The 286,103-nt window shown below is 46.7% G+C and overlaps 5 protein-coding genes, 6 long non-coding RNA genes and 2 pseudogenes across 24 annotated transcripts; 8 read left to right on the forward strand and 5 right to left on the reverse strand.

Moving 5' to 3' along the window:
* Positions 1 to 15,999: 15,999 nt before the first annotated feature.
* LOC126941702 (zinc finger protein 396-like) lies at positions 16,000 to 16,798 on the forward strand (annotated as a pseudogene).
* Positions 16,799 to 21,193: 4,395 nt separating this feature from the next.
* Positions 21,194 to 23,970, reverse strand: LOC126941956 (uncharacterized). Its single transcript, XR_007721470.1, has 3 exons — positions 23,792 to 23,970; positions 22,629 to 23,611; positions 21,194 to 21,597 (listed from the first exon to the last, which is right to left on the reverse strand). It is a non-coding gene; the product is annotated as an uncharacterized LOC126941956 (long non-coding RNA).
* Positions 23,971 to 36,064: 12,094 nt separating this feature from the next.
* LOC126941951 (uncharacterized) lies at positions 36,065 to 53,793 on the forward strand. Of its 4 annotated transcripts, none has more exons than XR_007721465.1 (7): positions 36,065 to 37,036; positions 37,135 to 37,225; positions 37,403 to 38,246; positions 38,358 to 38,577; positions 40,502 to 40,624; positions 47,649 to 47,817; positions 49,399 to 53,793. It is a non-coding gene; the product is annotated as an uncharacterized LOC126941951 (long non-coding RNA). The 4 variants fall into 4 exon arrangements; XR_007721464.1 differs by having other exon boundaries at positions 37,149 to 37,225; XR_007721462.1 differs by having other exon boundaries at positions 36,065 to 37,225.
* A 10,758-nt stretch (positions 53,794 to 64,551) lies between these two features.
* Positions 64,552 to 66,399, forward strand: LOC126941703 (tigger transposable element-derived protein 1-like; annotated as a pseudogene).
* Positions 66,400 to 67,455: 1,056 nt separating this feature from the next.
* LOC126941949 (uncharacterized) lies at positions 67,456 to 110,935 on the forward strand. The gene is made up of 3 exons (XR_007721460.1): positions 67,456 to 67,495; positions 69,527 to 69,644; positions 110,221 to 110,935. It is a non-coding gene; the product is annotated as an uncharacterized LOC126941949 (long non-coding RNA).
* On the reverse strand, positions 93,008 to 108,940 carry LOC126941955 (uncharacterized). Its single transcript, XR_007721469.1, has 5 exons — positions 107,376 to 108,940; positions 104,975 to 105,145; positions 100,460 to 100,622; positions 94,287 to 94,399; positions 93,008 to 93,276 (listed from the first exon to the last, which is right to left on the reverse strand). It is a non-coding gene; the product is annotated as an uncharacterized LOC126941955 (long non-coding RNA).
* Positions 110,936 to 128,401: 17,466 nt separating the features above from the next.
* Positions 128,402 to 150,489, forward strand: ZNF30 (zinc finger protein 30). 3 transcript variants are annotated; one of them, XM_050768749.1, is made up of 5 exons: positions 128,402 to 128,587; positions 131,351 to 131,423; positions 133,576 to 133,708; positions 135,661 to 135,759; positions 146,559 to 150,489. In XM_050768749.1, exons 2-5 carry the CDS (start codon positions 131,415 to 131,417, stop codon positions 148,172 to 148,174), a joined length of 1,857 nt encoding a protein of 618 aa, XP_050624706.1. In that variant the 5' UTR covers positions 128,402 to 128,587; positions 131,351 to 131,414; the 3' UTR covers positions 148,175 to 150,489. The 3 variants fall into 3 exon arrangements, with proteins under 3 accessions (XP_050624706.1, XP_050624707.1, XP_050624708.1); XM_050768750.1 differs by having other exon boundaries at positions 135,664 to 135,759; XM_050768751.1 differs by lacking the exons at positions 128,402 to 128,587; positions 131,351 to 131,423; positions 133,576 to 133,708; positions 135,661 to 135,759 and adding an exon at positions 145,351 to 146,015.
* Positions 150,490 to 157,015: 6,526 nt separating this feature from the next.
* On the reverse strand, positions 157,016 to 165,128 carry ZNF792 (zinc finger protein 792). The gene is made up of 4 exons (XM_050768743.1): positions 164,465 to 165,128; positions 161,706 to 161,832; positions 161,073 to 161,195; positions 157,016 to 160,415 (listed from the first exon to the last, which is right to left on the reverse strand). The coding sequence occupies exons 1-4, from the start codon at positions 164,495 to 164,497 to the stop codon at positions 158,794 to 158,796; spliced, it is 1,905 nt and encodes a 634-aa protein (XP_050624700.1). The 5' UTR covers positions 164,498 to 165,128; the 3' UTR covers positions 157,016 to 158,793.
* A 40,241-nt stretch (positions 165,129 to 205,369) lies between these two features.
* Positions 205,370 to 236,593, forward strand: GRAMD1A (GRAM domain containing 1A). 2 transcript variants are annotated; one of them, XM_050768725.1, is made up of 19 exons: positions 205,370 to 205,662; positions 219,294 to 219,504; positions 219,599 to 219,619; positions 220,064 to 220,148; positions 220,269 to 220,372; positions 220,461 to 220,556; positions 221,649 to 221,729; positions 223,386 to 223,498; positions 223,671 to 223,821; positions 224,278 to 224,476; positions 225,919 to 226,062; positions 229,197 to 229,315; positions 229,397 to 229,539; positions 231,343 to 231,446; positions 231,532 to 231,705; positions 231,791 to 231,878; positions 233,086 to 233,193; positions 233,277 to 233,397; positions 236,173 to 236,593. In XM_050768725.1, exons 1-19 carry the CDS (start codon positions 205,394 to 205,396, stop codon positions 236,263 to 236,265), a joined length of 2,424 nt encoding a protein of 807 aa, XP_050624682.1. In that variant the 5' UTR covers positions 205,370 to 205,393; the 3' UTR covers positions 236,266 to 236,593. The 2 variants fall into 2 exon arrangements, with proteins under 2 accessions (XP_050624682.1, XP_050624683.1); XM_050768726.1 differs by lacking the exon at positions 205,370 to 205,662 and adding an exon at positions 209,970 to 210,180.
* A 964-nt stretch (positions 236,594 to 237,557) lies between these two features.
* LOC126941952 (uncharacterized) lies at positions 237,558 to 239,813 on the reverse strand. The gene is made up of 3 exons (XR_007721466.1): positions 239,423 to 239,813; positions 238,590 to 238,677; positions 237,558 to 238,084 (listed from the first exon to the last, which is right to left on the reverse strand). It is a non-coding gene; the product is annotated as an uncharacterized LOC126941952 (long non-coding RNA).
* Positions 239,814 to 240,541: 728 nt separating this feature from the next.
* On the forward strand, positions 240,542 to 250,820 carry SCN1B (sodium voltage-gated channel beta subunit 1). The gene is made up of 6 exons (XM_050768828.1): positions 240,542 to 240,937; positions 242,613 to 242,779; positions 243,602 to 243,842; positions 249,494 to 249,635; positions 250,007 to 250,078; positions 250,169 to 250,820. The coding sequence occupies exons 1-5, from the start codon at positions 240,898 to 240,900 to the stop codon at positions 250,071 to 250,073; spliced, it is 657 nt and encodes a 218-aa protein (XP_050624785.1). The 5' UTR covers positions 240,542 to 240,897; the 3' UTR covers positions 250,074 to 250,078; positions 250,169 to 250,820.
* On the reverse strand, positions 249,568 to 251,488 carry LOC126941958 (uncharacterized). Its single transcript, XR_007721472.1, has 2 exons — positions 251,397 to 251,488; positions 249,568 to 249,777 (listed from the first exon to the last, which is right to left on the reverse strand). It is a non-coding gene; the product is annotated as an uncharacterized LOC126941958 (long non-coding RNA).
* Positions 251,489 to 252,105: 617 nt separating this feature from the next.
* Positions 252,106 to 278,274, forward strand: HPN (hepsin). Of its 8 annotated transcripts, none has more exons than XM_050768783.1 (13): positions 252,106 to 252,257; positions 252,691 to 252,905; positions 260,164 to 260,265; positions 260,349 to 260,390; positions 270,324 to 270,453; positions 270,525 to 270,647; positions 270,778 to 270,818; positions 270,996 to 271,161; positions 271,275 to 271,465; positions 276,950 to 277,045; positions 277,239 to 277,381; positions 277,569 to 277,733; positions 277,950 to 278,274. In XM_050768783.1, exons 2-13 carry the CDS (start codon positions 252,728 to 252,730, stop codon positions 277,986 to 277,988), a joined length of 1,416 nt encoding a protein of 471 aa, XP_050624740.1. In that variant the 5' UTR covers positions 252,106 to 252,257; positions 252,691 to 252,727; the 3' UTR covers positions 277,989 to 278,274. The 8 variants fall into 8 exon arrangements, with proteins under 8 accessions (XP_050624740.1, XP_050624737.1, XP_050624734.1 ...); XM_050768782.1 differs by having other exon boundaries at positions 252,160 to 252,257; positions 252,836 to 252,905; XM_050768780.1 differs by lacking the exon at positions 277,950 to 278,274 and having other exon boundaries at positions 252,131 to 252,257; positions 252,853 to 252,905; positions 277,569 to 277,935.
* Positions 278,275 to 286,103: the final 7,829 nt, after the last annotated feature.

A 286,103-nucleotide genomic window follows, 5' to 3' on the forward strand; every position in this document is an offset into this window, starting at 1 on the left:
TTCTTTCTCACTTATTGTTAGAACAAGCAGGCAAAAAACAAGAGTGCAAAAGATTTATCTTGATTTAATGGCATTTGTATAACACTATATCCAACATTATTTGAACACACGTTCTTTTTCTAGTGAATATGGAATGTTCATGAGGGCAAACATACACTGGGTCAAAAAATAAGTCTCAAGAAATTTCAAAAAGATTCAACACATACAGTGTATTTTCTCTGCCCACAATAAAATTAAAGTAGTAATAAATAACTGAGATATCTAAAAAGTCTTCACATAGTTAGAAATAAAGCAAAATGTACCATTATATAACCAATGGGTCAAAGAAGAAATGACAAGGAGCATTAGAAGTATTTTGAACTGAATAGTAATTAAAACATGACAAATAAAAACTTGTGGAATGCAGTCAAAACAGTGCCTAACGTAATATTGCAACTCTAAGTGTTTATATTTAAAAATAAAAATATCTAAAAATAATGATTGAATTTTAAATCCTAAAATTAGACAAATAGAAAAATGGGCTAAATTCAAAGTAGAAATAAATAGTAATCATAAGAGTAGAAATGAAAAGTATATAATAGAGAAGATTAACAAAGCTAAATATGGATTTTTAAAAGAGATTAATAAAATTGATAAATGTCTGCCAAAACTGATCAAGAAATAAGGGAAAATTTAAATTACTAATAGCAGAGAAAAAAGCACTGCCACAGATCTGGCAGACAATGAAATGATAATAAGTGATTACTAACATCTTTCCAGGAAAGAACTTGTAGGTACAAATAATTTTCCTGGTGAATAATGTCAAACATATACAGAAAATATTTTACCAGTGCCACACAAACTCTCAGAAAATAGAGAAGGAGGAAACTTTTCCTAATTCATTCTATGAGACTAGCATTACCATTACACCAGAAAATAGTAATAAAAATGTACAGATTAATATCCCTCACAGACATAGATATGAACATCTTTAGCACCACTTCAGGAAATCAAATCTAACCAAATACAAAAGGTTGTTCTAGCATGACCAAATGGAGTTTGTTCCTGGAATTCAAGGTTGGTTTAATATTTAAAGTCAATCAATGTAATTTACCATACTAAGAGAATAAAGGAGAAAAGCCAGGTAAATATCTCAGAGAGGTGGGAAAAGTGATTGACAAGATTTAATTAACATCCTTTTCAAAAAACAATATCTCAGCAAAGTAGGAATTGAAGGAAATTTCTTTTGTCTCAAGGCAAAAGCAGAGCTATGAAATAATCATAAGGAATTATGCCTTGAGACACACAGCTTTTATACTAGAGTGGATCCTGCAACTGATGAGCAACTTGTGTTCTTGCATCTGGGAGTAGATAGGTTATAGACAGTTGTGTGGTTTGCTGCAAGGCTCAGTGAGAAGACAAATGCCTAATGGGGTTCTGCTGACAATTGTTGATCTCTGTCCCAGATCTTTTAAGGAGACTGGAGCCCAGTGTGGCCTGTGGGTCCCTTATGAGTTGAACTTTTATACCTCCCTGTAGGCAGTGGCTGTACTTATTACAGATGTGCATGGTGCTAAGTACTCTGAGAACTATAAAAATGATAATACTTGATGCACATGTGATGAGGAGGCACCACAGTCAGGTGGTTAATGCATGAGCTCTGGAATCAGACAGAATGGGTTCAGATCCTGGCTTCTCCACGACCTTATGACTGACCTGAGAAAGGTTCTAAAGTTGCAAAAGGAAGTGAAACCAAATTTGCCAAAGGAATTTAAGAGAAACCTGTCTGCCAGGAAGAGATGTTGTGGAGTATGGGATCTGGGCAGGAAGGCACTCTGCCTCCACCTCAGAACACTTTGCATCCCAGGTGATGCTGAGGACTCAGGCCTTTCCAAGGTGGCCACAAAGAAGGCTCATTTTGCTTCAAGGTTTGGAAAGGTGATAGACAGATCCTGTTTTGTTGTTTTTTTTTAATTTTAAAAAACGGTATCCCCAGACTATATCTACCAGCATGGAGGTGGGGTAGGGTATGGGGGTAAAGAGATATCCTCTGTGGTGGCTGCCTAAAAGGAAGAGGCTGGGATAAGTTCCACCCATGCCACTTAGTCACTCCTTCCCCACTTTAGCACATGCCTTGCTGCTGCCATCCTGGGCCTCCTGAGTGCCTCAGTATCTGCAAGAGACAGAGCAAAACCCTGTCTCTTTCCATCCCTGACTTTCTTACTCTGACCTCCAGTGAGCTGGGCCCTCACTCTGGCACAATCCAGGTTGCTCCAGCCCTCTGACTTTGAGCAGATTCTGCCCTCAAGTGACTCAGAGAGAAAGGGCTAGTGGACTCCCAGGCACTGGTTGCTGAAGCTGCCCCTCCAGGCCAGAAGTTGAGAAGACTGCAGACCTGGTGCCCTGGTGGAGCCAACTCTGCTGGAACTAAGTACCCACAGTCCTGAACAGTTCCCACATAGCATGGGGCCCCATCCAGTGGCAAACATCTGCAACTAGCAGGTGGAAGTTCCAAAGGAACAGCCAGAAAGTCTCACTGGGGAAAGGCCCCTGGGCTTCCACCTTTGCCTGCTGGTGACTTTTCTTCACTTCCTTTGCAGTGCACCCTCTATAATGTAGCCCAGTGGTGCATCACAAACACCAGGCTGAAGAGTGCATAGTTTTCCTTGGAAGAGTAGGTAGCTAGGAAGCATCTCCAAATTGCATTCTACATCCTCAGTATCAGATATGTATGCCCTGCTTTTCAACAGCAATGCTTTTAGCAAGCTTCTCCCCCAGCCTCACTGAATGCCAGTCCCCTGACTGTCACCCCACTGGTTCATCCAGACCACTGTGCTCCTCCCTCACTTCTACAGGTACCTCATTCTTCACTGACTAACTGACACGATTTGGCTCTATGTCCCCACCCAAATCTCATTTTGAATTGTAATCCCCACGTGTGGAGGGAGGGACCTGGTGGGAGGTGATTGGACTGTAGGGGTGGTTTCCCCCATGCTGTTCTCATGATAGTGAGGGAATTCTCATGAGATGTGGTGGTTTATAAGTGGCAGTTTCCCCTGCACTCTCTCTCCTGCCGCCAAGTAAGACTTGCCTTGCTTCCCCTTTGCCTTCTGCCATGATTGTAAGTTTCCTGTGGCCTCCAGCCATGCGGAACTGTGAGTTAATTAAACCTCTTTTGTTTATAAATTACTCAGCCCCACATAGTTCTTTATAGCAGTGTGTAGACAGATGAATATACCAACCCATCATTAACTGGCCAACCTTATCACTTCCACTGCCCAGTTAGCCCATCTGCAGACTTGACCTTCCAGCCTGCTTTGAACTTTGAGATGACCAACATGAACGCCACTCGCTATTCTCTGGGTCTCATCTCCTGGTCCCCCCAAGATTCAGGGTTAGCCTGGAAGACTCAAGCTCTGGGTAGGTTTCCTTTGGTCTTGGAACTCCCATTTGAGCAGCTCATTGCAGTGTGGAGCGGACAGCCCCCTGCAAAAGGCAGTCTCCACTAACCCACCTATGTTTATGGTAAACATCCCTACCCCACTTTGAACCTTTCCTTTAGCCCAGAAGCCACCTCTCAGTCACATTCAGAGCTCCTAAAGGGCAGCAGCAGAGAGTCAGTCTTCCTAGGATCCCTGTCTGCACCAGCATACTTATCACTACTTCAGTAATTGTCTGTTTTCTAGTAGCTAGGACCTTGGCCAATGGGGCAGTCAAGCCTGCCTTTGACTCTGATGAAATCAATATGGCTACCATGTTGCCTTTCTAGCCTTCCCGTGGCAGGATCCCCTGACATATTTGATAACATTTACCCTTTGAGAAACGTAAAATCTCAGTACAAGCTCTAAACTGAGCCTCTACTGCAGCCCAGACACCCAATGGGAGCATAATGCCATCAGATTTTTGCATACATGGTACCCCCATGTCCATCTTTGATATCTCTGTTAGCACCCACCCAACCTTGGGCGGCACCTCAGGTCCTTTTCCCATTTGCACAACCACTACTTCTAGCTCTGGAGCCATCACTGGATGCGCAGCACCAGGCACAGTTCACCTTTTGCTAACTCCTCTCCCGACCCATTTCCATTCATGGACTCTGGGGCTTCTTTGGGTCATGACAGCTCTAGGACCAGTGTGTCTGCCCCAGGCCCAGCTGCACATCTGAAGCACTCAGCTTTACAACAGGGCCTAGAGGGGCATGCAGCACCTTAACTTATGTTGGGGAGGCTTACACATGAGCACCAGGGGTCCTGCAAGCTTATAGCACCTCTGGTATAGTTGGAGAGGGCAGTACTACTGAAAGCAAAAACTCCCGGGAAACACTTTCCTCCCTGCCTACAGTCAGAGCAGCTGGGGCCTGTCCTGCCAAAGCACACCTCTTAGAACATCACTGAGAAGAAACATGTTCCAGAAGGCACCTCTGTTCCTTCTTGTGTTCATAGCACCTGGAAACCATCTGGCCAAAGCACACCTGTTGTGGTTGGAGGAGCCCGCACATACCAGTGCTTGGGACACTTCTGTCTTGCCCACAGACAGACCACCTGGAATGCAGCTGGCCAGAGCACATCTGCATCCCTCAAAGGGAAGGAGAAAGCAGCACATCTATGCTTGGAGGCCCTTGTGTTTCCACCACAAGCAGAGCACCCTGTGTTCCATCTTTCCAAGCATCTATGTTGCAGTAGTGGGGGACAACACACTACCTGAGACTGAAAGTCTTCTCTTCCTGTGTCTGGTCAGAGCGCTTGGGGCCCATATGGCCAAAGCAAACCTGTTACTACAGGAGAAACCTGCACAACAGAGAAGAAACATGTGCCCCAAGATATTTCTGTTCATGACTTCTGTCAAACACCTACGGGCCACTCAAGCTTGAGCACATCTGTTTCTGTTGGAGGAGCTGCTGCCATATCTGTGATGGAAGAAACTACTGTTTATGAATACAATCAGAGCATGTGGGGGCCATAAGTCCAGAGTATGGGCAGTGCAGTGCCTGCAATGGGAGGAGATGGCACCATACCTGTAATGGGAGGAGATGGCACCATATATGGGTTTGTTTGGTGGGGGACACCTCTATTCACGAACACAGCCAGAATGCCTGGGGTCCACAAGTCCAGAATTCAGGTGGACAATGGGAGGAAACAGCACCCTACTTGTGCCTGCAGAAACTTCTGTCCATGAATAGTCAGAGAGCCTGAGGTCCACAAGTCCAGATTAAAGATGGTGCAATGGCAGGACACAGCCCCACACCTATGCTTACTTGAGAATACAGCCAGAGTGCCTGGGGTCCACAAGTGAGGAATCAGGTGGCAAGTGGAGGGTACAGTACCATTCAAGTGTTTGGATACCCTTTTCACCATCATTCAGAGCAGCTGGGACACTGGTGGCTGGAGCGCACTTGTTGCTCAGATGGGAGAACACATTGAAGAAGATACTTCTATTCTCACCTTCAATTGGAACCTTCCCCCTTTAATTTTGGAGAAAACAACATCACTGAGAAAATATCTGTGCTTCAGGACCTTTTCCACCTGCTTTTGATCGGGTCAAATGTGCTTCTGTGGTGGGCACAGCAAGCACAGCCTTGTCTTCGGGGCACCCTCGGCACCTGCACAGGGATTCTTTGGGGACAGAAGCACGCGGCATCACCCTATTTGTTTTCTTCTCATGTAAGACTTAGGGTCCTCAGTGACCGAAAGCAAAAGCTTCCTCTAGAAACGGCAGGTGACCACTGTTCCCTTTAATTTGATCTTGTTCTGCTGGGAGCACGTTCCGCGCCTTCTAGTTACAGCAAACAAGCTTCACCTGCTCTTTGTCCTTCTAGGGCAAACTGGAAACCCAACACCCTGGGGTGTTTGTGAATGTGTCCAAGGTCTTGGGTTCAGATGAGCCAAGTCAGAAGTTGACACACTGGCCTAAGATGTTCCCCTGTGGAGAGAAGAGAGAGGTCAGTGAGTATCAGCCGTGCAACACTACACTCTGCTTTCAGTGTTACACTCTGGTTTCAGTGTTATCCTGGAAGACCTGAGCTCTGGGCAGGTTTCCTCTGGTCTTGGAACTGTCAGGACACCCACTGCTATCTATGTCTGCCACGTTTCCTCTGCTCATGTGTTTTTGCTCTAACTCAATGATGGAGAAAATACTGACTTGTATAAGCCATGATTGTTGAGCCAGGCTTAACTGTGCAAAGTTTCTGTGGCCCAGGGCCCAGGGTCTAGAACATGGAGTTGAAATGTCTTTTTTGTTTGTTTGTTTAATTTAGTTGTATACCAGTAATTCACACACGTTCACAACTTTTTTTGGTTGCAGGGGATTGTGGGGGAGACATGGGGTCTCATCATGTTGCCCAGCCTGGTCTCAAACTTGGCTCAAGTGATCCTCCCGCCTTGGCCTCCCAAAGAGTTGGGATAACAGGTGTGAGCCACCACGTCCAGCCACATTCACACTTTCACCTGTGGATGATTGGCTTGGCAATCAGGCTTTTGGGCCTGGAGGAAAAAAGGAAGAAAAAACTCATGTACGACTGCTCCATAATTTTTTTAAAAATTAAGTCTGTTAGAGTGTAATAGACTACATAGATATTAGTATCATGTTGCTTTGACAAATTACAAATGATTATCTTTTAAGATAAATAGTATGATAGGTTCTATTTGGAAAAATAACTGGTCTATCTTGAGTCCTAACTACAAAAATATCATCACAAGATTTCTAATTTCACAGAGACTTGGCTGACCTTGGAGTTGTACTGTGCTGAAAATACAATCTTCTTAAAGGTATTTTACAACTTATGAAGGTATCTTAAGATAGTGGAAAGAAAAATAAAGTACAAGCATTTCCTTCAGCTGCCTACAGATTACAGTTGTCCCTTGAACAATGTGTGGGGGTAAGGGGCTCTGCTTCCCCGACGCAGTCCAAAATGTCTGTATGACTTGTGACTTCCCCAAAACTTAACCACTAATAGCCTACTGTTGACTGGAGATCTCACTGATAACATGAACAGTTAACACATTCTGTATGTTATATGTATTATATACGGCATATTTATAATATAATAAGCTAGAGAAAAGAAAATGGATGAGTGGATCATCATAAAGCTTTCATCCTTGTCATTTTCGTGTTGAGCAGGCTGAGGAGGAGGAGGAGGAGGATGAAAGGGAGGGATTGGTCTTGCTGTCTCAGGAGTGGCTGCAGTGGAAGAAAATCCATATGTAAGTGGATCTGTGCAGTTCAGACCCGTGTTGTTCAAGAGTCAATGAATTATATTAAACAGTGCTAGGTCTTGGTGATATAGAATTCAAAGATTTATCTCTTGCATCCCAGTAATTTACAGTATAGCAGAGAGAGACAGATAAATAAACCAAATATTACACCTGGAAAGACAGTGGTGGTGATACGGGAGTAGGTAAGAAGGATGTAAAACTAGGTGTGAGACCAGTTAGAATGGTGATCATTAAAAAGTCAGGAAACAACAGGTGCTGGAGAGGATGTGGAAAAATAGGAACACTTTTACACTGTTGGTGGGGCTATAAACTAGTTCAACTATTGTGGAAGATAGTGTGGCGATTCCTCAAGGATCTAGAACTAGAAATACCATTTGATCCAGCGATCCCATTACTGGGTAGATACCCAAAGGATTATAAATCATGCTACTACAAAGACACATGCACACGTATGTTTATTGCGGCACCATTCACAATAGCAAAGACTTGGAACCAACCCAAATGTCCATCAATGATAGACTGGATTAAGAAAATGTGGCACATATACACCATGGAATACTATGCAGCCATAAAAAAGGATGAGTTCATGTCCTTTGTAGGGACATGGATGAAGCTGGAAACCATCATTCTGAGCAACCTATCGCAAGGACAGAAAATCAAACACCGCAGGTTCTCACTCATAGGTGGGAATTGAACAATGAGAACACTTGGACACAGGAAGGGGAACATCACACACACAGGCCTGTCGTGGGGTGGGAGGAGGGGGAGGGATAGCATTAGGAGATATACCTAATGTAAATGACAAGTTAATGGGTGCAGCACACCAACATGGCACAAGTATACATAGGTAACAAACCTGCACATTGTGACCATGTACCCTAGAACTTAAAGTATAATAAAAAAAAAAAGAAAGAAAGAAAGAAAGAAAGAAAGAAAGAAAGAAAGAAAGGAAAGGAAGCTTAGATTGGACCTTGAAAGATGGACAGAAATTGAATAGGAGGGAGGAAAGAAGGCATTTTAGGCAGCTTGAGCACTAAAGTAATAATAATAATGCTTTTTGAAAAGAAAGGAGGAGAGGCCGGGCGCGGTGGCTCAAGCCTGTAATCCCAGCACTTTGGGAGGCCGAGACGGGCGGATCACGAGGTCAGGAGATCGAGACCATCCTGGCTAACACCGTGAAACCCCGTCTCTACTAAAAATACAAAAAACTAGCCGGGCAAGGTGGCGGGCGCCTGTAGTCCCAGCTACTCTGGAGGCTGAGGCAGGAGAACGGCGTGAACCCGGGAGGCGGAGCTTGCAGTGAGCTGAGATCCGGCCACTGCACTCCAGCCCGGGCTACAGAGCAAGACTCCGTCTCAAAAAAAAAAAAAAAAAAAAAAAAAAAAAAAAAAAAAAAAAGGAAAAGAAAGGAGGAAACCAGCTTATCTAGAATAATAAGGAAATATGATTTGTGATGGAGAAACTTGCTTTATTGCTAAGTTTATTTCATAAGATATCTTTGATATATTACAAACTATATTTTTGTATACTTGAGCAGATCCCAGAAAAATATTTTCTGAATATTGACTCTAAAGTGATATAAAAACTCTGATTACTATGAACATTTCATTATTTTAGTGTATTGAGGGTGGAAGATTTCAGTACATATGCTCTGTAATACTATCATCTCTGTGCACAAGCTTGTTCTCAAGTCAGCCAGTGGCTTTTTGTATAGTCTTATAATTTATGGTTAATATGTTCCTATACCTTTCTTCTTCTATTAAAAAAGTCAAATTAGCCAAAAAAAAAAAAGCAAAAACAAAAAAACTTTTTGAACACGTAGTGCCTTGGCTTCCACATTGTTTTGGAGTCTTCCAAGCTATGCAGCTAATATTGTTAGAAGTAAGGTTTTAAATATAACTCCATTTTATAACAACAACAACCAAAAAAAACTAGGTGTGAGAGAGATGGAAAAAGATAAAATAAAATAAATAATAAAAAAAGAAGAAGGAGGAAGTGACCAGGCAGAGAAAGGTTATTTGGGAGTCAAAGAAATAGCATGTTAAAAGGCAGGGAAGACTAATCTGTATAACAAACCTGCACATGTATCCTGGAACTTTAAATTAAATTAAAAGTCAGGGAACAAAGAGATCATGACCCTGTGGGACACTAGGCAAGTAGTCAAATGTGGTTGGACAGTGAAACCCAAGCTGGGAGATGTGGCTGCTGTGTTCAGCAAGTGCAGATCATGGACAAACAGACATGCCATGAGGGGGCATTTGTCCGTTATCCACAAAGTATGAGGAATCATGAAAGGATAAGCAAAGAAGTTACATGATATATAGAGATTTTAGAAACACTCCATGCCTCCCGGAAAGGAAGAATTAAATAGATGCCAGAATAGAAGCAGATAGGCTTAAGAAATTTTTTTGCAGTGACCCAATGCAAAAATGAGCCACTGAGCTCCCAGTCTAGAGGAATTGACAGTGGGATAGTTGAAGAGATAAGGCAGGAGGCAAGGGAAGTAGGCGATGCCAACAAGACCAGGGCTATTTTAGCCATCTGGTTTAGATAAACCAACATTAGTTGTTTTGGAAAACATACAGTAAGTTAACTTTCTAATAGTTTGACATGGCTGTGGAAGACCCAGGTGATATGCATAAAGCTGTTCATTAGTCATCAGTTGGGCATACATATTATTATTTGAGACAAAATGAGTAGTCTAAGGAATACTTTAGGTAATAGCATCAATTTTTAAAAAACAAGGATAAAAATCTTATGAAAGCTAATTCTAGTTGGAGAAAATAAAATAAACAACAAATGTAATAAATTAGTAAATTATTTGACAGGTTCCAGCAGCAACTTCAGGGAGACGAAGGGCAGCCAACGTAGGATTGAGTTTGGGGCTAGGGAGAAGTGTGAGTTTCTATTTAAATAGACTGGAAATGGTAAACCTCATTGGGAAGGTGGAATCTGAGCAAAGTCTAGAAGGCAACAATTAAGCAAACCACACAGTTACCTGAGGGAAAGGCATTCCAATTAGTGGGACTAGCCACTGTAAAGGCTCAGAGGAAGGACGTCTCTTGCCCACAGGGAGGAGTGAGTAACTCAACAGGGGGCCAGAATGAAGTTCGCACTTTGCAGAGTGGGAAGAGGGGAGAACAGAGATGGAGAGGGATGAAGAGACTAAGTGGGGCCTTGGAGGATGTGATAAGAACATTGCTGCCAGGCGCGGTGGCTCAAGCCTGTAATCCCAGCACTTTGGGAGGCCGAGACGGGCGGATCACGAGGTCAGGAGATCGAGACCATCCTGGCTAACATGGTGAAACCCCACCTCTACTAAAAAATACAAAAAACTAGCTGGGCGAGGTAACGGGCGCCTGTAGTCCCAGCTACACAGGAGGCTGAGGCAGGAGAATGGCGAAAATCTGGGAGGCAGAGCTTGCAGTGAGCTGAGATCTGGCCACTGCACTCCAGCCCGGGCGACAGAGCAAGACTCCGTCTCAAAAAAAAAAAAAAAAAAAAAAAAGAACATTGCCTTTTACTCACAGATGGAAATCATGGAGGGTTTGGAGCAAAGGATGATATGATCTGACTGAGGTTTAATAGGGTCATTCTGATTTCTGGGGATGAGAGACAATTTAGGTGGCTATGGCCATAGTCATGAAGGCTTGGACACAGTGGTGGTGGTGCAGGTGATGAGAAGTAAAATTTGTATATATTTTGAAGCATTTTCTGTTGGCTTGAATGGCAGGAGCATGTGTGGAAAAGGAAGAAGGAATCTATAGACTTATAGACTTGCTATTTGAGTTTAGAAAAGGTTTTGGCCTTATCAAGGTATACTCGGTCACTAGGTGTATGAAAAAAGATGGCTGAGGGAGAATTCCTAGAAGGGGAAAATAGGGAGTGAGGACATGCGAGGATAACAGACTCCTAAATACATGTGGCTGAGTTCATTGCTTGTGCGTATGGAAATTACCCCAACCTCAAACCATCACACAAATGATGAATTGAAGATATCAGATAACAAGAAACATGAAAAAAACTAAATCCAGGTACATCATAATCAAACCGCTTAGTCACTAGAAGAAAATCAAAAGACATCCCAACAAAAAGCACGCATTACGTGTTCCAAACACATGCATTGTTCTAATGAGAAACAAAGAAAAGAAAGAGTAAGATGTAGCTACAGATGAATGAACAAAATTTGAATATATTATTATCAAAAGTTCCCCCCAAACAGAATATGGCACACTTCTCATCGGAAATATACAAGCTAGAACTTAATGGGTTAGTATTTTTTTAAACTCGAAAGAAAACAATACTGTGAACCTATACCCTGTGAACCTGCCAGAATGTGGAGAAACAGGTGCTAACACTACACCCAGTGAAACTCTTTTAAAAGTGAAGGTACACACACACATACACACACACACAACTCAACCTTTTTATACACATAAGTGCTTCAATAATTTATCGCTAGCATACCTTTCATTTAAAAAAAAGTTAAAGGAAGTCCTCCAGGCAAGAGAAAAATAGTGCAAGTTAGAAATCTGGATCTACACAAGCGAATGAGTAGCAATGGAAAAATATAAAAATATATGCATATACATACATATGTGTGTGTGTATGGGTGTATGTGTGTGAGAATGTCAAACACTTTTTGTAAAAGCAAAATGTATGGCACAATAACACAAATGGTAAGACAAGAGAAATGGAAGTGTACTGTTCTTATTGTATAATTCTTATACTGTATGTGAAACAATATAATATTACTTGGAGGTAGACTATATATGTTACTCTATATAGTTTATACTATAGCAAGTAGTATATCCTATATAATATAAAGAATCACTTTTAAAACACTTAAGAATTATATCTAGTAGGTAAACAAGAGAGATAAAATGGAATCACGAAAATAATCCAAAAGAAGGTATACAAAAAGGAAAAGGAAACAAAGACCAGATGGAACAAACAGGAAACAGCAGCAAAACTGTCAGTGTAGACACAACGACATCTAACTATATTAGATTTAATGGTCTAAATGTATGATTTGAAAGGCAGAGATTGTGAGATTGGATTAAAAATACAAAACTATATGCTATGTATTTTAAAAAAAGCCACTTGAGGCTGGGCGCAGTGGCTCATGCCTGTAATCCTAGCACTTTGGGAGGCCGAGGCAGGCGGATCATGAAGCCGGGAGATGGAGACCATCCTGGCTAACACGGTGAAACCCCATCTCTACTAAAAATACAAAATATTAGCTGGGCGTGGTGGCAGGCACCTGTAGTCCCAGCTACTTGGGAAGCTGAGGCAGGAGAATGGCATGAACCTGGGAGGCGGAGCTTGCAGTGAGCTGAGATCACGCCACTGCACTCTAGCCTGGGCGACAGAGCAAGACTCTGTCTCAAAACAAAAACAAAAACAAAAACAAAACAAAACAAAAAAATGACTTGAAACATAACAACGAATATAACTGAAAGGATAAGGATGGAAAAAGATATGCTATGTTAACACCAATGTAAAGAAATCTGGAATAGTTATATCAAATGGAGTAGATTTCAGACAAAGAATATAATAAGGAATGAAAAGAGTTATTTGATAATGATAAAAGGATTAATTCAACAATAGGTCATAACAATGCTAAATGTTTTTGCACCCAATACTAGAGCTTCACATTATATGAAACAAGGCTGACAAAACTCAAAAGAGAAGTAGCATATGAGTCAAAGAAATCTCAAGAAAAATTTAAAAATATTTTGAATCAAATTAAAGTGAAAACATAACTTACCAAAATTTGTGGCACACAGAGCATGTAGTTCTTAGAAGAAATTTATAGAAATGGATGCATATATTAGAATGGAAGAAATCTAAAATCAATCTCAACCCTTACCTTAGGAAACTACAAAAAGAAGAGCAATTTAAGTCCAAAGTAAGTGAAATAAAAAATAATTAGAGCAGAAATCAGTGAAATTGAAAACAGGAAAACAATAGAGAAAATCAATAAAACCAAAATTAGCTCTTTGAAAATATCAATAAAACTGATAAATGTCTAAATAAAATAACCAAGAAAAGGTAGAGAAGACAGAAAAAGGAATATCACTATTGAATCACAGATATTAAAAGCATAATAAAAAATATTAGAATGCCACAAACTTGATAATGTAGATTAAATGGTCAATTCCTTGAAAGACACAGTCTGCCAAAAGGATAAATAGAGAATATAAATAAGCCTATATCTATCAAAGTAATTGAATCAACAATCAATAACCTTCCAAAACAGAAAGCACTAGGTCCTGGTGCTTTTACTGGTGAATTCTAAATATTTGAGAAAGAAATTAAGCTCTTTACAAGCAGCTCTAGAAAACTGAGGCAGAGGGAAAACTTCCTCACTCATTCTATGAGAATAGCATTATCCTAGTACCAAAATCAGACAAATCCATTGCAGAAAAAAAAAAACTACAGACCAATATCTTTCATTAATATAAATGGAAAAAGCCTCAATAAAATATTAACAAATCAAAACCAAAAATGTATAAAAATAATTATACATTATGGCCAAGTGGAATTTATTCCAGGTACGCAAGTCTGATTCAACATTTGAAAATCAATTAATGCAATCTATCATATCAACAGGCTAAAGAAAAAAAGTATATAATCATATCAATAGATGCAAAAAAAGCATCGGAGAAAAATCCAACATCTATTTGTGATAAAAAGCTTTCAGCAAACTAAGAATAAAGAGTAGAACATTCTCAACTTGATAAAATATCTACCAAAAAAACCTACATCGTATTTAATGGTAATAAACTAGATGCTTTTCTTCTAATACTGGGAACAAGACAAGGACTTCTACTCAACATGGTAATGAAGTAAGATAAGCAAAGGACACAAAACATATACAGACTGGGAAGGAAGAAATAAAACTGTCATTTTTGGCAGATACATAATTGTCTGTATAAAAAAACCCCAAAGAATCAATAACAACAACAAATGACCTCTAACAACTAATAAGTGATTATAGTAAGGTTGCAGGATACAAGATTAATACACAAAAGACAAGTGTTTTCCTATGTAGTAGAAATGAATAATTGGAATTTCAAGTTAAAAACACATAATACCAATAATATCATTTACATTAGCTCCTAGAAATATGAAATATGTAGGTATAAATCTAACAAAATGTGCACAAGATTTATATGAGGAGAATTGTAAAACTCTGATGATAGAGATTAAAAATGTAATCAAATGGAAAGATATTCCATGTTCATTGATGGAGAGACTCAATATTGTTGAGATGTGATTTATTCTCAAATTGACTATATTTCAACAGAATCCAAATAGAAATACCAGCAAGTTGCTTTGTGGATATTAACAAACTGATTCTAAAGTTCATAAGGAAAGTCTAAAGGACCAGAATATCCAGCGCAGTATTAAAGAATGAAGCATATTGACACTACCCAACTTCAAGACTTACTATAAGGCTACAGTAGTCAAGACAGTGTGGTATTGAAGAAAAAGCAGATAAATTGATTAACAGAACAGAATAAATAACCCAGAAATAGATCCATACACATATAGTTAACTGATACTTGACCAAGGAGACAGGCAATTCAGTGGAGAAATGATAGCCTTTCCAACAAATGGTGCTGGAACAACTGGATTTACACGTGTTAAAAAACTTAACTTGGATACTGACCTTACACCTTTCACATAAATTAACTCAAAATTTACCACAGACCCAGATGTAAAAATTATAAAACTTTTAGGAGATAACATAGGAGAAAAATCTAAGTGACCTTGGGTTTGGCAATAACTTTTTAGATACAACACAAAAAGCTTGATCCATGAAAGAAAAAAAAAAAAGATCAACTGGACCTCATTAATGTTAAAAACTACTGCTCACTAAAAACTATTAAGAGAATGAAAAAATGAGCCACTGACTAGGGAAAATTATTTGTAAAACACATCTCTGATAAAGGACTGGTAATTGAAATATAAAAAGACCTCTTAAAACTCAACAGTAAGAAAATGAACAACCAATTAAAAAGTGGCCAAAAATCTGAACAGACACCTCAACAACAAAAATATACAGATGACAAATAAGATATGAAAATATGCTTAACATCCTGTGTTTAGGTAAGAGCAAATTAAAATAATGAGATACCACTACTCACCTGTTAGAGTGGCTGAAATCCAAAACACTGACAACATCAAATGCTGGTAACGATGTAGAGAAATGGTATATCCACTTGGAAGACACTTTGGTGGTTTCTTACAAAGCTAATCATACTCTTACCATATGATTCAGCTATTGTGCTCCTAAGTATTTACCCAAATGAATTGAAATCTGTATCCACGTAAAAACTTGTACAAGAGGGCTGGGTGCAGTGGCTCACGCCTGTGATGGCTTGAGCCCGGATGCTCAAGACCAGCCTAGGGCAACATAGCCAGACCTTCATCTCTACAAAAATTTTAAAAATTGGCTGGGCATGGTGGCATGTGCCTGTAGTCACAGCTACTTGGAAGGCTGAGGCAGAAGGATCACTCAAGCCCAGGAGTTCAAGGGTGCAGTGAGCTGTGATAGTGCTACTGCACTACAGCCTGGGAGACAGAGCAGGACCCAGGCTCAAGAAAAAAAAATGGCAACATGGTTTCTCTATGGTCCCCACCAGCCGCCAGCACCGGAAGCAGCTGCGAAGCCAGCCTTCCCCAGTTTCTCCCCGGCAGCGCTGGGTTGGTGCTTCCCCGCCGGGAAGAGTGTCCATAAGGAGAGCTCCACTTCCTTGAGGATTAAAGCCTAACAGTACTGAGGTATTTGCCAGTCAAAATGTCTGCAAAATTGGGAAAGTCATTATCACTCCTAACACAATTTAGAGGAGTGTGATGGGATTCTGACAGTGAAGACAGAAGAGCAGACCGGTGATCTGGACTCTAGCCTCCATTGGAGCAGCAGCTACAGCCCAGAGACCTTCCGCTGGCAGACCTTCTGCAGTCAGTTTGACTACCAGGATTCACCGGGGCCCCTGGAGGCTCTGAGCCGGCTCTGGGAACTTTGTCATCTCTGACTGAGGCCAGAGGTGCACACCAAGGAGCAGATCCTGGAGCTGCTGGTGCTGGAGCAGTTCCTGGCCATCCTCCCAAAAAACCTGCAGCCCTGGATGCAGAGGCATCATCCAGAAAATGGAGAGGAAGCTGTGGCTATGCTGGAGGATGTGCAGAGAGAGCTTGATGGACCAGGGCAGGTCTTTTTTGGACAAAGAAAAGACATGGTTGCAGAGAAGCTAGCACCTTCAGAAATCACTGAGCAATTACCAGCTAGGCAGCGCATGCCCGTGAAAAAGCACCTCCAGGGAGCATCATGGGAGCTGCAGTCCTTAAGACCACATGATGAAGACATCAAAACTATAAATGTGAAATCCGCTTCAAGGCAAAAGACTTCTTCAGGCATAGAACTGCATCACGATGTTTCCAACATCCTCCGTATGAATGCCTCCCAGAGTTCCACATATAGAGGAATCTATGAACAAGATGATTCAAAATATGAGCATAGGATTGTAGAATCCCAAAAGAATATGTACTTCAAGCCTAGGCTGAAGTGTCCCAGGTCACTGTCAGGAAGCAGATAAATAAAGGGCCTTAATCTCTTATGAAAGCTCACAAGACCCTCTATACTATTGATGATATCAAATTAATTTCCTGTGTTGGAAAAAAATAATCTCCTTTGCAATGTATTTTGGAAATAACTCATTGGAAACATTAAAATGACTGCATGTCTACAAGAAGTCACCTAAACATAAGGAATGTTTTCATAATAAGCAACATTATTCTATGGGTGCTTCTGTAAGGTGGATGATCATCTTAATATAAAGGAAAAAGGGAGATGAACAAAATTGTCAAACAAGACTGGTGTACCACAAGTGTTGGCAAGCGCAGTGTATGATAGAGAAATGTACCACAGCTTAACTGGAAGAGGAAGCCCTTAACTGCTGATCACAATGCCTCAGTGTCCCCTTTTCCAGCATAAATCAGCCATGAATATGTTTCAAACATCACAAGACAACCTTTTCAGAGTCTCCTGCATTCTTAGTAAGATGAGTTTCTAGACATGCTGTCATGAAATGAGACCCTGGATTTTGATGTTCTTGTACATACGAACAAATCACTGAAGTTCAATTTAAAGGGTCCACTGCAGTCCCTTATAAACAATTGTTGAACCTAACCTTTATAGTTAATAAGTTTTAAAACAACATTTTTGGGATATCTTATTTGACTTATCTATGAGATATGAGTAGCTATAAGTTTTACCTGTATTTAATTCAGTCAGATTTCCTGTTTAAAAACAAAATTACTGACTCGTGCGTTATTAAAGTTATTTTGACAGTATACGCACAGCATAATGATCTCTTTTCCAGAGATTCTTGATAAAATTCTGTAATGTTATTACAAGAATACATGTATTGTGTTTTCCATGGTGCTACAGTTAACCAATATGGAGGCAAACATCAGAAATCAAAGCCCTTGAAAAAACAGAAGAGGATCTTAGTCAATTTCTTTGTCTGGTTGAGTTCCTCATAGAGTGTAAAACATTTCATTCTCAGAAAATCCAACCATATCTTAGAGTAGCTCCAGAAACTGGTTTAGAGGAACTCCAGAAACATGGAGTGACCACACTCTGCTTAGTTAGTATGCTAATAAATGTAAGATCAGTAGGAGGAGAAATGAATGTGAATTTTATTACAAAATTTTCTGATAGTGATTATGCTTTATAGCTCTACTGAATATGAATATACATCGAGTTGTATTTTCAGTCATTAAAAATGTAGGATACTTTTTATTTGGGCCTCATTCTCTTTGTAATTAAAGAGAGGAACAAGCCCATCTATTGAAACAACAAATGCCTCAGAGATATGTGCATTGTGAATTACTGCTTAATTATGGGAAAAGTTTCTTAGGTTCTATGCCATCAGCTTTGTAAGATTGCATTCTCTTTATTGTGAATAATTTGAATGTCTCCACCAGAAAGTGGCGCGAATCATATCATCTAAGTATATGATGAATCTTTAAGGGGTGTTGCTGTGTAATTTGAATTATTTTGCAGTTATGTAGGTATCCTAATGAGTGGATGGTACTAGTTTACATATAAGGAGAATTACTTGATCTAACCTTGATTTTTAAAAATTAGCATTTTATTAACACCCCCATTACATTGATTAATTTTCAGGGATAGTAAATACTCCAAAATGAAAACAAACAAAAATAACAACAACAAAAAACACCTTGCACATGAATGTTTTAGCAGTTTTAATCATAACTGCCCCAAATTAGAAGCAACCAAAATGTCCTTCAAAAAGTGAATAGATAAACCAACCGTGGTATATCTGTGCAATGGAATATTATTCAGCAATATGAAGAAATGAGCTGTTGAGCCATGAAAAGAGATGGAAGAACATTAAATTCATGCTGCAAAGTGAAAGAAGACTGTCTGAATAGGTTAAATACTATATGATTCCAACTATATGACATTTGGAAAGGCAAAACTAGAGACAATAAAAAGATCAGTGGTTGTTAGGAGTTTGGGGGAGGAAGGGATTACATGGAGCACAGGAGATTTTTAGGGTAGTGAAACTATTATGTATGATACTACAATACGGGTACATGATATTATGCAATTGTCAAAATCTGCAGAACTGTATAACAGGGAGAGTTAACCATAATGTGTACTATAGACTTTAGTTAACATATTAATATTGGACCATTAATTGTAACAAATGTACCACATGAATCCAAGTGGTTAATAACAGAATAAACTGTGTATGTACGGGTAGAGAAGATACATGAGAACACACTGTACTTCCTCCTCAATTTCTCTGTGAAACTAATATTGTTCTAAAATAAGGTTTGTTAATTTAATAAAAAGATTACAGAAGTTGTAACTTGACTTTATTGGTATTTGTAAAACATATAACCCAACACCAGCTGAACACATGTTTCTTTTCAAGAGCACATGGAATATTCATTAAGATTGGGCCAAAAAATAAGTCTTAATAATTTTGAGATTAAAATACATTTTCTTTGATTACCATAGAATTAAAGTAGAAACAATAACAATATGATATCTACAAAATCCTCAAATTTACAGATTAAATATTAAATAAATACTATAATAAATATTAAATTTAAATCATTAAATATTTAAAAATATATTCATATCTAGAATGAAAACAAGACACACTTTTATATGACCAATATATTAAAAAACAAGGAAAAATACAAAATATTTTGGACTGAGTAAGCAAAACACAGCAAATCAAAATTTGTGACAGACAGCTAAAGTGTGGCAGCTTTAAGTGTTTATATTTAAAACAGAAACATTTTAAGAAACAATGATTTAAGTTTCTATCCTGGGTAGAAGAATCAAAGAATAAATTAAATACAAAATGAGTAGAAAAGAAGAAATAATAAAAATAGAAGTGGAAATAGAAATGATAGGCATTACATTCTATTAATTTATATTTATAGACATTTCTATATATAATATAGAAATGATAAAGTGTAATAAAATAGAGAAAGCTCTATCAAGATTGACGAAGAAATAACAAAGAGAAAACTCAAATTACCAATATTAGGAATAAAAAGGGAAGGGCATGAGTCAGATCTGAAAGATGCTAAAAGGATAATAGGGAATCATAAACATCCTCTAAGAAAAAACATGCAAGTCCAGATGGTTTTTCTGGTGAATTCGATCAAATGTGTAAGAACAATATTTTACCTGTGTTACACAAACTCTTTCAGAAAGTGGAGAAAGGGGCAACTTTTCCTAACTCATTCTATAAAGCCAGTATTACCCTAATATCAAAACCTAACAAGAAGAGAAAATTACAGATTAATATCGCTCATAACATAGACAAAAAAGTCTTTAGCAACACTTTAGGAAATCAAATCCAACCAAATATATAAAGATGATATTTTGTAACTAAGTAAAGTTGTCCCCAGGAAGGCAAAGATTCGTTTGACATCTAAAAATCAATCAATGTAATTCACCATATTAAGAGAATAAAGGAGAAACATCCTATGGTGATCTCAAGAGCTGCGAGTCTCACATCACTTTTCAAAAACATTCTAAGTAAAGCAGGAATTGGAGAGAATTCATTTCTGTGATAAAGCACATCTACAAAAACTCTTCAGTTAATACCATACTGAATACTCTTAACCTATGATTAGGAACTGGGAAAGAATGTCCATTATCTCTGCTTGTATTTGATAGTTTCCTGGATGTTGCAGCAAATGTAAAAGATAAGAAAAATTAATAAAAGGCATAGAGATAAAAAGAGAAGGAAAAGTGCCTTTATGCACAAAAAATGTCTGTGTATGTAGAAAATCCAAAAGAGGGCTGGGCACAGTGACTCACACCTGTAATCACAGCACTTTGGGAGGCCCAGGTGGGCAGATCACCTGAGGTCAGGAGTTCAAGACCAGCCTGGCCAACATGGTGAAACCCCGTTTCTACTGAAAATATAAAAATTAGCCAGGCATGGTGGTACATGCCTAGAATCCCAGCTACTCGGGAGGCTGAGGCAGGACAATCACTTGAACCCAGAAGGCAGAGGATGCAGTGAGCCGGGATCACACCACCGCACTCCAGCCTAGGGGGACAGACCAAGACTCTGTCAAAAAAAAAAAAAATTCCTAAAGAATCTACAGAGGAAGGCCGGGCGCGGTGGCTCAAGCCTGTAATCCCAGCACTTTGGGAGGCCGAGACGGGTGGATCACGAGGTCAGGAGATCGAGACCATCCTGGTGAACATGGTGAAACCCCGTCTCTACTAAAAAATACAAAAAACTAGCCGGGCGAGGTGGCGGCGCCTGTAGTCCCAGCTACTCGGGAGGCTGAGGCAGGAGAATGGCGTGAACCCGGGAGGCGGAGCTTGCAGTGAGCCACTGCAACTCCAGCCCGGGAGACAGAGCGAGACTCCGTCTCAAAAAAAAAAAAAAAAGAATCTACAGAGGAACTACAAAATGTGAATAGGAGTTGAGCAAGGTTTCAATATAAAAGTAAATATATCAAAAGCAGTTATTTTGTCCGTATACTATATATGCCCATATATGTATATAGTACATGAGTACACACATACACACACACACACACACACACACACACACATCATTTTCAAGGGCTAGGGAAGTTGATATTGGTCAATTATCAATTTCAGCCAGAGCCCTGACAGCTGGCCTATGGAATTATTGCAAGTGATATTGGTGCCCTTGGGGCATAAAGCTTTTAAGCTAGCATGGATCTTGTACCTACCTGATGTACATCTTACGTCCTTGTTCCTGGGAGAGCACAGCTCACAGACAGCTGAGTTTTAGATTACACATCCTACTTAGAAGAGAAATGCCTCATCGTGCCATGCTGACAACTGTTGGTCCTGGCAAATACAGAAGGAAATAGAGAGAAATAAAAGGCATGTAGATTACAACGGAAGGAAAACTAGCTTTATTCACAGAAACATGATTCCTAGAAACATTATTGTGTATATAGAAAATCCTAAGGAATCTGCAAAGAAACTACCCGAAATCAAAAGCGATTTTAGTGAGGTTCAATATACAAACTCAATATGTACCCATATATACATTTATGTACATATACAGTCATGCACCTCATAACAATGTTTTGGTCAGCAATGAACTGTAAATACGACAGTGTTCCCATAAGATAACATGACATTGTTACTGTTTCTCTTCTGTGTTTAGATATATTTAGATACACAAGTACTTACCGTTGTGTTACCATTGCCTCAAATTCAGTGTATGCTGTACAGGTTTGTAGCTACAGGCTATACCATATGGCCTGGATGTATAGTCAGTGACACCATCTAGGTTTGTGTAGGTACGGTCTGTGATGTTTGTGCAATGATGAAAATCACCTAATGATGCATTTCTCAGAAGGTATTCCCATTGTTAAAGCGACACCGGACTGTATATGTATTACCTGTATTCTACCACTGAACTATCAAAAATTAAAATTTAAAAGACTGCATTTACAATAGCACTTACAAACCCTGTAGAATACTTAGAAATAAATTAGCAAAAGCTGTGGAAGATCTATGCACAGACAACTACAAAACAGTGGTTGCAAATTTTCTCTAAAAAGCCAGAGATTATTAGGTTGGTGCAAAAGTTATTGCGGTTTGAAAGTAATGGCAAAAACTGCAATTACTTTTGCACCAACCTAATAAGTAGCATAGGCTTTGTGGGCCACATTGTTTGTGACACAGACTCTTTGTGTTTCTGTGTATTCTGCAACTCTTTAAAATTGTTAATATGATCCTTCACTCACTGGCCTTACATAAACAGGCTACGGGCTAAGTTTGTTGGCCCGTACGCTGCAGTGCTGATCCTTGCTATGAAATATTTCTAGGAGAAAATATTCAAGACCTAAATCTATGGAGATACATACCATCCTTGTGACCTGGAAAAGTTAATATTGGCAAGTTGTCCATCTTGGCCAGGACCCTGAAAGATGGTCTATGTTATTGTAAGAAAGATTGGTGTCCTTGGCGGTATGGGCTTTTAAGCTAGGGTAGAATCTGCAGAAGTCTGAGGTGCCATTTCCTGTCCCTATACCTGGGAGAAAATAGCTCTCAGACAGCTGTGTGGTTTTCTGCAAAGCTCAATTAGAAGAGAAATTATCAGGCGTGCTGGTGCATGCCTGCAGTCTCAGCTACTTGAGAAGCTGAGGCGGAAGGATTGCTTGAGCACAGGAGTTCGAGGTTGCGGTGAGCTGTGACTCCAGTCTGCGTGACAGAGTGAGACACTGCCTGGAGAAATTCATCATGGGGATATGCTGATAATTGGTGGCCCCTGCCTACATCCTCCCAGGAGACTGAGCCAGGCCCGGTGTGGCCAATGGTCCACTTATAAATGGAACCAAGTTAGACCTCCTAACAGTGAAGGTACTCATTACAGCTCTGCCATGGTGCTAAGCACCCCAAGTATTATAAAAAAATGTAATCCATCATGTACACACGGTGGGACTACACCAAAGTCTGGTGGTTAAATGCATGATCTGTGGAATCACACAGCATGGGTTCAAACCCTAGCTGGGGTGAGATGGGGAACTTTCTAAGGCTTAAATGCTGTTTTACCAAATCTTGTTTCACTTTTGAAAGTGAAAATACACTGCCTGTTAGAAAGGGAAGTTTTGGGGTGAAGTTTGCAGGCAGTTTAGAATACCTGGTCCCCACCGCAGAAACCATGGCAGCCCAGATATTATAGGTTCAGGTCTTTCCAGGGCGGCCACATAGAATGTCCTTGCCTCCAAGATTTGGAGAGCTGCGCTATAAAGGTTCTTGGAGGTGGTGTCCTGAGCCCAGAGCTACCTGCAGGCGGGCAGCAGTTGTGGGGGTGTTGGCATGACCTGATGTCCTCTGTGGCAGTTGCCTGAAAAGAAGAGGCCGAGGGTTCTTTGTCCTGTGTCTCTCCCAATCTTAGTACCTGCCCTGCAGCAGCCTCCCTGGCTGCCGGGGCACACCTGTCACCCCGGGAGACAGTGCTGGCCCGCCCTCGCCAACCCCTTATCCCAACTCCCATTTCCAGACTTCCAAGAAGCCCGATCCCCACCATATGGGCTGCTCCTCTACTCCGCGGAGGGGAGGCTCTGCCTCCGGTGACCTCGAGGGAAAGAGCTAGAGCACCCACAGGTGCTGACTGCCGCGGCGCTGAGGACGCTGCACACCCGTTCCCCGGCGGTCCCAGTGCTGCTGACAACCAGCGTCCGCGGCCCCCAACCGTCGAACAGAGCGCGTGGGGCCATCTGGTGCCAAACGCCCGCAACGGAGTGCGGAAGGTCACGAGGCGCTAGAGTCCGGTTGGGGGCAGGCGGTTGGGCCTTGTCACTCTTTGCTGGGCGTCGTTTTTTCTTCTCTTCCGCTTCGCTCCTGTGCGCTTGGTGCTGAAGCCCTGGGCTCACACACCCTTTCTCTGTCCCGTGTTCCAACAGCATCTCACCTGCATCGGGCTGAACAGGAGACCTGAATTTTCTACTCTACTCCAAGGATTCGCCGGCTCACAAACTGCTCTTCCTATCTTCAGCAAGCTTTGTCTGTGCCCTGCTCCTCTGTCCCCCATTGGCTACCATACCCGCCCCCACCAAGCCTACATCACCTCGCTGTCTCTGTTCCTCTCCCGGGCCCCCTTCCAGGCCCTTCTTCCACAATTTCCGGTCTTTGCTCCTGGGTGTTCCGTCGACCCTAAGAGGCGGTATCTGATGTGGCAGGCTCAATGCCTTTCTCTGGCGCTGTCTGCACCTCCAATATATTCAGTGACTCAGGAAGGATCCATCCTGCAGGGCGCAAATAGACTCTCCTGTTCGTCACCTGAGCAGAAAGGCACCTCTATGAGGTCTTTGCCACCCAGTCACCCTACCAGACCCAATCAGCACGTGGGAGACGTGGAGGAGAGGAGGACAGATGGAGAGAGACCAAAAGACTACATGGGGCCTTGAGGGATGTCATAAGAACCTTGCCTTTTACTGAGAGATGGGAACGATGGAGGGTTTCAAACTGAGCCTGGCATGATATGACTTAGGCTTTTGTTTTTGTTTTTGAGACAGAGTCTCAGAGTCTAGCTGCCTTATCCAGGCTGGAGTGCAGTGGCATGATCTCAGTTCACTGGAACCTCCATCTCCTGAGTTCAAGCCATTCTCCTGCCTCAGCATCCCGAGTAGCTGGGATTACAGGTTCCCACCACCACACCCGGCTAATTTTTGTCTTTTTAGTAGAGGCGGGGTTTCACCATGTTGGTTAGGCTGGTCTATAACTCCTGACCTCAAGTGATCTGCCAACCTTGGCCTCCCAAAGTGCTGGGATTATAGGCGTTAGCCACTGTGCCCAGCATGACTTAGGTTTTAACAGGATCATGCAGCTTGCTAGGGGCACAACATAGAAGCGGGGACGCCCATCATGAGGCTACAGCCCTAGTCCAGATGGCAGTGCAGGGGGCGAGAGGAGGATTTTGTATAGATTTCAAAGTATTATTTGCTGTTGGATTCAGTAATACATACACGGATGAGAGAGAAAAAGGGGCCTATGGAGTTACCATTCTAGGCTAGAGAAAGGTTTTAGTCATCATCAATGTGTACTTGTCACTGTAGTCATAGAAAAGGACTGCTTGTGGGGAATTCCAAAAAGGGGAAAATAAGAAAGGAAAACAAAAGGTATAACAGACCCCTTGGAACATGTATTTGGGATTATTGGCTGTGCATGTGGAAAACAAATGCTGAGACCCTGTCTTCGTCCATTTTGTGTTGCTATAAAGGAATATCTGAGGCTGGGCAATTTATAAAGGGGTTTATTTGGCTCACAATTCTGCTGTCTGGAGAGTTCAAGATTGGGCTCCTGGGCTAGGCGAGGTGATTCATTCCTGTAATCCCAGCACTTTGGGAGGCCGAGGTGGGCGAACCACTTGAGGTTAGGATTTCGAGACCAGCCTGGCCAACATGGCGAAACCCCACCTCTACTAAAAATACAAAAATTATCCGGGTGTGGTGGTGTGTACCTGTAATTCCAGCTACTCGGGAGGCTGAGGCAGGAGAATCACTTGAACCCAGGAGGCGGAGGTTGCAGTGAGCCAAGATTGTGCCACTGCACTCCAGCCTAGGTGACAGAGCAAGACTGTCTCAAAACAAACAAACAACAAACAAACAAAAAAAAAAGATTGGGCTTCTGATGAGGGCCTCAAGCTGCTCCCACTCATGGCATAAGGCAAAGAGAAGCCTGCATCACATGGAGAGAGAGGAAGCAAGAGAGAGTGCGGAAGTGCCAGGCTTTTTTGGTACAAATTTAGGGAGTGTAAGTGCAGTTTTGTTACACAGACACATTGCACAGTGGTGAGGTCTAGGCTTTTAGTGTAGCCATCACCTGAATAGGGTGCATTGTACTCATTAAGTAATTTCTTATCCCTTACTCCCTTGCCACCCTCCCACTCTTCGAAGTCTCCAATGTCTATTATTCTACACTCTGTCCATGTGTACCCATTATTTAGCTCCCGGTTTTTAGAAAATGTGGTATTTGACTTTCTGATTCTGTTTCACTGGAGATTAGTGGCCTCCAATTCCATCCATGTTGCTGCAAAAGACATGATTTCTATTTTTTTTTTTTTTTTTGGCTGAGTAGTATTCTGTTGATATGCACACACACACACACACACACACACACACATATATTTTCTTTATCCAGTCATCCACTGATAGACACTGAAGTTGGTTCCCTATCTTTGCTATTGTGAATAGTGCTGTAATAACATATGAGTGCAGGCATCCTTTCGATATGATTTCTTTTTTCTTTCTCTTTTTTTTTTTTTTTTTTTTGAGATGGAGTTTTGTTCTTGTTGCCTAGGCTGGAGTGCAATGGCGCAATCTCCGCTCACTGCAACCTCCGCCTCCTGGGTACAAGTGATTGTCCTGCCTCAACCTCCTGAGTAGCTGGGATTATAGGCATGTGCCACCACCCCCAATTAATTTTTTATTTTTAGTAGAGATGGGGTTTCTCCATGTTGGTCAGGCTGGTCTCAAACTCCCAACCTCAGGTGATCCACCCGCCTCAGCCTCCCAAAGGGCTAAGATTACAGGCGTGATTGTAGTCAAGTGCCTGGCACTTTTTGATATGATTTCTTTTCCTTTGGGTAGATACTCAGTAGTGGGATTGCTGGATTGAATGCTATTTCTAGTTCTTTGGGAAATTTCCATATTGTTTTCCATAGATGCTGTGCTAATTTACATTCCCATGAACAGTGGCCCCTTTTACCACTATTTTTTGGTTTTACCAAAACCAACTTTTTGTGGGAGTAAATAGAGTGAGAACTCACTCACCCCTAAGGGAGGGCATTAATGTATTTATGAGGAATCTGCCTCCATGACCCAAACACTTTGAGAACTTTGGGATCAGATTATAACATGTGGTTTGGGGTCAAATTATAACATGTGGTTTTGGAGGAAAACATCCAAGCCATAGCAGACACCCCAAACACTAAAACTCAGACACCAGATTTTTTAAAACAAAATTATGAATGCTTTAGAACAAAGTAGGATAAATTATGAGAATCTGTTATAGCTTTGGAATGTGAAGGCATTCTTAATATTGAAAGATCATAAGATAAAATATTGAGAAATTGAATGCCACTGAGTTTTAAAATCTTTTGAAAAACAAAATGCAGAGATAAAAGATAGATTTAGAACTTCTGTTCATCATAAGATACAATTCAGAAAATGAATACTTAAGCTGTCAACTGTGCAAAAACATTTGCAAACATATCTCTAACAACATAGTGTGAGATATATGAAGATATATGAAGAGTTCCGACAACTAAATAACAAAATCCCAAAGCCTCTAATAAAAGTGGGCAGAACATTTGAACAATGCCTTTACAAAAAGTGATTCATGAATGTTCCAACAACATTCTGGGAATCATGCTTGCAAACCTTTCTGACTAATGAAGCTGAGCATCTTTTCATGTGCTTATTGGCCATGTGCACATTAGCTTTGAGGTCTCATTTTTAAGTGAATTTAGGTAACCTTTTCTATCACTTGCAGCCTAGAGTCCTAACTGATTCAGGAAGTATGTTTCATCTCAGAGAAAGAGTTTCCATGTTCTCTATCTCTTGTAAACAGGTATTCTTCAAGAAACTTTACAATATAACACTCATACACAGAAGTGTACAAATCATCTGTCTATTCCTCAATATATTTTTGCACAATGAACAAACCTATATAATCTAGATCAAGAAGAAAAACACAGACACCTCAGAATCAACCTCATGCTCACTCCTAGTCAGTAGGCCCCCTCCCAAACTTTTAACATTATAGATGAGTTTTGCCTATTTAAAAACTTTATATAAATGGAACCCTACCATGTGTCCTGTGTGTGGCTGTGTCTTTTCATTCAGCAGTTTGTAAAATTCATCCATGCTGTTGCTTTTAGCAGCACTGTGTTCTTTTATACTGCTGTGTGATGTTCCATTGAACAAATATAATTTATCCATTCTATTATTGATGGATGTTTGAATGGACTTAGTTTTTGGCTATTAGAAATAATAATGCTGCTGTGGCTGGGTGTAGTGGCTCATGCCTGTGATCCTAGCAGTTTGAGAGACCGAGGAGGGAGGATTGCTTGAGACCAAGAGTTCAAGACTAACCTGGCCAACATAGTGAGACCCCCATCTCTATTCTTTTTTTAAAAAAAGAAATAATGCTGCTGTGAACATTCATGTATATGTTTTCAACTACTTCTGAGGTAGGACACAGGACTTGGCTCCAGAGGTGGGGCTTGGACACTGAAGCAAATTGAGGACTAGCTAAAACAGCGTCAGGGTAGAAGCAGCTTTCCATCAGACACACCCACCAGTGCGCCATGTCAGTTTACCATTGTCATGGCAACATGCAGGAATTACTGCTCCTTTCCATGGCATTGACCCAATGACCCGGAAGTTACTACCCTTTTCCTAGAAATTTCAGCATAAACCACCCCTTAATCTGCATCCAATTAAAAGTAGATATAAATATGACTGCAGAACTGCCCCGAGCTGCTGCTCTCTGCGCACTGCCCATAGGGTAGCCCTGCTCTGCCGGAGCAGTCACAGAGCTGTAACACTGGCTCTTCAATAGAGCTGTCTTCTTCCACCACCAGCTCACCCTTGAATTCTTTGCTGGGTGAAGCAAAGAACCCTCCTAAGCGAAGCCCCAATTTGGGGCTTGCCTGCCCAGCATCACTTCCAATATCACGGAAATTTTCAGTGATGCCTACTATGAGGTTTATTGCTTAACTTTTCACATTTAGGTCTGTAATCCTCCTGTTGATCTGCATGTCTTTTGTAGATTTATTTCATGTTTATTGATGCTACTATAAATCCTCCAAAGGGATTTACCTTTGGATGTAGAAGGCAGCTAGGATGGGAAAGCATACTTTATTCTGAGATTAATGTAAGTCAGAGTCATGCTTCACTCTTTTTGAAGGCTGGATCTCTCCTGTTATCCTTATTTCTGGGATATTGGCTTTCAGACGTTTTACATGAAAGCCTGAATATTTATTGGGGACCCTCTTCACTGGCAGGTCCTGACTCTGAATTTTTTTCTCACCAGCCCCTGAAATTGCTGAAAAGCTTTTCTCAGCTTCTCTGCCTCAGAGCCACAGTTTTCTGTCTAGTATTTCAGAAGCCACTTATGAATCAGTAACAGTTTAAAGGGGAAAAGAAGTACCTGAGTCAGGCTCATTTCTTTTTTTTTTTTTTTTTTTTTTTGAGACGGAGTCTCGCTCTGTCGCCCAGGCTGGAGTGCAGTGGCGCTATCTCGGCTCACTGCAAGCTCCGCCTCCCGGGTTTACGCCATTCTCCTGCCTCAGCCTCCCGAGTAGCTGGGACTACAGGCGCCCGCCACCTCGCCCGGCTAATTTTTTTTTGTATTTTTAGTAGAGACGGGGTTTCATTGTGTTAGCCAGGATGGTCTCGATCTCCTGACCTTGTGATCCGCCCGTCTCGGCCTCCCAAAGTGCTGGGATTACAGGCTTGAGCCACCGCGCCCGGCCAATCAGGCTCATTTCTTAACACTTCCTCCTCTATCTCCCTAAGAAATTGGACCTTCAGTTCTTGGCTTCGTAGTTAACACTTGATGCTCGCAAACAGGTGTTTTAAAGAATATTTTATGCAGCTTTTCTAGATTTTCCTGCAGGAGAGTTGGTCTGATAACTAGCTTATCTGTCATTTCTGGAAGTGAAAATAGTGGCATACTGTAAAATTTATAATTGTTCCTTTAGGGAAAAATAAAATTTTAATTTGTAGTCTGTATTGATTTGCATGCTGTAAATGCTCTCACCATGGCTGATTTTGAGTAACCAATGTGACATCATTGAACACAAAGTGGAGACTATCACATGCTGGTACAGTCAAGCTCTGACACACCGAACAGTTGATATCCCATCCCGGGTGATTTTGTTCTATCTTCTTCAGTACACGTCAAGGTTATGGAAAATGGTTCCTATTCTATTCCATCAATATCCCCATGCCCAGGTGTTGAGGACCCCACCCTCTGCCTGAGTGTTTGTATATGAGGGCAGTTTATGAGTTAATGGGGTCATTGGAATGATGCCTGGCATTGACATTGTGAAGAAGTGAAAAGGTTGTATGAACTTGGAAGGAAAGGCAGAAAGCTGCAGTTTTGTACATTTTCTGCTGAAAACAAATTCCTGTTGACCTATAGGGAAAGGAAGGGGGAGAAGTACAAAGTTGAACTTCTAGATCTTAGCTTTTTTGGTTCTAATTTAGGTGACAGTTATAGTTATTGTTATATTTTTGTGGAATTTGTTCAATCAGCAAGCACACAAAAAAGTATTAAAGAAGATAAAACTTCATTATCCAATATCCAATTAGCCAGGTGTGGTGGTGCACCACCTGTATCCCAGCTACTTGGGAGGCTGAGGCAGGAGGATCACTTGAACCCAGGAGGCAGAGGTTGCTGTGAGTTGAGATCGCGCCACTGCACTCCAGCCTGGGCAACAGAGCGAGACTCCACCTCAAACAAACAAACAAAAAAGGAAACAGTTTTGAAAGACAGGATTCTTCGGATGTTTTAAAGAATATTTTATGCAGCTTTTCTAGATTTTCCTGCAGGAGAGTAAATATTCATTTTAGATACATACACCATGGAAGGTTGAGTTATAAGCTGGCCCCCATATCTCTGTTTTCTGCTGCACAAGTCCTGTATCAAGCCCTCCCCTTTAGTAAGTCATGTCACAGGTGAGCAGCAACTATCTGGGCCAGTGGCACAGGCGTAAAAGAATATACCAAGACAGTTGTAGGTAAAGAAAGGCAGATTTATTAGAGAAAGTAGGAAAATGTGTTACCAGGTTGCAATGGCCAGAATCAGCAAAAGAGGTGCTGACTTCCAGGAGACAAAGGCTTGCTGAGGATTCTATAGAGTGGAACTTGGGCTGACTGAAAACAAGGTGACAGGCTAACTTGCATTTTTCTGTCAACTGAGGTGTCTGATAAATTGAGGGTTTGATGGCAAGCAAGAAGTTTGTGAGTTATGCACATTATCTGTGCAGGAGGACAATATGTCCTGGGCTATAAAGAAAAGCAGACCTGTAGCTTATCTGCCTCCTCTTTCTGTTCCTACGTCCTGGACCATGAAGGAAGGCAGACCTGTAGCTTATCTTGCTTCTCTGCTTTATCTCTTCGCTTCCCCCTGGTCCTGCCAGCCTGAATCCTTTTCCCTAATTACGACTCCACTAGAATTAGGGAGAGATAATACTCATTTTCATAATGTACTGGAGAAGACAGAACAAAACCACCCGGGATGAGATATCAACTGTTTGGTGCGTCAGAGCTTGACTGTACCAGCATGTGATATTCTCAACATTGTGTTCAATGATGTCACATTGGTTACTCAAAATCAGCCATGGTGAGAGCATTTACAGCATGCAAATCAATAAAGGCTACAAATTAAAAATTTATTTTCCCTAAAGGAACAGTTACAAATTTCACAGCATACCACTGCTTTCACTTCTGGAAATGACAGGCTAGTTATCAGACCGACTCTCCTGCAGGAAAATCTAGAAAAACTGCATAAAATATTATTTAAAACATCTGAAGAATCCTATCTTTTAAAACTGTTTCCGTTTTTTGTTTGTTTGTTTGTTTTTTGTTTTTGTTTTTTTTGAGATGGAGTCTCGCTCTGTTGCCCAGGCTGGAGTGCAGTGGCGCGATCCCAGCTCACTGCAACCTCTGCCTCCCAGTTCAAGTGATCCTCCTGCCTCAGCCTCCCAAGTAGCTGGGATACAGGTGGTGCACCACCACACCTGGCTAATTTTATATTTTCAGTAGAGACGGGGTTTCACCATGTTGGTCAAGCTGGTCTCGAATTTCTGACCTCAGGTGATCCACCCACCTCGGCCTCCCAAAGTGCTGTGATTACAGGTGTGAGTCACCACATCCAGCCTAAAAACTGTTTTCTATACCACTCCAGATACTCATTTTGGGATGAGCATTTCACTGGGCAAAGTGAAGCTGAATCTGGAGGACCCATGCTGGAGGCGGTGTGAGTTAGGACTGGCATCATCTAAAGCTGTTCCTAAATTTGGAGTCTGTGATTCAGGTGAGCAAGTGCAGTCTACTCCCCATTGAAAATATGAATTGAGGGCCAGGCACGGTGGCTCACGCCTGTAATCCCAGCACTTTGGGAGGCCGAGGCGGGTGGATCATGAGGTCAGGAGATCGAGACCATCCTGGCTAACACGGTGAAACCCCGTCTCCACTAAAAATACAAAAAATTAGCTGGGCGTGTTGACAGGTGCCTGTAGTCCCAGCTACTCGGGAGGCTGAGGCAGGAGAATCGCTTGAACCTGGGAGGCGGAGGTTGCAGTGAGCCGAGATCGCACCACTGCACTCCAGCCTGGGTGACAGAGCAAGACTCTGTCTCAAAAAAAAAAAAAAAAAAGAAAATACGAATTGAGCTTGAGAAAAAAAAATGGATTATACTGGACTATGTAAATTGCCTGTGTCAGAATTTAACAAGTCTAGTGAAACAAAATTAAATAAGGACATAGAGAATGTGAGTAACTCAAGACCAATGTAATATATGTGTAGATACTCTGGTCTATATATCAGGTTATGCACTCACTGAGTCTCAGGAACATACAAAGTTCAGGTATATCCATTGCCCAAAGTAAATACTTAATGAAGTTACAAAGTAGAGACTATAATTTATATCCCCTCATCACAATTCAGTAAATAGTAGCAGATAATGAAAAAAATTTCCAAAAAGCTTCACTCACTTGGAAATTTTTTAACATTTATGAATAACTTCCAGATAGAAGAGGAAACTCCTAAATGAGTTTGCAAAGTAAATTGCAAAAGAAAACAGCTCACCAAAATAAACAAACAAACAAACAAACAAACAAAACCCCACGGTTACAGGAAATAGCTAAAGTTGCACATCATGTTGAAAACTTACGTATTGTCACTGGACCCCCAAGATTCTATAATCTGCTTTGTGATGCTGGGGCAGACTCCTCTGCCAGTTGACCCCTCCCCGCCAGCAAAATGGGTAAACAGACACTGGCATATCCATACAATGGGTTACCACTAAAAAGTAAGATGGAACGAACCATGGATTTATGCAACGACATAGATTAATCTAAAAGGCAGCATGCTGACCAAAAAGAGAGCATGGTCACACACACACATGCAAGACTACATGAGTCAATTTACATGAAATTCTAGAAATGGCAAAATTAATCTATAATGTTTCTTTTTGTTTGTTTGTTTGTTTTGTTTTGTTTTGTTTTGTTTGAGATGGAGTCGCTCAGACTGGAGTGCAACGGTACGATCTCGGCTCATTGCAACCTCTGCCTCCCGGGTTCAAGCGATTCTGCTGCCTCAGCCTCCTGAGTAGCTGGGACTACAGGTGTCTGCCACCATGCCTGGCTAATTTTTTGTATTTTTAGTTGAGACGGAGTTTCACCATATTAGCCAGAATGGTATCAGTCTCCTGACCTCATGATCCGCCCGCCTCGGCCTCCCAAAGTGCTGGGATTACAGGTGTGAGTCACCGTGCCTGACCATAATTTATAATGTTTAATAGATAAGTGGTTGTTTGATCTATTGATCAATGGTCATAGATCAATGTTTGTTTGGGGCTAGATATATGGAGGGATTGAGAGGGAAGGGGCAAAAGGAAATTTTGAGGAGATCGAATATTCTTATATCTGTATCTTAATTACCTTGTTAGGTGCTTATGAGCACGCATTTGTCAAAACTTACTGAATGAATACATTTTATTTTACTTGAATTTTACCTCCAAAACTTGATTTGAAAAAAAACAAAGCAAAGGTAGAAAGAATATCATTCTAAAATCATTGTTTTACGAAAAGGTTTTGCTACACAGATGAAATTGGCCATAATAATGGCAGAGAAGGCCAGATTTTCTTTATAACTGTTGTAACAGTTTTTAAACATGAAAAAGGTTCATTTAAAAAACAATATTAAGATAGGGGCATGGCAGAGAACGGGAAGATGGTCAGCGGGGAGGAGCAGAGTAAGAAGAGAGCAAAGACACAAGCACTCTTGTGTGCAGAAAAGGCATGGTGAACACAGGGGTAAAAATCACTAGCCCTTCTCAGAGCAATTCCACCATTCTCTGAAGGAAAGTCCATGGACCATGAGAACCCTCCACCTTCTGGGACATATACCTGGACTGTGGGACTTTGACCCATGTTGGATCAGCCAGATCCCCTTTCCCTGGAGCAGTTTGTCAGCACAGGAAGAGAACAGCTCAGCCCTTGGAGAGAGAGTCATTTATGGGTAGGATGCCCTGGCTTCCTGCAGCTGGCAAGTATGAAAGTTGATTATATAAATTGAGCCATTCTTGTTATACCCAACTAAAACAGAATTGGAAGGCCATGAGGAGAAAACACACTCAGGGCATGCCAAGCAGGTAATTCTTTGCCAGCCTAGCTGCTGAAATTGCCTGCTGTAACCCAAAAACAGTTTTATGTAGTCGTTTCTGAAACAACCTGCTGGACTCTATGACTACTTTCACCCACTGCTATCACTTACCAATCCTAGCTTGCCAGCTCCCCAAAACTTTACTAGTGCCAGTGAATTGTCTTTGCAAAACAAATTGTCTTTGCTCTTTTTAATGAAACCTCTAACCTTCTATTTGTTCTTCTAAAAGGCTGCCCAGCTGTATGCCCTGAATTGCAATTTTCACTTCCCAAATAAAATGGTTTATATTTAGAGATGTAGCTCTGTATTTTGACTTCGACCCAAGGCCCTGATTTGCTCACTGCTGTGATCCAGTTGCACCTCTAGGTTCAGTCAATCCTCTCCAATTCTTCAGGGATTGTCCCAGGATAGGTTAGTTTTGGTTGTCCTAGCTTCTCATATAAATAGGGACATGCAGTATGCATTCCTGTGCAAGGAGGATTCTTTTCACTTAGCAGAATGTTGTAGTTTTTGACTTTTCTTGTCTGTCATCAGGGGTTATTTTCTTTGATAGCTGAGTAATACGAATACTTCATAATTTCTTTTTCTATTCTCATGTGGATTGGTATCAGGGATATTTCCAGATTGTGCTTATTATGAATAAGGCTTTTATGAATTTTGCCTACTATGCAAGGCTTTTTGTGTCATGCAAGCCTTATTGTGTACATATGTTTTCATTTCTCTTGAGGAAATAACTCAGAATGGAAGTGCTGAGTAAGAATAAGTGTATGTTTAGTTTTATAGTAAGTTTTATGATATTTTTTCAATGTGATTCAACCATTTCATATTATCATTGCAATGAGAAATGTTCCATGTTTTCATTTCTCTTGAGGAAATAATTCAGAATGGAAGCACTGAGTAAGAATAAGTATATGTTTAGTTTTACAGTAAGTTTTATGACATTTTTTCAATGTGGTTGTACCATTTCATATTATCATTACAATGAGAAGTGTTCCACATTTTCATTTCTCTTAAGGAAATAATTCTGAATGGAAGTGCTGAGTAAGAATAAGTGTATATTTACTTTTATAATAAGTTTTATGACATTTTCTCAATGTGATTGTACCATTTTATATTATTGTAAAGTAAGAAGTGTTCCAGGTGCTTCACACCCCTACAGGCATTCTGGTGGATGAGCAATGGCATCTCAGTGTGGTTTTCACTTAAACTTCCCTGATGATTAATAATGTTGAGCATTTTTGATGGGCTTATTGAACATTTCTGAATCAACTTTTGGAAAGGGATTATTGTCCAAATGTTTTGCCCAGCTTTTTTAATTGGGTGGTTTGCCTTATTGTTATTCTATCATTATTATTGTTAGGTTTTGAAGGGAGGGAGAGAGAGAGAGAGTTGGTGGCTCTACAGCAACATAGGTTTATTGCCAGTACGACTTGCAGAGAGGGGACCAGCTTAGTGCCAGAGCTCACTGCCGCTTACAGGCTGGGGTAATTACAGGCCTGGGCAGGAGGGGTCTGGGCCGTATGGCTTGCTGCCCGGGAGGATGTTGATAAAGATGTTCCTTGGGCCTTTGCCCAGCAGGATGTGATAAGGAAGTCATGTGGCTGGGCAGGATGTTTCTCACAGCCCAGGGCCCCATGGAATGTTTCACTCTGACCAGGGTCTGTAAAATGGCAGGGGCTTGCAAAATAATGCAACTTGGACTAACAACTGTTATTAATCCTAAAGGGAGAAGGAGATTCAGCAAGAATGGTGAAAGGAGAATTATAATTTGGGCATCTCATTTCATGATCAATATCTCATGGTGGGGTAAGAACAGGGGCAGTCAGGATCGGAGGGTCTGGCCGACAGGTCAGCTGAATCCGTGTCTACTAATGAAGCAGGAGCCAGGATCCACATGATGAAAGTGGCCACAGTCAGGAAGTCTGAAATTTTCTCAGCAGAAAAGAAGAAAGAGCAGACGGGCTGAGTGGCCCTGCTGTCTGAAGGGGCCTCAGTTTTATCCTCCAACACCTTGGGGCTCCACTGGTGCTCACCTTTCTTCTCCAAGCCTAGGTCTTCAGCAGTGAGTACACAGGGAAGGTAGGGGGCAGGGGCAGCTCTCCTCCACCCAACAATAGTGGCAGTGGCAGCAGCAGGAGTACTGGAATTTGGGGTTACAGAGCTTACAGCTGTCAGATGTGTTTGGAAAGTTCCTTCTTGACAGAGAGTGTCTGGAAACTTTTTCTCCCTGTGTCTTGCCTGGCTTTAGTGAGGCTGAAGATCTGGGTGAATGGCCTCCATCAACATTTTCCTTCGTCCACCTCTCCAGTAGCAGAGCGCAGATAAGACTGGACGGGACAGCCCTGCTGAACCCACAGCAGACCTCCAAAGAGGTCTGTATAAGCTGGCGATGCCACTGCCTTTGGCAAATGGGCTCAGAGAAGATGTTTGGGCTTTCTTACTCAAGGTGTCTTCTGGGTGTTTCGAACAGAGGCTCCCTTTCAGGGGTCCAGGACTGCACTGGAAGGAAGTGACCACAAGATGACACCGTTGTTCTTCCAGACACTCCCGCTGTTATGAGGGTGAGGGGGCAGCGCTTCTCTAATCATCCTTCCTTTGCTACTTTTTCCCTCTGCCTTAGCTTTTCCTTTCCTGCACTTTCCTGGGGACTTCAACTCAGTCTTCCTGAGACAAGGATGGAGGGGAGGACGGGATAGGCCAGCCTCGTAGAGGTCACTAACTGCTCAAACCCCAAACAGAAAGGAGTCATTTGCAGCCTGGAGGAGGACTCTACCATTCCAAGATATTCAGCTGACCACCCAAGCAGTGGCTCCTGAGACCTCCACACTCGACAGAGTCCCGCACACATTCAAGGTAAGAACCCTAGAGAGGAGCCCAGAGCCTGCGGAATCAGACACCGCCTCCTAGCGGTGATGTCCGACCGAAACGGCGCGGGACTGCAGTAAACCTGGGCGAGCAAGGTCGAGGAGAGCTCTGTGCCGGAACCCCGAGGCGATCCAGACCAGATGGGGAACACTGGGGGCACTGGCGGGGGGCGAGGGGCGCGTATGAAGCTTGCAGAAGAGGTTGCCCGTGAAGAGCAGCCTGTGCTCTGCACACCCCGTTCAGCCCGATGCAGTTGAGCCGCCGTTGGAACGCGTGGAGAGGAAGGGTGCGCGAGGCCAGGGCTGGAAGAAATGCCGCAGAGGGCAAAGCGCGAGGTCCAACGGTCCAGCCCCAGCAGGGACTCTCGAGCTTCGGGATTCCGCTTACCGGGTATCGGCTGTTTAGACCCAGACCGGCCCCTGCGCGATGTGAGCACTGCTCAGGACTGCAGCTGCTGGGCACCAGCAGCCAGGTCTGCAGGCTCCGCGAAGCCTGGCCCAGACCGTAGCTTCTGCAAGCAGTGCGGGTGTATCCTGGGGTCACTGGAAGGCAGCGCCTGCTCAGAGCCAGAGTACAGAAGCAGCCCAGGTCTTCCCAGCACCAGGTTCACTGGAAGTGCCAGGTGTGGGAGACGGAGCTGGGGAGGGAAGAGGACTGTACTGGTTCCCAAGCTGAATGATGTACCCAAGAGGCCAGGTAGCTGCAGCAGGTGCTAAGGTGAGGAGGAGAGGCTATCATGGGGTGCAAATATGGAGCACACAAGGCTGGACCCTCTTCCTTTCAGGCAGCTGCTGCTGATGACATCAGATTCCCCTCTCCCCTCCTCAGGCCACCACCTCCTTCATGCTCCTTTCTGATCACCTCTCCAAGTCCTGGTGTCAGGAGCCTTCTCTGTGGCCGCCCTGGAGAGACTTGAGCCTGGGACGTGACCTGCTGGGCTGTGAAGGTTTCTGAGAAGGGAAACCTGTGGTCTGACCTGCCTGGATGCTGCACCCAACCTCATCTCTTCCTGGGAGGCAGGCTCTCTTCGCTTGTTTCTACAAATTTGGTAAAACAGCGTTTAAGTCCTAGTCCCTGGTAGTGACCCTGCCAGGATTTGACCCAGGCTGTCTGACTCTATTTATGCACACATCATATATTACCGTTTTCTATTGTCCTTAGGCCATGGCACACATGTAACGAACACTTAACGTGGCCCACCAGGAAGTCTTTCCTTTTTGGTTCAACTCAGATCTTGGCCATTGGCCACAATGGGGCCTTGGTCTCCTCTGAAGATGACCTGGGACTGCTGTTCACAGGCAAATCCCCATTGGGCATTTCTATTCTCATTGAGCTTGCAGCAAACCATGAAGGTGTCTGTGGCCTATCTTCTCCCAAAGCCAAGGACGGGAGATGGTACATCAGGTGGGCACAGGATTCATGCTGATTTAAAAGCTTTATGGCAGGGCACAGTGGCTCCTGCCTGTAATCTCAACACTTTGGGAGGCCGAGGCAGGAGAAATGCTTGAGACCAGGAGTTTGAGACCAACCTGAGCAACATAGTAAAACCCTGTCTCTACAAAAAAAAAAAAAAATTAAATAAAATTAGCTGGGCATGGTGGCATACGCCTATAGTCCCAGCTACTCAGGAGGCCGAGGTGGGAGGATCACTTGAGCCCAGGAGTATGAGGTTATAGTGATCTATGATCACACAACTGCACTACAGCCTGGGCAACAGAGCGAGACCCCGTCTTTTTTGTTTTGTTTTGTTTTGTTTTTGTGATGGAGTCTTACTCTGTTGCACAGGCTGAAGTGCAGTGGCACAATCACTGCAACCTCTGCCTCCTGGGTTCCAGCAATCCTCCTGCCTCAGCCTCCTGAGTAGCTGGGATTACAGGCACCCACCACACCGCCCAGCTAATTTTTGTATTTTTAGTAGAGATGGTGTTTCATAGTGTTGTCCAGGCTGGTCTTGAACTCCTGAACTCAGGTGATCCACCCACCTTGGCCTCCCAAAATGCTGGGATTACAGACATGAGCCACTGCACCTGGCCCTGTCTCTTTTTTTAGAAAGACTTTTCAGAATCCTAGTCAATATTGACAATTTATCAATATTAACTTTTCCAGTACAGGAGCATGATATATGTCTCCATATATTTAGGTCTTTTAAGATTTAAGATTTTCTCTCAACAATATTTTGTAGCAAGATCAACAAGCTAATTGGCCCCGGAACTATTTTTGTAAGGCCAGTGACTAAATACAGTGTTAACATTTTTGGCCAGGTGCAGTGCCTCGTGCCTGTAATCCCAGCACTTTGGGAGGCCGAGGCGGGTGGATCATCTGAGGTCAGGTGTTCAACACCAGCCTGGCCAACATGATGAAACCCCATCTCTACTAAACATACAAAAAATTAGCTGGGTGTGGTGGCAGGCGCCTGTAATCCCAGCTACTCGAGAGGCTGAGGCAGGAGAATTGCTTGGACTGGGAGGCAGAGGTTATAGTGAGCCAAGACCGTGCCACTGCACTCCAGCCCTGGGCAACAAGAGCGAAACTCTGTCTCAAAGAAAAAGAAAAATTTGAGAAGCTAAAAATATAAAAACGAGAATATGTGGAAAAAACCATAAGCAACCCATAACGCCATATTTACTATCTGAATTTTTAAGAGAAAATTTGTAACCACGGTTTTGTAGTTTTCTGTGAATCGAACTTGCACAGCTTCTGTTAATTTATTCCTAAGTATTTTATGTGAGTTGTAAACACTACTGTAAATGGTTTCATCCCAATTTTAGTTTTCAATCATTCATCAATGGTATACAGAAAATACATTTTAAAAATACGTATTGACTTGTATACTGAGACCTTGGTAAATTCACTTTTGAATTCTGGTAGCATCTTTGTTTTCTATGAATCATGTTTATGTGAATAAAGCTACTTTAACTTCTGTTTTAATCTGCATGCCTTTTTCTTTCTCTTTCTTACCTTTACATTTGCAGAAACCAACAACTGTCAGCATTAACACCATCAGGCATTTCTCTTCTCATTTAACCTTGCAGCCAACCACACAGCTATCTGTGAGTGATCTCTCCCCAAGCGCAAGGACATGAGATACAGATCAGGTAGGTGCAAGATCCATGCTGTCTTAAAAAGTCATATAAGGCCAATATGTCTTGTAGCAATTCCAGACCAGTACTGGCTGTGGCCTGTTAGGAACTGGGTCGCACAGCAGGAGGTGATGGCAGGTGAGCAGGTATTACCGCTTAAGCTCCGCCGCCTGTCAGATCAGCAGCGGCATTAGATGCTTATAGGAGTGCGAACCCTACTGTGAACTGCGCATGCGAGGGATCCAGGTTTCACATTCCTTATGAGAATCTAATGCCTGAGAATAGTTTCATTCCAAAACCATCTCCCCACTACCCATGGAAAAATTTTCTTCCACGAAACCAGTTTCTGGTGCCAAAAAGGTTGGGGACTGCTGCCATAGACCAGCTTTCTGGATTCTGGCTGAAATGGACAACTTACCAATATTAATTCTTCACTCTACCAGCTGATACACACACACACACAAACAAACACATTCATACATGTATTGGTATATGGTAGTTTACAGAAAAATAATTGTTTTATATATATTGATCTTGTATACTGGCACCTTGCTAAATTCACACCTTACTTTTTATAATTTCTTTGTAGATGGCATAGGATTTTCTGCATACACAATCATGATTTCTGCGCATTGAGTAATTTTATCTTTTCCTGTATGATTTTAATTTTTCTTATCCTCTACATTTGTTACAACCTCCAATACAATATTGAATCCAAGAGAAGTCAATGGACTTCATTTTCTACTTCCTGATCTTGGGGGGAAATATTCAGTATGCTGTTAACTGAAGGTTTTTTTTTCTTCAATGCATGCATTGTCACATAAAAGAAATAAGGAAATTCCGTCCACTTCCTACTTTACTGAAAGATTTTTTTGAACAGAATGTTAGCTTTTTTCAATTAGTTTGTTCACAACTTTTGGGACAAATTGTATCAGCTGATTCTTTTCTAATAGCTTTTTTGAGAGATAATTCATGTACAATACAATCCACATATTTAAAGTATAGAATTCAATGGCTATTAGTGTATTCACAGAAATGTACAACCATCAACACAATTTGGTAAAATATTCATCACTCCAAAAAGAAATTTTGTACACCTTAGCCATCACCTTCTAATACCACCACACCTCCCAGTTCTAGGCAAGCATTAATCGACTTTCTCTCTCTACGAGTTTACCTACTCTGGATATTTCCTGTATGAAATCATAGACTATGTGGTTCTTTCTGGCTGGATTCATTCATGTATTATAATGGTATTATATGGTGTATACATAACACAAAATTTACCATTTTTACAATTTCTAAATGTATAGTTCACTGGCATTTACTACATTTATATTGTTATACAACCATCGCCACTATTCATATCCAGAACTTTTTCATTATCCTAAGTTGAAACTCTGCACCTATTAAACAATAACTCTCCAGTGCACATTCCCCACAGCTCTGGTAACCTCTATTCTGTCTCTATGAATTTGCCTATTCCAGGTATATCATATAAGTAGAACGATACATTTGTCCTTCCATGTCCAGATTTTTTTACCTGGCATAGTTTTTTTTCAGGTTTTATCCATATTGTAGCATGTATTAGAATTTCCTTCCTTTTAAGGCTGAATAATATGCCATTGGATGTTTTGTTTCCAGATTCCTACATTGCTGGTTACCTGGGTTGCTTCCAGCTTTTGGCTATTGTGGATGATGCCACTGTGAACACGGGGTACTACTGGGAAATAGAGTATACAATGAACTTGACGTTTATCCAACAACATAGACACATCTCAAAGCCATCATGCTTATCAACAAGCACCCACACCCAAAACTACATACTCTGATTCTGTGTATAACAAATTTTAGAAATAGCAAGATTAATATGAAATGTCAGAAAGCAGATAAATGGTTGTTTGTGGTTAGATATGTGGAGGAACTAACAACAAAGGAGCATAAGGGGATTTTTTAGGATGATGGAAATGGTCTATACCTGAATTATGGTGAGTCCTTGAGTGTACACATTTGTTAAAACTGAGCAAACATAAAACAGATGCATTTTTCACATAAATTTTACCTCCAAAAGTTTCATCTGAAAAAAAAAACAAAAAACATTTGATGCAAAGGCAGTCACGTCATGCTAACGTCATTGATTGTTTTATAGGCAATTGCTATTGCACTAGATGAAATCGAAGATAATTGGGGCAGAGATAGACTATGTGGTTCTTTGTGGCTGGACTCACTTACATAACATAATGGTTTCACATTGTGTATACACAACATAAAATTTACCATTTTAACATTTTTAAATGTACAATTCACTGGCAATAAGTACATCTATATTGTTGTACATCTATCGCCACTCTCCATCTCCAAAACTTTTGTTCCTATTAGTTTGTAATATATTTTAGATAATTAATTTAGAAAAGATTAATGTTAAGGAAAGGGTATGGTGGATAATAGGAAGGCAAGCAGTGGGGGTGCTGGGCAGGGGGTAAGGCAGGAAGAAAGGCAAAGCAGCAAGTAAGCTTAGATGCAGAGAAGGCTCGATAACATGCAGACCTTGTCAGAGCATCTGCTGCAATATACCCTGATGAGAAGTTCATGTGCGATGAAACTCCAACTCCTGGGACTCATGTGTGGGACAGTGGGACCCTGATCCCGTCAGATCAGTCAGATCCCCCTTCTCCAGAGCAGATTGGTCAGCACAGGGAGACAACAGCTCAGATCTTTGCCCTGTGAGGTCACTTATGGGAGGGGCTGCCCTGACCCCCCACATCCGACTCCCCCGTGCTATAGTTTGGTTTGTGTGACCCCTCCAAATCTCATGTTGCAATGTGATCCCCAGTGTTAGAGGTGGAGCCTGATGGGAAGTGTTTAGGTCATGGGGGTGGAGCCCCCATGATGTCTTGGAGCTTTCCTCACAGTGATGAGTGAGTCCTCACTCTATTAAGCCCTGCAAGAGCTGATCGTTAAAAACAGCCTGGCACCTTCCTCCCCTCCTCTCTCATTTCTTCTCTTGCCAAGCGATCTTTGCACATGCCAGCTCCTCTTCACCAGAAGCAGATCCTGGCATCATCCTTCTTATATAGCCTGCAGGACTGTGAGCCAAAGAAACCTCTTTTCTTTATAAATTACCCAGTCTCAGGTATTCTTTTATAGCAACACAAAAATGAATGAAGACATCCCTCTCTTCAATGCTGCAGGAACTGTTTTCATTACAGGTTTGAGCTGCTCTATAATTTCACATAAATGGGAGCATACATTATGCACTGTTCTTAAGCCTTAAGGTGTCTTTCATTCAGCATCATGTTTCTGTGATCCATCCGTGTTGTTGCCTGTTATCAGGAATTCATTCATCTTGATATCCGAGTATGAATGCACCATGGTTTGTTTTTGCTTTCTATATAAATAGACATCTGAGATACTTCCAAGTTTTACATATTATGAATAAGGCTCCTGTGAATTTTTCTGGTACAAGTGATTCTGTGTCCATGTGTTTTTATTTCTCTCAGGTTAATACTTAGGAATGAAATTGCTCAGTCAGACTAGATATATGTGTGTTTTCTGAGAAACCATATGAACTTTTTTCCAAAGTGGTTTTACAATTTTATATTCTCTCCAGAAATGAAGAAGAGTTCCAGGTACTCCATATGCCTGCCAACATTTGGATACCTGGGTTGGATACCTTTTAAACTATCCATTTTGGTGGCTGTGTAGTGGTGTTTTAAATTTTCATTTCTCTAATGACGAATGATGTTGAATACTTTTACATGTGCTTGTTTTATGATGTTTCTTTATAGGAGAATTGTTCAAGTATTTTGCCCATTTATTATGTGACTGGGCATTTTGTAGTTGACTTGTAGGAGTTCTTTATAGATCTTGCACACTTGTCCTTTGCTAGATAAATGTTTTGCCAATAATTTTCCCAGTTTATAGCTTATGGTTTGCCTATTTATTTTCTGAATTAAATACATTTGGGGCAAACATTTTAAATCTATGGGTTTTTTGTTAATCTCGTTTATGGTTTCCAGATAACAAATTTTCTTTTGATGCAATCTCATTTCTCAGTATCTTATTTTATAATCATTTTATTCTTAAAAACTCCTTTGTAGCCCAAGGGATTAATCAGGGTCTCTTACATTTTGTTCTAAGACATTTATAATTTTTTGAAAATCTTGTTCTTTGAATCCATCTGGAATTTGTTTTCATAATAGCCTGAGGTGAGGATGTTAGCATTTCTCCCATACACACAACCAATGATCTTAGATCTCGACTGCATGTTTGAGGAGGAGAAAGAGGAGGAGTCCATCCATCATTCCTCTGTTTTCTCCCTTCTTATTTTTTTTGAGACAGGGTCTTGCTGTCACTCAGGCTGGAGTGCAGTGGCACAATCATGGCTCACTACAACCTCCAACTCCTGGGCTCAAATGATCCTCCTGCCTCAGCCTGAGTAGCTGGAACTATAGGCTCATGCCTGGCTAATTTTTGTATCTTCTTATAGAGATGGAGTTGTGCCATGTTGCCCAGAATGGTCTTAAACTCCTGGGCTCAAGCAATCCGCCGCCTTGGCCTCCCAAAGTGCTGGGATTACAGGCATGAGCCACTGAGCCCAACCTTCCCTTCTTATTTTTGGATGCCATCTGTGTGATTTGCTTCCATAGTCCCTGTGATCAAGTATTCATTAATGAGAAAAAATCTCCCCCTGCCCAGAACAGCAAATTCCTGGACCCTTTCTCTCACACACACTCCCATCATTCAATTCCACAATACTTTGCTACATGTACACAATCTAAAGTGAATGTGCAAATCCACTTCTCATGCCCCCCACTGGTGTTGCTGTGTCCAAGCCATCATTACCCTCCACCTTAGGGGCTCAGCCTCCTGACTGGTCTCTCAGCCTCCGTGCTCATCCAAGCAACCAAAATCATCTGCTTAAAACCTATGGCAGATGATGCTGTCCTTTGCTTTAAGCCCTCCAGTCATTCCCATCTCTGAGGATGTCATCAGTTTATAATGACAACCTACAAGGCCCTCCCTATTTTGTGTGTCCCCATCCCTCTCTGGTCTCCTTGCCCCTACTCTCTCTCGTGCTGACCACAGCCCCATCAGCTTACTGACTGCTCCACGAGGATGCCACCCATCCTCCCTTCGATCCTTTGCAGTGGCTACTTCCGCTATTTCCAGTGTTCTTCCCTCACATGTCTGCATCGGTCACTTGATGGCCCCCTTCTAGACCTTGCTCAAAACTCACCTTCCTAGTGAGGTTGTCCTGTCTTCCACGTGAACATTGAGACTGCTGCTTCTCCTTACTTCAAGTGTCAAACCTCCATCGGCAATTTTATTCTTCATAACGTGTTACCAGCTAAACTGCCACATCATTTACGTGTCATTGCGATTGTTGCTTATTTTCTCCGCCCCCCTCAACTCGAATGTAAGCTCTACTACTTATAATAGGTCCCAGTTCATCCCAGATGCTCAATAAATATGGCAAATTGACACATAAATGAGTCAACTGCCTTCTGAATATTACTGATTCATCCACAGGGTTTCACACTATTAAAAACTGAACACTATTAAAAGCTGAACTCACCCTACCAAAACAACACATGTCCATTTGTCTAAGCCAAGTGGCTAGAGTTGCCCTGGTCGTGTGTGGCAGTTACTCATCTCACTGCCTTCCCTCTTCTGTTACTTCCTCTCCAGCCACTCTCAGCTCCTCTGGAACAGGAGCTCATTGTCTCATCTTTGCTATGATCATGCAAAGAACCCCCGAAGCCCCTTTACCTCTGTTCTGCCACCCATTGGATTCTTCCTTCCGAGGAAGTACAAGAATGTTTCTAAAATCTACATATCATCGTTTCACTTCTTTGCTTTCACTGCTTTCATGACTCTGCATACTTTCAGCATGACTGACAAGTGCCCATCATGATACATTAATTTGTCCGTTATCTGGCCCCTGCTGATCATTACAGCTGTATACCCCAGGCTTGACTTCATTCTCCAGCTGCACCTGACTACCTTCCTGGTGTCCCACAGGCTCACAGCCTCTCTGGCTTCCTTGACTTTTCACATAATATTTCCTTGATGTGAAAAAAGCCTTGCTCTACCTAGAGGCTTCCTACTACTTCTTGAGGTACAATTAAAGTTCCTTCTCTCCCGTATTTAATACTATGTCTTTCTTACCTGCTCTCCGATCCCTAGCACGAAGTCCTGTTTAAATTTTTGGTTTGCGTCTGTCTCTCCTACTAGACTATAAGTTCTTGTAGGTCACGATATGTCTTTGAACCGCATCTCACCAGTGACTAGCACAGTGTCTAGTGCAGGTTCATCACTAAGTAAATGTTTAATAAAATAATACGTAAGAAGCTGGCAGAAATTCTTGGGTTTTCCCTCTTTCCTCCATCTGAAGGTGGTTTTCCTGGGTTATAAAATGCCTTAGAAAGTATTGAGTTTTCAACAATGAAATCTAGTTTAGACTCGGCCTGGCTCTATGATCAGCCATGAGTTGGGTGGAGCGGCAACTTTTGCAATTTGAGATTTTAGTGGTTTAAATAGGGACAAACTGGATCTTTTCCCACATAGGCCCAATCCAGGTACTTACTTGAAAATAATTTATTTTTCTTTCTTTTTTTTCTTTTTGGGATGGAGTTTCACTCTTCTTGCCCAGGCTATAATGCGGTGGCGCGATCTTGGCTCTCTGCAACCTCTGCCTCCCGGGTTCAAGCAATTTTCCTGCCTCAGACACCTGAGTAGGTGGGATTACAGGCACCCACCAACACACCCAGCCAATTTTTTGTATTTTTAGTAGAGATAGGATTTCACCATGTTGGTCAGGCTGGTCTTGAACTCCTGACCTCAGGTGATCCACCCTCCTTGGCCTCCCAAAGTGCTGGGATTACAGGCATGGGCTACTGCGCCCGGCCTGAAAATAATTTTTTGTAGGACTTTTTAAAGGAGTATGATAACTTTTGAGTCATATATTTTATCCTAGACTTAAAATGTTTCCATAATTACCCAGTGGCATGAGCTCTTTCTTTCATTGTTCTTGCAGGCCCAAGAGCCTGGATGCCAAGCCTATCCTCTCCATGTGAAGCACCAACTTGAGGGTGTCAACTTAAAATATGAGACCCGTAAACTTGGAAAGGAGGACTTTATTTCTTGAGAAGCGTTGCAAACTGCAGGCTCTGGAAAGTGACACCTCCAGCAGAGACCACAAACAGGTACTCTGAGGGAGAAAGGGTGGGATAGGAGTTTTATGCCAAACAGGTTGGCTAAATAGACATATCCAACAGGTCACAGGGGGAACTATGAATATTCATGAAAGGGGGTCATATGTGTGCTTGATAAGCAAACATATGTGTTACATACATCCCATGTTTACCTTCGCGTGGAGATATAACATTAAATGCAGTAAAATTAGGCTCTGTATGTTAAAAGGTGAAACACAGGGCACGAAGGCACTTTGTACACAGCCTTGGTGAACCAGCCAGAACCAGTCCATGGTTGAATACTTTGTAGGCTGGTCAGTTTGTCACGTCAAAATAGCAAAAAGGGTTGGGAGTCAGGCCGCAGCAGCAGGCAGTTGGTTGAAGTCAGCGGTGGGGTGTTCCATTCTTTGTTTTTCCAGGGCTGGTTTCTGTTTAATTTAGGAAAAACAAACAAACAAACAAACAAACAAAAAACCTGGTAACAGTTAGTAAGGAAGTGGTATACGGAGGCGCAATTTCTCGTCTCCTTATGGCCGGGAAACTTAGTTTTTAGTTTTTCTGGGGTCGCCTTGGCCAAGAGGGGTCCTTTCAGTCAATCAGAGGGCTCAGGGTTTTATTATTGATTTGTTTATTTATTTTTCTAAGATGGAGTCTTGCTCTGTCACTCAGGCTGGAGTGCAGTGGCAAGATCTTGGTTCACTGCAACCTCCGCCTCCCGGGTTCAACCAATTCTGCCTCAGCCTCCCGAGCAGCTGCGATTATAAGCACATGCCACCATGCCCGGGTAATTTTTGCATTTTTGTAGAGATGGGGTTTCACCATGTTGGCCAGACTGGTCTCAAACTCCTGACCTCAGGTCATCCACCTCCCTCGGCCTCCCAAAGTGCTGAGATTACTAGCGTGAGCCACCTCACCTGGACTCAGGGTTTTATTTTTATTTCACGGTGGAATTCCTGGCTCCAATCTAATTTTTTTTTTTAAAAAGACACAGAAAAGATAATTCAAACATTTTTAAAAGACTAAAACCATAAAGTGTGGTTTCCTGTCACACAGCAGGGAGGATCTGACCTTCGGGGAGGTCAGATGGTGCAGAGGAAGCACAGAGGGAGGTGGCAAGGGCATTTCCTGGTCTCTCTTTCTCTAGACCTCGCCTCCTCCTGGGCTGATATCCTCACACTCTCCATGGAGACGTCAGAAGTTAGCACAAACAGTCCTAGAGCGTGCTACTTCCATATCACATTAGCTGAGCCACAGAAAATTTGGAAATGTCAAGTCTGGCTCAACCTGTCACCATTTATAGAAGGCATCATCCCTCCTTCTAGACTGGCCTAAAAGTGAAGACCCAGAGCAGACGACTCATTAACATGAAGGAAGCTTTAGATATTTAATCCGGAAAAGCAAGTAAAAGGACCATGGAGACAAATGGGTTAAGAGAAAAGGAACAGCTTGCCAGCCGTGGGGTGGGAGTTGCCAGAGGTGCTACCAGTCCCAAGACTAGAAGGAAACTGTCCCAGAGCTTGGGTCTTCAGGCTTACAGACAAAACCAGAGTGGAGCACAGTTGGTACTTACAAGTCTCTCTTTCCTCCCCACAGTGGACCTTCTCAAACCGGGGTATTGACCTCTGATGAACCCCCATCCAAACCCGTGCCTTCCATCATAAAAAGAAGCACTTTGAGGTGCTCAACTTCAAGCTTGCTAGAGAAGGAGGAAAAGCGGGTTGAGTTTGACATAATTAGAATGGGTTGAGCAGAGTAAGTTTCTTTCATGGTGGACGGCGACCACCCACTGCCATTTCTATAAGAAGATTTTGCTTCCTAGGCACTGAGTTCCTGGTTCTTTCACTAGAAAAAAATGAGTATGTTGGCAATCCAGTACTTCCAACTTCTGTGAAGACCTGGGCAGGCGACGGGAGCTTGGGGACGGGGGCGGGGCCCAAAGACAAGGCTGCCATTTGCTGTGCCTACCACAGAGGGACATTTACTCTACCTGAAGCACAAGTATTTTCTCAGTGATGTTGGCTCCTACAAAGTCGAAAGGGGTAGGCTCCCTGGCTTACGCCCCAGGAGTTTGGACTGAAAGGGAGACTAAAAGGGTCTTCCTCTAAGTTTATGATGTTGCCCTCCCCTGGCTACAACAGATGTGCTCTGGCCATAAGCATCCTAGGTTCTCTGAGTGATGGGGTGGGTATGGAAATGTTCCCAAACACAGGTATGGGGGTGTCCCCTCCCACTGTACCAATCCATGCCCAGGGCTGGAAGGTCCCTGGTGCTCTGAACTGGATTCATAAGCAGTAGCATCTCCAACCACAAGTATGGTGTCAGCCCCTCCAACAGTACCACATGTGTTCCCATGCCTGATAGAAAGTGGGAACATGTGTTTATTAGCCAGGTGGGCCCCAAATGCTCTGTGTAAGGTGCAGAAAGGGGACTCTTTGTCACTGTCGTGCTGTGCCCTCCTATTGCAACACATGTGCTCTGAACAGGTGGAGCCCAGGTGCTTTGCATGTAGGCAGACACAAGAGGGCCTCTAAGCACAAGTGTGGTGTTGGAACCCTCAAGGCTACGGATGCATTCTGGCCAGGTGTGTCCCGGGTGGTCTGACTATAGACAGCAATAGAATTCTCTCCAGCACAATTATAGAGAGGCCCGTCCAACTGATGTGCTCTAGCAGGATGAAACCTGGGTGATCCCAACACAAGGAGGAACAGAAGTTTCTTCTGAGACATGCTCCTTCTTAGCGATGCTGTCTCCTTGAATAGTAACAGGTATGCTTTGGCTGGGTGGGCCTCAGGCACTCTGACTGTAGCCAGGAAGGAAAGGTCTCCCAGAACAGATTTCTGCTCTGTAGCGCTGATCTTCCCTCATTGCAACAGGGATGCTATAGGCTGGCAGGACCTCGTGCTCAGGTCTAAGCCCCTCCTAGAATAAGCTGTGGTTCTGGGTGTTCTCCTCAGCTCTTCTGTAGATTTCAGTGCCCCCTGACAAGGAGCCAGGGTTTGGGACAGACACAATGGCTGCAAAGCTGCCACTACCCAAAGGGGCTTAGATATTAATGGTGCATGCCACTGCTGCGGTGACCCTTTCTCGGACGGTCATCCTTTGATCCCTATTTTTTTTATCATCCTCCTCCTGTGCTATCCCTTTTCTGTGAGCTCCTGGAAAAGGAGTAGTCTCTTAATTTTTTTTTTTTTTTTAACTTTTTTGAGACGGAGTCTTACTCTTATCGCCCAGGCTGGAGTGCAGTGGCATGATCTCAGCTCACTGCAACCTCCATCTCCTGGGTTCAAGCGATTCTCCTGTCTCAGGCCTCCACCTCTCAGGTTCAAGTGATTTTCCTGCCTCTGCCTCTGCCTCCTGGGTTCAAGCAAACCTCCGTCTCCTGGATTCAAGTGATTCTCCTGCCTCAGGCTCCCAAGGAGGTGGGACTACAGGTGTGCGCAAGCACGCCCAGCTCATTTTTGTATTTTTAGTAGAGATGGGGGTTTCACCATGTTGGCCAGGCTGGTCTCAAACTCCTGACCTCAGGTGATCTGCCCGCCTCAGCCTCCCAAAGTGCTGGGATTACAGGCGTGAGCCACCATGCCCGGCCCGCAGTCTCTTTTAAGCAAGGATCAGGGGAGCAATCGGATGGCCCAGATAGTGCTCCTGCTATTGAAGGAGCCCAGATGTTGCTCAGATAGCAACAGGAAAAGAAGTCACTTTCCCCCTGCAGGTTGGATCAGTACTTTTCCTAAGTGGCTGCACTTCTTCGAGGCGCAAGCATACAGTGCTGTCTTTCTGAGAGCCCCGGCGTGACACCAAGGGGAGGCCCCCTTCTGATGTAAACACTGAGCTTACTGGGTTGCATAAGGCCTCTCATCTATCAGGGGTGATATAAACTGAGGGGGTAAAGGTGGCCGTATTGCTCCCAGGAACTGTGTTCAGAAGATGCACAGGTGCAGCAGGAGGATTCCTGCCAGAAGCAGGAACGGAGAGGACGGGGAGAAAAAGGAGGATGGTGGCCCGGGGGCCGGGCAGGGTGAGGCTTACTGAGGAAGTTGTCCGTGAAGAGCAGTTTGTGTGCTGTCTGACACTGAGAGTCTAGTAAGAAATTTGGAGAGAGAGGTCTCCTAGCTGCGTGTTCCTCCAAGGCAAACCATGCTAGATGCTTGTGACATGTCACTGGAACACACACCAGAGAAAGGGTGTGCTAGAGCAGAGAGGAAAGACAAGTCACCGAAGGGCAAAGGGGAGTCCCAGCAGGACTTTTGAGAGCTTGAGACAGCTCATGCTCTTCGCAGGTGCTTGGCACCAGGCATGCCCAATGACATGGAAAAGCATTCAGGACTGTGTATTATAGGACCCCACATAGCCGTCACCCCCAGATCGCCAGGTGCGCAGGCTCCTCAGCACCTAACCTAGGGGCAGCAACTAGGTTAGGGCTAGGTTGTGAGTCTCCTAGCCCTTTTCTCTGGGGTTATTGGAGGTCAGAGGTCAGAGTGTCCTAGATCCTGCCAGGATGGGGCCCTGGCTCACAAGAGATCAGGGTAGGAGAGGTGGGGCTGTGGCCAGCAGGGATCAACTCTGTCTTATGCCATTACTGGTGCACCCAGGTGGCCCAGCAGGGCTGCAGCTGCAAAACACGTGCTCTAATGCGGAGGAGAGACCAAGCAGTGTGGGGCATGATTTGTCCTGACCTCTTCCTTTCAGACAACCTCTGCAGAGGACACCAGTTTGCTCCCACAACATCCCCTTCCCATATGGTAGCTCAGGGCTACCACACACTGTTTCCTCCAGGGATCCCTCTAGGGCCCCCAAGTCCTGGAGCGGGCATATCTTCTCTGTGGCCACCTAGGAAGGTGTGGGTCCATGGGCATGAGGTATGAGTCCAACTGAGCTGTGAAGGTTTCTGAGATGGGTACTTGGCACCTCGATCCTCCCACATCCTGCACCCCTTACCATCCCTTCCAGGCAAGCAGGTATCCTTCCCTCTTTTAACAAATTTTTCAAATTGAAAACAGCATTTAGGACTTAGCACCTTCCTCAGGTCACCCATGTGGGCATAAGGGAGAGTCAGGATTTGAACTCAGGCTGTCTGATTCCAGAGTTTATCCACTGACCACCTGACAGTGGTGATGCCTCATCATATGTGTCATGTATTTACATTTTTAAATAGTCCTTAGGGTACTTAGCACCATGGTACGCCTGTCATGAGAGTATTCACTGCCTGCATCAGAAGATGCAGGGTGGAGAGCACCAATTGTCAGCACAACCATATTGGGCATTTGCTAAATGAGTCTTGCACAAACCACATAGCTGTCTGTGAACTGTCTTCTCCCAGGTACAGGACAGGAGACCACTTAGGTGCAAGATACACCCTGTCTTAAGAGGCTTATGCTCCAAGGACACCAACATCTCTTATGACAATTCCATAGACCTACTTTTCAGGATCCTGGGTGAAACTGGCAATTTACTGATATCAAATAGTGTACTGTATCAGGATGGTAAACAGTTCCTTATATTTAGAACTCTTTTTCTTTTTCTTTTTCTTTTTTTTGACAGAGTTTCACTCTTGTTTCCCAGGCCGGACTACAATAGTATAATCTCAGCTCCCTATAGCCTCCACCTCCCAGGTTCAAGTGATTCCCCTGCCTCAGCCACTGGAGTAGCTGGGACTACAGGCATGCACCACTATGCCCAGCTAATTTTGTATTTTTAGTAGACATGGGGTTTCACCATGTTGGTCAGGCTGGTCTTGAACTCCTGACCTCAGGTGATCTACCTACCTTGGTTTCCCAAAGGTGTGAGCCACCGTGCCCAGTCTTTAGAATGCTGTAATTTTCTCTCAGAGACTATTTTGTGGTTGGGGTTGACAAATTACAGTTCATGAGCTGAATTTTTTCCAGCCTGTTTCTGTAATACCAATAACCTTAGAATGGTGATAAGAGTTTCCAAAGTTTATAGAAAAGAGGAAAGGGAAAAAGAAAGAAAAAAAGAAAGAAAAACAGAGGAAAATATGCAACAGGGACCATATGCAATCTGCAGAGCCTGTAATATTTACTATCCTTTGTATTTCTGTCCTTTGTACTTCTGGCAAATACAGAAAAATTTGCCAACACTTCTTTTGTGATTTTCAGTGTATAAGTCTTCTACAGTATTTACTAATTTATCCTTATGTATTTTATAAGTTTTTTGTATACTATTGTAAATGGTATCTTTTACATTTTAGTTTTCAGTATTCACTACTGGAAAATACAGTTGATTTTTATATATGCACCTTGTATGCTGGAACTTTGCTAAATTCACTCTTTACTTTTAGTAGTTTCTTTGTAAATTCCTTAGGATATTCTATGTACACAATCATGTTTTCTATGAATAAAGAGAGTTTTGCTTCTTCCTTTTAATTCTGTATGCCTTTTATATTTGTTTCTTACCCTTATATTTGCTACAACCTCCAGTAAAATGTTGAGAAAAAGTAGAGATATAGACATAGTTTTACAGTCCCTGATCTTAGGGGAAAAGTATTCAAGACTCTATTGAGTGAAAGTTTGTGTCATATGCACTTAATCACTCAAAAGAAACATTCTCTAATTCCTAGTTTGCTAAAAGATGTCAAATTGTGTTAATTTCTTTGCCCATTTTGTTAATTTATTTTAGTTCCCACATCTGAGGCAGAACATGTGGTATTTATCTCTCTGTTCTTGATTTATTTCACTTAACATAATGTTCTCCAGGCTCATTCATTTGCCACAAATGACATGGTTTTATTTTTTTAATGACTGAATAGTATTCTATTGTGTATATATAATGCATTTTCTTTATCCATTATCTGTTGGTGGACATTTAGATTGATTCCATATCTTAGCTATTGTGATTAGTGTTTCAATAAAGATTGGGGTGCTAACCAACCACACAAGGCTTAATTAGCTTGACAATTCTTACACAAAGTGGAGATTTCCAAAAGATACCGCATTCATTGAGTAAATTAGGAAAACTAAAACCTGCCTGGCAAGAATGATGAAGAGGCATACCTGTGGAGGCTTTGGATCTTGTTGGAAAAGATTAAAAGGAAAGAAATCTCTCCTTGAAATTTTTAACCAAAGTCTCTACCTTCTGGAGTTAGACATCATATTATCCAAGCAATTCCATATCAATCATTTTGTGTAAAGTAGTACTGAGTTGGTAGTGGCCCCATATATTACATCTATACCCACAAAAGAATTTTTTAAGGACTTAAACAGCTCAACTAGCAAAAACCAAATAATCCCATTTTAAAAAATGGGCAAAGGACATGAACAGACACTTCTCAAAAGAGGATATACAAGTGGCCAACAAACATATGAAAAAATATTCGTCATCACTAATCATCAGAGAAATGCAAATCAAAACCACAACAAGGTATCATCTCACATCAGTCCGAACAGCTACTACTAAAAAGTCAAAAAGCCTTTATTTAAATAATTTTTATTTAAAATCTTGTAATCACAGTGTACTTTGTATTTTGCCTTCTAATATCAGTAATTTTGAAATTTTAAAAAGGTAACTATTTTGTCAGCATATTTGAAAAGTCAACTTGGCTGGGCGTGGTGGCTCAAGCCTGTAATCCCAGCACTTTGGGAGGCCGAGACGGGTGGATCACGAGGTCGGGAGATCGAGACCATCCTGGCTAACACGGTGAAACACCGTCTCTACTAAAAAATACAAAAAACTAGCCGGGCGAGGTGGTGGGCGTCTGTAGTCCCAGCTACTCGGGAGGCTGAGGCAGGAGAATGGCATGAACCCGGGAGGCGGAGCTTGCAGTGAGCTGAGATCCGGCCACTGCACTCCAGCCTGGGCGACAGAGCGAGACTCCGTCTCAAAAAAAAAAAAGAAAAAGAAAAAGAAAAGTCAACTTAATTTCCAAGTTCTACATTTCATTCAGATTTTTTATTAAAAAAAAAATACAAAAAACTAGCCGGGCGAGGTGGCGGGCGCCTGTAGTCCCAGCTACTTGGGAGGCTGAGGCAGAAGAATGGCGTAAACCCGGGAGGAGGAGCTTGCAGTGAGCTGAGATCCGGCCACTGCACTCCACCCTGGGTGACAGAGCGAGACTCCGCCTCAAAAAAAAAAAAAAAAAAAAAAATTAAACTCTTTGCACTTTAGATTGTTTCTGCTAATAGAACACATTTTATATAAAATCCTGATTATAACACAATTGATAATTTTTCTTGAAATGAGGCAGGATAAATGTATACTAGAAAGTAAATATAGGATAATAATTTTTAGTAGAGACGGGGCTTCACCATGTTAGCCAGGATGGTCTTGATCTCCTGACCTTGTGATCTGCCCACCTTGGTCTCCCAAAGTGCTGGGATTACAGGCGTGAGCCACCGCGCCCGGCCTGTGTGAGGTACTTAACTGTGAAGTGTAAAAGCTTAAATCTTTAGGATAAAGTAGACAAAAAATATTTTATGACCTCAAGGGAAGGAAGGATTTCTTAAATAAAACAAAAAAGCATATATGATAAAGAAAAATACAGGTAAATTCAAGGATTCTGTTCATCAAATAAGTAAAACAAAAAAAAAAAAAAACATACCACAAACTGGAAGAAGATATTTGCATCACGTATAACTGGAAAATGTTATTGTGAGGAATGCTAATGAATCAATAAGAGAAAGATACATGGCCAAATAGAAATACGGGTAAAATACATTATTAGGCATTTCACAGAAAAAGAAACTCAAGGCCAGGCGCAGTGGCTCACGCCTCTAATCCCAGCGGCGGTGGATCACAAGGTCAAGAGATCGAGACCATCCTGGACAACATGGTGAAACCCTGTCTCTACTAGAATACAAAAAATTAGCTGAATGTGTATTCCCATGCCTGTAGTCCCAGCTACTTGAGAGGCTGAGGCAGGGGAATCACTTGAACCCGGGAGGCAGAGGTTGCAGTGAGCTGAGATTGTGCCACTGCACTCCAGCCTGGCAACAGAACAAGACTCCATCTCAAAAAAAAAAAAAACAAGAAAAGAAAAGAAAAAAGAAAACTCAACTAGTCAACTAGTCAACTCAACTTAAAAATATATATAATTTCATTAGCATTTCCAGACATGCAAATTAAAACCATAAGGAGTTACTAGTTCAAATCCACAAGATTGTCAAAAATTTGAAAGTTGAGAAATAAAGCCATGTAGCATTATCTAATAAAGTTGAATATGTACATATGATATATTCTAATAATTTAACTCCTAAAAGTCTATACCCTAAATAAATTGAGTGAGTGTGTGAAGCAGGCAGCTCTATTCATAATATCAAACACTTCAAAAGAGTGAATAAAGAAATTGTGATATGAATTACTTCATATAAGTAAAAATGAATAAACTACAACTAATGTGGTTGTATCCTGTAAAAAAGCAGAGCAAAAGAAAAATGTTGCAGATAAATGCATACAGTATGATTCTGTTTACATGAAAGAGAAAAATAGATAAAATTAAGCCAACTTTTGTGCACTAGTTTGGCCAATGGCCAAGGCAGGCCCTTGCGAGACTGTGTCACAGGAAGCAGGAGATTATGAGTCCAGGAGCCGCATCTTTGTTCTGAAATAGATCTCATTTCTGATCCCTTATATGCAAGGACAGGCTGAGACTACACATTATATCCACCCTGAGGGGATTTAGGAGAAGCTTAAGGTTGTGACAACTTAACAAACTTGTGCCTGGGCCCAGGATTAGGCCTGCCTAAATGTGTGTGTCAGGAGGAGAGGTGCTAGGCCTAACTAAATGAGGGATGGTGGTGGTGGTGTTGAAACTGGCCCAATTTTATTTTATTTATTTTTTTAATCTCACTTTAAGTTCTGGGATACATGTGCAGAACATGCAGGTTTGTTACATAGGTATACATGTGCCATGGTGGTTTGCTGCACCTATCAACCTGTCATCTAGGTTTTAAGCCCCACATGCATTAGGTATTTGTCCTAATGTTCTCCCACCCCTTGCCCCCCACCCCCCAACAGGCCCCAGTGTGTGATGTTCCCCTCCCTGTATCCATGTGTTTTCATAAAACTGGCCCAATTTTAAACTTACATCCTTTCCAGGAAAATGATCGCCAGGTGTCCTGGCTAATATCAGGAAACTGAGGCTTTCTGGATCACCAAGCACAGAAAATGAGATGCACCTGCTGCCTGTTGACCAACCGCTCTTCTTTACCCCTCCCTAATTCCTATTTTTTCCCCTACATGGTTACCATGAGATGCTAGACCCCTCATTCAACCACCTGCTGCCTGTTGATCAATTCCTCTTTTTTTTTTTTTTTTTTTTTGAGCTTCCTATTTTCCTTCCCCATTATATGTACCCCTAACTTAAGTCAGAAAGGAAGGACAGATTTGAGGTTTGACTCTTGTCTCTCTGGCTGATGTCACCCATGAAATAATGAAAGCTCTCTTCCCTGGCAATACTCATCACCTCAGTGTTTGGCTCTCTGAGTGACAAGCCACAGGACCTGGACTGTACCCCTAGTGTTTGGTAACAGTGAGTGTGCTAGGCCTCAGAAAATTTTCTCAATGAGACAGGAAAAAGAAGCAAAGAGTTGTACCCTTTCTACCAAAACTGGTTTCAATTTAGGATAGCATGCCAGGAGGAAGACTCAGAAGAGCTGTCTGTTGTCCCTCCCCAGCCCTTCCTAAAAGCCTCAATCATCAGTTGTGGATTGCTTGGTGATCCTCTGGAGCAGCCACAGATACTCACGTGCCATCCTGCCGCTGATGGTGGGCAGTCAGCAGCTGCTTATCCCACATGTATGCAGGGGAGAGGACCTTGGTGGGTTTTAGGTGAAGCAGGTACTTGTTCAAGTAGCTCTCATCAGGGCACCTGGCCTCAATGTGGTTGGCTTGGTCGATCATCATCCCCTGGTAACAGGCTGTGGTGAGCCTATAAACCTCCAGCACTGACCCACCGAATAAGGCCCCTGTGTAGTAAAACTCCCCTTCACCCTCAGGAATATGAGCTGGGACTGAGGCCGGCGTTCATAGATAAAGGTGTCCCGATGGAACCCATAGAAGCCAGGATGGGTGGTGGCAAACAGGGAAGAGAGGATCTCCACACCCACATGGTCACCAAACTTCATGTCCACATCCGCGCACACAAGATGATCCACCTCCCCGAGGAAGCGCTGCTGGGGAGTTTCTGATCACCTCCATGCGGTGCCTGGTGATGTCCTGCCAGCGGGCATAGCTCCGGACCTGGAGGATGACCATCCGCTGTCCCTCTCGGAGCTTGATGAGCAGAACGAGATCTGGCCGGTTGGTGAAGATGTAATACTTCACCCTGAATCCCACCATGAAGCAACAGCTTCAGGAAGACTACGTGTTTTCCAAAGGCAAACACGGACAAATACCTAATGTATGTGGGGCTTAAAACCCAGATGACAGGTTGATAGGTTCAGCAAACCACCACGGCACACGTATACCTATGTAATCCAATGGTGGTGTACCCGAACCAGAACTGCTCATTCAGTATGTCAATGTCGAAGGTCCCCTCCCACACAATGGGAGCCAGCCAAAGGGTCATAACAAGGACATCCATCCTAGCGGCCAGTAGTAGATTCACCTGGGAATGCGACATCCTAGACATATTCACCACTGGCAGGCAGTCCATTTCTCTCACTGCCATGCTTGCTCCAGCCAGAGCACTTTCTAGCTTCTGGCTCCTCAGGTTCAGGAAACTATACCCAAAGAAGGCCAAGATGATAGTTAGCGGGAAAAGAAATGTTACACGACAAAGAGAGTAATATTTTGATTTCCCAGGAAGCTTCTGTAGTGGGTTGGCCATGGTTCTGTGTGTCTCCTGAAGGCTGTGAAGGCGACCTCTCCTGGGTGGGGTGAGGCTGAATCTGAGGTCCTAAGGCCTCCAAGCCCCTACATGCAGTCTACTAGTCCAGCAAATTGCCCAGCCCACCGAGGCTTACTCTGGTGCCACGGGCTGTGCTGGAGTCACAGCAGAACTCTGATAAATTCAGTTATAGTCTGTCTCAGTCAACAGACAACTAGACCTCAAGGACCAGCATATGGGAGAGAAGTCAGGGCTCCTGAAACAGACTTAGGAAACTGACTCAAGGGAGGCCACTGAGCAAGCCCAGGACAGGGATTCTGATGAAAGCAGAGCTGGGCAGGAGCTATCAGGGGACCTGGCCTGGTGGGTAAGGGGCTTGTGATCTCACCTGCCCTTGACACTTCCTAGCTGTGAGACCTTTAGCAGAGAATGAAGTTTCCTGGAAAATGAATAAAATTAAAACCAGACTGTCTTCAAGATCAAACCTCCAGACAGGCTGGTGTGAGCCATCCCTCGGGAGGCCCAATTTGGTACCACAGTGGATGGGACAGATCTACAGATTAATGTTCATTTTCTTTATTCTCCCAATAATCACTTCAAATCTACTGAGCGTTTACTTTTCAAGTATCAGGCTTGTTCTGCTGGGATTAGGCTGCTAAGCTGAATGTGCATTATGTTGTTCAATCTTCACAATAAGCCTGGGCTGCCTGTTATGTTCCATTGGTTTGTGTATCTGTTTTTAATGCCAGTTTCATATTGTTTTGATTACTAGAGCTTTATAATATAATTTGAAATCAGGACGTGTGATGTGTTCAACTTTATTTTTCTTTCTCCTTATTACTTGGGCTGTTACGAGTCTTTTGTGGTTCCATGTTCAACAAATTGTGCTGGGATAACTGGATGTCCACATGCAAAACCTGAAGTTGGGTCTTTAGTTTATTTCATAGGCAAAAATTAACTCAAAATGGATCAAAGACCTAAACCTAAGGGCTAAATCTCTTAGAAGGAAATAGGGTGAAACTTCATGGCATTGGATTAGGCTATGATTTCTTAGATGATACCAAAGGCACAGACCACAAAACTAAAAATTGACAAGTTGGGCTACATCAAAATTAAAAACTTTCCTCCATCAAAGGACACTTTCAAGACAGTGAAAAGGCAACCTACTGAACAGGATAAAATATTTGCAAATTATATATCTGATAAGGATTTATATACAGAACATATGAAGAACCCCTACAACTATATATACACACACACACATATATATACAACCCCAACTCCTACACACACACACACACACACACACACACACACACACAAGCAGCCCATTGAAAAAAATGGGCAACGCAATTAGGGGACATTTCACCAAAGAAGATGTATAAATGGCCAAGAAGCGAATGAAAAGATGCTCAATATCACTAATCATTAGGTAAATGAAAATCAAAAGCACAATGAGACCGGGCACAGTGGCTCATGCCTGTAATCCCAGCACTTTGGGAGGCCAAGGTGGGAGGATCACTTAAGGTCAGGAGTTTGAGACCAGCCTGGCCAAAACATAGCAAAACCCCGTTTCTACTAAAAATACAAAATTTAGCTGGCCACGGTGGTGCATGCCTGTAGTCCTAGCTATTTGGGAGGCTGAGGCAGGAGAATCACTTGAACTCGGGAAGCGGAGGTTGCAGTGAGCTGAGATGTGCCATTGCACTCCATCCTGGATGACAGAGCAAGACTGTCTCAAAAAAAAAAAAAAGAAAGAAAAGAAAATAGAAAAGAAAAAAGCACAGTGAGATATCACTTTATACCCATCAGGATGGTTATTACAAAAAGAAAAAAAAACCCTCAACAACAATGGAAAGTAACAAGTAATGGCAATGTGGAGAAATTGTCACTGTTGGCAGGAATGTAAAATGCTACCACTGTTGTGGAAGGCAATGCAGCAGTCTGTCAAAATTAGCATAGTTACCATATGTTCCGACACTTCCACTTCTAGATCTATACCCAAAAGAATTGAAAGCCAAGTCTCAAACAGATGTCTGTACATTCATGTTCATTGCAGCATTATTCACAATAGCCAGAAGGTGGAATCAATGCAAATATCCATCAGCTGATGAATGGAAAAACAAGATGTATTATGTACAACTCATTATTAAAAGTGAAGAAAGTTTTGATACATGGAGGGACCTTGAAAACATCATGCTAAATGAAATGAGTCAGATATATAAGGGCAAATGTTGCATTGTAAACCAAAAAGTATCTGAGACAGGTCTCATCAACCTAGAGGTTAATTTAGCTAAGGTTAAGGACATGCCCAGGGTTGGCGGGGGCGGGGGGGGGTGGTGAAAAAAAAAGGAACACAAAACCACATGGACACTCTGTGGGTCTGTGCCTTTTTCTAAAGACGATTTTGAGGGCTTCGGTATTTAACGGGGCAAAGCAGACTGGAGGGGAAAGAGGGAGGGTATGGTCACATTACTGAATCCTCATGTCATAAGAGAAAAGGAGCAGGTAAGGGAATAGTCAATTACATATTTGTTTCATGCTCAGTAAATCGGCACTTTACATAAGATAAGGTGAACGTAGAGTAGCTACCTGTGAAGATATCTGGCCTTATATCCATAGCTCCATACTTAGGAACAAAAGGGAAAGCAGCTTTTTGCATGACTCAGCTCCCAGTTTAATTTTTTTCCTTTTGGCAGAGTGAATTGGGGCCCCGACATTTTATTTCCCTTCCACAATATGCTGTACCTTCTATAAGGTACCTAGAAGGGCCACATTCATAGAAACAGTTACCATATACATTGGACGATAGGTTCCTCTTTAGTCCTCTAGTGGATTCTGCTGCACTCTTAGTACATACCTTTATCCCCATGAAAATGACTGGCCCATTGAACACTAAAAATACAAATTTGAAAAACAAAAATGTGGCTAATGTTCAGGCCAGTGAAGTTTATAGGCTCATTTTACATTGCCATTAATTTTGTTTGCCGAAACTTTGTGTTTCGACCTCATGATCTGGGCTTGTGGCTATGTAGTCCCTGTACTCTATGCACAAGCAGTAAGCACATTTGCAGCAACAACCTCTCCTTCATCCTTCCCAGAAAGCCAGAGCCACACACCCCGTCCCAATCCTGGTGGACAACTTTGTCTTCTCTCTCTCTCTTTCATGTTGATACTTTGCATAACATTAATCGCACATCTAAGTCAGTGGTTGATGGATATCATCGTGCTCATGGATTTGTATTTCCCAACATTTCACCCCTTTGAGCTCATAAGTTGTGACATCTAAGTCTCTAAATTATGTTTTGCCTGCTGGGCCAGGAAAATGTGTTGTTTTCCTCCCTTAATCTGGTAGTAATACAGCTATAAATCTTGTGATCTGTGCAGGGAAGTCTATTATTTATTTCACCCTTTGTTAATATGTTGGTGACTATGAGGTGCTAGTTATAATTCTAGGAATTTGGTATACTCATTGATTAAGAGTGGCAATACCCAGCTTTCATAAAGCTCATTGTAGACCCCAAATATGAAATTATTTACAAAATTTACAAGGGTGACTCAATCTAGTCATGTGTTATTCATTGATGCAGAATTTCGGAGTCTTTCGAGGAAGTATAATTGAGAGAGACTACCAAATTAGGGAATGTAAAAGTATTTGGCACTATGCCTGTGTCTTAACCATTTTCATGTTTTCTAAGCACAGATATGCCACACAGCTGCAATTGGAAGCGAAAAAAATCATCTAAAATGACCCACGTAGGCAATGCACATATAACGTAACTGAACCAAAAATAAGCTATCCAGTGTGTCCCAGAGAATACAGATTAGACAAGAATTCTAAGCTTTGTCCTAAAAGTAAAAGCCAATCAATGAAAGGGTTCAGTCATATGTGTGAATCATCAGCTCTGTTAATTATAAAGCACATACTATGTAGTCAATTAAACATGTTTCACTTCAATGTAGGTAGTTAACTTCTCATTTTAGTTAAAATATTTTAATGGTCTTCAAGCAGAATGTATTTTCCAAGTTATAATGTTCATCTTCTTTCTTAACATGAATGGTTGTGTAGTTTTTTTCAAACATTGATATCCAAAGGAAAACTTTCAAAAGAACTTAATTTAATTGTTTTGTTTCCCATTTTTACCCCTATGTTAAAATTTTCTTTTCAATGACCTGATTGTTTTATTCAACTGAGGCTCCCATATTGCTTTATTCAGCTGCCACCTCCCCAGCCACAGTACCAAAGACTGCGAGTAGCTGGTCCCGTATCGTCTTACTAGTTGAATTTTTAAAATTATATTTACATAGACAGGTGTTTTATACAAAGGTCCTTTGCTGGCCCACTTTGATTTCCTTTAACTTCATATTGCTTTTACAAAGAATCACTTCATTAAACTCTTAATTACCCTGCTTTGAAAAGAGTTGTCTGTTACCTTCCAGGACCCTCACTGACAAGAGTTATTGGAACCAAGAAGATCCCAGGAAACAGATGTACAAAATGGGATTTGGGGATTGGTTTGATCACATATTAAAGGAGAATAAGTATAACTAATTTTATGGCATTTTGCTTTCTTGAGCTTTGCATAAGCTGTGTTTTTTACAAATTGAAGGTTTGTGGCAACCTCGCACTGAGCAAGTCTATCAGCACATTTTTCCAGCAGCCTGTGCTCCCTTTGGGTCTCGGTGTCACAGTTAGGCAATTCTCACAATATTTCAAACTTTTCCATTATTACTGCATCTTTCATGGTGATCGGTGATCACTGATCTTTGATGTTACACTGTCGTTGTTTTGAGGCACCACAAACCACGCCCACCACCATATAAGATGGTGAACTTCATGGAGAAACGTATATTTCCTGACTGCTCCACCAACCGGCCATTCCCCCAACCCTCTCCCTCACCTTGGGTCTCCCTATTCCCTGAAACACAACAATATTAAAATTAGGCCGATTAATAACCCTATAATGGCCCCTAAGTGTTCAAGTAAAAGGAAGAGTCACATGTCTTTCACTTTAAATCAAAAGCTAGAAATGATTAATTAAGAGAGGGAGGTTGGCCAAAAGGCAGGCCTGTTACATCAAATGATTAGCCAAGTTGTGAATGGAAAGGAAAATTTATTGAGGGTAATTAAAAGTGCTACTTTAGTGAACACACAAATGATATGAAAGGGAAACAGTCTTATTACTGATATGGAGAAAGTTTGAGTGGTCTGGGTAGAAGCTCAAACCAGCTACAACATTCCCTTAAGCCAAACCCTAATCCAGAGCAAGGCCCTAACTCTCTTCAATTCTATGAAGGTTGAGAGAGGTAAGCCAAACCCTAATCCAGAGCAAGGCCCTAACTCTCTTCAATTCTATGAAGGTTGAGAGAGGTAAGCCAAACCCTAATTCAGAGCAACGCCCTAACTCTTTTCAACTCTATGAAGGTTGAGAGAGGTAAGGAAGCTGCAGAAGAAAAGTTGGAAGCTAGCAAAAGTTGGTTCACAAGGCTTAAAGAAAGGAGCCATTTCCACAACTTAAAAGTGCAAGGTGAAGCAGCAAGTGCTGTCCAGAAGATCTAGCTAAGATCATTGATGAAAGTGGCTATGCTAAACAACAGATGTTTTTATGTAGATGAAACAGACTTCTAGTGGAAGAAGATGCCATCTAGGAGTTTCATAGCTAGGAAAAAAAAAAAAAAAAAGTCAATGCCTGGCTTCAAAGGACAGGCTGGCTCTTATTAGGGGCTATTGTAGCTGATTAGTTTAAGTTGAAGCCAATGCTCATTTACTTTTCCAAAAACCAAAGGACCCTTAAGAATTACATGAAATCTACTCTGCCTGTGCTCTATAAATGGAACAATAAAGCCTGGATGACAGCACATCTGTTTACAGCATGGTTTACTGAACATTTTATGCCCACTGTTGAGAAATACTGCTTAGAAAAAAAGATTCATTTCAAAATAATTACTGCTTATTGACAATGTGCCTAGTCATCCAAGAACTTTGATGGAGATGTATAAGGAGATTCATGTGGTTTTCATGCCTGCTAACATAATATCCATTCTGCAGACCATAAATCTAGGAGTAAGTTCAACTCTCAAGTCTTATTATTTAAGAAATACATTTTGAAAGGCCATAGCTACCATAGATAGTGATTCCTCTGATGGATCTGGGCAAAGTAAATTGAAAACCTCCTGGAAAGGATTTGCAATTCTAGATGCCATGGAGAACATTCGTGATTCAGGAGAGGAGGTCAAAATATCAACATTAACAGGAGTTTGGCAGAAGTTTATTCCAGCTCTCATGGATGACTTTGAGGGGTTCAAGACTTTAGTGGAGGAGGTAAGTGCAGATGTGGTAGAAATAGCAAGAAAAGAGAATGGGAAGTGGAGCCTTCAGATGACACTGAATTGTTGCAATCTTATGATCAACCTTGAACAGATGAGAAGTCGCTTCTTATGGATGAGCAAAGAAAGTGGTTTTTGGAAAGTGACTCTGTCCCTGGTGAAGATGCTATAAACATTGTTGAAGTGACAACAAAGGATTTAGAATATTCCATAAACTTATTAATAATTTATAAAGCGGTGGCAGGGTATATGAGAGGATTTACTCCAATTTTGAAAGAAGTTCTACTGACAAAATGCTATCAAACAGCATTGCTTGCTACAGATAAATATTTCCTTAAAGGAAAAAAAATCAATTGATGCATCAAATTTCATTGCTGTCTTATTTTAAGAAATTGCCGCAGCCACCCCGACCTTCAGCAACTACCACCGTGATCAGTCAACAGCTATCAAGACAAAAGATTATAACTGGCAGAAGGCTCAGATGATCATAAACATTTTTGGTAATCAAGTATTTTTAAGGATGGTACCCACATTTTTTAAAAGACAATGCTATTGCACACTTAATAGACTACAGTATAGTGTAAACATAACTTTTATAGGCACTGAGAAACTAAAGAATTCCTGTGACATACTTTACTATTTATTTATTTATTTTTTATTTTTTATTTTTTGAGACGGAGTCTCGCTGTGTCGCCCAGGCTGGAGTGCAGTGGCGCAATCTCAGCTCACTGCAAGCTCCGCCTCCCGGGTTCACGCCATTCTCCTGCCTCAGCCTCCCGTGTAGCTGGGACTACAAGCGCCCGCCACCGCACCCGGCTAATTTTTTGTATTTTTAGTAGAGACGGATTTCACCGTGTTAGCCAGGATGGCCTCGATCTCCTGACCTCGTGATCCGCCCGTCTTGGCCTCCCAAAGTGCTGGGATTACAGGCGTGAGCCACCGCGCCCAGACTCTCCTGTGACATACTTTATTGCGATATTCGCTTTATTGCAATGGTCTGGAACCCAGTTTGCAGTGTCTCTGAGGATGCCTGCATTCGTTAGCTCTCATCTGATAGGCACACTGTATTGGACTGGCATTACCGTGTTGTGTACCCAACTGATGTTGCAGCTTTGGAGTGCACGTGAAATACTGACCCCAAGTTTTCTTTCTTTTTTTTTTTTTTTCTTTTTCTTTTTGTAGAGGCGGGGTCTTGCTCTGGGTCCCAGGCTGGAGCGCAGCGGTGCAATCCTAGCTCACTGCAGCCTCAAATTTCTGGGCTCAAGCATGTCCCGGCCTCAGTCTCTCGAATAGCTGGAACACAGGCGCGCGCCACCATGTCCCGCCCGGTTCAGTTCTTGGAGCTTGGAAACAGCATTTCCTTAAGCTCTTCCGAGGGTCCCTTAGCCTATGCTCGGTGGTCTGAAGCAAGTGTGCCTAGCCAGGACCCTTGTCTCTATGGGAACTACATTACCCAGATGCCTCTGCGCCATGCGCCTGCGAAGTTGGGCCAATGGAGGCCGAGGAAAGAGGCATTTCCGAGCACATAAAAGCGACAAGGCGGGACTTCCGGCGTCCTCCTGGAGGCGGTCGTTTTCTGAGGTGGGTCACTTGACAGAACAGTACAGTGGGGCGCAAGATAAAGTGAGTGGGAAAAGCCCTAGAGCCGGTGTTGCCCCCACGGACAGAGGCGGTTCTGAAGCTTGGCGAGGGCTCTGCCGGGCGACCTCGCGCCAGGCCGGGTGCGGCCGAGTCCACCGCTCCGGGGGTCCTCGCCGCCAATGGCCTTTAATGGCGAAGCTTGAGCTAATCAACCCAGCGCGGGTTAGTGCTGTGTCCTCTAAACCCTCACCGGGCAGAACTCCCACCTCCCAATCCTAAGACCCGAATGAAGGGCGCCCACTCAGTTTACCTTCAGTGAAGTTTGTTCAGGACGGTGGCGCGTTCCTGGTTGTGTTCCCGTCTTGACACCCAGCGTGATGAGGGTGGAAGAGTGTTACGAGTGGAGCCAGCACGTGCGGGGGCTTGGAGGTCCCATTGTGTGGAGCAGCAGGGAAACCGGGGCCTGTCACCTGTCCACAAGAAAGAGATTGCCAGGACATGAGTCACATGTGACTTGGTTGCCTGAGCATTACCCCTTCCTTCTGAGGTCGCCATAGAAGATTAGCCCCGGGGATGTTAAACTGAGAGATTCCAACTGAGATAGGATTTGAAAAGGTTCCCAAAGGCTGCTCAGGACTGAGGAAGCGGAGTGGTAAGAGTGAAAGTGGAAGACCTTGGGGAGGCTGCTGGAACAGACAACAGGAGAGTTACGATGGGGGAGCCAGAGGAGAAGCCATAGAAGAGTGTCAGAATAAAAAATGAACTGGAAAAAGTTGAAACAGGCAGAGAAAGTTATTCAAGACTTTTGCAATATGAGAGAGGTACCGAAGTCAGCGCCATTGGACCAAAAGGTGGCAGGCTTTTGAAGCACTGGAGTGAGCTAGTGGAAAAATACTGGAACACGTTAAGTGGGGAGGCTGACCAGTGGGATCTGTGAACCACCGTGAATTATTCATGAATTTGCTAATGTTTTGCTCCGAGCCCTGAATGTTTGATAATAGGTACCCATTGATGTTAGGCTCCTACCCTCCCACAGAAACTGGGAGATAGGTGTGCCGTCTCCTTCGATATCTACAATATCTACGTTTTAAAACAAAAGTTTCCAAGTCCTTTAGAAAGACATTTCCTGGTTTGTGAAAGTGGCAAGAGGCTGGGAGAAGATTTAAGTACATTTCAAGGGGCGTAGAAAGATTACAATTAAAAGTTTCCTGAAGTGAATGCTCTAAGGAAAGGGAGGCCAGGGGCCTATAAGAGGAGAAACCTGTCTAAGTTTAGTCAAGCTGAAGGAATGTTCAGGCTGTTTTGGCTAGGGGTAGAAGGGACACCATTCAGGGCAGATCTTAAGAATGCAGGACTATTTTAAGGATAGAGAATTAGTGCTCACACCACAGGCCCGGAGTTACCCTCTCCACTCACTATTTTTAACTTATGAATTTATGAAACACCATTTATTTCAACATTAAGCAATTAATATCATGCTAAATATGTGCATGTAGGTAGTGAATTAAACATTGAAAATATATGGATTTAAGAAGTTAAACTTATGCAAGTATTTCATATTTGGTTCACCTTTTAGTATGCTACTAAGCGTTGTAAACATACTAAAATCAAAAGCCTTAAATATCACATTGTCTTTGTTTTGTGCTGCTATAACAGAATACCACAGACCAATTTATAAAGAACAGAAATTTATTTTCTAGCAGTTCTGGAGGCTGGGAAGTCCAAGATCAATGGGCCAACAGATTTAGTGTCTAGTAAAGGCCTGTTCTCTGCTTCCAAGATGGTACCTTGAATGGTGCATTTTGGGGGGCATGGGAGAAGGGTCAGGCTGGGTGGAGTGGCAGACACACTATTTCCCAAATGGCAGAAGAGCAAAGAAAGCATACAGGTCCCAGAAGCCTTTTCTAAAAAGCATTAAACCCACTCATGAGGGCAGAGCCCTCATGGCCTAATCACCTCTTAAAGTTCCTACCTCATAATACTGTTTTAGTAGTAATGAAATTTCTTTCTTTTTTTTCTTTTTTGAGACAGGGCCTTGCTCTGTTGCCCAGGCTGGAGTGCAGTGGTACAATCTCAGCTCACTGCAACCTGCGCCTCCCAGGTTCAAGTGATCCTCCCACCTCAGCTTCCCGAGTAACTGGGACTACAGGTACGCGTCACCACCCAAATGTCATCTTGAATTGTAACTCCCACAGTTCCCATGTGTTGTGGGAGGAACTCAGTGGATAATGATTGAATTATGGAGGCAGGTCTTTCCTGCACTGTTCTACTGATAGTGAATGAGGCTTACAAGATCTGATGGTTTTAAAAATGGGAGTTTCTGCACGAACTCTCTTTGCCTGCTGCCATCCATGTAACATGTGACTTTCTCCTCCTTCCCTTCCACCATAATTGTGAGGCTTCCCCAGCCATGTGGAACTGTGAGTTCTCCATTAAACCTCTTTCTTTTGTAAATTGCCCCATCTTGGGTATGTCTTTATCAGCAGCATCAAAATGGACTAATACAATGCCCAGCTGATTTTTGTGTTTTTAGTAGAGATGGGGTTTTGCCGTGTTGGCCAGGCTGGTCTCAAAGTCCTGGCCTCAAATGATCCACCTGCCTCGGCCTCCCAAAATGCTGGGATTACAGGTATGAGCCACCATACCCAGCTGGCAATGAAATTTCAATATGAGTTTTAGAGGGTACAAGTATTCAAACCTAGCACACATTCTCTTAAATGCTTGAAGGTGGCTAAAACTCATTCAAAATTTCAGTCACTTTGCATTGAGAACACTGACAAAAGCCTTAATTCATTTTTCCTTTTTATGTGTTATAACAAGGTTTTAATTTAGATAATGAATTAGGTGAAACAATTTATGATGACGTAAATCATTATGTCATAATAATAATTTTATCAGTATAAAAATTCTGGTAGTGAAATTTTCAGTTCTAAAAGATACCTGTATGCCGAGACCAACTCGGTCGGGGAGACCCTAACCCAGCGGCGCTAGAGGAATTAAAGACACACACACAGAAATATAGAGGTGTGAAGTGAGAAATTAAGGGTCTCACAGCCTTCAGAGCTGAGAGCCCCAAACAGAGATTTACCCACGTATTTATTAACAGCAAACCAGTCATTAGCATTGTTTCTGTAGATATTAAATTAACTAAAAATATTCCTTATGGGAAACGAAGGGATGGGCCTTCCATGCAGAAGCATGTCCTTAGAGCACAGATCACTCATGCTATTGTTTGTGGCTTAAGAATGCCTTTAAGGCCAGGCGCGGTGGCTCAAGCCTGTAATCCCAGCACTTTGGGAGGCCGAGACGGGCGGATCATGAGGTCAGGAGATCAAGACCACCCTGGCTAACACAGTGAAACCCCGTCTCTACTAAAAATACAAAAACTTAGCCGGGCGAGGTGGCAGGCGCCTGTAGTCCCAGCTACTCGGGAGGCTGAGGCAGGAGAATGGCGTAAACCCGGGAGGCGGAGCTTGCAGTGAGCTGAGATCCGGCCACTGCACTCCAGCCTGGGTGACAGAGCGAGACTCCGTCTCAAAAAAAAAAAAAAAAAAAAAAAAGAATGCCTTTAAGCGGTTTTCCGCCCTAGGTGTTCCTTGTCCTCATTCCCGTAAACCCACAGCCTTCCAGCGTGGACGTTAGGGCCATTATGAACATATCACAGTACTGCAGAGATTCTGTTTATGGCCAGTTTTGGGGCCAGTTTATGGCCAGATTTTGGGGCGCTGGCTCCCAACACCTGTAAATTAAACAATTAAACACTTTTGTGCATGCAAACATACAATGAACAGCTTTAGTCAACATCTGAGACAGCTTTGTTTATGGTTGTTTTGATTTACATTAAAAAATTACACAAAATAATATTTATGATGTATAAGTAAGGCAAAAAGAATAACACTAAGACAGACAGCCATGAAGCTATCATCTGCTTTAAGAAACAGAACTTTATCAATATCTTAGAAGTTTCGTCTGTATTCTCTCCCCTGCTTTGAGGTAATCATTCATTCTAAATTTTGTGTAGTTAATAGTTTTATTTTCCTAATACTGTTTCTTCAGCCATATATGGCTATATCCCATAACCATATATTACTTATTTGTGCATATTTAAAACTTTACATAAATGTTGTAATACTGTATTTGTTTTTCTGAGATGCATTCATGACATGCATGTGGCTGTAGTTTATTTTAACAAAAGTCTTGATTCTGTGGATAACGATAGCATATACTTAGCACTTTATATGTACTAATGTGTTTGATACCAACACTACCCCTATGAGTTGGTTCCATTACTGTCCCCATTTTACAGATGAAGATGCTGAGGAACAGGGAGGTCGAGTAGCCCAAGATCACACCGCTGATAAAAGGCTGCCCTAATGTGTGAGGCCCACAGTAGACAGTCAGCTGGAGGCCATCTTGCTCCAGCACCAGGAGAAGGGGTTGGACAAACCCTTAGAACCCCACCATGGTTGCCAGTTGCCTGTAGTGTTGTTCTTCTCACAGATACTAATGGCTGCAGAAGTCTCTACTCACCTGTGCATGACTAAGGTCATGCACAGGTGAGTAGAGGGTGTCTCAGACCTGTACCCTCCTCATCTCCTAACCATATAGTCTCTGGGATTTTGGTGTCTTGGGACTATACATACGCCTGCCACTTTCCTGGCTGTTGGATTTAGGGCCCCTGAGTTCCCTCAGACTCAGTATCTTAATCCTAGGTCAGGAGATACATGGAGAGGTTCCCATTTCTGATAACTGCTAGAATGCTATGTAGATGGTGTTATGAGCACAAGGATCAGCATGTGAACGTATTTCTATGCAAAACTGAGCTGGCGGTATTCAGGGAACTGAAGGTCTCCATTATGTTTGGTGGGACCAGAGAGTGAGGATGCAGGATTCAGGCCTGGAAGGGCAGGCAGAGCAGATGTGTGTCTTTTCTGAGGAGTCAGGGAACATTTGGTGGAGAGGATGGAGGTCAGAATCAGGTCTTAACCAACATCCTCTGGCTGTAAAGTGGAGAACAGGGAGCAGAGGCAAGGGAGAAGGCCACAGTGGAATTAAACTAGAAATCAGTAACAGATAGTTCTGAAATATAGAAAATTCCAAAATATATGGATATTAAGCAACACACTTCTAAAAAACACATGGATCCAAAAAACAAAAAAAAAAATTTAAATATTTTGAACTAAATGAAAATACAACCTATTAAAATCTGTGGGATACAGTGAAAGCAGAGTTTATAAAGAAATGTATGACATTAAATGCCCACATTAGAAAAGAATAAATACCCCAAATCAGTAATCCAAATTAGAAAATTAGAGAAAGGAGAACAATTTAAATCCAAAGTAAGCAGAAGAAATAATACAAATTAGAGGAGAAATCAATGAAATTGAAAACAGGAAATCAATAGAGAAAGTTAATGTAATAAAAAGCTGTTTCTTTAAAAGATGAAATTAATAAGCCTCTAAGCCAAGCTAAGAGGTGGGGCAAAGAGAGAGAACACAAATTACTAAAATCAGAAATGAAATGGAGTATCACTATAGATCCCACGGACATTAAAAGGATAACATAGGAATACCATGAACAACACTCTGCCTACAAGTTTGATAACCTAAGTGAAATGGATCAATTCCATGAAAAACACAGTTTGCTAACCTCACACAAGAATTAATAGATAATCTGAATTGTCCTATTTAAAATGAAATAAGTAATAACCACCTGAAATAGAAAGCACTAGTTCTTTACAATGTCTTCCAGGAGATAGAAGTAAAGAGAATACTTCCTAACTCATATGATGAGCCCAGCATTACACTAATACTAAAACATTACATTGTAAGAAAAGAAAAATGCAGGTCAACATGTTCTATGAATATAAATGGAAAAGTCTTCAACAAAATATTAGCAAATCAAACCCAACAATATATAAAAAGCATTATACACCATGGCCAAGTTGGGTTTCTTCCAGATATGCAAGGCTGGTTCAGCATTGGAAAATCAATTAATATCCATCATATTAACAGAAATCACATAGTCATATCAATAGTTGCAAAAAGCATTTGTCAAAATACAGCACCCATTCATGATTAAAAAAACACTTAGCGGCCAGTCATGATGGCTCACACCTGTAATCCCAGCACTTTGGGAGGCCGAGGTGGGTGGATCACAAGGTCAGGAGATCGAGACCATCCTGTCTAACATGGTGAAACCCCATCTCTACTAAAAATACAAAAAATTAGCTGGCTGTGGTGGCGGGCGCCTGTGGTCCCAGCTACTCGGGAGGCTGAGGCAGGAGAATGGCATGAACCCGGGAGGCGGAGCTTGCAGTGAGCCGAGATCGCGCCACTGCACTCCAGCCTGGGCAACAGAGGGAGACTCCGTCTCAAAAAAAAAAAGAAAAGAAAAGGAAAACACTTAGCAAACTGGAAATAGAAGAGAGCTCTCTCAACTTGATAAAGAACATCTACAAAAAATCTACAGCTAACATAACACTGAATGAGAGAAGCTAGAAGTTTTTCTGATAAGATCAGGAACAAGGTAAAGATATCTCCTCTCACCACTTTTCAGTGTTTTAATGGAAGTTGGGTATACAAATTGGAAAGGAAGAAATAGAACTGTCTTTGTTAGTAGATGTGATTGTCTTTGTACAAAATCTTTAAAAAATCAAGGAAAAGCTTCTGGAATTAATAAACTATTAAGACTGCAGGATATATGTTAATATATACAAGTTAATCACTTTCCTGTATACCAGCAATGAGCAATTGGGATTTGAAATTAAAAACAAAATATCATTTACATTAACTTCCTCCAAAATGACATTGTTAGGTGTAAATCTAACAAAATATACAAAAGGTCTTTTATGAGGAAAACTACAAAGCTAAAATGAAAAAAATAAATAAATGGAGAGAGATTTCATGTTCATGGATAGGAAGACTCAGTATTGTCAAGATGTCTGTTCTTTTCAATTGATCTGTAGATGATATGGTTTGGCTTCATGTCCCCACCCATACTTCATCTTGAATTGTAATTCCATAATCCCTACGTGTTGTGGGAGGGACCCTGTGGGAGGTAACTAAATCACGGGGGTGATTTCCCCCATGCTGTTCTCATGACAGTGAGTGAGTTCTCGTGAGATCTGATGGTTTTATAAGTGTCTGGCATTTCCCTAGCTGGCACTCACTCCGTCCTGCCACCCTGAGAAGAAGGTGCCTGCTTCCCCTTTGGATTCCACCATGATTGTATGTGTCCTGAGGCCTCCCCAGCTAGGTGGAACTGTGAGTCAATTAAACCTCTTTCCTTTACACATTACCCAGTCTTAGGTGTGTCTTCATAGCAGTGTGAGAACAGACTAATACAGCAAATTGGTTCCAGTAGAATGGGGTACTGCTATAATGATACCCAAAAATGTGGAAGCAGCTTTAGAACTGGGTAACAGGCAGAGGTTGGAACAGTTTGGAGGGCTCAGAAGAAGACAGGAAAATTTGGGAAAGTTTGGAACCTCCTAGAGACTTCTTGAATGGCTTCAGTCAAAATGTTCCTAGCTGATAGCTATATGGACAAGGAAGTCCAGGCTGAAGTGGTCTCAGATAGAGACGAGGAAATTCTTGGGAACTGACATAAAGGTAATTCTTAACTCTGCTTTAGCAAAGAGATTGGTGACGTTTTGCCCCTGCCCTAGAGATCTGTGGAACTTTGAACTTAAGAGAGATAATTTAGGGTATCTGATGGAAGAAATTTCTAACTGACAAAGCATTCAGGAGGAAGCAGAGCATGAAAGTTTGGAAAATTTGTGCCTGATGATGTAATACAAAAGGGTTTTTACCCATTTTCTGGGAAGAGATTCAAGCCTACTGCAGAAATTTGCATAAGTAACAAGGAGCCAAATGTTAATCACCAAGACAATGGGGAAAATGTCTCCAAGGCATGTCAGAGACCTTCATAGGAGCCCCTCCCATCAAAGGCCTGGAAGCCTAGGAGGTAAAAAATGGTTTTGTGGCTGGGCCCAGGGCCCCATCTGCTCTGTACAGCCTCGGGACATGGTACCCTTTGTCCCAGCTGCTTCAGCTTTAGCCTTGGCTAAAAGGGACCAAGGTATAGGTCAGGTCATTGCTTCAGAGAGGGCAAGCCCCAAGCCGTGGTTACTTTCATGTGGTGTTGAGCGTGTGGGTGCACAGAAGTCAAGAACTGAGGTTTGGGAACCTCCACCTAGATTTTAGCGGATGTATGGAAATGCCTGGATATCCAGGGTAGAAGTTGCTGCAGAGATGGAGCCCTCATGGAGAACCTCTGCTAGGGCAATGCAGACTAGACTTGTATTAATCAAGACTTGCTATTCGTGAAAGAATAGACATGTAGACCAATAGAACAGAATAGAGAACCTAGAAATAGACTTGCACAAATACAGTCAACTGGTCTTTGACAAAGGACTAAAGGCAATTCAATGAAAATAGTCTTTTCAACAAGTGGTGCTGAAAAGGACAAATGCTTGAGGGGATGAATGCCCCATTCTCCATGATGTGACAATTATGTATTGCATGCCTCTCATCATCTCCCCAAATTTAGGAAGCCCTAGCACCACCCCCCTACCACAACCACCATCCAGTACACACATTTAGGCAGACCTTAGTCCACAGCTCATGCACGCATTTTTGAATTTCACCCCCTTGAGCTTCTCACTGTGTTCTCCTAAAACACTTTTCAGGGTGGAGGAGGTGGTGGTCTCTGCCTGTCCTGATGTATAAGGGATCAGTGATGAGATCTTTTCCAGAGTCAGGAATCAGGCCCCTTAATAAAGAAGAGTAGTCTGGGCACAGTGACTCACACCTGTAATCCCAGCACTTTGGGAGGTCAAGGTGGATGGATCAACTGAGGTCAGGAGTTTGAGACCAGCCTGGCCAACATGGCAAAGCCCTGTCTACTAAAACTACAAAAATTAGCTGGGCGTGGTGGCGGGCACCTGTAATCCCAGCTACTCAGGAGGCTGAGGCCGGAGAACTGCTTGAGCCTGGGAGATGGAAGTTGCAGTGAGCCGAGATTGTGCCAGTGCACTCCAGCCTAGGCAACAGAATGAGACTCTGGTCTAAAAAATAAAAAATAAAGAGTAGATTTGTGATCTTGCTGCAGAATGACTGTTTAATGCAAATCCAATCAGTGAGGCATCCAGAAATGGCTTGGAAAGGAGCGATGTCCCAGCAGCCTGACCTCTCCCCCTAGGGGTGTCCTAAATTGGGTTAGTCCATTTGCATTGCTATAAAGAAATACCTGAGGGAAGGGAAGGGAAGGGGAGGGGAGGGGAGGGGAGGGGAGGGGAGGGATAGCGGCTCTACTGCAATGCAGGTTTTATTTGGAGGTGGGGCACCAGCTCAATGCCGGGGCCCACTGCTGCTTACAACTGGTGCAATTATACGCCTGGGTAGGGGTCTGGGGGGGCTATGGCTTACTCCCCAGGAGGATATCAATAAGGTGTTCCCATGATGAGGCCGCTTGGCTCTTTTTCTGGCAGGATATGATAATGAGGTCCTTTGGACTTTTCTCCCAGCAAGATGTGATAAGAAAGTCAGGTGGTTGGGGCCGGGTGTGGTGGCTTACGCCTGTAATCCCAGCACTTTGGGAGGCCGAGGCAGGTGGATCACAAAGTCAGGAGATTGAGACCATCCTGGCTAACTTGGTGAAACCCCGTCTCTACTAAAAATACAAAAATCAGCCAGGTGTGGTGGTGGGCACCTGTAGTCTCAGCTACTCCGGAGGCTGAGGCAGGAGAATGGTATGAACCCGGAAGGTGGAGATTGCAGTGAGCTGAGATTGCACCACTGCCCTCCAGCCATTGCTGGAACAGGAATTAAAAGAAATTAAAGAATGTGTAAACAAAAACTCAGTTGTATGTAAAAAACAAAACAAAACAAAACCAATTCCCCCTGAGGAAGAGAAAGAGCTGGAATCCTTCAAAATTAACTGCCTGTTTTTCCTTCTGTGGCTAGCGAGCCTTATCTCTCCCTTTCCCAGGCATTGTGAAGACTCTGTTTCTCTAGCTGTGCAGATGCAAGGTCTGCTAGACAGATAACCTCAAGTCGTAAAACATGTTGTTTCTTGAAAAGTAAGAAATAATGTAATGCATGTCTCAGTTAAATAACTGTCTTTGTTTCTCACTTCTGTAATATGCTTCCCCCTGCACGGATCTCCCCCCTGCCCCACAAAATGCTTAAAAGGTAGCTTAACTCTTTGTTCAGGGCTCAGTCCTTTGAATGTTAATCCGACTAGGTCAATGCACCTAAATAATTAAATAATTCCTCCTCAACCCCTCGGTCTCTCTAATTCCTTAATTATCCCACAGCAGGACGACAGAGTGAGACTCTGTCTCAAAAAAAAAAAAAAAAAAAAAAAAAAGTCAGGTGGTCGGGCAGAATGTTTCTCACAGCCCAAACCCCTGTGGAATGTTTCACTTTGACCAAGGTCTGTGAAATGGTGGGGGGCTTACAAAATAATGCAGTTTGGACTAACGCTTTCCTTATTTTTCATGGCCTTGGTAGTCTTCAAGAGACCTGGCCAGATGGAATGCCTCACAGTCTGAGTTTGGTGCTTCCTTACCATGAGACTGGGGTTTTGGAGTTTTTGAGGTTTTTGGAAAGACACCTTAGAAGTTAAGTATCTTTCTTGTCACATTGCATCGGGGTACATGGTATCAATATCTCTTATCTCTGGTGATGTAAAACTTGATCATTTGAATAATGTAGTCTTCCATGGTTTTTTACCCACTGTAAAGTTGCTATGTGTTCCTCCCTCTACTGTAGTCTTTGGAAAGGAGTCACCAAGTCAGCCCACCCTTAAAGAAGGAGAATATTGGCCGGGCGCGGTGGCTCAAGCCTGTAATCCCAGCACTTTGGGAGGCCGAGACGGGCGGATCACGAGGTCAGGAGATTGAGACTATCCTGGCTAACACGGTGAAACCCCGTAAAATACAAAAAACTAGCCGGGCGAGGTGGTGGGCGCCTGTAGTCCCAGCTACTCGGGAGGCTGAGGCAGGAGAATGGCGGGAACCCGGGAGGCAGAGCTTGCAGTGAGCTGAGATCCGGCCACTACACTCCAGCCTGGGTGACAGAGCAAGACTCCGTCTCAAAAAAAAAAAAAAAAAAAAAAAAAAAAAAGAAGGAGAATATTAGTCTCCACCTCCTGGAAGAAGGAGCATCCATATGTATTATTTGCAATTTGTCTATAAGATAGGTTTGTCTACCCCATTAAAAAGTGGGCAAAGGATATGCATATGTCAAAACAAAAATGACATGAAAATTCCTGGGTAACTTTTTTTTTTATTTTTATTTTAGGTTCATGGGTGCATATGTAGGTTTGTTACATAGGTAAACTCATGTCAAGGGGGTCTGTTGTACAGATTATTTCGTCACCCAGGTACCAAGCCTAGTACCCAATTGTTACTTTTTCTAATCCTCTCCCTCCTCCCACTCTCCACCTTCCAATAGGCCCCAGGGTGTGTTATTCCCTTCGTGTCCATGTGTTCTCCTCATTTAGCTACCACTTATAAGTGAGAGCATGCGGTATTTGATTTTCTGTTCCTGCATTAGTTTGCTAAAGATAATGGCCCTCCAGCTCCATCCATGTTCCCATAAAGGACATGATCTCAATCTTTTTTGATGACTGCAGGGTATTCCATATTTTCCATCATATGTATCACATTTTATTTATCCAGTCTGCCATTGATGGGCATTTAGGTTGATTACGTTTCTTTACTACTGTGAAAAGTGCTGCAATGAATACATGTGTGCATGTGTCTTTATGGTAGAATGATTTATATCCCTTTGGGTAGATATCCTTACCAGGTTATTTATGCCTACCACCAGGCAAAAATAAAATAAAAGGGATTCAGATGTTAAAGACTTTTCAATAGACCTTTTTATATGAATATGTGTGGCTGTGTGTGTGTGTACTGGAGCTGCTGCTGGTTTTTTTTTTAATTCACAAGCCCCTTTCACATGAAAACTATTACGGTTGGGTTTCCACAAAGATCTATTCATATCTGAAGTATATCTCACTATTTTTAAAACGTTTTTATTGCTAAATAAGGCACATACACAAAGAAGAGGAGGTGTTCACTTATATGAACACTTTAAGGAATAATGGACAATGAACACCTGTGAATTCACCATGCAGGTGAGCTCACGGTGCAGAGCCCCCGGATCCCTCCTCATCTGCATGCAGTCCTAGTCCACCCTTCTGCCTCTATCCTGCACTTTTAATTAGTCATCCTTGTTTTTCAAAATAGTTTAATAATGACTGCATGGCTCCACCTTTAATTTACTTTTATTTGCTTTTCACCATTAGATAAGCAGAATCAGGCAGGGCATGGTGGCTCACACCTGTATTCCCAGCACTTTGGGAGGCTGGGGCATGTGGATCACTTGAGTCCAGGAGTTCAAGACCAGCTTGGGCAACATGGTGAAACCATGTCTCTACTAAAAATACAAAAATTAGCCGGGCGTGGTGGCACACCACCTGTAGTCCCAGCTACTCAGGAGTCTGAAGTACAAGAACCACTTGAACCTGGGAGGTGGAGGTTACAGTGAGCTAAGATCATGCCATTGCACTCCAGCCTGGGGGACAGAGCGAGACTCCATCTCAAAAAAAAAAAAAAGATAAGCAGAATCATACTGTATATATTCACCTGGAACCTTTTCTTTTGCTCAACATTATGCATCAGTTTGTCAACTTGGGGTTTATTCATTTTAATGTCTGTGTAGTAGTTTTTGTATTTACAATTTATTTATTCATTGTACTGTTCCCAAGTTTTTGACATTATAAACAGACCTGTTTGCTGGACACACCCAATTTTTAAAAACTTTTAATATATTTTGTTTAAAAACATTTTTAACTTTTAAGTTCAGGGATACATGTACAGGATGTGCAGGTTTGGGGTTTGTTGTAAAGATTATTTTATCACCCAGGTATTAAGCGATACCCAATAGTTATTTTTCCTGGTCCTTTCCCTCCTCCCACCCTCCAACTCCAATAGGCCCCAGTGTGTGTTGTTCTCCTCTGTGTGTCCATATATTCTCATCATTTAGCTCCCACTTACAGGTGAGAATATGCAGTATTTGGTTTTCTGTTTCTGCATTAGTTTGCTAAAGATATGTCCTCCAGCTCCATCTATGTCCTTTCAAAGGACTTGATCTTGTTCCTTTTTATGGCTGCATAGTATTCCATGGTGTATATGTACCACATTTTCTTTATCCAGTCTATCATTAATGGGAATTTGGGTTGATTCCATGTCTTTGCTATTGTGAATAGTGATGCAATTAAATACACACATGCATGTGTCTTTCTTTATAGTAGAACAACTTACATTCCTTTGTTTAAGGAATACCCAGTAATGGAACTGCTGGGTCAAATGGTATTTCTGTCTTTAGGTCTTCGAGGAATCTCCACACCATCTTCCAAAATGGTTGAACTAATTTACACTCTCACCAACAGTGTATAAGCGTTCCTTTTTCCCTACAACCTCACTAGCATCTGTTAGTTTTTGACTTTTGAATAATAGCCATTTTGACTGGTGTGAGATGGCATCTCATTGTGGACACATCCAGTTTATCTAGGGTTTAGAATTGTAGAAGTTAAATTTTCTCATTGTACAATATGTACATATTCAACTTTATTTGGCAATGCTAAATGATTGAATTATCCAACTTTGAAATTTCTGCCACCTGGTGGATATGAACTAACAGCTCATACTGGTTTTAATTTGCTTGTCTTGCATTAAATAATAAAGTTATACATCTTTTTATATTTAATGGCTGGTGTAGTTTGGCTGTGCCCCATGCAAATCTCTTCTTGAATTGTAGCTCCCATAATCCCCACATATAATGGGAGGGACCTGATGGGAGGTAATTGAATCATGAAGGTGGGTTTTTCCCATGTTTTTCTTGTGATAGTGAATAAATCTCATGAGATCTCATGGTTTTATAAAGGGCAGTTCCCCTGCACACACTGTCTTGCCTGCTGCCATGTAAAGACGTGCCTTTGCTCTTCCTTCACCTTCTGCCATGATTGCGAGGCCTCCCCAGCCATGTGGAACTGTGAGTCCATTAAACTTATTTTTCTTTATAAATTACCCAGTCTCCAGTATTTCTTCATGATGGTATGAAAATGGACTAATACAATGGCTACTTGAGTTTTCCTTTCTGTGAAATGACTAATAGCATGTATTTCCCCACATTTCTATTGGCCTATGTTTAATTTCCTTATTGAATCATTAGTGTTCTTTACATCAGTCCTTTTCAGTTATATATGATGCACATATCTTCTTCCAGTTGGGGTATATGTTTTCATGCTCTTTGTGACATCTTTAACAAAGTCCTTGAATTTAGTTGTGTTTTCCTTTGGGGCTTATGCTTATTGCATTGTCTTTAAACATTCTTCTTTACCTTGAAATCATAAAGTATTTTCCTATATTTTCTTTTAATTGAATTTTTTCTTTTTCTTTTTTTGAGACAAAGTCTCACTGCGTCACCCAGGCTGGAGTGTAGCAATGCGATCTCAGCTCACTGCAAACTCCACCTCCCGAGTTCAAGCAATTCTCCTGCTTCAGCCTCCTGAGTAGCTGGGATTACAGGCATGCGTCACCACACTCAGCTAATTTTTGTATTTTTAGTAGAGACAGGGTTTTACCATGTTGACCAGGCTGGTCTTGAACTCCTGGCCTCAAGTGATTCTAATTGAATTTTGAATATAACCTGAAGTAGGGATTTGTTTCCATTTTCTCAGTACCATAGCCAATCAATTTTTCAAGCATGCTTTATTGATTGGGCCATCTTTTCTCAGCTAATCTGTGTTGCCTCCTCTGTCATGTATCAGATTCCCATACATGAATATATTATTCCCTCATCTTTAGGTTAGCTCCTGCTGGAAGTCTGATAGATGTATATTGGACTTCTTGACCTACCCTCTGATCTCATAAACTTAATACCTTACTTCCAAACTGTAACCCTATTAGAGAAGTATATTTTGTATTATATTCAATACTTCAAGCATGTTCAGTCTAGCTGGTCAGATTGTATATTTTATGTGTCTGTGCATATGTGTTTTCTGTTGTATTTCCATCATGATCAATTATTTCCTCATGTGTTTTGTAATTTTTTAAATTGTGAGACCATGATCCCTAATCTTTCAGAAAATAACTGGTTTTCAATTTGCCAGGGACCTAGCCATGCCTGTTCCTGTGTGTAAAAGTACACTGGAGGGTAAAAGTACACTGGAGGACTGTATTCTTGCATCTAAATTGTAGAAGTAATAAACAAAAACACAATTCAATGAAATATGTCCTATCCTCCTACCTTGATAAATATTTATTCATAATGACAAAATAGAAACAAATTTTAAAATCCATGGATTTTATAGGACTAGAAGTTATTAAAAAAAAATCAAAGATGAGGAAATTTCATTATTGTTATTATGCATGCCTATGTCTTCTCTTGATAGGCTGGCGAAGTTTGGGTTCATTATTGTGAAAATAAGTAAAAGGGAAACTAACACAGGCCTACTGTAAACAGTAGCTCAGGAATGTGTGTATGTGCAAGAGCAGCTATGCTAGTCAAAGCTACGTGTTGCAACATCCCATAGATAGACACGTGTCAGCTTCAATCCCAAGGCCTATAAACTAAAGTTGACCACTTCCTGTGTACCTAGAGTCTGTTAAATATTTCACTGATGGGTACTGGTTGTAAACTTGTTTATCAGTTGTAAAACGAGGCAAGATAAAATCAATTATCCTTCCACCAGGCCCTAAGATGCCTCCATCTCCTACCCACTCAACCACACATTTGCTTTACCTTATGTATAATCTCTCTAAACACTGATCAAAATCACAGGAATGTAATGGTTGCTTCACTGCCCACCATCTGTACCACAGTATCCCTGATTTAAAAAAAAAAAAAAAGTTAATACTGTGCTTTATGTAATTGACTTTGGAACTCAGTTACAGACTGCTGTAATCCTGGCTCCCCTGATGCGCACTCTCAAGCTCCAGATTAGTAAACCTTATTAGATTGTGATCCCTGTCTCAGTCCCTCATTTGGGTTGACATTACAAAAAATTTATTTTATTAGTCTATATTTACTCTACAAAATTTACTTTTCTTGCCTTCATTTTAACAAAATCAGTAAATATGTTATAATCAGGGTTTTGCACATCATCTTTTCTATTAAAAATAACAAGCTAAAATAGGAAAATGAAATGTAATTAACAGTGACATCAGCAAAATAGTGGAGTAGGCAGCTACAAACTCTCATCCTCCCACGGAAACATAAGTAAAAAGCAGGGCCAAGCATGGTGGCTCATGCTTGTAATCCCAGCACTTTGGGAGGCTGAGCTGGGAGGATTGCTTGAGGCCAAGGGTTTGAGATCATCCTGGGCAACATAGTAGGACCCCATCTCTACAAACAAACAAACAAACAAAAACTAGCAGAAATTGTTAGAAACAACTTTGCTAGAACGCTGGAAAACCGTCAAAGGTTTACACCAACCAAGAAGATGCTGAATCAAGAAAAAGCTAAGTAGTAGGAAAGCTTTGTACATTCTTACTGGCCTTTGCCCCATACCCTTTTCAGCTCAGTGGCAGTTCTGAAGACTTCAGTTCGCATTCCCACCATTGGATCCTGTTCCCTGGTTCCAGAGGGAGCAGAGCAGACCTTACTCACAAATTTTCATGTATTGCTGTGCTAACCTGCTTAGGGGACACATGAAGGACCAATGCAAAGTGTTCATTTCCAATTAATCTAACTTCAAGTCACACAGGCTGGAAAAGTGACAGACATTGCTTGAAAATATTATAATGCAAACAACCTGAAGTGGTGTAGGGCAAAAGTTATGGTTGAAAGAAACAATAGACCACCTAAGCCAGAGAGGAAGAGTAGGAAGAGAGTTGCTCTGGGAAATTAGGGCATTAAAAGCGCCCTTAAATATGACTAAATTTAGAAAATTCCATGCATGTTCAAGGCAAGACACATGTTCAGAAAGACCTGAAAAGACAGACCCTTAGCTTTCACCTTGGGCTCGTCCCCAGGCTCAATAAAAGCCTTGCTACGTGTTAATGAGGGCCATAGCACAGAGCCAGTCTGAAAATACTGGAAGAGATAGCTGCTGCTTCTTCTCTCATCTGTTTTTCGTTTCTTTGTTTGTTTATTGCCCTAACCCAATGCCTTTCTCTCTGATAGTTAATTTCAAATGTCAGTCTGGCTGGATTGAGGAATACTTAGAAATTGGGTAAAGCATTATTTTGGGTGTGTCTGTGAGGGTGTTTCCACAGGAGATTACCATGTGAGTCTGAGTGGACTAGGTGGGGAAGGTTCATCCTCAATGTGAGTGGGCACCATCCAATCTGCTTGGGGTCTGGAGAGAACAAAACCAGAGAAAAGGTGAATGTGTCAATCTATCTGTGGGAACTGGGATACACTCTTCCTCTGCTGTCTCTGGACAACAACTCTAGGCTCCCCAGCCTTTGGACTCCAGGACTTACACCAGTGGTTCCTGGATTCTCAGGCCTTTGACCTCGAACTGAGAGTTACACCATCAGCTTCTCTGGTTCTGAGACCTTTAGACTTGGACTGGGCCATGTTACCAGCATCCTCGGGTCTCCAGCTTGCAGATGCCCTGTCTCAGGACTTCTCAGCTTCTATAATTACATGAGCCAATCCCCCTAATAAATCCCCTCCCATATGTCTGTACCTCTATCAATATATCCTATTTATTCTGTCTCCTTGGAGAATCCTAATACACTTTATCTTTCTCTCTTTTTTGCCCTTGGCATTCAAAGAATACTCGGTCAAAACAGTAGCTAAACATAAGCTAAGGAAAAGAGACATCAGTTGGACACATAACAAGAAAAACAGTCTATGCAAAAGTAGTTGGGAAAAGTCAGTAAACAATTGAACTACTATAGCTTCCAATAATTAAAATAAATCAACAAACCCTGGGTAAGGTGAAAATATGACTTCCAGAATTATCATACTGTAACTTTCAAATGGCCCATTCAAAGGGAAAAAATAAATTCACAGAAACTATTCCTCAGGAAGCTCAGATATTGGACTTACGAGACAAAGACTTTGAAACAACCATTTTAAATATGGTCAAAGAGTGAAAGAAAAACATGGACAAAGAATTAAGGAAATCAGAAAAATTATGTTTGAATAAGTAGTGACTATCAACAAAGAGATAGAAATTACAAAAAGGAACCAAAACATTCTGAAGCTGAAAAGTACAATAATTACAGTGAAAAACTCACTATTGAGGTTCAACAGTAGATTTGAGCAGGCAGAAGACAGATTCAGTGAACATGAACACAAAACAATGAAAAGTATGTAGTCTGAGGAGCAGAAAAAAAAAAAGTGAAAAAAACATAAGACCTGCAGGACACCATTAAGCACACTAACATATGCAGTAAAGGATTCCCAGAAGCAAAGAGAGAAAAAGAAGAAGAAATAACATTTGAAGAAAGAATGCCTGAAAGCTTCCCGAATTTGATGAAATACATGAATATATGATCAATGTATTAGTCCATTCTAATGCTGCTATGAAGAAATACCCAACACTGAGTAATTTATAAAGGATGGAGGTTTAATTGACTCACAGTTCTGCATGGTGGGAAGGCCTCAGGAAACTTACAATCATGGCGGAAGGGGAAGCAAACACATACTTCTTCACAAGGCAGCAGGAGAGAGAAGTGTCAAGCAAAGGGGAAAAAGTCCTTTATAAAGCCATCAGATCTGGTGAAAACTCACTCACTATTTTGAGAACAGAAGCATGGAGGTAACCGCCCCCATAATTCAATTACCTCCTACTGGGTTCCTCCCATGACACATGGGGATTATGGGAATTACAATTCAAGATGAGATTTGGGTGGGGACATATCAATCAACAAACTCCACATAGAATAAACTGAAAGAGATACACATTGAAATACATTACAATCAACCTGTTGAAAGACAAGCACAAATTCTCTTAAAAGCAACAAGAGGGAAGGAGCTTATCATGTACAAGGGATACTTGATCTCACTTTTGCCCAGGCTGGAGTGCAGTGGCATGATCATGACTCACTGTATCCTCGACCTCCTGGGCTCAAGCAATCCTCCAGCCTCAGCCTCCTGAGTAGTTAAGACTACAGGTGTATGCCACCATGCCTACTAATTTTTAAATTATTATTATTATTATTATTATTTCTGCAGAGATGAGTTTCACTATGCTGCCCAGGCTGGTCTTGAACTCCTGGGCCCAAGCAATCCTTCTGCCTTTGCCTCTTAAAGTGCTGGGGTTACAGGCATGGGCCACCATGCCCACCCAACAACCAGTTTTTCACGGGAAACCATAAAAGCCCAGAGGTATTAGGTTGCTAAAAGAAAAAGATGAACTGTCAACCAAGAATTCTATATCTGGCAAAAAAGTCCTTCAAAAATGAGGCAAAAATTAAGATATTCCCAGGTAAACAAAATCTGAAGGAGTTTGTTCCCTACAGGAGACCCTAAAACGGGCCTTTCAAATTGAAGAGAAAGACCATTAGACAGTAACACAAGGCCATAGGAAGAAACAAAGATGTCTGGTAATGATAACTACACAAGCAAACATAGGAGTCAGTGTTGCTGTGCTTTTGATTTGTAAATCCACTTTTTCTTACATAATTTAAGAGATGAGTACATAAAAATTATAAGTGTATATGACTGGGCACACAATATATAAGGAGGTAATCTGTGACAAGATAAAGGGGGAGGAGCTGTATAGGAGTAGATACTTTATATGCCACTTAAGTTAACTTGCAATAATTTCAAACTATATTGTTATAGGATGTTAAATATAATTCTCATGGAAACCACAGGAAGTATCTTTAAAAATATACATAAGGTCATGAAGAGGGGATCAAAAACATTTATTATAAAATATCAGTTAAACATACAAAAAAAAGCAGTAATGGAGGAAAAGAACAAAAAAGGCATAAGATATACAGAAAACAAATAAAATGGCAGAAGTTCTACCTTATCAGTAATTACTTAAAATGTAAATGAATTAAACTCTCCAATAAACATGTGGATATTGGCATAATAAATGAAAACCAAGACCCAATGATATGCTGTCTAAACAAGACTTGTTTAGCTCTAAAGACACATATAGGTTGAAAGTGAAAGGATGGGAAATGTTATCCAATAAAAATAATGACCAAACAAGAGCTGAAGTGGCTATACTAATAAACTAGTAAAAGGGCCAGGCACGGTGGCTCATGCCTGTAATCCCAGCACTTTGGGAGGCCGAGGTGGGTGAATCATGAGGTCAGGAGTTCGAGACCATCCTGGCCAACACGGTGAAACCCTGTTTCTACTAAAAATACAAAAATTAGTTGGGCATGGTGGCATGTGCCTGTAATCCCAGCTCCTCAGGAGGCTGAGGGAAGAGAATCACTTGAACCAGGGAGTCGGAGGTTGCAGTGAACCGAGATCACGCCATTGCACTCCAGCCTGGTGACAGAGTGAAACTCTCTCTCTCAAAAAAAAAAAAAGAGACTATTAAAAGGAGAGACATTATATACTGATAAAAGGGTCAGCTTATCAAGAAGATATAACAATTATGAATATATATGATCTAACATGACCACTTTTGGGTGAGGTTTTTCCCAAAAATGCAAGGTTGGTTTAATATTTAAAAAATAAATGTAATTCACCATATTAAGAGAATAAAGGAGAAAAGCCATAGGCAGTGCCTGTGTTCATTATGGAGGTGTAATTGTACTAAGTACCCTAAGGACTGTCAAAAATGGTAATATGTGATGTCTACATGATGGGAAGGCACCATAGTCTGGTGGTTAAATGTATGAGCTCTGGAATCAGACAACCAGGGTTCAAATTCCACCCAGTGTGGAATGTGGGCCACTAGTACACATGTGATACGAGGAAGGTTTTACGGCTTAAATGCTGTCTTACTAAATTTGTAAAAATAAGTGAAGATAAACTGCCTGCCAGGAAAGAATGTGTTGTGGTATCCTCATTGCCACCTCAGAAAGCCTAGCAGTCCCCCAGAGATGCTTGGGATACTCGCCTGTCCTGGGTGGCCACAGAAAAGGTGCACCCAGCTCCTGGAACTGAGGAAGAGCTAGGGAGGCCCCTGGAGGAGCTGGTGTTGGAGCCTTGACCTACCAGCCTGGAGGAGTGGGGATAGGTGTTGAGGGTGAACTGGTGTCATCTGCGGCAGTTGTCCGAAAGGAACAGCCTGAAATTCACCCTGTGGCACTGAGGTGCCTGCAGACGTGGTGCCCTGGAAGTGACAGTTATGTAGGCTCCTGGAGTTCAGTCTTGGACAGTCCCACCTTGCCACCAAGACTGTCTGGTGCCAAACACCTGCAACCTGTAGTAGGAATGCCAAGAAGTACTAGAGAGTCCTGCTGGGGTTCGGCCTCTGGGCCTCTTGCCCTTCAGTGCTTTTCCTCATGCATTTTCCTGGCAGTATGCCCTTAGCTGGGGCACTTTTTCTCTGTCACATGTCCCATGTGTCACATGCGTCAAGCTGAACAGTACCTGGTTTGCCATGGAGGTAGCAGGTAGTTAGGAGACCTCTCCAAATGTCATATCTCCCAGGACCTGACAGCACACAAACTGCCCTTCATAGGCAACTTGCTTAGCAAGCTTTGCCCCCATCCTGATCGCATGCCTGGCCATGCTATCACGTACTTGTTCAATCCTACCCAGTGTGCTCCCCCTTCTGGCTGGGATCACTCTATTTTGGCTTTTTGCCTGGTAGTTCTACCAGGATCCTGGTGTCATATACCCCTAAAGGATAGTGTCCCACCAGGAAGCCTCAATGTTCCTCTCTGGGGATCCTGAGATGACGCTCTGAAAATGACATTGCTGTCTGCTTGTACCACAAAGTGGCCACTCCAGAATGACAAAGATCCCTCCTCCTCCAAGGCACAAATGGACTCTCCTCCCTCATCACCTGATCAGACAGTCACCTGTGAGGCCTGGGACAGCCACTTACACCTCCCCCCAGATCCTTGCTTAAAGGAGACCGAGATGAAGATACCAGGGGCATGAAGGAAATGGATACTGAAGGAGGAAGATCCGCAGTGTGGGAGAAGACAGAGTTAGAGAAAATGGGCCCCTACAGCAGTGGGAGAGTACAATCAGCATCTAGGTCCCTAGCAACCAACAGAAGCATCACATATTTGGGAGCAGTCCTGGACCCCTGAAGATAAGCCTCTATTCCAATCACTCAGACAACAGCTGAGGTCAGATGTTACAGATGTCTTCTATGAGCTCATTCACAAAAGATCATGCCATCACCAGCCCAGATAGTCCTGCCTGCTGCAGGCTTCCTGCCTCTTCATGGCAGTGAAGGAGGTGCAGCAGGGCTGAATGGCCAGCCACATTCTCCTTCCTGCTGCCAGAGAAAGGAAGAGCTTGATGAATGCCATTATCAACTCAGCTCACCAGCCACATTGAAGTCAAAGACAACAACTCACAGAGGAAAGCTTTCAGATACTCTGTCAATGAGAAATTCTCCACTCACATCTGCCAGTTGTAGGCTCTGTGAACAGAAATTGTCAATGCCCCTGCTGCTGCCATTGCTGCCCCCATTGCCACTGTTGTGAGAGTGAAGAGAGCTGCCCCCATCTCCTACCTTGCCTGAATAGTTACTGCAGAAGACCTAAGCTTGGAGAACCCTGAACACCAATAGAACCTCAAGGTGGGAGAATAATATTGAGGCCCCTTCAGACAGCAGAGCAGCTCAGCCTGCTTGTTCTCCCTATCTGCTGTGGAGGCCACAGGTCCTTTGCCATTGGTCACCTTTTCCTTGCAGATTCCAGAAACTACCAAATTAGCAGTCACTGACTTGACTGGCCTGTTAGGCCACCCGTACTCTTTGCCCCTGTACCTACACGCACATCAGATACTGATCATGAAATGAGACGCACAGTTCCTGACTCTCCTTTTGCTCTTCCTGCTATTTCTCACTTTGGCTTCCAACCTATATTTGCTATTCCACTTAATAATGAGAACAGGGGCCCTCTGCATTCCAGTCCCTCAGTCATAGTTGCAGGATCCTCTACTTCTGCCTAACCCACATGTCCTAGAACTTTCTCCCTCTCCTTAAAGCTTGCCTTCTGCAGAATGGAGTCATATACACCTGTGCATGTGGATTCTCCTCCCCATTTCTTACAGATCCCTCCTTAAGTTGCTTGCACCAGTACCCCTGTCTTTACCAGCCAACCCATCACTGCTTCTGCAGTTACTTCTAGCATGCCAGACAGCCTGTCTGCAGACTGGATTTCCCAGCCTGCTTGGACTGTGTTATAATTGATGTGGATAGTACTCTTCCTTCCAAGCTTTCTTCTTCAGGTCTCCCTCAAGATCTGGGGTGAGCTTCCTCCCATTGGACCAGGCCCATCCCAGTGTGGAGCAGATATCCCCTGCAAAGGCCACCGTCCCCACCAGCCCACCTGCTTTTATGGTCAGCAGCCCTACTTGAACTTCTAAGCTTGTTTTTTATTCAGGAAACACTTATCAGCTGAAATCTTGGGGTGCTTATTCAGGGCCTTGCCAAGAAGCCACTCTCCCCAATGCCCTGTCTTTTCTGGCCCACCTACCACTGATTCTGCAGTCACCTTCACTCCAGTATGCAATCCGTCTTCAGACTCGGTGTCTCCGCCTGACTTTGCCTTTAAGGAAATCAACATGGGTACCATACCCATTCCCCATCTGTTATCATCCTGTCTCTCCCTGCAATGTTAACAGCTGTTTCCCTTTGAGAAACCTGCCAGTCCCTGAAAACCCTTCATACTTAACCTCTACTGCAGCCCTAGAACCCGATGGCAGCACAACTCATTCAGCTTTTGGGAACTAGACACTCCCATGTCCACTTTGGCATCAATGTCAGCATTCAGCCAGCCCATGGTGATGCCTCGGATGTTTTACCCATTGGTGTGGCCACTGTTATTCTTGCCATGAAATGCTACCAGAAAGCACAACACTGAGGACTGTTGCTCATTTCTTGCTGATGCCAATCCAAACCAATTTGTATTTGTGGGATCTGAAGCCCTTATGGATAGTAAAATCTTCGGGGTCATTGGGTCTACCACCCAGAGTCTACCACCACATCTGGATCACTTAGTTTTGGAGCAAAATGACTGGGGGACAGCCAGTACCATAGCTCATGATGGGGGAGGCTTAGACCTGAGCACCAGGGTCCTGTCAGCCCTGATGCACCCCTGCTGCAACTGGGGAAGACAGCACTGCTAAGAACAAATCAAATCTGTCCTGGGAAACACTTTCCTTCCCAACTGTAGTTAGAGCACCTGGTACCGGCCCAGCCAAAACACACCTACCACTACTGGAAGATTCATCAGCACTGAGAAAGAGTGTTTCAGAAGACATGGCTGTTCCCCCTTTTGTTCAGATCACCTGGGACCTGTCTAGCCAGAGCACTTGTGTTCCAGTGGAAGGGACCAGCACCACACCTGTGCTGAGATCCTTCTCTTCCTGCCCCCAGTCAAGCCACCTGGGGCACACCTAACTAAAGTACACCTGTTGCAGTCTAAGGGACCAGCACTGCATCTATGCTTGGATGCCGTTACGTTCCTACCTATAGCCAGAACACCTGAATCCCACCTGTCCAGGGCACATGTGTTGCAATGGAAGGGGCCAACATCATAACTATTTTTGAAAAGTCTTCTCTTCCTGCATATGGTCTAAGTATTGGGGCCCACCTGGCCAGAGCAAACCTGCTGGAGATACCTGCACCACTGAGAAGAAATGCATGCCACGTGATATATCTGTTCATTCCTTCCATCAGACACGTAGGGCCCACCTGTGCTGTTTGAATGGCTGGCATTTCACCTGTGATTGGAGATGCTACTGGCAGAGGACCTGGGGTACACAGTCTGGAGCACAGGCGATACTCTGGGAGGAGGCAGCCCCATTTCTGTGCTCCAGGGTATCTGTATGCTCACCGTCATTCACCGCTGCTGGCGTGGTCATGCTCAGGGCACATCTGATACAGTCTCACAGGAGAACACCATGCATACACTTTTCGGGAGACACTTCTATTCCTGCACCCACTCAGAATACCTGGGCTCTATCTAGACAAAGTAGCCCTTTGACTTGGTGTAGTGAACACAACTGAGAAAATACCTAGTTATGGGCCAGTTTTCCATTAGTCTTAGACTGGCAGTACCCCTTGCTGCCTATAGCTATCCCCTTTTGTCTTGCCCATTTGCCTTAACAAGCCCCATTCTTTCTTTCCCAGATTGCTATACAAATATAATATAATATAATATAATATAATATAATATAATGTAATATAATATAGACTTGTTCTTGTTCATTAATCCTGTGCTAAGCTTCAGCACTTTTGCTCCATCTTTCAGAGCAAATGTACCTCCAGCGTGAGCATAGAAGCAGCAGTCCTGCTTAAGGCACCTTTGTCACCTGCCCAGGCTTCCTTTGGAGACCGAAGTTTGGGATCACCAACTCGTTCATTTTCTTCTAGTGAAAGAAACAATATCTCATCAACTCTAAGCAAAAGCTATCCAGAAGTAGCTGGTAGTGGTGGGGGACCACAACTTGCCATAAATGGACCTTGCTCCATTAGGAAGAGGCTCCGCCTCTTCTAGTTATGTCAAACAAACTTAACCTGCCCTCTATTATCCTAAAGAAAGCTGGCAGCCCAACCCTTCAGGGTGTTTTGTATATATGTTAAAGGGTGTGGGTTCAGATGAGGCTGGTGAGAAGTCAACACACTGGCCTTGAGGCAGTCTACTGTGGAAAGAAGAAAAAGATCAGTAAGTATCCACCACACCACACCCAGTTTCAACTATCAGTCTGGTAGAACCAAGCTATGGGTCAGTTTTCCTCCCGTCTTACACTGGCAGGACCCCCTGCTGCCTGTAGCTGCCTCCTTTTGTCTGGCCCATTTGCCTCAATGGGCCCTTTTCTTTCTTTCCTAGACTGATAAACACACACACACATACACATTATATATATGTGCATATGTATATATACACACACATATACATTATGTGTATGTATACATATATACATCGTGTGTATATATATATAGAGAGAGAGAATGCCTTGTTTTTGTTCATTGATCCTCTCTGCTCACATGTCTTTGCTCTTTTACTCAATTGTGGAAGAAAAATTGACTTCTATAAGTGGTGCTATGTTGAGGCAGATGTAACTTTTCAAAGTTCTGTGGCTCAGCAAATAGGATGTGGCATAGCCACACTTTACAACTGCACAGGCTGACATCTGACATCTCTGTGTTTTGATGTAAGGGATAGCAGCCATGAGGAAGAGAAGCTCAAAGGAGGAAGGGATGGGTGACCCTCCCTTGCCTTTTCCCTCTTTGCTTCTCTTCCATCACTCTGATTTGGTCGTAGGCTAGACCACCCCTGATGTGTGTAAGGGAAACAAACTTAACAAATTTGGTCTTTTGAAAATAATTAAATGTCTCCTTTGTGTCTTTCTCTTTCATTTAGACTTAAGAAAATCATCCCCACATATTCACACCTTGACTAGAGAGGATAGGTATGGCATAGAGGCCCTTATGTCTAGAAGAAAAAAAGGAAGAAAAAGCTCATGGCTCCTTTGTGATTATTGGAAATTTTAAGTCTAGGATGTCACATATTATATAGAAGTGTTTTCATGCTCCAGGAAAATTCAGAAAAGATTATTTTTTCAAGAAAATACCTAGATAAGGTCTATTTGGAAAAGTAATTGGTCTGGCTCTAGTATAAAACCCTAAAATAGCAAATTACAGTCCTTACCATTTTATCCAAATCTAGCTGTCTGTGGAGTCCTGCTGTGTCTCCACTAGACTTAATTCCTGAAAATACAATCTTTCCTAAGATAATTCATAGTTCAGGAGAAACAGCTGAAGCTGGGGGGAAAAGAAAAATATAAGCATTTCACTTAGCTTACACATATTATTTTACTAAATGTTTATTCAGAGTTGATTCTACACTAGACATTGTGCTTGAGCCTAGTGACATATAGCTGAAAGGCATCTATTGCCTCAAAGAAATTTACAATATAGTAGGAGTGATGGGTGAATATATCAAAAGTAAAATTGGAGGGGTTACTAGTAGGGATATGGGAGCAGTAAGAACACTAAACTAAGAATATCATTTCTTCAGAAACTAACAGAACTAGACTAACAACAATGAACAAAAAAAATAGTAAATCCTTCCCTATCGATAGTTACTTTAAATATAAATAGATTAAATTTCTCAATCAAAAGACACAGAGTAGCTGGATGGATAAAAAGAGTTACCGCCGGGCGCGGTGGCTCACACCTGTAATCCCAGCACTTTGGGAGGCTGAGGCAGGCGGATCACGAGGTCAGGAGATCGAGACCACGGTGAAACCCCATCTCTACTAAAAATACAAAAAATTAGCTGGGTGAGGTGGCGGGCGCCTGTAGTCCCAGCTACTAGGAGGCTGAGGCAGGAGAATGGCGTGAACCCGGGAAGCAGAGCTTGCAGTGAGCCGAGATTGCACCACTGCACTCCAGCCTGGGCGACAGAGCAAGACTCCATCTCAAAAAAAAAAAAAAGAATTACCCAACTACATTCTGTTTACAGGAAACTCACTTTAGATTTAAGGACATACATCGTTTGAAATTGAATGAATGGAAAAAGATATTCCATGCAAATAGTAACCAGAAGTGCGTCAGGTGGCTACACTTATATTGGACAAAATAGACTTTAAGTCAAAAACTACCGTAAGAGACAGAGAAGGACATTATATAATGATACATGGGTCAATTCATCAGGAAAATATAACAATTATAAATATATATGAACCAAACATAAGAACACCTAAATATATAAAGCAAATATTGACAGGACTAAAGGGAGAAATAGACAATAATAGGAGACTTCAATTCCTGACTTTCTGTATGGATGGAAAGAACATGCAGACAGAAGATCAATTATAAACAGAAGTTAGTAAACAGAAGACTTAAACAACACTGAAGACCAAATAGACCTAACAGGCATATACAGAACATCTCACTCAATAGCAACAGAATACACATTATTCTCAAGCCCACATAAAATATTCTTGGGAATAGATCAATTACAATTTTATCTAGATCTGGCTGGCTATCAAGTCCTGCTATGTCAACACTAGACTTAATTCCTGAAAATACAGTCTTTTCTAAGATAATTCACAGTTTAGGAGAGCCAGCTGAAGCTGAGGGGAAAAGATCAGATAACAAATTTAAGAAGATCATATCAAGTATCTTATCTGAGCCAAATGGAATGAAACTAGAAATCAACACCAGAAGGGAAACTGGAAAATTCACGTGTATGTGGAAATTGAACATTGAAGAGGAGAGTACACTTCCAAACTCATTTTATGAGGCCAGCACTACCCTGACACCAATGCCAAAGATAGCACAAGAAAAGAAGACTATTGGCCAATATCCCTGATGAACACAGATGCGAAAATCCTTAGCAAAATATTAGCAAATTGAATTTAACAGCACATTAAAATAATCAGATACCATAATTAAGTGGGATTTATCCCTGAGATGCAAGTATAGTTCAATATATGAAAATCAATTAATGTGATTTACTGTATTAATAAAGGATAAAAATCATTTTATGTGGCTCTGAAACCCAATGGCAGCACAACTCCATCAGCTTTTGGAAATTGGAATATGCAGAAAAGGCATTTGATGAAATTTAACACCGTTTCGTAAGAAAAAATATCTCAACAAATTAGGTTAGACGGGATGTATCTCAACACAGTAAAGGCCAATAGGAAAAGGCCATAGCTAACATACAGTCAACAGTGAAAAACTAAAAGCTTTTCTTCTAAAATTAGGAACAAGGCAAGGACTCCTGCTCTTACTACTTCCATTTAACTTACTACTGGAAGTCCTGGCTAGAGCAATTAAGCAAGTAAAATAAATAAAAGGCATCCAAATTAGAAAGAAAGATGTAAAATTGTCTGTTTGCAGATGATATGATCGTACATATTGAGAATTCTAGAGAATCCATAAGAAAACTGAGAACTCAGCCCGGGCACGGTGGCTCACACCTGTAATTCCAGCATTTTGGAAGGCCTAGGTGGGCAGACCATGGGGTCAGGAATTCAAGACCATCCTGGTCAACATGGTGAAACTCCATCTCTACTAAAAATACAAAAATTAGCTGGGTGTGGTGGCAGGCACCTGTAATCCCAGCTACTTGGGAGGCTGAGGCAGGAGAATCGTTTGAACCCGGGAGGAGGCAGAGGTTGCAGTGAGCCGAGATTGCACCGTTGCACTCTAGCCTGGGAGACAAGGTGAGACTCTCAAAACAAAACAGCAGGGCATGGTGGCTCATGCCTGTAATCCCAGCACTTTGGGAGGCCAAGGCAGGCGGATCATAAAGTCAAAAGATCGAGACCATTCTGGCCAACATGGTGAATCCCTGTCTCTACTAAAAATACAAAAAAAAATTAGCTGGGCATGGTGGTGCGTGCCTGTAGTCCCAGCTTCTCAGGAGGCTGAGGCAGAAGAATCACTTGAACCTGGAAGGTGGGGGTTGCAATGAGCGGAGATCACACCATTGCACTCCAGCCTGGGCAACAGAGCGAGACTCCATCTAAAAAAAAAAATACTGTTCAAAAAAGCAGAATTCAGAAAATGAAAAGGTAAACCTTAACAAGAAAAAATATTTGCGGCTGGGCGCGGTGGCTCAAGCCTGTAATCCCAGCACTTTGGGAGGCCAAGACGGGCGGATCATGAGGTCAGGAGATCGAGACCATCCTGGCTAACACGGTGAAACCCCGTCTCTACTAAAAAATACAAAAAACTAGCCGGGCGAAGTGGCGGGCGCCTGTAGTCCCAGCTACTTGGGAGGCTGAGGCAGGAGAATGGCGTGAACCCGGGAGGCAGAGCTTGCAGTGAGCTGAGATCCGGCCACTGCACTCCAGCCTGGGCGACAGAGCATGACTCCGTCTCAAAAAAAAAAAAAAAAAAAAAAAGAAAAAATATTTGCAAAATATGTGTCTAACAAAAGACTGCTACAACTCAATTATAAAATATCAGGCCATTGAATAAAAATTGGCAAACTTTTAGCTATACTGACCAAGATAAAAGGAGAAAAGATTCAAATTACCAAAATCAGAAATGAAAGAGGAAACGTTACTACCAACATTATAGAAATTAAAAGAACTATAAAGGAATACTAGTATAATTTTATACCTAGAAATTCTATAATTTGGGTGAAATGGACAAATCCCTAGAATCATAGAAACTATGAAAGCTAACTTGAGAAGAAATAGGATCATCTAAATAGGCATACAACAAGTGAGGAGTAATTAATTCATAATCAAAAAACCACCCACAAAACATTCCAGTTCCAGGCCAGGAGCAGTGACTCATCCCTGTAATCCCAGCACTGTGGGAGGCTAAGGCAGGCAGATCACTTGAGGTCAGTAGTTCAAGACCAACCTGGCCAGCATGGTGAAACCTATCTCTACTAAAAATACAAAAAAAAAAAAAAAAATTAGCCAGGTGTGGTGGTGCATGCCTGTAGTCCCAGCTACTCAGGAGGCTGAGAAAGGAGAATCGCTTGAACCCAGGATGCGGAGGCTGCAGTGATCCAAGATCACTCCACTGCACTGCACTCCAGCCTGGGCAACAGAGCAAGACTCCATCTAAAAAAAAAAAAAACTTCCAGGTCCAGATGGCTGAATTTTGTTAAACATTTAACAAAGAATTAATACCAATTCTTTGTGAACTGTTCATTTTATGGACAGTTAACTCATTTTATGAAACCAGTATTACCTTGATACCAAAACAAGACAAAGACATCATAAAAAGAGAAAAGTACAGGCCAATATGATTCTTATAAATATGGATGCAAAACTCTCAACAGAGTACTGGTAAACAAAGCCCAACAATATATAAAAAGAATGTATGCCAGCAATGCAAGGTTGGTTTAACATCCAAAAATAAACTATTGTAATACATAATATCAGTAGAACAAAAAACAAATCATATGGTCATTTCAACACATGCAGAAGAAGCATATCACAAAATTCAACATCTTTTCATAATAGTAATTTTTAAATTATTTTTATTTTTCAATATAGAGATGGAGTTTTGCCATGTTGCCCAGGCTGGTCTCAAACTGCTGAGCTCAAGTGATCTGCTGGCCTTGGCCTTCCAAAGTGCTAGGATTACAGGTATGAGCCATCATGCCTGGCCATAATAATAATTTTTTAAAACTCAACAAAGTAGTAATAAAAATGAACTTCCTCAACCTGATAACAGCAAGTACAAAAAACCCACAGCAAACATCATAATGATTAAAGTTGGATGCTTTCCCTCTAAGTTTAAGAACAAGATTATAGGCTGGGCATAGTGGCTCATGTCTGTAATCCTACCACTTTGGGAGGTTGAGGCAGGCAGATTGCTTGAGCCCAGGAGTTCGAGACCAGCCTGGGCAACATGGCAAAACCCTGTCTCTACAAAAATTACAAAAAAATTAGCCAGGCGTGGTGGTGGGCACCTGTAGTCCCAACTACTTGGGAGGCTGAGGTGGGAGGATCACCTGAGCCCAGGAGGTCAAGGCTGTGGTAAGCTGTAATTATGCCACTGCATTCCAGACTGGGTGACAAAGTAAGACTCTGTCTCAAAAAACAAAACAAAACAAAAAAACAAGATTATAATGTCTACTCTCATCACTTTTATTTATTATTGTACTTGAGTCTGTAGCTAGGGAAATTTGCAGATTAGAGTTATTTTGTGGGAAATGTCCAAAAGAATCCAATGAAAAATCTATTAGAACTAATAAACTAGTTCAGCAGTATTATATAAATTGATATATAAAAATCAATTGTATTTGTATACACTTGCAATGAATCATCCAAAACTAAAATTAAGTAAACAATTTCATTTACAGTAACATAAAGAATAAAACATTTAGGAATAAATTTAACAAAAACATTTTCAATATGTACTCTGAAAACTACAAAACATTGTTTAAAGAGAGTCAAAAATATCTACAGAATAGGAAAAAGAATGCACATTCACGAATAAGAAGGCTTGATATTGTTAAGATGACAATATTCCCCAAACTGATCTACAGATTCAATGCAGACTCTAGCAGAATCCCAGCTGACCACTTTGTAGAAAGTGATAAGCTGATTGTAAAATTCATATGGAATCACAAGGAACCCTAAGTAGCCAAACAGTTTGAAAAAGAAAAACAGCCGGGCATGGTGGCTCACGCCTGTGATTCCAGCACTTTGGGAGGCCAAGGCGGGCAGATCACCTGAGGTCAGGAGTTCGAGACCAGCCTGACCAACATGGCGAAATCCCATCTCTACTAAAAATACAAAAACTAGGCCAGGTGTGGTGGTTTATGCCTGTAATCGCAGCACTTTGGGAGGCCAAGGCAGGCGGATCACAAGATCAAGAGGTCGAGACCATCCTGGCCAACATGGTGAAACCCCATCTCTACTAAAAATATAAAAATTAGGCAGGTGTGGTGGCACGTGCCTATAATCCCAGCTACTGGAGAGGCTGAGGCAGGAGAATTGCCTGAATCAGGAGTCGAGGTTGCAGTGAGCCGAGATCACGCCACTGCACTCCAGCCTGGGTGACAGAGTGAGACTCCATCTCAAAAAAATAAAAAAAGAAAGAGAAAGAAAAAGACGGAAGGAAGGAGGGAAGGAGGGAAGGAAGGAAGGAAAGGAAGGAAAGGAAGGAAGGAAGGAAGGGAGGGAGGGAGGGAGGGAGGGAGGGAGGGAAGGAAAGGAAGGAAGGAAGGAAGGAAGGAAGGAAGGAAGGAAGGAAGGCAGGGAGGGAGGGAGGGAGGGAGGGAGGGAGGAAGGAAAGGAAAGGAAAGGAAAGGAAGGAAAGGAAGGAAGGAGAAAACCAAAGTAGGAGAATTCAAGGAAGGAAGGAGAAAACCAAAGTAGGAGAATTCACACTTACTGATTTCAAAACTTACTGCAATGGGCCAGGCATGGTGGCTCATGCCTGTAATCCCAGCACTTTGGGAGGCCAAGGTGGGAGCATTGCTTGAAGCTGGGAGGTCAAGGCTGCAGTGAGCCATGCTCATATTACTGCACCCCAGCCTGGATGACACAGCAAGACCCTGTCTCAAAAAAAAAACAAAAAAGAAAACAAAAGTTATTGCAATATAATGGTAATCAAGACTGTGTGGTGTTGGCACAAGGATAGACATATAGATCAATAAAATAGAATTGAGTGTCTACAATTGCATGAAATAAACCCATAAATCTTCTGTTTGATTTTTTAATTATTTCAATCATTTTGTTACATTTCTCTGATAAATTTCTGAATTGCTTTTCGGTATTATCTTGGAAATCAAATCAAAACTGCTGTTTTGAATTCCTGATCATAGAGCTTGCCTATTATCATCTTGCTAGGATTGGTCACTGGCTCTTTACTTTGTCCTTTTGGGGAGGTCATCGTTCCCTGTCTGCTATTGTTTCTTATGGATCTACATCTATGTCTTTGCACTGAAGGATGTGTTAGTTATTCCAGCTTTCTCTGTCTGGTTTGTTTTTGTTTTTCTTAGATATGTTTGCTTAGAGATTCTTTGCAGTTTATCTGTTGAGTATCTTTTTCATTAGGTCACTCTCTCCTTTATGGTGCTAGGTGGCACCTTAAGCCCAGGTGTGTCTTTGCCCTAGCAAACATTTTGAGATCTGCCCATCCTGAATGAGGGAGTCCCAAAGGGGCTACCCTGGCAGGGTAGGAAGGCTGGCTAGGGGTTTCTGCCCAGGAGACCCTCTCATCTGAGTTCTGGGATATTGCTGGTGATTATCTTTGTGCTGGATATTTGTTTCTGTTTTCTTGGTGAGAGTGAAGCCAGCTTGCTTCTACTCCACCATTTTGGACCTAGTACCAGTGCAAAACCCATATATCTTTGGTCAACTGATTTTTTAATAAAGGTGCTAAGACCATTCAATGAGGGAAAAGTAATCTTTCAACAAATAGTGCTGGGGCAACTGGATAGTCACATGCAAAAGAATAAAGTTGGACCTTTGCCTTGCACCATATACAAAAATTAACTCAATGTGAATTGACTACATAAATTAAGAGTTAAAACTATAAAACTCTTAGAAGAAAACATATAGAAAAAGCTTCATGACATTGATTTTGGGAATGGTTTCTTAGACGTGGCAGCAAATAAAAAGCAAAAGAAAAACTAGATAAATTTTTTCCTACATGAAAATGAATAACTTTTGTGCTTCAAAAGATACCATCAAGAAATTGAAAATAAAACCCATAGAATGGGAAAAAAATATTTGCAAATCATATATGTGGTAAGAGGCTTGTATTCATAATGTATAAATAACTCTTACAACTCAATAATAAAAGATAAAAACCTATTTAAAAATAAGCAAAGGATACGAATAGACATTTCTCCAAAGAAGACATACAAATGGCCAATTTGCAAACAAAAAGATGGTTAGCAACATTAGTCATTAGAGAAATACAAATCAAAACCACAATGATGTGTCATTTCATACCCACTAGGATGGCTAGAATCAAAAAGTCAAATAAGCAAAAACCTGGGGAAATTTGTTTTTTTGTTTTTTTGTTTTTTTTTTAGTAGAGACGGGGTTTCACCGTGTTAGCCAGGATGGTCTCAATCTCCTGACCTCGTGATCCGCCCGTCTCGGCCTCCCAAAGTGCTGGGATTACAGGCTTGAGCCACCGCGCCCGGCCTTTTTTTTTTTTTTTTTTTTTTTTTTTTTTTTTGAGACGGAGTCTTGCTCTGTCGCCCAGGCTGGAGTGCAGTGGCCCGATCTCGGCTCACTGCAAGCTCCGTCTCCCCGGTTCACACCATTCTCCTGCCTCAGCCTCCGAGTAGCTGGGACTACAGGCGCGCACTACCACGCCCAGCTAATTTTTTGTATTTTTAGTAAAGACGGGGTTTCACCGTGTTAGCCAGGATGGTCTCGATCTGCTGACCTTGTGATCCACCCGCCTCGGCCTCCCAAAGTGCTGGGATTACAGGCGTGAGCCACCGCGCCCGGCTACCTGGGGAAATTTGAACCTGGAACCTCGAACACTGTTGGTGGGAATGTTGAATGGGGTAGCCACTTTGGAAAACAATCTGTCAGTTTCTCAAACTATCAAAAAGAGTTACTGTATTACCTAGTAATTCTACTTTGAAGCATGTACCCAAGATAAATGAAAGCAACCCATGCCCACACAAAAAGTTGTATATGAGTGTTTGCAGCATTATTCATAATGGCTGAAAGGTAGAAACAATCCAAAGTGATAAATGGGTAAAAGAAAGTGGTACATCCATATAACAGAATGTTATTCGGTCATAAAAACACATATTTGGCCATAAAAACATCCATGCTACAGCATGGATGAGTCTTAAAAGCATTATGCCAAGTGAAAAAAGCCAGACACAAAAGACCATATATCATACGGTTCCATTTATATGAAATGTCCGGAACAGGGGATCCATAGAAACAGAAAACAGATCAGTGGCTTCCAGGGGTTGAAGGATATAGACTCGTAGCTGAAAAGTAGAGGGTTTTCTTGAGATGATAAAAGGTTCTAAAATTGACTCTGGTGATGGTTGTACATATCTATGAATATATTACAAAACATTGAATTATACACTTTGAGTAAATTATATGGCTATGTGAACTACATCTCAATAAAGTATAAAAACAAGAATTACCAATATCATGAATAAAAATGGGGCATGAATGCAGATCTGAAAGATATTAAAGGAACAAAAAGGAACTAAAAATATCTTTCCAAAAAGAAAACAGCAGGTCTAAATGATTTTAATGGTGAATTCTATGAAACATAAAAGAAAGATGTTTTACCAGCATTAAACATAGTCTTTCAGAGAATAGAGAAAGCAATTTTTCCTGACTCATTCTGTGTAACTGACATTACCCTAATATAAAAACCAAGCAAGAAAGGGATACAACAGATTAATAAACCTCATGAACATAGACATAAAATTCTTTTTTTTTTTTTTTTTTTTTCTTCTCACTCTGTCACCCAGGCTGGAGTGCAGTGGCGTGATCTCAGCTCACTGCAACCTCTGCCTCCCAGGTTCAAGCGATTCTCCTGTCTCAGCCTCCCAAGTAGCTGGAACTACAGGCATGCACTACCACACCCAGTTAATTTTTGTATTTTTAGTAGAGACGGGGTTTCACCATGTTGGTCAGGCTGGTCTCGAACTCCTGACCTCAGGTGATCCAACCGCCTCAGCCTCCAAAAGTGCTGGGATTACAGGCGTGAGCCACTGCCCCCAGCTGACATAAAATTCTTTCACAACATCTTTGGGAATTAAATTCAACCAAATAGAAAAGAATGACCTAGCATGACCAAGTGGGGTTTGTCCCAGATATGTAAGGTTGGTCTAACACTCAAAGTTTAAAATGTAATTCACCATATTAAGAGAACAAACAAAAAGTCATATGATTATCTCAATAGCTTTGGACAAAGTAATTGAAAAAAAAGTTTTAATTCTGAATATCAATCCCTTCTCAAATATATGATTTACAAGTATTTTTTCCAATTGCCTGGGTTGTCTTTTCACTCTGTTAGATAGTGTCTTTTGATGCACAAAACTTTTTACCATGTATTTTTTTGTGGCCTGGCACATTTGTTTTTGTAGTTATGGCAAGAGTTCTTAGATTAATTTTAATACACCTTTGACTCCAGACACAATAGCTCACAACCAATCATTACTTAATTTATAAAAACATCTTTTCTATGACAACATGGGTTTCAAGGAATAGTTTTATTTTTCTTTCCAACTTTTATTTTAGGTTTAGGGGAGTACATATGCAGATTTGTGACATGGGTTGAAAAAATTTAACACCTCTTTCAAAAAATTTCACAGTATAGAAAGAATTGGAGGGAACAGCCTTTACATGATAAAGCACATCTATAAAAGCCTTAAATTAATAGCACACTGAGCACTTCCCCCGCTCCCCACTCCCATCAGGAGTTGGAAAGGTTATCTATTGTCTCCACTTGTATTAAACATTTTACTGGAGATCATAGTAACTGTAAAAGGTAAGAAAAATAAAATCATACAGATTAAAAAGAAAAAAGTGTCTTTATGCATAGAAAACATAATTGTATATGTAGAAAACACTACCCGATATACAAAGAAATTACAAGATATAAGAAGGGAATTTACTGAGGTGCCATATAAAAAAGCGATTACTTTTGCTGTATCCTACTACATACCAATAGATAGATAAATAGGCAAAGATATATACGTGCATGTATATACACACATATATGTGAGTACATACATATATATGCATATATATATATAAATGTCTATATGTACACACACACACACAAAATGCATACCATGATAGTGGAGTGGAAAAAGTTAAGTCATCCACTTAAGATGACGTTTAAGAAAGGTAAGTCATCCATTTCAACTAGGACCCTGAAAGTTGTCTATGAAATTATTACCAGAGATATTGGTGTCCATGGGGATAAGGCTTTTAAGCCAGGATAGATCCTGCACCCGTCATCTCATGTCCTTGTCCCCAGGAGGAGATGCCACACAAAACTGTGTAGGTAGCTGCAAAGCTCGGTTAGAAATGAAATGCTCAGTTTTGCTGTGCTGACAGTTGTTGGTCTCTGCAAACGTAGAAGATAAGAGAAATAAATAAAAGGCATGGAGGTTGAAACAGAAGTAAAACTGACTTCATACATGATGCATGGAAAATATATGTAGAAACCCCAAAGGAATCTGCACAAAAAAAAAAAAATCTACCAAAAATAAACAATGAATTTAGCAAGATCCCAATAATATAAGGTGTGTGTGTATATATGTATGTGTGTATACAAGTACTATATATATACATACATATTTAATGCATTTTCAGTGTTCTACCAATGAACTATTTGAAAATAACATTTGCAAATCCCATAACATACTTAGGGATAAATCAGCAAAAGCCAAGTAAGACCTATACACAGAAAACTACAAAAGAGTAGCTGCAAACTTTCTCCATAAAGGGCCAGGGAGTAAATAATATAGGTTTTATAGGTCGCGTATGATCTCTGTCACATATTCTCTGGAATTTTCTGTTGTTTTTAAAGACCTTTTAAAGACATTAACATCATTCTGCCGGGCGCGGTGGCTCAAGCCTGTAATCCCAGCACTTTGGGAGGCCGAGACGGGCGGATCACGAGGTCAGGAGATCGAGACCATCCTGGCTGACACGGTGAAACCCCGTCTCTACTAAAAAATACAAAAAACTAGCCGGGCGAGGTGGCGGGCGCCTGTAGTCCCAGCTACTCAGGAGGCTGAGGCAGGAGAATGGCGTGAACCCGGGAGGCAGAGCTTGCAGTGAGCCGAGATCTGGCCACTGCACTCCAGCCTGGGCGACAGAGCGAGACTCCGTCTCAAAAAAAAAAAAAAAAAAAAAAAAAAAAAACCAAAAACATCATTCTTAGCTAACTGGCCTTATAAAAACAGGCTGTGAGTGGGGCATGGTGGCTCACACTCTTAATCCCAGCACTTTGGGAGGCCAAGGCGGGCGGATCATTTGAGGTCAGGAGTTTGAGACCAGCCTGACCAACATGGTAAAACCCGTCTCTGCTAAAATACAAAAAGTAGCCGGGCATGGTCACGGGCGCCTGTAATCTCAGCTACTCAGGAAGCTGAAGCAAGAGAATCACTTGAACTCGGGGGTGGGTGGAGGTTGCAGTGAGCCAAGATCATGCCACTGCACTCCAGCCTGGGTGACAGAGCGAGACTCCCCCTCAAAAATAAAAAGAAAAAAGAAAATAAAACAGGCTATGGGCCACATTTGGCCCATGGGCTGAAATTTGCTGACCCTTGGTGTAAAACATTGCTGAGAAAAAATGTAAAAGATTGAAATATATGGAGATATATCCCATGAGATGGATTAGAAAAGTTAATATTGGTAAGTTTTCCATTTTGGCCAAACTCTGAAATCTGTTCTGTGGAATTATTACGGGAGATCCTGGTCCCTTGGGGCACAAGGATGTTAAGCCAGGGTGAATCTTGCACCCGCCTGATGTGCCATCTTCTATGTTTGCTGAGACAGCTGTGTGGTTGGCTGCTGGGGTCCATTTGAAGAGAAAGGCCCTGTGGCCTATGCTGACAAGTGGAACTCCCTGCCCTACATCTTCTGAGGAAACTGGAACCCAGCCAAAGAAGACCTTCCAGTAGGCAGTGCCTGTGATCACTGTAGGTGTGCATGGTGCTAAGTACCCTACAGGCTATAAAAAATAGTAATGCGGCCGGGCGCGGTGGCTCAAGCCTGTAATCCCAGCACTTTGGGAGGCCGAGACGGGCGGATCACGAGGTCAGGAGATCGAGACCATCCAAACATGGGCTAACATGGTGAAACCCCGTCTCCACTAAAAAATACAAAAAACTAGCCGGGCGAGGTGGTGGGCGCCTGTAGTCCCAGCTACTCCGGAGGCTGAGGCAGGAGAATGGCGTGAACCCGGGAGGCGGAGCTTGCAGTGAGCTGAGATCCGGCCACTGCACTCCAGCCTGGGCGACAGAGCGAGACTCCGTCTCAAAAAAAAAAAAAAAAAAAAAGTAATGCACGATGCACACATGATAAGGCGGCTTCACAGTACAGGTGGTTAAATTCAGGAACTCTGGAATCCGAGAGCCTGGGTCAAATCCTGGCAGGGCCACTACCACCTGTGTGAGCCAAGGAAGGTTCTAAAGTTTTACAAATGCTGTTTTACCAAATTTGCAAAATGAAGAGAACCTGCCTGCCAGGTAGAGATATGGTGGGAAGCAACATCCAGGAAGGTCTGAGCACCTGGTCCCCAAGTCAGAAACCTTCACAGCCCAGATGGGGATGCCCTAAGTTCATACCCTTCTAGGCGACCACAGAGAAGTGCCGCCTGGCTCCAGGACTCGGAGAGGCGCTAGAGAGCTTCCTGGAGGAGGCGGCATCCTCCCATGCTACCTGCCTAGAGAGGAGAGAAGGGAAACTGGGTCCTCTGTGGCGGCTGCCTGAAAGGAAGCAGCTGGGGGCTCTTGCTCCCTGCCTGCGCTGGCGTCTTCTCCCCACGTTAGCCCAGGCCGGCTGCAGCGGCTGGGCTGCCTGGGCGGAGTCAGGAGACAGCACCGCCCGGTGCCTCCCCAGGCACCTTCCGTGTGAGCCAGCTCCCTACTGTGGGAGGATCTGGGGAGATCCCGCCTCCAGCTTTGGGCAAGGTCTGCCTCCAGAGTCCCCAGCGGCAAGGGCGGGCGCACCCACGGGCACTGGTTGCCAAATCTCCCGCCCTCAGGCCAGGGGCCTAGCGAGCCTCCACAGTCCTGAACAATCCCCACTTAACGGCGGGGAGCCGCTGGGACCCTAACGCTTGCAACCGAGTGAGCTCGAGTCCAGCTGGCTTCGGACCGTTGGACCTCCCCGTTGGCCCTTTGTTGTATTTCTTCGCGCTCTGGGCTCGCGCAAGCTTTCTCTGCCAAGCGTTCCAACGGCCGCTCACCGGCATCTGGCTGAACAGGATGCACTTCGCCTCGGAGTTCCCACTCCACTCCAAGGATCCAAGAGCGCACAAGCTGCTCTTCACGGGCAACTACCTCTGCAAGCTTCACCCCCGGCTCCGCCACGCCCCACAGGGTTCCCTGTCTGGTCTGGATCACCTCGCTCTCCCTGCGCCTCTCTCCTTGGCCTAGCTCGACAAGTGCCTCCCGCGATCCTGCGCCTCTACCCCTCGGTTTCGTCGCCGCTAAGGGGTGGTGGTGTCTGATCCATCAGGCTCTGCGCTCCTCCTTCGGATCCATCCTCAATGTCCAGGCAGGACTCTCACATGAAGCCGGTGCTGTCTGCTGTTCACTCTAAGATGCTCAGCCACTCAGGACAGTTACAATCTGTCATCCAGGGCGCGAACCGACTCTCCTCCATTGCTATCTGAGTAGGCAGTCTCCTCTGTGAGGTCGGTCCCATCCTTACTATCTAGATCCCTGCCCAGGAAGACTGAGATGAGGACCCTAGGAGAGAGCAGCCAGGCATAGTGAAGGTGGAGGATGAGTATAAATAGTGATCCCAGCGCGATCAGAGAAGCTCCCCTGCCCCCACCCATCGCAGTGGGAGTGAGTCATCAGATCTATCCCCAAGACAAGGAAGTCCTAACTTCATTCCCGTGCAGTCCCGGGCCATTGAAGGGAAACCTCCACTCCAACCCCCGGAAGACGCCTTAGATGAGAAAGTGAAGAGATATTGTATGAGCTCATTCATCAAAAGCCATGCCAACACCAGCTCAGGCAGTGCTGCTAGGGGTTTCCTACCTTTCTGGAGGTCCAGTTCTCTCTGAAGACAGAGAAGATGAAGGGAAGAAGGGTTTCAAACAGGAACTCTCAACCCACGTCTGCCAGTTGTAGACTCTGTAAACAAAGTTCCAACTCGTCTGCTGCTGCCACTGCCGCTGCTATTTTTTGAGGTCAAGGTGAGCTGCCCAACCTCTCCTAAGCTTTTTTGTATAGTCATTGGAGAAGATGTAGGCTTGAAGAAGAAAGCAGAGCCCCAGTCTACCACATGTTCTTAGAAGAGAAAGTCAAGTCCCCTTCAGATAGCAGTGCGGTGCCCCTCAGCCTGCCCCTTCTTTCTTCCTGCTTGTTGCAGGGACAGCAGGCACCCCACCCTTGGCCATTTTCACCTTGTAGTTTGCTGATACTGTCATGTTATCAGCCACTGACTTGGCTGTCCTGTCTTCCAGGCCCCCAGTCCCTTCTGCCCCTGTACTAGTCCTCACCCCATATACAGATCGTTAAATGAAATGCCCATATCCTAACTCTCCTTTTTTTTTTCTTTCTGTTCTTGTTTCTCCCCTTAGGTTCAATATCATTTTGGGAGTTCCCCTTTATGGGAATAAAAGCCATTTCCATTTCTGTCTCTCATCTGCAGATTTTTATTTATTTATTTTTTTTTTTGGAGGGAGTGCACTATTTATCCATCCCAGGCTGGAATGTAGTGGTGCAATCATGGCTCACTGCAGCCTCAAACTCCTGGGCTCAAGCCATCCTCCCACCTCAGCTGCCAGAGCAGCTAGGACTATAGGCATTATTTTTTTGTAGAGATGGAGTCTCGCTATGTTGCCCAGGCTGGTCTGGAACTCCTGCTTTCGAATGATCCTGGTGCATCAGCCTCTCAAAGTGCTGGGATTACAGATGTGAGCCACTATACCCAGCCCAGACCGTTACTTTTTTTTTTTTTTTTTTGAGACAAAGTCTCACACTGTCACCAGGCTGGAGTGCAGTGGTGCGATCTTGGCTCACTGCAACGTCCACCTCCCGGGTTCAAGCGATTCTCCTGCCTCAGCCTCCAGAGTAGCTGGGACTGCAGGCGTGTGCCACCACGCCCAGCTAATTTTTGTATTTTTAGTAGGCAGTCTTCTCTGTGAGGTCAGTCCCATCCTTACTGCCTAGATCCCTGCCCAGGAAGACTTCACCATGTTGGCCAGGATGGTCTCTGTCTCCTGACCTCATGATCCGCCTGCCTTGGCCTCCCAAAGTGCTGAGATTACAGGTGTGAGCCACCATGCCTAGCCTAGATCTCTACTTTTGACCTCACCACATCTCCCTTGCCCTTTGCTTCAAGTCTACCTCCTGCAGATTTGAGTCATCTATCAGTCTAGTCATCTAATCAGAATCTATCTAGTCATCTAATCAAAATTAATTCATTGTGGATTTTTCTCCCTTTTTCTTACAGATTCTTCCACCTGTATGCCCATCTTCACGGACCAGCCCACCACTGGTGCCTCAAGCATTTTCACTATTACAGCCAGTAATCTGCAGACATAACCTCAAGCCTACTTTGTACTTTGGTATAAACTACATGGATACCAATCCTTTTTCACAGGTTTTCATCTCCTGGTCTCCCCTAGGACCCAGGATGAGTATTCCCCCATTTGACCAGTTCCATCCCAGTATGGAGCAGATATCCCTTGTAAGGAATGCAGTCTCCACCAGCCCACCTGTTTTTATGGTCAACAGCCCTACCTGAATTTCCAACATTGCCTTTTGACCCAGGAAACACCTGTCAGCTGAAATCTAGGGTTCCTGACAGGCCTCAACAGGAAACCACTCTCTTCAATGCCCTATCTTTTCTGGCCCTCCTACCACTGCTTCTGCAGTCACTTCCACTATAGTAAGCAGATCCTCTTCAGACTGCCTTTGACTCTGATGAAATCAACATGGATACCATGCCCATTTCCCCATCTGTTATCTTCCTGTCTCTCCCTGCAACATTAACAGCTGTTTCCCTTTGAAGAACCTGGCAGCCCCCCAAAACCCTTCAAACTTAACCAGTGACAGCACCACTCTGTCAGCTTTTGGGAATTTGACTCCCCCATGTCCACCTTTGGCATCTGCTATGGTTTGAATGTGTCAACCAAATTTCGTGTATTAAAAACTCAATCCCCAAATTCCTATGTCAATATGTTTGAAGGTGGGGGCCTTTGGGAGGTAATGAGGATTAGATAAAGTCATCAGGATGATGGAACTGGTAAGAGGAAGAGACACCTGAGCTGACAGGATCTTGCTCTTGCCATGTGATGTGCTCCATCATGTAATGACGCAGCAAGAAGGCCCTCACCAGATGCCTGCACTGTGCTCTTGAATTGCTATCAGAAGGGACAGTGCCATACCTCTGGTTGGAGATAGATGACTTCCGTACAAAGCTTATGACCTCAGTCAGAGTGCCTGGGGTTCAAGTGGGTGTAGCACATCTGTTGCAGGTGCAAATGTGTGTTTAAAAGTCCCCATATTCCTGTCTCCCAATCAGAGTAGTAAGGGCTCACCTGGACAAAGCACAGAGCTATAATGGGTAGAGACCACACCATACCTGTGCGTGTCTATATGTCTCTTTCTACAATTACTCAGATATTCCTGACCAGACCATATTTGTTGTAATCAGAGGGTATAACAGCATATAATTTTAGGGAGCCACTCCTATTCTTGCCTTCAGTCAGAACACCCAGAGTCCATCCATTCAGAGTAGCACCTTTGACTTTTTTTTTTTTTTTTTCTTTTTTTTTGAGATGGAGTCTTGCTCTCTTTCCCTGGCTGGAGTATAGTGGCATGATCTTGGCTCACTGTAACCTCCACCTCCCAGGTTCAAGCAATTCTCCCTGCCTCAGCTTCCGAGTAGCTGGTATTACAGGTGCCCACCAACACACCGGGCTAATTTTTGTATTTTTAGTACAAACAGGGTTTCAGAATGTTGGCCAGGCTGCTCTTGAACTCCTGACCTTGGGTGATCTGCCCACCTCAGCCTCCCAAAGTGCTGGGATTACAGATGTGAGCCACTGTGCTCAGCCCCCTTTCAGAACCATTGAGAAAATTCATGTGCTTGGAAGCATTTGTGTTCCTAGCTTTGGTCAGAGCAACTTCCTTTCTGGTGTGGACATGGCGAGCAACAGTCTTGCTTTTGGGGCACTTTTTTGCATGCTCAGGGCTCACTGGAGACAGATATTTGGGGTGGCCAATTGATTTATTTTATTTGGTGAAAGAATGAGGATCTCACCAACTAAGGAGCAAAAGCTTCCTCTAGAAGCAGAGAGAGGCCACTATCAGTCATGAATAGACCTTACACTTTAGGACGGAGGCTCAGTCCCACCTAGAGATGTCAGACAAACCAAACCTGCTCTCTGTCCTGCTAAAGCAAGGTGGAAGCCCACACATTGTGAGGCAGATGAGACCAGTCAGAAGTCAACACATTGGAATCAAGCAGTTCCACTGTGGGGAGTAGAGAAAACTAGTTAGGTATCATTAACCATGCATCCCTGACTTTGACTGTCAGCCTGCCAGACCTAACCCCTGGCCCAATTTTCCTGTCTTGAAACTAGAAGAAAAGAAAAAAAGAAAGTAGCAGGATGCTCCATGCTACCTACAGCTGTCTCATTTCCCATCACCCATTTGCCTTGGTGGGCCCTCACCTTTCTTTCCTCGATTATATGTAAGATGGGATGACTTGTCCTTTCCTCCTCACTCTGTGCTTCTCCCCCGACCATCTGACCTCAATGTAGGCCAGATATCCTGGACATGTGTTAGATGACTCTTGACAATTTTATCCTTTCAAAATGCTTAACTGGCTGGGGGGTGGTGGCTCAAACCTGTAATCCCAACACTTTTGGAGGCCAAGGTGGGTGGATCACCTGAGGTCAGGAGTTCCAAGCAGCCTGGCCAACATGGTAAAACCCCATCTCTACTAAAAATACAAAAATTAGCCAGGAGAGGTGGTGCATGCCTGTAGTCCCAGCTATTCAGGAGGCTGAGGTAGGAGAATCACTTGAACCTAAGAGGTGGTTGCAGTGAGCCGAGATTGCACCACTGCACTCCAGAGTGGGTGACAGAGTGAAACTCTGTCTTGAAAAAAATAAAAATGCTTAAACATCTGAAGTGTCTCTTTCTTTCACTTTGACTTAAGTCAATCATCCCAAACATTCATACTTGAACCAGAGAGAGTGGATGTAGTATCCAGGCTCCTGGGCCTGTAGAAACAAAGGAACTAAAAGCTCGTACTCTGTAATTACTGAAAATGTTAAGCCTAGGTGAGCGTATTTTTCCATTTCATCTAGGAGAATATGTATATACACATATATATGACAGATATGCACAAATATCCTGTTTTTAGAAGCTGTTAGCATGCTGCTTTAAAAAGAAATCATTATTTGGCCAGGAGTGGTGGCTCATGCCTGCAATCCCAGCACTTTGGGAGGCCGAGGTGGTCAGATCACGAGGTCAGGAGATTGAGACCATACTGGCCAACATGGTGAAACCCCATCTCTAATAAAAATACAAAAATTAGCCTGGCATGGGGGCGCATGTCTGTAGTCCTAGCTACTTGGGAGGCTGAGGCAGGAGAATCACTTGAGCCAGGAGGCAGAGGTTGCAGTGAGCCGAGATCGCGCCACTGCACTCCAGCCTGGTGACAAAGCAAGATTCCCATCTCAAAAAAAAAAAAAAAAAAAAAAATCAAGGAAATGCCCAGATGAGACTTATTTGGAAAACTAACTAGGCTGGCTGTACTCTAAACCCCTAAAATATTACCCCACAAGTGCTACAATTTCATCCAGATCTGGCTGATGGTAGAGCAGTTCTCATCTCTGCTAGACTTATGTGCTAAAGTAAAATATTTTCATATGCCAGAAGAACCATCAGAAGCTAGTGAAAGTGATGCATACAAGCATTTCCTCAGCTCCTTACATATTAGTTTATAAAACAGTTATGATTCTACATGAGAGTCTTTCTCAGGCCTTACTCATATTGAGTTCAAAGACATCTCTTAGCCAGGCACAGTGACACATGCCTATAACCCCAGCACTTTGGGAAGCTGAGGCAGGAGGATCACTTGAGGCCAGGAGCCGGAGACTAGCCTGGGAAACATAGTAAGACCCCATCTCTACAAAATTAAAAAAATTAACTGGGCTTGGTGGCATGCACCTGTAGTCCCAGATACTCGAGAGGCTAGAGCAGGAGGATCACTTGAGATCAGGAGGTCAAGGCTGCAGTGAGCTGTGATTGCACCAATGCACTCCGACTTGGGTGACAGAGTCAAACCCTGTCTCAAATTTAAAAAAAAAGAAGGGCGGCCGGGCGCGGTGGCTCAAGCCTGTAATCCCAGCACTTTGGGAGGCCGAGACAGGCGGATCACAAGGCCAGGAGATCGAGAGACGATCCCGGCTAACACGGTGAAACCCCGTCTCTACTAAAAAATACAAAAAAACTAGCCGGGCGAGGTGGCGGGCGCCTGTAGTCCCAGCTACTCGGGAGGCTGAGGCAGGAGAACGGCGTAAACCCGGGAGGCGGAGCTTGCAGTGAGCTGAGATCCGGCCACTGCACTCCAGCCTGGGTGACAGAGCAAGACTCCGTCTCAAAAAAAAAAAAAAAAAAAAAAAAGAAGAAGACATCTTTCACCCCAGCAGAATTTACAAGGCAGTGTGGGAGATAAATGAACAACCAGAAGGAATGGTGATAGGGAGAAGGGAACAGGTAAGGAAGAAGGACATAAAACTAAGTCTGGGGGAGATAAAACATGAACTGCACCTTAAAGAAGGAAGAACAGCCAACTAGGTGGAAAAGGGCTATTTCCAAGGTCAAGAAAAGGGCATGTGAAGAGGCAGGGAAGAAAGAGAGCCAGTGGGACACCAGGAAGATAGTCAGGTATGCGTAGAAACTGAAACCAAAGTGGGAGATGTGGCTGCGGCATTTGGCAAGGACACATTTTGACAAATATATATACAATGATAGGACATTTGTTCATTATCCTGAGCATATAGGAAATCACCAAGGGATTGGGAACAAAAAAAAAGTGGCACGATTCTATGTACACTTGAGAAATACACTGTGGCTACCTGAGAGGGAGATTAGATGGGTGTCACACCAGGGGTGAGGAGGCTAAAGACTCCTTGCAGTGACTAAAGCAAAGTGAGACAATGGCTAAAGCTGTGACTAAAGCAAAGGTGGGGACTTGACAGTGGGGATGGCGAGGAGGCAACAGAAGATAAAGTAGGTGACATCAAGGCCAGGGCTATTTTAGCCATCTGCTTGGACAAATGGACATGAGTCATTTGGACAAACATATAGTGAGTTCAGTTTTTAGCTGTGAAGTCCAGGTACTACTCAGAAGGCCATTCATTCATTTATCTTTTTTTTTTTTTTTTTTTTTTTTGAGACAGAGTCTCACTGTCGCCCAGGCTGGAGTGCAGTGGCGTGATCTCGGCTCACTGCAATCTCTGCCTCCTGGGTTCAAGCGATTCTCCTGCCTCAGCTTCCTGAGTAGCTGGGACTACAGGTGCCCTCCACCATGCCCAGCTAATTTTTTTTGTATTTTTAGTAGAGATGGGGTTTCACCATGTTGGCTAGGCTGGTCTCGAACTCCTGACCCTCAGGTGATCCACTCACCTTGGCCTCCCAAAGTGCTGGGATTACAGGCGTGAGCCACTGCGCCCGGCTCATTTATCAATTTAACATACTTATTGAATATCAAGGATGTACTTGGGACAATTTCAAGTAGCATCAATTGCAAAAAAAGGTAAATCCCTGCCTTATTGTTGCCTCTATCTTAATGGGGCGGGGGGAGAACAGGAACAACACACATAAAAAACATGTGCATTATTTTGTAGATTAGCTAGTTAATGAGTGTTATAGAGGATAAAGCAGTTTGTGGGAAACTAAATTTGGGAGTAAGGAGAATCATGGGTGTCTGTTTTTACACAGGATGGACAGAATGGGTCCCACTAAGAAGGTGAAATTTAAGCAAAATCAGAAGCAGGCAGTTGAGGGAACCACACAGATATCTGAGAGAAGAACCACCCAGAGAGTGGGAATAGCCACTGCAAAGGCCCAGAGGAAGGCTGCCTGGGGTCCCAGGGAGTAGATATTAAAGCCAATGGAGATAGCATGGAGCCAAGTATGACAGCAAGAGGAGGAGAGCGCAGAGGACAGGGCACAGTCTATGAAGGCCTAGTTAGAAGTCATAAGAAAGGGGCCTTTAACTTAGAGATGGGAATGATTTGGAGGACTTAGGTTTTTGGTTTTTTTTTTTTAATTTTTATTCTAAGTTCCAGATACACGTGCAGGTTTGTTACATAGGTAAACATGTGCCATGGTGGTTTGCTGCACCTATCAACCCATCACCTAGGTATTAAGCCCTGCATGCATTAGCTATTTTTCCTAATGCTCTCCCTTCCCCCACCGCACTCCCCAACAAGCCCCAGTGTGTGTTGTTCCTCTCCATGTATCCATGTGTTCTCATTGTTCAGCTCCCACTTATAAGTGAGAACATGTGGTGTTTGGTTTTCTCTTCCTGAGTTAGTTTGCTGGGGATAATGGCTTCCACCTCCATCAATGTCCCTGCAAAGGACATGTTCTCATTCCTTTCTATGGCTGCATAGTATTCTATGGTATATACGTACCACATTTTCTTTATCCAGTCTACCACTGATGGGCATTTAGGTTGATTCCACGTCTTTGCTATTGTGAATAGTGCCTCAGTGAACATACACGTGTGTATATCTTTGTAACAGAATGATTTATATTCCTTTGTGTATATAATTGCTGGGTCAAATGGTATTTCTGGTTCTAGATCTTTGAAGAATCGCCACACCATCTTCCACAATGGTTGAACTAATTTACACACCCACAAACCATGTAAAATTCCTGTTCCTGTTTCTCTGCAACTCTGCTAGCATCTGTTGACTTTTTAATAATAGCCATTCTGACAGCATTGTTCTGTAGCTGGGCAGGAGCATGGAAGCCAGGAGAACACCAAGATGCTAAGGCTGTGGTCAGGGCGAGGGACAGTGATGGCTCAGATTTGGCAATAGTGATGGAACATTACCTCTGGTCTGTCTCTATTTCCTTTCCATTTGCTGCTCCCACTAGGTTCATGTTGCTGTGCTTAGAGTTCATCAGAGAAGTCATCCAGTCTGGGCTTTTCTTTGTGTGGGGTTTTTGAAAACTGGCTCAGTCTCTTAAAATTTATTCAGATTTTCTATTTCTTCTTGAGTCAGTTTTGGTAGCTTGTGTGTTTCCAAGATTTGTCCATTTCATCTAGGAGAAAAACATACACACACACGTATGTGACATATATGTATATATATCCTGGGATTTTTTATATGACCATTTTTTACTTAGAAATGTGTATTCTTCCCTTTTTGTGTCAGTAACAAACAAAAGATATACGAAGAATTTGAGTACACTAAAGAGTTTCAGATATGGATGAAAGATACCAAGAATAGGAAGAATGAATCTGCTCCCTGGGTTGCACATGATAATCAGGTAGGAGCAGGAAGGTCACAACAACCTTGAAGAACAATGAATTAGCTTTGACAGAACAAGGGGTTGCATAACATTTTTAAAGTAGAAAAAATATTAAGCATTGTATTGTTAATATTTTTAAACATTTAATAATAAAGCAATGTTTTATTATTAAAGAAAATATAAAGTTTAGATTGATTGTTTAAATAATCTTATAAGGCCAAGCATTCATGCCTGTAATCCCAGCACTTTGGGAGGCTGAGGTAGGCAGACTGCTTGAGGCCCAGGAGTTCAAAACCAGCCTGGTCAATATAGCAACCCTGTCTCTACAAAAAAATTAAAAATTAGCCAGGTGTGGTGGCACATACCTGTGGTATTAGCTACTCAGGAGGCCGAGGCAGGAGGATCGCTTGAGCCCAAGAGATGGAGGCTGCAGTGAGCCGTGATCGCACTACTGCACTCCAGCCTAGGTGAAAGAGTAAGATCCTGTCTTTAAATAAATAAACAATCTTATAAGTATAAAAATCTTAAAAGGTCTAGCCGGGTGTGGTGGCGCATGCCGATAGTCCCAACTACTTGGAAGGCTGAGGTGGGAGGATCATTTGAGCCCAGGAGTTTGAGTGTGAACTGTAATCACAACAGTGGACTCCAGCCCGGGCAACAAGAGTGAAACTCTTATCTCAAAAAAAAAAAATAATAATGATAACAATAATAATAAAATTAAAATAAAAGATCTATCAATTAATAAGTTGATCATCATTTAAGGATATGGAAATCCTGCATGGCCTCTGTGTTACTGTTTTTTGATCCATCATTTGATTTTATTTGCATCCTGTTTTGTGAGATTTTTCCTATATGTATATCAACACTCAGTTTGGGAAAATACATTCATCCTACATTTCAGAGAGTATATGTCAACATACAAACACTCCTTCTCCTTATTCATATCTACTGGCCAACTTCTAAAAATAAAAATAAAACTGAAATCACAGATAATGTAGACAGAACAATGAAAAGACAGAAGGCCAAGACAGAAAGATGAAGCTGGGTGTGGTGGCTCATGCCAGTAATCCCAGCACTTTGGAAGGTTGAGGTGGGCTGATCACTTGAGGTCAAGAGCTCAAGACTAGCCTGGCCAACATGGCGAAACCCCGTACCTACTAAAAATACAAAAAAAATAGCCACATGTAGTGGCGAGCACCTGCAGTCCCAGCTACTCAGGAGGCAGGAGAATCACTTGAACCTGGGAGGCTGAGGTTGCAGTGAGCCGAGATCACACCACTGCACTGCAGCCTGGGCAACAGAGCAAGATGAAGGGAAGGGGAGGGGAGGGGAAGGGAGGGGAAAGGAAGGGAAGGGAGGGGAGGGGAGGGGAAGGGAGGGAAAAGGAAGGGAAGGGAGGGGAGGGGAGGGGAAGGGAAGGGGGAAGGGAGGAAAAGAAAAAGAGAGACAGGGAGGGAGGGAGGGGAAATGCGTTATTTTGAGAAGAGGAAATTGACACAGAGAAAAAGGAAATGGCATCCCAATAGAGAACTGGCCACTCTGCAGAGGTGTGCAGGGGAAGTACTCTGCAGAGGTGTGCACTCCACACTGTGTTCTGGGCCACTTCAGCACTTCTTGGGGTGATTCTCAGGACCCAGATCCTGTCCTCAGATATGGGGACATATCCCACATGCTCTTTGGGGACCCTTTGAAGTGTGTTCTTCAGAACAGGGAAAGACAGCATTGTGAAGGTGGTGCTAACATGTTCCAGAGGGGAAAGAACAAGTGGCTGACCTTCATAGAAAGCAGTAGAACCTCCAGCCTGACTACTTGTGTGGGGAAGAGCTGGCCAGAGCAGTCTCTAAGAAGCCTAGTGAGCACGGGTGCCTACAAGGGTCTTCAGGGAACAGAACAGGTTGACTCCAAGTTTGTATCTGCAGTTGAAAGGTGCTATGTGAGCTCCACTTGTTGTTCCCAAAGACTACTTCTCGGAGCACTTCAAGGACTGGCCATGTGCCCTGCCATTTTAGCAGGACTCACCACAAGGAATGTCCTTGTAGGTAAGGAGAAAGAATATTTACTGATACCCTGCCATGATCAGAAACTTCCTCTAAAATATTGAGAAATATTGTCACTTTCATAAGCTATTACAAAGAGACAACTTCTATATATCATGTCATAAAAGCTCAGATGCTAGAAATGAGACATTAGCTTGGAGTACCCATACCTTTAGGATCTGCTGGGTTAGTGGTCCTAATTCCAAAAGAGGCCACTGTTGACTGGGACATAGCAGGATCCTTTTGAACTAGCTAGCAGTCATGGCTGCTCCCCCTGGGGACTTTGGAAGAGCTGCTCCATGAATGTGCCCAGGGAAGTGGCTCTGTGCAGCACCAGGGGTGGACTGTGGTGGCCATGGAAGTGCTCCCTTGGATCTACCTTCATGAGACCTGTTGAGGCACAGGCACAACTAATGGACAGCTTCCAGGAGCTGTGCTTTAGATCCACCACAGGGTTTATTCCAGGCCTCCCTTCCCCTAGGCTCCTCCCATCTAATGACCATGTACAGCAAAGGTACAAGAATCTGGCCTTTCCTGCCCAATGGGATAATCCTCTACAGGGTTTGTGTGGCTCCAGGACTTCCCACTAGCCTGGTCAAAAACTTATCAGAAGTGTGCTGAGATGTGACTCATTTGCTACCTAGTTCTTCCTTCTTTCACTGCTTTCACAGGTGGAGGAAAAACTCTCTCCAACCGTGTTTTTCCTCTGCACTCACACTACCATCACAATCATCAACACAGAATAAGCCTTCTGTGACCAAATGTGGGGGTTTTCCCCACACACCAAGAAGTGGATACCAGTTGGGTGTCTTCCAATTCAGTTCCAACACTACCTACCTGGAGATAGCTCCATATCCCACAGGTGGTAGTCTCAGTCCCCAAGACTGCCCCCGCCACCCCATACCCTCAGACACCAATCACAAGTCCGGTTCTCCAGAACTTCTGACCAACAGACTTCAAGTTACAGTTCCCACAGCCCCCTCTTTGAGTTTGATTAATTTGCTGGAGCAGTTCACAGAACTCAGGGAAGCACTTATTTACATTTACTGTTATACTTTATCATAAAGGGCATTACAAAGGACACAGATGAAGAGATGGTATGGGGGAAGGAGCACAGAGCTTCCATGCCCTCCCCATGCACACCATCCTCCAGGAACCTCAATGTGTTCAGCTATCTGAAAGCTCTCCAAAGCCAGCTCTATTGGGTTCTTATTGAAGCATTCCTTCCCCCAGCGTATGAGGCAGGACCCTCTCAAGGGAGGGTCTTAAGACCCACAATCAGAAAGGCAGGGGAATGTTTGAAATGCTTGTTTCCTGGTGCCATAAGAAATAGCACTTGAACATAAATTTAGTTTTCTCAGCAAGGCCATTTTTGTGCTTTCTGCAGAAAGGGTACACTCACCAGCAGTTTTGCCACAAGAGTACACCAAACAAAGGAGACAGGGTCATTTATAACCTGATGCGTCCACCCTACTGCTGTGTCCAGTTTCCATTGGCTGGAATGGGACCTCACATTCTGTATTTGTCCCGATTGGCTAGCAACTTAGAACTTTTTAAGAGGCAAAAGCAGAGGAGAACAAAGGAAGAAGGAAGTAACTTGTGGAATGCTGAGAATGGTAAAAACACCTTCAAATAAGGAAGAGGAACACGCTATGACCTAATGCTTGCTTGGACCAGTATAAGCATGCCAGGGCAAATATTTAGGCTAAATTGTGGGAGCTAACAACATAAAGTACATTGATTTCTTTATTATGGTTAGCAGATACTTAAGAATGTTAGCACAGGTCTTTGAATAAATTTTGCTTCTAAGAGAAGTTACTATTTATTCCTAATTAGACGGGGAGGAAAATCTTTGAAGAGAAACCTCTACTTTACTTTTCACAGGAAGATTACAATCGTGCCTTGGGACAGATTAAATGAGGGCAGCAGGAGAGAGATTCTGTTTCCTGAGGCCTGCCCTTCAGGCCCAACACACCCAACATTATAACAAAAGACTGTAACAAGAGCTACGAGAGTTATGAGCCAGGAGCCGTGGATGAAAACCAATATATATGAAACTGCCTTTGCAAAAAATTGTAAGAGAAAATTCTGGCCAACTCCATCTTGCCTTTAACCTCCAAACTGCCCTTGGTCATTCCTGGGCATAAGTCAGCCTGACTTTGGAAGACAATAGCTCTTCCCAAGAACTAAACCACTCTTGTAAAACTAATGAAAGGCTACCAGGTTAGGAAAATCAGAGGGGCCTGAATTGTACTAAGATGTAGGTGTAGTTAAACAATTACCAGCCATTATTCCAGAGGTCCCAAGATCTGCAACTTCCCCAGCTCCTCCTGTGTTAATTACTATGTTAATGGTAATTAACATTACTATTGTGGAATCTAAGGCCTTTTGAGATGTCTTTTCAGGTTTTTGCCTTTCTGACAACCAGATGGCTCCACCCACCCTGTGACTCAAGCAGTCCTGTTGCCCCCACACAGAAGCAGACTCAGTGAACGAGGACCATTTTCCTCATCCCTACAATTGCATTCCCCAACCAATCAGCAGCACCCATTCCCTAGTCCCCTGCCCACCAAAATATCTTTGAAAGGCCGGGCGCGGTGGCTCAAGCCTGTAATCCCAGCACTTTGGGAGGCCGAGATGGGCGGATCACGAGGTCAGGAGATCGAGACCATCCTGGCTAACACGGTGAAACCCTGTCTCTACTAAAAAGTATAAAAAAACTAGCTGGGCAAGGTGGCGGGCGCCTGTAGTCCCAGCTGCTCGGGAGGCTGAGGCAGGAGAATGGTGTAAACCCAGGAGGCGGAGCTTGCAGTGAGCTGAGATCCGGCCACTGCACTCCAGCCTGGGTGACAGAGCGAGACTCCGTCTCAAAAAAAAAAAAAAACAAAAAAAAAAAACAAAATATCTTTGAAAAACCCCAGCCTCCAAATTTCAGAGAGATTGACGACTAATAATTCCATCTCCTCGTGGCATGGTCAGCCTCTCATCAAACTTTTTCTTTACTGCAAAGCCATGGTCTCAGTGGATTGATTTTTTTCTGTGCAGTGGGCAGGAAGAAGGGGCCAAATTTTATATATATATATATATATATATATAACACAAAAGGAATCCCACAAGTACTGAGTTTTGCTTTGTTTTGTTTTGTTTTGAGATGGAGTTTTACTCTTGTCATCCAGGCTGGAGTGCAGTGGTGTGATCTCAGCTCACTGCAACCTCCACCTCCCAGGTTCAAGCAATTCTCCTGCCTCAGCCTACCAAGTAGCTGCGATTACAGGCATGTGCCACCATGCCTGGCTAATTTTGTATTTTTAGTAGGGATGGGGTTTCACCATGTTGGCCAGGCTGGTCTTGAACTCCTGACCTCATGTGATCTGCCTGATTCGGCCTCCCAAAGTGCTGGGATTACAGGCATGAGCCACCACACCCAGCCAGGGTTCTGAAAGCTCTCTCTCTGCACTTCTAGCTTCCCTTTATCCTTTAAAGGTGCTTTCCCCCAACAATTCCCTTGCGTCTAATCCTATTGTTGTATCTTCCCTTTGGGGGACACCTGCACTGACAGAACATGTTATATGTTGGTTTGGGACAAAATACGATTTCTAGTTGTCACGCTTACACGTAATTTGCTGCCACCATGTCAGCTGGAGAAAAGTCCTTCCCTATACCTTTAAAATGCTTGTCCACTTCCACTTGGAAACTGTGAATGGCAGCAATGCCAGGCTAGTGGTTTTAGAGAGTGGCTCTCCAGATCTAAAATGTTTTCATGGGTAAACTCCCTGTGTCCTTGTATTCCCTATTAGCTTTTTAAACTCTTCTGATTTCCACAAAATAGAAGTTGCATATGGAAATATGCAGTTAGATGGGCCACTGGACTCCAATTTCAGCCCTCAGTCTACCATCTGAAAAAGCCCAGGAGATCTCAGAATTCTCCTAGTCTAAATTGACCCTTTTATTATAATTATTTTTTCTTGAGATAGGGTCTCACTCTGTCACACTGGCTGTTAAATCAATGACTCAAAACACAGCTTCTTGGTCTTCCTCTGAATCTGCAGTACAAAAGATTTTCTGCTATCTCTATTTCTCTTTTTTTTTTTTTTTTTTTTTTTTTTGAGACGGAGTCTCGCTCTGCCACCCAGGCTGGAGTGCAGTGGCCGGATCTCAGCTCACTGCAAGCTCCGCCTCCCGGGTTTACGCCATTCTCCTGCCTCAGCCTCCCGAGTAGCTGGGACTACAGGCGCCCGCCACCTCGCCCGGCTAGTTTCTTTTGTATTTTTTTAGTAGAGACGGGGTTTCACTGTATTAGCCAGGATAGTCTCGATCTCCTGAGCTCGTGATCCGCCTGTCTCGGCCTCCCAAAGTGCTGGGATTACAGGCTTGAGCCACCATGCCCGGCCTATCTCTATTTCTCATAGCCTCTTCCTATATTGATACTTTCTTTCTTTTTTTTTTTTTTTTTTTTTTTTTTTTTTTTTTTTGCTTTTTTTGAGATGGCAGAGTCTCGCTCTGTTGCCCAGGCTGGAGTGCAGTGGTGCAATCTCAGCTCACTGCAACCTCCACCTCCCGGGTTCATGCCATTCTCCTGCCTCAGCCTCCTCAGTAGCGGGGACTACAGGTGACTGCCACCACGCCTGGCTAATTTTTTGTACTTTTAGTAGAGATGGGGTTTCACCATGTTAGCCAGGATGGTCTCGATCTCCTGACTTCGTGATCTGCTCACCTCGGCCTCCCAAAGTGCTGGGATTACAGGCGTGAGCCACAGCGCCTGGCTTGATACTTTCTTTACTAACATACGTAGATTGCTTGCTTTAACAATTCAACCAAATATTTGATAACATCAAATTAATTTAACTGTATCACAGGTTGGGTTCACAGGCAAGCAGACATTGAGATGGAGATTATCCCACAGGACAATTATTTGGAATGGCTCTTGGCCTCAGTACCTGGGGAAGGCGAAGGAAGTAAACAGTATTGGGCAGAGGGAGTAGACATGTTATACATTCACAACAAAGGCCTCAGCCAATCCCACAGGAAGCTCTGGATCTGTAAAAGACCTTCAATGTGGTCCCAAGTTGGGGAGGAAACCCTAGATTTTATCTTCTCACATTAACTAGTCAATAAATGTGGGCATCCTCCTGCCAAAAGGGCATTGTTCTGACCACTTCTTCATGGAACATCTTCATGTGTCTCCAAATCACTCATTCCCTCGCCTCCTTTAAATATTTGCTCAAGTATCATTTTCCCAATGAGATCAACCCTACCCCCTCTATTCCCTACTGGAGTCCCTCCTACTCCACAGGCTCCTCATCACTCCGTTCTGCTCCTCATGTTTCCTTTCCTATTGCACTTTTCACCTCATAAGTCACTATGTAACTTATAACATTTCTTTGTTCACACATCTAGAAAGCATCTGCAACAGGGCGGGTGCTCAGTTAGTATTTGTTAAAACACACGGGAACCATGGCTTTGTACCTGTTTACTCTCTCTAAATCTACCCTCAACAATTCCTTTCCTTCCACATTTATGATTGTTCAATGTTATCAGGAAGAGAAATAAATCATAATCTGAAGGAACAAAAATTTAATGGTAGCCACAATTCTAGTAGAACCATTACCTCAACTAAATTTCCTCACATCTCAGAACTCAGTATTCTGTACTTACCTCCCACTGGGACGTATCTTTTCTCAGGCATCACAGATAATTTTCTCCTCCAGTTACCTTATGATTCTTTTTGTATAATTTCATTAATCAACATTAACAGCCTTCTGGGAATCGCTCACTTCACAAATGTTTTTTGGAGGTAAACTCAATTCCCCCTGAAGACTCTGTCTCTGCACTTACAGATGAGAAGAAAATCACTCCCAGAAAGAGATAGGAGTATGGAATCCCAAGCCTTTATCTCAGTGTTCAGATGACCTCTCTTGACAAATGCACAAAATACTACAACTGCGGCCACTATCCTAGTTGGAAACACAATTCGGTAGGTGGCTGTTCTTTTCAGATAAACATATGGAACTTAGATGAAATGTATTTCAGGAAATGCAGTGAGAAACATTATATGGGGGAAAAATTCTGCTCTCCTGGATTAGAACATCACTGACAGAGGTCAGAGAAAATTTCCTGAGGGATCAGGGACTGTAATTTTCCACTGGATGCTAAGATTCCAGCTGTAGGGCTCGTAAGTATCCTTCCTCCCTCTTCCCTGAGACAGCTTCATCTGAAATCTCCAATTTACCCTCAACGATTAAACACCTAGAACCTCACTAGAGTCACGCAAGTCTTCACTCAAAACACAAGGGCATAGCAGTAAGATTGTGATCCTTAGCTGTCATCTATGGAGTGGGCACTTGGTATTTGAGGGGAACTTTTTGAATAAATAATTTCAAAATCATTTCAAAAATTTTCTCAAAAACACCTGTGATTTAAACATTTCTTTGAGATTCTAAGTATTCTACTAATCTGTGGCATTTCTACCCACCATGGAACTCACATTCCCCTCTGCAAAATACAAATTTCTATTGTATTCACCCCTCACTCCTGAACATAAATTTATCCTCACAAATTTCTGCCCAGATGACATTTTGATGGCTATTTACACATCCCCATCTCAGACCGCACAGTGTACATAATTTGGCCCCTAATGGAGCCTCTATGAAAAGTCCTTTAATCAGGGGAATAGATGAGTCCTTATTTGTCTTGAATGTCTCTACTTCCTCCAGGACAGAAGTGATCAGTAACCACAGCTGGTTCAGGAATCACAGGATCTTGCAAAGTTGTCTCCGATTGACATGAACTGGCTGGATTCTCACTCCAGGTCTATCACCTTCTTATTTGTTAATGAAATATTTGTCTTCAGACATTATGACAGATATCCAATGAGTTTCAGAGGGTTTGAAAATGATGGACACTTTAGACATGAATAGCCTACATGGTGAACTTACAGAGGCAAAGCAACTGGTCAACAAACAGCTGTTCTACCAAAAAAGCCTGGAGTTACAAAGCGGACGAACATTTTTGCAGAGCTAGAAACTAATTCCAACAAGGCTAAAAACCTGCTACTGCTGGTAGGGAAAATCCTAACTATTCACAGTCAAATGCTTTTGTTGGGAGGTTATTTAGGTTGATGTTGATAAGGGAAAAGTTCCCTTGTCCTCCTGGCAGGGCGTGCGATGGGGGTGTGGCTTGCTTCTTCAGTGCCCCGCTGCTCAAACCTCCAGAGGAATATACAGACGGGTGGGCTGTGGGGCTGCGACCCCATGGCAGTGTCTAGGGGTGAATGTTTACAGCTGAAGCCCCAGTGGGCATGTTACAGAGTGCCCTTTTAGTTTAGCCGTCAGCAGGCGGTTTATGTTAGTCAGCTCAATTAGATCCCTGCCTCATCGCAAAGACAGAGGGCTTTCTGTACCCCGGGGTTTCTGTCTTGGTGTACCAGAAGAATCAGATCACACATGGGCTTGGAGGATGACTGCAGGGTTTTGAGTGGAAGTAGCTCTCAACAGTTGGGGGAGCCAGAAGGGAGATGGTTTTCCCCTGGAGTCGGGCTGCTCCGCAGCACCTGCTCTCCTCCGACTGCCCCAGCCAAACTCTGCGTCCTTCTGGTGGGTGGCCTGCCCGCGTGCCAGCGTCTGTCACGTCTTCTTCCGCCAACATGTTCCTCTCGATGGCCGGTGGCATATGTGTCTGCTTCCTAGGGTCTCGGAGTATTTATACATACAGGATGGGGGCGGGAACAGGATGGGGGCGTGGCAGGCCAGGGCGGTCTTGGGAAATGCAAAATTTGGGCAGGAAAACAAAAATGCCTGTCCTCAACTAGGTCAGTGGGCACAGGGCCAGGGATGGAGCCCTAGCCAGGGACCACACCCTCCTGTACCCAGCACTTCCCTTCCCCCCTTCCGTAACATTTAAAGGGACTCCGACCTTCCCTCCCCAGCACTCCCCTTCACCGCTTCCGTATCAATGTCATCACCCTGGACTGACACCAGGAACCACTGTAATGTGGGCTTAATAAGAACAGAGCTCAGCTGGCCGCGGTGGCTCACCCTGTCATCCCAGCACTTTGGGAGGCCGAGGTGGGTGGATCACTTGAGCCCAGGAGTTCGAGACTAGCCTGGGCAAGATGGCAAAACCCCATCTCTACAAAAAATATATAAAAATTAGCCAGGTATAGTGGCGCGCGCCTCTGGAGGCCACTACTCTGTAGTCCCAGCTACTCTGGAGGCCAAGGTGGGAGAATCACTTGAACCTGGGAGGCGGAGATTACAGTGAACCGAGATCGAGATCGCGCCACTGCATTCCAGTCTGAGCAACAGAGGGAGACCCTGTCTCAAAACAAAACAAAAACAAAGCAAACAAACCAAAAGCGGAGCTGACAGTCAAGGTGAATTTCACGTTTGCCTGTATTCAGTTTTAGCATTATATAAACCAAAAGAAGAATGCCATAAAGGCTACAGGCAGATAATACAGAGAAGTATTACTGGAAAAGGAACCAGAAAGAGTAAATATCTCCTAAACGTATGATGGGACAGAAAGATAAATGCCTTTTACATATAGTTAATGTCTGTTTGATTCGTCTTATTTACATTCTCCTTTTAAAAGGTCTTACATTTAGCATCTTAGATAGAACCCACAAAATTTAAATATTTAATAGAAACTTAAAATTTCTGTATCAGAGGACAGAAATATATTTTTCTCACACGTGATCAAATTGCCACTATTAATCGTATTAATGTTCTGTTAAATAATAGTATTTCTGTAGCGAAAAGCAAACAGTACGGAAAGATAACTTCAAACACCTAGTTTTCATATTTTTGTGTTAAAGTAATAACATATTTTGGTATACATTATCATTTTTTGTTTTTGTTTTTGCTTTTTCTGACCTGGTGTGTTACTGCCCTGGGTTGGCCCTCTAAGAAGCTGGCCACCTACTTCGGGCCTCAGGTGTCAGTCGCCCCCCGACTCCCCAAAATCACCCAGCTTGGAGGTCTACAGCTTCCAGCTCTGCGAGCGCCTGCGCCTGCGCACTCTCAGCCGGACGGGAGCTCCCAGAAGTCTCCGGGCGCCGGTGGGAGGACTTGTGGACTGCGCCGCGCATGCTCGGCGGTGTGACGGCCCCGGACTACATTTCCCACAGGCTACTGCGATTCGGCGAATGTAGCCTGAAACTACGTTTCTCAGCTGCTCCTGGAACGACCTCATTCTACCTCCTCGCCAGTTCATTGTGGTCGTTGACCTGGCAGCGACCTTTGGAGTTCTGCGAGGTAGAAGTCAGCGCCCGGCTCAGAGGTTAGAGCAGCCCCGCCAGGCAACCTGAATTTCTGCAAAGGAACACAGTTAGCACCGGGAGTTCTGCAGACCTGGGTCGGCGCAGAACCCGAACTGAGACATGCGTGAGCGTTGGGTGGACCGGGCGAGGATCCCGGGCCCGCGAGTGCAGGAGAGGCAGGGAAAGGGAGGGTACGTGGGACAGGGCCGGTGTGCACCCGCGAAGACTGGGTGCATGGCCTCCATGCGAATCTGAGCTATTAATATTTGTTACTATTTTGGATAAAATCACTAATTGATTTATGTAAAGGAAGAAAAGACTCTTCAACTCTCAGTTTAAAAAGGAAACGATAGATATGATACCTTGTGCATGCAGCGGGAAGAAGTGGGAGTGCCAGGAAGCCTCTTCTTGTTTGGAAAAAACTTTATAAGTATTACACCTTTTTTAAAGATGAGAGCAATGTCATCTGAAAATTATCAGTGCAGGGAAAAGGACTTCAAAGTATCTGTTGTGCAGATTACTTTCCTAATGACAAAATTATGTAAGAAAGGAGAGCAAGATGACAGCTGTACACATTTCCGTCAATCTCCATATTGCACAGAAATAGGACCCAGCCTTTTCTTAAGGGTCTTCAATTTTGCATTATCCCACAGCAGTAGCTCTCTCTCTCTAGCTGCTAGGGGACAGAGGAAATTTAAACATTAGAGAATCTTTTCTGTTGGTTTTTTGTTTGTTTTTAAAGAAGAGTTGCTCAATTTTTTAGTTAGAATTAAAGCATGCCAGAGAAACACGTTTTTTTTTTTTTTTTTTTTTTTTTTTTGAGACGGAGTCTGGCTCTGTCGCCCGAGCTGGAGTGCAGTGGCCAGATCTCAGCTCACTGCAAGCTCCGCCTCCCGGGTTTACGCCATTCTCCTGCCTCAGCCTCCCAAGTAGCTGGGACTACAGGCGCCGCCACCTCGCCCGGCTAGTTTTTTGTATTTTTAGTAGAGACAGGGTTTCACCGTGTTAGCCAGGATGGTCTCGATCTCCTGACCTCGTGATCCGCCAGTCTCGGCCTCCCAAAGTGCTGGGATTACAGGCTTGAGCCACCGCGCCTGGCCGAGAAACACGTTTTAAGTAAAAAGTGGAAACAGGTCGGGTGGCACGGCTCATGCCTGTAATCCCAGCACTTTGGGAAGCTGAGGCGGGTGGATTGCCTGAGCTCAGGAGTTTGAGACCAGCAACAGGGCAACATGGTGAAACCCCGTCTCTACTACAAATATAAAAATTAGCCAAGTGTGGTGGCGCGCGCTTGTAGTCACAGCTACTTGAGAGGCGGAGGTGGGAGAAGTGCTTGAAACTGGGAGTCGGTGGAGGTTGCAGTGAGTGGAGATGACGCCACTGCAATCAGCCTGGGTGACAAAGCAAGGCCCTGTCTCTGAAAAAAAAATAGATACATAAATAAATTAAGTGGAAACAAAGTGTTTCTTTAATTAAAATGAAATAAAGGTTGTATAATGTTTATGTAATAACAACTCCAATGCAGTCAGGAGTTTGAGACCAGCCTGGCCAACATGGCAAAACCCTGTCTCTACTAAAAATACAAAAATTAGCCAGGCGTTTTGGCAGGCCCCTGTAATCCCAGCTACTGGGGAGGCTCCCAGGAGGTGGAGGTTGCAGTGAACCGAGATCACACTACTGCACTCCAGCCTGGGCAACAGAGCGAGACCCTGTCACAAAACAATAAAAAAAAAAAAAAAAAAAAAAGAAAAAAAAATCCCTTATGATGCCTAATATATAAATTAAATGTAATCATAGGTGTGTAGGTATAAGAAAAAACATAGTATATGTGGGGTTCGGTCAGACATCTACTGAGGATCTTTGAGTGTATCTCCCCCCTGTGAAAAAGAGGGAACTACCATAATAAGAGTTAACTCAACCGCATGCTGTGGCTCTTGCCTGTAATTCCAGCACTGTGGGAGGCCGAGGCGGGTGGATCACGAGGTCAGGAGATAGAGACCATCCTGGCCAACACGGTGAAACCCCCCTACTAAAAATACAAAAATTAGCTGGGCTTGACTGCACCTGTAGTCCCAGCTACTCAGGAGGGAGGCAGAGGCAGGAGAATCGCTTGAATCTGGAGGCAGAGGTTGCAGTGAGCCAAGATGGCGCCACTGCACTCACTCCAGCCTGAGTGACAGGGCAAGACTCTGTCTCAAAAAAAAAAAAAAAAAAAAGAGCTAACTCACATTAAACAAGTATTCTATTAAGTTTTGGGGATGGGTTTTCTTATTCTTCAGGACAACCACATGTTGGAGCTGATATTCCTATTACTATTTTAGTGATGAGAAAACTGAGCCATATTAGTAACTGCCTGATCATTTTCTCCTATGTTCTCTATCTCCCATGTCCTGACCAACCTCAGATTTATACTGTCACCATTAAAGAAGCTCTGGATTGGGTGATGTGGACTCTTTCTTAGGCTTAGAACATGGGAATGGAGTGAGGAGAATCTGTTCAAGAGAGGACTGTGCAGCCCAATTTGAGACCTAGATCGACATTCCCAAAATGAGGGCCTAGTGGGAAAGATTGTGTCTGATTCTGCCTTCCTTAAGAAGCGCCACTCCTCTGCATCCAACTCTCTACAGCTTAGTTCACTGGGGCTTGAATTCCACTGTTCTCCAAATTTTGTTTGAGGGTTTTTGTAGCACAGTTCAGAAGCTGAAATGGAGGGACAAGAAGGTTTATTAATGTATGTCATTGAGAACACTAAAGCCTCCTTTTCCTCTTTCTGGATTTTCTAGAGTTTGAACTTCTCAGATAGAGGAACCCCAGTGAAGACTGATCAGTTCCTAGAGTTCTCAAAGCATGGCCCACGTAAGTTGGTGTTTCTTCTTGAAATATTGGGATTTTTACATTATGTGGCTATTTTCCTTAATTGATCTGAAGCATTCTGCATCAGAGTACACCATCTAATTGCCTACTTGATTCCTTCTGTGTGGCAGAAAGATGTCAAAGTATTGTTTCCTCCTTACAAGGTCCTCGTTTCTAATTGGTGTTCCTGAATTCATTGAGCAAATTCTGAGCAGGTAAATAGTAAGTCTTAGCTGAAAGGCTGTGATAGAGCAGTGAAGGATTGAAGTCCCATGGCAGAAGTATTTGAGCTTCCTACATCCAGCTGTGGTTTGATGAGTTCGATCTGTTGGCTTCATTTGGCCACACATCAGAAGATTTGAAGTTTTCCACAGAGCTGATAAGATGGAATTTTGTACTAATTGGTCTCAATATGATGAGATAACATGCTCTCTGAGGCTTTTAAGATTGATTGGGGGGCCGGGCGTGGTGGCTCAAGCCTGTAATCCCAGCACTTTGGGAGGCCAAGACGGGCGGATCACAAGGTCACAAGATCAAGACCATCCTGGCTAACACGGTGAAACCCTGTCTCTACTAAAAAAAATACAAAAAACTAGCCGGGCGAGGTGGCAGGCGCCTATAGTCCCAGCTACTCGGGAGGCTGAGGCAGGAGAATGGCGTGAACCCAGGAGGCGGAGCTTGCAGTGAGCTGAGATCCGGCCACTGCACTCCAGCCTGGGCGACAGAGCCAGACTCAGTCTCAAAAAAAAAAAAAAAGATTGATTGGGAATGTGATTGTGACGTGAAACATTGATATGATTCTTCTTGGGATGCCCGAGAGTGATACTAGGTCAATTTTGTTATGGAATGGGACCTGCCAGACTTGGACAACATGCTTTTGGTTCTGAGTCATTTTCATCCTAATCCACTAACTCAAGAATAGCCAAATGGCCAGGTGCAGTGGCTCACACCTGTAAACCCAGGACCTTGGGAGCCCAAGGTGGGAGGATCACTTGAGCCCAAGAGTTCAAGACCAGCCTAGGCAGCATAGCAAGACCCTATCTCTACCAAAAAAATTTTTTTTAATTAGCCAGGCATGGGGGCACCTGCCTGTAGTCCTAACTACTTAGGAACCTCAGACAGAAAGACACTTTGAGCCCAGGAGTTCAAGGTTGCCGTGAGCTATGATCATAGCACTGCACTACACACTGGGCAACACAGTGAGACTCTGTCTCAAAAAAATTTAAAAAAACAACAGACAAAATATTAAGGATATTGTGTGACACTATAAGTATATTGTTATCAGTAGTGCATTAACAGAGTACCAGAATTGGGGAAACCTGAGGCATTTGGTTCAGTCTTCATTTATAAATCATTACTTTTTTTTGAGACAGTCTCGCTGTGTCACCCAGGCTAGAGTACAGTGGCACAATTTCGACTCACTGCAACCTCCACCTCCTGAATTCAAGTGATTCTCCTGCCTCAGCTTCCCAAGTAGATGGGATTACAGGCATCTGCCACAACGCCCAGCTAATTTTTGTATTTTTAGTAGAGACAAGTTTCACCATGTAGGCCAGGCTGGTCTCGAACTCCTGACCTCAAGTGATCTGCCCACCTCAGCCTCACAAAGTTACTAACTCAATATAGATCCACAAGATAACTTTTATGTCACTATGGAAAAAAGTGTTTATTAATACAAGGAAAAACACTTATGATCTGACCATAATGAACTTGAAGCTTGAGGAGTTATTCAACAAATTTGTGTCATGGCTATTTTCTAAGACAGATTTTATTCTACAGTTGGAGAAAGAAATCATAGCTATTTTCCTCTTAAAGGAAGAGTAATATAGAGACTAATCCTTTTTGAGAATTTGTTTAGTTGGATACCTAACAGGCAATATCTTTGTATATACTCTTTTACATAAAAGGGAAACTAGGATTATTTTGTCCATTTCACCACAGATATGGAGTATTGTGATATCCTACAATATATAGGACATTTTGTCCATAGCAGCAGGATTCTTCTAGAACATGCAGATACTATGCTCATCCACTTCCCATGTTATAAGCTTCCAGCCTATGTTATTGTTCCCTTACTACATCGAAACGTTTATTTCCTCTCCTTTCACCTTGAAAGCATTTTCTTTGATTTCACCAGAAATATGTGGGTTTGCAGTTTCAGGGATCAGTGACATTTGAGGATGTGGCCATAGCCTTCTCCCAGCAGGAGTGGGAGAGTCTGGACTCTTCCCAGAGGGGCTTGTACAGAGATGTGATGTTGGAAAACTACAGGAACTTGGTGTCAATGGGTAAGTGTACCTTTCTCAAATAATTGAGAATCTGCTCCCTGTTATACTTTCTCCATTATAGGTTTTAGGGCTATCTTAAGAACTGAACACAATTTCTTCTTGTTGCCAGAGAAATCATTTGAGCTTTGTTAGGTTGTAAATGATCCAGTGTCAGGATTAGAATTCTGGATTGTTTATTGCAAAACATTGACAAAAGAGGCCAGGTTTTCTATTATGTTTTTGCTCTGAATTGCTCTGAACGTTCTGTGAAAATCTGACCCACTTTGCAGGCAAAACAGCTAGACAAAGGGTCTTGATTTGTTCTACCTGAAGAGCCTGTACAACTTATATGCCGGCGGATTGGATAAACAAATCATTTAAAACTGGAGCTACCTCATTTTATTTTGTATGATATAATCTGATTTTGTGGTTAAAATTCATCATTTCTGAACTTTGCATTTAAGAGTAAATGCAAATTAAACCTATATCCTATAGGTGTAGATGTCTAAGGAGACTTTGTTTTTCTCTTAGCAAAATAACAATAATAATGTTAGTAACACACAGTGTGCTTACTGTGTGCTGGTTCACTGTTCTCTGCTCTTTATATTAATATATATTTGTATTAACTGATTTTTATCCTTACAAGCACTCTATAGGTGCTAATCATTTTAGATGAGAATTCTAAAGCACAGTGTATTTAAGTGAGTTATGCAAGATCACACAGCCCATAGGTGACGGTAGCAGAAACTTGAACCCAGGCACTTAGGTTCCACAATCCGTGTTCTCAATCACAATGTCATACTTTTTTTTTTTTTTTTTTTTTTTTTTGAGACGGAGTCTCACTCTGTCGCCCAGGCTGGAGTGCAGTGGCCGGATCTCAGCTCACTGGAAGCTCTGCCTCCCGGGTTCACGCCATTCTCCTGTCTCAGCCTCCCGAGTAGCTGGGACTATAGGCGCCCGCCACCACGCCCGGCTAGTTTTTTGTATTTTTTTAGTAGAGATGGGGTTTCACCGTGTTAGCCAGGATGGTCTTGATCTTGTGACCTCGTGATCCGCCCGTCTCGGCCTCCCAAAGTGCTGGGATTACAGGCTTGAGCCACTGCGCCCGGCTTTTTTTTTTTTATTATTATTTTTTTTTATTTTTTGAGACATAGTCTCACTCTGTTGCCCAGGCTGGAATGGAGTGTAATGATCTCAGCTCACTGCAACCTCCACCTCCCAGGTTCAAGCAATTCTCCAGCCTCAGCCTCCCTAGTAGCTGGGATTACAAGCATACACCATCACACCCAGCTAATTTTTGTATTTTTGGTAGAAACAGGGCTTTACCATGTTGGCCAGGCTGGTCTCGAACTCCTGACCTCAAGTGATCTGCCCACCCTGGCCTCCCAAAGTGCTGGGATTACAGGCATGAGCCACTGGGCCCCGTTTTTTATCAAGACACAAAAAATAAATGAGTATACACTTATCTATATTTATAATAGATAGATAGATTTCATTTAAAATAAAACCTTTCAGCCAGGCGTGGTGGTTCATGCCTGTAATCCCAGCACTTTGGGAGGCCAAGGTGGGCGGATCACAAGGTCAAGAGTTTGAGACCAGCCTGGCCAACATGGTGAAATCCCATCCCTACTAAAAATACAAAAATCAGCTGGGCGTGGTGGCGCACGCCTATAGTCCCAGCTACTCGGGAGACTGAGGCAGCAGAATTGCTTGAACCCGGGAGGCAGAGGTTGCAGTGAGCTGAGATCACGTACTGCACTCAAGCCTGGTGACAGAGTGAGACTCCATCTCTAAATAAATAAACAAATAAAACCTTTCTCTACCTATCTGGAATTATGAATCCTCTTACCCTTCTCATCTCTGAGATATAAAGGTCAATATCGTTTGACCTTTCATTTATGGCAAATTTAAGCAAAGTTGAAAGTATTTTTGAACTCATATTTTATTTCTTTTCTACATTCTTATCTCATAAGCAGGACATTCCCTTTCTAAACCACATGTGATCGCCTTATTGGAACGATGGAAAGAGCCTAAGGTGACAGAGAGGAAAGATGGAAGAAGGTGGTGCACAGGTGAGTAAGAGCATGGCAGGTAGGGAGGCCATCGTTGCTGGAAACAGCCCAGCTGTCAGGGAGGAGGTGCATCTCTGCCATATTTGGAAGTTTCCCTTCAAAGCCCTAGGGCCTGCGTAGAAAAAGGCTGAGACTTGGGTAAGAAAGAAATATCTCACCAGCCTCTCCAAAGGAACTTCATTACCCATTTTAATACTCACTCACCTCTTGTTTCCCTCTCAGTTTATTACGGACTTAGTCACTTTCCCAGTGCATTATTCCATCTGTGTTTTGAATTTCACTGCTTTCACCTCCTCTTTTACATTTGGATTTATTCATATATTCTTAGACAGTAATATTTGAACAGAGACAGGAACAAGAAGTGAGAGTTCAGGCCGTGTAATTATGTAAGGCATGCCAAGCAGAGGGAATAGCAGATGTGGATGCTTTAGGTGGGAATGAGTTTTGTGTGTTTCAGGAGCAGTAAGTAGGTTCGGGCAGAATTAATGGGAGAAGAGTAAGAAGGAAAAAGCTAGAGTGCTAGCAGGAATTTGAATGCGTTTGTTTTGTTTTGTTTTTGAGTGAGACAGTCTTCTTTTGTCACCTAGGCTGGCATACAGTGGTGCAATCATAGCTCACTGCAGCCTCGACCTCCTGGGCTCAAGCCATTTTCCTGCCTCAGCCTCCTGAGTAGCTGGGACTACAGGCACACGCCACCACACCTGGCTCATTTTTTTTTTTTTTTTTTTTTTTTAGATGGGGTCTCGCTCTGCCGCCCAGGCTGGAGTGCAGTGGCGCGATCTTGGCTCACTGCAAGCTCCACCTCCCAGGTTCACGCTATTATCCTGCCTCAGCCTCCCGAGTAGCTGGGACTACAGGCGCCCGCCACTACGCCCGGCTAATTTTTTTGTATTTTTAGTAAAGATGGGGTTTCACTGTGTTAGCCAGGATGGTCTTGATCTCCTGACCTTGTGATCCACCCACCTCAGCCTCCCAAAGTGCTGGGATTACAGACATGAGCCACCGCGCCCGGCGCACACGTGGCTAATTTTTTTAATCTTCGGTAGAGACAAGGTCTCACTGTGTGGCTCAGGCTGGTCTTGAACTCCTGGGCTCAAGTGATCCTCCTGCCTTGGCCTCCCAAAGTACTGAGATTGCAGGCATGAGCCATCGTGCCTGGCCGGGAATTTGGATTATTTTCTAATGTAACTAGAAACTATGACCTAATTTGCATTTTTCCAATTTTTGAATTTTGGAAAATTCTATTAAATAGGAAACAGATAACAGAAAAACAATATTAAAATGTATAGCTTCATGAGTTATAAAGCACATACCTTTCTAACCATCACTCTGGTCAAAAGATAAAACATTTTTATGGGGGCTGGGGGACGATGGGAGGGAGAGCATTTGGACAAATATATAATGCATGCAGGGCTTAAAGCCTAGATGATGGGTTGATGGATGCAGCAAACCACCATGGCACATGTATACCTATGTAACAAACCTGCACGTTGTACACGCATATCCCAGAACTTAAAGTAAAATAAAAAATTTAAATAACAATTTTTATAAAATAATATCAGGCTTACAGAAAAGTTGGAAAGTTGTACTAAGAGTTTTCATATACCCTTCAACCTGGATTCTCCAAATGAAGAGAGAAAACTCTTTTACCTTCCCTTAAGGCTTATGCCCTGTACCTAATCACACTCACCTTTCTCCCTCCCTGATTAATCACCTCTAACCACTTCAAACTTTGCCAGACATCCCATATTCTCACTCCCAGTCTTACCTGCTCTTCTCAAATCAGCCTGCTATGCTTATGGACACCTGCTGGTTATTTTGGGGTTCTCAGGTCTGTCAGACACCCCACATTGTCCCCCGCTGCTTTTTCCTGCACAGATGCCTAAACCACACAAGTCTTAGCTGTAGTATTTTGTCTCTGTCTGCTAGAATTTTGCCATTTTGAGGGTACCTCTTCCTGTAGTTTTGTTGTATATGTTATCTGTAGTTTTTTTGTTTGTTTGTTGTTTTTTTTTTTTTTACAGTTTTGCTATCCTGTTTGCTCTGTTTTTATGGGGGTATTTGTTTAAATTCAAAAACAATGCTACCACTTCCACCATTGTGGTAGTCCATTTTCACACTGCTGATAAAGATATACCTGAGACTGGGTAATTTATAAAGAAAAAGAGGTTTAACGGACTCACAGTTTCATGTGGCTGAGGAGGCCTCACAATCATGGCGGAAGGCAAAAGGCACGTCTTACATGGCAGCAGACAAGAGAGAATGAGGACCAAGTGACAGGGGTTTCCCCTTAGAAAGCCATCAGATCTCATGAGACTTATTCACTACTGTGAGAACAGTATGGAAGAAACTGCCCCCATGATTCAGTTATCTCCCACAAGATCCCTCCCACAACACGTGAGAATTAGGAGAGCTACAATTCAAGATGCAATTTGGGTGGAGACACAGCCAAACCCTATCAACCATCATCCTAGTTTATGTTTTTAGATAATTACTGCAGGTATTTATAGTGGGTAGTCTGAATGGGGGCAAGAGCAATGCAAGCTGGGGTTCTGAGTGGTTTGGATTAGGATGTTAGTGGTGGACAGTGGTGAGAAGGCAGGGTGTTCATCATACATTTTTAAGGTAAAACCCACAACATGTAGGTGGATTGTAAATGGATATGGAGGCGAAGAGGGAAATCAAGAAGGATCAACAGGTTTGGACTTGAGCAGCTGAATGGGGGTACAGTCATGTGAGATGGTAAAGAGGGAAGGGCAGGTTGAAGGGCATACCTAAAGGTGTCTGCTTTCCATATGTTAAGTTGGAGATGACTACTAGTGATCCAAGCAGAGATGCTGAGTAGGCTGTGGAATATGCAAGTCTGGAGCTCAGGGAGAGTTTAGGCTACACATGAGAACTTGGGATGCAGCTGTGCCTAGTGGCTCCTGCCTGGAATCCCAACGCTTTGGGAGGCCAAGTTGGGAGGGTCACTTGAGCCCAGGAGTTGGAGATCAGCCTGGGCAACACAGGGATATCCCATCTCTACCTAAAATGTACAAATTAGCCATGCGTGGTGGTACACACCGGTAGTCCCAGCTACTTGGGAGGCTGAGGCAGGAGGATGGCTTGAGCTCAGGAAGTCAAGGCTGCAGTGAGCTATGATCACACCACTGTACTCTAGCCTGGGCAACAGAGAAAAACCCTGTCTCAAAATAAATAAATAAATAAATAAAAATTGGGATTCATTGGCATTTGGCTGCCATTTAAAGCCATGGCGCTGGCTGAGATCCCCTAGAGAGTCAGTGCAGGTAGTGACTATTCTTTTTTTTTTTTTTTTTTTTTGAGACGAAGTTTTACTCTTGTCACCCAGGCTGGAATGCAGTGATGCAATCTCAGCTCACTGCAACCTCTACCTCCTAGGTTAAAGTGATTCTCCTGCCTCAGCCTCCTGAGTGGCTGGGATTACAGGTGCCTGCCACCAAGCCTTACTAATTTTTTATATTTTTAGTAGAGATGGGGTTTCATCATGTTGCCCATCATGTTGCCCAGGCTGGTCTTGAACTCCTGACCTCAGGTGATCCATCTGCCTTGGCCTCCCAAAGTGCAGGGATTACAGGCGTGAGCTACTGCACCCAGCCAGTAGTGGCTACTCTTAACATTTAGAGGTCTTCTAGAGGAGGCTGCAAAAGAGACTGCCTCTTTTAAGGTAGAATTAAAACCAGAAAGTGGTGCCACCAAAGACAAATGAAGAAAGTGTTTCAAGATAGAAGAGTAGGCCAGACACAGTGGCTTCTTCCTATAATCTCAACACTTTGGGAGGCCAAGGCAGGGGGAATCACTTCAAGCCAGGAGTTCAAGACCAGCCTGGGCAACATAGCAGGACCCCCATCTCTACAAAAAGTTTAAAAATTAGCCAGGCATAGAGTTATGCCCCTGTAATCCTAGCTACTCATGAGGCTGATGCAGGAAAACTGCTTGAGCCTAGGAGTTTGAGGCTGCAGTGAGCTATGATCACACCACTGCATTCCAGCCTGGGCAACAGAGCAAGACCGCATCTCTTAAAAAGAAAAAAAAAAAAAAAAGATAGAAGAATGATCATCTGAAAAGTGAACTAAGCTAAGCAGTGATGAGAATTGACCACAATATATATATATTTTTTTCAAGACAGAGTGCCACTCTTGTCGCCCAGGCTGGAGTGTAGTGGCACAATCTTGGCACACTGCAACCTCTGCCTCCAAAGATTCTCCTGCCTCAGCCTCTTGAGTAGCTGGGATTACAGGCGCCCGCCACTATGCCTGGCTAATTTTTGTATTTTTAGTAGAGGTGGGGTTTCATCATGTTGGCCAGGCTGGTCTCAATCTTCTGACCTCAGGTGATCCGCCCACCTCGGCCTCCCAAAGTGCTGGGATTACAGGTGTGAGCCATGGCTCCCAGTCTGACCACAATATTTAGCCTTGCTAAAGGAAATTTTCAGGGGCATCTAGGGTTGAAAGCCTGACTGGTCTGGTAAAAACAGAATGGGAGACAAGCCAGTGCCAAGAATGAGCACAGCAGTCCTCTTGAGGCATTTGGTTCTGAAGAGACAGAAAAAAAAAAAAAAAAAGAAAGAAAGAAGGTCACATTCTGAAGTACTGGGTGGAAGGACTTTGGGGGACACTATTCAAACCAATACACCTTGTATCCTACCAGTCTCCTTATATTACTTGGAGGATTTTCTTTTTTGTTTTTTATAGTATTGCTTAATATCTGGAAGTATTATACCGTTCTTAAAAGTCTGAATTTGGGAACTTTTTTTGCATTTTGCCAACTGAGTTAAAAACTCCATAACAATCTTCACCAAGATTCACTAGTCCTTAATAATTTACCACTTTGCTCTATATCTGTGTATACAAAATTTTTTTGCTGGACCATTTAAGTAACTTGTACAATTGCAAGACTTTATTCCTAAATACTGCAGAAGGTACTAAGAATTAAGGATATGATTCAAACACACAAAAGACCATTTCACCTGCAGTGCCCACCGGAGGTTCATCTTAGGCTCAACTGCGCATTCAGACTAAGACTGCCTGTGCTTGTCTTGGCACCATCTGTTCCGCAGCAGGAACCCCAGCTTGCCGGCAGGGCAGCCTCACCTGTTCTGTCAGGCTGCGTCCTTACAGTGGTTCACGCGGGATACACTCGCATAGCCATCCAAAAGTAAGGCGCAGATAGACGAGACACACACCAGGTGAGTTTGCGAGCTGCCACGACTTAAAGAAGATACAAGCATTTCACAGAACTCAGTACCCGTAGCAATTCCATGGGCATGGTTTCCAGGGTCCCCACAGAAGGCATGCCATTTAAGAGATTCTACATTTAGGGAAGCTCAGAGTATGGAGTTCCCATCAGGTACTTATAGAGTTCCACTCAGTCCACATGCAACTTAGCTATCAGTGTCTCCTCTTCCCTCCCCTCTCCTCCCCTCCCCTCCCCTGGCCTCTCCTCCCCTCCCCTGCCCTTCTCTCCCCTCCCCTCCCCTCCCCTCCCCTCTCCTCTCCTCTCTTCCTTTCAGATGGAGTCTTGCTCTGTCGCCCAGGCTGGAGTGCAGTGGCGCAATCTCAGCTCACTGCAACCTCTGCCTCCCAGGTTCAAGAAATTCTCCTGCCTTAGCCTCCAGAGTAGCTGGGATTACAGGCATACACCACCACACCAGATAATTTTGTATTTTTAATAGAGACAGGGTTTCACCATGTTGGCCAGGCTGGTCTTGAACTCCTGACCTCAAGTGATCCACCCGCCTCGGCCTCCCAAAGTGCTGGGATTACAGGGGTGAGCCACTACACCCGGCCAGTGTCTTTATTTTTAAAAATAAATAATGTGGATTAGTAAGACAATGCACCAGGTATCCTTTTGTCATCTAGAACAGCACTTCCAATAGAAATATGATGCAAGCCACAAATATAATTTTAAAATTTCTAGTAGCCACATATATTAATAAAAAGGAAAAGGAAGATGGTAAAGTTAATTTTAATAACATTTCATTTCAGTATATTCCAAATATCATTTTAATACATAATCACTATATAATTATTTTCCTTTTAGTAAGTGGTTGAGATCTGGTGTGGATGTTTCACAGAACATCTCAATTTGGTCTAGGCCTGTGGCTCGTGGGCCCCAGACGAGGCAGTGAAGGTCTAGAATGCTGCTTCCTTTATTTTCATATTTATCTTCTGATTTGTCTGATATTTATGACATGTCTTCCTTTGTCAGCTTGCTAATCTTTGTTCCTATGGGTAGATAATGAAATTTTTGAATTCTCAACAGTGTTCAATAAAAGTTAAATTTTCTTTTCTTTTTTTTTTTTTTTTTGGAGACAGAGTCTTGTTCTGTCACCAAGGCTGGAGTGCAGTGGTGTGATCTCAGCTCACTGCAACCTTCACCTCCCAGGTTCAAGCAATTCTTCTGCCACAGCCTCCCCAGTAGCTGGGACTACAGGCACCTGCCACCACATCGGGCTAACTTTTTTTTTTTTTTTGACAGAGTCTTGCTCTGTCACTCAGGCTAGACTACAGTGGCACAATCTCAGCACATTGCAACCTCTGCCTCTCGGGTTCAAGCAATTCTCCTGCCTCAGCCTCCTGAGTAGCTGGGATTACAGGCGCCCATCACCACACCAAGCTAATTTTTGTATTTTTAGTAGAGATGGGGTTTCACCATGTTGGCCAGGCTGGTCTTGAACTCCTGACCTGGTGATCCACCCTCCTTGACCTCCCAAAGTGCTAGGATTACAGGCGTGAACCACCGTGTCCGGCCTAACTTTTGTATTTTTAGTAGAGACAGGGTTTCACCATGTTGGCCAGGCTGGTCTCAAACTCCTGACCTCAACTGATCCACCCTCCTTGGCTTCCCAAATGGCTGGGATTACTGGCGTAAGCCACCGTGCCTAGTCTAAAAGCTACTTTTTTAAAAAAAAGACATGCAGGTGATGTGTCCAGACTTTTTCAAGCTTTCAAAGGCACTGCAGGTTTTTGAGCAACACAGTGAGGATATGGAAGGATGGTTCATCATTGATTTATTTCACTACTGCATCATCTTTCTAGGCAGTGCCATCATTCATCCACTTTCTTATTTAGTCTTTCTGTTTTCACATGCTTGGGCATAATTGACAAATAATGATGAAATAACTCTCAGGATGATGATACAGAAAAATGTTCCCAGGAAACTTATTCTTACACATGATTCTTACTGGAATAAATAAGATTACTGTCTCATAGTAGATTGTAGTTTTATAAAAAGGTGTAGTAGAGCTCTAATTGTAAAATTGAATGAAATTTAGTGTATTTTGAAAATAAGTAAATTTTCTCTTTGTTCTTTTGAAGGCCTTTAAGAAAGACTAAAAGTCATGAAATGCTAATTCTTAGAAATAGAACTGCTTGAAAAAGAAACTCAAAACCTAAAAATTGATCCCGTGGGCCCTGAGAGAATATTGAAGGTTAAGACAGGTTCAGGGAGGTATGCTGGTCTCAGGTTTCTTTAGCACAGAGATAGGGAATTTCATTGATTTCTGTTCTCAATGTCCCCTGTCTCCTTTTTGGTCATGCTTCAGCCTTGTCTGTAGAATAGGCTGTTATCTTCTTGGGGCCATGATTATCCAAATGTACACAACTATGTCATTTCAACCTCCAAAAGTTTTTTTTCTATTCTTTTATTTAGAGTATCATTTGGAGTTGAACATGATGGCGCACACCTGTAATCCCAGCTCTTTGGGAGGCCGAGACAGGCAGATCACCTGAGGTCAGGAGTTTGACACCAGCCTGGCCAACATGGTGAAATGTCTCTACTAAAAATACAAAACTTAGCTGGGCATGGTGGTGCATGCCTGTAATCCCAGCTACTCGAGCGGCTGAGGCAGGAGAATCACTTGAACCAGGGAGGTGGAGGTTGCACTAAGCTGACATAGCCACACCGCACTCCAGCCTGGGTGACAGAGCGAGACTCTGTCTTAAAAAAAAAAAAAAAAACAGGCCAAGCGCGGTGGCTCACGCCTGTAATCTCAGCACTTTGAGAGGCCAAGGCGGACGGATCACGAGGTCATGAGATCGAGACCATCCTGGCCAACATGGGGAAACCCCGTCTCTACTAAAAATACAAAAAACTAGCCAGGCGTGGTGGCGGAAGCCTGCTAGTCCCAGCTACTCGGGAGGCTGAGGCAGGAGAATGGCGTGAAGCCGGGAGGTGGAGCTTGCAATGAGCTGAGATCGTGCCACTGCACTCCAGCCTGGGCGACAGAGCAAGACTCCGTCTCAAAAAAACAAAATTGAGTATCATTTGGATCATTTGATGAGAAAATGGTTGCACAATAGCATTTATGACTCTAGGCATTTGAACCCTAGAGTATAGACAAATCCTAAGAGAATGGTTACGGTCAGAATTTATAGTTCACTTCTAAGCCAGGATCAAAGACTTATACCCAAATGCAACCACATGGACAGATCCCATCCCTAATCCAAAGAGCCTACAGAACCAGATATAGAAGAATTATCCCAATTATCTAATTTCGTGATTTCTTATTTCTTTCCTAAATCATTTTAGAGTTTTTAAAGATTTCAGAGGTCTTTAAAGATGCGAGTACAACATTCTTCTCATAAGAATAATGTTTCTTGCTTGGAAGGCAAGGTACTTTTTCTAAACAATGTATTTTGAACCAGTTGCCTATTGAGTTTCATGGACATGAATTTGTGTCTTTGTGACATTGTCCAGATCTGTTATCTGGATTACAGGGCAAATATGGTTCTCCCCATTTTGAGGGTCCTTTTGTGTAGCCTGACATTAAAAGGCTCGGAGGTAGAAAAAAACAGTCCAAAGTTCTCTTTCAGTGGTGACTGAAGTTTTGTTTTGTTTTGTTTTGTTTTTGAGATGGAGTCTCACTCTGTTGCCCAGGCTGGAGTGCAATGGCACGATCTTGGCTTACTGCAGCCTCCACCTCCTGGGTTCAAGCGATTCTTCTGCCTCAGCCTCCCGAATAGCTGGGATTACAAGTGCCTGCCACCATGCCCAGCTAATTTTTGTATTTTTAGTATAGACAGGGTTTCGCCATGTTGGCCAGGCTGGTCTTGAACTCCTGACCTCATGATCTGCCCGCCAGTTTCCCAAAGTGCTGGGATTACAGGTGTGAGCCACTGCACACAGCCTGACTGAAGTTTTTTGACACAAACTAAGGTCCAGTTTTTCTCCTCTTTGAATTAAGTTATCTAAAGGTTTCTTTTTCTGACAAGGGGGATGAATGGGCCACAGTGATCCTAGGAGATAACGGGAACCGTCCTAAAGGCAAGTATTGAGTTCAGTGAGATAACATCTAATCCAATTTTGCAGTTGGTTTTTGTGTACAAACCCAGTGCTTTAGTGGCCACCCCGGTGATCTTGTCCTATGGGCTTATCAAATAATATGGTAATATTTTAAAAGGTGGTAAACAGTTTTGTCTGAATATATCAAAGGAGGCAATGTGTATCTTATCAGGAGACATCTAACGTCTGGCTGTGCTCCTCATTAAAAGACTGTCTACTAGATTACAGTGATAATGGTCCAAACCCACATTATTGAGTTACATGTTTCTCCTTGTGACTAAACAATAATCTGTGTGATCTTACTTTATTCTCAAGGAGTATGCATTTCTTCAGTTTAGCAATATGTCTTGTCATGGTTTTAACAACAAATGATAATTGTCATTGGAATTATAAAATATCATTCTTTGCATGGAGATATTTTATTACTATTATTTCTTTTGTATAGGAGGCTGGACTCAGTGGCTCATGCCTGTAATCCCAGGACTTTGGGAGGTGAGGTGGGAGGATGACTTGAGCCTAGGGGTTGGAGACCAGCCTGGGCAATGTGACGAGACCCCATCTCTATAAAAATTACAAAAACATTAGCTGGGCATGGCGGCACATACCTGTAGTCCCAGCTACCCAGGAGGCTGAGGTAGGAGGGAATCACCTGAGCCTGGGAGTTTGAGGCTGCATTGAGCTGTGGTTGTGCCACTGCACTCCAGCCTGGGCAAGAGTGAGATCCTGTCTCAAAAAAGAAAAAAAGAAAAAGAAAACCAGCAGGAAACCAAGGAATGAAGTGCTGGAAAATAAAGACATGGACATCCTTAGACAAAGTTGGCAGTTTACCATATTCCTGATAAAGTGACATTTTATTTTAAACACGGATAGGATAAGAAAGCTCCAGTCTACAAACAAAACATGCCAGAAGATTTTTAGGCAATGATGCCACTTGCACATGGAACCAAAAGGTGAGAAAATTTGTAAGAACGTCAAGGTGCTAAAAGGGGGAAATTAGGTCAGTATGGGACAGAGGGAGCTGTGTCTTGATGTGAGGCGTGAGAGGTGAACAGGGACCATATTATTTGTGGAAAGATACATGGATTTTAATGTCAGTGCCACAAGAAACCCCCAGAAGGAACAATAAAATATGGATTATAAAAATTTCATCTGCATCAGAAACATTTGTTAGAAAGGTTGATAGTACTGATGCCCAGGAGCGTCCCCTGTATCTGATTCAGAGGGCCTGGATGCTGCTTGAACATCCATTTTTTAACAGGCTCTTCAAAGATTTTTATGCACACCTAAATAAAAACTGTGTCACTAATCACCAACCTTACTATTTTACATAAACACTTGTTAATCTCTGTATTCCTTCTGTTTTTTGAATTTCATAATGGTATTTTAATATTACTGAGCTATTTATTTCTAGTTAGTGTTATTTTCAGTTTTTCTCTTCTCTAGAATTTTTTTTCATATAGAAGAATAAGATATTTTTAAAATTTTTCTTTCAGATTTGCAGTTGGAAGATGATACAATTGGCCATAAAGAAATGCTCCCTTCTGAAAACTGTCCATCTTTTGCCCCACATCAGAAAATTAGTAGACAGAAACCACGTGAATGTCGGGAATATGGAAAGACTCTTTGTCAAGACTCAAAGCCTGTTCAACATGAAAGAATACATAGTAGTGAAAAACCCAACAGATGTAAAGAATGTGGGAAGAACTTTAGTAATGGACATCAACTCACCATACATCAGAGATTGTATGTTGATGAGAAACCCTACAAATGTGAGAAATGTGGGAAGGCCTTTATCAGAGGTTCAGCCTTTGTTAAGCATAGGAGAATTCACACTGGTGAGAAGTCACTCAAATGTAAGCGATGTGAAAAGACTTTTAGCGGTAACTATCAACTTACAGTACATGAGAGTATTCATACTGGGAAGAAACCATATGAGTGTGGAGAATGTGGGAAAGCTTTTCTAGCATATGGAAAGCTTACCCGGCATCAGAGTATTCACACTGGTGAAAAACCCTTTGTGTGTGAGGAGTGTGGGAAGGCCTTCAGTACCTTTTCATACCTGATTCAACATCAGCGAATTCATACTGGTGAAAAACCCTATGAATGCAAAGAATGTGGGAAGGCCTTTAGTACTAGCTCACCCCTTGCTAAGCATCAGAGAATTCATACCGGCGAGAAACCCTATGAATGTAAGGAGTGTGGGAAGGCTTTCACTGTGTATGGACAGCTTACTCGACATCAGAGTATTCATACTGGTGAGAAGCCTTTTGAATGTAAGGAATGTGGAAAGGCCTTTAGACTTAGTTCCTTCCTTCATGCACATCAGCGAATTCATGCAGGGATAAAGCCCTATGGATGCAAGGAATGTGGGAAGACCTTCAGTCGTGCCTCGTATCTTGTTCAACATGGAAGACTTCACACTGGCGAGAAGCCCTATGAATGTAAGGAGTGTGGCAAGGCCTTTAGTACTGGCTCATACCTTGTTCAGCATCAGAGGATTCATACTGGGGAGAAACCCCATGAATGTAAGGAATGTGGGAAAGCCTTTATTAGTCGCCATCAGCTTACTGTACATCAAAGGGTTCATACTGGAGAGAAACCCTATGAGTGTAAGGAATGTGGCAAGGCCTTCAGAGTGCACGTACATCTCACACAGCATCGGAAAATTCATACTGATGTAAAGCCCTACGAATGTAAGGAATGTGGAAAGACTTTTAGTCGAGCCTCGTACCTTGTACAACATGGCAGAATCCATACTGGTAAGAAGCCCTATGAGTGTAAGGAGTGTGGCAAGGCCTTCAGTTCTGGCTCATACCTTGTTCAGCATCAAAGAATTCATACTGGGGAGAAACCCTATGAATGTAACAAATGTGGGAAAGCCTTTACCGTTTATGGACAACTTATTGGACATCAGAGTGTTCACACTGGTGAGAAACCTTTTGAATGTAAGGAATGTGGGAAGGCATTTAGACTTAATTCATTCCTTACCGAACATCAGCGGGTACACACTGGTGAGAAACCCTTTAAATGTAAAATATGTGGGAAGACCTTTAGATACAGTTCAGCCCTTAAAGTGCATCTGAGAAAGCATATGGGTGTCATACCCTAAGAGTTTGAGGAATGTGGGAAGTACTTCGTGTATGGCTCAAACATTGTTGAACATCAGGGAATTTATGCTGGTAGGAAACTTTCAAATGTGAAGAATATTGGTAGGCCTATTCTCATCTTTCTTATAATTCATCATATAATTCAGAAAACATAAGAATCTTCATTTAATTTTTAATCTTTAATTTACCATTAAAATACTTTAAGGCCAGGTGCGGTGGCTCACGCCTATAATCCCAGCACTTTGGGAGGCTGAGGCGGGTGGATCACCTGAGGTAGGGAGTTTGAGACCAATATGGAGAAATGCTGTCTCTACTAAAAATACAAAATTAGCCGGGTGTGGTGGTGCATGCCTGTAATCCCAGCTACTCAGGAGGCTGAGGCAGGAGAATCACTTGAACCTGGGAGGCGGAGGTTGCGGTGAGCCGAGACCATGCCATTGCATTCCAGCCTGGGCAACAAAACTGAAACTCTGTCTCAAAAAAAAAAAAAAAAGACTTTAAAACAAGGTAAAATGTGATTGTAGCAGGTAAACTCTAAAAAGAACCCCAAATCTCTACTTCCTGGAATTCTTACCCTTGGGTACCCCTCGCACATTTTACAAAGGTTGATCTGTAAAGCCCACATAAAACAGAAAAAGTGATGACATATAACTTCCAATTTTAGGTTATCAAGGACACTGGTCTCCTTCTTGGGAAGACTCTCCTACTCTTGGATCACTTTCTGTGTTTGAAAGAATCCATGTGATGAGCATCCCTATGGAGAGACCCATGTGGCAAGGAACTAAAACTTCCTGTCAACTGCCATGGAAAAGAGATTAGAATTGAATCTTCCAGCCTTTAGCAAGTCTCCCGAGACTGTAGCTCCAGAGACAGCTTAACTGCAATTTCATGGGGGATTCTCAACCCAGACCTACCTAAGCTGCCCCCAGATTAATGTAATATTCTAAAATATGTAAACAAATGTAGAGTGACAGAAAGCAGATCAGTGGTTTCCTAAAGATGAGTAGGTGGGTAAGGAGGAAGAGATTACAGAGGGCCCAAGAAAACCTTAATTTCATGGCTATAAACATGTACCAAAACTTGTACATGTTAAATATGTGTAGTTTAAACTTCAATAAAGCTGTTTTTCTTTAAAAAAAAAAAAAAAAAAAAAACCTTTAAAAATCCTCATTTCCTAATTATTTTACTATTTTCTATGCTTTAGAGGTTATTTACATTTATTGCATCTATTCAGTGGAAACAGAATACAATGGTGTGCTATTGCACGTGTCTTCCCAACTCCATATTCAGAGACATTGTGTTGTAGCTTGAAATTGGCCAAGACAGAAGTATTTACACCTAGGGTATTGGTAAACACTACAAACCAGAACTTGATCTGTTGTTTTATTGGCCATGTAGACTTAAAAAAGTAGAGAATATGTTAATCATTCAGATTAAACTTAAAAGTGTTTCATGTCTCTAGTTTTCCATTGTGAACAGCATAAAATTTTGAGGAAATATTCTTCCAATATTCAAAATTACCCTATAAAACAAATAAATCACTGTAGTTACTTATCGATGAATAACTGCAGTTCCAAAAAATGTCTTTACTAGTTCAATATCAACTAATATTTACTTTTAAAATAGGCAAGAGATATGAGTAGACATTTTACCATAGAAGTTATATGGGTGGCAAATAAAAACATGATTTAAAATATGCTCAAAATCATAAACCCTTAGAGAAATGCAAGTTAAAACTACAATGAGATATTATTACTCCATCCCTAGTAGCATTATGAACATTAAAAACACAGATCATAGCAATTGTTGGTGATTATGTGACAAAACTGGAACTCTTGCTCACAATCGGGGATGCAATTTCATGGGGAATTATACCATTTATGCCAATAAATCTGGTAAATAAAATTAAATGAACAAACTCTCTTTGAAGACACAAACCACTAAAGTTCATTTAAGAAAAATAAATGTATATCCCTATATTTATTTTTAAATTTTTAATATTTAATATTTTAATAAATTTTAAATAAATATACATCCCTATATTTATTTTAAATTTTACATCCCAGGGGATGTAAAATGGCATAATAATTTTAGAACACAATTTGGCAGTTTCCTAAAATGTAAAATATTCACCTACCCTGCAACAAAGGCATTGCACTTTTAGATAATAACACAAGAGAAGAGAAAGAGTATTTCCACACAAAGACCTATACACTAATGGTTACAGTAGCTTAATTTGTAACAGACAAAAACCCACATGCAACTAATAGAAGAAAAGGTGGGAGTGCCAGAGGAAAGAGAGAAACAAGGAGGAAGAGGCACTTTTTTTTTTTTTTTTTTTTTTTTTTTTTTTTTTTTTTGAGACGGAGTCTCACGCTGTTGCCCAGGCTGGAGTGCAGTGGCGCGATCTCGGCTCACTGCAAGCTCCGCCTCCCGGGTTCCCGCCATTCTCCTGCCTCAGCCTCCTGAGTAGCTGGGACTACAGGCACCCGCCACTGCGCCCGGCTAATTTTTTTTTGTATTTTTAGTAGAGACGGGGTTTCACTGTGGTCTCGATCTCCTGACCTTGTGATCCGCCCGCCTCGGCCTCCCAAAGTGCTGGGATTACAGGCTTGAGCCACCGCGCCCGGCCGGAAGAGGGACTTTTTAAGAAATGGCCAAAACTACCCAAATTTGATGAAAGACTTTTTTTTTTTGTACCCACACTACACAGATGTAAAAAGACATAAATATAAACACCCAAGAAGCTCAATGAGCTCCAAAAAGGATGAATTCAAAGAGACTCATGCTGAGACACATTATAATCAAACTGTCAGACAGAGACATAAAGAAAATACTGAAAGCAGCAACAAAGAAGTGACTCATTACATTCAAGGGATACTCACTAAGATTATCAGATTTATCATCAGAAACCTTAGAGGGCAGAAGGCAGAAGGCAGTGGGCTGACATGTTCAAAGTGCTAAAAGAAAAGAACTGACAACCAAGACTCCTAAATCTGACAAAACTATCCACCAAAACTGAGGGAGAAGTGAAGACCTTCCCAATTGAGGGAATGTGTTACCAAGAGAACTGCTCTGCAAGAAATGCTAAAGGGAGACCTTTCAGTTGAAATGAAAGGACATTAGACAATAACTCAGTGCCATGAGAAGAAATAAGGATCTCTAGTAAAGGCAACTACCTGGGAAAATTTTAAAGTTCATATTATTGTAACTTTGGTTTGTACTCCACTTTTTGTTTTTTTATGTGATTTAAGAGATGAATGCATTAAAAAATTATTAATCTATGTTTTTGGACACACAATGTATAAAGAGGTAATTTTATGACATTACTATCTACAAGTGTTGGGGATGGAGTTGTGTAAGATCAGAGTTTTTCTGTGTTATTAATGGTAAGCTGGTAAAAGTTCAAATCAGAGTATTACAAATCTAGGATGTGAAATGTAATCTCCGTGGTAACCACAAAGAAAATCGTTATGGAATATACACAAAATGAAATGAGAATGAAATTAAAATGTTTCACATTTGAAAAATCAAACACACAAAATAGAGAGTAATATAGGAAATAAGGGACAAAAAAGCTAAAATCACATAGAAAATAAATAGCAAAATGACTGAAGTAAGTCCCTCCTTATCAGTAATTACTTTAAATATAACTGGATTAAATCCTCAGAGCAAAACACAGTAACTGGAAGAATGGGTTAAAAAACAAATAACAACAACAAAAAACACCCATGATCCAACTATATGCTGTCTACTAAGTTTCACTTTAGATCCAAAGACACAAATAGATTGAAAGTAAAAGAATGGAAAAAGATATTCCATGCAAATAGTAACCAAAAGAAAGCAGGGATGGACATACTGGTATCAAACAAAATAGACCTTAAATCAAAATGAGGTTCCATAAGACAAAGAGAGACATTACATATTAAGAAAAGATTCAAGACAGCAAGGACATATAACAATTATAAGCATTTATATACCTAATAACAGACCATCAAAATATACGAAGCAAAAATGGACAGAATTAACAGAAGAAATAGACAGTTCTACAACAATATAGACTTCAATAACCCACTCTCAATAATAAATAAAACAATCAGAAGGCCAATAAGGAAACAGAGGACTTGAACAATACAATAAGCCAATTAGATCTAAAAGAAAATATATAGAATACACTATAACAATAGAATACACTTGCACATGGGATATGCTCCAAAATAGACCATGTTAGGCCATAAATTAAGGATCAATAGATTTAAAAAGATATATATCATATAAAATATCTTCCCTGATCACAAGAGGATAAAGTTAAGAAAACATGAAAATTCACAAATTTGTAGAAAGTAAATGACACTCTTAAATAATCATTTTATCAAAGAAATCACAAAGGAAATTATAAAATAGAGATGAAAGAAAATGAAAACAATATACAAAAACTTGTAGGATACAACAAAAGCAGTGCCTAAGGAAGAAATTTATAGCTACAAAGATTATATTAAAACAGAAGAAAGATCTCAAATCAAAAATCTAACTTTACAACTTAAAAAAACTTAAGAAAAACTTTATAACTTAAGAAACTTAAGAACAATAGGCCAGGTGCGGTAGCTCAGGCCTGTAATCCCAGCACTTTGGAAGGCCAAGGCAGGTAGATCACGAGGTCAGGAGTTCGAGACCAGTGTGACCAACATGGTGAAACCCTGTCTCTACTAAAAATACAAAAATTAGCCGGGCATGGTGGCACGCACCTGTAATCCCAGCTACTCAGGAGGCTGAGGCAGGAGAATCGCTTGAACCTGGGAGGCGGAGGTTGCTGTGAGCCAAGATCGTGCCACTGCACTCCAGCCTGGGCAACAGAGCAAGGCTCTGTCTCAAAAAAAAAAAAAAAAAAAAAAAAAAAAAAAAGAAACAAACAAAAACACTAAACCAAAAAGCTAGCAGGAGGAAGGAAATAATAAAGATTAGAGCAGAGATAACTAGAGAATATAAAAGCAATAGAGAAATTTTAGTTAGAAATGACTAAAAAAGAATATTCAAATTAATAAAATTAGAAATTAAAATGAAGACACTATGATAGAGTCTATATAAATAAAAAAAAAATTCCAAGAGAGCTATGAACAATTGTATGCCAACAAACTGGATGACCTAGAATGGATATATTCTGTGAAACACAAAATCTACCAAGACTGAATCATGAAAAACTAAAAGGCTGAGTACCATGGCTCATGCCAGTGACCCTAGCACTTTGGGAGACCAAAGCAGGAGGATGCTTAAGCCTAGGAGTTTGAGACTGGCCTGGGCAACATAGGTAGACCCTGTCTCTATAAAAATAAAAATTAGCTGGATATGATGGTGCATGCCTGTAGTCCCAGCTACTCAGGAAGCTGAAGTGGGAGGATCGTTAAGCCCAGCAGGTTGAGGCTGCAGTGAGCCATGATCATGCCACTGCACTCCAGCCTGGGTGACAAAGCGAGACTCTCTCTCTCTCTTTCTCACTCTCTCTCTCTCTCAATGATGAAGAAGAGGAATAGGAAGGAGAGGAAGGAGAGGAAGAGGAAGAAGAATGAGAAGAAGAGGAAGAAGAAAAAGAAAATAAAAAAGAAAAATTTGAATAGGCCTATCAACACTAAAGACAGAGAATCAAAAACCTCCCAACAAGAAAAACACAAAAGCCCTGACCTGACAGCTTATCTGGTGAATACTACTATACACTTAAAGAACTAACACCAATCCTTCTTAAAATTTTCCACAAAATGGAAGGAGAGGCCAGGTGCGGTGGCTCAAGCCTGTAATCCCAGCACTTTGGGAGGCCGAGACGGGCGGATCACAAGGTCAGGAGATCGAGACCAGCCTGGCTAAATACGGTGAAACCCCGTCTCTACTAAAAAATACAAAAACCTAGCCGGGTGAGGTGGCGGGCGCCTGTAGTCCCAGCTACTCGGGAGGCTGAGGCAGGAGAATGGCATAGACCCGGGAGGCGGAGCTTGCAGTGAGCTGAGATGCGGCCACTGCACTCCAGCCTGGGCGACAGAGCGAGACTCCGTCTCAAAAAAAAAAAAAAAAAAATGGAAGGAGAGAACACTTCCTAACTCATTTTATGAAGCCAGAATTGCCCTGATGCCAAAGCCAGACAAACATAAGAAAACTACAGACCAATATCCCTTATGAACATTGATGCCAAAATCCTCAATCAAATATTAGCAAGCCAAATTAAGCAGCATGTTAAAAGGATTATACACCATGTCCAAGTGGGATTTATTCCTAGAATGCAAGGATGGTTCAACACATGAAAAACAATCAATATACTATTCCATAGTAACAGAATAAAGGGAAAAAAAAATCACCTCTTGATGCAGAAAAAGCATTTGACAAAAATTCAATACCATTTCATGTAAAAAAACAAAAACAAAAAATGAAATAAAAGGAAACTATGTCAATGTAATAAAAGCCATATATAAAAAACCCATAGCTAACATCATTCTCAATGGTGAAAAACCAAACACTTTCTGATCAGGAACAAGGCAAAGATGTCCTCTTTCTCTGTTTCTGTTCAACATACTCTAAGTCCTAGCCAGAGTAACTATGGAAGAAAAGAAGTAAAAGGCAGCCAAATTGGAAAAGGAAGAAGTAAAATTATTTCTGATCACAGGTGATATTACATGTAGATAATTCTAAAGTTTTCACACACACACACAAAAAGACTGTTAAAATTAATAAATGAATTCAGCAAACTAGCAGGATAAAAAAATCAACACAGAAAAATGACTTACATTTCCATACACTAACAATGAACAATCTGAAAAGGAAATCATGAAAACAGTTCCATTTACATTAGCATCAAAAGTAATAAAATGCTTAGGAATTAACCAAGGAGGTGAAAACTTGTACAATGAAAACTACAAAACAATCATGAAAGAAAACAATGCCATAAATAAATGGAATGAAATTCCATATTCACAGATTAGGTAACTTAATATTATTAAGATGTCAATACTACCCAAAGTGATCTATATATTTAATGGAATCCCTACTAAAACCCCAATAATATCTTGTGCAGAAATATAAAGATTCATTCTAAAATTAATATGGAATCTCAAGGGACTCTGAACAGCCAAAAGAATATTGAAAAAGAATAAAGTTGAAGGTCTCACACTTCCTAATGTTAAAACTTACTACAAAGCTACAGTAATCAAAACAGCATGAAATTGGTGTAAGGACAGACATACACACCAATAGAATAAAATGGAGCCCAGAAGTAAACCCTCACATATATGCTCAAATGATTTTTGACAGGGGTGCCAAGACCAACCAATGGGGAAAAGACAGTCTTTTGAACAAATGGTGTTAGGAAAACGGGATATCCACATGCAAAACAATGAATCCAGAACCTTACCTAACACCATATACAAAAATTAACTCCAAAAAGTGACTCAAAATGAATCAAAGACCTAGATGTAAGAGCTAAAGCTATAAAAACTCTTAGAGAGGTAGGTGGCAATGGTTCCTTAGATATGACACCAAAGGCAAAGACACCAAAAGAAAACATAGACAAATTGAACCTCATGAAAATTTAAAATTTTCTAATCAGACACTATGAATAGAGTAAAAAGATCCACAGAATGGGAGAAAATATCTGATAAGGGATTGGTACTCAGAATATACAGAAAAGTTGTAAAACTCAACAACAAAACAACCCAATTCAAAAATGGAGATGAGGGGTGGGTGAAAAAAAAAAAATGGAGAAAATACTTGAATAGAAATTTCTCCAAAGATACACAAATGGCCAGTAAGCACATGAAATGATACTTAAAGTCACAAATCATTAGGAAAAGCATATCAAATGAGATACTACTTCATACCCTTTAGAATGGCTACCACCAAAAAAACCAAAAACAAGAGCTGGTGAGGATGTAGAAAAACATTTTTTTTTTTTTTTTTTTTTTTGAGAGGGAGTCTCACTCTGCTGCCCAGGCTGGAGTGCAGTGGCATGATCTCGGCTCACTGCAAGCTCCGCCTCCCAGGTTCACACCATTCTCCTGCCTCAGCCTCCCAAGTAGCTGGGACTACAGACACCCGCCACCACACCCGGCTACTTTTTTGTATTTTTAGTAGAGATGGGGTTTCACCATGTTAGCCAGGATGGTCTCATCTCCTGACCTCGTGACCATCCGCCTCGGCCTCCCAAAGTGCTGGGATTACAGGTGTGAGCCACCACGCCTGGCACTGAAAAATTTAAAACTTTGTTTACTGTTGGTAAGAATGTGAAAGGGTGCAGCTCTGTGGAAAACAGTGTATGGCAGGTCCTCAAAAAACTAAAAATAGATTTATTGTATCATCTAGTAATTCTACTTCTGAGGATATACCCAAAAGAGTTGAAAGTAGGGTCTTGAAGAGATATTTGTGCACTCATGTTTGAAGCAGCATTATTCGCAATAGGCAAAAGGTGGAGGCAACCCAAGCATCCATTGACACATGACAGATAAGCAAAATGCAGCACATACAAGGAAATACTAATCAGCCTTAAAAAGGAAATTTTAACAAATGCTCCAACATTGATGAACCTTGAGGATATTATGCTAAGTGTGAAATAAGCTAGCTACAAAAGGACAAATACTTATTATTCTACTTATATGAGGTACCTAGAGTGGTCAAATTCATACAGACAAAAAGTAGAATGGTGGTTTTGAGGGGCTGGGGAAGGGAGAATGGGCAGTTATTGCTTGATGAGTATAGAATTTCAGTTTTGCAAGATTGAAGAGTTCTGGAGACGAATGGTGGTGATGGTTGCACAACAATACAAATCTACTTAATACCATTGAAGTATACACTAAAAATGGTTAGGATAGTAAATTTCATATTAAGTGTATTTCATCAGATTTTTTTAACATTTTTAAATAAACCATAAAAAACTATGGTGCACTCACCCAGAATAGCACTACTCAGTAGTAAAAGGAATGAACTATATATACACACAGCATGGATGATTCTCAAGATAATTATGCTGCACAAAAGAAACCAGACCAAGAAAAAGAGTATAAATACTTTATGATTCCATTGTGTTAATTCTAGAAAAAGCAAACAAATCTAAAGTAAAAAAATGTAAATCAATGGTTTCCTAGGGAAGGCAAGGAGGGACTGTAAAGGGGCATGAGGTAGCTCTGCAGGTGATGGATACGTTCATTATCATGATTATGGTATTGGTTCCCTGAGTGTACATAATAAATGTACAAAACTTAACAAATATGTATAATTATTGCATGACAATTACATATCAACAAAGCATTAAAACAAACTGTTGCACATAAAAATCCAACCTCCTACTCATTTTAGAAAATCCAATTTGGCAACCCTATATTGACTCTGCCATATCTTTCTTCTTGCCTTGGGAGCAAAGAATGGCTGGCTATGTCATAGATGCTACAATCCCTATAGTATAGGATCTGCTTTTTTCTCAGTCCCTATTTTCCTGCTAGCACAGCACTGGCCTTGAGATGCACAGCACAGAGATGGTAACCCACAAAACCAAAACCTTTAGATTATTTGCTCTGCCAGTAACATTAGTCATAGGACAGAGGTCTAGAGGTCCTGAGAATTTCTGCAAACCCTGAATCCTGCACAGCCACATTCAAGGGAGCATTCATGGATGCACCTTTAGAACAGGTCTATTTCTGCTGGTTTGCTATAATCTCGCCTATTCCCTATTAATCACATCCAGTGTTTCTGTACAAATTATGGTCCCAGCTGGGCCTGGTATGTCTTACAGTTAAGAGATACCTGCCTAAGGCTGAACTTCAGGGCATAAGGCTCCTTGGCAGGTGCTAAACAGCATCTGCTTTACAGTGTTGGGGAATATGGGGCACCCCCTGGGAATAAGGGACCCAATTCACGCTGTTCCCACATGTACTAGAGTTTGTCACACCTGCCCCCTCCTCGGGGCAGATTCATGCCATTCAGACTACAATATTACACCCATAAATTCCTACACTTTTTCCTAGGAGGCCTTGGTGGCAATGCAAATGAGGCCAAGTCTGGATTGACAGTTGTTCTCTGTCATCCTCCTGTCCCCTCCAAGATAATCTGGAGACCCCTTCAGTCTGGTAGATCTTAACTCTGTTCTTGAACCACCCCACACAGTGATCAGAACATGGAAGATTAAAGGCGGCTTTATCATAAGGCCGTTATCATCGCATGAACCAGGGCAATGCACAGGAGATAAGTTGTTGTGCAGAGTAACATGAAGGCTGGACAAATCCTTCACAGGCATGAGACCAACAATGTCCCAGAAAAAGCGAAACCTTCTCTAGGACAAGCTGTCAGCAAAACCCTGCTCAGGACTTCACAGCCACAGGCTGGTCATGTCCACAGCTAAACCAGCCACATAGGGCAGGAATGACATCTTCCCATGGCTTCAGACTACTCCTTATTCCCTTTACGGACTGGAAAGAGAGAGGAGAGGTCTGCCTTCCCTGAGCACAGTGGAGTGGTGGACACATTCTCTGGAGAGCTGCAGTGTGTGGTGCTGACATGGCTTCTATCACAACCCCAGCAGTGAAAAAACGCTGATAAAATCCATGGTAAGAGAATGTAACTTGTCCCCAGAAAGCTTCCAACAGAGCTAGCATTCCTAGGGAACCTCCCCAGGGTGGGTGCTTGGATGAACAAAGTTCAACTTGTAGTTGACAGCACCCTCATAAGGTCTGTTCTCAGAGCTTATCTCTGGTGTGTGCTGTTGCATTGAACAGGGAAGGAGCACATTCTCCATGCTCCTTTCTCTGGTATGAATCTTCTGATGCCGAATGAGGGTAGGCCTTTGGTTGAAGGCTTTCCCACATTCGCTGCATTCATAAGGCCTATCTGGTTTGTGAACTTTCAGGTGCTGCCTCAGATTGGACCTCTGCCTGAAGGTTTTCCCACATTCGCTGCACTCATAAGGCCGCTCGCCAGTGTGAAGTCTCCGGTGGTTATGGAGGCTGGAGCTTTGGTTGAAGAATTTCCCACATTCACTGCACTGGTAAGGCCGTTCGCCAGTGTGAAGTCTCCGATGGCTATTGAGGCTGGAGCTCTGGCTAAACAACTTCCCACATTCACTGCACTCATAAGGCCGTTCACCAGTGTGAACTCGCTGATGTTTCATGAGGTCAGAGCTTCGGCTGAAGGCTTTCCCACACTCACTGCACCCATGAGGCCGCTCACCAGTGTGAACTATCTGATGTTGAATGAGGCTGGCGATGTGGCTGAAGAATTTCCCACATTCATTGCACTTGTAAGGTCTTTCTCCAGTGTGAACTCTCCAATGTTTAATTAGGCTGGAGTTGCAGTTGAAGGATTTCCCACATTCACTGCACTCATGGGCACTTCTGCCTGTATGAACCCTCTTATGATGAATGAGGTTGGAACGCTGGCTGAAGAACTTCCCACAGTCACTGCACTCATATGGCTTTTCACCAGTGTGAACCCTCTTATGCTGAATGAGGTTGGAGCTTCGGCTGAAGAATTTCCCACAGTCACCGCACACGTGAGGGCTTTCACCAGTGTGAACCCTGCGATGTTTAACAAGGCTGGAGTGCTGGCTGAAAAATTTCCCACATTCGCAGCACTCATACGGTTTTCCTCTATTGTGAACTTTCTGGTGTTGAGTGAGGTCAGCGGCGTAAGTGAAGAAGATTCCACATTTGCTGCATTCATAAGGCCTTTCTCTGCTGTGGATTCTCTGGTGCTGAACAAGAGTGGATTTGTCACTGAAGGCATCCCCAGAGTCACAGCACTTGTTATGCCTTAGTGCAATGTGAAAATCCACCATACTTTCCGTGGCCTTGTGCGGCTCCCCATCGCTGGGAGTGAACTCACGCTGCAGAAACCCTGCTGTGGCCACAAAGTCCTCCCCGCCCTCCCTGCAGGTGGAAAGCTGATCTGATGTGTGGTCTCCCCAGGTCTTTACAGGCAAAGCCTGGTCCTCCTCCCTTCTGATAGGGTTGTGTACGTTCTGCTGCACCTGCCTCTGGGGAAGGTTTGCACTGAACTCAGAGCCTTTCACATATGCCTCACACAGAAACGGTTTCTGCCTGGGATGTGTTGTCTGGTGTTCAGCCAAATGCAAAATATCTTTCAAATGTAGGCCACATATGTCATAGGGGCAGGTCTTCTGGAGACACAGAGTTGCCTCGGGACTCCTGTCCTGTGCCACTCCTTCTACAGAAACATTATGCTCAGAAGGTAAGTCCTTGCCCTCTGTTCTACGGCAAAAATCTGAAAGCAGAGAAATGCTGGTGAAGTTCGTATAAACTTTAATAGAAGGAAAGACCCCCATCACCTATGCTTGGCTGACCCAAGAATGAGTCCATGGGATTGTTGGCAACACAAGAAGGTCAGGGTAAGGAATAATCTGCTCTGCCATACTGTGCCTGGCCAGGTCACAAAATACGGGAGGCCTTATCAGGACCAGAGACACAAGGATGGGGGACAGTATTGGGCAGAGAGGCAAGGTCTCCCACTCACTTCTCTTTAAAGGCCTTTTGGCAGGGCCTGGGCTGCTGGTAACCTGTGAGGGCTATGCAGTGCGAGCATCTAGGCCCAGTAAAACCTGCAACTGAGTAGCTGGTGTTCAAGCACATCAAGGAAAAGCATGTATCTCACAACATATTAAGCGTAGGCCAGTGTTGGAAAGTGCTGCAGAGGAAGCTGAAAGAGAGAAACGGAGGCCAGAAAGGTGGGGCATAGGCAAGAGGCCCAACTCCAAATAGCAATGGTAAGTGGATAATGTGTCAAGCACCGGGAAGGAAAAGCAGAGATGTGGTCTGGCTACTGGCTTTGGTATCAAATGATGATGAATAGGAGAGAAGATGCTGGTATGATGTAAACACAGTGGTGGTGTCACATCCTCCCCCAGCTCCCATCACTGCTTACCAGAACCAGGCCTGCCATAAGCCCCTCTGGCCATGGCTGAAGTCATATCCACACTGTCAGGCACCCAGGGCTCTTTCCCCATCTCCAGCTGGGAAACGATGTGGGACCTGAAAGATATAAGTCCTAAGGGAAAGACAGAGTGGGTGAGTGGCCAGCACTTGCCCAGTTGAACTACCCCATGACAGACTACAGGACAGGAAACTCCGTATGACACAGGGACATCAGGTGGTCATGGCAAGAGGTAATCACATCAGTGATTGGAATTCCTGGCACAGTCTGGCTTAGGAAATATTAGCAAGAGGAAAGGCACAGAATTTAAACCACAGAACTGTCAGATCTGGATAATCACCCAGGAGGGAATGGCCAAGTCAGAGGGAGTCACGCAGCTGACTGCAAGACCCCGCATGCCTGGAGCTTCCCTGCAAGGCTTCAGGCAGCAGGTGTGGGGGCCGCTCAGGGAGAGGAGGGAACAATGTACATAGCTCAGCCCCAGAAGCCACAACACACATACCAGGAAAGCGGGGATGGAAGCAGTGCCAGTGGTCTGGCTGTGGGAAGGAAAGAGCCGTTTCTTGGGCAAAGAGGACAGGCAGAGATGAGCTCGGGACACCAGGGTAGGGGTGACAGCCTTACCCAGCGAGGCTATAAGTGCAAAGTTTTCCAGCATCACATCGCAATACAGGAGTCTCTGAGCCTCATCGAGGAGCCCCCACTCCTCCTGGGAGAAGTAAATGGTCACGTCCTCAAAGGTCACGCAGCCCTGCCATGATGGGGACAGTTTGTTCCATGATCAGTCTCTGTCCTTGGGACTCGCTGTCCATCCCCAGGTCACTCTCCTCCCCAGCTCCATAGCTCCAGGAGGCAGTAGGCCCTGGTTCTGTGGGCGCCTCATGTGACCACTGTGTCAGCCCAGAGCAGCAACAGGCAGGGGACAGAGAGGCTCCCTCCAAGCTCTGGGCCTGAAGTCCATGGCCCAACTCCCTCTTCTGGCAGCCTCTTCCCCTAGTGTCACCAGTGTCACACTTCTCAGATACAAATGTGGACTTCTCTCCCTTAAACCCCAGTCCAGAGCCCTGGGGTGAACAGTTCACACTCCCTCCCACGTGCATTTCACTCTTGGACTGCACCATCCTCACAGCTCCAGACCTCACCACGGCCTCCCATTGCCACTGCCACCCTCTCCCCATCCTGGTCCCTATCATAGCCATCTCCACGGGCTCCCATGTGTCACTCTGCACACAGCATCCAGAGAGTACCTAGCAAACACAGCCACCATCCCAGCCTGCCCCAGATCTTTGATGGCCTCCACTGCCAAGGGCAACACCCAGATAACAGGGAGAGGGAGTGCTCCACCCTTGCCTTGGAGTCCCCCAGCTCCCCTAGCCTGGCTTCAACCTAAGCCACCCACGGCACACATGGATGTCACATACCCTTGGCCTTCTTTGTTGCACATTCTGACCGTGTCATCACTCACACTTACTGAAAAAAGAAAAAAAAAAGCCAACCTCTCTGGCCATCCTACCCCCACCCCAGGCCAGAAACTCTGCCAATTGACCCCTCTTGCCCCAAGTTAATTCCCCAGACTGAGGACAAACCCCATCAAGGGTCACCACAGAAGCCTGGTGAGAACATAGGTGAGTGTGTAAGCACCAGCCCAGGCCTCACTGCAAATATTACCTCCTCTACTGCTAAGCCTCAGCATCCATCTCATTCACATCTACACTCTTTGGGATGATTTGGCCACCTGCCAGACCCTCTGATACACCCACACAAAGCCCCCCCACCACCACCATGACCACTACTGTTCCTCACCTGTCTTTATGATGCCAAACAGGCCACGGTCCCCAAGCAAGAACCCTGCTCTCAGTTTTCCAGCCCCACCTTCCTCTTTTTTTTTTTTTAACATCATTGTCACCATGACCTGAAGTTTCACCTCCTAAATCTGACACACAGCTACGCTCCCGTCCACACACCAGATGGCACATTTTGGATGTTTCTAACAGTTGAAATAAACAAAGACCAATGAAATGAGAAACGCCAAGGCTACTTACCCAAAGCTCACTATAGCAAAAGAGACTCAATGCAAGGTGGGAGTGGGAAAGTTTTATAGCGAAAGAAAAGGAAGGCTTCAGGCATGCCCTGGTTGGAGGCTCCTGTTCGTAGGTGGGTGAACTAGAAGTGGGCATCCTATGTGATTGGTTAGGGTGCATATCTGCCTTTCTCTGGCTGGTCTTAAATCAGAAGCAGGAGCAAACATTAGGAAAGCTGTCTGTGATTAATCAAACCCTGGCCATTTGGGACTGCTCATTACAGAAGTTATTGTTTTAACTTCCTGGATTGTCAGTTCAGATAGCAATCTGGCTTCCTGTGGGTTTGACAGACAGCAGGCTGGCTTCCTGCTGTATGGGTTGTTTATTGTAGATAAGGGGGTTGGTTTCCTGGGCAGGTTCTGGGGCAGAGTTCTATTTGTACACATCATCTGGCCATTGTTCTCATGAATATCCAGTCTCTCATAACCTTAACAACTCCCTCAGAACACCCTGTGTGTTTAGCTGCCCACTCTTCAACTCCATTTGGGACTCTGGGAAATCACAGGCTCAACCTGGCCGAAACCTAACTTCTACTGCTTCCACGGAAAATTCCTCCCACAACCAACTTCTCAGTTCATGAAGCTGGATTCACCAAACCAAAAACCATGGATTCTTCCCTCGTCCTTCTCACCCTCTACATCGCAAAATTTGTTCAGCTTGACTTAAAAGGCATCAAGTTCCCAATCACGTCCTCTACCTCCAGTCCCCACTCTGGTCCGGACAGCAGCAGCACTGGCCTGGGCTATTCCATTAGGCTACTCCTTGGCTTCCCCGCCTGCGGCCCACCCCCATGCAGTTCTCCACTCTGCATCCACAGGGAGCCTGTTAAGACCTGAGTCACAACATCTTCCTCCTCTGCCCTAAACCTTCCATGGCTCCCAACACCCTCAAAACAGAGGCCCAGGTCTCCAGCCTGCCGTTCCGGTCTGTCTTCAGCCCACCTGCTCTCTGGTTCCAGCAGACATAACAGTGACCTGGGTGGGGTTCCTTGAACACTCCCAACTCAGTCTCCACACCGTGCCCAACCCCACCCCCCAAGCTTTTGCGTATGCTGGTTCCTGTGCCTACAAAGCCCTTTCTCCCTTCATCCCCATTACATTTCAGAAACGGAAGCCACTCTATATAAACCCTGCCCTGATTCAGGATCCTAGCTGGGAACGACTCCCTTCCAGGGTCCCCTGACTCAAAAGCAAGGAAATGGAAAAGGTGAAAAGTCCTAGAACAAAGCCATCTTTTGCGTCTCAACGCCGGGAACAGGAGGCTGGGGGCCAACAGCGGAGGGCCTAACGCCCAAGCACTCACCTGAGCGGGATCCCGCAGGGCCGCCTCCGCCATCGGAGTCTGTGGTCAGAGCAGGGCCCCACGGTGCGGGCGACCACTGGGCGGGAGAAGGGGGTCTCGCAGCCTCAGGCTACCGCCCACCTGGCCGTGCCCCAGGCGAGGTGTGACCCCGGGTTGAGGGTCGCACTCCTAGCCTCAGTCTCCCCCGTGCAAAATGCGCGCGGCCCGGGGCGCAGGCTCTGGGGGCGCTGAGAGCGCGCAGCTCCGCCGGGCACCCCCGTTGCAAGGGGTCACGGCTGGTGCAAAGGCGCGGAGGGGATCCCCGGCCTCACTGTCCCCGGCACGGTCCGGGAAAGCCGGTGCAGCAGCTTCAAGGGCGCAGCCGCACCCGCCCCGCCCCCAGCCCGGGGTCCCCAGCTGCTTAGGACTCAGCCTCCCCGCCGGGAAATGACCTGCGAGGCTGCAGCGCAGGAAGTTCCGGCCCCCACCCAGGCGGCCGGGAGAGTCGCGCTCTCCCAGACTGTCATTGGCCTGGCGCCAGCCGCCGGTGCACAGGCAGGGTCTGGGGATCGCGAGTTTCTGCCCAACCTCTCGTCAGGCTGGGGATCCAGGACCGGAAGGAGAACGGACCTTGCCGGGTCTCCACCGCCGCCGCCTGCAGCCCTCGGGCCTTCCCCTTAAAGGGGCCGCTCCCGAGCCTGCGGCCGCCAGCGATAAACCCCGCCCACCAAAGGCCCAGGCGGTGCTCTTCCTGCGCGTGTGGACATCGGCAAGTCGCTTCACCCCTAAAAGACCTAGATTCACACTGGAAATGGGGATAGTACCCAATGGGCGGGGTCTTTGCTTAGTAATATTAAATGTCGCTCTCGTTCAGGGCTTCTCAAACCAGCAACAGCCGCATCACCTGGGGACTGGCTGAAAATGCAAGTTCTGGGGCAACAACTTAATCTAAGGACTCAGAAATTCTGGGGATGGGATTCAGCCTTCTCTACTTTTGGGGGAGGGGGAGGTGGGGGATGGGTCTCATTCTGTTGTCCAGGCTGGAGTGCAGTGGCCTGATCATAGCTCACTGAAGCCTCCATCTCGGGATCAAGGTATCCTCCTGCCTCAGCCTACCAGGTAGATGGGACTACAGGCGCGCACGATCATACACAGCTAATGTTTAAATTTTTTATGGAGACTGGATCTCACTGTGTGGCCTAGGCTGGTCTCAAACTCTTGAGTTCAAGCAATCCTCTCGCCTCGGCCTCCCAAAGTATTGGGATTGCAGGCGTGAACCACGGTGCCAGGCTTCCTTCTCTGTTTTAACAAGCCCTCTGGGGACTCCAATGCTGGCTCCAACTTTAGAGCAGGGATTTTCATTGAAATCCAGTAAATAAAATGGGAAAAATAACACTACATGTTGCATGGTGAAACCACCTTTGCAAAAATTATAACTGAGAAAATTATGACAGTGAGAGATCTGACCTAACAAACTCCATCTTGCTTCTAACCTCCAAGCTGTCCTTGTTCATTCCTGAGCATAGGCCTAACTAACTTTGGGAGAAACTTAGTTTATAGTTTAACTTTGAAACAAAGATAACAGCCCTTTCCCTCTAGGCTGGGCACGGTGCTTCCGCCTGTAATCCTAGCACTTTGGGAGGCCGAGGCAGGCGGATCACGAGGTCAGGAGATCTAGACCATCCTAACACGGTGAAACCCCGCCTCTACTAAAAATGCAAAAACTTAGCCAGGCGTGGTGGCGGGCACCTGTAGTCCCAGCTACTTGGGAGGCTGAGGCAAGAGAATGGCATGAACCTGGGAGGCGGAGCTTGCAGTGAGCCGAGATCGCCTTCAGCCCAGGCGGACAGAGCAGACTCCCTCTGTCTCTAAATAAATAAATAAATAAATAAATAAATAAATAAATAAAACAGCCCTTTCCCAAAACAAACCCTCTTCTTGCCTGGGGACCAGACTGCCTTTGTAGGACTAACAAAAGCCACAAGATTAGAGATTATGGTTTAGGAGTCATGCAGCCAGGGGCCAGGGGCCACAAGATTCTAAACCTTCCCAATTGCTCCTGGGGATAACATCACTGTTGTAAAACCTAAAATTGGTGCTCGAGATATTTTTTCAGAACCAGCACTCGATGGATCAGCTAGTACCACCCAGATTGATAAACTGGGTCATCTGGTCCTGTGGTCCCCTCCCAGGAATTTACTCCGTGCAATTAGACAACTTCCACTCCCTGTGATTTCATCTCTAACCCAACTAATCAACACTCCCCACTACCTGGCCCCCCCACCCATCAAATTATCCCTAAAAACCTCTGATCACTGAATTTTCAGGGAGATCGAGTTGAGTAATAACTCTGTTCTCCCATGGCATGGCTGGCCCTGTGTCAGTTAAACACTTTGTTTACTGCAATGCCGTGGTCTTTTTGTAGCCAGCAAGAAGAACCCACTGGATGGTTACAATGGTAGATAACAGGGCCCAGGACACAATTCCTGCTGGGTGCATAAAAGCTATTGTCATTACCAACATCATCATCACAAGACTCTTACAAAGACTGCTGTGGGGTGGCAGGGAAGAGACACCTCTGTGCAGTCTTTTGGATATTTGTCAAAATATACAATGACTCTAACTCAGCAAGTACCGCCTCAGAGGGAATAGTTATAATTTTTTTTTTTTTTTTTTTTTTTTTTGAGACGGAGTCTCGCTCTGTCGCCCAGGCTGGAGTGCAGTGGCCGGATCTCAGCTCACTGCAAGCTCCGCCTCCCAGGTTCATGCCATTCTCCTGCCTCAGCCTCCCGAGTAGCTGGGACTACAGGCGCCTGCCACCACGCCCGGCTAGTTTTTTGTATTTTTTTAGTAGAGATGGGGTTTCACCGTGTTAGCCAGGATGGTCTCGATCTCCCGACCTCGTGATCCGCCCGTCTCGGCCTCCCAAAGTGCTGGGATTACAGGCTTGAGCCACCGCACCCGGCCATAGTTATGATTTTTACTTGAAAGCACACCATAGTAACATTTGCCTACTTGATTTTATTATTTTCTTATAGCTGCATTTTTTCTAAATTGATAAAATCATATATAATTATTGTATGCAACATGATGTTTTGAAATATATATACATTGTGGAATTGATAGGGACAGGAGGCAGGGAAATTCTGGGAGGAAGAGGCCGGGTCCATCAGGCCGAAAAGCCTGATGCCACGGCCCAAAGTGAGAACTTCCATCCCTGTTTTCCCACTCAAATGTTGCCTTTTCCAAAACCACCCATGGCTCACCCTGCTGTCCATACTATGCCCATAAAAACCCCAGGCTCAGCCAGCAGACAGAAGAAAAGCAGCTGGACATTGGAGACTATGGTTGGATGTTGGAGAGAAGCAGCCTGACTTCAGAGGGACAGCTTGACAGCGTAGCTTTGGAGAGGATGGCCAGGGATCGCCGAACTTCAGGGGATGATTACCTTCCTGCTCCATCCCCTTTTCAGCTCCTCTTCCTGCTGAGAGCCACTTTCACCTGCAATAAAATCCCCTGTGCATTTACCATCTTCAGTTTGTTTGTGTGACCTCATTCCTCCTGGATGCCAGACAAAAACTTGGGTGCCATGAGTGTGGGTGCAAAAGGCTGTCACACTGACCCTCCACTGCGCTGTTAACACTTAAGCTATCCATGGATGGCAAAGCTAAAAGGGCACTGTAACATTTCCTCAGGGGCTTCAGGGATCATAGTCACCCTCCCCTAGACGCTGCCATGGGGCCAGTGTGGAATTCACTCTTGCTGGCACCCAAAAGCACTCACCCTGTCTCCTGCACCTGCTTACCTGTGCTCCCCCTCCCACGAGGGGTAGAACCACAAGTGAGTGGAGTTCGCCCCTGCCAGTGCCCGCGTACTCTAGTTCCCATCCAATAAGGGGTCAGGGAAATATCCTGCTTCAGAATGACTAAATCAAGCTCATTAACATATGCATCACTTCACATTGTTTTGTTTTGCTTTGAGACAGGGTCTCATTCTCTCACCCAGGCTGGAGTACAGTGGCACTATCACGGCTCACAGCAGCCTTGACCTCTTGGGCTTAAGCCATTCTCCCACTTCAGCCTCCTGAGTAGTTGAGACTACAGACGTGCACCACCACGCCCAGCTAGTTTACCTTCTGCAGAGATGGGGTTTCACCATGTTGCCCAGGCTGGTCTCAAACTCCTGGGCTCAAGCACTCCTCCTTGCCTTGGTCTCCGAAAGTGCTGTGATTACTGGTGTGAGCCATGGTACTGGTCTTAGTTATCTTTTTTGTGTTGAGAAGACTTAAAATCTACTCTTTAAGCATTTGTCAAGAATACAACGTAACTACAGTCACCAGGTTGTACAATAGATCTCTCGAACTTATTCCTCCTAGCTACCTGAAATTTTGTGTCCTTTGACCAACATTACCCCACTCCCACCACCTGGCAGCCTCAGTCTCTGGTAACCAACATTTCAATCTATTTCTATGAGACAACCTTTTTAGGTTCCATATATGAGTGGGATTATGTAGTATTTGTCCTCTGTGCCTGACTTATTTCACTTAATATAATGTCCTCGGCCGGGCGCGGTGGCTCAGCCTGTAATCCCAGCACTTTGGGAGGCCGAGACGGGCGGATCACGAGGTCAGGAGATCGAGACCATCCTGGCTAACACGGTGAAACCCCGTCTCTACTAAAAAATACAAAAAACTAGCCAGGCGAGGTGGCGGGTGCCTGTAGTCCCAGCTACTCGGGAGGCTGAGGCAGGAGAATGGCGTAAACCCAGGAGGCGGAGCTTGCAGTGAGCTGAGATCCGGCCACTGCACTCCAGCCTGGACCACAAAGCGAGACTCCGTCTCAAAAAAAAAAAAAAAAAAAATATATATATATATATATATATATAATGTCCTCCAGGTTCAACCTTGTAACAATTGACAGGATTTTCTTCTCTTTTATGACCAAATAGTATTCAGTTGTGTATCTCTACCACATTGTAAAAATCCATTTATCTGTTGATGGGCACTTCAGTTGCTTGACTATTGTGAATAGTGCTGCAATGAATATGGCAGTGCAGATATCTTTTTGACATATCAATTTCAATTCCTTGGGATGTATACTCGGTAGTGGGATTCCTGGGTCATATGGTAATTTTATTTTTATTTTTATTGATTTATTTCTTTGGACAGGGTCTTGCTCTAAAACCCAGTCTGGAGTGCAGTGGCATGATCATAGCTCACTGCCATTTTGACCTCCCAGGCTCAAGTGATCCTCCTTCTTCAGCCTCCTGAGTAGGTGGGACCACAGGAATGTGCCACCACACCCAGCTTATTTATCTATTTATTTTTGAGACAGGGTCTAGCTTTGTTATCCAGGCTGGAGTAAAGTGGTGCAATCTTGGCTCACTGCAACCTCCATCTCCCGGATTCAAGCAATTCTACTGCCTCAGCCTCCCAAGTAGCTGGGACTACAGGTATGTGCCAACATACTTGGCTATTTTTTGTATTTTTAGTAGAGACAGGGTTTCACCATGTTGACCAGGCTGGTCTCTAACTCCTGACCTCAAGTGATCTGCCTGCCTCAGCCTCCCAAAGTGCTGGCATTACAGGAGTGAGCCACTGAGCCCAGCCACTAATTTATTTTTATCTGGAAAAGAAAAGAGGTTCATTTGGCTCAAAGTTCTACAGGCTGTACAGGAAACATGACATGAGCATCAGCTTCTGATGAGGCCTCAGGAAGCTTCCACTCATGATGGCAGGCAAAGGGGACCTGGTGTATAGAGATCACATGGCAGGAAGTGAGAAAGAACTGTTATTACTGTAGGGTCAGCACCAATGCATTCATGAGGGATCCACTCCCATGAGCAAAACACCTCCCACCAGGCCCCACCTCCAACACTGGGGATCAAATTTCAACCTGAGATTTGAAGGGGACAAATATCCAAATTGTATCAGGTGGACAGTGTGGCTGATGCTTTCCCCGCTTCAGAGGGAATTGGACACAGGCTCCGGGAGAGAAGATACAAAGTGCCAAACCAGCTGGGTCGGGGAGACCCTAACCCAGTGGCACTAGAGGAATTAAAGACACACACACAGAAATATAGAGGTGTGGAGTGGGAAATGAGGGTTCTCACAGCCTTCAGAGCTGAGAGCCTCGAACAGAAATTTACCCACGTATGTATTAACAGCAAGCCAGTGATAAGCATTGTTTCTATAGATTACAGATTAACTAAAAGTATTCCTTATGGGAAATGAAGGGATGGGCTGAAAAAAAGGGATGGGTTGGGCTAGTTATCTGCAGCAGGAGCATGTCCTTAAGGCACAGATCACTCATGCTATTGTTTGTAGCTTCAGAATGCCTTTAAGCGGTCTTCCGCCCTGGGTGGGCCAGGCATGCCCTCATTCCGGTAAACCCACAACCTTCCAGCGTGGGCGTCATGGCCATCAGGAACATGTCACAGTGCTGCAGAGATTTTGTTTATGGTCAGTTTTGGGGCCAGTTTATGGCCAGATTTTGGGGGGCCTGTTCCCAACACAAAGGGGTGAGGAATGAGGTCGAGTGTTCCAACACAGTTTTAGCAAATGCAGGTACAGACAACCAGGCTGGGTGTAACTGAAATGCATGCTTCATGTAGATGCGCTCAGCTGAGACGCCTGGTGTGTGTGGGGAGGGTGGGTGCAGGTTAGCCTGAGCACAATGGCAGCGCAGGATTTAGACACAGAAATGATTTGCAGGTGCCAGAGGAGGGTCAGTGTGCTAGTAACCTACTGCTGCACAACAAATTATCCAAATTTGTTGGATTACCCAGGAATTACCCAGGAATTACCCAGGAATCCCACTACTGAGTATACATCCCAAGGAATTGAAATTGGTACGTCGAAAAGATGTCTGCACCGCCATATTCATCGGTCTTCTGTGCCTGGCTTAAAACAACACCCTTTTATTATCTCTCTGTTTCTGTGGGTCAGGAACCCAGGCATGGCTCTGCTGGGTTCCCTGCTTCATGGTCTCTCCCAAGAATGCAATCAAGGTGCCAGCCAGGACAAATATCTCATCTCATGGCCCAACTGGAAAGGGGTCACTTCCAAGTTCACTCATTTCATACGACCTGTGGGACTGAGGGCCTCAGTTCTTCCCCGGCTTTTGGCCTGAAGCTGCTTTCAATTCCTTCCCTCGTGGGCCTTGCAGAACGGAGAGCGTGCCAAGAAGGCAGTTGAGTTTGCCATAAGACAGAAGTCACAATCTTTTGTAATCTAATCATGGAAGCCACCTCCCACCACCTTTGCCATATTCTTTGGGTTAGAAGCAAAGTCATAAAGTCGGGCCCACACTCAAGGGAAGGAAATGACACAAGGGCACCCAAACAAGAGGTGGAGGTTGTTGGAGGCCCTCTTAGAAGTCTGCCTGACACCAGTGGGGAGGTCCCGGGAGAAAAATATCCCAAACTACCCTTTCCCCGGGTCTGGACTGTCCTTGAGAACTATTTAAAGAGAGAATCTTTTAAGTGAATTAAGTGGCAAAGAAAAAAAAATTATAAAAATACCAATATTCCAAAAACTTTCTGGGGAGTTTGTAATGGTTTATAAGCACTGTGCTTAGTTTCTTATGAGACTGTCTTTTAAAAATAGTAATTAATGGGCTGGGCGCGGTGGCTCATGTCTGTAATCCCAGCACTTTGGGAGGCCGAGGCGGGCGGATCACCTGAGGTCAGGAGTTGCAGACCAGCCTGGCCAACATAGTGAAACTCTGTCTCTACTAAAAATCCAAAATATTAGCTGGGCGTGGTGGTGGGCGGCTGTACTCCCAGATACTCAGGAAGCTGAGGCAGCAGAATTGCTTGAACTCAGGAGGCAGAGGTTGCAGTGAGCCAAGATTGCGCCACTGCACTCCAGCTTGGGCAACAGAGTAAGACTCCATCTCAACAAAACAAAACAAAAAATAGTAATTAATGGAAAACAGGTAATTCACCTGTAATTTATCAAAACCAAAGCTTCCTCACCCCAACCCCTACAGGGGGTCCGATTCAGTATTTTGTCCTTGGGGAAAAACTGAGAGTGTTCTAGTTTTCTTTCGCTGCATCACAATCATCCCAAAGTTTCGTGGCTTAAAGTGATGTGGGGCTTTTTGTTGTTGTTGTTGTTTGTTTTTTGAGATAGAGTCTTGGTCTATCACCCAGGCTGGAGCGCAGTGGTGCAATCACTGTTCACTGCAGCTTTGACCTCCCGGGTTCAAGCGATTCTCCCACCTCAGCCTCCCTAGTAGCTAAGACCACAGGCTCACACCGACAGACCCAGTTAATTTTTTTATTTTTTGTAGAGAAATGGTTTTGCCATGTTGCCCAGGCTGATCTCAAACTCCTGGCCCCAAGCATTCATCCCACCCGAGCCTCCCAAAGTGCTGGGATTGCAGGCACGAGCCACTGCTCCAGAATCAAAGCCATGTTTATTCTGCTCACAAATCTACAACTTGGATAGGACTCACTGGGGCTCATGTCTGCTTCACTCAGCATCAGCTGGGCCACTTGAAGACAGGGGCTGGAACCTTCTGAAAGCTCTCTCACGTACAAGTCTGGCAGTTGATGCTGGCTGTCGGACGGGGCTGTGGCCAGGATACCTACAGGTGGCTTTTCTGTGCATCTGCTTGGGCTTCCTCACAGCATGGAGCCTGGGTTCCGAGGATGAGCATCCCGAGAAAGAGAGAGCCAGGCAGAAATCATCACCTTTTATGACTTAGCCTTCAAAGTCATCTGGGGTCACCCCTGCCACAGTCTCAGGCCTGCTGGACGGAAGGGGTGAGAACATAGATCCCGTATCTCCACGAAGGAGATCAAGGTCATCAAAGTCATTGTAAGGAGGGCATGTGGCATGGGATATATCCGTGCATTCACCTTTGGCAAATACAATCAGCCACAGAGAACAAACAACCCCACCACCATCCCACCCCCGAGTTTTCACGGGTGTCAATGACAACAAGCATCATAGGATGAAAGGAAGTCAGCAGTCATGAAAAAATAAGGCAGCAAGAAGTACAGTCCTTTCCGCCTCATCTCCCATGACAGCAGGAGGTTGGGAATGAATCCATCTGCCTGAACTAGAGAAGAGACTTTATGCAAATCACTGGGCCGAGCCTGTGGGTTTGGGCTTCTCAGCTGGCCTGTTACGGTGAAGCTTGTTCTCGTCTTTTGCTGCACACAAAACTACCATAAATTTAGCAGCTTCAAACAACACCCGTTTACTATCTCACAGTTTTGTAGGTCAGGAATCCAAGCAGGCTCGGCTGGGTTGTGCTCGGGTTATTACAAGGCTGAAATCCAGGTGTCCGCCAAAAATTCTATCTGTTAGCCAGGGCTTCTATCATCAGCTCTTCTATGCGGGGCGCTGCTAGGGAGGTCCTGACCACCAGAGGGCACTAGAACCACAATCCCGGTCCCAGGGAACTTTGCTTGTGCGCCAGCCCCTTTCTGTCAAAATGCGGTCCAGCCACCAGCCGCAGCAGCGTCTGGGAACTTGTTTGAAAAGCTGAACCTGGGGCCGGGCGCGGTAGCTCAAGCCTGTAATCCCAGCACTTTGGGAGGCCGAGACGGGCGGATCACGAGGTCAAGAGATTGAGACCATCCTGGCTAACGCGGTGAAACCCGGTCTCTACTAAAAAATACAAATACAAAAAACTAGCCGGGCGAGGTGGCGGGCGCCTGTAGTCCCAGCTACTCGGGAGGCTGAGCCAGGAGAATGGCGTGAACCCGGGAGGCGGAGCTTGCAGTGAGCTGAGATCCAGCCACTACACTCCAGCCTGGGCGACAGAGCGAGACGCCGTCTCAAAAAAAAAAAAAAAAAAAAAAAAAAAAAAAAAAAAAAAAAAAAAAAAAAAAAAAAAGCAGAACCTCAGGACTTAAAACCATACCCGCTGAATCTAAATCTGCATTTCGTCAACCCCCCGGCCCCACTCCCGCCCACCCAGGCAATTCATGTACACCCTTGAGGGCCAGGCTCTAACTCAGTGGTTCTCTAACTTGGCTGCATGTTAGAACCACCAGAAGAACTGTTTGTGTGTTTGTTTGTTTATTTGTTTGTTTGTTTGAGATGGAGTCTCCCTCTGTCGCCTAGGCTGGAGTACAATGGCACGATCTCGGTTCACTGCAACCTCCGTCTCCCGGGTTCAAGCGATTCTCCGGCCTCAGCATCCTGAGTAGCTGGGTTTACAGGCTCCCTCCCGCCATTACGCCCGGCTAATTTTTGTATTTTTGTAGAGACGGGGTTTCACCATGTTGACCAGGCTGGTCTCGAACTCCTCATCTCATGTGATCTGCCCAGCTCGGCCTCCCAAAGTGTTGGGATTACAGGAGTGAGCCACCGCGCCCAACCCAGCGGAACTTTTAAAATCCCTGATGCAAGGGACTACCCCCAGAGATTTTGATTGCATTGGTCTGGGGTGCAGCCTGCTGTCCGGATTGTTAAAAGCTTCCCTGGGGATTCTACTGTGCGGTTAAAGTTGAGAAGGGCTGCAAGCCTGGGTCATTGCACACTGTAAGAACCTTGTGTATGAATGGAACTGTGCTATGGAACAACTAACTCCATGCCACCTGTGTGTGTAGGCACAGGAGAAACACATAAAGCCCTGACTCTGAAGGGTCTCCTGGAATGGAAGACCTCAGCCCTCAGGGGCCTTCAGATAATGGTGCAGTCAGGGCAAACATGGAACACCAAGGATGTGTGATCTCATTTTCCAGGTGCTTCAAAGACTCAAGTCAAATACCAACTGCTCAGAGAGCAAATTCTAGTTCACCCACCCCAACCCATGCTCAGTGATGGGGCTCACGGCAGTTTCCTGTAAGTGTTTGCTAGTCTCACCTTTCTAACTCCATTGTGGGCCCCCTGAGAGAAGTAATGAGTCGGGTCCCCCCTCAGTGGAGTCCCATTCGCAATTGCTTTTGTGACCTAGGAAGAAACCAGCTGACGGTGGAATTGGTGAGTTGTGCTCCAGGAAAGAAGGTACCTGGAAGACAGAGATCAGCGATGTTAGGAGGGACTCTATAAAAAAATTTATTCTTTCCTATGTATATAGAACTTCATGGTTCCCAATGCACTCTTAGGTGCACTGTTGCATTTTTATAACACCCATCTGCATTAGATTAGAGTAGGTTAGCTGTACGGATGAGGAAAACTGAGCGACAGAGGTGTAAATAGATATGCTGGAATTTGCATGAGTCAGGCAGAATTAGAACAAGAAATCACCTTCCTAAATTTCTTAATTTCCTTTGTGCAGTTTCCAGGATGTAGCAATACCCAGCTTCTGACCTCTCTTTCCTCACTGTTGAGAGCATTTCTGCAGGATTTTGTCTTCATTCTTTCTTTTTGTTCTCCTCCCCAAAATTGTGGATTTGTTTTGTCATTCTGGAACTCTCTGTTAATCTCCCACCAAATGTCCACTGACGTACTTGATTTCTCATTTTTGAAGGAACATTCACCAGGTGTAAATTCTTAATAGGTGCTAGCAAAGACAATGATTCATCACATTATAAGCTTCTTGAATGCAAGAAACTTATTTCCCATTGCATCTCTAGCACCTTCGACAAATATTTGTGGAATGAATGAATAATGGATGAAGGGGATTTGCAAAGTTAAATGTGAGCGAGGGAGGAAGCAGACACAGGAAATTAATCTGAGCCAGTCTGCAGGTGGTGTGGTGGAGATGGTTGTAACCTCTGGACCAAGAGCTGTGAACGATGGTGCACAAAGAAATACTGTCAGCACCACAGAGAGTGGGTTTTATCTTCTCAAATAATGGCCAACTTTCCTGCGTCTTCTTCCCTTTTCCTGCTCCTCTTGAGGATGTATTCCCTGATCAAATGAAATGCTGAAACCTGGCTGGGCGCAGTGCCTCACACCTGTAATCCCAGCACTTTGGGAGGCTGAGGTGGATGGATCACCTGAGGTCAGGAGTTTGAGACCAGCCTGGCCAACATGGGGAAACCCCATCTCTACTAAAAATACAAAAATTACCTAGGCATGGCTAGCCTGTAATCTTAGCTACTCGGGAGGCTGAGGCAGGATAATTGCTTGAACTCAGGAAGTGGAGGTTGCAGTGAGCCAAGATCGTGCCATTGCACTCCAGCCTGGGCGACAGAGTGAGACTCCATCACGGAAAAAAAAAAAAAGAAAAGGTGAAGCGCTGAAATGTTCTTTGAAGAATTCAGCGAGCCTTTTGATACTGACTTTCAGTAAAGGCCTCCCCTGCTCCCTGCCTTTTTTTTCTATAAAGTGTCCTTACTCCTCTGGAGTCAGAAACCCTTCTCCTTCTGGGGTCCCCAAACAATGCTCCTCCCTGAGACAAATGAGGTGCGGGAAGGATGTGAATGGCATGCCCTTCCTCCACCACCAGTGTTTCTGCTGAAACCATTTTCACTAATTAATCAGGGAAGAAGGGAGGGGGAGAAATGAAAATAAACCAAGCTTGTAGCACATTCAGCGTTCATCGTGAGGTCATCCTGCTCTCTGACCCACCCTTCCTCACAGTGGTTTGGTGCCTGTTGTTCTAGAATCACACAGGCCTGTTCCAAGATGATAGTTCCCCTTAACTGCTCTAGAGATAAGAACTTGAACATTATGAAATGTTAAGTTTTGGCCAGGTGCAGTGGCTCAAGCCTGTAATCCCAATACTTTGGGAGGCCAAGGTGGGTGGATCTCCCGGTCAGGAGTTTGAGACAAGCGTGGCCAACATGGTGAAAGCCCGTCTCTACTAAAAATACAAAAATTAGCCGGGCATGGTGGCAGGTGCCTGTAATCCCAGCTACTCAGGAGGCTGAGACAGGAGAATCGCTTGAACCCAGGAGGTGGAGGTTGCAGTGAGCCAAGATGGTGCCACTGCACTCCAGCCTGGGTGACAAGAGCAAAACTCAGCCTCAAACAAAAAAAGAAAGAAAGAAAGAAAGAAAGAAAGAAAGAGAAAGAAAGAAAGAAAGAAATGTTAAGTTTTCCATTTGAGATATTCTTTCAGGTTCTGTATACTGATGAAACCACTGATGCCACTTGGTCTAAAGGAACCCACAGGAGCTGCTGACTCACCAAAGAATGCAGTTTTCATACCCTGATCTCATCTCCCTAACCCCAAGCAATCAACAGCCCCAATTCTTCAGCTCCTCGTCCTTCCGTGATCCCCTTAAAATCGCCAGCCCAAAACTCCTTGGGGAGATGGATTTAAGGGTTTCCTCTCCTGTCCTCACTTGGTGCCCTGTGACCATGAAACTCTCTGCTGCCCACACTGTGGAATGTCTCAGTGGAATGGTCTGTCACTGCACAGAGGGCATGTGAGCCTGTTGGTCCTATAACACTGCATCATCAGGATGCTGTGAGGCTCCATACCCCAGGCTCACTCCGCTCTGGCCAGCTCCCCCTGCTCTTCTCCCCATTGCTGTCCTCCCACCCTCCTCCACTTTCTTCCCTGAGAGCTGGATCCCAGGGTCTGCAGGGCTCATCCAGGGTGATTCTGTGGCCAAGGGGCATGGTTCCAACTCAGCCCCTTCTGCCCCTTGGACTGAGAACCAGGGTCTGCAGTCCGCAGCGGAGTAGGCCTTCTGTATGGGCTCTGGAGCCATACTTAGGACCTTATGAGGATCAGGTGATGGTAGAGGAAGAGGCTACACCTAATCGGCACTTGATTGGCAACAGGAAGGCTTAGAAAGGGGTCACAGGCTGGAGAGCTTCACGGACTGTATCCCACCATGAAGGAAATGGAAACTTGACTTTTCCATTCTCAGATTACAAGGGCAGAAACTTTCATGATGGTGTTGATAAAGAGTATTCTGACTGAATAAGTTGGAGCCAATTCGGGGTTGGGTCTCAGGGAAATGAAGAGGGTGTGAGAGCCCAAATCTTTCCGTTCATGTAGCCCCCAGAGTCTTTAAACTCTCCTACTTCTTCAAGGCCCAAGCCCCTTCCTTCGACTCATCTTGGATCACATCCGAATGAGGTACCAAACATTTGTTAAGAATTTGTATTCACGGTTGGGCGCGGTGGTTCATGCCTGTAATCCCAGCACTTTGGGAGGCTGAGGCTGGTGGATCACCTGAGGTCAGGAGTTCGAGACCAGCCTGGCCAACATGGTGAAACCCCATCTCTACTAAAAATCCAAAAAATTAGCTGGGCGTGGTGGCAGGCACCTGTAATCCCAGCAACTTGAAAGGCTGAGGCAGGAGAATCACTTGAACCCAGGAGACAGAGGTTGCAGTGAGCCAAGATCACGCCATTGCACTCCAACCTGGGCAACAAGAGCAAGACTCTGTCTCAAAAAAAAAAAAAGAATTCATATTCACAAAACTTTGTGCCAGGCTAGATGCCGTGGCTCACACCTGTAATCCCAGCACTTTGGGAGGCCAAGGCAGGAGGATCACTTGAGCCCAGGAGGTGGAGGCTACAGTGAGTTATGATCAAACCACTGCACTCCACTCTGGGTGACAGAGCAAGATCTTATCTCAAAAAAAACCAAAAAATCGGCCAGGCGCAGTGGCTCAAGCCTGTAATCCCAGCACTTTGGGAGGCCAAGACGGGCGGATCACGAGGTCAGGAGATCAAGACCATCCTGGCTAACACGGTGAAACCCCATCTCTACTAAAAAAATACAAAAAAACTAGCCAGGCAAGGTGGCAGGTGCCTGTAGTCCCAGCTACTTGGGAGGCTGAGGCAGGAGAATGGTGTAAACCCGGGAGGCAGAGCTTGCAGTGAGCCGAGATCCGGCCACTGCACTCCAGCCTGGGCAACAGAGCGAGACTCCGTCTCAAAAAAAAAAAAAAAAAATCACTCAATTCTGTGCCACAAGGAAACTTTTGGGGACTATGGATGTACACATTTGCTGAAAGCCATTGAAGTATATGCTCAAAGTGAGTACATTTTGTGTGTAAATTACACCTCAATAAGTTGATTAAAAAAAAAAACTGCATCAGAAGATTGGCAAGAATATTGGCAATTGTTAAAGCTTGATGATGGACACGTGGCAGCTCATTATGCTTTTCTCTCTACTTTTGAGAATGTTTAAATTTTTCATAATAAAATTAAAAAATAAATTTACTCTGTGCTAATACGTTTAGTTCTGGGAAGCAAAGTGTCATTGGGTATGTAAGATTCACACTTTAATTCTTCCATGTCACAAGCAATTCATTGAGCACCAGCCTTGTGCCAAACATTGGACTGGTGCACTGGAAATCTTATGACAAGGTCACAGCCTGCCCCTGTCCTGATAGTGTGCACAGTGGAGGGAAAGACATGGATGCTTAACAAATAATTGCCCAGGTAAATGGTGACTTTCATGATCCATATAAAGAAGCCACATCCTGGCTAACACGGTGAAACCCCGTCTCTACTAAGAAATACAAAAAAATAGCCGGGCGAGGTGGCGGGCGCCTGTAGTCCCAGCTACTCGGGAGGCTGAGGCCGGAGAATGGCGTGAACCCGGGAGGCGGAGCTTGCAGTGAGCTGAGATCCGGCCACTGCACTCCAGCCTGGGCTACAGAGCGAGACTCCGTCTCAAAAAAAAAAAAAAAAAAAAAAAAAAAAGAAGCCAGATGCCATGAGATATGACGGAAGAACCCATCTTGCTCTAGGCAATCAGAAAGGCTTTCTAGAGGAGGTGATGGTTAACCCGGGTGCTGAAGGATGAATAGGAGAGTGAGAGAAAAATACGGAAGCATTCATTGTTGCTATTGTTGTTTTTTTGAGACAGGGTGTCACTCTGCAGTGGCACTCACTGTATAGCGGCACTCATAGCTCACTGTAAACTCGACCTATTGAGCTGAAGGGACCATCCCGCCTCAGCTTCCCCAGTAGTTGGGACCACAGGTGCACACCACTATGCCTGGCTAATTTTTTTTTCTTTTATTTTTTGCTAGAGACAGGGTCTTGCTATGTTGCCCAGGCTGGTCTTGAATTCCTGGCCTCAAGTGAGCCTCCCGTCTCAGCCTCCCAAAGTGCTGGGATTACAGGCGTGAGCCACAATGCCAAGCCATACGCAGGAATGTCTTAATCCAGCAAGCTTTTATGGTATCAATGCTATGTGATTAATTCCAAGTACTTTTCCTTGGGGAACTCTTATTCTACCAGGAGATTCCAAATGTGGTAAACACTTTATTACGATTCAAAGCGTTAATTACTCTAATGGAAAAAACCTATCTCACTGAGAACCAAGGAGAAAAAGAGTTCTTGGAGAGAATTATTGCTGAAGTATTTACAATGGAAGTTGCTGCTAAACTGGGTGTTAAAACACAGTTGATGTGGCCGGGCGCGGTGGCTCAAGCCTGTAATCCCAGCACTTTGGGAGGCCGAGACGGGCGGATCACGAGGTCAGGAGATCGAGACCATCCTGGTTAATACGGTGAAACCCCGTCTCTACTGAAAAGTACAAAAAACTAGCCGGGCGAGGTGGCGGGCGCCTGTAGTCCCAGCTACTTGGGAGGCTGAGGCAGGAGAATGGCGTGAACCCGGGAGGCGGAGCTTGCAGTGAGCTGAGATCTGGCCACTGCACTCCAGCCTGGGCGACAGAGCGAGACTCCGTCTCAAAAAATAAAAACAAAAAAACAAAACACAGTTGATGTTCGCTAAGTGCACCAGAGGGACTGCATGAAGCACAAGTGCTCCAGCTATTCAAAACCTCAAATGAGGACTTTGTTCCAGGAAGAAGGACAAGGGCCTGAAACTGGACTTTGGAAAGCGGGTAGATTTGTACAGAAAGGAAGAGTATTGTAGGCAGGTGGATCGCACAGGTTTTAAGGGGGACCTTCTGGTGGTGTGTGAGAGACAGAGTGAATGGAGCTGAGGGAGCAAGCAGGGGGATATTTGGCTGGGTGTTTAGCTAGGGTAGGGTCGACATGGAACCCTTGGATGCCAAGATGAGGAGGTTGGAAAGGACCCTGACAATGGGACCTCCCTCCCAGTTGCATTCCCCTCTCACTGCCTCAACTTTAGGTGTGTGGAAAAGCAGACCCTGGTGGTCTTTCAGTACCAAGAGTCATCTTTGGTCAAAATTGCTGAGGATCAGGCCTGGCTGGGAGCAGCTAGTCTGGCTGGAGGCAGAGGTGGCCAGGAGCCGAGCACCAGGGGAGAGAGAGCTCTCAGCATGGTGAGGAGAGCACTGTCCAGTTTACATATTTCTTTCTGGAGGAATCAAGTTCTCCCAACTTGATTCAGGACCGATGACCCCCAAACTGGGGCTTGGCATGTGAGGGTTCTTGGCTTTGCTCAAGAAAGAGTTCAAGGGTGAGTCAGTGTGAGCCAGTGGTAGAGTAGAAGAAAAGACGTTCATTGAAGAAGCCGTGTTACAGCTCCATGACTGCTCCTGCAGAGCAGGACTACGCGGTCCCATAGGCAGAGAGCAGCAGCTCGAAGGAGTTCTGCAGTCAGATTTATGCCCACATTTAATTGCATGTAGACTAAGGGGCGGTTTATGCAGACATTTCTAGGGAAGAGGTAGCAGCTTTGGGGTCATTATATCATTGCCATGGAAAGGGGTGGCGACTCTCGGGTGTGGCCATGGCAATGGTAAACTGACATGGCGCACTGGTGGGCGTGTCTTATGGAAAACTGCTTCCCTCCTGTCCCTGTTTTAGCTAGTTCTCAATTTGGTCAGGTGTCTGAGCCTCACCTCTGGAGCTGAGCCCACCTCCTACCTCATGTGCGTACTGCAGCCAGTGTCATTGAGTCCCTGCGTATACCAGACAGATTCTGATAGCTGCCTTCACCCAGTGAAGTTCATGACCATTTGGACACGGTGCATAGATAGTGATAGAATAGAAAGGCAATACCGTCATCCACTATGCATTGTCTTCGTTCTAATCACAAAATAAGTGTTTGAAAAATTAAGCACTATATTTTCAGGTTCCTTTCAAATTCTAGACCCAGCATACATACATACATACATACATACATACATATTATGCATAATACATATGTGCTGTATTTACTTTTTTTTTTTTTGAGAGAAGTCTCACTCTGTTGCCCAGGTTGGAGTGCAGTGGCACCATCTCGGCTCATTGCAAGCTCCGGCTCCCAGGTTCAGGTGATTCTCCTGCCTCAGCCTCCCGAGTAGCTAGGATTTCAGGCATGCGCCACCAAGCCCAGCTAATTTTTGTATTTTTAGTAGAGATGGGATTTCCCCATGTTGGCCAGGCTGGTCTTGAACTCCTGACCAGCCTCCCAAAGTGCTAGGATTACAGGCATGAGCCTCTGCACCCATCCCGTATTTACTTTACAACTGTACTTACCTTAGGTAGTGAGTATATATAAAGTTGTGTTAAAATATACATATTTAACATTTAAATATCAGGCAGCATTAAAAGACATGGCTGGGTCCAGTGGCTCCCATCTGTAATTCCAGCACTTTGGGAGACTGGCAGGCAGATGGAATGAACCCAGGGTTTTGAGACCAGCCTGGGCAAGATGGTGAGACTCCATGCCTACAAACAATACAAAAATTAGCCGGGCATGGCGGCATGTGCTTATAGTCCCAGCTACTCAGGAGGCTGAGGTGGGAGGATGGCTTGGGCATGGAAGACTGAGGCTACAGTGAGCTGAGATGGCATCACTACGCTCCAGCCTGGGTGACAGAGCAAGACCTGGTCACAATAAATAAATAAATAAACAAACGAACAATAAAAGACACATAAATAAATAACCGTCCTCTGCCTTGCATCCACATCCCATAATCAATCACTTTCATCTTTTGGCTCTTCTACTATTGCTTCATGTTGCTGAATAATTTGCATATTCTAATATCTCTTTTGCTTTTTTTTTTTTTTTTTTTTTTTGAGACAGAGTCTTGCTCTGTCACCCAGGCTGGAGTGCAGTGGCCAGATCTCGGCTCACTGCAAGCTCCGCCTCCCAGGTTCACACCATTCTCCTGCCTCAGCCTCCCGAGTAGCTGGGACTACAGGTGCCCGCCACCTCGCCCAGCTAGTTTTTTGTATTTTTTAGTAGAGACGGGGTTTCACCGTGTTAGCCAGGATGGTCTCAATCTCCTGACCTCGTGATCCACCCGTCTCGGCCTCCCAAAGTGCTGGGATTACAGGCTAGAGCCACGGCGCCCAGCCTCTCTTTTGCATTTTAATCAATATTATTGAAGGATAATTTATATACAATAAAATGCACCCTTTTTTTGCTACTTATCATTTTGACACACCTTCATTCCACATGTGTTTATTAGGTGTTTACAATGCTCTAAAAGTGCATTACAAATAAGTCATCAAACCACTAGCTTAGCATGTTCACCCAGGCATGTCAGCAGTGGGGAAAATAAAACAATTAATTACAATGTCCTGTTAATAATATCCTGTAGGCCGGGCGCAGTGGCTCACACCTGTAATCCCAGCACTTTGGGAGGCCGAGGTGGGTAGATCACAAGGTCAGGAGATCGAGACCATCCTGGCTAACACAGTGATACCCCCATCTCTACTAAAAGAAATACAAAAACTTAGCTGGGCATGGTGGCGAGCACCTGTAATCCCAGCCATTCGGGAGGCTGAGGCAGGAGAATGGCGTGAACCTGGGAGGCAGAGCTGCAGTGAGCTGAGATTGCACCACTGCACTCCAGCCTGGGTGACAGAGCGAGACTCTGTCTCAAAAAAAAAAAAATAATAATAATAATATCCTGTAAATATCAAACAAAATGCATTTTTTCCTTTGTCCTCATTGCAAACTATACTGCCTAGTCTACCCGTAAACAAAATTATTTGTGCGTATTATAAGTATTTCCATCAGTTTGGGATTCTTAGACTCAAAATTCTTGGCCCTACCAGTTGTAAATTTTAATTCTAATGGGTCATATAAATGCATAATAGAAAAAGTCAAAGAATTCAACAAGATTTCTAAACCCAGCAACTCTCTTCTCTACCCCATGCCTTCCTGCCCCACCCACCTCTCCAGAATTAGGCACTCTCTCTTTTAGTGAATAGTTCTATTTTCATCTCCTTTTTTTTTTTCTCTTTTTTGAGTTGGAGTCTTGCTCTGTTGCCCAGGCTGGAGTGCAGTGGTGCCATCTCTGCTCACTGCAACCCCTGCCACTCGGGTTCAAGTGATTCTCCTGCCTCAGCCTCTCAAGTAGCTGGGATTACAGGCATGCACTGCCACACCGGGCTAATTTTTGTATTTTTAGTAGAGACAGGGTTTCATCATGTTGGCCAGGCTGGTCTCAAACTCCTGACCTCAAGTGATCCGCCCACCTCAGCCTCCCAAAGTGCTGGAATTGCAGACATGAGCCACTGCTCCCAGCTCCATGTTTATAAATAGCAGGTTTATATACAGTCTTGAATTTGAGTGCTATATATTATGAACTTACTTTTTACTAGAAGATGATGAATTCGCTCTTTTCACTCCTCTCCCACACACATATTTCCTTCCCCTCTCTCCATCCTCCCAGAATTGTCATGTCATGATTTTTATTAAGTTCAGTGATTATGTTATGGTGATCAGGAAAATGTTAGAGATGAGCTATGTCGTGTGTTGTCCTTACATTTCTTTCTCATGCAAACTTTTTTTTCCCTTTACAACTGTAGTTAAGATTTGTCCTTTTCCCCACTTTGAATAATTTAACCTCCAATCTCTGTTCTTCTGCTCCAATCTATACTTTCTTTAAGCCAGCTGCATGATTCTCCTGCTGGGACTTCACTTCACCATCTTGTCATACTGGTCCTTCATTTTCTCTTTCCTCTTACTCCCTTGTTTAGGGTGGAAATATCTTCCAGGAGCTTCCTGAGAAAGATTGTTTGGGAGGAAATTTTTTGAGACGTTGTTTGTCTGAAAATGTCTAACCCGGTTTCCACTTGACTGATAATTTGATAAAAGTCTAGGTTAAATAGCATTTTTTTCCCCAGAGTTTCCAATGTCCTCCCACCTATGATCCTTTGACTGTGATCTGTTTGGCTTTTTTTTCCTCTCTGGAAACCTCTAGAACTGATGTTCTGAAATATTATTACCATATTTTAACAATTGTGGGACACTGCAGGCTCTTCAAATTTCTTTCTGTTGTGGGGACATTTCTTTAACACTTTCTTCACTACTGGAGTCTCTGTTTTCTCTTTTCTGGAATTTCTGAATTTATCCTCTAATTTTCTTATATTTTCTCTTATTATCTATTTTTGTCTTTTATTCTACTTTCTAGAAGTTTTCCTTTTAGTTTGTCGTTGTTGTTCTTTAGAGACAAATTCTCGCTCTGTCACTCAGGCTGGAGTGCAGTGGCATTATCATACCCCACTGCAGCCTCAAGCTCCTGGGCTCAAGCGATCCTCCTGCCTCAGCCTCCCAAGTAGCTAGGACTGCAGGCTTGCACCACCACGCCCTGTTAATTTTTTAATAGAGTTAGGGTCTCACTATGTTGCTCAGGCTGGTCTCAAACTCCTGGCCTTAAGAGATCCTCCCACTTTGGTCTCCAGTGTGGTGGTGTTGGGTGATGGGACTTTTAAGAGGTGATTTGGTCATTAAGAGAGACTGATGCCATTCTCTGGAGACTGGGTTAATTCTGGAGGCAGTGAGTTCTCACTCTTTGGGGACTGGATCGGTTATTGCAAGGGCAGGCTGCTATAAAGTGAGGTTCCCCCTTAAGTTTTGCCCATTCGACACACACCTACTTCTCTTCTGCTTTTCCATTATGTTATGATGCAAGCACTAGTACCTCACCCGAAGCCAACCAGATGCCACCCACTTGGTGTTGAACTTCCCAGCCTCCAGAACCATGAGCTAAATACATTTCTGTTCACTATAAATTACTCAGTCTGTAGTTTTCTATTATACCAAAAAAAAATGGACTAAAACAATCACTGTCCATTTAGATTTACCCATACATTTATCATTTTCATTGCTTGTTATTCCATCTTACAGCTCATATTTTCCCTCTGATATTGCTTTTCTTTCTTCTGACCTAATTTTTTAAGAATTTCCTTTAGGGGGATATGTTTGTCACAAAATATTTCAGTTTTTCTCTGAAAGTGTGTTTAGTTCTTTATCCTTTAATGATTGTTGGGACTGCAGCTGTAGATTGACATGTGTTTTCTCCCAACACATCAAAGGTATTGTTCCACTGTCTTCTTGTTCCCATTTTTGCTATTGAGAAATCAGTGGAAAGTCCAATTTTGTTTCATATATGTAATCCATCCTTTATTTCCAGCCACTTTTAAGATTATGTCATTGTCTTTGGTATTCTGTGGTTTCTAGGTAGGCTTTTTAAATTATTCTTTTAAAAAATGAATTGAGGCCAGGCATGGTGTCTCATGCCTCTAATCCCAGCACTTTGGGAGACCAAGGTAGGAGGATCATCTGAGGTCAGAAGTTTGAGACCAGCCTGGCCAACATGGTGAAACCCTGTCTCCGCTAAAAATACAAAAATTAGCTGGATGTGGTGGCACATGCCTGTAGTCCCAGTTACTCAGGAGGCTGAGACAGGAGAATTGCTTGAACCCAGAAGGCAGAGACTGCAGTGAGCTGAGATCACGCCACGGCCCTCCAGCCTGGGGGAGACAGGGCAACACTCCGTCTCAAAAAAAAAAAAAGTGAATTGAATTAATGTTTAATTTTATTTACTTTATTCTTTTTAAATCTATTTTATTCTATTTATTTATTCTTTGGATTTGTTTGGGCTTCCTAGACTATCAGCATTTTTCGGTGGCATATTCTTCATCTGTTTTTTTTGTTTGTTTGTTTTGTTTTGTTTTTTTTGTGACGGAGTCTCGCTCTGTCGCCCAGGCTGGAGTGCAGTGGCCAGATCTCAGCTCACTGCAAGCTCCGCCTCCCAGGTTTACGCCATTCTCCTGCCTCAGCCTCCTGAGTAGCTGAGACTACAGGCGCCCGCCACCTTGCCTGGCTAGTTTTTTTGTATTTTTTAGTAGAGACGGGGTTTCACCATGTTAGCCAGGATGGTCTCAATCTCCTGACCTCATGATCCGCCCGTCTCGGCCTCCCAAAGTGCTGGGATTACAGGCGTGAGCCACCGCGCCCGGCCTGTTTTTGTTTCTGTTATTTGAGACAGAGTCTTGCTCTGTCACCCTGGCTGGAGTGCAGTGGCATGACCCTGGCTCACTGCAGCCTCCGCCTCCTGGGTTCAAATCCTTCTTGTGCTTCAGCCTCCTGAGTAGCTGGGATTACAGGCAAGCACCACCACACCTGGCTAATTTTTGTATTTTTAGTGGAGATGGGGGTTTCACCATGTTGGCCAGACTAGTCTGGAACTCCTGACCTCAAGTGATCCACCTGCCCTGGACTCCCAAAGTGTGAGATTACAGGTGTGAGCCACTGTGCCTGGCCTGTGAATTTTTTTTAATGTTGCTTTTATCCTTTTTCTTTTGATAACTTTGTTCTGTTTCTTTGTATGCCCTTTCTTTTCTATCTTTTTAATGAAACTTTCCAAACACAGAAAAGTCAAAAGAACTATACAGCGAATATCTGTATACGTACCGCCTATGCCCTTAACATTTTACTGTACTTACTCCATATGACTTTTTTGTGTGTCTAAAGTAAGTTGCAGACATCAGGTTCCTATCCCTAAATCTGCCAGTTACGCATTTCTCTTTTAGCTACCTTTGACTCTGGGGGAACTCTTCCTGTGCCAAGTAATTGAAGACATTTGTGCGGAGTAGGGGGAGGCTTTTGTTTCTGCCTAGCAGGAAGCATCTCCGGTTTCCAGGAACGTTGCTCATTTAGAGGAATATGTGTATGGGCGAGTTGCTTAAACTCCCTTTGCCCCAGCTGGCCAAGAACAGCAGCCGGAAAGCCACTTACAGTGCAGTAGCTCAGCCCCGCCTCCTCCCTGGCAAGCAGGCAGCATCCTGTCCAGACAACTGTGTGTTGATCCCTCCTCCAGAACTGCTTCCCTGGCCCCAGACATCAATGGCAGCAAGTACCAGGAAGGTTCCAGCGGCCAGGCTGTAACTCTCACTCTTTGTGTTCCAAACAGGTGACTGCTGGTTTGCCCATCACAATGTGCCTTGCGGGCTTAGTCTAAGATCAAAACCATGGGCACTCCTTCTTGCCTTCCTCCTGGACTCACTTGACTTTTCCTGTGTTGGTAGCTCTTCCTCTTCTGACCTTTCAGATACTCCCTAGTTATGCCAGAAGTGCAGAGTGCATTTATGTTTCTGAATCCTCCTTGCTGGTCTGGCATAATTCCTGAAAGAAGGCATACTGCAGTAATTTTACTTGTGATTCCTTTTGCTACCAGCAAGATCAAGCAGGTATTTATTTATTTTTTAGAAAATTTTAATATAATTTTAATGTTGTAGGGAGCATGGGGAATATGGAGAAGGGCAGGAAGAGACTTTTGGGGGTGATGTTGGTTAGCTTGATTGTGGTAGTGATTTCATGGATGTATACAAATGTCACTATCAAAGATCAAAATTGTATAAATATGTGCAGTGTATCATATATCAGTTATACTTCAATAAGCCTGTTAAAATAGTTTTAACAATGATGATATATGGCAACTTGTCATTAAAATTGTATTTATTTTAAACTAATTGAGTTTTTGTACGTGAAATTGTACATGTAATTGAGTTTAAAATACATACAATTTTAATGACAAGTTAAATTTTATAACATACATGCAGTAAAGTGTGTAAATCTTAAATGCATAGTATAATTAATTTTTCATACGAATACCATCACGACTCAGATTAAAATATAGAATACTGGCTGGGAGCAAATGGCTCATACCTGTAACCCCAGCATTTTGGGAGACCAAAGCAGGAGGATCACGTGTGGCCAGGTATTTGAGACCAGCGTAGGCAACACAGCAAGACCCCATCTCTACAAAAAATAAAAAGTAAAAATATTAGCCAGATGTGGTGGCACATACCTGGAGTCCCAGGTACTTGGGAGGCTGAGGTGAGAGGATCAGTTGAGTCCAGGAGGTTGGGGTTACAGTGAGCTATGACTGTGTCACTGCACTCCAGCCTGGACTGCAGAGCAAGTCTAAAAGAACAAAAAAATATATACAGAATACTTCCAACACTTCAGAAGATCCCTTGTACCCTCCTAGTCATTATCTCCTGAGGGTAAGCATCATTCTGACCTCTATCACCATGGATTAGTTTTGACTGTTCTTGAACTTTATATTATGGAGATGCATTCATGCTGATACTTTGGCAATAGTTTGCTCATTTTCGTAGCCATATAGTATTCCACTGCATGAATATATCACTATTTATTCATTCTCTTGTTGATGGACATTAGGGTTGTTTCAAGGTTTTGGCTGTTACGGATAACACTGGTATGATCATTCTTATTCAGGACCTTTAGTGGACATTTGTGGTCTTTTTTTTTTTTTTTTTGAGACGGAGTCTCACGCTGTTGCCCAGGCTGGAGTGCAGTGGCGCGATCTCGGCTCACTGCAAGCTCCGCCTCCTGGGTTCACGCCATTCTCCTGCCTCAGCCTCCTGAGTAGCTGGGACTACAGGCGCCCGCCACCGCGCCCGGCTAATTTTTTGTATTTTTAGTAGAGACGGGGTTTCACTGTGGTCTCGATCTCCTGACCTTGTGATCCGCCCGCCTCGGCCTCCCAAAGTGCTGGGATTACAGGCTTGAGCCACCGCGCCCGGCCTGTGGTCTTTTTATTTGAGTGTTGTAGTATAATAACCTCCCAAAAGATATGTCCACGTCCCAACCCTCGGAACCTGTGACGGTGACATTATTTGGAAAAGGAGTCTTTGTGAATGTAATTTTTTTTTTTTTTTTTGAGATGGAGTCTCACTCTGTTGCCCAGGCTGGAGTGTGGTGGTGCAATCTCAGCTCACTGCAACCTCTGCCTCCGGAGTTCAAGCAATTCTCCTGCCTTAGCCTCCTGAGTAGCTGGGATTACAGGCGTGCACAACCACACCCAGCTTTTTTTTTTTTTTTTTTTTTTTTTTTTGGAGAGATGGGATTTCACCATGTTGGCCAGGCTTCACTATGTTGGCCAGGCTGGTCTCCAATTCCTGACCTCAGGTGATCCGCCCACCTCGGACTCCCAAAGTACTGGGATTATGGGTGTGAGCCACCGCACGCAGCTTGTACGTGTAATTAAATTAAGGATCTCAAGATAAGATCAGCTTGTATTATCTGAGTGGGCTGTAAATCCAATGACAAGGGTCCTTATAAGAGACACAGGGAGCAGGAGAAGGCCATGTGGAGACAGAGGCGAAGATGAAGGTTATACAGCCCCAAGCTAAGGACTGTTTAGAGCCAACAGAAGCTGGAAGAGGCAGGGAAGGATTAGAGCCTTCAGAGGGAGCATGGCGCGGCTGACACCTTGACTTTGGCCTTCTGGTCTCTAGAACACTGAGATAATGATTCTGTTGTTTTAAGCCACAAAGTTTGGGATCATTTGTGATGGCAGCCAAAGGAAATTAATAATACAAAAGTTCACTTTACTAATACCTGTTTATATTTGTTTGTGATGTACACAACACTCCAATGGAAATTTTAAAAAGTGTTTGGAGTATAGACTTTCCCAAGCCTGGCTAATTTTTTCTTCCTTCTCTGAGAAAGGATGTTTTGAGCAGTGTACAGAAGTGTGGAGAGTGGGCCGGGCGCGGTGGCTCAAGCCTGTAATCCCAGCACTTTGGGAGGCCGAGACGGGCGGATCACGAGGTCGGGAGATCGAGACCATCCTGGCTAACACGGTGAAACCCCGTCTGTACTAAAAAAAATACAAAAAACTAGCCGGGCGAGGTGGCGGGCGCCTGTAGTCCCAGCTACTCGGGAGGCTGAGGCAGGAGAATGGCGTGAACCCGGGAGGCGGAGCTTGCAGTGAGCTGAGATCCGGCCACTGCACTCCAGCCTGGGTGACAGAGCGAGACTCCGTCTCAAAAAAAAAAAAAAAAAAAAAAAGAAATGTGGAGAGTGACCCCAATGTCCTTGTCGATGTGTGTCTGCAAATCTTACCTGTCACAGTGTGGGCCACTCTGAGAGCCCTGTGTCCCCACCAGAGGCATCTCTTCCATATGCAGCCTGAGCTTCCTCTGCTAGGGTGGCCAGTTCCCCTCCTCCGGCCCTGCCTTTTTGCAGGTTCACAGGGCAAGACTGGCTGTTTCTTGTCAATATTAACTATACTTGAATTTTCAAGGATTTTTTTTGAAGAAAAAAAAATGTATAATGCCAATACAAAAAAAAAAAAACCACACAGGAAAAAAATTAACCTTACTAAACTAAACCTGCCCTGAGAGGAGGGCTCTTCTCACAAACCTGACTGCAGAGCAAAATGGAATTGTTCCAGTTTCCTCCTTAATTGCAAACAGGCATACATCAGCTTCTTATTTTAACAACTTTCTTTCTTTCTTTCTTTCTTTCTTTCTCTTTCTTTCTTTCTTTCTTTCCTTTCTTTCTCTTTCTCTCTTTTTCTTTTTTTTTTTTTAAATTTCAGACAGTCTCGCTCTGTCGCCCAGGCTGGAGTGTAGCGGTGCGATCTCAGCTCACTGCAACCTCCATCTCCTGGGTTCAAGTGATTCTCCTGCCTCAACCTCCTGAGTAGCTGGGACTACAGGTGCACACCACCACGCCCAGCTAATTTTCTGTATTTTTAGTAGAGAGGGGGTTTCACCATGTTGGCCAGGCTGGTCTTTTTTTTTTTTTTTTTGAGATGGAACTTGCTCTGTTGCCCAGGCTGGAGTGCAGTGGCACAATCTTGGCTCACTGCAAGCTCCGTCTCCCAGGTTCACATCATTCTCCTGCCTCAGCCTCCCGAGTTGCTGGGACTACAGGTGCCCGCCACGAGGCTCAGCTAATTTTTTGTATTTTTAGTAGAGACATGGTTTCACCGTGTTGGCCAGGATGGTCTCGATCTCCTGACCTCATGATCCGCCCACCTCGGCCTCCCAAAGTGCTGGGATTACAGGCTTGAGCCACCACCCTCTGCCTTTAACAACTTTCTTACTAAGTGGTATGGGAAAACACCCAGAGCTAAACAAAACCAACATGGGGAAGTGACAAGCATTTGAGAATTCTTACATTTCTCCTAGCTGTATTCCCCCAAGAATCTGGTTTCCAGCTTTTTGTTTTGTTTTGTTTTGTTTTATTTTTTTGAGTCTGGAGACAGACTGGAGTGTATTGGTGCGATCAGTGCTTACTGCAGCCTTGCCCTCATGGGCTCAAGCAATCTGCCCACCTCAGCCTCCCAAGTAGCTGGGTCCACAGGCATGCGCCATCAGCTTGGCTAATTTTTTTATTTTTTGGTGAAGATGGGGTCTTGTTATGTTGCCCAGGCTGGTCTCAAACTCTTGGGCTCAAGCAATCTTCCTGCCTCTGCCTCCTAAAGTGCAGAGAGGATAGGCGGGAGCCATTCCAGCGTCTAGTATGATGCGATTGCTGAAATCGACCCTCTTGGGAACATTTAACAATAGATAAAACAGTGAGTGGGCACTGGGTGTGTGCTCCAGCTCAGGCTCTTACTTATCTGGTTACATTCTCTCAAAACCCCGGAGGTGGGGAATTTCTTGAAGGTGGGGGTTTTCCACGCTTTCCAGATGCCGGCTGTAAGCTCATTGACTAGAGGCACCGTGTCTAAGTGTCTGAGGCTTAATTTCCACCCTCTAGAAGAGCAGTGGACTATGTGCATGTCACTGGGAGAGGGGAGAGCCCAGAAAATCAATGCATTTTATTATTATTATTATTATACTTTAAGTTCTAGGGTACATGTGCACAACGTGCTGGTTTGTTACATATGTATACATGTGCCTTGGTGTGCAAATCAATGCAGTTTATCACAGCCACCCCCACCCCCACCATCACCGCGGAAACCGAGCCTCCACTATCTTGGAGTTTCCAATATGGGATGGATGGTCGGGCCCCGTGGCTCACGCCTGGAACCCCAGAACTTTGGGAGGCCAAAGTGGGTAGATCACTTGAGGTCAGGAGTCCAAGACCAGCCTGGCCAACATGGTGAAACCCCATCTCTACTAAAACAAAAATTAGCCAGGCGTGGTGGCGCATGCCTGTAGTTCCAGCTACTCAGGAGACCGAGGTAGGAGAATCTCTTGAACCCAGGAGGCGGAGGTTGCAGTGAGCCGAGATTGCACCACTACATTCCAGCCTGGGCAACAGAGGGAGACTGTCTCAAAAAAAAAAAAAAGAAAGAAAGAAATATGGGATGGAATTTCCATTGGATGTTAAAGATCCTTCCAAAACAGGTATTTTCTACAGAAAATGTGATCTTTGGTTTGACAACTTCTTTTTTTTTTTTTTTTTTTTTTTGAGACGGAGTCTGCTCTGTCGCCCAGGCTGGAGTGCAGTGGCCGGATCTCAGCTCACTGCAAGCTCCGCCTCCCAGGTTTATGCCATTCTCCTGCCTCAGCCTCCTGAGTAGCTGGGACTACAGGCGGCTGCCACCTCGCCCAGCTAGGTTTTTTTTGTATGTTTTTTAGTAGAGACGGGGTTTCACCGTGTTAGCCAGAATGGTCTCGATCTCTTGACCTCGTGATCCGCCCGCCTCGGCCTCCCAAAGTGCTGGGATTACAGGCTTGAGCCACCGCGCCCGGCCAGGTTTGACAACTTCTTGCAAAAATGAACTCAAATGGTCAGAAATATTTGTTGCTCTAGGTTTTCAGAAGCAGAAGGGGCATCCTTTCTTAGAATACATCTTGGGCCCCTCAGGGTGTTCAGGGTGGGAATAAAGTATATAAAATGAGAAGTCAAAACAGACAAAAGGTACTAGGGAGGAAGTTGGGCAGAGGGAAGGAACCCTTGGGAGGCCCAAAATTTTTTTTTTTTTTTTTTTTTTTGAGACGGAGTCTCGCTCTGTCGCCCAGCCCAGGCTGGAGTGCAGTGGCGCGATCTCGGCTCACTGCAAGCTCCGCCTCCCGGGTTCATGCCATTCTCCTGCCTCAGCCTCCCGAGTAGCTGGGACTACAGGCGCCCACAACCGCGCCCGGCTAATTTTTTGTATTTTTAGTAGAGACGGGGTTTCACCGTGGTCTCGATCTCCTGACCTTGTGATCCGCCCGCCTCGGCCTCCCAAAGTGCTGGGATTACAGGCGTGAGCCACCGCGCCCGGCCTGGGAGGCCCAAAATTTAATGCTCTGGTTCATAAAATGCAAAAAAGAAAAAAGAACAAGAAAAAAATCCATTATCCTTCCTGTCCTGTTATTGTCAAGGTGCTAGCTCCGGCCGGGCGCGGTGGCTCAAGCCTGTAATCCCAGCACTTTGGGAGGCCGAGACGGGCGGATCACGAGGTCAGGAGATCGAGACCATCCTGGCTGACATGGTGAAACCCCGTCTCTACTTTAAAAATACAAAAAAAAAAAACTAGCCGGGGGAGGTGGCGGGCGCCTATAGTCCCAGCTACTCGGGAGGCTGAGGCAGGAGAATGGCGTGAACCCGGGAGGCGGAGCTTGCAGTGAGCTGAGATCCGGCCACTGCACTCCAGCCTGGGCGGCAGAGCGAGACTCTGTCTCAACAACAACAACAACAACAACAACAACAACAACAAAAAAAAAAAGATGCTAGCTCCTTGGACAATTCAAGACACACCAAGCTTCCTCCCTGAATAGCACCAAGTTTAAGGGCAGGAAATGGCCTTGGACTTGGTGTCTTTGCTGAGAGAACAGCAGCACTTTGATCCAAGATGCCCGAAAGACAAAGCAGAAGTTCATGAGAAACAGAGGCCCCAGCGTCACTTGGGGTGGTGGGGAGGGACCTTGCAGCTTGCGCCATGGACACGTCGTTAGTGCATAGGAGCGCATCAGTTTTACAGAAATGGGGCTCCATCTGGCCCAAAGGGAGAATGCCCAGGCTGTGATCAAGGGATTAAGGGTAGGCTATCAAAGGTTAGGGACTTTCCAGGGTGGAAAATGTGGGAAGGAATTGGGTCAAAACCAGTCACACGTGGGGAAGAAATATTAGGCATTACAGAGAACGTGGGCGAGATTTAGTAAGATGTCAAAACTTACCAGACCCAAGTGGGTATATTTAGGGGAAAACCAGAAGTTCATTGGAAACAGATACAGTCAACAAATCTTCATGTATCTGGGGAGCGCAAATATCATGTTATTCCTTACTGTTTGTCAGAAATACACCAGCCCACACACTGTTGAGTACCTGCGTAGGAGTGGGAGATGTTCAGGCCTGCACACACCTTATCTGTGCATCAGCTCTTCACATGGAAAAATGCTGTAGAAACAGCACAAGATCTGGACCATCCAACTCACCAACCCATCCCAGCTGGAACTCCAGTGGGCAGTCCCCTGACCCTGTTAGTCCTCTGAATATGAGAAAGGCAGAGACAATTGAATAGGAGGGAGATGGTTTCAATCCACAGGGCTCTTTGGATGAGAAAACATGGGGCTGTTGTTAGGCAGCCCTGGTCTGCTTGAGATTTCATTTCTGGCTGGGCCCGGTGGCACATGCCTATAATCCTGGTACTTTGGGAGGCTGAGGTAGGTGGATCACTTGAGGTCAGGAGTTCCAGAGTAGCGTGGCCAACATGGTGAAATCCCGTCTCTACCAAAAATACAAAAATTAGCTATGTGTGGTGGCGCACGCCTGTAATCCCGGCTACTTGGGAGGCTGAGACAGGAGAATCGCTTGAACCAGACAGGCAGAGGCTACAGTGAGCTGAGACTGTGCCACTGTGACAAGCGTGGGCCATAGCACAGAGCCTGGTAACCACCACTCTATTCTCTGTTTCTATGTATTTGAGTTTTTTTCGGGTTCCACATATAAGTGAGATCATGCAGTATTTGTCCTTCGGTGTCTGGCTTAGTTCACTTAGCATAACGTCCTCCGGATTCATCCAAATGGCAGGGTCTCCTCCTATTTGAAGGCTGCATAGTATTCTGTTGTATTGTATACCAAGTATCTTTATCTATTCATCACTGATGGACACTTGAGTGGTTTCCATGTCTTGACTATGGTGAATAATGCCACAATGAACCTAGTCCAAAATGAGAAATCCTCAAATATCCATCATTGTTAAATCATTAAGTAAATAGTGGCATTTATTCACGATTTATTCCATAGGTGGAATGCTACACAATGGTAAACATGAACAATGTTTAGCCATACACAATAAGGTGGATGATTCACAACCATAATGGTAAATCAGAGCAGCTGGGCCGGGCATGGTGGCTCATACTAGTAATCTTTAGGAGGCTGAGGTGGGAGGATTGCTTGAGCCCAGGAGTTTGAGACCAGCCTGGGCAACATAGCGAGACCCTGTCTTTAAAAAAAAAATACAAAAATTAGGCAGGTGTACTGGTGCACACCAGATACTTGAGAGGCTTAGGTCGGAGGATCGCTTGAGCACAGGAGTTCGAGGTTGCCATGAGCTGTGACTGTGCCACTGCACTCCGGCCTGAGCAACAGGGCAAAACCCTATTTCAAAAAAAAAGAAGAAGAAGAAGCCTAAACAAAAGAATTCTAAGTGTATTGTTCTACTTGTATGACGTTCAGAAACTTGCAAAACTAGAGCTTTTGGGAACATGCACTCAAGTAGTAAAACTAAAGAAAAGCAAAGGGGCCAGGCACAGTGGCTGACGTCTGTGATCTCAGCACTTCGGGACGCCAAGGCAGGTGGATCCCTTGAGGCTGGGAGTTAGAGACCAACCTGGCCAACATGGTGAAATCCCGTCTCTACAAAAAATACAAAAGTTAGCTGGGCATGGTGGCACACACCTGTAATCCCAGCTACTCAGGAGGCTGAGGCAGGAGAATCGCTTGAACCTGGGAGATGAAGGTTGCAGTGAGCCAAGATTGTGCCACTGCACTCCAACCTGGATGAGAGAGTTAGACTCTGCCCACCCACCCCCTGAAAAAAGCAAAGGAAGGGGTCACCATAGGGGTGAGGGAGATGCTTCTCTTCAAGGAGAAGAGTGTTTGATGGGAAGACACTTGTGGTGTCTGGGGGTGCTGACCACGTGCTTTTTCTTGATCTCAGTGGCGGTTGCAAGGTGTTTCCTTTATAATTACATATATAATTATATGTAATTATATATTACATATATAATTATGCATTGGTATTTTAGTCTTTTCTGAATGTATCATCTGTCATAAAAAGGTTTTAAAAAACATGAAGTGTTATGCCCAGACCGTTTATTCCCCGAAGAAGACCACCAGAGTCCAGAGTCAAAGCTAAGCAGCAAGGATCTTTATTACAGGTTCGAACCTGGAACTCTCCCTTGCTCGTGAAACGAGACGGGCAGGAGAGCTCCCCCACTCAGCTCCGAACAATGTTATATAGTCTAAGAAAAGTGGGCATAGAGTTATTATACAAATCAGATATATGATTGGCTAGTGTTTGAACAAGGCGATTTGGCTAACTATGATTGGTTCCTGCCATTTCTGATATTTTGGTTCAAACTTTGAGGCGGGAGAGCAGGTTTATGGCAGCAAGAGTTTATCTTACTTAAACACGTCTTGTGACCTTGCCTCAGAACTTACAAAATCTCTGGTATGTGCAAAACAAAATCTCTGGTACGTGAAGAAAACCAGGTACTCACAGAACTTACGAAATCTCTGGTATGTGCAAAGATTAGAGAGCAGAACAAGGGTGTAGCGGGTGGGGGGTGGGTACACATCTATCTTTGTGTCCTTTCAGAAGCAACAAAGAAAAAATTGCTGATGGACACTTACGTGTCTTCACACAAGATATGAAAGAACTTTACAAGAAAAACTTAAGAAATAGAGATGGGATCTCACCATCTTGCCCAGGCTGGTCTCGAACTCCTGGGCTCAAGCCATCCTCCAACCTCAGCCTCCCAAAGTCCTAGGATTACAGGTGTGAACCACCATGCCCAGCCGCCACCCACAAAAAAATAACCCCTATACTTTAAAAAATGCCTAAATGAGGCCAGACGCGGTGGCTCACGCCTGTAATCCCAGCACTTTGGGAGGCCGAGGCAGGCGGATCACGAGGTCAGGAAATCGAGACCATCCTGGCTAACATGGTGAAACCCCATCTCTACTAAAAATACAAAAAATTAGCCAGGTGTGGTGGCGGGCGCCTGTAGTCCCAGCTACTTGGGAGGTTGAGGGAGGAGAATGTTGTGAACCCGGGAAGTGGAGCTTGCAGTGAGCTGAAATAGTGCCACTGCACTCCAGTCTGGGCGACAGAGCGAGACTCCACCTCAAAAAAAAAAAAAAAAAAAAAAAAAAACACCGTAAATGTTTACACAACAGTGTGAGTGTACTAAGTACTACTGAACTGCACATTTAAGAATGGTTACAACGGTAAATTTTGTTATGTGTGTATTTTACCACAGGTTTTTTTGTGTGGTTTTGTTTTGTTTTGTTTTTTGAGACAGTGTCTTATGTCACCCAGGCTGTAGTGCAGTGGTCTGATCATAGCTCATTGCAGCCTCAACCTCCCAGGCTCAGTCAATCCTCCCACTTCAGCCTCTGGAGCAACTGGGACTGCAGGTGTGAGCCACTATAATCAGTTAATTGTTTGTATTATTATTATTTTTTTAGAAATGGGGTCTTGCTATGTTGTCCAGGCTGGTCTTGAACTGGCCTCAAGCCATCCTCCCACTTCAGCCTTCCAAAGTGCTGGGATTACAGGTGTGAGCCAACAGACCTGGCCCCACAATTTAAAAAAATACCTGAACACACAGAGTGACATTAAAACATACCTAAATACTTGGAGAGTGACCCCACGTAGTCACTTTGGAAAACTTGATATTGTAAAGATATCAATTGTTGGTTATAGCATAACAATCAAATTCTCACTGTCGATTTTCCTGGCTTTGGAGCTTGACAAGCTGACTCTGTGTAAGAAGAACAACATGAGAACACTTACTTTATCTGATATCAAGAGGTACTATAGAGCTAAATAATTGAAATAATGTCATTTTTTTTGTTTGTTTTTTGTTTTTTGTTTATTTATTTATTTATTTATTTAATTTTTTTTTTTTTTGAGATGGAGTCTCGCTCTGCCGCCCAGGCTGGAGTGCAGTGGCCAGATCTCGGCTCACTGCAAGCTCTGCCTCCCGGGTTCACGCCATTCTCCTGCCTCAGCCTCCTGAGTAGCTGGGACTACAGGCGCCCGCCACCTCGCCTGGCTAGTTTTTTTTTGTATTTTTTTAGTAGAGACGGGGTTTCACCGTGTCAGCCAGGATGGTCTCGATCTCCTGACCTCGTGATCCGCCCGTCTCGGCCTCCCAAAGTGCTGGGATTACAGGCTTGAGCCACCGCGCCCGGCCTTGTTTTTTGTTTTTTTTAGAGAGTCTGTTGCCCAGGCTGGTGTGCAGTGGTGGGAACACAGCTCACTGCAGCCTCAAGCTCCTGACCTCAAGCAATCCTCCCACCTCAGCCTCCCAAGTAGCTCAGACCACAGGCATTCGCCACCATGCCCTGCTAATTTTTTAAAATTTTGTAGAGATGGGGTTTCTCCCTGTTGCCCAGGCTGTTCTTGAACTCCTGGCCTCAAGTGATCCTCCTACCGTGGCTTCTCAAAGTGCTGGGATTACAGGTGTGAGCCACCGCACCTGGCTATAAGCAACCCCTTATAGGGTTAGGGCTAGACAGTAGATCCACAGAATCAACCTGGGTACTCAGAGACAGACCCACACACATGAGGAAGGGATGGCTGGACAATCGGTGGGCCCCTGGCTTACCCAGGAGCATTCATGACAGCTCCGTTCATCACAGCACAAAACTAGAAACAACCCAGTGTCCACAGGCAGGAAAAATGGATACATGAACTGCGATGTGTTTCCACAAAAGAATATCGTGCACCAGTGATATGGTTAGGCTTTGTGACTCCCCCCAAATCTCCCATTGAATTGTAATTCCCAGCTTAGGGAGAGACCTGGTGGGAAATGATTAGATTATGGGGGCGGTTTCCTCTATGCTGTTCCCGAGATAGTGAGTGAATTCTCCCAAGACCTGATGGTTTTAAAAATAGTAGTTTTTTCTGTGCTAACATGCACTCTTTCTCAGCCACCATGTAAGATGTGCTTCCTTCCACTTCCACTTCCGCCATGACTGTAAGTTTCCTGAGGTCTCCCCAGCCATGGGGAACTGTGAGTCAATTAAACCTCTTTTTTTTTTTTTTTTTTTTTTTTGAGACGGAGTCTCGCTCTGCCACCCAGGCTGGAGTGCAGTGGCCGGATCTCAGCTCACTGCAAGCTCCGCCTCCCGGGTTTACGCCATTCTCCTGCCTCAGCCTCCCAAGTAGCTGGGACTACAGGCGCCCGCCACGTCGCCCGGCTAGTTTTTTGTATTTTTTAGTAGAGACGGGGTTTCACCGTGTTTTTTTTTTTTTTTTTTTTTTTTTTTTTTTGAGACGGAGTCTTGCTTTGTCACCCAGGCTAGAGTGCAGTGGCCGGATCTCAGCTCACTGCAAGCTCCGCCTCCCAGGTTCATGCCATTCTCCTGGCTCAGCCTCCCTCGTAGCTGGGACTACAGGCGCCCGCCACCTCGCCCGGCTAGTTTTTTGTATGTTTTAGTAGAGACGGCGTTTCACCATGTTAGCCAGGATGGTCTCGATCTCCTGACCTCGTGATCCGCCCGTCTCGGCCTCCCAAAGTGCTAGGATTACAGGCTTGAGCCACCGCGCCCGGCCTAGTTTCACCGTGTTAGCCAGGATGGTCTCGATCTCCCGACCTCGTGATCCGCCCGTCTCGGCCTCCCAAAGTGCTGGGATTACAGGCTTGAGCCACCGTGCCCAGCCTAAACCTCTTTTTTTTAAAAAAAAATAAATTACCCAGTCTCGGGTATGTCTTTATAACAGTGTGAAATGGACCAATACAACCAGCAAAAATTGATGAAGTGTAGTTAACCTGCAGCCATGTGGATGAATCTTAGGAATAATGTAAGAAAACCAAGTCACAAAAGATGACAAATGGTATGATTTTATTTTTAAAAGCTCAACCAGGTGCAGTGACTCATGCCTGTAATCCCAGCACTTTGAGAGGTCAAGGCAGGCAGATTACCTAAGGTCAGTGTCAGGCCTCTGAGCCCAAGCCAAGCCATCACATCCCCTGTGACTTGCACGTCAGATGGCCTGAAGTAACTGAAGAATCACAAAAGAAGTGCAAATGCCCTGCCTCACCTTAACCGATGACATTCCACCACAAAAGAAGTGAAAATGGCTGGTCCTTGCCTTAAGCGATGATATTATCTTGTGAAATTCCTTTTCCTGGCTCATCCCGGCTCAAAAAGCTCCCCCACTGAGCACCTTGTGACCTCCACTCCTGCCCACCAGAGAACAACCCCCCTTTGACTGTAATTTTCCTTTACCTACCCAAATCCTATAAAACGGCCCCACCCTTATCTCCCTTCGCTGACTCAGCCCGCCTGCACCCAGGTGAAATAAACAGCCTTGTTGCTCACACAAAGCCTGTTTGGTTGTCTCTTCACACGGACGCGCATGACAGTTAGGAGTTCGAGGCCAGCCTGATCAACATGGAGAAACCCCGTCTCTACTAAAAATACAAAATTAGCCTGGCGTGATGGTGCATGCCTGTAATCCCAGCTACTCAGGAGGCCGAGGCAGGAGAATCACTTGAACCCAGGAGGCAGAAGTTTCAGTGAGCCAAGATCACGCCATTGTATTCCAGCCTGGGCAACAAGAATGAAACTCTGTCTTAAATAAATAAATAAATAAATGCTCAAAAGCAAGGAAAACTAAAAATCATATTGTTTAGAGATGCATACCAATATGATAACTATTTAAAAAGTAAGGGACTGGCTTTGGGAGGCCGAGGCGAGCAGATCACGAGGTTAGAAGATCGAGACCGTCCTGGCTAACACGGTGAAACCCCATCTCTACTAAAAATACAAAAAAATTAGCTGGGCGTGGTGGCAGGCACCTGTAGTTCCAGCTACTCAGGAGGCTGAGGCAGGAGAATGGCGGTGAACCCGGGAGGCGGAGCTTGCAGTGAGCCGAGATGGCACCACTGCACTCCAGCCTAGGCGACAGAGCGAGACTCCGTCTCAAAAAAAAGAAAAAAAAGTAAGGGACTGGGCTTGGCATGGGAGATCATGCCTGTAATCTCAGCACTTTGGGAGGCTGAGGCAGGAGGATCACTTGAGCCCAGGAGTTTAAGATGAGCCTGGGCAATATGGCAAAACCGTATCTCTACAAAAAAAAAAAAAGTAGCCAGGTGTGGTGGTGCATGCCTGTAATCCCAGCACTTTGGGAGGCTGAGGCAGGAGAATCGCTTGAGCCCAGGAGTTCAAGAGCAGCCTCGGCAACATGGCAAAACCCCACTTCTACAAAAAATTTTAAAAATTAGCCATGTGTGGTGGTGTGTGCCTGTAATCTCATCACTTGGGGAAGCTGAAGCAGGAGAATCACTTGAGCCCAGGAGTTGAAGACCAGCCTGAGCAATATAGGGAGACCTCATCTCTACCAAAAATTTAAAAATTGGCCAAGAGTGACAGTACAAATCTGTAGTCCCAGCTACTCAGGAGGCTGAGGCAGGAGGATTGCTTGAGTCCAGGAGTTGGAGGCTGTAATGAGTATGATGGCAGTCTGGAGAGAGAGTGAAACCCTGTCTCTACAAATAAATAAATAAAAATAAAAATGTAAGGGAATGATAACCATCAAACAAAGGGCAATGGAGACTTCTGAAAGCGAGACAAAAGTGGAATGGGGAGGGGCCCAAGGCAGTCACAGGGTACTCCCTGGTGATGTGCTGGTTCTCAAACTGAATTGGTGGATGGAGTTAGGGGGTCGTTTTATTGTTATACACCCCATATCTTATAACATTTTATTGTTATACATTATAACCCACATCTATGGGTATATGTCAATTCTCATATAATAAAACTGGAAAATGGCCATGCACGGTGGCTCATGCCTATAATCCTATCACTTTGGGAGGCCAAGGCAGGCGAATCACTTGAGGTCAGGAGTTTGGCACCAACCTGGCCAACATGGTGAAACCCTATCTCTACTAAAAAAAATACAAAAATTAGCCAGGCATGGTGATGCATGCCTGTAATCCCAGCTACTTGGGAAGCTGAAGTCAGAGAATTGCTAGAATCTGGGCAGTAGAGGTTGCAGTGAGCCAAGATCGTGCCATTGCACTCCAGTCTGGGCAACAGAGCAAGACTCCATCTCAAAAAAAAAAAAGAAACTGGAAAAGTAAGAGAGAAGTTCCCAGACCTCAGCCATGCGGAATGCCAGCTTTTACGGACCAGGGAGAGGCGCAGGAGTTGTGCATGAAACGAGATGGAGCTGCCCGAGGTGGGAGAAGAGGAAACTGTGACATCACAGTGGCCAAGGGAGCCTTCCAGGAGGAAGAAGCATCTCCCAGGGTCAGGGCTTCTAAGAGCAGTTGGGGAAGACAAGGACTGGAATTTGGATTCGGCCACCTGGCGGTATTTTCTGAACTTGGAGGAGCATTCTTGGGGAGTTGGAGTTGGGGGACGCCCCTACGATGTTTGCAACAGCTGAGGACTCCAAACCTGCAGAGTCTGTCCTGAAACAGGTCAGACCTGGGCAGTGGGATGGGAAAGGGGGCCTCTCTGTCTAGGGACCTGGGCTCCAGTGTAGTTGGATGTACTACACTGTGGCTGGCCACAGACCAACACGAGAGATGGACCACAAGAGGCCTGGGGTAGGTAGCCTATCCTCCCTGTACAGCTAAGAATGGAAGGATGAGAGGGGTTCCTTCTGCCTCCTCCTTAGTACAAGCACCTCCACCTCCATCCCCACTCTGTCCTTTCTCCCAGGAGCAGCTGGCCAGAGAGTAACATGACTCTAGCCGGACATGGTCATGACTATTCCAGCCTGCAAGGTCATGACTCTGGCCCAGCTAGGACTCCTAGGGGAAAGGAAGTGCCTGGTCTACCGCCCTTTCCCTGCAAGTCTGAACCCTGTGTGGACAGGAGGAGGAACCCATAAGGTAGGGGTATTGGGATACTCAGGTGCCTGGGAAGAGCCGGGCCTGGCCTGTAGGGGTCAAGGTCTTTTCCAAAACGGGGGAAACCCTCTCTGGTTCCTGAAGGTCCTCCCTTCCCTATTCCCTGAACAGCTGGGTGCCAAGAAGCCCCTGTCTTGAGGACAGAGAGACTGCAGTCTGGCCTCCCCAGACCCAGGCAGTCTCCAACATCACCGCCACAGCTCAGGAACTGGCCTGGCTTCCTCCCGGGCCCAGAAGGCCCCAGCTGGCCACCTCCCTTTTTTTGGCTCGGGAGGCGCAACTGCTAGGCAAACAGGGAAGGGGAATCCCTGTTCGGCCTGTCTGTCTGTTCAGCCAGCTGTTACCCAGGCCCGGGCCTCTGGTGCCCACTGAGGCCTGGCTCCTTCCTGGCCCTTTGTGTGGAAGGGACACAGGGCACGAGTGGGTACAGAGAGCACCCAGGGCTTTCCGAAAAAATTGCCCAGGCCCCCCACAGATGAGATAGGAGCTATGTGGTTCGGTAAACCTCAGTTCCAGCTACAGGCAAATGGGATTAACTGGGCACTTACTGTGTTGGGGCCCTGGCCTAGCGCCTTGCATGTCAGAGCCCTCCAGATACTGTCTGGCCATCCTACGGGGTCCTATCAGGATCTCAAGTTTCCAAAAGAGGAAACAGGCTTGGGGTCATAAGGGAAGGAAGGCAGCAGAGGTGGTAATCCCATGCAGATCTCTCTGACCCCAAGATCATGATCTTTTTTTTTTTTTTCCTGAGACAGGGTCTCGCTCTGTTGCCCAGGTTGGAGTGCAGTGGCACAATTATAGCTCACTGCAGCCTCAAATTCTGGGACTGTCATACGATCCTACCGCCTCAGCCTCCTGAGTAGCCAGGGCTATAGGGATGTGCCACCATGCCTAGCTAATTTTTAACTTTTTGTAGAGATAGGGTCTTGCTATGCTGCCCAGACTAGTCTCAAACTCCTGGCTTCAAGTGATCCTTCTACCTCAGTCTCCCAGAGAGCTGGGATTATAGGCATACGCCACCGTGCCTGGTCCCCAACTGTGCTCTTAATCATAGCTCATTTCTCTTAGTGGAGCCACAGGGGAAGGTGGTAAGGGGCTTAAGCAGGAACTCTACCTCTCACCTCTCTTTTCTGTCTCCCAGAGACCACACCGCTGTTCCAGACTCTCCTCATGGATGAGGTCCTGCCCCTGATGCCTTGGGAGACCCTGTTGGCACAGGGGAGTCCCCAGGGCTCGCCTGCCCTCCCAGCTGGGCAGCGGAAGCAGCAGCCACAGGGTGACAGGGCCCAGGGCCTGGCCTCTGAGTCCTGGAAGCTCCTGGAAGTGCCCATCATTCACATAACACCATCCAGTGATGGGGAGTCCCCTGCCTGCACCCCAACCCTCCAACGCCGGCAGCAGCTGAGGACGCCAGACCCACAGAGTCCGTCCCAGGACAGGTCAGACTTGGGCAGTGGGACGGGAAAGAGAGTCTCTGTCTAGGGAGGGTTCTCTCTGTCAAGGGTGGGTTCCTTGTGGCTGCGGGTCAGAGCGCAACCTTAGTCCCACAGAGCGCTGACTCAAAGCCACGAAACAGATGCACAAACAAAAGGTAAAAACTGAGGGTGTGCATTGGGACAACCAGCTATGAGTGAGCTCAGCTGAGCCCTGCCTAGTAAGAATGGAGGGGAAGCTGGGCGCAGTGGTTCATGCCTATAATCCCAGCACTTTGGGAGGCCGAAGCTGGTGGATCACCTGAGGTCAGCAGTTCAAGATCAGCCTGGCCAGCCGGGCGCGGTGGCTCACGCCTGTAATCCCAGCACTTTGGGAGGCCGAGGCGGGCGGATCACAAGGTCAGGAGATCGAGACCACGGTGAAACCCCGTCTCTACTAAAAAAATACAAAAAATTAGCCGGGCGCGGTTGTGGGCGCCTGTAGTCCCAGCTACTCGGGAGGCTGAGGCAGGAGAATGGTGTGAACCCGGGAGGCGGAGCTTGCAGTGAGCCGAGATCGCGCCACTGCACTCCAGCCTGGGCGACAGAGCGAGACTCCGTCTCAAAAAAAAAAAAAAAAAAAAAAAAAAAAAAAAGATCAGCCTGGCCAACATGGTGAAACCCTATCTTGACTAAAAATACAAAATTAGCCAGCAATGGTGGTGGGCATCTGTAATTCCAGTTATTCAGGAGGCTGGGGCAGGCGGTTCGCTTGAACCTGGCAGGCAGAGGTTGCAGTGAGCCGAGATTGCGCCACTGCTCCATCCTGGGCGACAGAGCAAGACTCTGTCTCAAAAAACAAACAAACAAACAAACAAAAAACGAGTGGATGGGTGGAGGGGAACCCCACCCAGTGTTTTTCAAACTGTGGGTCAAGACCCATTTAAGGGCCATAAAACTAATATAGTGAATTGCAATCAGCCCTTTCTTTCCTTTTTGAGACAGCATCTCTCTCTGTCACCCAGGCTGAAGTGCAGTGGCACGATCTTGGCTCACTGCAACTTCCATTGCTCCCCCCTCCACCCAGTAGCTGGGACCACAGATGTGCACCACCACACCCGTCTATTTTTTTGTATTTTTAGTAGCGACGAGGTCTGACCATGTTGCCCAGGCTGGTCTTGAACTCCTGAGCTCAGGTGATGCACCCTCCTCAGCCTCCCAAAGTGCTGAGATTGTGAGACGCAGCACCCGACCGCAATCAGCACTTCTTTATCCAAATCAGCATAAAATAGAATTGCAAATAACACCATGCATAAGGCCTAGTGAGGGTAAGTGTGGTTTCTTACAACTTCCGTGGCATTATGTGTATTTCTAAGTGCGTGCTGGAAGCCCATGTGAAAGGTATTTCCTGCTATAGATCACAGGCAAAAAAAAAAGGAGCAAGAGAAGAAGAAGAAGAAAACAAAGAAAAAAAGAAAGTTTAAACACAACTTCTGCAAAGAAACATTACCTCTGGTACAAGGAGACAGAAAATGGGAGGTTCAGGGCCATAGGGGGAAGAGGAAAGAACTCTACTGACCCTGAACAGAAGTAGCCACTGTGGTTTCTTCCAACAAGGGACACTCGATAAGAGTTAAAGTTTATGAAGCAGAGCTTTGTGCATGGATGTGGAGAAATTGCAGAAACGCTGATGATGGGGGAGAGCAAGTTGCAAATGAAACAGAGGAAGCCTAATCATGTATCTTTTAAAAAGGACACTGGATAATGGGCAATATTGTTGGTGGATGCCTCCTGATGTAGCAAAAGGACAGAAAAGTGCACAGGGGCCAGGCGTGCTGGCTCACGCCTGTAATCCCAGCACTTTGGGAGGCCAAGGCAGACAGATCACCTGAAGTCAGGAGTTCAAGACCAGCCTGGCCAACATGGTGAAACCCCATCTCTACTAAAAACACAAAAATTAGCCAGGCGTGGTAGCGCGTGCCTGTAATCCCAGCTATTCAGGAAGCTGGGGTGAGAGAATGGCTTGAACCCAGGAGGTGGAGGCTGCAGTGAGCCGAGATCGAGCCACTGAATTACTCCAGCCTGAGCGACTGAGCAAGACCTTGTCTCAAAAAAAAAAAAAAAAAAAAAAAAAAAAAGCACAGGAAGGAAACACACTAACTGCAGGGCAGGCAGCAGGCTCCTTGGCGGACACGGGAAGGGAAAGGAGGGATGGGGAGCCAGGCCTTTGGTTGTAACTGTAATCACTTATTTCTTTTAAAACAAGGACCTGAAGCAAAATGGCAAAATGTCCACATCTATTCTATATAGGTACAGGGGACACAGAGGACCGTTATATTTTTTTCCTTTTTTTTTTTTTTGAGATGGAGTCTTGCTCTGTTGTCCAGGCTGGAGTGCAGTGGCGTGATCTTGGCTCACTGCAACCTCCACCTCCCGAGTTCAGGCAATTCTCCTGCCTCAGCCTCCTGGGTAACTGGGATTTTAGGCGCAAGTCACTACACCTGGCTAACTTTTTTGTATTTTTAGTAGAGATGGGGTTTCACCATGTTGGCCAGGCTGGTCTCGAACTCCTGATCTCAGATGATCCACCTGCCTTGGCCTCCCAAAGTGCTGGGATTACAGGCATGAGCTACTGCGCCCGACCTGAAATAAATATTCTTTAATTAACAAAGTAAAAGCATTACAGAAGAAACAGACCAAAGAGAAATCTAAAGAGATCAGTTGGATAGAGGAAGGTGGTGGGAGGAGGGCCTCTTTGACATTGGCGGGTGGGAGGCAGCAAATGTCAGACGCGGGATGGGGGGTTTGGGGGATGGGGAGTAGCACCGGAGGTAGGGCATGGCGGGGGTGAGGTGGGGGGGTGGTGGTGCTGTCCAAGCAGAGGGAATAGCTGGTGCAAAGGTCTTGGGTAGGAGGCAGGAAGGTGCCTGGTGAGTTAGAACAGCGGGAATGCGGGATGGAGGGCATGAGCGGGGTTGGGGGGTGAGATGAGGAGCTGAAGTCAGACAGCTGACAGGGGCCTTGGGTGCCAAGGTGAGGACTTTGCTTTTACCTGGAGTGAGGTACAGCTGGGGCAGAGCTCTGAGCCAGGAGGGTTGTTACCTGACTCAGGTGGTCCCAGGCGCTCTCTGGCTGCAGGTGAGAACAGACAGTAGAGGCAGGGATGGGAGCAGGGAGATCAGGCAGGAGACTGCTGGGATGTCCAGGCAGGAGAGGATGGAGGCTGGGCCAGGGTGTGGGCAGTGGAGGAAGAAGAGTTTAGAATCTGGAGCGATTTGATTTTATACGTGGAGCCCACAGAGTTTGTGACAGATTGGATGTGGTGTGAAGGAAAGGAGAAGGTCAGGAAAGACTCCGAAGTTCTGGGCCTGCCATTCATCAAAATGGAGAAGTCAGGTGGGGTTCTCTTGCAGGAGGAGGGGAAGGGTTGATGTAGAGCGATGGGAAGGGCGTTTTTTCAAAAGAGGCGGGGACAGCGTACCCTGGAGAGCGCTGGGGAGCCACGGCCCGGAGCTGTGAGGTGGGACTCGCATTTCTGAGCGGTTGGGCCAGAAGTCCAGGACACCACGACTCTGACCTCTTGCAGAGTGGGGGACGCAAGTTATGGCGTCAGGGCAGGATCGAATCCAACTCTGCCGGCTACCTACCGGGTGACCCCAAGTCACTTCCCAGCTTACAGGCCGGGCTTCTCCTTCCGTAAAAGGACTGCTTTTGCCCGTTCCTGCGCTGTCCCCGGGAAAAGCCCTTACCACCTAGTCAGTGGGACTCCCAGCACTGGGATGATGAGCCCAAGGTCTCAGCACAGATAAGAGCTAGGGAGGCTGGATTCTGACTTAGTACTTGGACTGGCCGACCGAGACTGGGAAGTCCCTAGAAACGGAGGCACAGGACCTCCTGGGACCAGGAACCCGGGCTCAGAGACTGGGAGAGGGAAGGAGGAGGCCAAAAGGCCCCACCCCTTCCCGCCAGCTTCGGGCTCCCTCCCCAATACACACACCTCAGTTTCCCAGCATCTCCAGTCCTCCCCCACCTTCGCCCCGGCTCTCAGGTTCCTCCTTGGGAGGTCCGGGAGCTCCTGGCCAGGGGCATAGTAGTTGCTGGGGACCCTTTTCTAGGTACTAGGGGAGGTGGCTCCCCAGCCTGCGGCAGGCAGCTGCCTCCACGATGTTTGGTTTTAATAAAGTCTCTTTGTCTCCTTCTCTGTCTCTCTGCCCCTCTGTCGCCCCTTCTCTGTCCAGTCCCTCTCTCCCCGGCTTCTCCCTCCTTCTAGGCCTCGGCGGCCCCTCCCCGCCTTCCCTCCCGGGCGGGGGGCGGCGCCGTGACGCGGCGGGGCGGGGGAAGGAAGGGGGTGTCGCTGACGCCGCGGCGGCCTCCGGCGGCTCCGGCCTTTTGTGCGGGCGGTTGGGTCGGGTGGGGGCGGCGGCCGCGGAAGGCCAGGCCGGTGCCCTGCGGGGACGCCCAGCGCAGCCCAGCCCCGCGCAGCCCGGCCCTGCCCTGCCCTGCCCTGCGCCCGGGGCGCGCCCGCCGCGCCGCATCCATGTTCGAGTAAGGACCTGGCGGCCCGGGCTCAGGGACCGGGCGCGCCGGGGAGGCCACCGGAGGGAGGGGGCGCCGCGGGCTCGGGGAGGAGGCGGCGCGGCAGCTGCAGAGGTCGGGGGCCTCTGCACGTGGCCCTGGCCGGGGCGATGGAGGTGGGGGCGGGGCAGGGGGCCCCCGGGCGAGGGGTGCAGTTGGGGGGTGGGGCGCGGACGCAGGGCAGGGCCTGAGATCTGGGTCGCCACTGCCGGCCAGCGACGCACTGGATTGCGGGGTTTGGCTGGGGGCCCGCCGGCTCATCTGGCGGGGAGGGCGGCCTGCGGGGAGGGCCCCCAGGCCTGGCACCCCCCTGCCTGGTAAGCGAGGGGTGAACGCGAGGCAGAACTGGGGCTCTGGCCTGGGATGGAGGGAGTATCGGGACCAGCCCAGGCCCACAGGCCGCGGAGCTCTGGGGGCGCCCGGAGCAGCCCCTTCCTGGCTGGGCCCCCTCCCACCGTCCTCGACTGTTGTGGGTCTCGCGGCTGCCGGGGGTGGGGGCTTCCTGCGTCTCCCCCGTGCTTGAGATCATGGGGGGCGGGGGGTCCTGTGTGCTTGGAATTGACTTCTTACTCCCCTTCCGGTCCAGGTGGGCGCATGTGCTTCCGACTCTGAATTGTCTTGCCAGTGTGTGTCCATGTGTCTGGGGCTGCTAGCCTGTAGCAGCTTTGGGCCTCTGATAGGGTTCCTGTGTGTAACTTACCATTAATTCCGACCGCGGCTCTGTATGTTACTGTAAGTTACCTGTGTGTGTCTGGGGTTCCAAGTCTGTGGCTGTGAGCAGCTGGTTGTGTCCGCGTGTCCTGTGTCTCATTCCATCTGTGGCTCCCTGTGCAAATATAAATTACCCCTGTGTGTCTGAGTGTGACGTTGGAGTGTGTGTACGTGTGTCTGGAGCTACTGTGTGTAGCAGCCCTGATCCCTCTTGGGCTGTGTGTGTTTTACCATTAATTCCATCTGTGGCTCCAAACGTCGCTGTAAGTTACCAGTGTGCTTCCCATTGTGACTTAGTGGTGTGTGTACAAGTGTGCCTGGGGCTCCGGGTTCTACCGTGACCCTCTGTGCCTGCATATGCTTGTAATTTAGCTCTGAAACTTTTTTTTTTTTGAAACAGAGTCTGGCTCTGTCGCCCAGGCTGGAGTGCAGTGGCGCAATCTCAGCTCACTGCAACCTCCGCCTCCTGGGTTCAAGCGATTCTCCAGCCTCAGCCTCCCTAGTAGCTGGGATTACAGGCGCGTGCCACCACGCCTGGCTAATTTTTGTATTTTTGGTAGAGATGGCGTTTCCCCACATTGGCCAGGCTGGTCTTGAACTCCTGTCCTCAGGTGGCCCACCCGCCTCGGCCTCCCATAGTGCTGAGATTACAGGCATGAGCCACCGTGCCTGGCTTGAAACTCATTTAGCTCTGTGTGCCAATGTAAGTTACCTGTGTGTGTCCATTTGTGACATTGTTGTGTGTCTGGGGCTCTGTGAGTGTGACTGTAACTTACATCTGATTCCATCTTTGTGTGAACATTCCCTTGTGTATCCCTTTGTGACGTATTGAGTGGTACCTAGGCCTCTCTGTGTACAGCTGAGACCCTCTGTGGTTTTGTGTGTGTGTGTGAACAGTGTGAGACCTCTTGTGGCTCTCTGTGGGCTTGGGACCCTCCCTTCTAAGATCCTGGGAGTACCTAGGGCACTTTGGAGGGCATAATGATAACTGACGATGTCCACCTGTTACAGTTAGTATAGCATGTGCCACACATTATTCCACTACCTGGCCGCTGTGTCCTCGAGATCCACACCCCGCTGGGCTGCATTATTCCCAAGTCCTGCTTGACTGTGTGAGCGCCCGGGCTCTCCACCAGCGACAGCCACTGACACCTCCACCTCTTGCCACTGTATTTTTTCTTTTTCTTTTCTTCTTTTTTTAGACGCAGTCTTGCTCTGTCTCCCAGGCTGGAGTGCTGTGACACGATCTCGGCTCACTGCAACCTCCGCCTCCTGGGTTCAAGCGATTCTCCTGCCTCAGCCTCCTGAGTAGCTGGGATTACAGGCGCTTGCCACCACACCTGGCTAATTTTTGTATTTTTAGTAGAGATGGGGTTTCACTATGTTGGTCAGGCTGGTCTCGAACTCCCGACCTCGAGTGATCCACCCACCTCAGCCTCCCAAAGTGCTGGGATTACAGGCATCAGCCACTGCGCCCAGCCCCTTGCCACTTTAGAAGTAGCCTTTGCTCTGTCTTCCTTGCCAGACAGTGAGCCCCATGCAGGCACAGGGACAACTCAGTGGGGATGTTGGCCGACCGTGGGACCTGATTTACCTGGGACTATGTATGTGTCACCTGGGGTCTTTTGGGACCAGTCTCACAGTATGGCTGTCTTCAGCTCTTGGCTGAGATTTCCTCCTGCCTGTGTGTGTGAATATAATTTATCGGGGACTTTCTGTGGGTCGCTGTTTGTTTCTGTGACCCTCTGCAGCTCTGTGTCTGTGTGCACACATGCATGTGTCTGGATAACTTTTCTGGGAAATTGCCATGTAACTGTAGCAGACTAGCAATGCTGCACGTGTGTGTGTGTGTGTAATTTGTGGCTCTCTGTAGCATACCTGTGATGCTGTTGCTCTGTGCGTGCGTGCGCACGCGCACATGAGAGAGAGGAAAGAGACTCCTTGCAATTGTAGGGAAATGCAGTTTACCCCTGACACCTACTGTGTGACTCTCATCATCGAGGTTCCCATTTATGCACACCTGTGGATGCATCTGCCCTTTTCTGATCAGAGGCAGCTCTAGGCCCATTGGGGCCTAGGAAGTTGGAGGTCAGGTGCCTGCTGTAGCAAAACCCCATCCCTTCCGAGTCTCCCCACCCCTATAACTGCCCCCAGGCTCCTCCCTTCACTCTGCCTTCAGCTAGCCCAGTTGGGCAACCCCAGGGCCCGCCCTTGAGTACTTCCTCTTTGCCCAGCCCTGGAGCAAAAACTGGGGGCGTGGTCCTTGCCCTGTCTGTGTGCCTTGAGCCTCTCCTCAAGCTTCCTTCCCCCAGGCCCTGCCCCTAGACCTGTGGTTGTGGGAAAGTAGGGCAGGTCTGTGTTTCAGGCTAGAGGGCTGAGAAAAGCAGACAGGGGAGGATGTGGTCCCTGATACTTGAGTCCCTCCCTGCTCACCAGTGCTGTCTGGGTGAAGCCAAACTCCTGACCAGGATCACCAGGCCTGTGCACCTCCGCTGCTCCCCCAGCCCCACTGGCCACCTCACTCATGCTCAGACCTGCCAGGCTCAGTCCTGTCCCTGAACTTGATGTTCTGCACCTGGAACAGTCTCCCAGCCTTTGCCACATCTGTTCTTTGTCCTCAGGTGAACAAGTGGGCTTTGTTCAGGGAGGCTTTTGCTGACTCTTACTAAAGAAATTGGTTGGGCACAGTGGCTCATGCCTTTAATCCCAGCACTTTAGGAGGCCAAGGTGGGAGGATCACTTGAGTTCAGGAGTTTGAGACCAGCCTGGGTAACATAGCAAGACCCCACCTCTACAAAAACTTTAAATTTCAGCTAGGCGTGGTGGTGTGAGACTGTAGTCCCAGCTACTTGGGAAGCTAAGGCTGGAGGATTACTTGAGCCCAAGAGTTCGGTCCTGGAGTGACCTGGGAGGCTGAGGCTTGAGAATTGCTTGAGCCCAGGAGTTCGGAGCTGCAGTTAACCATGATTTCGCCAGTGTACTGCAGTGACAGAGTGGGTGACAGAGTATGACCCTGTCTCTAAAAAAAATTTTAAAAGTATCTCTGCCCCCCTAGTTGTCCCATCCCTTGTCTCTGTGGTCCTCAAACTTGAATGTGCATCAGCATCTCTGGCCCCACCCCAGTTCTGATTCAGGAGGTTGGGAGTGGTCCTGGACTCTGCCTTTTGAACACCTTCCAAGTCCTGCCTGCTGCTCTCTGGGGACCATTCTGAGCAGCATTGTTTTATGGCGTTCACCAGTGTCTGAGGTCGCCATCCCTGCTCATTTGTTTTCTTACTGATGGTCTGTGTTTCCCTGTTACAGCATCAGGTCCCTGCAGGCAGGGACTTGTATTGGCTTTGCTCACTTCCTTGTGGCAGGTGCACGGTATGTAGAGGTGACAGGCTGGAGTTGAGGGTCAGTCATGGAGGCTCCTAACATCAGGCGTAGTGCTTGTGAGGTCCCGGTCAGGGTCAGCAGAGCGTCATGGACAGTGGTGCACTGGGCTGGCAGCCGGGCCGTACACTCCATTTTAGTCCGCCAGTCCCCGCGGGAGGGGAAGCAGCATAGTTAAACCAGGTGCCTTTCAGGTACTGGGCTTTGTGGATTCGCCTCACCTCCATCTCTGTGCAACCCTAGGAGGTGAGCACTGTAATTCCCATCATACCCAAGAGGAAACTGAGGCACAGGAGGCTTCAGACACTGGCTCAGGGTCACATGGAAAGGACGTGGCTGTACTTGACTGGAAGCTCCTTGGACCGTGGGGCCCACACTCCAGGCTGCTGCCCCGGAGACCTGCGGGTCCAAGGAGTCGTGCACCTGCTGGACCTAAGTTCTATGAGGGGTGGGGGAGGAGGGCCGATCACCCAGGCCATCCTCAACAGTAAGTGCTCACGGAGCACCTCCTGTGCGCCAGGCCCTGCTCTAGGTGATGGGGACACTCACATCGTGGGTGGGGGGTGTGGTGGGGAGAGATGGATAAGAACTAGGGGAAATACTGAAGGTCCCGGGAGGCAGCAGGGAGATGCGCTTTGCAGAAAGAGAGCAGGGAGGAGGGGGATCGGGAGGGCGGGGTAGGGGGTGTTAAATAGGGAGGTGGGGAAGGTGTCCACTGAGCAGAGACCTGGGGGAGGTCGGGGAGCCCTGTGGATGTGGATGTCTGGGAGGAAGGGCATTTTGAGCAGAGGCACCGGCTAAGGCAGGAGCTGGGAGAGGGAGTGCAGGGCTGATGAGGGCAGAGAGGGACCAGGCAGGAGGGCCCTGATGGACTTAGGTGATCCCCGGCTCCCTCCGACTGCAGATGGGGGCAGGGACGGGAACAGGGAGACCAGGGAGGAGGCTGCTGGGATGGCCCAGGGGAAAAGCAGTGGCCTGGGCCACTGGCTATTTAATTATTTTATTCATTTATTTTATTCCACACGTTTATTTTACAAGTGTTACATTGTAAGTGTTGCCTACCCTGCATCCTGTCCCACACTGTGCTGGGGACAGAGCAGTGACCCACAGACCCATGAGGGACTTGGACCTGTCGTCGGAGAGTGACGGCCCAGAGTAGTCTGGGATGGGAGCTGCCCAGGGGACTGTGGGGTCACGAATGAGCCAAAGTCCTGAAGGCAAATAAGGATTTGCTAGACAAAGAAGAACTATGGTCTGGACAGACAGAATGGCATATATTAAGGCTTGGAGTTAAGAGAGACAACTTTGAGTTGCCCCAGGTGGTGGAGGGAATCCCACCTGCACCCCAGAATACATCGAGGCCCCCAAATGGGAATCCTGCCTTGAAATAAACCAAGCCTGTGGCCAGGTGCAGTGGCTCACACCTGTAATCTCCTAGCTCTTTGGGAGACTGAGGCAGGTGGACTGCGTGAGCTCAGGAGTTCGAGACCAGCCTGGGCAACGTGGTGGAACCCTGTCTCTACTAAAATACAAAAAATTAGCCAGGCGTGGTGGTGGGTGCCTGTAATCCCAGCTACTCGGGAGGCTGAGGCAGCAGAACTTGAACCTGGGAGGTGCAGGTTGCAGTGAGCTGAGATAGTGCCACTGCACTCCAGCCTGGGTGACTCTTTGTCTCCAAAAAAGAAAGAAAGAAAAATAAGCCAGGCCTGTATCCTACGGCAAGTGATTTGCCGCTTGGAGCTAGTTTCCTCCTCTGGTTAATAGTATCAAAGGCACCGGCTTGAGAAATAATACAGTTAATCATACGGAGAGCTTGACATAGTTCCTGATAAGGAGTCAACAAAGAATGTCCTTTTAAGGTTCCCGACGCCATCCCCACAGTCCTTATTACAGTTCGTGTTTGCACAGTCAAGTTGGGAGTGTCCTGTTTGTTCAGTGTCTGCCTCCCCACCAGAAGGCTCATTCCCCAAGGGCAGGGGCTGTGTCCGGCGGGCTCTGCTGATGCCAGCTCCAGCCAGCGTGCAGATTACTCATTTAGCCTCCGGTGTTTATTGAGCATTTGCTTTGTGCCTAGAGTTTTGGGCTGTAGGGACCCGGTGGTAACCAAGACCTCCTGAAGGTCACAGTCTGGGTAGACAGTAAACAAACAATAAATAAGCAGGACACTCCAGATAACCTGAGGTGTGGCAACGGAGGTGACTGCCTTAGGCTGGATAATGGGGAAGGAGAGCATTTGAGCTGAAGAGGACAGAGCCAGTGATGCCGGGCCATGGAAGGACATTCAGGTGGAGGGACTACTAGTGTGGAGGCCTTGGCATGGGAATGAGGTTGGAGAGCTTAGGGACAAAAGCAGGCTGGGATGGCCAGGGTGGAGGGAGGACAGGGAGAGGGAGGACATGAGGTCAGCGAGGTTCCAGGGCCAAATCACCACACCAGGGTGAGGTCTCTGCTTTTACCTGGAGTGAGCTGCAACCAGGGCAGGGCTCAGACCTGACTCAGACAGTTACAGGCCCCCTCTGGTTGGCGGACACCAGGGAAGAGGCTGCTGGGATGTCCAGGCTGGAGGTGATGGAGGCTGGAGCAGGGAGAAATGGGTATAATAAAAATAATGGGCCGGGCGCGGTGGCTCACGCCTGTAATCCCAGCACTTTGGGAGGCCGAGGCGGGCGGATCACAAGGTCAGGAGATTGAGACCACGGTGAAACCCCGTCTCTACTAAAAATACAAAAAATTAGCCGGGCGCGGTGGCGGGCGCCTGTAGTCCCAGCTACTCAGGAGGCTGAGGCAGGAGAATGGCGTAAACCCAGGAGGCGGAGCTTGCAGTGAGCCGAGATCGCGCCACTGCACTCCAGCCTGGGCGACAGAGCGAGACTCCGTCTCAAAAAACAAAACAAAACAAACAAACAAAAAAAAAATGGATGCCAGGCACGGTGGCTCACACCTGTAATCCCAAAATTTTGGGAGGCTGAGGCGGGCAGATAACCTGAGGTCAGGAGTTCAAGACCAGCCTGGCCAACATGGTGCAACCCCGTCTCTACAAAAATTAGCCAGGCATGATGGTGGGTGCCTGTAATCTCAGCTACTAGGGAGGCTGGGGCAGAAGAATCGCTTGAACCTGGGAGGCAGAGGTTGCAGTGAGCTGAGATTGTGCCATTGCACTCCAGCCTGGGCGACAGAGCGAGACTCCATCTCAAACTAAAAATAATACGGGCGGATCACGAGGTCAGGAGATCGAGACCATCCTGGCTAACACGGTGAAACCCCGTCTCTACTTAAAAAATACAAAAAACTAGCCGGGCGAGGTGGCGGGCGCCTGTAGTCCCAGCTACTCGGGAGGCTGAGGCAGGAGAATGGCGCGAACCCGGGAGGCGGAGCTTGCAGTGAGCTGAGATCCGGCCACTGCACTCCAGCCTGGGTGGCAGAGCAAGACCCCGTCTCAAAAAAAAAAAAAAAAAAAAAAAAAAAAAAAGGAAATAGGGCTGGGTGCAGTGGCTCACACCTGTAATACCAGCACCTATGGTAGTGTCCAAAGTGGGAGGATCACTTGAGGCCAGGAGTTTGAGAACAGCCTGGGCAACATAACTAGACCCTATCTGTACAAAAATGTTTTAAAAATAAAAAAGCTGATGCGGGGGGGGTGCACCCGTAGTCCCAGCTACCCGGGAGGCTGAGGCGGGAGGATCTCTAGAGCCCAGGAGCTCGAGGCTGCAGTGAGCCATGATTGTGCCACTACACTCCATCCTGGGTGACAGAGCGAGACCCTATCTCTAAAAATAAAAATAAGAATAAATAATGGAAATAGATTTTGAAGTGAGAGGTGAGGAAAATAAATTAAGAAAGATGATTAGGGTTTAGCTCCAACAACTGAGTGGAAAGTTGCTGTTCAATACATATTTGTTGTATGAATTAGGAAGTTAACATATTTGTTGTATGAATTAGGAAGTTAATAGCAGGTATAGGCCAGGCATGGTGGCTCACGCCTGTAATCCCAGCATTTTGGTAGGCTGAGGTGGGCAGATCACTTGAGGTCAGGAGTTTGAGACCAGCCTGGCTGACATGGTGAACCTGTGTCTCTACTAAAAATACAAAAATTAGCCAGGCATGGTAGTGTGATCCTGTAATCCCAGCTACTCGGGAAGTTGAGGCAGGAGAATCACTTGAACCCAGGAGGAGAAGGTTACAGTGAGCTGAGATCACACCACTGCACTCCAGCCTGGGCGACAGAGCGAAAAACTCCGTCTCAAAATAAAACAAAACATAGCAGGTGTCGTCGTCGAGAGCTCTCTGTGCCACAGTCTGATAGAATTACTTTATGTGGGCTGGGCATGGTGGCTCATGCTTGTAATTCCAGCACTTTGGGAGGCTGAGGCCAGAGGATTGTTTGAGGCCAGGATTTTGAGACCAGCTTGGGCAACTTAGGAAGACCCCATCTCAAAAAAAATTAAAGTGGGCTGGGCATGGTGGCTCGCACCTGTAATCCCAGCACTTGGGAGGCCAAGGTGGGCGGATCGTTCGAGACCAGCCTGGCCAACATGGTGAAACCCCATCTACTAAAAATACAAAAGTTAGCCATGTGTAGTGGCAGGAACCTGTAGTCCCAGCTACTTGGGAGGCTGAGGCAGGAGAATCAGTTGAACCCAGGAGGTGGAGGTTGCAGTGAGCCGAGATCATGCCACTGACGCCAGCCTGGGCGACAGAGCAAGACTCTGTCACAAAAAATAAATAAAGTAAAATAAAGGAAGTGCTTTACATGTCCTGATGTGTTTAAGCCCCAAAACAACCAGATGAGGACATGTATTTATTATCCCTGGATTACTGATGAAGTAACCGTAGCACAGGGACGTTAAGGAGCATGTTCTGAGTCTCACTGCTGGGAAGAGGAACGGGATGGCTGGATGGATGGGTGTGTATTCGGGTGGGCCTCTGAAAATAGGCCTGTCCCCGAACCCCAGCCTGTTTCTTCCAGTTAACACTTCTCTTCCTCTTCCTGCCCCCAGCACCACACCCCACTCCGGCCGGAGCACGCCAAGCAGCTCCCCATCGCTCCGGAAGCGGCTGCAGCTCCTGCCCCCAAGCCGGCCCCCACCTGAGCCAGAACCAGGCACCATGGTGGAGAAGGGGTCGGATAGCTCCTCAGAGAAGGGTGGGGTGCCTGGTACCCCCAGCACCCAGAGCCTAGGCAGCCGGAACTTCATCCGAAACAGCAAGGTTGGTGCAAACCCAGGTCGGGTGGGGAGAGGGCTGGGGGGGAGCTGGCCGGTGATCTAGGGGCTCATCCTGACTCCTCTCCTTTCCTTTGCAGAAGATGCAGAGCTGGTACAGTGTAAGTGTCTGGGCAAGGGGCTTGCTGGAGGGTTGGGAGGACAGGGTGCTGGGCCAGGAGCCCCAGGCTGCAGCAGTCAAGGAGTGCGTGCTGAGATGGAGTGGGTGCAGACCTAGGGTCACATTCTGTGCTGTTATTTATGTGCTGTGTGACCTTGGGTGAGTTACTTAACCTCTCTGGGCCTCTCTCTGTCCTTGAGAAACAGCTCCACCTTACAAGGCTGGAGGGAACATTGAATGAGTCAGTGATGCTGGTGGGTGCTTGGTGCAGGGCCTGGCTTACGTAAGAAATCTGTAAATGGCGGCTGTCACTGCGGTTACTGGTGTGTTGTGTGCATTGGAATCTGTCAGGGACTTAAGAGGCTGAGGGGGTTCCAGGAGCTTTGTGGGGCAGAATTGGGAGTGTGAACCCCCATCCAGATTCTTACCTCCCAAACTTCCTCAGATGCTGAGCCCCACTTACAAGCAGCGTAATGAGGACTTCCGGAAACTGTTTAGCAAACTGCCCGAAGCAGAACGCCTCATTGTGGGTGAGTCCCGGACCCCCAGTCCCAGCTCCTAGCCTGGCCCTGTGACTCCCCGCCAGCCCGCGGGCGCCAGCACAGCCTCGTGACTCGGGTGTCCTCCTGTCTCTCTCCAACCACTCTCAGATTACTCCTGCGCCCTGCAGCGCGAGATCCTGCTCCAGGGCCGCCTCTACCTCTCCGAGAACTGGATCTGCTTCTACAGCAACATCTTCCGCTGGGAGACCACCGTGAGCCCACGGCGGGGCGGGGTGCAGGGGCAGGGGCCCTCACGTCCAGGCCCCACCCCGCTCCTATTGATCATTCTGCTGTCCTCAGATCTCCATCCAGCTGAAGGAAGTGACATGCCTGAAGAAGGAAAAGACGGCCAAGCTGATCCCCAATGCCATCCAGATCTGTACAGAGAGCGAGAAGGTGACGGAGGACCCGGTGACGGGACCACGCGGTCCCCCCTCTCAGCAGGCCGCCTCCCCCAACCATGCAGAGCCCCGTTTGTGCTGCATCCTGAGTTCTCTCCGTGCTGTCCCCTTCTCTCTGTTCTCCCGGCCCAGGCGCCCATCACCCCTGACCTGATCCCTGCACCAGCCTCTCCTCTCTTTCCCTGCAACCTGTCACCTCACACAGCTGCTCAGGAACAGCAGAAATAGTAAAACTCTTCCATGCATGTGGCACCTCAGCCGCCCCTCCCTTCGTAAGTCTCCCCTGATGCTGTGTCCTGTCCCTGTCATTGTGGCCTCATGTCCGTTGGTTGCAAGATGGCTTTCTCACCAGCGGTCCAATAAGAAGGGGGACAGGTGTAGGGGACACTTCCCAGCAGACTTCCCTTTGTGTTTTGTTGGTTAAAAGTGGATCTGGCCAGGTGCAGTGGCTCATGCCTGTAATCCCAGCATTTTGGGGAGGCTGAGGTGGGAAGATTGCTTGGGCCTAGGAGATCGAGGCTAGCCAGGGCAACATAGTGAGACCCTGTCTCTTAAAAAACCCCCAAAAATTAACCGGGTGTGGTAGCACACACCTGTAGTCCCAGCTACTCACTCAGGAGGCTAAGACGGGAGGATGGCTTGAGCCCAGGAGGTTGAGGCTATAGTGAGCCGGGATCACACCACTGCACTCCAGCCTAGGTGACAAAGCCAGACCCTGTCTCAAAAAAAAAAAAAAAAAGATCAACTGACCATTCTTAGTGGCAAAGGAGGCTGGGAAAGTTCCCTGGGCTTCCTCCATCATATCCCAGCCTCTCTGGGCTGACCCTGTCTAGAGATGCATCTGTCCCCTCCCTGGACTGGGAACTCCAAGGACAGGGCCAGCGGCCGTCTCCCCATCCCAGTGATTCTGGCATTGTCCAGCGCAGGGCTGGGCGCAGGACAGATGTTCTGTGGAACTAATGCAGAGGTGAATTAGTGGATTCACGGGGACAAAGATGTGGCATCAGCGCAGATGAGGGTGCCGCTTCTCCTCCTCTGTCCTGGTCTCTCCCCAGCCTGCTCACACCTCTGTCTCTCTCCCTGACAGCATTTCTTCACTTCCTTCGGGGCCCGTGACCGCTGCTTCCTCCTCATCTTCCGCCTCTGGCAGAATGCGCTGCTTGAAAAGGTGGGCCTGGGTGAGGCCTGGGTGGGGATGGGGAGTTCCCAGGGGGTTCATGGAGCCAGGGACCCCAGAACTTGCCAAGCTGTAGGCAGCCCAGCTCTTCTCCATGGGCACCAGGCCCGGTGCCCCTGCAGCTCCTCCCTGGGCCCCGCCTGACCCTGAAGCTGAGTCTCTGGCAAAGGGACATGAATTGGTGTAAACCGTCATAATTCTTCCCTGGGGCTGGGAATGATTTTCACCCTGAAGGAAGTCCAGGTTCCGCTGGCAGTGGGGGAGCGTGGAGCGTGGATAGAGGTTGGGTGGTCATCATAGGATACCGGCTATGGCTGGCCCACAGCACCTCAGAGAGCCCCAGCCCCGTCCTCTGGCTGAGCGGCACTCACGTGCTGCCTTCTCAGAGGCTCCGATCTCCCTGGGGCAGGCAGGTGTGCTGAGGGTCCCATTCAGCATCCTGAGAGGGACAGAGCACAGTCAGACCCTAAGGAGGACAGGGCAGATCCCCGGAGTTCCAGCTCCATCCCCTGGGGCAAGTGATTGAACCCCATCTGTCAAATGGGAGCCATCCCCACTTCACAGCACCCAGAATTGTGCCCAGAATATATACTCAGTCATGTCAGCTCTTAGGAGCAGAGTAGCCCAGAGTAGGGTCACATCTCAGCACTGCCACTTCCTGGCAGGACCTTGGCATGTCACCTTGCACTTCTCAGCACCATTGTCTTAAAAGGATGATGAGGTTAGCACCTAATTTCCAGATGGTTATGAAGACACAGTGAGTTAGCACATCTGTAAAGACCTTAGAAGAATGCGCCTAGTTGACAAGGCAGCAAATGTCTGCTGCTATGATCACTTACTGTTATCTGTCATCACTGTCATTCAGCCACTCTGACCGTGGGTGGGTGAAAGCCCAAGGCTCCTGAGGACACTTGGGAAGAGATTCGGGGAGCCGGGATGGCATAGGGGTGGGAGCCTCAGCCCTGGAGTCTGGCAGGGCTTGACCAAGTCACTTGGTGACCTTGAGCGCATGACTTTCCCTACATGACTTCCCCTTCCTGGGCCTCCATATTCTCTGTAAAAATGGGAACATTCATGGCTGGGCGCGGTGGCTCATGCCTGTAATCCCAGCACTTTGGGAGGCTGAGATGGGCAGATCATGGTGCCCACGAGGTCAGGAGTTCGAGTCCAGCCTGGCCAATGTGATGAAACCCCATCTCTACTAAAAATGCAAAAATTAGCTGGGTGTGGTGGCGGGCACCTGTAATCCCAGCTCCTTGGGAAGCTGAGATAGGAAAATCACTTAAACCCAGGAGGCAGAGATTGCAGTGAGCTGAGATCATACCACTGCACTCCAGCCTGAGCGACAGAGCCAGACTCCATCTCAAAAAAATAAAATAAAAAAAAGTTATTAAAAAAATGGGAACATTTTCTGGCCAGAGTATTGTGGGGACTTGGGAGGTGGGAGGTTTGAGTTCTGGGCGCAGGGCCTGGAGGGGCTGTAGCAGGGGTTTCCTGCTTGCTGGGGCCAGGTCTGGTGCGGGAGATCGTGGCTGCCTCCTTGTGGAAGCCAGGGGAACTGCAGAGGCCGAGGGCTGGTGGGGAATCTGGTGGGCCGGGCTCTGGCTGGGGTGAGATGGAAGCCAACCCCAGATCCTGCCTCCCCAGACGCTGAGTCCTCGCGAGCTCTGGCACCTGGTACATCAGTGCTATGGCTCAGAGCTGGGCCTCACCAGTGAGGATGAGGACTATGTCTGCCCCTTGCAGCTGAACGGTTTGGGGTGAGTTGGAGGTCAAGGGAGGTTGAAGGGTTCAGGGGAGAACTGGACGGCCAGCGTGCAGAGTTACTGGAGTGCTGGGGGGCCTGAGGTGGTGGTACGAAGTCTGGGGGATTCAGGAGGGTGTGTGGGGTCTCAAGGACACAGCAGTCCTGCTTCCTCCCCTTCCCCACAGGGCCCCCAAGGAAGTGGGAGATGTGATCGCCCTGAGCGACATCACCTCCTCGGGGGCAGCTGACCGAAGCCAGGAGCCAAGTCCAGTGGGTTCGCGCCGTGGCCGCGTCACGCCCAACCTTTCCCGAGCCAGCAGCGACGCAGACCATGGGGTGAGTGGTGGGGTGGAAGCGGGGTGGGATACTGATAGGAAGAAACAGGAGGGCTGGGGGGGGTGCAGTGGGAGAGGGACAGGGGAGGCCTGGATGGAGTGATGGGATGGGGAGGGGAAGACGGGCATGGAACAGATAGGAAAAGAGAGACAGGGAAGAGAGGGGACAGACAGAAAGGACAGAGGGGTGGGAGATGGGTGGATAGATGAAGCAGCAGACAGACAAACAGGACAGGTAAGAAAGCTTATGGCCCGGGCATCGGAAACAAGCCTGGCAGGGGCTGAGAGGGGCCCTCATCTGGGTGGCCCCAGGCCACTCACAGCTCAGCCACGAGCCCTCGGTGCACATACCACCCAGGGTCTGCACAGGCTCTGGAATCCTTGTGGCCAGTGTGGACTTGGGAGCCCTGGGGCTGGGATGGAGGTAGCCAAGGCTGCATCAGGCATTTCTCTGCAGGCAGAGGAGGACAAGGAGGAGCAGGTAGACAGCCAGCCAGATGCCTCCTCCAGCCAGACAGTGACCCCGGTGGCTGAACCCCCGAGCACAGAGCCCACCCAGCCTGACGGGCCCACCACCCTGGGCCCCTTGGATCTGCTGCCCAGCGAGGAGCTGTTGACAGACACGAGTAACTCCTCTTCGTCCACTGGGGAGGAAGGTGAGGCAGGCGGGCCCGATTCATTTGCCTCCCGTACTTGCAAGCCTCTCTTAGTCTTAAGCAAGAGGGGATGGATTAGCTGGCGGCACTGAGAATCCAGGGGCAGGCGGATGGCGTTCAGGCACTGTTGCTAGAAATCTCTGTCTTCACCCTGCTTTGAAGGCAGCATGGCAGGGTGAACATGAGCACAGACTGAAGGCAGCTTGCCAGGATTCAGATCCTGGTCACACCACTTCCTGACCATGTCACATGGGCAAATTGTGTAACTTCTCTGAGCTTTGCTTTCCTCCTCTGAAAACGGGGCTAACAATGATAATACTCACTTCATAGGGTTGTTGTTAAGAGACTATAAATGAGGCTGGGTGCGATGGCTCACACCTGTAATCCCAGCACTTTGGGAGGCCAAGGTGGGAAGGTTGCTTGAGGCCAGGAGTTGGAGAACAGCCTGGGCAGCAAAGCAAGACCCCATTCTGTACAAAAAAGAAAAAAAACGAAAAAGCTAGTTGTGGTGGTGCACACCTATAGTCTCAGCTACTTGGCAGACCAAGGCAAGAGGATCCCTTGAGGCCAAGAGTTTGAGACAAGCCTGGGCAACATAGTGAGACCCCTGTCTTTACAAAAAATTAAAAAATTAGCCAGGCATGGTGTCATGCACCCTGTGTAGTCTCAGCTACTGGGGAGGCTGAGGCAGGAGGATCGCTGGAGCCCAGGAGTTGGAGGCTGCAGTGAGCTATGATTGCACCACTGTACTCCAGCCTGGGCGATAGAGTGAGACCCTGTCTCTAAAACAAACAAAGGGGGAGAGAATTAAGTGATTTCATACATCTAAAGCACTTGTGCCAGTTAGTAAGTGTTGACTATTAGTATTTCTATTATCATTATTATATTCATTTTCTCTCTCCACTAAGTCTCAGGTAGCCTCTACTCTTGTGTCTTATGGGGCAGAGATGGCCTCAGCCCTGCCCCAGTCCAGCCCAGTGAGAGAGAGCAGCCTATTTCTCCCAGTGTCTACAGCGAACACCCTAGGGTTGGCTCTGATTGGGCCAACTTGAGAGCATGCCTGCCCCTGAACCAATCACTGTGGTTGATCGGCTAGACCTGGGCCACCGACTCACCCCTGAACCAATTGCTGTGCTCCTAGGCTGATGCTCCCAGGAGTGCGTGCTATCCCGTAATGAATCCCTGTGAGTTAAGTCTCAGGGCCTAGGTGTGTTCTCCACCCAGAACCAAGCACAGTGGCTCTGACTTGTCTGGACCTGGAGCACATGCCAACCCTCAGCCCATCCCTGAGTCACAGGAGGGCTCTGGGTCAGTGTCTTGCTCTGCTCCAGGAGGTTGGGTCTGCCCATGCGCCCTACAAGGCCTGGGAGTGGGGAGGCGTGGCCCGCGGAGGGAGGGAAGAGTGGAGGCAGTCGTCATCCCCAGCTCTCCTCTGTCTCTAGCGGACCTGGCTGCCCTGCTTCCCGACCTCTCCGGCCGCCTCCTCATCAACTCCGTCTTCCATGTGGGCGCTGAGCGGCTCCAGCAGATGCTCTTCTCGGACTCGCCCTTCCTCCAGGGCTTCCTACAGCAGTGCAAGTTCACAGGTCAGCGGGTGCATGAAGGAGAGGCCGAGGTTACCCAGGTGCAGGGGAGGGGTGAGAAAGGGTAGCCCAGGACAGGGGAAGCCAGTGCGGCTGGGTGGGGTGCTGAAAAGCAACGTTTCTGAGACCAGAAGCAGTTCTGCCTCTTACTAGCTGGGTAGGCTTGGGAGGGGTTCTGAGACTCTGTGCCTCAGTTTCTCCTTCTGAATAATGGGGGTATGATAATAGTACCTGGCTTATTGGTTATCATGAGATCTAAGTGAGTTCATACTAGAAAAGTGCCTGGAGTAATACCATATAGTAAGCGTTTAATAAATACAAGTTAAGAGGCTGAGGCAGGGCTGGGCGCGGTGGCTCACACCTGTAATCCCAGCACTTTGGGAGGCTGAGGCAGGTGGATCACCTGAAGTCAGGAGTTCGAGACCAGCCTGGCCAACATGGCGAAACCCCGTCTCTACTAAAAATACAAAAAAATTAGCTGGGCATAGTGGCGGGCACCTGTAATCCCAGCTACTCAGGAGGCTGAGGCAGGAGAATCGCTTGAACCTGGGAGGCAGAGGTTGCAGTGAGCTGAGATCGTGCTGTTGCACTCCAGCCTGGGGGACAGAGCGAGACTCTGTCTCAAAAAGAAAAAAAAAAAGCAGGAGTGGGGCCAAGGCGGGAAGGTCATGTCAGCTCAGAAGCTGGAGACCAGCCTGGGTGACATAATGGGACTAAGTCTTTACAAAAATAAAAAAAAAATTAGCTGAGCATGGTGCTGCACACCTGTAATCCCAGCTACTTTGGAGGCTCAGGCAGGACAATTGCTTGAACCCAGGAGGTGGAAGTTGCAGTGAGCTGAGATCATGCCACTGCACTCCAGAGGCCTCCCCGAAGCCAAGCAGATGCCGGCATCACGCTTCCTGTACAGCCTGTGGAACTGTGAACCCATTAACCTCTTTTCTTTTTTTTTTTTTTTTTTTTTTGAGATAGAGTCTCGCTCTGTCGCCCAGGCTGGAGTGCAGTGGCCGGATCTCAGCTCACTGCAAGCTCCGCCTCCCAGGTTCACGCCATTCTCCTGCCTCAGCCTCCCGAGTAGCTGGGACTACAGGCGCCCGCCACCTTGCCCGGCTAGTTTTTTGTATTTTTTAGTAGAGACAGGGTTTCACTGTGTTAGCCAGGATGGTCTCGATCTCCTGACCTCGTGATCCACCCGTCTCGGCCTCCCAAAGTGCTGGGATTGCAGGCTTGAGCCACCGAGCCTCAGGTATATATAGTAATGTAAAAACAGCCTAATACAGAGCTCCTCAGCCTGACATGCCAGCCCCTTTAGGACATAAGCATAGTTTTGGGGGCCTTGTAGCCCCACAACACGTGGCACAGTCGTCCTGACTTGGCAGGAGATACTACATGTCTCATCAATATAGAAAAAGAAACAAAGAGAAACTCCCATCTTACGTGCTCCTCCCCTGCTTGAATCTCTTTGGTAGCCTCCCAGGTTCCTTGACTGGTCCCATGTCAACCCTTCCAGCCTCACCCAGTGCTGTGGCTGCCCCTTTCCATACCTGGCTGCTCCGTCCTAGCCTCAGGGGACTTCTCCCAATGTCCGCCTCCAGCCTCAGGGCCTTTACTGATACCACACCATTCTCCCGGGCTCCTCCGCCCCCACCCCCTTCCTTCCTCAGTTCCTTCTTCAGGCCTTGGTTTTGATTTCACATCCTCCTGGCAGCCTTCCCTGACCTTCCTCAGATCCCATATACCCCCAGATACTCAGCCTCTGCCCTTAACTCACACCACGCCGGTAGTGTGTGGTCTTTATTTTTAGATGTTTCCTGTTGTTCTCAAAAGATTCTGGGTGCTAAGGACAGGAGTTCATCTATCCTGGTCTCCCACTGGCCTCCAAGCTCTGCATAGGCCTGACAGAGTGGACATTGAGTGTGTGATCATTAACATGTATTTATGTATTTATTTTTGAGTCGGGGTCTTGCTGTCACCCCAGCTGGAATGCAGTGGCACAATCTTGGGTCACTGTAGCCTCTGCCTCCGGGGTTCAAGTGATTCTCCTGCCTCAGCCTCCTGAGTAGCTGGGATTATAGGCGCCCACCACCACGCCCGGCTAATTTTTGTATTTTTAGTAGAGACGGGGTTTCACCATGTTGGCCAGGCTGGTTTCGAACTCTTGACCTCAAGTGATCCTCCTGCCTCGGCCTCCCAAATTTCCCAAAGTGCTGGGATTACAGGCATGAGCCACCATACCCAGCTGTCTCAGGGAGCTTTTGATCATGGTGGAAGGCAAAGGGGGAGCAAGTGAGAGAGAGTGGAGGGGTGGTGCCACACACTTAAATGACCAGATCTCGGAAGAACTCACTATCATGAAGACAGCAGCAAACCATGAGGGATCCACCCTCATGATCCAAACACCTCTCACCAGGCCCCACCTCCAGCACGGGGGATTACAATTCAGCATGAGATTTGGGTGGCGACAAATAGCCAAACTGTACCAAACTCAGACTCTGTTCTAGGGATACTGGGGAGCCATGGAGTGTTCTAGGCAGAGAAGGGATAGAGTCAGGCTTGGCTTTAACAAGATGCCCCTGGACCAGATGAGGAGACTGAGGCCAGACACTCAAGGGAAGGCTGGGAGGGGCACTGGGCAGGCAAAGATGGGCTGAACCAGGAGTGACGCTTGGGAGGTTTGGTGAACACACAGTGTAGGTAACAAACTAGGGGTCTGACTAGGGGGTGTCCACGGCAAGGCCTGGTGCTCCAGTGGGAGCCTGGAGGACCCTGGACCACCCCCGAGTGGGGGCCTGAGAGATGCAGCAGGTTTGGGGAGATGCTGAGGCCGTGTGGAGCTCAGTGGGTTCGAGGGGTCCAAGGACCTTCCAGGAGAAGGTGTTCAAAAGATTGCAGGTCCAACGCTCAGGGCAGAAGCCAGGATGGGTGCAGAGGGGGAAACTGAGGCTGCAGCAGTGGATGGGATGGCCCTACCCCAACAGCTAAGGTTTTAGGCTCCTGGAAGGAAGGTGGGGACACAGAGGAGGGGTGTGGATTGGGACAAGTCCTCAGAGAGAGACCTTCCAGAAGGCTGAGTCTCCTGCGGCCTGTGGGCAAAGGACTGGGGTGTGGCCTCCTCATGCTGCTCCTCCCTCCCCTAGACGTGACCCTGAGCCCCTGGAGCGGGGACAGCAAGTGCCACCAGCGCCGGGTGCTGACGTACACCATCCCCATCAGCAACCCACTGGGCCCCAAGAGCGCCTCTGTGGTGGAGACACAGGTGGGCCAGGCGGGGCAGCCGGGCAGGTGGGGCAGCTGGGTGGGTGGGGTGGCCCTGACTGCGCCAGCTCTGTCCCTGCAGACGCTGTTCCGGCGCGGCCCCCAGGCCGGCGGATGTGTGGTGGACTCCGAGGTGCTGACGCAGGGCATCCCCTACCAGGACTACTTCTACACTGCCCACCGCTATTGCATCCTGGGTGTGGCTCGGAACAAGGCGCGGCTCCGGTGCGTGGTGACTGGGCCCCTCCACCCGATGCCCTGGTGGCCCCAGGGCCTCCTGTCCACTTCTCAAGTCAACAGCAGAGCGTTGGTTCCCACCCTGGTGGAGGAACAGAAGCGTGGGGTTCCTGAGGACCCTGCGCTCCGAATAGTGGAGGGTAGAGAAAGAGTGGCCCAGGGATGGCTCCTCCCATCTGCAGAGGGTGTTTGAGCCTCAAGACTCTGAGGATACAGCAAAGCCAGGCAGTATCACTTCTCTCAGGGAGCTCATAGTCTAGTAGGGAATTGGACAATAGAGAAATAATTAGGAAAATCTGCAGAGCATTCACTGGCAGTTAGGCCTATGGAGAAAAACAAGGAAAACACAGCAGGCTGAAGAAGCAGGGCATGGAGGCTTTTACACCCGATACGCTGGTCAGGGAAGGGCCCGCTGGGAAAGAAATTTTTCACCAAGAACTTGAAGGAGCTGAGAGCAACTCATTTGGGACAGCAGGTGCAAAGGCCCTGAGGCAGGGGTGGGGGCAGTGACTGGAGTGGAGTAAGATTGGGTGAGAAGGAGCTGAGATTAAAGCGGTGAACCAGGGCCCAGCGCAGTGGCTCACACCTGTAATCCCAGGACTTTGGGAGGCCGAGGCAGGTGGATCACTTGAGGTCAGGAGTTTTAGATCAGCCTGGCCAACATGGTGAAACCCCATCTCTACTAAAAATACAAAATTAGTCAGGGGTGGTGGCGCATGTCTGTAATCTCTACTATTTGGGAGACTGAGGCACAAGAATCATTTGAACCTAGGAGGCGGAGGTTGCAGTGAGCCGAGATCGGGCCACTGCACTTCAGCCTGGGTGACAGAGTGAAACTCTGTCTCAAACAAACAAACAAAAAAACAAATAAAAAGATTGGCCAGACATGGTGGAGATTTCAGTGAGCCGTGATCATGCCGTTGCACTTCAGCCTGGGCGACAGAGCAAGACCCTGTCTCAAAAAAAAAAAAAAAAAGGTGAACCAGATGTGGCTCGTGGTGAAGACTTTACTTTTACCTGGAGGGAAGGGCAACCAGGCCAGGGCTCTGAGCCAGGAGGGGCTGACCTGACTCAGGTGGTCCCAGGCTCCTTCTGGCTGCCTCTGTTCTGCTGGGAATAGACTGCAAGGACAGGGACAGGAGCAGGGAGGAGGAGGCTGCTGGCGTCACCCAGGCTGGAGGGGACGGAGGCTGAATCAGGGTGGGGAAATGGAGGGGGAAGAGTTAGATTCCGGAGAGATTTTGTAGGTTTAGCTGACAGGATTTGCAGAGAGATTGGATGTGGGGGTGAGGGAAAGAGAGCTCAAGGAATACCCCGAGGCGTTTGGCCCGAGCCACTACAACCACAGAGCTGCCGTTGACCCAGATGGGGATGGCAGGGAGGAATGGGTTTGGGGAACGACCAGGAGGTCAATGTGGGACTGAGCTGTCTGTGTGGAGCTGAGCCCGTGTGGAGTTGGGGTGCAGCAGCTGGATGGAAGAGGTTCAGGGGCAAGGTCTGGCTAAGACGTCGGTCAGTGGGTGGACAGGGCTCAGGCCACCAGGAGCCTTGCCCATGTACTGGGCATGGGTGGAGAAGGACCGAAGGCTGAGTTGGCTGGCATTCGGGCTGAGCGGGGTGGTGTATGGGGTATCCAGGGAAGCCACGGAGGGTAGGGAACCCATCTGTTTTGTCTGTGAGTGACAAGGGGCCCTCTCTGAATTAGGGGAAGGAAAGAACTCAACTTGGGGGATGGAACAGCCAGGGCTGGAGTCAGACCCTGACCTCCTTCCCCTGATCTCCCAACCCCAGAGTGTCCTCTGAGATCCGCTACCGAAAGCAGCCATGGAGCCTGGTGAAGTCGCTCATTGAGAAGAACTCGTGGAGCGGCATTGAAGACTATTTCCACCATCTGGGTAGGGACAGAAGGCTGGCCGGGGCACGGGTTGGGGGGTGGCCTGGCCAGGGATGGGCATCCAGAGCCCCCTCTCTTCTACGCAGAGCGAGAGCTCACCAAGGCCGAGAAGCTGTCTCTGGAGGAAGGCGGGAAGGATGCCCGGAGCTTGCTATCCGGCCTGCGGCGGCGGAAGCGGCCCCTGAGTTGGCGGGCTCACGGGGATGGGCCCCAGCACCCAGATCCTGACCCCTGTGCCCGGGCTGGCATGCACACCTCGGGTGCGTTCCGTTGGGGCCGGGTCGGGGTGGGTGGAGGACTGGGGGCCTGGACCAGGCCCTCTGACTCCAAGCTGCTCTCCTGCAGGCTCCCTCAGCTCCCGCTTCTCCGAACCGTCTGTGGACCAGGGCCCCGGGGCAGGCATCCCCAATGCCCTGGTTCTCATCAGCATCGTGTGAGTAAGAGACAGGAGCAGTGGCCACACAGGCCTGAACCTGCCTCCTGGCTGTGTGACCTTGGGCAAGTGCATGGCCTCTCTGGGCTCTCTGCTTAAGTGGGAGCGTGGATTTGCTCACAGCAAGGATTAGATGAGGCAATGTTTGGGATGTGTCGGTTTGTCATGGAGAAGCCTTCCCTGCTAGAAGAGCAGAGCCCGGGGGAGCTATGGGAGATCAGAGGGGCCTGACCTCACCCAAGGATCAAGGGGGGCTCTCTGGAGGAGCAGGCACACAAAGATTCTGGAATTAGGTGCACAGGGAGAGGTGTGCCTAACCAGTGAGGTCATTTATGCACGTTGCATTCTCTGTGCCCACCCCTAAGCTGGGCGATGCTGAGGACACAGCAGTGACCTTGAGGAAAAGATAGACCTGACACCAGACCAGAGTGGTCTGGGCCGGGATGGAGGATGCATGGGCAGAGGCATCAGGGCCAGGAGTGGGAAAGCCCTGGGAGGCCAGCAGCAGCTTCCTCCCAGGCCACAGCGGGCAGTCAGGATGGGCGTCCTGAGAGAGTGGAGACCGTCTAGGCTGAGAAGGGCTTGGGCAGGGAGAATCCACACGCCTGCCCAGAAGCCTGCAGGAGTTGGCAGGCAGGACGCTGGGAGGAAACAGAAGCTGGATCCTGGGGTTGAGCAGACCCTGGGAGGTGAGGGTCAGCCCGGCTACGTGCTCAGCCTCTGAACCTCAGCTCTCAGCTCTCATCCAGTGAGGGGGTATGTTGCGCTCGGCCCAGAGCTGCCCAGGGCGAGGAGGGCTGGGGGTATCGGGGGCAGGCCGGGCGGTACTCATCTCTCTGTCTCCCCTCACTGCTGCTGCTGCAGGATCTGTGTGAGGTAGGGTCCTGAGTCCTCCCCCTGCCCTCCCCTCCCTGCACCTCCCCTCCCTGCAACCCCTGTTGCAGCCTCTTCTCCCCACCCCACGCCCCCCGGCTCCCCCAGGGAGGCGACCTGGCATGGCAATCAAGGGTATGGGCATCAGACAGGCCTGGATTTGAACCCTGACCTTCCTGCTATGGACTGTGCAACCCTGGCATGTCTCACCCTCTCTGAGCCTCATTCTCCTCCTCTGCAATGGGGAATAGAGGTGTCCCTACAAGGTGTAGCTATATGGGGAGGTTCAGAGCATCAGACCCCAGGAATCCTGACCTCTGACCCCTGTCCCCAGCCTTATCATCCTCATCGCCCTCAACGTCCTGCTTTTCTACCGCCTCTGGTCCCTGGAAAGGACAGCCCACACCTTTGAGTCCTGGCACAGCCTGGCCCTGGCCAAGGGGTGAGTGGGTAGCCTGGGGAAATGGGGGGGCTTGGGCACACTGCGGGAGGCCAAGGCCCTGCTCAGGCCCGGCATCCCCACAGCAAGTTCCCCCAGACGGCCACAGAGTGGGCCGAGATCCTGGCGCTACAGAAGCAATTCCACAGCGTGGAGGTGCACAAGTGGAGGCAGATCCTGCGGGCCTCCGTGGAGCTCCTGGATGAGGTAGGAGGCGCCACTTGGGCAGGGCCCGGGGCTACAGAGCTGTAGGGTCCTGTGTTGAAACCCCACCATGCGGCAGGCACCTCCCTTCTCCGGGTCTCAGTGTCCTCCTCTGTAAAATGAGGAAGCCACTCAGAGTCCCCACCCCACAGCATTGCAGGGGAAAGCACGGAAGTGTGAATGGAAGAAAGAATTGATTGGCTCACATCCTGGAGAAAAGTCCAGAGGCATCTCACGTTAGGCACGGCTGGGTTTGGTCACTCAATGGCAGTAAGAGTCAGTCTCGTGCTCATTCTGCCCTGTGCCCATCTCCAGGGTTGGCTTCATTGGAGGCCACACTTTTCCCCCCACCGGGGACCACGGCGCTTACTCTCATTGCCTGCTGGGGTCTCAGGCCCACCCCTGACCCATCACAGCAGCCAGGGCAGGCCAGGTGTGGTCCCTCTACCCTCTACCCCCCTCTGGGGTAGCTAAGGGGTCACAGGGTCTGAAGGGGAGAGACTCTTCAAAGGATCTGAGGTCTCATCTCCAAAACAGAGTGGATCCAGACACCCAGACACCCAGTGCAGTTCAGGGACAATGTCTACTCAGACAACCAGGTTCCAATTCCGGTGTGTGACCTCTTGCAAGCAATTTTGCCGTGGTGGCCGTGGCCTCCTCTGTACACAGGATAATGACTGATGCTACTTCAAAGACTGTTGTGAGGATGAGACAAGTTGACATTGGGAGTGGTGTCAGGCCCACAGGAAACACTGGATGTGGGCTGGGTGTCCTGAGTGTGAGCCTAGTGCCAGGGACAAAGCAGATGCCCAATAAATGTGATGTCATCACACAGCAATGCCCTCAGGCCCCAGTAGACTCAGGCCAGCAGTTGCGGTGGGTCAGAGCAAGTGTTGGGCACTGAGGAAGGTGTCGAAGTGGGAAGGCGGTTGGGAAACAGAGAGTCTGGCATTGCCTGCATTTCCAAGGCCATCAGAGCTGAAGCTGTGGGTGACGGTGAGAACCTTGTTTCATCAGACCCTTCTATATCAGAAGGCTCATCTTTAGGGGTCTCATTCCCCCCCTGAAATCAAGCTTGGGAGAAGCTCACACTGGGAAGGGTGGGGCAGGACGGGGTTGGGAAAGGATGAAGGCTGAGGCCCCATCACTCAGAGAGGGTGGGCAGGGCCCCCCATCCTGCGTTATTTTATTCTTTTGAGACAGGGTCTCATTCTGTTGCCCAGGCTGGAGTGCAGTGGCACGATCATGGCTTATCGCTGCCTCGAACTCCTGGCTCAAGTGATCCTCCTGCCTCAGTCTCCTGAGTAGCTGGGACTATAGGCACGCACCACCATGCCTGGCCAATTTAAAAATTTTTTGTAGAGACCAGAGTCTCACCATGTTGCCCAGGCTGGTCTCAAACTCCTGGCCTCAGGCAATCCTCCCGCCTCGGCCTCCCAAAGTCCTGGGATTGCAGGTGTGATCCACCACACCTGGCCCTGAGTTAAATTTTTATCATTTTCCTCCCTCTCAAACTGCCAAGGGTGCAGAGTTGATGTCACAGATTGGTACTCACAGTAGATGCAGACTGAGCACTTACCTGTGGCTGGGCTATTCCAATTTTTTTTTTTTTTTTTTTTTTTTTTTAGACTGGGTCTCTCTCTCTGTTGCCCAGGCTGGAGTGCAGTGGCATGATCTCGGCTCACTGCAAGCTCCGCCTCCCAGGTTCATGCCATTCTCCTGCCTCAGCCTCCCAAGTAGTTGGGACTACAGGCGCCCGCCACCACACCCAGCTAATTTTTTGTATTTTTTAGTAGAGACGGGGTTTCACCGTGTTAGCCAGGATGGTCTCGATCTCCTGACCTCATGATCTGCTTGCCTCGGCCTCCCAAAGTGCTGGGATTACAGATGTGAGCCACCATGCCCGGCCTGTTCTAAGTTTTAAGCATGACTGCCTTATCCCCACAGCCAGCCTTTGAGGAAGATGCTTTTGTTATCCCAGTTTTTTTGAGACAGTCTCAATCTGTCACCCAGGCTGGCGTGCAGTGGCGTGATCTTGCCTTACTGTAACCTTTGCCTCCCAGGTTAAAGCGATTCTCGTGCCTCAGCCTCCCAAGTAGCTGGGATTACAGGCACCCGCCACCACGCCTGGCTAATTTTTGTATTTTTAGTAGAGATAGGGTTTCACCATGTTGGCCAGGCTGGTCTTGAACTCCTGACCTTAAGTGATCCACTGGTCTCGGCCTCCCAAAGTGCTGGGATTATAGGCATGAGCCACTGCACCTGGCCGTTATCCCGGTTTTATACATAGGTAGGCGATGTGAGGCATCCAGAGCTTTGAGGAGCTCAGGAGCTTGCCCGAGGTCACAGAGGGGGTAATGGTGACAGCTAACATGTGCTCAGCACTTAGTGTACACCGGGTTCTCAGTGCTCTTCAGAACCCTGAAATAATCCTATGGAGCAGATGTGTTACAGACCCATATTTCAAATGAGGGGATTTTGACTCAGGGTGGTTACAGGACGTGCCTGAGGTTAACTGAGGTAACGAGATCAGAGCCAGGATTTGAACCCAGGCCATCGGGGTGCCAGGCACACACTAAGCCCCTTCCTCTTCCTCTGCTGCCTCTGAGAATTTAAACTGGGTGCAGCGTGGCTGTGCTCTTTTCACTGAGGGACCCTGGGGTGGGGCAGTATGGCCTCTAGACCATCCTCAGTTTCTCAATGGCAGGATGGGGGTGGGCAACATCACCCCCCAACCTCCAGCGTTCACCCCCAACCCTGCTCACCTCCCCGCCACAGATGAAGTTCTCGCTGGAGAAGCTGCACCAAGGCATCACAGTCTCAGATCCTCCCTTCGACACCCAGCCCCGGCCCGAAGACAGCTTTTCCTGAGGTCCCCAGCCACGCAGCTGTTCCCCCACATGGACAGATGGACACACAGAGCCTCGGCGGCCACTGCTGGCACGGTGTGAGCGCCAGGCATCTCCCACCCGCCCCTCCGGACGGCCCGACCTGGGGCTGTGCAGACGTGGGGGCCATGGAACCGAGATGCACTTTAGACCAGGGAGCTGGCCCGGCCTCTGGCAGGCCCCCCACTAACTTATTTTGCCCGGCTGAGGTTGTGGGGGGCGCCTCCTGGGGTGCACGGTTCCCTCAGCTCTGGGTTTAATGTATTATATTTATTTGGGGCTGATGGTGCCCCAATAAAGGGTCAGAAGTGGCTGTGGCTGTGCCTGTGGGGCCCTGGGAGTGGGTGGGAGCCTCCTGTTACACTCAGATCCTGCCGTGGTGGGGAGGGGACCTCTGTCTGTGTTCTGGGGCCATAGTCACTGAAACGATCTGGAATTCCCCCAGCATCTTACACAAGCTTTACATCATCTGAGGTCAACGCAGGAAGTCCGGGGACAGACTCTGGGAGCCAGAGTTCAAATCCTGCTTCCTAGCAGTGGTGTAACTGCAGCAGGTCAACCCCTGGAGCTCCAGTGCCCTTTCCTGTGCAATGGGCAGAATGACAGTACCTGTCTCTCAGGGCTGTTAGAAGGGAGTGGTTCTCAAACTTGAGCTGCGTTCGAATCTCCTGGAGGGCTTGATGAAAAACAGACTGTGGGGCCCCTCCCTCCAAATTTCTGGTTCAGTAGGTCTGGGGCAGGGCTGGGATTCTGCCTTTATAATGAGTTCCCAGGGGATGCTCATGGTGCCATCCCAGACCACACTTTGGTTTTTTGTTTGTTTAAGTTAGGGTTTCTCTGTCGCCCAGGCTGGAGTGCAGTGGCACAAACATGGCTCACAGCAACCTCGACTTCTGTGCTCAAGCCATCCTCTCACCTCAGCCTTCTGAGTAGCTGGAACTACAGGTGTAAGCCACCATGGCCGGCTAATTTTTTATTTCTTTTTGGAGATGGGATCTGACTATGTTGCTCAGGCTAGTCTCGAACTCCTGGCCTCAAGTGATCCCTCCTGCCTCAGCTTCCCAAAGTGTTGGGATTACAGGCGTGAGCCGTCATGCCCAGCCCCAGACCACACTTTGAGAACCGCTGTTACAGGTTCAAGGAGTTAATAAATGTGGCTACTTATAACAGGGCCTGGCACAGATGGAATGGAGTAAGTATTCAATAAATGTTACACTTATTGCATAAAAATAGAGGGAAAAAAGTAACTCGTGTAGTGAGTACCAAGTACGTACGTACTGAGCTCTGTGCCAAGATCTGATGTTCATTTTATTCTCACAGTGACTCCATGAGGTGGAGACAAGGATGTACACGCCTGAGGCTACCCAGCAGGGAGGCAGACTCCAGGCCTGACCCCTGGGGTCTCCACATTTAGATGCAAAGTCCTAACCCCCTCAGGACCCCACCACAGCCCATTCAGGCTGATGGTTTGTTGGATCCCTGTTTTACAGATGAGGAAATGAGCTTGGAGGCAAAGTCCCTGGTCCAGATAGAACGCAGGTCCACCTCACTGAAACCTTGTCCTGGTTCCAGAGTGAGTGTATGGGGTAAAGAGACACCTTTGGCATGTCACACCTCTGGCTATAAGAATCATCCTAACTGATGGCTTGGGGCAGGGGACTGGAGGAGGGATTGGAGAGTGGATCAGGAGTGGCATAGGAGGCAGAGCCAGCCCCTCTTACCCTCTAGCTGTGTGATCATGGCAAGGTACCCATGCTGAGCCTCAGTCTTCTGTATCTGTAACATGGGTATAATAATACCACCTATAGGAAGAATTAAATGAGCTAATGTTAGTAAAGTGCTTAGAATGCTTAGAACAGCACCAAGCCCATACATAGTAGGTGCTCACTGAACATAGCTTATAGGGCTGTGAGGTGCCTCCTGTCCAGTGCTGAGGCCTGTCCTCACTGTGCCTTCACCTACCATCCCCCACCAGTGGAAGGGCCCGGAACAGCAAGACGGTTATTCTCTGCAGGGGAATTTCACAGCTCAGGAGGCGCTGGCATAAAAGTCTAGACCACAGAGGTGTCGGATGTCCCTGGCTCCCTGCCCCTCTGCCATGGTCCTGCCCAACACCCTAGCTCCTCTTGTCTGGCAGGGCTGGGCCAGGGGGATTCTGAGACCTTACCCCACCCAGAATTGGAGGCTAGGACCTAGGTAGTGACCCTTCAGCTGAGAGTCTCACTCCCACCCTGGTCCTGACAGACCAGAACTCCCACCTCCATTTTCTCCATTTGGCAGAACCTACTGGTAGGACAGGCCACTTACCACTGCTGGGGCAGGATTCCACATCCATCCTAGGCCAGCTACATGACTGTGGGCAAGGGAGTGGCCCTCCCATCCTTAGTTTCTTCATCTGTGAAATGGGGATAATAGAACTCACTGAAGATTTGGGGCAGTAGAAGTGGGTTCAGCAAATCCCAAGGGCTTAGTGAACATTGACTTTCATTTATTTGTTTGACAAATATTGATTGAGTACCTGCAATGTGCCAGGAACAGTTCAAGGTGCAAGAGACATGGTGGTACACAAGACAGTGTCCTCACCTGGGGGATTTTTTAAAATTTATTTTTATTTTTTATTTTTTAGACAGTCTCATTCTGTCGCCAGGCTGGAGGGCAGTGGCGTAATCTCGGCTCACTGCAACCTCCACCTCCTGGGTTCAAGCGATTCTCCTGCCTCAGCTTCCCGAGTAGCTGGGATTACAGGCACACACCACCATGCCCAGCTAATTTTTGTATTTTTAGTAGAGATGGGGTTTCACCATGTTGGCCAGGATGGTCTCGATCTCTTGACCTCATGATCCGCCCACCTCAGCCTCCCAGCATGCTGTCATTACACGCCTGAGCTACCGCGCCTGGACTTTTTTTTTTTTTTTTTTTTTTTTTTTTTTTTTTTTTTTTTTTGAGAGGGAGTTTCGCTCTTGTTGTCCAGGGTTTACAGGTGCCCACCACCACTCCCGGCTAATTTTTTGGTATTTTTAGTAGAGATGGGGTTTCACCATATTGGTCAGGCTGGTCCCGAACTCCTGCTCTCAGGTGATCTTCCCCGCCCCCCGCCCTTGGCCTCCCAAAGTGCTGGGAAGGCGACGGGTGGCTCATACCTGTAATCCCAGCATTTGGGAGGCTGATGCGGACGGATCATCCGAGGGCAGGCGTTCCAGACGAGCCTGACCAACATGGTGAAACCCTGTCTCTACTAAAAAATTAAAAAAGTAGCCAGGCATGATGGTTCGCGCCTGTACTCCCAGCTGCTCCGGAGGTTGTGGCAGGAGAATCTCTTGAACCCGGGAGGCAGAGGTTGCAGTGAGCCGAGATCACGCCACTGTACTTCATCCTGGGCAACAGAGCCAGACCCTGTCTAAGAAAAAAAACAAAAACAAAATGTCAGGTAGTGAGGCTGCTATGAAAAACATTCAACAAGAGTAAAGGAGGTCAAGTTAGGAGCCGGGGAGGCAGTTTGCCCTGAAGCGACACAAGACCTAACGAAGGTGACATTGGGGAGAGTGGCGGGGCAGCAGGGAGAGCAGGGGTAGAGGGGAGGGCAGGGGCCAAGGTCCCGAGGCAGGAATGGGTTCCCTGTGTTGGGAACAGCAGGAGGGCCTGAACAGCCAGAGTGGAGTGGGAGGAAAGAGGGGTAGAAGGTGACATCAGGGACATAAAGGGGTGCAGGGGATTGTAGGGGTCATCCTCCTGAAACAGCACCTCCAGATCCCCGGGGCTGCTTCTGCCCAGGGTGCCCCGCCTGCTTGGGTGAGGTCTGGATTGTAGCTGTAGTCTTAGCTTGACGGCCCCCACCTTCCTCTAATGCCTATTTGGGGGTCCCTGCACAGTGACCCCCAGGCCTGGATATCAGGGCTCTGAGGGGAGATCACTCGGAGGTTCGCTTCCTTGAACTCCTAAGGATGACCTCCATGATTTGAAATCGGAAACCCGGCCCCCAAACTGCGCTCCAAGTCCTCTTGTGACTCTGGGGGTGACCTTTCCAGACTCCCTGGGAAGGTGGCGGGGTGGTCCTCAGAGCCCCAGCGGAGTCGGAGACACCCGGACCATCCGCCGCGTTCCCAGAAGCCGCTGTCCCTGCGCCACCCGGAGAGGCCCGTGCAGCGGCCGCTTCCCGGGCCGCTGCGGCAAAGGCTGGGCGACCGCGCCCTCCCCCCGCGGTGATTCATCCCGCCCCCTCCCTCTCCTCCCTCCTCCCTCCCTAGGCCGCCGCCGCCGTCGCTGCAGTGCGCAGGAGACGGCGGTCCGCGCCCGAGCGCGCCCGAGCCGAAGCGGGACCTGGGTCGGTGCACCTAGCGGATGTGCCCGGCTGTGCGCGCCAGCGCAGCAGCCCGAGCAGCGGCCGCCGCCCGCGCGGCGGGGATGCCCGGACGCCGGGCCCCGGGGCTGGGCCCCCGGCGGTAACCGGAGCGGGGGGGCCGCGCCCCCCCTCTTCCCCCCTCGCCGGTCCCAGAGCCGCAGCTGCTGCGCCCGCGCGCTCCCGGGGACATTCTAACCGCCGCCGGGTCCCGCCGCCTCTCGCCCCGCTATTAATACCGGCGGCCCGGGAGGGGGGCGCAGCACGCGCCGCGCAGCCATGGGGAGGCTGCTGGCCTTAGTGGTCGGCGCGGCACTGGGTGAGTGCACAGGGGGCGCGCGCGGCCGGGGGCACCGCGGGGTCGCTTGGTGGGGCGGCGGGAGTGGCGCTCGGGACTCGGAGCAGCCGCGCGAGGGCCGCCCCCGGCCCAACCCCGGGCCCCGCCAAGTCAGCTTCAGAAGTTGTGCGCGCGGGAGCCGGGCTTGGGGAGGGCGGTGGAGGTGCGGGTGGGCTCCAGCGGGCGGGGGCCGGGCTGGCACAGCCTCGCGGCTGCAGGCGCCCAGCCGGGGGCGAGAAAACGCGGAGTCAGCTGCTCCCGTAGCCCCGCAGGCTGCAATGTGACACCCACAGCCGCGGGAGGGGGGTGGGGGGAAGGCGGCGCCCGGAGACTGGGACAGGAAAGACGGAGGGACAGGGAGAGATGGAGACGGGAGGAAGGGGGCGAGAGACAGAGAAGGACTCAGAGCGCACCTGAGTGGTCCGCTGGGAGGCTGGGGACGTGGGGGTCAAGGGGGAGACGGAGACAGAGAGAGGGGTATTGGAGACAGAGAGAGAGAAAGAAAAAGAAAGAGAGTTAAGAGACTGAGCGCGATAGAGAAAGGGAAACTTGAGAGAGGCAGGAGATGGAGAGAAGAGAGAGGGAGATGGGGGTGCCCGTGAACACCGGGAGAGAATCTGGCATGGAGTTTTAAAAGGGATAGACGTGGAAAGGTGGAAAGGGATTAGGAGAGGTCTCCTTCTGAGCCCAGAGAGTGGACACAAAGTGGAGGGACCTTCAGAGAGACCCCTGAGAGGGACAAAGATGGGAGGGACTGAGACAGAGGCCCTCAGGGAGTCTGAAAGGGACCGCAGCAGGGGCGGATGGATGAGAAGTCCTGAGGATCAGGAGACAAGGACAGCACAGGGCTGCAGCAGAAGAGACACCGCGTTAGCTACAGAGTGCTGGGAGGCAGGAAGGAGGTGCCAGGTAAGAGAGTGAAGGAATTCTAAGACTGGAATTCCATGGGGTGCAAAGGCCCTGGGGCAGGAGAGAGCTCAGGAAAGCTTTGAGTAGTGGATGGGGTTGGGGTGGGAAGAGCTCTAGAGGCGAGGACCCTGGGGAAGAGGGGATGATGGAAGCAGGAGAGGCTGGGGAGGGGATGGCTCACACAGGGGCTTGTGGGGCTGGGAAGAGGGGCTGAGTGTGGATCAGCCCCAATTCCAGTGCCCACCTCCCCAGAATCCCCCACCCCCAGACCTTCTTTTCTCCCAACCCGTTTCTCCTGGAGCTAGCTGGTTTTGCAATTTAATGGTGAAAACGACTGCCACCTTGAACTTCTAACTTAGCTGGAAGTGTCATTCTACCACCTAGGTGCTTGGGTTCCTCCAGCAAGGGACTTTCTGAGGAAGGGGCACTCGGGTAGCAAAAAGTCTGAGTTACTGGCAACGTTGACAGTCCCTATGGGGCCTCCCATGTACAAGGCCCTACCTAATGTATGAAAATGGGCCCAGCCAATGCTGGAAGCAGAGGACCATTTCTTTCAACAAGAGAGAGGGAAACTGAGACCCAGAGACGAATGACTTGCTGAGGTCACACAGTGAGTGACAGGGCTTAGCCTGGCATCCAGTCCCATCTGCTGGTAATCATTGAGGGGGGAACAGATGGTTTGTGAGGGGTCTGGCATTGCTTAGGGCAATGGGTGCCTCTGCCTGACCTGAGCCTGCTGTCCCCACAGTGTCCTCAGCCTGGGGGGGCTGCGTGGAGGTGGACTCGGAGACCGAGGCCGTGTATGGGATGACCTTCAAAATTCTTTGCATCTCCTGCAAGCGCCGCAGCGAGACCACCGCTGAGACCTTCACCGAGTGGACCTTCCGCCAGAAGGGCACTGAGGAGTTTGTCAAGGTGTGCGGGTGCCGGGCACGGGTGTGGGATGGCGGGAATCCGCGTGTGGGAGGCAGTGGGGCTGGATCTCAGGGAGGGGGCTTGTTTGTTTGTTTTAATAATATGCTGTGATTGCTGACCTGGATTCAGATTCTGGCTCTGCCAGTGGCCTGCTGGTGACCTTGGCCAAATCAGTGAGCCTCTCTGAAAGTCAGTTTCCTCCTCAGTAAAGATGGGGTGGCAGTGGTCTCTAGCCCATAGGTTTGCGTGAGGACCGAATGCATTGACGCACCTGGCACATGGTTGGCACGAAATAAATGTCAATGGACTTATTTGGCACCAGCAAACAATGTCTCGGATAGTCATTACAGAGGGAAGACAGAACTTTTTTCTTTTTTTTTTAACCTCCTTTGAAATACGTGTGTATTTTGCATTACATATGGGAGAGGGAACCATAAACTTCGATGACATGCTGGAGAATTGGGGTCTCCAGCTGCGAGGATCAGACTGCCCTGTCCCTGCTGGAGGAGTGTATCTGGTGGCTGGGAAAGAACTGCAGAGAATGATGGCCTAGAGGCCAGATGGGGCTTGAGAGGATGACTGAGGAACGTGTGTGTGCACATGTGCATCTCGGCTGGAGGCAAAAGCGGGGTCTGGATGACTCCAGGCATGATCCTAGCCCCCGCCCCCCACCCCTGTGCCCTCTCTGCCTGAGGTCAAGGCGTCTGAGCCCATCTATGTACCATCTGTGTCTGTGGGTGTCACGGCAGGGGAGAGAATCAGGGTCAGGTGAGGGAAGAGAGGCCCAGGCAGCGACACCTCCCCCTCCCTGGCTACCCCTAGATCCTGCGCTATGAGAATGAGGTGTTGCAGCTGGAGGAGGACGAGCGCTTCGAGGGCCGCGTGGTGTGGAACGGCAGCCGGGGCACCAAGGACCTGCAGGATCTGTCTATCTTCATCACCAACGTCACCTACAACCACTCGGGCGACTACGAGTGCCACGTCTACCGCCTGCTCTTCTTCGAAAACTACGAGCACAACACCAGCGTTGTCAAGAAGATCCACATTGAGGTAGTGGACAAAGGTGAGTTGGGCGCTGCCTGCCCCTTTGCCGTCACCCACCGGCGAGCCAGATGGAGGGACAGATGGCAGGTAGCGGACAGGACAGGCTGGCTCTGTGCCTGGCCAGCCATCCGCCCACAGCAGCGGCCTGGGGGAAGAGGGGAGCAGCCTCTCCCGCCCACTCCAGCTCTGGCCTCTGTTTCCCTCCAGCCCACGGAGAGGTCAAAGCATGCATCTCCCCCACAGATGCTCCGGGTACAGAACCCAGCTGTCACCTGTGCTGCATGATCTCTGGCAGGTGCCTTCTGTCTCTGAGCCAAAGGGTTGTCCTGGGCTCGCCCAGGATAATAATCTGATGTGTTTCTCGGGGTGTAGTTTGAGCCATTATTCCATCACGGGCGTCATGAGGATTGAGCAACTGCAGGCACATGCCCGGCTTCCAGAAGAGCCTTGCACGTGGTGGTGAGGGTGGCGGTTCTTACTGTTTGAGTAACTCAGCCCTGCTGCCCTCTGTCGTGATGAGACAAGAGAGCGTGCCACCTAGAGCAGAGTTCCGCACACCCCTCTGCACTCCTGCCACAGGGGAGCCGCGCTGGCCTGCAGAGTCTCACTCAACACCTCTGAGGCGGGCCCAGGGGTCCTTTCTAAAACTCTCAGGTGAGGCAGTGTGGGGCCACAGGTGTGGGGCCCACCCTCTGAGCAGCAAGGATCTACAGCGCTTTCGGATGTCTCATCATTTTGCCTCAGCTGCCCTGGACTCCTTGTTTGAGGGAGGTCCACCCCTTCTCTGAACCATCTTCTGCTCAGCATCAATTGCAATTGTCCAGGGCCCTGTGGCCACTGGCTTAGAGGCAGGGAGATAGCCCAGGTTTGAACCAGCTACAAGCCGTGGCAGGAAGGTCTCTCGGGGCCACGGCACACACATCCTCATGGGCAACATGCACTGCCCGTCTTTTCCGTGAGATGGATGCCGGCCTCAGTGTCTTACAAGGAGTTCCTTAGTGAATCCTCTCCCCGCCCTCGGGGTAGGGGCTCTTCCTATCCCCATTTTACAGATGAGAAAACCACGGTTCAGGGAGGGAAAGTTATGTGGCCAAAGTCATGTGATTGGGAGCTGGACTTGAACCCAGAGGAGCTTGGGTGACTGTGTTTCCGTTCTTGGCATGATTCACTGTACTCTGTGATCAGCCAGAGCCTGTGGGTTTCTTTTTATAATGAGCATTTTTACGTTTATTGTCAAAGCGGTGTAGCCAAATGCAATTCAGCAGGCATGTCTGAGCCACTCTGGTGTTCGTCATGCTGCTGGGGGGTGGGGGTCAGCTGCGGACGTGGACGATGGAGCCCTACCCGCGGAGTTGCTGTGACAAAGACGCCCCCGGTACTGGGGCTTTACAAAACCTGTTATTGCTCTTGCAAATCTGTAGAGGTGAGATGGGAGAGGGTGGGAGGCCCCAGGGCACTGTTCAGCCACCTAGGTGCTTTCCATCTTGTTATTGGCAATTGGCCAGGGTGTTGTGTCCTCTGTACACCATGACCCAGTAGAGCCTCTCTCTTTTTTTTTTTTTAATTTACATTTTTATTTTTTGATACAGAGTTTTGCTCTTGGTGCCCAGGCTGGAGTGCAATGGCGTGATCTCGGCTCACTGCAACCTCCACCTCCCGGGTTCAAGTGATTCTCCTGCTTCGGCCTCCCGAGTAGCTGGGATTACAGGCATGCGCCACCATGCCCAGCTAATTTTTGTATTTTTAGTAGAGATGGGGTTTCCCCACATTGGCCAGGCTGGTCTCGAACTCGTGACCTTAGGTGATGATCCACCTGCCTTGGCCTCCCAAAGTGCTGGGATTACAGGCATGAGCCACTGCACCCGGCCTGAGCCTCTCTTTTTTAGGATTGTCCACTGTTATCACACTACATCCCAGAGCCCGTATTTTTACCAGCATTTACCGTTGTATGCAGTTCCTTATGTTGGCCCTGCAGAGTTTGTTTTCTGTACTATCCACCCAGTTCTAGTGTTTTTTACCCACCATATGTAGTATTGCCTTTTAAACATCACCCACTATATTATAGTATTTTATATTACCCACTATAGTATATTTTATATTACACAATATATTATACTATCATAATATTGCCAAACACAGCAGTTTTTTGTTTTTTGTTAAAGAGAGACCAAGTCTCACTCTGTTGCCCAGGCTGGGATACTGTGGCATAATCATAGCCCACTGCAGCCTCAAACTCCCCAAATCCAGCGATCCTCCTGCTTGAGCCTCCCAAGTAGCTGGGACTACAGGTGTGAGTCACTGTGCCCAGCTATATATATATATATATATATATATATATATGTCTTTTTTTTGTAGAGACTGGATCTTGCTATGTTGCCCAGGATGGTCTTGAACTCCTGGCCTCAAACAATCTTCTCTCATTGGCCGCCGTAAGTGCTGGGATTACAGGAGTGAGCCTCCACACCTGGCCTGCAGTATTTTTATTATAATCCATCATGCTAGAGTATTTTTAACATTCCCCACCATGGTGGGTATTTTTATTATCCACCATGCTGTGCTATAGTATTTTAAAAATCAATCCTATTGTAGCATTTAAAAATATTCCATTCTATACTATACTATATTCATCATCACCCCTGATACTACAGTATTTTTAACATGGCTCACTGTGCTACTGTATTTTTTCATTACCCACAATACCACAATATTATTTGTTAGCACTGCCTGCCATTCCTTATTATTATTATTTTTGTGATGGAGTCTCGCTCTGTCACCCAGGCAGGCTGGAGTGCAGTGGCACAATCTCGGCTCACCGCACCTCCCGGGCTCAAGCGATTCTCCTGCCTCAGCCTCCCAAGTAGGTGGGATTACAGGTGCACTCCACCATGCCCAGCTAATTTTTGTACTTGTAGTAGAGACGGGGTTTTACCATGTTGGCCAGGCTGGTCTCGAACTCCTGACCTCAGGTGATCACCCGCCTCAGCCTCCCAAAGTGCTGTGATTACAGGTGTGAGCTACTGTGCCCGGCCTATTATTATTATTATTATTTTGAGTCAGAGTCTCACTCTGTCGCCTAGACTGGAGTGCAGTGGCACGATCTTGGCTCATTGCAGCCTTTACCTCCCGAGTTCAAGCGATTCTCCTGCCTCAGCCTTCGAAGTAGCTGGGATTACGGGTGCATGCCACCATGCCTGGCTAATTCTTTTTTATTTTTAGTACAGATGGGGTTTCGCTATGTAGACCAGGCTGGTCTTGAACTCCTGGCCTCCATTGATTCACCCACCTTGGCCTCCCAAAATGCTGGGATGACACATGGGAGCCACCACACTGACCTTTTTATTATTTTTATCCACCATCTCGCTGCAGTTTCAATATTGCCTATCAACCTCTATTGCCTCCTGGTAATGACCCCTGAGGAACGAGCCATGTCATTTCCATAGGAGGAGGCGACGGGTCATGGTGGTGAGAACTTCACTGACCTGGAAGAGGTGGAGAAGATGCTGGGAAGCTGCTGGGGGCTGCCCACTGGTGGTAGGAGCAGGCAGATGGGGACCCATGGGGACAGTAATCCTATTTTGGATCCACACAACATGAGTGGAAAATGCCTTGAGGCGCAGCAGTGTCTGAGGCGGGTGAGAAATCCGGCCTGCAGAGTCGCGGCTGGCCTTCAGATCTGCGGGCTGCCTGTGAGATGCCATGTTACCTAAACCCATTTGGGCACTGAGTTCCAGGAGCGGGGGCATGAATTCCGATGATGGGGCTTTATCCGGTGTGCATCCAGCTCAGAGTGGTTCCTGAGGCCAGCCACTGTGGGCAGCCAGGATGCGCTCGTCCTTGAGGTTTTCGGAGGCATCAAGGAGATGGTTGGATAAGAATTTAGCACAGAGCTTGACTGACAGCAGGTGCCCACTACATGAGACACACTAATAATGTCTGTGGAGGCCGGGTGCAGTGGCTCATGCCTGTCATCCCAGCACTTTGGTGGGAAGATTTCTTGAGGCCAGGAGTTCAAGACCAGCCTGAGCAACACAGCGAGACCTCATCTCTACCAAAAAAAAAAAAAAAAAAAGGAAAAAATTCACGGAGCCTGGTGGTGCACACTTGTAGTCCCCACTGCTCAGGAGGCTGAGGCAGGAGATGGCTTGAGCTCAGGAGTTCCAGGCTGCAGTGAGCTATGACTGCATCACTGCGCTCCAGCCTGGGCAATAGAGCAAGACCCTGTCTCTTATAAAAATAAAGAAGTCTGTTGAAAAGAATGAATGAAGGAAGGAAGGAAGGAATGAGAAGGAAACCCTGTCCCAGCTCCTCCCACAGGGAAGCTGGGGCAGGCAGGGGGAGCATCCAGCCCCACTCCCTCCCTCACTCTGGCCCAGAAAGCACTGGTGCCATCTGCACAGGGTGGAGCCACAGAAAGTGCCCCACTCGCAGCAGAGGGAGGCCATTTGAGGACAGCAGGGAAAATGGGATCTCAGCCATCCAGGAGGGGGCCAGAGATGTGGGATGGACACCTAGGAAATCCAGCCGAGGACACCAGAGTGGCTTTTGACTCTGGTCCCCTGGCTGAACGCGTTCCCTTTACAGTTTAAATTTAGGCTCAAGGAGAAGCTGGCAATTGGCGAGGCCAGTGCTGTAGAGAGAATGTAGAGTTTCCGGAAAATAGCCAGCACTTCAGCAGTGCTGACTATGTGCTCATCCAAGCATGTTACGGATGTTAACTCATTTCCTCTCCCAGCAACCCTGTGAGAGGGTCTGTGTATTCCCACCTCCATTTTACAGAGGCTCAGAGGGGTGCAGTCCTTTGCCTGAGGTCACACAGCTAGTAAGAGGCAGAGCCGGGATTTGAACCCTGGCAGTCTGGCTCCAGAGCCTGTTAACCACTAGGCTTTACTGCCCCAGTTATAATAACATTCATAAAAGTGAACCTTCATTGAATGCTATTTATAGATCAAGCACTATTCTAATGATTTTAAAGCATATTTAATTCTCACAGCACTCTGATGAAGGAAGTATTAATTGTACAATTGAAGAAACAGAGGCGGCTGGGCGCGGTGGCTCAAGCCTGTAATCCCAGCACTTTGGGAGGCCGAGACGGGCGGATCACGAGGTCGGGAGATCAAGACCATCCTGGCTAATATGGTGAAACCCCGTCTCTACTAAAAAATACAAAAAACTAGCCGGGCGAGGTGGCGGGCGCCTGTAGTCCCAGCTACTCGGGAGGCTGAGGCAGGAGAATGGAGTAAACCCGGGAGGCGGAGCTTGCAGTGAGCTGAGATCCAGCCACTGCACTCCAGCCTGGGCGACAGAGCGAGACTCCGTCTCAAAAAAAAAAAAAAGAGGCCCAGAGACACTGAGTCACTTGCCCAAGGTCACACAGCTGGCCAGTGGCAGAGCCAGCCTTTGAACCAGAGCCTTCTGGTTGCAGAGCTACGGCTTTTAGGCACTGTGCTGAGGGCCTCTGGAATAACACAGATGTGCCCTCGAGTTACACAGGGAGGCAGGTTGAGGGTGACGCCCACCAGGCCCACCCAAGGCTGGGCATTAATAATCACAGTGCATACACCAGGCCCAGGGAGGTCAAGCCACTTGCCCAAGCTCACACAGCAAGCTCACAGCACACTCAGGCTGTCATGCAGTCTGGGCTACCCCCTTAACCCTGCCTGGCCCCTGCAGCCAACAGAGACATGGCATCCATCGTGTCTGAGATCATGATGTATGTGCTCATCGTCGTGTTGACCATATGGCTCGTGGCAGAGATGGTTTACTGCTACAAGAAGATCGCTGCCGCCACGGAGACTGCTGCACAAGAGAACGCGTGAGTGGGGTGGCTGCGAGGAGTGAGGGCACACAGGGCAGCTTCGCACTTGCCAGAGAGGAACACCCGGAGCCAGGCGGGGAGGAGGCAGTGGAGCGGCCCAGGGCGCCATCTCTCAGCACCGCCCAGAGGGGAGCGCTCCCTGTCAGACATGGGATAGGGGTGTCAGACCCAGTCCCTTCCTCCCTCAAACCCAGGAGCCCAGGCTCCCAGCCAGATTCCTCAAAGACCCTGAGGAGTCCACCCGTAGCCCCTTCCTCTAACTAAGGAGCCCTGTGTACTTGGGGTGGAGCCCGCTACCTTCCCCCATCGCCTGGGGGTTGGGTCGGTCTGATAATGGGGTCACTGTATACCTGGCCTTTCCCCCACAGCTCGGAATACCTGGCCATCACCTCCGAAAGCAAAGAGAACTGCACGGGCGTCCAGGTGGCCGAATAGCCCCAGTAAGGCGGATGCGCGGGCAGAGGAGAAGGGGATTGGGAGGGGCCGAAGTCCCCCAGGTCCCTAATTCCCCCTCTCTTGTTCCCCTTCAGGCCCTGGGCCCCGCCTCAAGGAAGAGCCAGCCCTAATGGGGACTCTCCAGGCACCGCCTGCGCCCAGTGTGGGGGTGGCCACTCCTGGGCCCCGGAAAGCCTGAGTCCTGCCGACGGAGCCGCTGGGGTGGGAGGGGCAGGGGGATTGGCTCGCACCCCCGCCTTGGCCTCCTCCAGCTCCTGCCCCGCCGGCCGCGCACCGCCATGCATGATGGGTAAAGCAATACTGCCGCTGCCCCCACCCTGCTTCTGCTGCCTGTTTGGGGAGGGGGGCGGTGAGGTGGGGGCAGCGGCCCCGCACCCCTCCTCCTTGCTGATTTGCACACATTGGCCGCTTCAGACCTGCACTTCTGGGGCCAGCCCCTCCCCGCCTCCTCCCTGCCCGGCGGCAGGGATCGCGATGATGGGCTGGAGCAGTCTGGGGCAGGGGGTTCTGGGACCCACTTCGACTCCCCTTCCCCGGCATCATTTCCTCTCCCGCTTCCTCCGGCTGGACCTGGGGTCCCCCCTCCCTGTAATGCACTCCTGCCCCGGCCCAACCTCGCCCTCTCTCACCAGCCTTGAACTGTGGCCACCTAGAAAGGGGCCCTTTCAGCCTCGTCTCTCTTTACAGAAGTAGTTTTGTTCATGAAATAAAGACTCTTGGACTTGATGCATAGTTTCGAGTGTGAGCCCCGTCACCTTCCCCCCATCCCCGTCCCCGAATCCTAGAGCCCGCTTTCCAGGGACCCTACCCGAGGGCCCACAGGTGAAGACACTAATGTCTGATCCGTGTCGGGGTTGGGGGAGCCATTCGCTCGGCGGGGACCATGAGGGGTGAGGGAGAGTAGAACGGAGCCAGGAAGCGAGGGGGTGCTGTGGAGGGAAGAGAATGGAGGCAGATGCTGGGGTGCAGGGGTGGCATGGGGTGTGCGGTGTGCCCAGCAGTGTGGGTCTCTGGAGAGATGGGCGCTGGAGAGAAGGAGAGGGAAGGAGAGACAGGTATGGATGGAAAAGCAGAGGAAGCCAGGCTAAACCAGCGTGTCCCAGTGAGGGGCCCTGGGCTGAGTGGAGGAAATGGGTGCGGTGGAGATGGGTTTGGCTGGGCACAGCGGGCACGTGTGGGTAAGCGGGTGGGGCCGGTTTTGCGGGAGGCCTATCTGGAGCAAGCAGCCGAGGCTGACTGTGTCCGGCGTGTGGTTGAGCACGGGCAGGTGTCTGGCAGTGACCCTGCGCGTCTGGTGTTTACCTGGCCCTGGGTCTGACGTGGACCGCGCCTGGCTGCTGGCGGGACAGTGTGTTATCTGCCTGCGGACGCTTCCGGCCACTTGGCCTGGGCCTCTGCCCTTAGCGCTGTGTTTTCCGGGCCAAGCCCCCCATCCCCCCCTATCTAGTGCTAGGACTTTCTGGCTCCAGAGGTCACTGCGGCCGGGCGGAGGCTGCCAAAGCAAACCAGCCCCGTGACTTGTAGGAAGGCAGCGGGGGAGGGGCCGGGGGAGGATGAGCAGGGCAGGCGGGAGAGGCTGCGGCTGGGGTCGGGGCCCAGGAATTGAGCAGGGAAGTAGGCAGAGGTGCAGCAAGTGGCGGGCGCAGCCTGGACCTGGGGCTGGAGAGTGCAGACAGGCCGAGGGGGAAGGGGTCACCGGGTGGGGATGGAGTGGGCTTAGGGCAACTGGGGCCCTCCATCTGATCTCTTCTGGTCACACCCCCACCCTTCAGCCTGCACTTTCTCCCTAAACCCCCAGTCGTCAGCCAGGCGTGTCCCTGTTCCCACACCCCCGCAGACAGGCACACCTGGGTCCCCCTGGAAGTCCAAGGCGAGCCCCATAGCTGGGCCCGCCTGGTCCAGCCCCCGCAAGCACGGCCCCATCAGCTAGGTGGCCTCCAGCGCTGCCAATCGAATGGTCCGGCCCCTCCCCGCCCCTTCCCCCGCCCCTTGCCCAGCCCCCTCCTCCTCAGGTGAGGCAGCCTGGCCTAGCAGGCCCCACGCCACCGCTTCTGCCTCCAGGCCACCCGCTGCTGCGGGGCCACCATGCTCCTGCCCAGGCCTGGAGACTGACCCGACCCCGGAACCACCTCCAGGCTCCGCCCTCACCTGCCGGACCCCAGGGTAAGGACCAGGGCCCCCAGACTCACAGTTCCAGCCCTGAGGACAGGGGTTCCCTCATACCCCCACCCAGCCTAATGCCCACCTCCTAATGGAGGGGTTCCCGGGGACCTGAAGAGGGTGCACTGTGACGTCCCCCCAAGCACCTAGGTGTTCTGGCCTGCTCTTCCTTCAGACTCAGCGGTTGAACCCCAGTCCTTCCTCCCCAGACCCAGGAATTCCAGCCCTCAGGCCCCTCCTCCCTCATACTAAGGAGTCCTGGCCCCCAAATTCCTCCTTTCCCAGGACTTATGATTTCAGGTCCTCAGCTGTCTCCTCCCTCAAACCCGATCCTCAGTCCCCTGCTCCACTAGGCTTAGGCATGGGGGTCCCCAGCCCTGCAAATCCAGGCGTCCCCCCGATGCTGGTCAGACACTGACCCCATCCTTGAACCCAGCCCAATCTGCGTCCGTGATCACGGCGTGCTCTGGCCAATGCCCAGTCCCTACAGCCTGCCTGGATGGACGCCTGGGACTGGGGGCGCCAGGACTGGGCTGGGCTGGGCTCCCCCAGGCCCTGCCTCCCCGTCCATCTCCTCACAGGTCCCACCCTGGCCCAGGAGGTCAGCCAGGGAATCATTAACAAGAGGCGGTGACATGGCGCAGAAGGAGGGTGAGTCCCCTTCCCTGAGCCCCAGCTTTGGTTCTGCCTGGCGCCCCGCCCTCTGTGCTCTCTTCTCTACCCTCTACTCTTCGGAGCCCCCTCTCTCTGGGCACCCCTCCCAGACGTATCCCCACCCCCTCTTAGTCCTCCTCCACCTGATTAACTATTAACTACATTTTCTGTGCAGCTGTGCCACCACCAGCCTCCCTTCTACCCTATATGACCTTCCTGGCATGCTGCCTCAGTTTCCCCTCATCCCCCAGTGATTTCTCAGCTAACCCTGGACTTGTCCTTTACTGGGGCTGAGGCGGGGAGGCTGTAGCTGTCATGGTTAAGGACACAGGTTTGGAGTCAAACACACAGGCTTGCATTTGAATTTGCTCTTGCCACCTTTTTTGCTGTGTGATCTTATGCAAGTGACATTATTCTCAGGGCTTTGGTCTCCCTCTGGGTCAAGCATGGATCCCAGTCCTCCCTCCATGAGGTTGCTGAGTGCATGAGACACACCAGGCACTGGCTGGGGCTCTGCATATAAGACACATGCCGTCAACCAGAGCTGTCATGACAGAGGTTGGCAGACTCGGAGTCCCAGAGACCCAGGACCCCCACCGATTCCAGACATTCCTCCACCTCCTGGCACTGTGGGCAAAAGAGCAGAGGGAGGACTTTGGACTGGGCCTGGATGGATGGAGAGGGGAGAGGCGGCAGATAAACCACCATAAGGATGACAGAGAGACTGCGTGATGGAGTTGCTGGCTCTTGGGAGGCTCCGGGCAGCCCCCAGCTAGCCTGGCTTCCTTTCTACCTCTCACACACGGGACCCAGCTGGAGGGGCGCATGGAGGGGCGGCCTGTTCTTTCCGCCTTCTCCTAGCTAGGGCTGACTCCCTCTCTTCTTCCTGCAACCAGGCTAGCTGGGCTCAGTCCCAGGCAGTAGTATTTTCTAGCTGTATGGCCCTGGGCAGGCGGCATGTTCTCTCTGGGCCTCCATTCTCTCATCTGTGAAACGGAGAGGGTGACAGTGCATGTCCGACAGTGTGGGGAGAGGCCTGAAATGCCAGGATGGGCAGGAAGCACTGAGCGCGTTGGCTGAAATGATTAGTTCAGATCTCTGGCCTCCTCGGGTCTCAGCAGAGCTGGCAATTCAGACCCCAAACCATTCAACTGCGGTCCAGAGGGCACCCAGGCTCCCAGTTACTCAGGAGAAGGCACTGCACCCCTAGCTGAGCAGGTGGATGACAGAGTCCAGCTCCTTGGGGACAACGTCTTTCCTGGAGCTGCCGGAAGGACAGCACCTGGGCTTGGGCCTATGGGTGAATGAGCCAGGGAAGAAAAGCAGAAAATGTCTAGATAGACAGAGACGGCCTGGGTACAAAGAGAAACAGACACAAAGTGGGCTCTGGTGCCTCCCCGGCAGCTCCTGGCTGGTCTCGGAGGGGAGTCCTGCTGTCAGGGCTGGGGATGTGGGAGTCAAACCTGGACACAGATGCTGAAGCGTTCCAATTCGGCACTTACTTGCCGGGTGACCCGGGTTTGGTGGCTGCCAGACTTTGGGCCTCCTTTTCTCATCTATAAACTGGGGGTGATGGCAACGGCGCCTTCCTCATGAACAGCTGCAAGGATTTAAGGATGCTGTGCAGGACTGGACGGGGTTAGGGCAGGGCGGTGTGTCCGTGTGTGGTTCTGAGATCCGTTGTGGCTGCAGTGGCTGCTGTTGGTGGTGTCACTGTTATTGCTGCTGGCCTCTGGGTGCTGCCTGGGAACTTGGAATTGGAGGAGGTGATATTGGAGTTGCAATTCCAAAGATGCCAGGCAGAGGGAAGAGCAAGGCTCTTGCTCTTCTGTGGGAAGCTGGGAGGTGACACAGCGCTGGTGTGCACATAGCCAGTTGTGGTAATTCTGGAGGTGAAGTTGGAAGTGGAGCTGGGTGGGAGAAGAGGTGTGCAAGCTGGACCAGGCAGGGGTGGGACTGCTTTGAGGAAGAGCCGGCCAATTCCTCGCAGTGCCAGGTCTCTCCACAAGGTGGCGCCAGTGGTTAGTCCCTGCTTCTCTTGTCTAACTTGTATTTCACAAGTTCTACTGTTTGGGTTGTTTTTGGAAGCTCTCTCTGGTGCCTGATAATGACCCACATGGTTGTCTGGGAATTGGGGTAAACATACTTCCAATTCTCTAAAAGCCATGCTTATACCCTAGTGGGGCTGGAAATGCCAGGCTGAGGGACTTAAGCTGTCCTGGGGGTACTAAGGAGTCACAGAGGGCTCTATAGGTAAAGAGGGGACAGGTTGGATTTGGTGTCTCAGTAGGTTCCCCAAACCTCCGTGTGGAGGGTGGGCTAGAAGGGAGATTGAGCCCACCAGTTGGATGGGGCTGGAGCAAGGTGGAGATGGAGGGAGAGAAGGAACCGGGAGAAGGAGAGTCACTCAGGAGGATTGGCAGGCTGTGGGGGGAGGGGAATGTTATGCAGACGAGGATGGTCCTAGGAGTGAGGGCCGGCCTCTGAGACAGGACCTGGGAGGAAGAATATACTTAGGGAGACATTGAGGTCATTCTGGGACCTGGTAGGAGCAAAGAGCCTAGGAGGTCCCAGGGAAAGGTATTAAAAAGGTATTTAAAGGACTGCAGGAACCCTGACCTGGGACCTGGAAGACCGTCTAGGGCTGGGGACAGAGGGGAAACTGAGTCCACAGAGGTGGATGAGACAGACTTAGGGGTAGGGAGCAGTAGGGGGAGGCTGCGGCCAGCCCTACAAACTCCACATTTTACTGAGTAGGTAGAGCGTGGGTGGAGGCAGAGACAGCAGCCTCAGAGACAGGAAGGAAAATCAGATGTACGTAGTGTCCCGGAAGTCCAAAGAGGAGATTCAGGAAGCTGCAGTCATGTAAGATGAGGCCCGAGACACACAGCCACCAGTTGAGTGGATTTTCAGAGCCAGAGAGCCAAAGGTGTCACGTGTGAGGGTCTTTGCAGCCAAATGGTGGAGGTGGAAGAACTGACCTGTGGCAAGACCCAAGGCAGCCAGAGGGGCCTGGAGAAAGCAGGGGCAGAGAGTCTCAGGGAGACATGGGGGTGGCAGAGGTCTGGCTTACCGAGGGAAATGGCCCTGCTGCTGGGATCAAATAATTGATGATGACATGTCGCCTGTCCCAGTAGAGACACGCAGGGAGGAGGATGAGGATGCGTCCCACACCCTGGGCCAGATGAGGATGCTGCCTGTCCCTGTAGAGACATGCAGGGAGGATGCCTGTCATACTGGGGGAACTCCAGGATGCAGATGCTTCCTGTCCCACTGGAGACACTGAAGTCCTCTGAACCATGCAGCATGGAAGGAGGTTCTTCCTCTCACCCTAGGAGACACATACATAGTGGCATTGCTTCCTGTCCCACCAGATGTGCCAAGGCCTCTAGGCTGCATTCTGCGTGGCCTAGAGCCCTGGCAGGCACAGCTGAAAACAAAGGAAGCAAGACCAGCCCCATGGCTGTGGGGAGGCAAGACCTCCCGCCGGAACCTGGAGAATGGTCCTGGGCAGAGTTGGGGGTGGCAGGCCTGAGAGCCCCTTGCAGGACAGGCAGGGGTCAGCCAGCAGTAGCTGGGCCGGTCTGGCCCACTGGGGCCTCTTTTGGGGAAGACAGTGTTCCCTCATGCCTTGATGGGAGCCACTGAGCTCTCAATTTTTTTTTTTTTTTTTTGAGACAGAATCTCGCTCTGTTGCCCAGGCTACAGTACAGTGGTGCAATCTTGCTTCACTGCAACCTCCAACCTCCTGGGTTCAAGCGATTCTCCTGCCTCAGCTTCCCAAGTAGCTGGGACTACAGGTTCCTGCCACCACGCCCAGCTAATTTTTGTATTTTTAATAGAGTCAGGGTTTCACCATGTTGGCCAGGCTGATCTCAAACTCCTGACCTCAAGTGATCCACCTGCCTCAGCCTCCCAAAGTGCTGGGATTACAGGCATGAGCCACCGTGCCCCACCTGAGCTCTCAAATTCTTTTTTTTTTTTTTTTTTTTTTTGGAGATAGAGTCTTGCTCTGTCTCCCAGGCTGGAGTGCAGTGGCCCGATCTCGGCTCACTGCAACCTCCGCCTCCCGGGTTCAAGCATTTCTCCTGCCTCAGCCTCTCAAGTAGCTGGGACTACAGGCGTCCATCACCATGCTCAGCTAATCTTTGTATTCCCAGCAGACATGGGGTTTCGCCATATTGGCCAGGCTGGTCTTGAACTCCTGACCTTGTGATCTGCCTACCTCAGCCTCCCAAAGTGCTGTGATTACAGGCGTGAGCCACCGCGCCCAGCTGAGCTCTCAAATTCTTAAGACACCCAGATAATGTCCACCCCGGGAAGGTCCTATACCACTCCCTGCTCTGTTCTGGGCACTGGCCTGGTGCCGTGCTCACCAGCCACACCACCATGGGCACAGATGGGAGAGCTGGGAGCTTCTGCTGCCCCGGGGGTGCTTTGAGGCTGCCAAGGGCAGTTGAGCCCAAGCCAGGCCCAGCTGAAGGCTTTCAGCAGCCTTTACTCTTTGGTCCTCTTATAATCCCTAGTGAAGCGGTTGGCTTTTAATCTCCAGGACCTCTTTGCGCTGGGAATAAAATCCCTTTTCCTGTGCCACCAGGCCTCCCCAGCTGGCCCCAGCCTTGGTTCCCACCACCTTCCCCAAGCTCCGGCCATCTGGTCGTCTCGATGGCCTCTCCAGCCTCTGACATAACAGAGCCTGCTTATTCTTGCCTCAAGGCCTTTGCCTGTGCTGTTCCCTCTGCCCACAGTGCCCTTCCTTGCGGTCTGTGCATGGCTGGCACCTCACCTTTCAGAGCTTAGCTCAGAAGTCTCTTCTAGGGGAGGCCCTCTGATCCCTGATCCCCCTGCAGCAGCCCATTTGCTGCCCCCAGCCTGCACGGTTTTCCTCACAGCCTCTGCCACAATCTGGAAATTATCGGGTTCATTTACTTGTTTCCTTGTTAATGTCTCCCACTCCCCACCCACACGCATGAGAATGTGAACCCCTGAGAGCCGTAACCTTATCTGTCTTCTTTGGGTTATGTTTCCGGAACCTAGAAAGGTGCCAGGCACACAGCGGATGCTCAGTAGGATGGTAAACAAATAAAGCTCCATTAGGCTGATGAAAAAACTGAGGGTCAGGCGTGGTGGCTCACACCTGCAATCTCAACACTTTGGGAGGCTGAGGCAAGCAGATAGCTTGAGTCTAGGAGTTCATGACCAGCCTGGCCAACATGGCAAACCCCGTCTCTACAAAAAATACAATAATTAGCCGGATGTGGTGGTGTGCGCCTATAATCCCAGCTACTCAGGAGACTGACAGGTGGGAGAATTATCTGAGCCCGAGAGCTTGGGACTGCAGCGTGCCACGATCACGCCACTGCACTCCAGCCTGTGCAGCACAGTGAGACCCTGTCTCCAAAAAAAAAAAGAAAGAAAAAGAAAAAAAGAAAAGAAAAAACTGGCCGGGCGCGGTGGCTCAAGCCTGTAATCCCAGCACTTTGGGAGGCCGAGACGGGCGGATCACAAGGTCAGGAGATCGAGACCATCCTGGCTAACACGGTGAAACCCCGTCTCTACTAAAAAATACAAAAAAAAACTAGCCGGGCGAGGTGGCAGGCGCCTGTAGTCCCGGCTACTCGGGAGGCTGAGGCAGGAGAATGGCGGGAACCCGGGAGGCGGAGCTTGCAGTGAGCTGAGATCCGGCCACTGCACTCCAGCCTGGGTGACAGAGCGAGACTCCGTCTCAAAAAAAAAAAAAAAGAAAGAAAAGAAAAAACTGGCCGGGCACGGTGGCTCAAGCCTGTAATCCCAGCACTTTGGGAGGCCGAGACGGGCGGATCATGAGGTCAGGAGATCGAGACCATCCTGGCTAACACAGTGAAACCCCGTTTCTACTAAAAAAATACAAAAAAATAGCCGGGCGAGGTGGCGGGCGCCTGTAGTCCCAGCTACTCGGGAGGCTGAGGCAGGAGAATGGCGGGAACCCGGGAGGCGGAGCTTGCAGTGAGCTGAGATCCGGCCACAGCACTCCAGCCCGGGCAACAGAGCGAGACTCCGTCTCAAAAAAAAAAAAAAAAAAGAAAAAAAGAAAAAACTGAGGCTGAGGCTCAGAGAGGGGAGGGGAGTCGCTCAGGCCCACACAGCTCTAATGATTTATAAAGCATTTATAAAGCACTTGCTGTGTGCCAGGCACTTCCGCACAGTGACAGACTGGTTGGCTTCGTGGCTGTACACAGGGGACCTGGCATCAAACCTGCTCAGGGTTCAGGACGCTGTTCTGCCTCTTCCAGGCTGTCACCGTGGGCACGTGACCCCCCTCCTCTGAGCTATCTGAAAGAACAGGAATCATAGCTGTGGGATTGAAATAAGGACTAAATGAGCTGATGTATTTAGAGCAGTGCTTAGCACCTAGGAGGTATCTATACAATTTGGGCTATTCTTCTTCTTCTTGAAAATAACTTTAAATTATTATTTTTACAAGTAGGTGCTCAGTGGATGCCCATTTAATAGATAAGAAAGTTGAGGCTCAAAGATAGGATGGCACCTGCCTTGCATCCCAGCTAGGAAGGGGTGGGGTCAATATTTTTAAATGGGGCTGGCCAGGTGCAGTGGCTCACTCCTGTAGTCTCAGCACTTTGGGAGGCTGAGGAAGGAAGATCGCTTCGGCACAGGAGTTTGAGACCAGCCTGGACAACATAGCAAGACCACGTCTCTAAAAAGTAGACACATAAAATCAAATGAGGCTGGCAGATTTTCAAGTGGAGGGGCAAATTTGATCTTGCAACTGGGTACCGTGAGAGAGGTCTGATTCAGGGGGTATCTAGGGGCAAAGTATCTAGAACAGCAGATACAACTGAGGCAGCAAGGAAATGCCAGCGGCAGGAAAGAGAGCTACCAAAAGGGCAAAGGTTGGGAGTCACAGTCCCAAGAAGAGACGACCCAAAGCAAAGACAGAAATACAAAAGCACAGTGTCACTGGGGAGGAGACATTCCCTAAGTGCCAGTAAGCGCAGGGCGGAGGCAGAGACGGTGGCAGGTGGCCCGGCCATGCCCGCCTCCCAGCTGGAACCCTGGGGGAGCTGGGCACCTGGTTGTTCACGTGGCAGGGGAGGGACAGCCCTGTCAACTGCCGGCCTCGGGAAACTGGGCCCAGGGAGGGCAAGCTTGGGCATAGTAAGTTAGCCCTGGGGGCAGGGCAGAGCTGGCCTCGTGCCCAGACCCTGCTGCAATGAGGACAGGCCTGGCTGTGGCCCCAGCATGGTGTCTGTTGCAGGTGGCCGGACTGTGCCATGCTGCTCCGGACCCAAGGTGGCAGCTCTCACTGCAGGGACCCTGCTACTTCTGACAGCCATCGGGGCGGCATCCTGGGCCATTGGTGAGAGTGGTTCCTGTGCTTCTGACCTCCCCTGGCCCCTGCAGACTCCAGCCTGCCTGCCCTCACCCCTCCCTTCTCTGCAGTGGCTGTTCTCCTCAGGAGTGACCAGGAGCCGCTCTACCCAGGTGAGTGGAGCAGGCTGGGACCCTCTGGGGGAGCCCTGGAGGACACCTGTATCTGGCGGGAGCTCAACAACGTATTTGTTGAATCAATGTACAAATGCATGCAGAAATGCGAATCATAATAGTGCATTTGTATCGAGTGCCTGCTATGTACCAGGCACTATTCTAAGCACCCCACATGTCTAACCCAGACTTTTTCAGACACCAGTGTATTACTCATGAGTGCCTCATAAAATTAAAGTAGTGAGTTGGAAAACCACTTTTTTTTTTTTTTAAGTATGAAATAGATTAGATTACAGACTATCACAGTGCATCTCGCAGTAAGCAAAGGTTACGCTAATTTTTGTTTTGTTTTGTTTTTGCATCCAAATACATGTAATCCCACTGCATCCCCACGCTGTGAGGGTGGGACTGTTATTCTCCCCATTTTACAGTTGGGGAAACTGAGGCTTCGAGCAATGTGATAGTCTGCCACAGACTACAGAGCTACGGGCTACATCAGGATGTAAAAATGTGTTTCTTACTGCAGGGCATGGTGAAAACATGTTGGGGAGGCATGGTATAAATTCAGTGGGCCCTTCGAACTCTCCTAGGAGGCAGGGTTTATTTAAAAAAAAAAAAAAAAAAAAAAAGTCTTGCTCTGTCACCCAGGCTGGAGTGCAATGGTGCAGTCTTGGCTCACTGCAACCTCCGCCTCCCAGGTTCTAGCGATTCTCCTGCCTCAGCCTCCCAAGTAGCTAGGAATGCAGGCATGTACCACCATGCCTGGCTAATTTTTGTATTTTTAGTAGAGACAGGGTTTCACCATGTTGGCCAGGCTGGTCTCAATCTCCTTACTTCAAGCAATCCACCTGCCTCAGCCTCCCAAAGTGCTGGGATTACAGGCGTGAGCCACCGCGCCTGTGCCTGGTAGTTGCTGTTATTAGTTCCATTTTACAGATGTGCAAAACGAGGACCAGAGAGGACATGCAGCTGGGGAATGAGGGGCCAGGAACAGATCTTAGACTTACCCACTGTAGGTGTGTCTGCAGGCATGTGGAACGAATGGCCACACAAATAAATAGATAAAGAAACTAACTGTGGGATGAATGAATGAATATTCCCAAATGCCAACTTCAAGCTGCCGTTCCCTGATACAGGACAGCAGGAAAAAAGGGGAAGTTGGGTGGTGGGATATATTTTTCATGTCTATGAGCCTCATCTAATTCCATAAAGGATTCAGTTCACACGAAAATCAGAAATGAAAATCCAGACAAGAAAGCCAACATCAACATTAATCATCATTACCAGCACTTGGCATTTGTATGCACCAGGCAAGGCCTTGGGATCTTATGGTATCAACTCATGAAGTCTTCACAACAGCCTGTTTTTGTTTTTTATTTTTGAGATAGGGTCTTGCTCTGTCGCCCAGGCTGGAGTGCAGTGGCATGATCTTAGCTTATTGTAACCTACATCTCCCAGGCTCCAGCAATTCTCCCACCTCAGCCTTCTGAGTAGCTGGGACTATAAGCTAATGCCACCATGCCCATCTAATATATATTTTCTAAATTATTATTATTTTTATCTTTTGAGCTGGAGTCTCACTCTGTCACCCAGGCAGGAGTGCTATGGCGCAATCTTGGCTCACTGCAATCTCCACCTCCCAGGTTCAAGCGATTCTCCTGCCTCAGCCTCCCGAGTAGTTGGGACTACAGGCACGTGCCACCATGCCCAGCTAATTTTTGTATTTTCAGTAGAGACAGGGTTTCACCATGTTGGCCAGGCTGGTCTCAAACTCCTGACCTCAGGTGATCCGCCCGTCTTGACCTCCCATCCACCCATCTCGGCCTCCCAAAGTGCTCGGACTACAGGCATGAGCCACTGCACCCAACCTCATTTAAAAAATTTTGAGTAGAGATGGGATCTTGCTATGTTGCCCAGCCTGGTCTTGAACTCCCGAGCTCAAAGCAGTCCTCTCAGATTGGCCTCCCAAAGTGCAGGGATTACAGGTGCGCACCACCACAACCCATTTTCCTATGGGGACGCTGAGGCACAGAAAGGCTGAGTGACTTGCCCCAGGTCATGGAGCTAGTCAGTGTCAGGACTGGGATTTGAACCCAGGCAGCCTGCGTAGCAACTGTATATAATGTCTACACTTGATTACTTGTTAAAAAAAAAAAAAGAACAGCTGAATTCATTGCCATAGTGAAGACTAACGTATGCCGGGCCCTGGCTGCAGCCTTTACCCAATAGGCCTATGAAGTTGGGGCTGTTAATGTCACAACATTTTGCATGTGGGGGAAATTGAGTCCCAGTGAAGCAAACTGACTTGCCCGAGACCACACATCAGATAAGAGACAGAGCGAAGAGATCATGCCCCTGCCAAAAGCTCCTCCATGACAACACGTGGCATTGAGATAAAATCCCAACCCATCACAGGCTCCAAGGCTCCTAGTGTGGGGGCCCCTCTCTACCCCCACCTCACACTGGCTTCGAGCACCCTCGGGGCCCAGTACCTCACTCAAATGACGTGTTCACACAGAAGTCTCTACTCACCCACTTCTTTCTAGCTCACAGCTGGAGGCAGATTTCAGTTCTGCACAGTTCCTTCTGAGCTGTAGGGCCTCCCACCAGTCCCTACCCTCTCCCAGCCTCAGTTTCCTCATCTGTGAGATGGGGGTAAGAAGAATCAGTGAGAATAAGAGGAGATAAAAATCTGTGCAGTACTTGGGCGGGGCGCGGTGGCTCACACCTATAATCCCAGCACTTTGGGAGACTGAGGCGGGCAGATCACCTGAGGTGAGGAGTTCGAGACCAGCCTGGCCAACATGGTGAAACCTCATCTCTACTAAAAACACAAAAATTAGCCGGGCATGGTGGTGGGCGCCTATAATCCCAGCTACTCAGGAGGCTGAGGCAGGAGAACTGTTTGAACCCGGGAGGCACAGGTTGCAGGTTGCAGTGAGCTGAGATCACGCCACTGCACTCCAGCCTAAGCAACAGAGTGAGACTGTCTCAACAACAACAACAAAAAGCCATGCAGTACTTGGCTCTTAACCAGCACAGTGGACATTGGCTTTTGTTTCTCACTCTTGAAATTCTTTCTTGAAATTTATTGAGCAAGATCTTCCTGATCTTCCAGACCCTACGGCCTCTCACCCTATGGTGGTGTCCCTGCCACTCCGGTAAAACCCTCCTCACTCACTGTGAATTATTTACTCCTGGCGAACTCCAGGAGGGCAGGGACCTTTTGTGGTCAGACAGTGCCTGGCACATAGTAGGTGCTCAGGAAATCCTTGAGTTGTGAGTGCACCCAAAGCCAAAACACTGAGATGAACTAGAGAGTCATGGGCCTCCAGCTGGACGGGCGTGAGGTCAGCACTCATACCGGGCTCTGGCCAGCGCCACGCCCCCGCCCTGTAGTGGTACTTGGGTTTTTCAACAACTCAGGGAAATGATAAACCAACACAAACAAACAAAAGCAACCCCAAGCTTGTATCCCCACCTCGTTTTTTTTTTTTTTTTTTCCTGGGATTTTCACACTTCTAAATATATCCAACAACTTGGCAGGCACACCAGGTGACCCAGAACATCCTTTTTGTGTTGTCTGAAATGATAGGAACAAGAATAAAGAATTGAAAAGTGAGAAACAGCGGCAGAGAGTGTGACTTTAAAAATAGCCAGAGGGGACATTTGATGTTCTCTCCCCACTCCCGTCTCCCCCAACACACATCTATAAAGTGATTCCCCCCGCCCAAAACCTCACACTTTCTGGAGATCACATTTCCAGAGCAGTTAGCAGTCATTTTAAAATAAGAATCCACCCCTCTCCCCGCCCCAGCTGGTGTTTCAAACTCCAAGCCTTGGCTTTGGAATTCATGGGGCGATGAGGACCCCCAAGCTGGAGGTGCCGGGCGTTCCCTGTCCCAACCCGAGAGCAAAAGTCCGCAATTAAGGCAGGCCAAGCCAGTTCGGGGGCTCACGCCTGTAATCCCAGCACTTTGGGAGGCTCAAATGGGCAGATCGCTTGAGGTCAGAAAACCAGCCTGACCAACATGGCAAAACCCCATCTCTACTTAAAATACAAAAATTAGCCAGGCGTGGTGGCTGGTGCCTGTAATCCCAGCTACTTGGGAGGCTGAGGTATGAGAATCGCTTGAACTTAGGAGGCAGAGGTTGCAGTGAGCTGAGATCCTGCCACTGCACTCTAGCCTGGGAGACAGAGCAAGACTCCATCTCAAAACAAACTTAAAATAGAATAAAATAAAATAAGAATCCAACCCCCTCCCCGCCCCAGTTGGTGTTTCAAACCCTGGGCCTTGACCTTGGAATTCATGGTGTGATGAGGACCCCACAGCCAGAGACGCCAGGCGTTCCCTGCCCCAACCCAAGAGCAGGAGGCCATAATTAAGGCAGGCCAGCCAGGTGGCTTTTCAGTCCCAGCCATAGCTGAATACATTAGGCAGGGAGACATGCAAGGGTTTGTATGAGACCCACAGAAGGAAGAGGGAATATGCAGGTCTGGGTTCAAGTCCTGGTTTTGCTGGTTAGCCATGGCCCCTGGGCAACTTTATTCCTCTGAGGCTCAGTTTTCCCATCTGTAAGATGGGCATAGAAGTGGTCACTGTTGGCCGGGCATGGTGGCTCACACCTGTAATCCCAGCACTTTTGGAGGCCGAGGCAGGTGGATCACCTGAGGCCAGGAGTTCGATACCAGCCTGGCCAACATGGTGAAACTCCATTTCTACTAAGAACACAAAAGTTAGCCGGGCGTGGTGGTGGGTGCCTGTAGTCCCAGCTACTTGGGAGGCTGAGGCAGGAGGATCGCTTGGACCCGGGAGGCAGAGGTTGCAGTGAGCCAAGATGGCGCCACTGCACTCCAGCCTGGGCAACAGAGCGAGATTATGTCTCAAAAAAAAAAAAAATGGTTGTGGGATTGAAAGAGCCACTTGGATAGGATGCATAGCATGGGGCCAGCCCACTGACACCCCCAGTAAACATAGCCAGTGCTATAATTACTGTGCTGTTGTTTAACCCTCCAGAGGGGAAGTCTCTTGAGAAGCTGTCCAGGGCAATGTTAAAACTTGGGGTTTGAAGTCACTCAGACCTGATTTCGAATCCTCTCTCCCTGCTTCTCATGCACTTGGTGGTGGTGGGGAAGCCACTCCACCTCTCTGAGCTTCAGCTTCCCCATCTGGAAATGGGGGATGATCTTTGTGGCTCCTAGGGCGTGCGATGAGGCCTTGGTTGATGGTGGGGGCACACAGTAGGTCCTCAGCTGGGGACAGTTCTACTTGGAAGTCCTGCTTCTCCTTATCCTGACCTGTGGGGCTGTGGGAAGATCCCTCAGCTGGTGTGTAGCCTCACCAGGTTCCTTCTAAGAGGATGCAAAAGCAAGTTTTCATATGACTCAGTTTCCCAGAATGTGCTCTCAGAGCCCAGGCCAGGCGGGAGGCTCCTGAGAAAAGGACAAAAAGGCTGGGCGTGGTGGCTCCCACCTGTCATCCCAGTACTTTGGGAGGCCAAGGTGGGAGGATTGCTTGAGGCCAGGAGTTTGAGACCAGCCTGGATAATATAGCAATACCCTGTCTCTACAGAAAAAAATAAATTTAAAAGGTGTTTTTAGCTCAGGCTTTGCTGGATTCTAACCTGGCTATTGTCACTCAGCTCTATCCTAACTTAAAAAAGTAAACAAACTAGCAGGGTGCAGTGGTATGCACCTGTGGTCCTAGCTACTTGGGAGGTTGAGGCAGGAGGATCGTTTGAGCCCAGGAGGTTGAGGCTGCAATGAGCTATGATCGTGCCACTGCACTGCAGCCTGGGTGATGCAGCAAGACCCTGTCTCAAAAAAAAAAAAAAAAAAAAAAAAGATGGCGGGGAGAAGGAAAGGAAAGGACAAAGACATTCACAGCTGATCTCTCCCCGAACCTGCTCCCTCTGTCCCCATCTCTGTCCGAGCCATCTTTTCAGGCTCAGACCAAACCCTCGGTTACCCTCCCAGTTCCTCCAGCCACCCATGAATCAGATCTGGCAGGAAGCCCTCTCAGCTCCACCTACAGAACCTCTCCAAAATCTGAACTCTTCTTCCCCTCGACTGCCCCCACCTTGCTCCAGCCCCCTTCCCCTTCCTGCTGCCTGCTGGACATTCCAGAACCTCCTCCCTGGCCTCTCTGCTCCCATACCTGCCCCCCAATCATATCCCACAAAGGGGATATTACTCACTCACTTAACCGGCAATTCTGGAGGGTCTTAAAACCTGGCTGCCTCAAGGGGCTTTAAAACGTTATCAGACGGGGACCGGGTGTAGTGGCTCATGCTGCCGCCAGAGGGAGCTGGTGACCACCTGAGTCAGGTCAGGGCCCTCTCCTGGCTGCACCTCACACCAGGTACCAGCAAAGCCCTGATATTGCTCTATTTCTAGCTCCCACCTCATCTCCCCCTCCCTGGCTCACTCTGCTCCGGCCTCCCGCTGTTCCTGGAGAACTCCCCCCAATCCCCCGCACCAGCCTTGGGATCTTTGCACCTGCAAGTCTATCTGTCTCCATGCTGATCTCACACACCTCCTGACACTTTCTCACCCCCTGCAGGTCTTTGTTCCTGCACCACCTTCCCAGGGACACTCTCCTTGCTGCGATTGAAAAGTGCAACCTCACCCCACCCCCCACACTGGCACTCTCCTCCCTCGGTGGCATTTTATTTTTCTCCGTGGCCCCTTCCTATCTTGTGACACACAATATATCCTACTTATTTGTCCCGTTCATGATCTGTCTCACCTACTGGGCTTTGAGTTCCACAGGGGTCAGGGTTTTTGTCTGATTTGTTCATTGCAGTGGTGATTTGTTCACTGCCTAAAATAGAGCTTGGCAGGTACAAAGTGTTTGATAAATAGAAATCAATATCCCAGGGGCTGTGACCTGACTTAGGTGTTAACAGGTTCCTCTGAGGTGTGTGGGGAGCAGACTGAGGGATTTCAGGGAACATCTGTTCTCACCACAAATTGCCCCCCAACCAGCCCCAGACATGAACAGTCTCCCGGGAGCTCCCTGTAGCCTTCTCGTATATTCCAGCCCTGCCTCATGTCACAATTTGTAATGATGTGTTTGGCTGGATGACATTTCTATGGCCATCTGTCTCCCTATCCCCCATAATGTGGTTTTCCAAAAGCAAAGCCCAGGGCTGTCTCGGTCATCTCTGTGTCTCCAGCATCACCCCTCACTGGGCATGGAGTATGTGTCCAGTTAACGCTTGCTGAGTGAATGAATAGTCCATTCACTGCTTGGAGAATTATGCACGTTAGCATATTCAAGGCTCTGACAAGTCCTGCAGAAAAGATCATTATTGTTTTCTTTCTTTCTCTCTTTCTTTCCTTCTTCTTTTCTTTCTGACTACAAGATATTGATTAGCAATCTGGCAATAGTCAAGATTGGCAATCTGGTGTATTAGTCAAGGGTCTTCAGCCTACAAAAGACAAAAAGAAAAAATAAACAGGCTAAAAACAAAAGGGGATATGATTAACTCACTTAACTGACAATCACATAGATTCTTCAAACCTGGCTGCATCAAGGGGCTTTAAAATGTTATCAGATGGGGGCCAGGTGCGGTGGCTCACGCCTGTCATCCCAGCACTTTGGGAGGCCGAGACAGGCAGATCACTTGAGGTCAGGAGTTCGAGACCAGCCTGGCCAACATGGTGAAACCCCCGTCTCTACTAAAAATACAAAAAATTAGCCGGGTGTGGTGGCGCGTGTCTGTAGCCCCAGCTACTCAGGAGGGAGAATGGCTTGAATCTGGGAGGCGGAGGTTACAGTGACCCAAGATTGCACCACTGCATTCCAGCCTGGGTGACAGAGTGAGACTCTGTCTCCAAAAAAAAAAAAAAAAAAAATTTATCAGATGGGGAATGAATTCTGATATTAAAAACTGATGTTTATGTATACTATATTATTAAAGTTATTTTTCATAAAATATAGAAGGGTAAGTTTAAGAAATGAGAAGTATTTATACCAAAACTATTAAATATTATTTAATTTAAAGATGTAAATGTCTTGTTGGACAAAGAAATCAAAATTTCCATTAGACAGGAAAAATAAGTTCAAGAGGTATGTTGAACAACATGGTGATTATAGTTAATAACAATATATTATATACTTGAACATTGCTAAAAGAGAATTTAAGTGTTCTCACCACACACAAAGGGTAGTGCATGTGTTAATTAGCTTGATTTAGCCATTCCACAATGTATACTTTTTCATATCATCTTGTACACTATCAATCTATATAATTTTTGTCAATTAAAGTAAATACATACCTTAAGGCCGGGCGCAGTGGCTCATACCTATAATCCCAGCACTTTGGGAGGCCGAGGCAGGCAGATCACCTGAGGTCAGGAGTTCGAGACTAGCCTGGCCAACTTGGTGAAACCCCCATCTCTACTTAAAATATAAAAAAATTAGCCAGGCATGGTGGTGCATGTCTGTAATCCCAGCTACTCAGGAGGCTGAGGCAGAAGAATCACTTGAGCCTAGGAGGCAGAGGTTGCAGTGAGCTGAGATTACACCATTGCACACCAGCCTGGACAACAGAGTGAGACTCTGTCTCAAAAAAATAAATAAATAAAAATAAAATAAATACATATATATACTTTTTTGAGATGGAGTCTCACTCTGTTGTCCAGGCGATTGGACAAACTGGAGTGCAGTGGCAAGATCTCAGCTCACTGCAACCTCTGCCGCTCGGGTTCAAGCTATTCTCCTGCCTCAGCCTCCTGAGTAGCTGCAATTACAGGCACCAGCCATCACGCCCAGCTAATTTTTGTAGTTTTAGTAGAGACGAGGTTTCACCATCTTGGCCAGGCTGGTCTTGAATTCCTGACCTGGTGATCCACCCATCTCGGCCTTCTAAATAAATACATATTTTAAAAGAGAAATCACTCTGGAAGGAGAGTTAATCTGTTGGATATAACAATAATAATAATACTCCATATAGCTATGGAAAAGTTCATATGAAGAAATCAGGCTACGACCTACAGACTAGCAACAAATTTGTTCTTCTATTTTCCATATGCTATCTGTGTACATATAAAGTGAGAGGTCTTTTTATATGAGTTAAGAGTGTGGCCAAAGACAAATGATAAACATACTAATAAACAGCTCCAGTTTCTCCACAAAAAATACAATAATAAAATAAAATGTTATCAGAAATCTCTTGGCTCTCCTCCATATTAGCTTACTTTCTCCCTCAAGAGAGTGAAGATGACCCGTAACAGATCCAGCCTTCTGTGCTGGATTCTCTTGGGAACTTGGTTAAATGTCTTTTTATCTTCCTGAATGTCCAAGTCACCTTCCAGACCTGCAGCTCCTGAGCAGCCAATTTGGGACTTCTAGGGGAAAGGGAAGTTCCCCTGGTTTGCCGAGGGGCCGGCCACAGCCCCAAGGCTGCTGTTCATTGGTCGGTCCTGAGTCCTTAGGTCTGGCAGAGTGCCATGGCGCTCTGTAATCCCACCTGTAATCTCAGCATTTTAGGAGGCTGAGGCAGGAGGATTGCTTGAGCCCAGGAGTTTGAGACCAGCCTGGGCAACATGGCAAGACCCGTCTCTACAAAAAATATACAAAAATTAGCCAGGTGTGGTGGTGCACGCTTGTGGTCCCAGCTGCTCAGGAGGTTGAGGTGGGAGGATTTCTTGAGTCTGGGAGGTCAAGGCTACAGTGAGCCAAGATCATACCACTACACTCCAGCCTGGGCAACAGAGCGAGACCCTGTCTTTAAAAAAAAAAAAAAAGTCCTTGAGTCACGATTCCAGATGCAATCACGGATGTGGGGGCTGCAGCCCTCCAGTGGGCTGGGGTTCACGTCTACACCACATGGCCGTAGCACAGGCCAGGAGGGGCTCTGGCTGGAGAAGCACGTGGGGAGCCTGGCTGTGGGACCCAGGCGGCCCCGGGCCCTGTCACCCTGCAGTGCAGGTCAGCTCTGCGGACGCTCGGCTCATGGTCTTTGACAAGACGGAAGGGACGTGGCGGCTGCTATGCTCCTCACGCTCCAACACCAGGGTAGCCGGACTCAGCTGCGAGGAGATGGGCTTCCTCAGGTACTGGGGGCCCTCAGAGGGGTGCGAGCCGGGAGGGGTGGGGGAGCAGGCCTAACCCCGGCCCTGCCCAGGGCACTGACCCACTCCGAGTTGGACGTGCGAACGGCGGGCGCCAACGGCACGTCAGGCTTCTTCTGTGTGGATGAGGGGAGGCTGCCACACACCCAGAGGCTGCTGGAGGTCATCTCCGTGTGGTGAGGAGGGCAGAGGGCAGGTGGGGCAACACCTCGGACCCCCAAGGCACTCCCTCTCCCCGTTTTCCTTCCACCTGTCTTAATTGGTCTATTTCCTTTTTTTCTGTGTCTCCAATCCCGTCTCTCCCAGTGACTGTCCCAGAGGCCGTTTCTTGGCCACCGTCTGCCAAGGTGAGACCCTAAAACTCAGAACCCTCTCCTTTAGACCCTCGGGGAGGCCACGTCCCCTCAGGCTCCCCAGGAGGGGGCTGTGTCCTTTCAGACCCCCTAGGGCAGGGCCAAACCTGGGCTCTGGGGACTTGGGCTCCAGTCCCCTGTCGCCGCCCCCGGCTGACCCCTGTCCCACAGACTGTGGCCGCAGGAAGCTGCCCGTGGACCGCATCGTGGGAGGCCGGGACACCAGCTTGGGCCGGTGGCCCTGGCAAGTCAGCCTTCGCTATGATGGAGCACACCTCTGCGGGGGGTCCCTGCTCTCCGGGGACTGGGTGCTGACAGCTGCCCACTGCTTCCCGGAGTGAGTGCCCCCCATGGTGCTGATGAGGGGGAGGCAGAGGGGCGGAGAGACAGGGGGGAGGGGGGCGGATTGTGCCCAGGCAGGTGGCCACCCTCCACCCCTTTCCCTGGTAGGCGGAACCGGGTCCTGTCCCGATGGCGAGTGTTTGCCGGTGCCGTGGCCCAGGCCTCTCCCCACGGCCTGCAGCTGGGGGTGCAGGCTGTGGTCTACCACGGGGGCTATCTTCCCTTTCGGGACCCCAACAGCGAGGAGAACAGCAATGATATTGCCCTGGTCCACCTCTCCAGTCCCCTGCCCCTCACAGGTAAGTCTGAGGGGTAAGCCTTGGGACTTGGGGACCTGAGGCCAGGAGGACAGAGGAGGGGACCACGGGCACAGGGGAATCAACTTATGGTTCAGGCATCCCTGGCAATAAGGGGAATGATTTCGAGGGAGCACAAAGTGAGCCTTAACTATCAATGGTCAGTGCAGTCAATTTGGAAAACTTACCGGCATTTCCCCAAGAAGCAAACATGAAGTTACCATTGGACCCAACGCTTCCACTCCTAGCGTAGGAGATATATACCTAAGACAAATGAAAACTGCGTCTACACCAAAACTTGTACATCAATGTTCATAGCAGCATTATTCATAATAGCCCAAAGATGGAAACAGCCCAAGTGCGTTTCATCGGACAAATGCATAAAGAAAATGTGGTATATTGGCTGGGCATGGTGGCTCAAGCCTGTAATCCCAGCACTTTGGGAGGCCGAGTTGGGCGGATCATGAGGTCAGGAGTTTGAGACCAGCCTGGCCAACATGGTGAAATTCCATGTCTACTAAAAATACAAAAATTAGCCGGGCGTGGTGGCAGGTGTCTGTAATCCCAGCTACTCGGGAGGCTGAGGCAGGAGAATCACTTGAACCGGGGAGGTGGAGATTGCAGTGAGCCGAGATCGCACCACTGCACTCCAGCCTGGGTGGAGCAAGACTCCATCTCGAAAATAAATAAATAACAAAATAAATAAATAAATAACAAAAAAATAAAATGTGGTATATCCATACAACGGGCGAATATTGGACCATAGAAATGAATGAGGTACTGATTCATGGTACCACAAGGATGAACCTTGAGAACAGTGCTGAATGAGACAAGCCAGCCACAAAGGCCACGTACTATAGGATGCCACTTGTATGAAATGTCCAAGGCTGGGCATGGTGGCTCATGCCTGTAATCCCGGCACTTTGGCCAGCTGAGATGGGAGGATTGTTTGTGCTCAGGAGTTTAAGACCAGTCTGGGCAATATAGCAAGACCCCAACACTTTAAAAAAATGAGCTGGGCCGGGCGCGGTGGCTCACGCCTGTAATCCCAGCACTTTGGGAGGCCGAGGCGGGTGGATCACGAGGTCAGGAGATCAAGACCATCCTGGCTAACATGGTGAAACCCTGTCTCTACTAAAAATACAAAAAACTAGCCGGGCGCGGTGGCGGGCGCCTGTAGTCCCAGCTACTCGGAGGCTGAGGCGGGAGAATGGCGTGAACCCGGGAGGTGGAGCTTGCAGTGAGCTGAGATCGCGCCACTGACCTCCAGCCTGGGTGACAGAGTGAGACTCCGTCTCAAAAAAAAAAAAAAAAAAAAAAAAATGAGCTGGCCGGGCGCGGTGGCTCACGCCTGTAATCCCAGCACTTTGGGAGACTGAGACGGGCGGATCACGAGGTCAGGAGATCGAAACCATCCTGGCTAACATGGTGAAACCCTGTCTCTACTAAAAATACAAAAAATTAGCTGGACGCGGTGGTGGGCGCCTGTAGTCCCAGCTACTTGGGAGGCTGAGGCAGGAGAATGGCGTGAACCCGGGAGGCGGAGCTTGCAGTGAGCCGAGATTGCGCCACTGCACTCCAGCCTGGGCAACAGAGCGAGACTCTGTCTCCAAAAAAAAAAAAAAAATGAGCTAGGTGAGGTGGCGCATACCTGTAGTTCCAGTTACTCAGGAGGCTAAGGCAGGAGGATCACTTGAGCCCAGGAGTTCCAGGCTGCAGTGAGCTAGGATTGTGCCACTGCACTCCAGCATGGGTAACAGAGCAAAACCCTGTCTGTTAAAAAGGAAAAAAAGAAAAAAAGAGAGAAAAATATCTAGAATAGGCACACCGGTAGAGATAGAAAGTTGATTGATGGTGGCAGGGTGGGAGGTGGGGATGGGAGATTGGGAGGTGACTGGTGAAGGACACAAGGTTTTTTTTTTTTTTTTTTTTTGAGATGGAGTCTCGCTCTGTTGCCCAGGCTGGAGTGCAGTGGCCGGATCTCAGCTCACTGCAAGCTCCGCCTCCCGGGTTTATGCCATTCTCCTGCCTCAGCCTCCCGAGTAGCTGGGACTACAGGTGCCCGCCAACTCACCCGGCTAGTTTTTTGTATTTTTTAGTAGAGACAGGGTTTCACCGTGTTAGCCAGGATGGTCTCGATCTCCTGACCTCGTGATCCACCCGTCTCAGCCTTCCAAAGTGCTGGGATTACAGGCTTGAGCCACCGCGCCCGGCCGACACAAGGTTTCTTGTCTGGGTGATGAAAGATTCTAAGTCGATCATGATGATGGTTGCACTTGTCTGTGACTATACAAAAAGTCAGTGACTTGGTTCCTTTGAAAGGAATTGCGTAATATGTGAATAATAGTTCAATGAAGCTGTTACCAAAAAACTAATAAAATAAGAAGAAAATTTGTTAAAAAATGAATGAATCAGAGTTAGAAAGTAAGTTAGGAGTCATTCCCTCTGCAATTCCCTGGAGTACTTCCTTGGTCTTACTGAGAAAGACTCACTTGGGTGCCAATGTGTCCTTAACACCTCTCCAACACGTACATCTTCCTTTTGGATTAAAAACAGGCCTTGGGCTTTAGATTTCAGCAGCCCACAGTGTAATAATAATAATAAAAATAGGCCGGGCATGTAATCCCAGGCCAAGGCAGGGGGATCGCTTGAGCTCAGGAGTTCAAGACTCGCCAGGGCAACATGGCAAAACCCTGTCTCTACAAACAATAAAAAAAATTAGCTGGCCATGGTGGTGCGTGCCTGTGGTCCCAGCTACTTGGGAGGCAGAGGCAGGAGAATCACCTGGTCACCCAGGAGATAAAGGCTGCAGTGAGCCATGATCACACTACTGCATTCTAGTCTGGGCAATAGAGCAAGACCCTGTCTCAAAACATAATAATAATGACGGTGATAATGATGATCATGAAGTAGTAATAGCGATCATGATGAGTGTACACAACACAGTAAAATAATCTGGTAAACATAGCAGTGAACACCAATGCTGGCACGCAGCCTCCTGTGTGCCAGGCACCGTTCAAAACATGTCCTGTGTATGGACTCACTTAGTTCTCACAGCAACCCCAGCACACCCTGGTAAGGGGGCGTTCTCTTTAGATCCTGTTTTACCACCTGGGAAAAGGTCCCAACCCAAAGAAGGCAAACAATGCCAGGAATTCATACAGCTGGTAAACGGAAAGATTTGCGTCCAGGTGGACTGGCACTGGAATCTGTGCTTGTGGCCCCCACGCTGTGGTGACGGAGAATCCGGCCATGCTGGGGTTGGCATTATGTTTATTTTTATGTTTATTTTCTTTTTCATGATCTGTGATACTAGTTTCCCATTGAAGGGAGTGATACATGCTTTTCTTTAAAACCAAACCCTGTCCTGACATAGTGGCTCACGCCTGTAATCGCAGCACTTTGGGAGGCTGAGGCAGGCAGATCACTTGAGGTCAGGAGTTCGAAGCCAGCCTGACCAACGTGGTGAAACCGCATCTCTACTAAAAATACAAAAATTAGCCAGGCGTGGTGGCAGGGGCCTGCAATCCCAGCTACCCTGGAGGCTGAGGCAGGAGAATCACTTGAACCCGGGAGGTGGAGGTTGCAGTGAGCCAAGATTGTTGCCACACCCTTCTCAGACTTAGTGAAAAGAGTGAGGGAGTTAACCCTGAAGTAAGAACGTGTCTTTGAGGACACAGGTAGACAGGTGGAAGCCACTGGGGTTTCAGACACAGGGTCGAGGGGGTCACAGCATGGGCTTTGGGGTCAGATTCAGGTATTTGCCAACTGCGTGATTTTGGACACAGGGCTTCGCCTCACTGTGCCTCAGTTTCCCTTATCTGTAAAATGACTTCCCAGGGTTATCGAGACAATTAAAAGGGTTAATATGAGTAAAGAGCTTAGAGGACTGCCGGCACATAGTGAACACTGGTAAATGTTAGCAGCAATTGCTACTGTTGTTAATACTTTTACTAGTTATATGAACACTTGCTGTTTGCCTGGCATGCTACTCAATGACTCACCAATTTCTCACTACAACTTCTGGGGATAAGTGATTATTATTTCCATTATACGTCTGAGAGCTGGAAGACTCAGGCAGGTGATGTCATCAGCAGGCTGTAGGCAACAGGCAGGGCTGCCAGGAACCCTTGCATAGGTTGTGCACAGCACAAGGACACCACATCTCAGGGGTGCCATTCTCTGTGTAGACCTGTGTATTTATTATTATGATCTTCTGACAGGTGGAAGTCAAATGTCTCAAGATAGGAGTCTCTTTCTTTTCTTTCCTTCTTTCCTTCTTTCTTTGACAGAGTCTTGCTCTGTTGCCCAGCCTGGAGTGCAATGGTGCACTCTTGGCTCCCTTCAACCTCTGCCTCCCAGGTTCAAGCGATTCTCCTGCCTCAGCCTCCCGAGTAGCTGGGATTACAGGCACCTGCCACCTGTAATACCAATGCTTTGGGAGGCTGAGGCAGGAGGATTGCTAGAGCCCAGGAGGTCGAGGCTGCAGTGAGCCATGTTCCTGCCACTGCACTCTGGCCTGGGTGACACTGCAGGCTTAGAAATGAAAACAAGTGGCCAGACGTGGTGGCTCACACCTGTAATCCCAGCACTTTGGGAGGCCGAGGTGGGCAGATCACAAGGTCAGGAGATCGAGACCATCCTGGCTAACATGGTGAAACCCCATCTCTACTAAAAATACAAAAAAATTAGCCAGGCGTGGTGGCGGGCGCCTATAGTCCCAGCTTCTCTGGAGGCTGAGGCAGGAGAATCTCTTGAACCCGGGAGGCAGAGCTTGCCGTGAGCCGGGATCGCGCCACTGCACTCCAGCCTGGGCAACAGAGCGAGACTCTGTCTCAAAAAAAAAAAAAAGAAAGAAAAAGAAAAAGAAAAGCTGTGTTAAAACAGACTTGTTATGAAACTTTGGACACATGACTTGGCCTCATTTTCCCCCTCTGTAAAATGGGATAATACAGACCTTACCTCTCTGGACTGATGGAAGATTAAAGAAAATGGTGCAGGAAGGCGCCTAGTATGCAATGAGTTCCCGGTAGATGGCAACTTCTGTTGTGGTTTTTTTGTTTGTTTGTGTGTGTGTTTTTGAGACAGAGTCTTGCTCTGTCGCCCAGGCTGGAGTGCAATGGCGCGATCTCGGCTCACTGCAACCTCCACCTTCTGGGTTCAGGTGATTCTCCTGCCTCAGCCTCCCAGGTAGCGGGGATTGCAGGTGTGTGCCACCATGCCCGGCTAATTTTTGTATTTTTAGTAGAGACGAGGTTTCGCCATGTTGGCCAGGCTGGTCTCAAACTCCTGACCTCAAGTGATCCTCCTGTCTCGGCCTCCCAAAGTGCTGGGATTACAGGCATGAGCCACCGTGCCTGGCCTATTGTGGTTATTTTAAAAGGACAGAGGGCAGGGTGTGTTAGGGGCCATGGTGGGAGCTAGACAGAGGTTTGTACCAGGTGGGGCAGCCCAGCGGGGGCTGGACCAGCATGGTCTCTCTCACAGAATACATCCAGCCTGTGTGCCTCCCAGCTGCTGGCCAGGCCCTGGTGGATGGCAAGATCTGTACCGTGACGGGCTGGGGCAACACGCAGTACTATGGTGAGTCCTGTCCTCTGCCTCTGATGCCACTGTTTGGGAGACTCTGAACTGGGCTGGGGATGGGCAGTGTGGCCAGTTGGATGAGTCTTGACCATGAGGAGTAGGGATGCTGAGGGGAATGGGGTGGGCACCAGGAGGGAAGGGGGATGTGTACACCCCCCAGCTCTGGCCAGCCTTGCCTGCACACCCCCAGGCCAACAGGCCGGGGTACTCCAGGAGGCTCGAGTCCCCATAATCAGCAATGATGTCTGCAATGGCGCTGACTTCTATGGAAACCAGATCAAGCCCAAGATGTTCTGTGCTGGCTACCCCGAGGGTGGCATTGATGCCTGCCAGGTGAGGGACTCTGTAGGGGCAGCCGCCTGGCTGCTGCCACCCCAGGGATGGAGACGCAGGGGAGTGGGTGGTTGGGCTCCCTATCTAAAAGCCTGAGGGCTCTGGGGCCACAGCCCATGGTCATCCCGAGGGGCGCCTCCTGTCCAACCACCTTGGCCCCTAGCCAGGCCTCCCTCTCCCCTCCCAGGGTGACAGCGGTGGTCCCTTTGTGTGTGAGGACAGCATCTCTCGGACGCCACGTTGGCGGCTGTGTGGCATTGTGAGCTGGGGCACTGGCTGTGCCCTGGCCCAGAAGCCAGGCGTCTACACCAAAGTCAGTGACTTCCGGGAGTGGATCTTCCAGGCCATAAAGGTGAAAGTTGGGCCCAGATGGGAACCAGGGTGGGGATGTTTGGGCCTCTAATGGGGAAAGGGAGGCAGAGATTTGTTTTAGGAGACCTACGCTCAGGCCTAGAAGAGGGCCCCCCTCGGGAACAGATGGACTTTGAAGGGCTCCTGGGGAAGGGAGGCCAGTGGTGGGATATGGAAGCCTCTCAGACCTCGGGAGCCGCCAGCTGTCTTTCCCCAGACTCACTCCGAAGCCAGCGGCATGGTGACCCAGCTCTGACCGGTGGCTTCTCGCTGCGCAGCCTCCAGGGCCCGAGGTGATCTTGGTGGTGGGATCCACGCTGGGCCTAGGATGGGACATTTTTCTTCTTGGGCCCGGTCCACAGGTCCAAGGACACCCTCCCTCCAGGGTCCTTTCTTCCACAGTGGCGGGCCCACTCAGCCCCGAGACCACCCGACCTCACCCTCCTGACCCCCGTGTAAATATTGTTCTGCTGTCTGGGACTCCTCTCTAGGTGCCCCTGATGACGGGATGCTCTTTAAATAATAAAGATGGTTTTGATTAATGCGGCCTCCGAGCTTACAAATGTACACAGCAATGAGGACGTTTTGGCGGGAGGGAGAAGAATTAGGACCTGGCGCAAATCAGGCAGAGAGTGTGGGTCCCTCAGTTACCACTGATTTTAGATATAAGATTTTAGTTGGTTCACTTAACTGGAATTTTCCTGGAGCACACTGGCTTCAGGTACAGCTGGATCCAGCTGCTCTCTCAAATCTGCCTTACTCTGTGTTAGCTTCATTTCCAAGCAGCCTCTCCTACAATCAGCGAGGGAGATGGCCCCTTCCACACAAACTCTTTCCCAATCAATTCTGCAGAAAAAGTCCCAGGCAACAAAATTCTAGGCCCAGCTCCCATTGTACAGATTTGGGTCACATGCTCATCCCTAGGCAAATCACTGTGCACCTGATGCACGGGGTAGGGGCGGAGCAGGGTGGAGTGGGAGGAGCTAGGCCTTCAAGAACCATGTGACCTGAGTGTGGGAATCCCAAAGAAAAATAGGGTGCTTTCCGGCCGGGCGCGGTGGCTCAAGCCTGTAATCCCAGCACATTGGGAGGCGGAGGCGGGCGGATCACGAGGTCACGAGGTCGAGAGCAGACTGGCCAACATGGTGAAACAAGTCTCTACTAAAGATACAAAAAAAATTAGCCGGGCGTGGTGCTGCACGTCTGTAGCCCCAGCTACTCCAGAGGCTGCGGCAGGAGAATCGGAGGCGGGGTTTGCAGTCAGCCGAAATCGCGCCCCTGCACTCCAGCCTGGGCGGCAGGGCGATACTCTGTCTCAAAAAAAAAAAAAAAAAAAAAAAAAAAAAAAAAAAAAAAAAAAGAAAAATAGGGTGCTATTTCCAGAAGTGGAAGTAGATGCTCAGTGAGCAAAAAAGACATCTACCTTGAACCAGGACGGAAAATGGGGCCCTGCAGGGTGGAGACAGGGACACTAGACGCTGGGAACACAGCCTCCCCGCCAACCCTTTCTCCATCTGGGCAGCTTCTGGGGAGGGAACCCCCTTCTCTAGAGCCTCTGCAGAGCCTCATGCAGCCCCGGTGGCCACCAGGGGGCACTGCTGCCTCAACATTGTGACACATTAAGGGGTTTTTCTGCCTGGAATCGGCCACGGGTTGCTGAAAACCTGCTGTTCTGCTGAAGAAAGGCTCAGCGGGGGGCCTGTTCACCACGACTCCCAGGTTGGAGTGCAGCTGCGTGATCTTAGCTCACTGCAACCTCCGCCTCCCAGGTTAAAGCAATTCTCCTGCCTCCGCCTCCTGAGTAGCTGAGATTACAGGCGTGCGCCACCACACCCGGCTGATTTTTGTATTTTTAGTAGAGACAGGCTTTCACCATGTTGGCCAGGCTGGTGTCAAACTCCTGACCTCAGGTGATCCGCCTGCCTCGGCCTCCCAAAGTGCTGAGTGTCACGCACGTCCGTGTGAAGAGACCACCAAATAGGCTTTGTGTGAGCAATAAAACTTTTTAATCACCTGGGTGCAGGCGGGCTGAGTCCGAAAAGAGAGTCAGCGAAGGGAGATGGGGTGGGGCCGTTTTATAGGATTTGGGTAGGTGGTGGAAAATTACGGTCAAAGGGGGTTGTTCTCTGGCGGGCAGGGGCGGGGGTCACAAGGTGCTCAGTAGGGGAGCTTCTGAGCCAGGAGAAGGAATTTCACAAGGTAATGTCATCAGTTAAGGCAGGAGCCAGCCATTTTCACTTCTTTTGTGATTCTTCAGTTACTTCAGGCCATCTGGATGCGTGCAGGCTTGGGCTCAGAGGCCTGACACTGGGATTACAGGTGTCTGCCGCCACACCCAGCTAATTTTTGTATTTTTAATAGAGACGGGGTTTCACTATGTTGGCGAAGCTGGTCTCAAACTCCTGACCTCAGGTGATCCACCCACCTCAGCTTCCCAAAGTGCTAGGATTACAGGTGTCCACCACCACACCTGGCTAATTTTTGTATTTTTACTAGAGACAGGGTTTCACCATGTTGGCAGGCTGGTCTCGAACTCATGACCTCAGGTGATCCGCTCACCTCAGCCTCCTAGTACAAGCGTAAGCCACTGCGCCCAGCCCAACTTCCTAAAATGTAAACAACCTACAAGAACTCCTTTGAGAAACACACACTATGCATTTGGAAAACGATCCCAGCGTCAGTCCCTGACCCCCACACCCCTGGCGAGGTTGAGCCCCACCACGGCTTTGTTGGTCAGGAACCCCCAGGCCCACATCTCGTTAGCAGAGCCTCAGTGCAGTTTCCCCAAACGTCTACCTCTGGCTGTCGTGTTCTACCCATAGGATGTGGGATGTAATTTGAGACCTGTCCTAAGGCTTGCTTTGTTGGAGACATATTGAGTTACAACAAGGAGTGACTGAGTTTTCCTTTGTAATTGCCAGCTGAGAAACGTACTGTACCTATGTTTTAGGAAGTTTGGGGACTCTGAGAGAACACGGTCCACCCTGGGGGTTCTGAACCGACGTGACCATGTCCTGGAGGGACACGGTTCGCCTTGGTGAGGAGGAGGGCGGGTGTGAGGGGCACTGAAGAAGGCTTGGCCCTGCCCTGGGAAGTCTGGGGGGATGTGGCTTTATTCTAGGGGATCCGATGGAAATTTGGTCATTAAAAGTCAACAGGCAGCCTGCTGGGAAAATAAAAACCAGGTGGCCATGTTCCCGGAAAGGGGTCCCAATCCAGACCCCAAGGGTTCTTGGATCTCGTGCAAGAAAGAATTCAGGGTAAGTCCACAGAGTAAAGTGAAAGCAAGTTGCTTAAGAAAGTAAAGGAATAAAAGAATGGCTACTCCATAGGCAGAGCAGTCCCAAGGGTTGCTGGTTGCAAATTGTTATGGTTATTTTTTGATTTAGTCTTGATTTCTTGTTTAGTTATGCTAGACGAAGGGTGGATTATTCACGCCTCCCTTTTTTAGACCATATAGGGTAACTTCCCCAACGTTGCCATGGCATTTGTAAACTGTCATGGCGCTGGTGGGGGTGTAGCAGTGAGGACAACCAGAGGTCACTTTCGGGGCCATCTTGGTTTTGGTGGGTTTTCCTGACTTCTTTACTGCAGCCTGTTTTATCAGAAAGGTCTGTATGACTTGTATCTTGTGCGGACCTTCTATCTCATCCTCTGACTTAGAATGCCTTAATTTACTGGGAATGCGGCCCAGTAGGTCTCAGTCTTACTTTATCCAGGTCCTATTCAAGATGGAGTTGCTCTGGTTCAAACGCCTCTGACAGCCATTCTGAGTTCTGTCTGCATTATTGCTTTGTTGGAGGAGTGGAGGGGCTGGGGAGATTGTGATTCACTCAACAGCCATTCACTAGTTTCCCTTGTATGCCAGGGGTCAGTGAGCCTCAGTTTCTCCTCCTGCTCCCAACAACCTTGCCACTCACCCCAAGGAGCCAGGAAGATATTAAAAAAGAATAATAACAGTGACAAGGTTGCTTTGAGGTCCTGCCAGGGTCTCGGTCTTTAGAAGAGCTGAATACGAAAATTACTTCCATGTCATTGCGGTGCTGCTCAGAATCAGAAATATTTGACCCATCTTATGGAATTAGTGCAACTATATCAGGAACCCAAGACATGCTTTGCATTCCTATTTAGCACTTATATCTACATAGTCCCTTTCAAATATAGAAAAGCTTTCTGGATGTCACTTGGAACAGATAGCTCCATATGTGGTTATAAGTTGGCATTCTCCCAGTCGGGTTGAAGGAGAAGTGTACAGCTAGTCTGCCACAAAAGTTATTTCATACATAAAATCACGGCCATGATTAGCAATGACCGTGAAGGCCATTCATTTTATATTCAGAAATAATTATTGTGAACATTCAGATAGCGGCATAAGTAGAGAGATGGACTTTAGTTTCTGCATAAAAGGTAACACTGTTTCAGTCCTGCAGTTATGAAGCGAGGAGCTGTTTTGGCTCTTGCTGCATGACAAACCACCCAAAGCTAGTGGGTACAGTAAATGCTCACGGATTCTGCGGCTCAGAAAGTTGGACAGGGAATAGCAGGCACAGCTTCTCTCTGCTCCATGATGACCAAGTCAGGCCAGGCACTATTCTAGGTATTGGAGAAATATAGGGGACAGAACAAACTGTCATGTGAAGAGACTGAGTCTGAAAAGAGAGGCGGGCTGAGTCTGAAAAGAGAGTCAGCGAAAGGAGATAGGGATGGGGCCGTTTTATAGGATTTGGGTAGGTAGTGGAAAATTACAGTCAAAGGGGGTTGTACTCTGGCGGGCAGGGGCAGGGGCCACAAGGTGCTCAGCAGGGGAGCTTCTGAGCCAGGAGAAGGAATTTCACAAGGTAATATCATCACTTAAGGCAAGGACCAGCCATTTTCACTTCTTGTGTGGTGGAATGTCATCAGTTAAGGCAGGGACAGGGCATTTTCACTTCTTTTGTGATTCTTCAGTTACTTCAGGCCATCTGGGCATATATGTGCAAGTCACAGGGGATACAATAGCTTGGCTTGGGCTCAGAGGCCTGACATTCCCGTCTTCTTATATTAATAAGAAAAATAAAACAAAATAGTGTTGAAGTGTTGGGGTGGCAAAAATTTTGGGGGGTTGGTATGGAGAGATAATGGGCAATGTTTCTCAGGGCTGCTTCAAGTGGGATTAGGGGCGGCATGGGAACCTGCAGTGGGAGAGATCAAGCTGAAGGAAGATTTTGTGGTGAGGGTTGATATTGTGGGATTGTTAGAAGGAGCATTTGTCATATAGAATGATTGGTGATGGCCTGGATGCGGTTTTGTATGAATTGAAAAACTAAACGGAAGACAGAAGGTCTGAATAAAAGAAGGAGAAAAAACAGATATTAAAGGACTAAGAATTGGGAGGACCTAGAACATCTAATTAGACAGAGCCTAAGGGGGTTCAGCATAATCACTTGCTTGGTTGGTGAGTTTTTAGGCTCTAGCCAAGTTTTTGGGGTGCGGTTAAAGTTGGTCTGGTGTCTGGAATGAGACTGGGACCTAATAAAAAGGAGTGTCCACCCAGGAGCTCAAATGGGCTGGAACCTGTAGCATTCCAAGGACAGGCCTGAATTCTGAGAAGGGAAAGTGGTAAAAGTATTTGTCTAGTCCTTTTTAAGTTGGTGACTGAGTTTGGTGAGGTGTGTTTTTAAAAGACCATTAGTCCATTCTACCTTTCCTAAAGATTGAGGATGGTAAAGGATATGAAGGTTTCACTGAATACCAAGAGCCTGAGAAACTGCTTGGGTGATTAGACTAATAAAGGCCAGTCTGCCATCAGACTGTATAGAGGTAGGAAGGCCAAACCGAGGAATTATGTCTGACAGAAGGGAAGAAATGACCACAGTGGCCTTCTCAGACCCTGTGGCAAAGGCCTCTACCCATGCAGTGAAAGTGTCTACCCAGACCAAGAGGTATTTTAGTTTCCTGACTGGAGCATGTGAGTGAAGTCAATTTGCCCATCCTGGGTGGGGGCAAAACCTCAAGCTTGATGTGTAGGGAAGGGAGGGGGCCTGAGAAATTCCTGAGGAGTAGTAGAATAGCAGATGGAACACTGAGAAGTGATTTCCTTGAGGATCGATTTCCACGATGGAAAGGAAATGAGAGGTTCTAAGAGATGGGCTAGCGGCTTGTAACCTACATGCAAGAGGTTATGAAATGACGACAGAATAGAATGGGCCTGTGAGGCTGGAAGGAGATATTTTCCTTGGTCTAAGAACCATTTGCCTTGTGTGGGAAGAGATTGATAGGTGGAAGTTTCAGCGGGGGAGTAGGTGGGAGTGACCGATGTGAAGGCGGAAAACTGCTGTGAGGGATAGAAGTTGGAACGCTAGCTGCTTTTTTTAGCTAACTTATCAGCATAAGCATTGTCCTGAGAGACGGGATCTGATGCCTTTTGATGGCTACTTTTTTAGCTACCTTATCAGCATAAGCGTTGTCTTGAGCGATGGTGGGGGGAAGAAAATAGATTTTGGAAGTTAAGAGAACTGTAGAGAGTGAGTTGAGCACAGTTTGTGATTTTGAGGGCCTCTAAAAGTATTGAGGCAGAGCAGTGGCAGCCGCTGCACGCAGACATGAGGGCTAGGCTAAAACAGTAAGGTCAAGTTGTTGGGACAGAAAGGCTACAGGATGCGGTCCCGGCTCTTGTGTAAGAATTCTGACCTTGCTAACTATGCCTAGGAAGGAAAGGAGTTGTTGTTTTGTGAAAGGGATTGGGGTTTGGGAGATTAGCTGGATACGATCAGCAGGGAGGGCACGTGTGTTTTTATAAGAATTATGCCGAGATAGGTAACAGATGAGGAAGAAATTGGGGCTTGACTGAAGTGATTGGGGCTGCCTGTGAAGCCTTGCGGCAGTATAGCCGAGGTAATTTGCTGAGCCTGATGGCTGTCAGGGTCAGTCCAAGTGAAAGCGAAGAGAGGCTGGGATGAAGGGTGCAAAGGAATAGTAAAGAAAGCATGTTTGAGATCCAGAACAGAATAATGGGTTGTGGAGGGAGGTATTGAGGATAGGAGAGTATATGGGTTTGGCACCAGAGGGTCGATAGGCAAAACAATTTGGTTGATAAGGCAGAGATCCTGAACTAACCTGTAAGGCTCGTCTGGGTCTAGGACAGGTAAAATGGAGGAATTGTAAGGGGAGTTTACAGGCTTTAAAAGGCCATGCTGTAGCAGGTGAGTGATAACAGGCTTTAATCCTTTTAAAGCGTGCTGTGAGATGGGATATTGGCATTGAGTGGGGTAAGGGTGATTAGGTTTTAATGAGATGTTAAGGGGTGCATGATCGGTCACCAAGGAGGGAGTAGAGGTATCCTATACTTGTGGGTTAAGGTGGGGAGATACGAGGGGAGGATGCGAAGGAGGCTTTAAACTGGGGAAAAGGGGGCAATGAGGTGTGGCTGTAGCCTAGGAATAGTCAGGGAAGCAGATAATTTAGTTAAAATGTCTGGGCCTAATAAGGGAACCGGGAAGGTGGGGATAAATAAAAAGGAGTGCATAAAAGAATCTTGTCTAAGTTGGCACCAGAGTTGGGGAGTTTTAAGAGGTTTAGAAGCCTGGCCGTCAATACCCACAACAGTTATGGAGGAAAAGGAAAAAGGCCTTTGAAAAGAAGGTAATGTGGAGTTGGTAGCCTCCATATGGATTAAGAAGGGGACGGACTTCCTTCCACTGTGAGAGTTACTTAGAGTGTCTGTGATGGTTCTGTAGACTTCTGAGGCAATCGGGCAGTGTCAGTCTTCAGCTGCTAAGCCAAGAAGATCTGGGAAGGAGTCAGTCATGGAGCCTTGGGCCACAGTTCCAGGGGCTCTGGAAGTGGCTGCCAGGTGAGTTGAACAGTCTGATTTTCAGTGGGGTCCCGCACAGATGGGACACGGCTTAGAGGAGGAATCCTGAGCTGTGGGCATTCCTTGGCCTAGTGGCCAGATTTCCGGCACTTGTAGCAAGTTCCTGGGGGAGGCGGTCCTGGAGGAACGCCTGGCTGCTGCACTTCAGGCATTTGGAAGTTCTAGTGCGCTGGAGATGTGGCTGGGGTTTCTCTCACAGTGGAGGCAAGGAATTGCAACTCAGAAATACATTGCTACTTGGCTGCCTCTACTTTACTATTGTACACCTTGAAGGTGAGGTTAATTAAGTCCTGTTGTGGGGTTTGAGGGCTGGTATTTAATTTTTGCGGTTTTATTTAATGTCGGGAGTGGATTGGGTAATAAAATATATATTGAGAATAAGACGGCCTTTTGACATTTTAGGGTCTAGGGCTGGAAAGCATCTCAGGGTTGCTGCCAAACGAGCCATGAACTGGGCTGGGTTTTTCATATTTGATGAAAAAGAGCCTAAACGCTAACTGATTTGGGAGAGGTCGGGTA

The sequence above is a fragment of the Macaca thibetana genome, chromosome 19 (assembly GCF_024542745.1).
Source record: "Macaca thibetana thibetana isolate TM-01 chromosome 19, ASM2454274v1, whole genome shotgun sequence".
NCBI classification, from domain to species: Eukaryota; Metazoa; Chordata; class Mammalia; order Primates; family Cercopithecidae; genus Macaca; species Macaca thibetana.

Coding starts and splice junctions, on each gene's coding strand:
- ZNF30 (XM_050768749.1), top strand. Junction 133,709..135,660: donor CAGGAACTTGGTGTCAATGG/GTAAGTGTACCT, acceptor TTATCTCATAAG/CAGGACATTCCCTTTCTAAA. Junction 135,760..146,558: donor TGGAAGAAGGTGGTGCACAG/GTGAGTAAGAGC, acceptor TTTTTCTTTCAG/ATTTGCAGTTGGAAGATGAT.
- ZNF792 (XM_050768743.1), bottom strand. CDS start 164,497: ATGGCGGAGGCGGCCCTGCGGGATCCCGCTCAG. Junction 161,833..164,464: donor CCCTGCGGGATCCCGCTCAG/GTGAGTGCTTGG, acceptor CCATCATGGCAG/GGCTGCGTGACCTTTGAGGA. Junction 160,416..161,072: donor TTATGGCAGGCCTGGTTCTG/GTAAGCAGTGAT, acceptor CTCTGCTTTCAG/ATTTTTGCCGTAGAACAGAG.
- GRAMD1A (XM_050768725.1), top strand. CDS start 205,394: ATGGATGAGGTCCTGCCCCTGATGCCTTGGGAGACCCTGTTGGCACAG. Junction 220,373..220,460: donor TCTTCCGCTGGGAGACCACC/GTGAGCCCACGG, acceptor TGCTGTCCTCAG/ATCTCCATCCAGCTGAAGGA. Junction 223,822..224,277: donor GCAGCGACGCAGACCATGGG/GTGAGTGGTGGG, acceptor ATTTCTCTGCAG/GCAGAGGAGGACAAGGAGGA.
- SCN1B (XM_050768828.1), top strand. CDS start 240,898: ATGGGGAGGCTGCTGGCCTTAGTGGTCGGCGCGGCACTGG. Junction 240,938..242,612: donor AGTGGTCGGCGCGGCACTGG/GTGAGTGCACAG, acceptor CTGTCCCCACAG/TGTCCTCAGCCTGGGGGGGC. Junction 249,636..250,006: donor ACTGCTGCACAAGAGAACGC/GTGAGTGGGGTG, acceptor TTTCCCCCACAG/CTCGGAATACCTGGCCATCA.
- HPN (XM_050768777.1), top strand. CDS start 252,728: ATGCCCAGTCCCTACAGCCTGCCTGGATGGACGCCTGGGACTGGGGGC. Junction 260,391..270,323: donor CCAGGAGCCGCTCTACCCAG/GTGAGTGGAGCA, acceptor GTCACCCTGCAG/TGCAGGTCAGCTCTGCGGAC. Junction 277,046..277,238: donor GGGCAACACGCAGTACTATG/GTGAGTCCTGTC, acceptor GCACACCCCCAG/GCCAACAGGCCGGGGTACTC.